General features: G+C 45.7%; 1 protein-coding gene across 2 annotated transcripts; it reads left to right on the top strand.

The window, feature by feature from the left end:
* The first annotated feature begins 810 nt into the window (after positions 1 to 810).
* On the top strand, positions 811 to 203,210 carry PLCL1 (phospholipase C like 1 (inactive)). Of its 2 annotated transcripts, XM_068137945.1 has the most exons (6): positions 811 to 1,336; positions 157,961 to 160,432; positions 163,758 to 163,961; positions 177,947 to 178,022; positions 179,872 to 179,981; positions 201,449 to 203,210. In XM_068137945.1, exons 1-6 carry the CDS (start codon positions 1,064 to 1,066, stop codon positions 201,629 to 201,631), a joined length of 3,318 nt encoding a protein of 1,105 aa, XP_067994046.1. In that variant the 5' UTR covers positions 811 to 1,063; the 3' UTR covers positions 201,632 to 203,210. The 2 variants fall into 2 exon arrangements, with proteins under 2 accessions (XP_067994046.1, XP_067994047.1); XM_068137946.1 differs by lacking the exons at positions 179,872 to 179,981; positions 201,449 to 203,210 and having other exon boundaries at positions 177,899 to 177,983.
* The last annotated feature ends 26,155 nt before the right edge of the window (positions 203,211 to 229,365 follow it).

Genomic DNA, 229,365 nt, shown 5'->3' with positions numbered 1-229,365 from the left:
GCGCGGGAACCGGCCGCCACTCTCCGCTAATTCGTCACTTTCCCGTGCCGCCTGGGGGCAGTATTGGCCCTGCAACGGCGGTCCTGAGGGCTACGGGTCCCTGCCCCGGGCCGGCGGTCTTGGCGGGTCCAGAGATACGAGGAGCACAGGGGGTCCTCAGCAGCAAGCTGTAGGGAAGAGACTAAGTCACAGCCCCGTCTGCTCTGCTTTGGGTCTCAACCGTCTTAAGCGAGACCATCCCCTCGCGCTGTTGGGCTCTGCTTGCTCGCCCTCAGTAACCGTGCTCTGAGCGTGGCGTTCCCCTCCACCGCCTGCAGCTCTACGGCTGACGGTGGCTGCGGCTCCACTCTTAACACCTGTGCCTCCTCACGAACGCCATCCCTACGCAGCCTATTAAGCCCTTTTCGTCGCACACCGGTTTCGCCCTGACACAGGCGCAGCTCAAACCTCCCTATAATATACGCGGGAAGCATTCGCTCTGCTTCCTAGTACACACTAGACGGTTCCCCCTGACGTACGGGACGATCCCTCCCGCGCCCCTCTGCTGGGAACCGCGGTAGGTGCGCTGAGAGTTCACTGCTCCCCGCTCACTCGTTCACAGCCCTGCCTGCCCCTCGCCCGCCCGCCGCCGCGCGCCGCGCTCCGCGCACCGCCCGCGACACGCCCCTTCCCGAAGCCTATTGGTCGCCGTGGCGCCCCCCTGGTGGCTACCGCAGCGCTGAATGGCCCCGTGACCCGTCCGTCAGTGCCTCCCGTCACAACACGCCCAGCTGCTGTCACAACAGAGCGGTACTGCCGCGGCGGCACTTCCTGCGCGCCGCTCCCCGCGGCCGCCCCGCCGGGCGCACCGTCCTGTTTCTCCGCTCCTCCCGCACCGTGGTGGGCTGCAGAGTGTCGCGCCGGTAACCTCAGCTGCGGAGAACAGTGATGGCTCTACCAGGGAAAGTTGTCGCTGCCGCCGTACCTTGAGGGAAGAGCCGCGGGACGCCCTTCGTCCGTGTGTGTATCCCCTCCCCGTTGCCCTCCTAGCGCCCCGAAGAAGTTGACATCTTTCGGCGGGGCGATGGCAGAGCCTGCCGGCAGCAGAGAACTGCCGGCGGCGGGCCGTGTCCCTCTGGATGCCGCGCACCGTGCCGAGGAGGAGATCGACCCGGCTTCTCTGGATGCCCCGGCGGCGGCCGCGGGCAGGAGGCGGGAGCGGCGGAGCGGCGTCTCGGCCGTCGGTACCGCTGAGCGCTTCCCCAGTAGTAGCCTTGGAGTGGCGGCAACCCCGGACCCCGACGTCTGCCTGCTGGAGGCGGCCAAGGCCACCCCTCGAAGGAGCAGCATCATCAAGGTAGGGGCGAGTCGCCACACCGGCAAGTTTTCGCGGGTCCCTCCTCAGCCCATGCCGGCGAGGGAGGGAGCCAGGACGGGCGAGAACCCGACGCCCACGCCCCTCTCAGGTGAAATAGCCGCTTCGCTGCCCTGCCTCGTACCGAGCAAGGGCGGCGGTGCTGTAGCGTTGTCCTCCCGGAGCCTTCCGCGGGAAGGTGCATGCTCGTAGGCGTTGTCCTCGGGGGCGTCCCCGGCCGGCCAGCCAGTGTGGCGGGAGCTGGCTCCGGTGCTGGGTTGTGCGGAGAGGGCTGCGTGTCGGGGTCCCGACTGTGCCCCGTGAGTTTGGCAGCGGAGAAGCTGCCCGCTGAGTTGTGAAGTTCTGGCGTAGCGGCTTGTTCCGGCTCTTACTGAGTATTCATGCAGCAGCTAGAAGCAGAACGAGTGGCTTGTGCAGCCGTGGTATCCTTGGCTCTTGAGCATCCAAATCCGCGCTGGCACACGGTGAGAGGAGGCTGAATATGGCACAGATTGCTGCGGAGCAGCTCTGGGGGTGTAATACCCTCTGTGTGACTTTAACAGCTTGGGCGTGCTCCTGGCACTCGCCGCCTTTGTTATAAACTGGTAGAGAAAAATGGCCTTATGGTTGCATTGGTCTGGTTTGTGTCCCAATTTAATTTTTAAGAATAAACGGTGTGGTTTCAGATTAAGTGATGTCTCCTTGCCAGTACGCAGGCTAATCGCTGAGGAGACGGTGAATAAAGTCTCCTGGGCAAAGTTAATTTGGCACATGCTCACATGCAGTCCTCTTGGGATGATTTGCACTTGGAAGGCATCGGGAGAACAGTGGTAAACGAGACTTCACCTCGGTAGATGTGTGAAGGCAGGGCTCTTAGCCAAAGGCAAAGCAGCAAAGCAGGCAGCTCAGCTCTTAGAGCCTGGGAGATCCATTGAAGGGATTGATAATCAAAACGTTTTCTTTTTGCATTTTAAAGCTTTAACATTCAGAGATAGTGAAGTGTAAAAGAGCCTCTGGGATCCTTTGAAAATTCCACCTTGAAATGTTAACCCATTAAATCCAACAAAGCATTGAAGTGTGGCTTTAGCCTTCTAAAGGCATCCATTGAGTGTGGTGGGAATGCTTCCAATACGAAGTTACATAAATGATCTGCTAAATCAGGACCAAAGTTGGGGAAGTGTTTTGGTATGGAAATGGTATTTTCTCTCGGAATTGTGTGAAGGTTGCAAATCTACAGTCTTGGATATAAAGAACATATAACAGTTTTTACAGACTGCACCAGTCTGGTAGGTAAGTTCTCATGACTGGGTAGCATTTTGACTATGGGCTGATACTTAGCAATGCTACTGTGAAAATGATCTATCTTCCAGCTGGAGGAATTTCTGGAGATCACAGATCACAGATGCATCCTGGGATGGTCTTTATCAACAGAGAGATTTCTGATAGGGATAAGACATCATTACATAAGGAACTGGTAAAGCCTCATGTGAGATACTGAGTAAACTCAGCTTCCTGCACTTAGGGGTGGTGCATTCAAACTGGAGAAGATCAGAAGGACAGATAGAATGGGCTGATAAGGTCAATGGATTGAATGTGGTATAAGAAAGAAATCTGATTCCTAGGACAGCATTGCCTGTGGAACAAAGGATGCTTATTCATAGAATGGCTTCATTTGCAAGGGACCTTAGAGATCTTCTACTCCAACCTCCCTCCTGTGGGCATGGATGTCTCTCAACTATACTCAGCTGCTCAAGGCCTCATCTGGCCTTAAACAGCCCCAGAGTTCCAGCCTAGAAATCAGACAATTACTCCAATCACTGTAAGGGTCTGGAATGGGTTTATGACAGGAATTGAATGAACAATACCTGAAATAATCTTAAATACTGTTAAGATGATGTATTAACTTAGACAAGATGGTTGTGTCTCATAGCAGATATCTGAACTGGAGAATTTGCAGGCTATGCTTCTCTTGGACTGGGCAATACATTTATTTTCCCACAAGGGAAATTAAATAATTTATTTGTTGGCATATTTTAGGAATTTCTGATGTCCGAGGTAATGTTCATGAGGAACATCAGATGTAATTGGAATACAACCTCCCCTGCAATTTACCTTTTCTATTTGTTCATGACTTCAACATGCAAGAATTCTGTTTAAGCATTGTGTGTTTTGCAGGGGAATAAATTTTGCTGCTTTATATTATTTGTTTTGCTCTAAATGTCTATATAGTCATCTGAATCTATAGTCAAAATAGTATTCCATCACTTTCCTTAAGCTGCCTTTACCAACTGCAAGAGGGGCCTTAAAGAAGCAAGGGAAATTGCACAGTAAGGACAAGCTCTTACTCTGCAGGAGTTGGAACACCTGCACTCTTCCCACTTCCCTCCCAGTTATTTCAAGGTGTGCTTTAGGCAGGGGATGGTCTCACAGGATTAAGCAAGAAGTTCAAATTCTGTAGATTTAGATGATGAAACATGCTTTTAGTGTAATTTTTCCCCAGCTATCTTCTGGAACTCTGCAAGTTTCAAGGTTAACATCTGAGTGCAATTCCAGTGGAAGCCAGACTTGCTTACACTGTAGTGTTTTGGCATCCACAGTATAACTGTGAAGTATGAAGGACTGAACTTGCTTAAAAAAACTCTTTCCTGCAGCAAATTACATCTGGCATATACTGCAAGTAAAATATGAACCCTTTGAGATAATCTTTAGTGCATTCATGTGCTCTATATTTGGCTTCAGAAACAAGAGAACTCATTTCTACAAAAGGAACAAAATGTAGCTGGAATATTTTTATTCCCATTTTGCTTTGCTGATGCTCACAGCTCTTGTAGACTGAGGTAAATTTGAAGCAGCATTAATGAGAAATAGCAGTGGCTTCTCTTGTGCTTTAGCAAATTGCCCTAATACATGTGTATTAGTTGTGTTTGGGGATTTGGTTTTTTTTTTTGGTCTTTGGGGGGTGGTTATTGCAAGGCAGAGGTAAAGATCTTACTACAGAAATGGCGCAAAAAGGGTTTTGCCATAAGGAGCCTGCAGTCAGCAGAGTACAATGGTTGGGAGAAGGGGCAAGAACTTCACCCATTTTTAAAGAAGCCTGAAGATGGACTGTTCGCTAAATTATTTGCTGAGCATTTCCATGTTTTGAAGTTGGTGTTTTTTGTGAAGAATCCAGAGTCATTTGTTTGGAAATACAATGTTAATTGCAACCACTTCTAAGGCAGGAGAGCAGAAGACAGTGCTTGAAGAACTGTTGGGTTTTTTGTGTGTGGGGTGGTGTTTCGGGTTTTTTTGTACCTAAGGCTTTGCAAGCCTTCCTGTGTGGGGCTGTAAAGAGAGTTGAATGATGTTGTTTTCCTTCTGGCATGTCCTTCTGACATTGCCATGTAGTATCATTTTAATGAAGGAGTAGGAAGGCTGTGTCATTTGTTTGTAATGCCCACTGAAATAGTTTGTAAATGTGAATCAAAATATTTCCCTGTCAGTTCTTGCCAGGCGTCTGTCTCTGTTTGCATGCGGTACAAACTTTTGGGACCATGTGTTTGCTTTTTTGCTTCCTGGGTATTTGTGTTATGATCCTGTGGCAGATAACACAGCTCTGCATTATGTTGGCAACAGCAGACTATACCCATGAAGTGAACTTGAAGTAGGAACTGCAGAGTCAGGCTTCAACTTCATTCGCAGTCGAGCTGTGAGACCTTCAGCTGAGGTTCTTCAAAGGCCATTTGCTTTTCTTTCATGAACTTCTTTTTTTTTTTTTTTTTCCCCTTCCTTCTTTGAAAGCTTGTTGATTTGTCCTTGCCTGTCATATTTTCCTAGTCTTAAGAACTGCAAAGCCTGGGACTTTGCAGTTGAGTTCATTAGTGGAAGTGAATCTAGCCAAGCTGTCTTGTTTCAAGAAGTTTTATTTATCCTAGTGACATTTTTAGCTTTAAAAAAGATAAACCTACAATAAAAAAAGAATAAGGCTTAGTTTCTTTCAACCTGTGTTCTGAAGTGTGGTGACAGAATTAAAGTAGTTTAAATATGTGATACTTTCATGTGTGCAACGTGACTGTTGAAGACTTTTTTCCTACCGCTATGGAAAGACTGCCACAAAATGATAAATTAATCAGGTTCATAAAATCACAGAATTGTCAGGGTTGGAAGGGGCCTCAAAGATCATCTAGTTCCAATCCCCCTGCCATGGGCAGGGACACCTCACACTAGATCAGGTTGCTTAGAGCTACATCCAGCCTGGCCTTAAAAACCTTCAGGGATGGGGCATCTACCACCTCCCTTTGTAATCTATTCCAGTGTCTCACCACCCTCATGGTGAAGAATTTCTTCGTAACATCCAATCTGAATCTACCCACTTCTAGTTTTGCACCATCCCCCCTAGTCCTATCACTACCTGACACCCTCAAAAGTCCCTCACCACCTTTCATGTAGGCCCCCTTCAGATACCGAAAGGTCACAATAAGGTCTCCTCTGAGCCTTCTCCTCTCCAGACTGAATAGCCCGGAGAAGAGAAGGAAAAAGGTAACTGTTGGGCGATATTTTAATGTATGTAAATTCGCGAACATTGTGGAGAGAGAACCAGGGAACTGATGTTCACTCTTGTGCAGAGTGTGAAGTAGGGGAAGCCCAGTGATAGTTACACCAGCGGGTTTAAAATAAGTGTTTTCTGACACAGCATGAAATTAGATCATGTACTTAACAGCCACAGAAAGCTGTGGCAGTCAGAAATGTAAATGGGTTCAAGCAGGTACAAAACGACGGGTTGATGGAGGACAGCATTGCAATGCACCAAAGACATCTGACTTAGAAAGTCCCTAAACTACAAGCAGTTAACACTGGGAAGGCACAGCAGAGATTGACCACTTTGTACTTTGCTGCTGTTTATTTGTCTCCTGGTGCATATCCTCCTGTAGCTGGGATACCAGCCTGGACTGACCTTTGTCTAACCCCAGATCTATTTGTTAAGGAAAACTTTAATACGCTATTAAGGGACATGGAAGACTGTTATCAGCTATTGCTAGTTTTAAAATGGCTTAGAAATGAAAATAATCTTCTCTGTTAATCAGTTATTTAGAATATACATATATAGTTTTATTTTTTTGCAAGTTTTACAGCATTTTGGGGTTTTGTTTTGTTAGTTTGTTGCACCCATATTCTATCCAGCACTTTTTTTTTTTCCCTTTTGTTTTCTTTTCTCCCCACAAGCAGCTACCTGAGACAACTTTGATCAGGACCTGTGCTGGTTGTTGACCTGCTTTGGTTAAAAGAATTATATCCAGTAATTAGAAAAACTCTTGATCTTCAGTGATACTGTGGAACTGTTGTATTTTTTCATGAAGATGCCTTCTCTTGGAGGGCAGTGGGTGTTTCAGATTGGGGTTTAGCCCCTACCTTTTCTCAGAAAACAAAGCAGCTTTGGTAGTTCCACAGTGGCTGTGCCTAAAATAATATTGTAGCAAGAAAGAATTTAGGTTTTGTGGATTTCTTTTTTTTTGGGGGGGTATTGATAATAATAATCTGTAAACTACAATCCACTGAAGACTTCAGTGTATAAAGTGAAATTCAGAAGCATGATTTAGGCATGTGGGTCTCATGACACTATCCTGAAGGCTCAGCCAGCTTCTTCTCAGAGATCTAAGTTTTGCCAGAAGAGTTTCTTACAGAGGTTCTTCTGTTATGCAGCAGTCACTTAACACTTGCTGCTGAGCATTTCAGTATATACCTTGTGCACAAGTTGATATATGAGTAATAGATGATGGTCTCTCTCCATTGAGTTTCATGGAATGGTTTCATGTTTAAACTAGACTTCCTATTTCTGATGGTTGGATTTGCCACAAAATACAGTAATTCCAATTTGCAGCCATCTCTGCACTTGGGTAAAAAGTCAATTAACTTTTCAGGGAGAACTTGGCCTGGCTAAAAGTCTTTTAAAAATCAGTGGAAGCCTTTACACTTCCTTGTGTAAATTTTAGTACTCTTAAAAAAACAAACAACCAACAACCAACCACCAAACCCAAACAACCCCACATCCCAAGAACCCAGGGCAAACTGCTTCTATTAGAGTTTATAGTGTATTTGTCTATTGTGCTGACTGCTGGCTCTGGAGAATTTTTCCTTGTCAGCTGATTCCATGTAGCAGATAGTGTAAGACATGACTAGTGATCTGATTAAACATGTGGGTGGTGATGGATAATGGTATTGTGTTTGTGGTATTGTAATAGTCAGGAATATTTGGATATCCTCCATGGAAATTCCCTAAGAGCGGTCTTTTCCAAACTGCTGGGACAATGTCCTTTCTGTGGGGTACCAGCAGGTCTAGCAATCGTCAAACACAAGCTCTGGCAGGTGGTTTCAGGAATTCGCTTGACAGGTTTTCTGGGTAAGGTGTAGGATTTGATATGGTCAGGAATAAGGGATGAAGTCGGTGATCCTGGTTGATTTGTTTTTAAGGCACGTTCTGTGCACAGGGACTGCTGTGCAGAGGCACATTAATGCTGGTTTGACCCTACCTTCTGTTGGAATGATGGCTGTGGTGGGTAGAGCAGCAGCAGAGGAATGCTTTCTGCTGCTTTCCAAATAAAAATGTTGGCTTTTTTTTTTTGTTTTTAATATCTGTGCAGAGATGCAAACTTTGCTTCTTAGGATGATATTTTATTCATTCTGCAGTTCCACTGAGATCAGCTCCATCTGTAACAAAAATGGTTTGAGTTAATGGTATTTTTCTTTCCCCTGTCCTTCCCTACAGTAGATGTCAAGGCAGTTACTGTAGGACCAATAATTTGTCCTTGGAGAAACATTTTAGCTGATGATGCTCAAACCTCACCAGCATGTGTTTTGCTTTCCAGGATGCCCCTGGAAAGTGTAATTTCTGGTAGTACCTTGGTGATTAATCCAAGGAATGAGGAACGATGTTTAATACTACTTTTTATTATACATGTATTCTAGCTTTCTTTTCTTTTTGCCAGTATGATTTCAAGGTTTTTGAGATGCACAACAGTTTAGGAACTACTCAGACGTGATAAAAAAACTTATGTTCTGTGGAAGGCTAAATGCCTTTATTGAATACTAAGAAGTTCTGAAGACCAATCATAGAATTCTAAAATGGTTTGTGCTGGAAGGAATCTTGGAAATCGTGGGCAGGGACACCTTCCACTAGACCAGCTTGCTCAAGGTCCTATTCAACCTGGCCCTGAACACCTTCACGGGGTTGGGGTGCATCTCCAGCTCTCCTGGACAACCTGTTCCAGTGTCTCACCACCCTCACTGTAAAGATTTCCTTCCTAGTATCCAGTCTACATCTACCCTATTCCAACTTAAAGCTGTTACTACAAGTCCTTCCCCAGCTTTCTTGTAGGCCCCCTTCAGATACTGGAAGGCTGCTCTAAGGTCTCCCTGGAGCCTTCTCTTCTCCAGGCTGAACAGCCCTAACTCATGCAGCCTGTCCTCATAGGAGAGGTGCTTCAGCCCTTTCATCATTTTTGTGGCCTTCTCTGGACCCTTGCCATCAAGATCCATGTCCTTTTTGTTTGGGGCACCAGAACTGGACAGTGCTGCAGGTGGGGTCTCACAAAAGCAGACTACAGGGGCAATATCCCCTCCCTCTCCTGCTGCTCACACTTCTTTTGATGCAGCCCAGTACATGTCTGCCTTCTGGGCTGCCAGTGACCACTGCCAGCTCATGGTGAGTTTTTCATCAGCTGATACCCTCAAATCCTTCTCTTGAAGGCTGCTATCAAGCCATTTCCTGCCCAGCCTGTATTTCTGCTTGGGATTACCCCTCCCCAGGTGCAGGACCTCGCACTTGGCCTTGTAGAACTTCATGAGGTTGTCTTGGGCCACCTCTCTAGCCTGTCCAGGTCCCTCTGGGTGGCATCCCTTCCCTCCAGCATGTTGGCCAAACCATAGCATATGACTTACAAAGATGTTAAGCAGCACTAGTTTCAGTACAGTACTGGCACCATTACAGGTCTTTGTATGTATTGCTGTAGGAGTGTGTTTACAGTCAGTGCCTTGTTCTTGGTTGTGAAGTCTACTTATGAAGAATGCTGTCTTCTAGAGGAAACTTTTTATGTCAGAACTTTGTAGTTGTAGTGATTTTTGAGCCCCTTCCTTATTGCACTGACTCAGTTTATTTGTGGTTCATTTTTAATGCTTGTATTTATTAAGTTGCAAGTCTTTGGCTATTAAAACTGTATATATACCTTAATTAAAACTGAGAAAAGGCATTCCTGCTCCATAGCCACTTACATCAACAACAGTAGTCTTGGGATTATTGGATTATTTTGGGTAGGGTACATCAAGTCATGTTATTGTGACAAGCCTATTTAAAGGCACCTGGCATCAGATTTAAGCAGTTGGGTTTTAGTTCTGGTTTTGTGGTGAGGATAACTTTTTTTGGTTTTTGAGAGGAAAAATTCTTGGTGCCTTCTGTCAGTTTTAGCCCACTGTTGTGATTTGCATAGAAGAATAAAGCATCATGTTTTAGCTTGACATTAGATTGTTCTGTTAAGATGCTTTCAAAGTACAATATAGAGGACTCTCATTGTAAATATAGGTGGATTCTGGCTTCTTGCAGAGGAAGCAGTGCAGGGTTATTTATTTATGTGTGTATTTATTTATGTATTGGAATAGAATAGAATAAACCAGGTTAGAAGAGACCTTCAAGATCATCAAGTCCAACCTATCATCCAAAGCCACCTAATCAACTAAACCACACAACCAAGCACCCTATCAAGTCTCCTCCTAAACACCTCCAATGATGGCGACTCCACCACATCCCCAGGCAGCACATTCCAATGGGCAATCACTCTCTCTATGAAGAATTTCTTCCTAACATCCAATCTAAACCTTCCCTGGTGCAGCTTGAGACTGTGTCCTCTTGCTCTGGTGCTGGCTGCCTGGGAGAAGAGACCAGCCCCCACCTGTCTACAATCCCCCTTTAGGTAGTTGTAGAGAGCAATAAGGTCTCCCCGAGCCTCCTCTTCTCCAGACTAAGCAACCCTAACTCCCTCAGCCTCTCCTCATAGGGCTTGTGTTCCAAACCCCTTACCAGCTTTGTTTCCCTTCTCTGGACACGTTCCAGCAAGTCAACCTCCCTGCTCCTGCTGGCCACACTGTTCCTGATGCCCTCTTGGCTGCCTGGGCACACTGCGAGCTCATGTTTAGCCTACCATCAACCAGCACCCCCAGGTCCCTTTCTGCCTGGCCACTCTCCAGCCACTCTGACCCCAGCCTGTAGCACTGCATGGGGTTGCTGTGGCCAGTGTACAGAACCTGGCACTTAGACGTGTTCAATCTCATGCTGTTGGACTCTGCCCATCTGTCCATCCTGTCAAGGTCCCTCTGCAAAGCCCCTCTAACCTCTAGCAGATCAACTCCTGCCCCCAGCTTGGTGTCATCTGCAAATTTACTGATGATGGACTCAATGCCCTCATCTAATCATCAATGAAGATATTAAAGAGCTTGGGGGACACCACTGGTGACTGGCTGCCAGCTGGATGTGGCACCATTCACCACCACTCTCTGGGCTTGGCCCTCCAGCCAGTTCCTAACCCAACGCCGTGTGCTCCTGTCCAAGCCATGGGCTGACCATGCAATTTCATTTTCCCCTCTTTTGTTTTTTTACAAGAATTTTCAGTAATACCTGTTTAGAGGTTGCATTTTACTCAGCTGAAGTGACTGCTGATCTGTTCAAGCCAAATCTATCAAGAGAGCCCTGTGAATGAATGACTGTAAGATCTCTTTTCTTTTTCCAAATGAGATTGTGTAGGAGCTTGTTAAATTAGCTTGACAAATGTGATGGTTTAATAACAGGATTCTGTTCCATTGGAGTGTAACACACCTCCGGGCACTATCTTCTGTAAAAATGGTAATAAAAAATTCTGTGATCGCTGGCCAAAACATAGACATTGGAATTCATTGAAGGTATGAAAACAGACTTCATGCAAAGGTTTTGTGTTCTGTGATGGATGGAGCTCAGTCCCAAATGCCACATGGGAGTGACTGAGGTCTGCTGGGCCTGACCCAGCAGGTCAGGTAACACCTGAGTCTGGATGTGGGGTTAAAAGCAGATATGTTCTGGGAAATATGGGTGTATTCTGAAGGGAGCCTTGTCTCCTAGTGTTACATAAAATTGGCTGTACTTGTTTATAATCTGGAATTGCAAGTCATAGTATATATAGCTTGTGAATGTCTTTCTCCCTGTTCTGATTCACACTGGCAGTTGCTCCCTAAAGCAATGCAGATTTTCAGTATAAACAGCTTCTGCAGCCTCTGAAATCAGTGGCAATTTATCCCTTACCATCAGTGGAGGAAGGACTGGGTTGAACACAAACACCTGATTGCTAAATGTTGTCATTTCACTTTGAAATGTCCTTCTTCAGGCTCCTGCAGACTCAAAATGTTGTTTGTTAATTTTTTCTTTGGTGCCGATCCTACCTGGTGAGGTTGGTTTGGCAAAGCAGTGCTCCTTTAAACCTGAACGACGTTACTGCTGACAGATGAATGTGAGGTGGTTGTTTCCAGATAACAGTTGCTCTTCTTAGAAACACACCAAAAAAAGAGTAAGTAGCTATTTGAGTGGAGAAAAGAAGATGGAGGTGACTTAAACCAATGTACTTACTGTGAGTCGTTTCCTTGGCCATGCTGCTGCAGGGTCTGTGTGCTGAATGTGTATTAACATTTCCGTCAGATTCAGTGCCTTCCCCCCCCCCCCCCCCCCCCCTTCTTCTAAATCTTTATAGATAAGAGGGAATCCCCTTTGTAAGGTGGTGAGACCCACAAGTCTGATGCTCAGGAACAGTGTTTAGAAGTATTTAATCTCAATGGACTGTTCCAAATTTCATTGGGAGAAAATCGGAGCCTGTTTGCGGCCCTTAGTACCACAGAGGAGTGTGCCCTGCAGCCATCTCTCTTGACGTTGGAGACTTGCTTTTACAAAACCCACATGCTGGTTACTTAAATTACAGTGTATTCTCATCCTGAGTGTAGATTACATAGACTAGTGCAAGGACTGCTGTTTTTTTCTGCAGAAGAAGCTCGATTGCAACAGCAGAGAGGGAAGATCAGTACATGTTTTGCCTTGGGAGAGTGAGATGTGACGCTGAAGCAGCATGCTTTGCCTGGGCTCAGTGTGTATTCTGGGAGGGCATGGGTGTTTGGAACAAGTAAAGCTTCATTGATGAGAAAAAGGGTTACTTTAATGAAAATGGGGTTAACATTTTACTTTGTGCAGTGCAGAGGCTGTGGTTTTCCCTATAACAATGTCCCACATGCTGTGAAGTGTAGCACTTCTGATGAACTCCTGGAGAGTCGTTAAGATGACTGTCCCTTTGTCCCAAGAGCTCACCTTTCTGAGGGCTAACATCCAGGCCCACATTTAGATGTGGGCTGGTGCTGGATGGATGATCCTGTGCACCAAGGAAGGATGAGATGGAAGAGTACTGGTGCAAAGCAGCAAAGTGCTGGGAAGTGGCACCTTGCTGGTGCCATTGGTGGCAGTGCTTGTGAGGTCTGGAGAAGTGAGCAGTTTTGTTGCTTTAAAGAGATTTAGAACTTGTATTCTGTGAAGTGTAACCCCCCAAAGCTTAAGAGTATGCAGCAGAGGATAGCAGGCCCTTGCCTTCTAAGTAGGAAGGCATTTTTCTCAGCTTTCTGAAGAAAACTGATTTACAGTTGATGTCTGCCTTCCACAATCTGCATTTCCTTCAGACTAGCCTTTATCTCTTCCAGAGATACTCAGCTCTCAGCTTGAATAGACCAAGCTATACCCTACTGCAAATGCATTTGCCATGTTTTTTAGAACTGTGATGATTTGAGAAGAGCAGCGTAGGCACAGAGTTCCGTTCATGGGGTGAGGAGAGGAAAGATCAACTTTCTAACTAAAAAGGTTGCAGCATTTTTGTCTCCTTCAAACAGCTGAAAGGTGAAAGATGCACCTTATTTGTTGTGTTTTTTTTTTTTTTTTTTTTTTTTTTGTGGTGTAGATGTGGTAGAATCCTGAGATCTTAATTTCATTTGAAATGTCATTTACTTTATCTATCTATACACCTACGCAGGGATGGCAGAGTCTCTCTGGCTGGTGTGGTGGCATATTGCAGCCACGAGCATGTATTGCACAGCTCTCCAGATACCATTCAAGGAAAACACTCAAGTGTTTTCGTATCTGGGTATCTGTATGTTCTAAAGAACACAGTTCCACTTACTCAGTTCATCATCTTCTCATCTGTCTACCTATATACCACATATACTTTGATAATAGAAATTCACAGAATGTGTTAAACTGTCATTTTTAGGCTATGTTTTGCATTATTTTGGCATTTTAGCAGTGGGAAATGGTTATGTTGTTCCTTTTAGTGAACTGAAGAGCTAAAATTGGTAATGACTGCAAACTGCAACTTCTTTTCAAATGGAAGCCTGTTTTAATTTGGCATCACAGCAGAGATGTAAGAAGGCAAGCTCTGGAATCATAGAATGGGCTTGGTTGGAAGGGACCTCCAAAGGTCATGTAGTCCAACTCTCTTTGCAGTAAGCAGGGACATCTGCAACCAAATCAGGTTGCCCAAAGCCCTGTGGAGCCTCACCTTGACTATCTCCATGGATGGAGCCTCCACCACCTTCCTGGGCAACCTGTTGCAGTGTTCCACTACCCTCATGTTAAAGACCTTGTTCCTAACATGCAATGGTTTATACTGCCAAATAATTGGTCCATATTGCAAACACTTCTTATTTGGTCTACCATAAATACGACTGTTAATGGTTTATTTGAAAGGATTTTTTTAAAACAGAAACTGAGCATAGACAAGTCTGGATTTGAAACTGCCAATCATCAGGAGTTGGCCTAAACTAAAGCTGGTGCTAGGTTCTCTTTGGGTCTATTATGCTGCAGTAAAGTAATGGATAAATGCGTTTATGGAGGTAAATGATGTGAAAGAGAAAAATGTTGTAGAAAATACGTAAACACGTTTTATGTTCATATAACTTGCTTTTTGCTTCTCAGAGATATTTGCTCTACATTGGTTGTACACCAGATTTTGCCCTGTTGCAGGACTTGAAGATTTGAAGATTCCTTGCCCCTTCCTTACATGTTTTTGAAAATACTGTGGGGGGTTTGATTGTTTCTTCTGGGGTTGGGTTGGTCTTTTTCTAGGGTTTTGCCACTGCATGTATGATGTATGTTTTGGTTGCTGTATAAAAGATTTTACTTTGAGATTTGGGGTACCTATCACACACCCAGCTGTAGTGGCAGATCCACTACAATTGGAATTTAAAACCCCTTTTAAAAAAGTCTGGAGAAGCCAAATTCCTGAGCATTTAGGACTTCAGACGTCAGGGAGGTGTTAAACATCCTTCTAGAAGGACTTGGAGTGGCTGGCCGCATTACAGAGCTGTTAGATGAGCTTCTAATGATGTCAGATGAGGCACTAATAGCCAAAGAAGGCCAAGCTTTTCTCTCCTCCTGTGATGATTTTAGTGATCAATAGCAGTAAAATAATCCAAGTAATGCACTAGGGAGAGTTGCTGCTCTTCTTAAGTGGTTGCTTAACTTCTAAGATAAGCTTCGTGGTGTTTGTAGTGATAATAATGATTAATGCTTCCTTTGCTGTTATGTTTTGGGCGGCTTCTTTTGTGTGTGTGTGTGTTTTTTGGGTTTTTTTTTGTCTTCAATAATTTGTGAACTACATGAAAAGCTTACCTCTGTCTCTCCCGGCAGGTCATTCCAGCCTTGCTTAGCTGCTTAACATGACGGATGGGATTGGTATTTGGGTTTACAGATCTGAGTGCCCTTTTCCCTGAGGGCATCACTGTACTTTGTCCTGGGAGGTGTGAAATGCAGCAAGAAAAGTTAAACTGCACCTAGAAAAGCATTCAAAGAGTTGGAGGAGGACAGTCTAGGAAATAATTGCCTTCTCCTGCTGACTCTGAAGGATGCGTGCATTGTGCAATAGGGTGTTTGCTGGGGAAGGGCTCTTTGGCCCGAAGAGAAAGCAGAGCTTGTCAAGAGTTAACTGTGGGACCTTTCCCACCTAATCCTGTGCAAATAAGTGTCTGGATGTGTGGAGCAGGGCGGCAGTGGAGACAGCCTGCAGTGTGACTTAATGAGCCCTTGGCTAAGTATTTCTAACCTTTGCCAGAATCTGCCAGCCATTTATAAATAGCTGCTTTACCTCATTTTATGGCCAAATACTTCTGCTCTCTCCTGTTTTATTCTCTTTTATCTTGCCACTTAAAAATAGAGCAGTTTATGTTACTGCAAAACAAATGGTCACCAGTTAATGGTGGAGACTATTAATTACATTGTCTGGTTAAAAAAAATCCCTACATCTTCAATCTTTTGCCCATGTTTTAATGGGGTTTTGGCCTGTATTTTGGAATTACATCTGTGCATCTTTGAGACTGTTGGGGATGTGCTGCCTTTTCCAAATGGCTGGTCAAGCCATGGCAGTGTTGATCAGCCTGTGAATGTTGAATTTGCATTTTGATGGTTTGGTTTGGGTTTATTTGGCTTGTATTTTTGGTTGGTTGGTTTTTCTTTTGTTTCCCACTTACTATCCACTATAAGCCTGGTACTGTCAGAATCTGCCCCTTGATTTTGATCTGTGGCCTAGCCTGCTCTTGGAAATTCTTGGGAAGTGGATGACAAATTGACTGAAGATGTAAAAGCAATGCATAAAGATCCAGATTAAATCCCATTCGCGATGACTGTCAGAAAACAGTGTGATTTTAGTTTCCTGTCATTTCAATGCTCTGCTAGTGCCAGGTTCAGCCTCTCAGTAACGTGTGCTTTCACTTCATGTCCCTGAGTAGTTCAAAGCTCAGTATCAAATCAGATTTCTTGAGTGCTTTCAGGATTCTGCACCACGGTATCAGGGTTTGCCAGAACTTGTGAGAGAGATTCACTGTGAAGCTAAGGTTGGACTACTAACAGAGAGAATACAATGTTGTCAGCAGGTTTGATGAGTACTGGTGTGCTTTGGCTTTTTAATTTTATTTTTTTAAATAATGCTTTTTAAAACTTCTGTTTCATCTGGCAAAAGTTTCTGCATGAAACTGCTTGGGAGCAGTTTTGAGGAGAAGGACTTACAGGCATTGGCTGATGGAAAAACTCACCATGAGCCAGCAATGGTCACTGGCAGCCCAGAAGGCAGCCATGTGCTGATGTGCTGGACTGCATCCAAAGCAGGGAGAGCAGCAGGACAGGGAGGGGATTCTGCCCTTCTGCTGTGTTCTCATGAGACCTCACCTAGAGCACTGCTTCCAGCTCTGGAGCCCCCAACACAAGAAGGACATGGACCTTGATGGAGAGGGTGTAGAGAAGGGCCGCAAAGATAATCAGACTGCTGGAGCACCTCTCCTGTGAGGATAGGCTGCGAGAGTTGGGGCTCTTCAGCCCGGAGAAGACAAGGCTCCAGGGAGACCTTAGAGCAGCCTTCCAGTATCTGAACAGGACCTGCAAGAAAGCTAGGGAAGGACTTTTTACAATGGCTTGTGACAGGATGAGAGGGAATGGTTTTAAACTGGAAGAGGAGAAATTTAAACTGGCAATTAGGAAGCAATTATTTATAGCGTGGGTTGTGAGACACTGGAACAGGCTGACCAGGGAAATTGTGAATGCCCCCTGCCTGAAGGTGTTTGAGGCCAGGTTGGATAGAGCCTTGGGCGACCTGGTCTAGTGGAAGGTGTTCTTGCTTATGGCAGCAGAGTTGGAACTAGATGATCTTTAAGGTCCTTTCCAACCCAAACCATTCTAGGATTCTAGAAAAGCTAACTTTGGATCATGCAGGAGTTACTGTGGTGTTCTTTCCCCACCCCCAGTAGCTGTGAGTCTTTAGTTCAAGCGTGTCAGAATGCTTTAAGACATGAAAACCCCACACTTCACCTTTCTGGAAAAGAATACAAGGTGCTGGACAAAGAAGACAAAATGCTTTGTGTGCATTTCACTTTAAGGTTGTTGGTAAGAGAGACAGGCAAAGACTCTCATTTTTTTTTTTAACATTTACAAGGACACTGCAGCATAACAGAAGTTCAGGGTGATTTGCTTCTTTGTAAGCTTCTTCCCCAAAAGCAGGGTGGTTACAGCATTGATTAGGAGGTTGGAGAAAGAGTTGAGAGAGCACAGAGAAGGCAGCAAAAAGATTATTTTATTTAATAAGAAAGGAGTCTTTGGAGTGTTGCTCTCCAGAAGGATGAGACTTTTAGACCATTCTATTAGGACAGAAATTAAGTTCATTTCTTCTCCATCCAGCTTTGAGGACACTGGCTTTTGCTGTCATGTTGGCTAAGAGTGAGGTTGAAAAGGACATGATGTCTTGTGTGCTGGGCTTCTTGGCTGCACCCTGGAAAGCCAGTCTCATGCTGGCCACAGATTCTAGTCTTCATCACTTGGAGGGGGGAAGCCTCCTTCCCTTCAGAATAGCTTTTATTGAAAGTGATGTTAAAGCCTTTGTCATAAATATGACAAATATTACTTGTGAGTTACTCCTATAGCAGCAGCTGGTCTTAAATCTCAGTGGATTTATGTCTTGTTCTTTCTGCAAATGATTCTTCCTTTTGGCATACAAAGATGCAGATTATTTATACATTACTTTCCCAACTAATGTGAAAAGCTGAAGAGTCTTGGTTGCTGATCCTGCTTAGCATTCATGATGCATGTTTTGCTGGACTCTCTTCTGAAACTGTTTAGGTTTCTGATTTTTCCAGACTGATAGAATCCCTTTAGCCCCAGAATTTTCATTTTTCTGTGACACTTGCTGAACTTCAGGGTTTTCTACCATTTTACTGAAGTCAGTTAATGGAAATACCTTTTGGTTTTTGGCAAGGATGAAGAAATTTTACTTTGGGATTTGGTTGCTTCTGCTGGAATCCACATGTTCTTGCCAGGTCAGATGCCTTCTCTTGGGACTTCTCCCGGAGTGGCTATATACAGTACAACAGTGTGACCATCTGGCCAGGTCATAAGTAACTCTTGACAAAGGCCTTGCTAGAAACTTAATTTCTGTCTTTTTGGTGATCCTTCACTCAGAGAACCAATTTTCTTCCCCTTCCTATGGTTTTAATTTTCTTTCTTAAGTCTGAAGTACACAGTTTGTTGCTTTTAAAGGAAGTCCTCCCTCCCCCTCACAGAATGTTAGAGGTTGGAAGGGACCTCCAGAGATCATTGAGTCCAACCCTCCTACCAAAAGCAGGATCACCTAGGGCAGGCCACCCAGGAACACATCCAGGTGGGTTTTGAAAATCTCCAGAGAAGGAGACTCCACAACCTCTCTGGGCAGCCTGTTTCAAAGTTTCTCCTTGTACTGAGGTGATGAAAGCTTCTGTGTTCAAGTTTGTGTCCATTGTTCCTTGTCTTATTACTGTGCACATGTAATGCCAATGTAAAATCTTCCTCTCTTTGAGGAAGAGGACTTCTGTGGATGTGTTGAAAACCACTCAAGTAAAGGATGGAACTAAGGGAAAAGATATTTCACAGACACAGTCTTGATTGCCACTCCTGAAATTGAGACCACCTGCTGCAGTGCAGGGAAAGAAGACTGCACATTGCTTTATTTTCTTCCTGCTCTGCCCTGCAGAATTGTATCCAAGATGAATTTAGGTGGTGTTATTTGTTTTTGTTTTTTACATTATCCTTGGAATTTTCCAGCACTGTTAATGATCCATTATTTGGGAAAGACACCTCCAAACTGTTATTTTATGGCTCCAATAAATTCTGATTTCTGATTATAAAGAAAAAGATTGGGCTGAAAATATTTTCACATTTAAATTATCTATACTTAAGTGGATGAGGGAAATGACTGAATGATAGAATGGCTTCAGTTGGAAAGGACTCTAAAGATCATCTGTTCTAACTCCCCCTTGCCTTGGGCAGCAACACCTCTTACTAGACTAGGTTGCTCGAAGCCTCATCTAGCCTGGTTTTAAACACTTCCAGGCATTGAGGTATCCACAAGCTCTCTGGGCAACCTTTTCCAGTGTCTCACCACTGTTGTAGTAAAGAACTTCTTTCTAATGTCCAATCTAAGTCTACCCTGCTCTAGTTTAAAGCCACTGCCCCTTGTCCTAGCACCACAGGTCCTTGTACAAAGTCCCAGCTCTCCTGTCAGCCCACTTTCAGGTACAGAAAAGGCTGATCTAAGTTCTCCTCAGAGCTGCCTGTCCTCATAGGAGAGGTGCTCCAGCCTTCTGATCCTCTTTATGGCTCTCCTCTGGACCCACTCCAATAGTTCAATGTGCTGCTTATGCCGGGGGCTTCAAAGTTGGACTCAGTTCTGCAGATGGGGTCTCACAAGTGCAGAATAGAGGGACAGAGTCCTCTCTCTTGACCTGCTGGCCACACATCTTTTGATGTAGCCCAGGACACAGTTGGCTTTCTGAGTTGCCAGTGCACATTCCCAGTTCATGTCAAGTGTCTCAACCACCAGCATCTCCAAGGCCTTCTCTGCAAGACTGCTCTCTCCTCACCCACCCTGTGTTTGTTCTTGGGATTGCCCTGACTCAGGTGCAGGACTTTGCACTTCATGAGGTTGGCTTGGGCACAGTTCTCCAGCCTGTCCAGGTCCCTGTGGCATGCCTTCCTTCCACCGTGTTGACTGGACCACACAGCTTGGTGTCATCTGCAGATATGTTGAGGGTGCCTCGATCCCACTGTCCATGTTGCTGGCAAAGCTGAAGGACAGAGGATTACGGTGATCAATGGCAAGAAACAATGGAAACGAGAAACAAAGGAAACAGTGGCAAGAACTGCAGTGATTGAACAATGTCATGAGTTATTTGAATGTGTTTGCCAAGTGATAAAGTAAAACAAAAAATAATCTCAACTTGCAGTTTTTAGGAGGGGAAAGTAAACATTCCTAAGAGGTTTACTTTGGATACAAATGGGAAGGGATTTCAGGATGGTTATGTCTGCAGCCAAGCAATAAGATCATTCCTTAGAGGCTACTGTTACATAAAATCAGCGAGTTGTTATTCTGCTTAAAATCCATATAGCTCTGCTCTGTTTTTCAGATGTATCTTGTTTTCTAAGGTTACAACCACGGGGATGGCAATCTGCTGTCCATGGAACAGCTATTCTTGTTATTGCAGATGTCCTGGTGGGAACTGTGTTTTTTCAGTTCTTCTTACCGTACCTGGACTGTGCAAGATGCACATTGCATATGCTTAGCAGCTTTTCCTTAACATGATCCAGCTGCTAATGCTGTTTGTGACCATCCTCTTGAACTTGCTGCCCATGCTGGAGTCAGATGCTGTGAAGTTTGTAACTTCTGGCTCAGCACTGCAATGGAGAGGCTGTCCAGGGAGCTGAGTGGTGCTATCTCCTGTGGTGGGATGGTTGTGTGTGAGGGGACATGCTGAGGAGTTGAGGGTATTTGAGGAGCAGCTTCAGGTTCTCCAGGGGTAAGGACTTGCAGTTGTAAGCAAAGGACAGAGAGGCTAAGGATGTTGCTGTGGGGATATGGGGCAAGGCATAGGGGATACTCCATTGTGTTCATTCCTTAAAGCTTTTTGTTGTGTGCAATGACTTCATTGACTTCTATCTCTGATTTTTCAGAGGATATTTATTCAACAGTGTCATTTCTTCTCTTTCTTATACTAATTTGCTTTGCAGTAGCTTGTAATGACCATCCTGCAGAGTTGCTATGCTTGGCCACACCATGTATTGAAGTGTCCTTTAGCTCACTGTCCCTGCAGGTGCTTTGCTCTGTGGTAGCTATTTTCTGATGGTTCAAGCCTTGAGATAGTTGAATCTCTAAATATTTTTTATTGCATCTTTAAGTAACTTTTTACTATAGAACCATTCACAGCAGCCTTCCAGTTCCAGCTAAAGGGAGCTAACATAAGTTTTCCCTTTCTCCCTGTGAGCTCCAGGATTTTGGTTGTCAAACACACATCCTACCATAAAGCAATATTGTAAGGCAGTGCACTGTTTTCCTGACAGCATGGCCACAAATGTAACAGAGTGTGTGGTTCAGAAGAACAAACTCCTTCCCTTGGTGTAGTTTACCGCTGATTCTTTGCCTATCTAATGGAACCCATTGGGTCAAATGAAGTTTAGATGTAATGATTAGTTCTCTGCCACAGTTACAATTTGGGTAAGATGTATTTTAGGTTTTTATTTGTTATTAAGATATTATAAAAGTCCAACTAACTGTAAGCACAAGGTAGATGTTTTCTTCCTCAGTTTAATCTTGTAAACATCAATGGAAATTGATTGCTTCCTTCTCAGCTCTGTATTCCAAAGGGGTTGAAGAAATCTGCTTTTCTTGTGCTGGGTGGGACCTTCCTCCAAATACTGTTTCACTGATTCTTCTGAGATTTAGAGAGGTCTTAAAGCTGGTGGATGAATTACTTCCTCTTCCTGTCTTCATTTTGTCAGTTTTATTCTGAAAGTAGAGATAACTGCAGACTTGGTGACAAATGAAATCCTTCAGGCTTTGTGTGGATATTGTTTGTGTTAAAATACTCTTACTTAGTCCAAACCCAAGGCTTTGCTGTTAATCCAGGAAAGATGTTTAAATGATTAGTTGGACCTTATGAGGGTGCTTTAACAAAATGCTTATGTACTTTGATCCAGACAATTTGGAGAATGGATTTGAAGGATGAATTGTTCTGGTATTAGTGAAGGACAGTGCTGGGCTGAAGCAGCTTCGAGACAAATAGCTGTAGAAGAAATTGCTGGATCTTCTGATTTGACTTTTAGTCTCCCCATCCTTCTCTCTTAATAATAATAGCAGTAACAATAGTAATAATAATGGTTTTAAATATATTTGGAACAAAAGAGTTTGGGGTAGCAAAGACCTCACTGCATTGGCAGTTGATTGTAGGCCTTACTGTGGTAGCAGTGTCCAGCTTTGGAAAGAAAACTCAGCCTGTGGCATTAAATTGTGTTGCTCCTACATAAGTTTCTAAGAAAGTGAATTTAAAGGATAAATTTGGTCTGGATAAACCGTTTTTGGGGCAGCAGCTCTGTTCTATAAAGAAGGTGATAGTGTTCTCCCAAATGATGCTTCTCTGCTGAAAAATGTTGGCACCACATAAATCCAGAATTGCCAGAGCTGTGCATGAGGGACATGGGAAGAAGAAAACATTGTCAGGGGGGCACAGAGGTTTTAGCTGGGAGACACAGAAATAGCTCACAAATATTTTTATTCCTACCTAAGCAATTCATGTAATGTAAGCAGAAGCTTAGTGTGCTCTGCTGTGAGTCCCACAGTATGGACTAGAGTGCTTTGAGAAATGAGAAGCTTAGCTCTTGGATTATTCATTCTAATCATGGCAATGTACTTTAAAGCACCACTTTTTGAGTGTGTGGGTCAGTTCTTTGCCCTTGGTGTCAAGCAGACAAGTTCTCACTGAATCTGTGATGTAAATCATTGTGAAAATAGACTGAGCCTGATACTGCTGCCTGCCTTCGTCCACTGCAAACTTATAGATGGGGCTTTGTAGATAATAAGAGTGAGACAGGGCATTGAAGGTTTGCCCACTAGGGCACCTAATGTCATTTTTAGGTTGCTTACACCTTGACTGTCTTTGGGTGGTTTTACTGACCAATTCTAATGTTAGAGTAGAAACATTTGGGAAGCCTGTGTTGGAACTAGATGATCCTTGTGGTCCCTTCCAACCCTGAATGATACTATGATGATGCCTCATGGTAAAATGAGTCTTCTCTGCTCTGGTGAGTGTTTGAAAAACAGGATGTATGCCTTTGAGGCAGTCTTCTCAGTGTTGTTTGAGTACAGATACAGGACAAGTGCAGAGCTTTGTGTTTGGGGAGGAATAACAACAAGCACCACTACAAACTAGGGGGTTGTCCTGGTGGAAGACAGCCCCATGGAGAAAGACCTTGGAGTCCTAGTGGACAGCAGCTTCTCCGTGGGACAGCAGTGTGCCCTTGTGGCCAAGAGAGCCAAAAGCATCCTTCGGTGCATTAAGAAAAGGGTGTCTAGCAGGTTTGTGGAGGTTCTCCTCCCCCTCTACTCTGTCATGGTGGGACCACACCTGGAATATTGTGTCCAGTTTTGGGCTCCCCAGTCAAGTCAAGAGAGACAGAGATCTGTGTGGAAAGAGTCCAACAGAGACAGTCCACTGGAGGGCTGTGAGGATGACTGGGGACTTAACTATCTCTCCTCTGATGAGGAAAGTCTGAGAGAGCTGGGGCTGTTTAGTCTGGAGAAGAGAAGGCTGAGAGGGAATATTATCAATGTCTATAAATATCTGAGGGGTGGATGTTAAGGAGAAAGGGCCTGACTTTTCACTGGTGCCCTGTGACAGGGCAAGAGGTGAGAGATACACACTGGAACACAGGAGATTCCACCTCACCATGAGGAGATGCTTCTTTACTGTGAGGGTGACAGCCCTGGAATCACAGTATCGCTAAGGTTGGAAGAGACCTCGAGGATCATCGAGTCCAACCTGTCACCACAGACCTCATGGCTAGACCATGGCTCCAAGTGCCACATCCAATCTACTCTTGAACACCTCCAGGGATGGTGACTCCACCACCTCCCTGGGCAGCACATACAAATGACTCACTCGGTGAAGAACTTTCTCCTCGCCTCGAGCCTAAACTTCCCCTGGCACAGCTTGAGACCGTGTCCCCTTGTTCTGGTGCTGGTTGCCTGGGAGAAGAGATCAACCCCTTCCTGGCTACAACCACCTTTCAGGTAGCTGTAGAGGGCAATGAGGTCACCCCTGAGCCTCCTCTTCTCCAGGCTAAACAATCCCAGCTCCCTCAGTCTCTCCTCATAGGGCTTGTGCTTAAGGCCTCTCACCAGCCTTGTTGCCCTTCTCTACAACTCAACACCTTTCCAACATCAGCTAAACACCAGAAAGCCAATACCTTTCCCCAAGAACATCTCCTGACCACAGCCCAGAGAGGTTCTGGAGTTTTTTTGGAGACTTTCAAGAAGTGTCTGGACATGTTCCTATGTGACCTGTCCTAGGTGACCTTTCTTTGGCAGTGGGGTTGACTGAGATGATTTCCAGAAGTCCCTTCCATCCCTAGCATTCTGTTTTGTCCTTAATTCTTTAGGAGATTTAAAAGAAAAAAACCCATCATGACACTTGGCAAAACTCCTCATGTCCAAGCCCTCCACAAGGCTGAGAACTGCCTTCCAGAGCAAAAGGAAGTATGATCATGCTTCTGTTATTTGATGTTTATTTGTCATTTTTGTCAAAGTTCCAGAGCAAAGTGACAAATAAGATTAGAGCTGACACACACTGGACTCGATGATCTTAAAAGTCTCTTCCAGCCTAAATGATTCTTTCATTCCTTTTATACCTCCCTTTGTGAAACTTATTTTCAGTGCTAGCAATTTTCTTGACTGGTCAAAAAAATGACTGTATGTGGAGAAATAGATACAGAAAATGCTGTGTTAGAAATGGGCATGCTTTGATGCACCTTCACAGGCTTGATCTTGTGCATCTTTGGCAAGAAGCCTGTTTCTCTAGAGGTAAAAATTACATTACATGTTCCAGTCAAAACTGATTAGATCTGAGCGAGTTAATACTCTAAGGATGAAAACTGCAACACTTGGTGTGACTTTAGCTAGTTGGCTGTTAAGCTGTCCTGTGTGGTGACTCCTTGAGATGTGCAGTAAGTAAAGAGAAGGGTGCAAGATGGACCTGTGTTACACTAACATTCATTTGAAACTCCATGTGTTTAGATCTGAACCCAAGCAATTGCATTTCCGATAGCAACACAAACCAGTGATTGAATGCAAAATAGAAATGCCATGTGATCTAAAAGTGTCTTGGGAGCTTTGCAATAGGCAAGAGACAGGAGAGAAGTACCTGGGATCATTATTTTACTGGTTTTCACCGAGTGTGAGTGGTCTGAAGTGTGGAATAGGCTGGGTAAGGAAATTTGGGTCTCTTGCAACCTTAGTTATACTGTGATACTGTAATAAGTTTCTTAATCTCTCTCTCTGCACACTCTGAAGCCTGCAGACTGCTTTTAAGCTCACCACCTAGTATTGCACTTTGTGACCATTTTAGAAAGGCTGTGGGTGTGTTTTTTTTTCTTGTGGGGGGGAGAACTGAACCTTCTTTCACCACCACACACTTGAAAAAATTCAGGGTCATTCATGATAAAGGACAATAATTTCTGTGGCTTTGAGGGCAATAACTTGATTTTTGTGAAGAAGAGGCACAGTTTTTAGGATTAAGCAAACATGAATTTGCTTTTCAAATTGATTTAAATAGGAGCAAGATCTGTTTGAGGACTGAACTGTTTGGCTCGTTTCCATACCAACTGCCATCAGATGTCTTTGTCCAGTTTTCATACAGACAGGATAAAAAGGATGAAGTACTCATGAGAGGAGCTGTTTTGCAGCTCATCAGAAAACGGAGTAGTAGCCAGATGGCAATGTTTTCATAATGTAGAATGTTTTCAGCCTCAGATTGGGTTCATCACATTCAGAAGTTGTACCTGGGTCTATTTTTGAGCTCATACATGACCTGCAGCATGCCGAGGTCACTGACTAGCAGAAATGTCAAAACCTGAACTGTAAAATCACCACAGCACTGATAAGGATGTTGCAAATGCTCAGAGAAAATAATCTCTATCAAGATTAATGATTGAAGTATAGTAATGGGCTAATTATTGACGAGAGATTAGCAGTAGCTGCTGCCAACCAGAATTTGCAGGTTTCTCTCAGTGTGTGGGCATTGTGAAAATCAGCTGCTTGTATTTAAGACTCTTGGTTCGGTGGAAAGCTTCCTGTAGTGCTACTAGGAAAGACCTGCTAGAAACTGCCAGTGGTTCTCAGGAGGGCTCAAGGCTTTACATTGTGTTGCAAGGCTAAGGAGTGAGGCCCATAAAACTCAATTATGGAACACCCAGTTAATCCTGACAGTTCTCTTCCTCAGTCTGTGCTCCAGCCTTATCAGTGGTCAAGCAAATCATCCTTTTCTCTTGATGGGCTGGGAGGAGAACATGCTGTGTTGTACCTCAGTGGGAAGAATATTGGCTTTGTTTTCTGTTACCAGCAAGTTCAGTTTGGCCTGTAACACTCCAAAAGAGAGAAGACAGTGGAGCTAAGGGCTGCGTGGCTGAACTGGAGAGCAATCTCAGGCTTTGTTCTTGTGCTTTGTGTTGCCTTTCAGCTCCTGGGGTGCATTAAGTAAAGTGCATCCAGCAGAGAGAGGTAGGTTCTCCTCCCCCTCTACTCTGCCCTGGTGAGGCCACACCTGGAATATTGTGTCCAGTTCTGGCATCCCAATTTCAAGAGGGACAGGGATCTGCTGGAGAGAGTCCAATGGAGGGCTGCAAGGATGATTGAGGGACTGGAACACTGCCCAGCCTGATAGCCCTGGGGCTTTTTAGTCTGGAGAAGACTGAGAGGGGATTTAATAAATGTTTCTAAATATCTGGGGGCTGGGTGTCAAGAGGGAGGGGACAGGCTCTTCCCAGTTGCACCCTGTGATAGGACAAAGGGCAATGAATATCAGCTAGAGCATGGGAGGTTCTACCTCAACATGAGGAGGAACTTCTTCACTGTGAGGGTCACAGAGCCCTGGAACAGACTCCCCAGAGAGGCTGTGGAGTCTATTTCTCTGGAGACTTCAAAGACCTATCTGGATGCATTCGTGTGTAACCTGTGCCAGATTCTATGGTCCTGGCTCTGGCAGGGAAGTTGGATTCAGTCTTTGGTAGTCCCTTCCAACCCCTAACATTCTGTGATCCTTTTTGTTGGGCTTTCCACCTCAGGAGGTGAGCCTGCATTTCTCTTAATGCAGGAGGGTGATCTGCATGGATTTTCTGCCACAGTACACCCTTGATCTGGAATAAGACTTAAAGGACTGACCACAGTAATGATGATAAACAATAACTGCAGGCCTTGCTTGCCTACCTTCAAATAATTCAATTCTGCAGCATTATCTGAATGGCTGCAGAGAGAGACAACAGAAATGCAAAGTTTTTTTGGTTTTTTTTTTTTTCAATTGTAAAATTGTGAAGTTTGCAGCCTCTTCTTCTTTTTTTTTTTCTTGGTCCTTTTTTGTCACACTGCCTGAGCAGAGTGACAATTAAGGTTAGAGCTGACATAGTAAATCGTGCCTTGCGACAAGCTTGCAAAATTCTACTCTCCCACTCAGCTGAAGTGAGTAATGGGTTTTGATGGGCTGTGTGATTTTTCTTCTTCCCCTTTCCTATTAGAGGGAGGGGTGTGTTCTGAGCCTGGATCAATACGTTTTCCTCCCTTACACTAGAATTTGCTTTACCATTAGGTATAATTCTTACTTATGAGAGCCTGGGTTTTAATTAAGTTATTAATTTCCTTTTGAAAAGGCTGTATTTCTGATGTTTTTCTGACCAGGTTTCTGTCTGATTTTGGAGATGCTTTTCACTATTCTGGGCATAGCAACCAGTTCAAAGTGCCAGCCTCTGAGGGTGCTGTCTTCTTTCACTGGGTGCAGTACGCCATGTTCTTCCCCCATCTTTGCTTTTAACCCAGTGGCAGATGCTTTTCCACATTTGTTCCCTTTTTCTTTGATTAAAGTAGTTGATGGATGATGTCCCACAGCAGGGGACAGAGAGGAGAGAACTTTTACAGATGCTCTTATTCTTTTTGGGGGGAGGTATTGGAAGATGATTTTCATTTCTTTCACAAGGAGCCTTTCTTTGAAAGGTATCTCCAGAAAAGTATTTTCATGAATTCTGTTGCCTTTACAGGAGATAGCAAAGATTAAATGTGAAATTAAAGGTTGGAATGTGCTTATTACAACACAACACTGTTTAATGGGGGGTCACAAGGATGATATTATAACAGAGGCTACAACTTGATTAAGATCCTACATAAAAGTCTTTAACACTGTCAGCAGTCTGTTGCTGGATGAAAGCTTGGTGCACAGACTGCTTAGTAAAGGAAGTATGGTAGAGGGGGGATTTCTTCTCATTCATGATTAGATCCATCCAGCCAAAAAAACCCACAAACTTAAAGCATTTCATTTCAGATCTGGAAGCCAATGTAGCTGCAACAGATTAAATACAAGGGCCCTTTCTGTCATTAGGGTTTTGTGCAATATTTTCTTTCACGTGTGGAAGTGCAGACGGTTTCGTTGAACAGCATGGCAAGAGTGTTGGAATCAAAATTTATAGTACAAATTCAATACATTTGGGGAAGCTGACACTTGAAATGGAAATAGTGGAGGAAAATGAACATATTGAACCTCCCACTTATTGCTTACTCATTCTGTTTCTTGACACACTCAGCTTCTGCCGGGTTTGGTACAGCACAAAGATTAGGGGAGCAGCTTCTTCACTGTCTTGTTGCTGTTTGTGTCTGGTGAGAATATTATTTCACATTGATGACCTGGGAAGGTTGGACAGTGGAGGTGGACTCTGTGCTTTGTGTGACTTTCTGGTAATGGTATAAGCTCTGTAACATGAATAACTAGGGAGTTCTTGAGCTCTTGGCTATATGTAGCACAAATTCATTTTCAACAGAAAACAGGTTCCAGGAAGAAAAGGGAAATGCTCCAGGTCCTGATTCTTACAAGCTTTCTGCAAGTGATTGTCCCTGTGTCTACTTCTGTGGGAAAGGACAACTTGAAAGAACAGCAGTCTATGCTTTTCACATTTAAACTAGAAGTTGAGGTGACCTTAACTGATATGTGACTCCTTATCTAACAGTACATTACACACAAAAAGACCTTCCAAATGCGCTTTGGATAATGCTGCAGAGTCAGGCACTCGAAAGTGTGGGTCCTTGTTCCCTGTTATGTCCTTTAAACATGCTCCTGGCCTCTCTTCAAATGTTGGCAAGGCAACATTTGCTCTTTGAACTGCTGAATTATTTTGATACTTTTAAGAAGGAAAACATTTTAAAGGCAGGCACCTGGTATGGAAAAATTTCAGCTCCAAGAGCTGGAAGCTGGCAAGTGTATAAGCAACTGAAAAAAAGGCAGGCTCGTGCTCTTGAGTAAAATTAGCAATAGGTGGTTTCATTGGCTTGGCCTTCAACGTGCATGACTTCTGAACATACAGTTGAAAGAGAGCTAAAAACATTTCCTCAGTGCTCTATATTTAGCCAGCATTTACCTACCAGCAGTCTAATCTGCTGGGAAAATCTTGATGACAGTCTTAAAGTCAGCATCCGTTTCTTTTCCCTTTCAGTTTGCCCACAGCCTGTGCAGGTCAGGCTGGGATACTGTTGGATTCTCATGTTCAGGAGTGATGTATTCACATTAAGATGATAAAGCTTTGATGTGATGAAAAGAATATGAAATAAAAACCATTTAAACCCAAGTGCAGAAAGCCCCTCCATCATCTCAGCCTTAGGAGGCTGTATGTGGAACCATTTGATCCTGTTGTCTCTGGAAGATTCAGTTTCCTACTAAGTGTTTTAGGAGTGAGCAGGGTTGTGTCTTTGCTCATGTGCACACATGGCTTAGCTATTTGACTGTACCTCATCACTACACCACCCTAAAGGTGCTGCCTTGTGTTTAGGTGGAGGTGAAGTTCTTGTAGAATTGTCAATCTATAGCAAAGATGACTAGCACAGAGACAGGACATCTCCTTAGCACTAACACCTTTAGAGTTCTTTACCATGGGGGCAGTGGAACACTGCAACAGGTTACCCAAGGAGGTAGTTGAGGCACCATCCCTGGAGATAATCAAGGTGAGACTTGACAGGGCTCTGGGTGGCTTGATCTCATTGAGGATGCCCCTGCTTACTGCAGAGGGGGTTGGACTAGGTGACCTTTGGAGGTCCCTTCCAACCCAGACCTTTCTATGGTTCTAGATAAGCAATCACATTAAAAAGTAAGGCAGGATGCCTTCACTTTACCCCCTTCTCAAAGCACTAATGGTTTGGTGAAGAACTCTACCCCCTCACAACCAGTCAATGGACCTTCATACAGATCAGTGTTGTGCTGCTTTTGTTCTGCTTTTGGGAAACAATGAACAGCTTTCTCTGGATGCACCTATTGTGGCATTGTAGCTCAGAGCAAGCCTGAGTGTGCTCTTCAATTCAGCCCCCGATTGTTCCCTGTTTCTGAGCCTTGGTGCTCACTGCAGTGGTTTGGTGGAGCACAGCCAGGCTGAGGGGCATGAGGCACCAGGTTGTTCCACTCCCTTCATTCCAATCTGGGGCCAGGTTAGAGCTAGTTCCAGCAAAACCCCTTTATTTTTCATCAGGGATACTGTCTAATAATCACTGCTATCAAAACATCCAAAGACAGTTTTCACTGGTAGTAAAAATCTGAGGTAGTTTTGCCAGAGTGCTGCCAAACAGCTCATTTTTCAAACCCAGTCATTCAAGCTTAACGTAGCTATTTCTTCAGCAATGGAGAAGTTTTATTAAGTATCCTGAGTTGTGCAAAACTCTTTAAAATTGTGTTTATTAATAGATTTCCTTGCTTTTTTTGACTTAATGTGACTAATTAGGCTGCTGACGTAGAAGACAAAACTATCCTGGAATGCAGTATTGCTTGAGGAGGTCTTAGGCAAGCCATGCATACACAATTAAGGGTACCCTGGGGGACTTCAGTGCTCTGCAGGATATGGCTGTTGTGTGGTAGTGCCTTGAAAAGAGGCAGCACCAGCAAAGTCAATGTAACTGGAAGCTTTAGAATCACAGAATAATAGAATTGTTTATTATTTAAGATCAAGCCCAGCTGTCAGCATAGCACTGCCAGGTCACCACTAAACCATGTCCCTCAGCACCACAACTGTATGACTTTTAAGTATCTCCAGGGATGGGGACTCCACTACTGCCTTTGGGCAGCCTGTTCCAGGGCTTGGCAACCCTTCTGGGAAAGAAATTTTTCTTCACGTCCAGCTTCTTCTGGTACAACATGGGGCCATTTCCTCTCATCATAGAACCACAGAGTGCTGGGGCTGGAAGGGAGCTTTGGAGATCATCTGCTGAAACAGTTACCTGGAACAGGCTGCACAGGATTGCAGGTGGCAGTTGAAAGTCTCCAGAGAGAAACTCCATGGCCTCTCTGGGCAGCCTGTTCCAGTGTTGGCACCCTCACAGGAAAGAATTTCTAACTTGTGTTTAGTTGGAACCTCCTGTGTTCCAGTTTGTCACTTGTGACTTGGGAGGAGACACCAACCTGTCATGTATACATGGGCAAGAACGCTACACAGTCAAGTCCTGTTGGAGTGTTCTTGATGGATAAAAAGCCTTTCAAGAGACCTATTTACTCTTATTCTTGGCCTTACTACTTTCTTGTCCTTTAAAGGTGCTGAGATAGAAGCAGTTTGGCATCTAGCAATGTATTGTCTGGGGTTTCTTTCCTTGTACTAAGAGAAAACCAAACCAGAAGGAGGTAAAATAACTAAATTGTTCTCTCTGGTCTTTTTTAAGGTTTTCTTGCAATCACTTCATCTCACTTGAAAATTTTTATAGTGGTGGGGTTGTTTGTTTTTTCCCCTGCCTTCAAGCTGTGTGGAACATCCATGTGCAGCAAAGGAGAGGGATTAGTGCTCCTCAGAGTAGTGATTCTGGCTAGGTCCTTTGCCCATTGCCAGCTCTGCTGGCTTTCTCGACCTGGTGAGAGCTTCCCAGCAGAGCAGCACACCTGCTATGGTTTGAGTTTTGGATTCTTTTCAGCTGCAGAGGCTGAATGTTATTTGTGTTTTGCAGCCTTGCAGAGGGAGCATGTGTATTAAAGTGTGGTGGTTTAGGACCAGCTCCAAACCAGAGTGCAATAACTATCCTTAGTATTTCTTGTGGCTCTGTTCAGGATGTCTGAGGTAAACCCCAGTCAGAGATCCAGAGAAAGCATTTCCATCTCTGTGGTTGTTAAGTCATTTCTCTTCCTCCCTTTCAGTTAGTTTTCCTTCCTTTTTTGAGGGCAGCAAACATTTCAGAGGTGAGTGATGAACAGTCAGTCCTTCCCTGAGACTGCTCTTGTCTTCCTTGAGTCATTTGGCAGCAAAGATACTTTGACCAAAGGTTTGATGCTTGTGGAATCACCTTGGAGCCACTGGGGCATCTGTGAGATTCCTGCCTTCTGTGCTTCTGCCTACCTGATCACATATCCTGAGTTCACTATTAGCTCTGTTAGAAAGATTAACTTCAAAATGCAATCGCGTGTCTGGGTTGACAGTGAAAACATTGTGGCATTTGGATGTGTGGAAGCACTGCCAAATGAAGAGCCAGAGCATGGTACTTGTATGCCCACCCACTATGCCAGCCTGTGTGCTCATAGTTAAGCTGTTCATTGGGAGCATGACCTACACTTACATGGCCTAAGAGGAACATCTGAAGGAGCTGAGGTTGTTCAGTCTGGAGAAGAGGAGGCTTATTGGTCTTTACAACTACCTGAAGGGAGGTTGGAGCAAGGGGGGAGTAACTTCTTCTCCTTGTTGGCAAGTGCCAGGACTAGATGGAATGGTTTCAAAATGTGCTGGGGGAGATTTAGGCTGGGTATGAGCACATATTTCTTCACAGAAAGACTTGTCAAACATTGGAGTGGGCTGCCCAGTGCAGTGTTGGAGTCACCATCCCCATAGGTGTTGAAGTAATGTGTGGACCTGGTGCCTAGGGACATGGTTTAGTGTTGACCCTTCAATGCTGGACCAAAGTTTGGAATGGATGATTTTTGAGCTTTCTTTCAACCAGACATTTTCTGTGCATCTTTCTTAATGAAACTCTTGAGCTAAAACCTCTGCTCAAGAACCATTGTATTCCTAAAGCATAAAGTGGTCACTGCTGGTTTCATCAGTGATGGCTCTTTCCAGTTTAACTTGAACTGTGAAGGACAAAATAAGCTTTTGTATGGGGTTCTTCTTTTGGTCTTGGTGTTGTGTGGGGGTTGTTTTTATTATTTCACTCAAAGTTATGGATAAGAAACAAATAGCTTGGCCCTGTCACCTCTGTAGTCCTTGTGACTTCATCTCATCCATACAAAGGACAACATATTGTTCTGTAAATCACTGTGGAGGCCTTCATCAGGACCTGACCTGGACCCTCCTTGGTAATGATGGAGACAAATAGGAGGCTGAGAATCCTTTTGTGGTTGCTTTGTTCGCTTCCTGGTATAAGGAAAATTTCTCTCAATTTAGAAGTTCCTGTTCACAACGGAGACACAGGAATTTAGTAAAACTTTATTAAAACAAAGGGAGAGTCCACAGGACAATTCCTGGTGGGGTCTCTCAAATTGCTGGGAGACATAGCTCCCCTTTTATCCTAAATTCCTGAGTACCCTTTCCCCATAGGCTAGGGTACTCAGGATTTACAGTCTTTCCTGAAATGCCTACTACATGTCCCCCTTCACATGCAACCCCCCTACTACATACATCCTATGTTCATTTAAATTAGGTTCTCCACGACTCTGGGTGGAGAAGTTAATATTTAGTAGTCTATTAAGCTGGTGGTCTGGCCTGAAAGTTCAAGTTTAGGCTGTGTTCAGTGTTATGTCATCCTCTGACAGACTCCCACTGACTTACTGGGATTTGTAAGACAAGGGTGTTTTGCAGATGCCCCTTTGTTTATGCACATAGATAAGGGGAACTGTCTGGTTCCCCCCTTCTTCTTCCAACTCTCTTCAAACAACTATTCCTCTGTGAAGGCATTGATTGCTTTTACTCCCATCACTGGAATGGGAGAGACTCTTTAGGTCCTGCATGTTTTCTGCTCTCCATTTTCCATGATTTGAATTATTTAACTTACTTTGAAAGACTGGTTTGATAGCCTCTAAGTGGGAAAGCACCTGATGGTTGGCAAGTTTGGGCATAGAACTGGCTGCAAGCACTCAGGGAGAGCACTGTGATGGAATGGAACGGTACACCAAACATAAGAGTGCTCTAAATGAAAACTTATTGGGCTTTTGATGTTCACCACTGGTTTCCTAAGAGCTCAGCCACTAAATATTGGATCGTAAAGTCCATTTAAGTCAATTAGAAGACTCTTATTCTATTTAATTTGGGCTGGATTTTGAATCAACTCCTCCTTCTAAGGTACTTTAAGCTTCTGTCATAAGGTGTGGATCACTTTTCCTTGGAAGTTTCATGAATGTGACTGTACAGTGGTTTTCTGTGGCTAAGCAGACTCAGTCTGGAGATCATCCAGTCCAACCCCACTGCTAAAGTAGGGGCATCCACAGCAGCTTTTACAGGATTACAATGTCCAGGTGGGTTTGGACTCTCTCCAGACATGGGGGCTCCACAACCCCTCTGGGCAACCTGCTCCAGGGCTCCAGCACCCTCAAACCAAGGAATTTTCTCCTTAAATTCAAGTGAAACCTCCTGGTTTCTAGTTTACACCCACTGCCCCTTGTCTTTTCTCTGGGCACCACTGAAGAGAGTCTGGTTGAATCCTCTTGCCCTGTACCCTCGAGCTCTTGCTGAGCATTGATCATATCCCTTCTCCAGTTGTTCTCAGCAGCTCCAGCTCTCTCAGCCTTTCCTCCTCACAGAGGTGCTTCAGAAGGTGGTGCAGAGTCAGAATGTCTGAATTGTTGATGAGTTGGAGTCTTAGTTGGAATCAGAGCACTGCAGGTCACTCAAGCAGACTCCTAAATGCTTTTGAGTCTAGCTCCCTGGGTTAAAACTGCAGCTGCTGAAACCTTTACCATATTCAGACAGTGAATCAGTGGCAGAGAAGAAACCCTTGTGTCAGGCTGGATTCTCAATATGGGAGCCTCCCACTCCAGAAGATATTTGATGAACCCTCCTGATCCTTGGTGTAGAGCAGTCCACTCCAACCCCTGTCTGAGGTACAACACTGCAGCAGCTTAGCCACGTGAGCCAGGCTCTCAGAGGTGTGATGTGCTCACACCCTTCACCAGCACAGCTGTCTTGCACAGCCTCTTCAGTATTTCTAGCTCTCTAGAAGAGACGCATCCTAAAGTTCATAGAACCATGGAATTATAATGGTTGGAAAAGACCTTGGAGATGATTATTGAGTCTGAACATTTGTTTTTAATAGTTTTAAGCTGAGGGAGTGAGTATAGGTTTAGACTGGATCTTAGGGAGAAGCTCTTCAGTATGAGGGTGGTGGCACCCTGGAGTAGGTTGTCCAGAGTGGCTGTGGATGCCTCCTGGAGGTGTTCAAGGCCAGGTCGGATGAGGCCTTAGACAGCTAAGTCTAGTTGAGAAGCGTCCTTGCCCATGACAGGGAGGCTTAGAGTAGATGATCTCTGAGGTCCCTTCCAATCATAGCCATGCTGTGAATCGTAACCGTTGAATAGTATAAACTGTGGGAATTTCTAATTAGGTAATCCTGATTTCTCAGGAACAGGACAACATGGATTCTTTTCTTTGCATTTATGCCTCTTGAAAAAGAACTTTCTTCGAAGCTTTTTGCAGAGAGGAATTAAAAGCAATATTTTGGGAAATATAGAAGTCAACATTGGTGCTTGGGGCTTGCTTTTGCCTGGTGAGGATTCCCAGATGCTCAAACTAATTTCACTTATTGCTTAAGCTTTGCCTGACCCCTTTCTAGAAGTGAGGTTTAATCCCCTGGAAAAACTATTCCATTCTGTGTTGTATGCCATTAAATCTTGCAGAACGAGTTTGGGCTGTGGATGATATCCCATAATTCCTGTTACACTAATTTAAAAAAAAGGACAGTATTTGAGGTATGTAGTGGAGCTGTCTGATGCTGTGCCCCAACAACATACCATGGAGTAGTGAGGCATTTTTCTGTTGACCTAGAGCTGTGCTGGAAGCTCATGCCGGAGCTGGTTTGCATTTTTCTCTCCAGCTTTCCAAACAGTGCAGCCTCTCCGGCTCTTGTGAGTTGGAAGAACGTGCTGGATGTGTCACTCCTTCATGCTTCCATTTAATATCTGTGTGGGAGCCAGGGAAGAAGTGCTGCTGCTTCTTGCAGTCTGTGAGAAGGTCCACTCCTTGGCCTGGCAGGGAAGATGATGTGCTGGCATGTAGCTGTGGAGCAAGCATGATCACATAGTTCCCTTTGCTCAGGAAGGCAGTTCTTGGCCTCATGGAAGGCTTGGACAGCAGGGGGGTTGCCAAGTGTGATTTTTTGATTTTTTTTTTTTCTATTCTTTAAAATCTCCTAAAGAATTAAGGACAAATCATAGAATGCCAGGGGTGGAAGGGACTCCTGGAGATCAAGTCCAACCTTACTGCCAAAGCAGGACCACCTAGGGCAGGTCACAAAGAAACATGTCCAGATGGGTCTTGAAAGTCTCCAGAGAAGGAGACTCCAAAAACTCTGGGCAGCCTGCTCTAATGCTCCAGCACCCTTATATTAGTTTTTTTCATGTTGAGGTGGAACCTCCTGTTTTCCAGGTTATCTTTTGCCTTTTGTCCTATCACAGGACACCAGTGAAAAGAGTCTCACCTCTTCTTTTTGACACCACCCCTCAGATATTTATAGACATTAATAAGATCCCATCTCAGCCTTCTATTCTCCAGAATAGACAGCCCCAGGTCTTTCAGCCTTTCCTCATTAGACAGCTTTTCCTGTCTCTTAATCATCCTCATAGCCTTCTGTTGGATACTTTCTAGTCATTCCCTGTTCCTCTTAAACTGGGGAGCCCAAAACTGTGTTCCATGTGTGTTCTCACCAGGGCAGAGCAGAGGGAAAGGAGGACCAACCTTGACCTTCTGGCCACACTCTTCTTAATGCACAAAAGGATACCATTGGCCTTCTTGGCCACAAGGGCATGTTCCTGTCCCATGGATAACTTATTCTCTGACAGGACTCCAAGGCCTTTCTCCATGGAGCTGCTTTCCATTGAGTCAACCTCTAACCAGTACTAGTGCATGTATTTCTTCATCTACTACAAACATACAGCCTTCCCTACATTAGAAGATCATCAATGGGATGTTTGAGTCAGCTCTCTGAAGGGAGAAAACAGCAGATTTAAGATTACCCAGGTAGTCATGCTATGGCTCACCATGTAGAATTTAATGCTCTCTTTTATGGCCACTCTGATCATATACAATGTTTTCCACAAGAGTCTTTTTATCCAGAACAAAGGAGGGACTCTTTAGCTAGCCATCAGCTCTTCAGCACTTGGGGTTTTGTCATTGTTGCCAGGCTATATTAACCAGGTGCTGCTGAAGTGATGCTTTCAGGATAGTGTTATTAACTAGCTGATGAGCTTTCCCTTGGTTCTCATTAGTATAATAGCTTAGTGTTGCTCAGGCAATAATTTCTTTGCCTTCCTCACCTGCACACTGAGGGCATATCTGTAATTGTACAGACACAGTGACTGAGACAGAGAAAAAGGTGTTAGTTGGAATGCCTGGTTTAAAAGGGTTTTGTTTAGAAGAGTCATTAGTATTGCATGGAATGGACCAAAGAAAGAGTCATCACATTGTTCTGACACAGGAAGACAAGGAGTAAGGGCTGGGTTTCCCCCTCCACCCCCAATGTCATTCTTGTAAATTGTAGATCCATCTGATTTGAAATTCAGCTGGTGAAAGATGACATTTAATTTAAACAAGGTCACGTAGTGGAAACACTTAACCTGAAGAGTAATGCCTTTCACCAACAATGCAGGTTTTGTTTCATCATCAAGGTCAGAGAATCATAGCATTATAGAATGGTTTGCATGGAGGTGACCTCAAAGATCATCTATTTCCAACCCCTCTGCCATGGGCAGCAATATCTTCCACTAGACCAGGCTGCTCAAGGCCCTATCCAACCTGGCCTTGAATACTTCTAGAGAGGAGGCATCCACAACCTCTCTGGGCAACCTCTTCCAGTGTCTCACCACCCTCACTGTAAAGAATTTCTTCCTAATCTCCAGTCTAAATCTCTTCTCTTCCAGCTCAAAGCCATTTCCTCTGGTTCTATCACTGCAAGCCCTTGTAAACAGTCCCTCCTCAGCTGTCTTGCAGAACCCTGTCTGATGCTGGAAAGCCACTATGATGTCTCTCTGGAGCCTTCTCTTCTCTAGGCTGAAGATACCTGCTCTTTCTCTGCTGCTTCTCTGCTCTGAGCTAGTGATGTATGGGTGTGGAAGGAGATGGTTGCTACCACCTCTGTTCCAACCCAGGCCAGACTTGAAATCTTTGCAGCAGTGAAGTCTAAAAGGTGACATCAGGATGCTTCCCACTTTTCCCTTCTCTGAACATTGTTTGCTGGAGCTTCTGGGACTGTTTGGATACATGGCATCAAGCAAAACTAATCAGCCCATGGTGTGGGAGTGGGTGCCTAGGGTACATCTTGGGCAGCCTAATGTGATGCAGGATGGCAGCATGGTGTGGTGTTCCTCTGAACCACATGTTGGGAGGAATCCTGTTACCATCTTGTTCCGTGTGATCTCATACCAGCTTTGCAGTTAAAACAATCAACCTTAGCATTTCTGCATTGTTCTCCTGGAACCTAAAGAAAAGCTCTGCTGGGAGCTGAGATTGCAGCAGAGAACCTCCAGCAACCTCATCAAGTCTCAATCTTTCCCCCTCAGCCTTTCCCATTAATCTCAATGGCCCTTCAAAGATGTCGCCTCCCATGTCATAGGGTGGCCCCCTGTGTCCCAATGGAATAGCCTGGCAGGATGGCAGCAGGGGCATGGAAGAATGTTCCTTTTATCATGTTTGGGCATGGGGATGGCTGTGTTGCTGGTAGTGGTGGCATGGTATGAGGGTAACAGCATCCTTCATGTCACAATGAGGGGCCACATGGGAGGAAGGTCTGTGGGTTACTGGCCTGGAGACTGTCCTTGTGCCCAGCACTGGGGGCTGTCCTTGTCCTTGATGGCCATGCACTTAGGACAGTGGTAACAGCCTTGTGGACTTCTTCCCTGTGATTTTGTGCAGCAGTACAAAAATGAAATGCAGAAAAGAGTTTTTTGAGAGAACTGGAAGATTATTTTAATTGTGAGGAAAATGAAGCACACACTGGGTGTGAGCTGCCTCTGTCCTGAATGTGTTTGCTTTTGGGGTGCAGTGACCTGGCAGGTGGGAGGCTGCTGCTATATTGCCAAGGGTTGCATTTCTCTGGCCTTTCTAAGGATGCTTGTGGGAAGTCCAACCACCTACTTTGCTTGAGGAGCTGGCTGAGAAGTTGAGGCACTTCTCTGTCTTTACACTTGGGTGACCTCTCACTGAATTACTGGGGTTTAAAAGGTACTGAACCTCTGGTAAGAGTGGTCCTTCTGAAGTCACAGGCACCTTGCTGTGAAGCATTTGGGAGGCTCAGTTCGGTGCCCTCCTTCACTGTGCTGCATTCTGTCACTGCACAGTGTATCTTATCTTGGCAGGCAAGATGAAAACTCTTCCCTGAGTCAGGTCACTCATGTCCATGAATGCATTCTCCCTCTCTCTCTCATCATTAAAGACACAAATTGCAGTTTTCAGTACCTAAAGGAAACAAGAAGACAGTCTCAAGCTGTGCCAAGGGAGGTTTAGGCTGGATGTTAGGAAGATGTTCTTCACAGAAGGAGTGCCATTGAAATAGGCTGCCCCAAGAGGTGGTGGAGTCGCCATCACTGGAAGTGTTTAAAAAGATACTGGATGAGGCACTTAGTTGATTAGATAGTGTTGGGTGATAGGTTGTACTTGATGATCTTGAAGGTCTTTTCCAATCTGGCTAATTCTGTAAAATACTCTAACCCACTCTTGCAACCACTGATCTGAAGAAATTTACACATTTGTTTTCCTGAAGTCCCCTTTCCACTCACCCAGTCTTCGGAGTTACAGTTCCCTGATGGCCCTGGCTCAACAAAGCAGTTCCAATTCTTCTTAAGGATGTTGTTAGTGATACTCAACAAGCCTTTTAACATTTTCCTAGTGTTAAACACCATGAGAACTGGACTTAATCCCCTGTTTGAACTTTAGCATGTCCTTTTCTGTTCTGAATGTGGCTGCTTTTTAAGTTGCTTTAAAAAAACCAAAGTCTTAATGTCTTGTGCATGTGTTGTGCACCCCATTTAGTGAACCCAAGGCACATCACACTGTTGTCACCATACGTTGCTGCTGGGGTTTAAGGCTGTTGCAGACAGGTAAGCTACTGCTGTGTACTTGCTCACAATTTGATTAATGCATGTTTCTGACTGGAATGAATTTGCTGCTTTGTTTTTGCTCTGCTTCCCTTTTGTGATTTGGGTATTTGAGTCCCAAACAAAAGATTGGAGTTCCCAGAGGTTCCTGTGCTGTGTGTTGTATCTCCCGTGTGGGAGAGCAATGAGGATAGACAATGTGTTTTGCTCTGCTGTTGTCACCCACCCAAGTGTGCTGTGTGGGCAGAGTGAAACTGTCCTTGCAGATTTTAAGCATTTTTATTTCATTTCTTTTCTGTTTTATTTCTCAGACTGAAGCAGCAAGGAGAAAAAAAAAAGGGGGGGAAGAGGTGAGAGGGTGTTGGAAAAGCAGGCGAATGGAGGCAATCTGTCCAAGTGTTTGCTGCCTTCATGTACTGAGAAGCCCCATTGAGGGGCAGCTGCGGCTTTTGGTGAGGGTGGAGAGCTCAGTGTTGAATTGTAGGCGTCCTGTCATCTGAAACAAGGAAGTGCTCAGCTGGGTGCTGGAAGGGGAAAGCTTGCAATATGGAGTTGATGTGACAGAGGAGCTTTAGAGAGAGATCTGAGTACTCATGTGGAAAGGCAGATAATCTGGAAAATTATTTTAGCTGCAGCTGTCCAAATTAAAGATGCTAGCAAGGAAGGCACATGGAGAAAGATCCGTGTCAAGAAAGGCGGTCTGGAGAAATGGAACTACCACAGGACGTAGAGCTACAGGAGTGAGGACTCTTAGGGACTTGGGATGTAGGGTGAGAAGGAAGGTACTATGAAATGAGTAAACTGGATTTACTGATTCAGATATGTCTTTGGTGTTTATTTTTTTTCCCTTATGTCCTTTTAAGTCCTACAAGTCTTTCAAGGTGGAAATCCAGAGGCAAACTGACTTGTAAGGAAGAGCATCAATGAATGCGCATCACACTCTCTAAACCCTTTTCAGAAGAAAAATACAAGATGCTTTTGGTTTATAATCTTCAGAGAAGACAGTTGTCAGTGGAGACCTTGATAATGTTCTTACTGGTGTAGGAGGAGAGCTGAGTATTCATCGTCTGGGGAATCAATGCCTGGAGCCTGCAGTAAATGAGGTTTTTGCTTACTTAAGGAACTACTAAGGCTGTGACAAACTGGCGATTAATGTCGTTAATGATTAATGTTTGATTGTGTTAGAAGCTGTATTTAATGATTAATAACAACCTCAGTGTGTATTTATAAGAGAGGTTGATGGCTGTGGAGCAATTTACTGGCGAAGGAGAAAACTGCTTGTTTCCTGTTGAGTATCAAGTTAACGCTGCTCTAGTCAGAGCTGTTAGTAAGACAGCAGCATTGCTTACTTGTCACATCAACAGGACTTAAAGTGACTGCAATAAACACCTCTCACCAAAGTAAAGCCCAGCAGAACTTTAAGAATTTATTTTTCTTTTTTCATGGAAAGAGTGGTCAGGCATTGGAATGTGCTGCCCAGGGAGGTGGCTGAGTCACCAACCCTGGATGTGTTTAGAGGCCATTTGCATGTGGTGCTTGGGGATATGGTTTGGGAGTGAACCTTGTAGAACAGGCTTCTCAATTGGACTTGGTGATCCTGAAGGTCTTTTCCAACCTGAATGTTTCTGTGATTCTGTGAAATTGCAATAAACATGTCTCACAAAACTAAAGCCACCTAAATAGAGCTGAAAGAGATCTTTCAGAGAGACAAGACCAAAATCCCAGGTTCTCTAAGTGTAGTTAGTTATGTATCAATGTTTTCTACTTCCTTATCATGGCTCAGTGAGAGTGAGCACTAAAAAAGTTCATTAGGAGGGAAAAGTGCTTTTAAAGCAAACCCTCCCAAGTGTTTTGCTGGTCTGTAATGAAGAAGGGCACAGCCTGAGCTGTGCTTTCTTGGCCTATGCAACTGCATGGTAGTTTCACTCATGTACTTTAAACTGCAGATTGAGTACTCAAATGCTTTATTTCATTCACATCAAGAGTACTCACCTAAGGATTATTATTTGGTTGTGCAACACAACATAAATGAAATCATGCATGTCTTGAGCTGCTTATCCAAAGCTGTCAATTTGGTTATCAAAATTGGATTGCTGCACAGGGGACCCTGAGCTTTGTTTCAATGCATGTACCTAAGAAGCCCAACTCTGTGCAAGAGGAGGAGGTGCCATGGGGAGGACAATACTGTGTTTGCCTATATTACTTTTCAATACACACTCTGATCCCTGACCAAAGGAGTGCCTCCAGGCACAGCTGCCTGGTTTAGCTTGGAAACACAAGGTTTAAATTGCAGGCACTCCCAAATCTAGACAGAGATGTTGTTTAGGTTTTAGAGTTTAAGCAGGATTTTACAATCACTAAGACTTGAGTGTTACGATGGCTTTGAGACTGTACAGGAAGCTGCCAGGGGTACGGAGACTACCCTTGATGGTAATCATTCTTCTGAGCTTCCTGAGACAGGAGGTTCTCCTTAGCGTTGTTCCCCCTCATTGGAAGCTGGATGTTGCAATGTAGCAGTGCCAGTGGAAGGGTATAGCTGACTACTTTATCTCTGTATCAATTCAGATGTATTCTTCACATCTGGCATATTTCTTCAGGAGCTACTTCCCAGGGGGGACTCAGCATGGGCTAGGTCATGGGAAGCACAATAACATGTAGGCTTTGTTTTGAGCTTTTCTAATAAGATCAGGTGGCCTTGGGTGATTTGCTTAATTATCTTCCTACTTTTGTTTCCTCTCCTGCTCTTTGCCCTTGTTGGTTTAGATGGGATGGTGTCTTTGAGCTCAGTGGAAAGCTCATCTTAGATTGGCCATCAAAACATTATCCTAATGCAAATCAAAAAGAGGGTTTGGGTGTTTTTTTTCCCCCTCCTGTGTCAGTTATAGAACATTGATCCTGAAAGACGCTGGCATTCATTCATGTCCCTTGTTACTTTTTTAGCTACTAGTCTTCCTCTTGTTGGGCTTTTCTCTTTACTTGGGACCAGAAAGCATTTGCTTTATGCAAATGCCTGATACTTCCAGTTGCTTATCAAACCAGGGGCTGGGGGAAGAACAAAGAACAAGCAAAACTGGGCTAATCTGATTAATATTAAAGGTGTTTTTGTACTGATTTCAAAGGAAATAGGATTTTTCATTTTGGGTCAATTGCAGTGTGTCTGATGCATCAAAATAATTTATTCTGAGCCATCTAAAGGAAATTGTGTTCATGTTTGCAAAAATGTGTTGACTTTCCTTTCCAAGAGAAAGCAAAGCTCTCAAAGCAGGGCCACAAACTACATCCCCATTTGCCCAAGGGCTGGGTTAGCTGAAACCAAGGGCATCATGCAGGGCTGCCATTCTTGCTGGAGGGCTGTGAAGGCAGCTCCCAGCACTCAGATGGCAGACTACTGAGCTGCCACCATCTTTTAGCTGTTTCACAGCAAGGATTTAAATTGGGATTTCTGAAATAACCTCCTCTGGGGGGTGAGAGCAGTGCAAATAGGGGAGGCAAGGGTTGTTTGGCACAAGGGAACAGTGGTTTGCAGGTCCAGCATTGACTTGGGAGTGGACTGACAAGAGCTTGAAAGTTTAATGTTGTGGAGATGTCTGTATAGTTTCTTTTGGAACTACTGAAATAAACTGTTAGGATTTTTTTCATTTTGGTGATGTTTTGCTGAATCTGAACCAGAGAAGTCAGAGTTTGAAAACACTTTTCCATTTGTTGCAGCCAAAGTGTTTGGCAAAAGTCACCTGTATATTCCTGTTGTTTTGGTTACCCTGAAGTACCACCAGTACCTGACAAAAGGAACTAAAACAAGAGCTGAGAAATAGCAAGTCTGATTCTCATTTTACAGATAAATACCAACTGTCTATTTTACTAGCTATGCATGTTATAAATGAATTCAGTGGTTCCATGAATTAAAAATAAGAAGTCTGTCAGCAGAAAGCTTTTTGATAACAGAAGAAAACCCTTTTCATCTCCGTTGTGATTCCTTGATGGTAGCGCACAGCACAGCAGCAAACTGATTGTGATTCACAGAGTAGTTCAGACTCAAGAGGTAGAAATATGGAGTAGGAATGACATTTATAGAGTTGGCTGTGAAATACTCATGGAAATCCACTTCTTTCATCGATATTAATTTGACATTGGTTTCGCATTTAATAAGTGGGATTGCTCAGGATGATAAAAATGCTCTATTACTTCTGGAAAGCCTGAAGAAATATTTCTGTCTACTATTTAAAAGTCTGAAAGAGATGAAAAGGTTTGAAGTTGAGAAGTGCGAGAGGGTCGAATGTGAAGCTAATTTAGGTTTAGAGTACGTAGACTAAGGCCAAATTCTTCTCTACATTTACATAAACAAAGTCAGAGCCCATTCTGAATGCCAAGGGAATACAACTTAACTTGATTTCTTTCTAAATTTATCAAATGTCTTCAAGGCATTGTTGTCCTGAGTTTGAAAAGGCCCAGGTGCAAAGCTCAGTCTTGGTTTTTACTGTAGCACGCATAAAAATGTTTTAACAGAGGGACCAGGATGACTCAGAGGTGACCTTTTGATTCCTTGACTGCCTTAAAGGCAAGTTATTTTCTAGCCCGTTGCTTTTGGGCTAGGTTGGATGCTGCAGTGCACAGTCAACAGTACTGGTTATCTGTGTTGCTGTTAACAGGTCTCATTAAAAGATGGGCTGCCTAGTAAGTGAAGTTTTTCTCTTGTCTGCTTGAGAATGGATCAGATCTTGCAACCACTAATGAGCTGCTGAAAGAAGACCTGAGGGTACTTAAGAAATGTTAAGCTGAGCTCTTTGTGTGTTTTTAATCATTCTTGTGTGCAAAACAATCCCAGTACACGTGTTGTGCAAACATAAATGTCTGGGGCCATCAGAGAAGATAAAAAGAAAGAACATTAATGCCAGGATAATGGTATTTAACCTTCTTACTGTATTTTCAATACCCACAGCATTCCAGATGTTGCTCTTTGTAAGCTCCAAGGAGAGAGCTTAAAGAAATCTTAACACATTTTAGAGGAGGGCAGCTGGAGCACCTCTCCTATGAAGATAGACTGAGAGTGTTGGGGTTGTTCAGTTTGGAGAATAGAAGGCTTTGAGGAGGCCTTCCAGTATCTGATGGAGGCCTACAAGAAAGCTGGTGAGGGACTTTTTAGGATGTGAGGTAGTAATAGGACTAGGGGGACTGGATCCAAGACAAAGGAGGGGAGATTTGGATTAGACATCAGGTGGAAGTTCTTCACCATGAGGGTGGTGAGACACTGGAACAGGTTGCCCAGGGGGGTGGTAGAAGCCCCATCCCTGGAATTCTTTAAGGCTAGGCTGGATGTGGCTGTGAGCAACCTGATCTAGTGTGAGTTGTCCCTGCCCATGGCAGGGAGGTTGGAACTAGATGATCCTTGAGGTCCCTTCCAACCCTGACAATTCTGTAACATTTTGACTACCCTTCTATTCCACTCTGAGACCCTTATTCTGAGCAGCAAAATATAGTAGCTTCAGTGTGAGCTCCCTTTGGTGGCTTATCCATGTCCACGACTTCCCACCCTGTTCCAGCAGAATCAGAAGTGCCCTTTCAGAAGCCTGCTTTGCACTGCTGACAATTTCAAGCATGGTCTTGGTCTGTTCTTGGAATCTGTCTATAATCATCAATGAACTCACTTCATCTTTGTTTCTTTAAGGGGACCTACAGATTTCCTGAACTGGCTTTCCTGAAAAAGGAATATTTTGGAGAGGAATGCTTCCAGCATGGTGGTTCATTCTTTGCTTTCTTTTGTTGCTTTTCTTTGCCATGTTATTTTATGCTATTCTCCAGGTCATAGGTTTGTTGTCATAGTGATGATGGTAATCTCTGTAAAATAAGGAAATGATTTAATTTTTTGACAGCAGGAAGAGAAAGTAGATCAAGTTGTTGATATGCAATATCATAAGCATTCTTGGCAGGAGTTTTGGACTGATGAGAGGTCTCCTAACAGAACCCAGACTTTTATCTTTATGTGGTGATTTTAATCAAGGTTTAGATTAATAATGGTTAAGGCTGTTTAGGGCTGTTGTTTACTTGTCTACTTTAAAGCTATGGCTCCCTTTTTTAGGGCATGTACTGCTACATTTCCTTTAAAAAAACCCAAACCACTCTAACAACCACCAGACAAAAAAAAAGCCCTAAAAATCAGAAGTTTAGAAGAAAAAATGTTCTTGCAGTAGCTATTTTGGGTTTGATATTTTAATTATAGCCCAGAGGCCTCAACATCACTTTAAACCTGGTAGCAGAGAATTGTCTTTACTCCCAGGAGCTTGCAGTCAGAGAGAAGAGAGCACAGACAAAGCAGGTGTTTGAAGCAAGCATGTGGATGGGGTCGCTTTAGCTGAGCCCACCCACTCACAGCTGCTTGTGCTGGCTTGCATCATAGATTCCTACTGGTGCAAAGTGCAGTTAGTCCTGATGTTAAAGGTAGAGGGGTTTAAGCTTGTAACAGAATAATCTGTTCAGTGTATAAAGCAGGCAAATCTGGCTCAACTAGGAGGTAAGTTTGTCTGAAAATGCATTGCTTTCTCCTTGTGCTTTACTTGTCTGGATTTACTTTTGTTCTCCCCCTTCCCCCCACGTTGGAGTTTAACCAGTTGAGTGCAGTTTCTTCTTTCTGGGCTCACACTTCAGACATTTAAGCAAAGTTTTTCATTGCAAGGCCCAACTCAAGTAGCTCAATCTTGTGATGCAGAATGCACTGGAGAAATGAACAGGCTTCAAGTTGCTTGGTAAGAAAGATCCTTCCAGCTACTCCAGGACACTTTTGAGGGTGATGGGAATGCCTGGAGGGGTATTCTACAGAGAGTCCTTTTTAGCTTGTGAACTTAAAACTCCTTTTGGCTTCTGATGTATAACAGCTGGGAAAAGTTAATGTGTTTGTTGGTTTTTGTTTGGGTTTTTTTTGGTAAAACCTTGTGGGAGGCTCCTCAGACAAGGTATGAAATGTGATGGTAGGAACCTCACTGTGAAATAGCAGGCAAACCATTTTCATCACCGTCAAAGGCAGCTATGATGTTAAGTTTTGAACACTTCCCTTGGTTTACCTTGAAATAAGACTCATGTGACAAGTCTCCACAAACATCACCTTGCAGGGCATGTTGGACTGCAATGCCCAGGTCAGTGCAGTGGCTTCTCCCTGAAAGCCTTGAACCAGTTTATTCCAGTTGCTGTGTTGTCCCTTTAACCTTGAGGGTAGTATTTATCGTTTCTAACATGTGAGAAGGGATTCATGGTTTCCATTTTGTGAAGTCTAATGGTAGGTTTTGTTTTGGGGGTGGGGTTGGTTGGTTGTTTTTTTTTTTCATTTAGGGTGGAATAAAGTTTTAGAACTAGCTGGGTTGTATTTTGAGGGGGGAAAAAAACCTGAGCCTCTTGGCTGTGAAACATTATTGCCTGGTGCCAGGGAAGGTTCAGGCTGGATATTAGGAAGCAGTTCTTCATTGAAATGGTTCTCAAACATTGGAATGGTCTGCCCAGGGCAGCAGTGGAGTCCATCCCTAGGGGTATTCAAGTGTGGACCTGGTGCTTAGGGACATGGTTTAGTGTTAACTCTTCAGTGCTGGGTTGAGGGTTGAACTGGATGATCTTAGAGGTCTCTTCCAACCAGATGTGTTTTGTGATTCTGGTAGTGATCTCTGAATGTTGACAGGTCTTCAGACTTCCTGCAGGATCAGGCATCCCAGCAATGCATAGAATTACCTGGGTTGGAAGGATCTCTAAAGGTCATCTAGTCCAATCCCCCAACTAGATCAGGTTGCCCAGAGCCCTGTTGAGCCTCACCTCTTGAATATATCTAGGGATGGGGCCTCAACCACCTCCCTGGCAACCTGTTCCAGTGTTCTACCACCCTCATGGTGCAGAACTTGTTCCTCATATCCAATCTAAATCTGCTCTTCTCTGATTTCAACCCATTGTCCCTTGTCCTGTCACTGCAGGCCTTTGTAAACAGTCCCTCTGCAGCCTTCCTGCAGGCCCCCTTCAGGTACTGGAAGGCTGCTATTGGGTCTCCCTAGAGCCTTCTGTTCTCCAGGCTGAACAACCCCAGCTCTTCAGCCTGTCCTTGTAGCAGAGGTACTCCAGCTCCCTGGTCATTATGGTGGCCTTCCTCTGGCCCTGCTCCATTAGGTCCATGTCCTTCCTGTGTTGAGGGCTCCAGAGCTGGATGCAGTTTGATACCTGACTGATTGCTATAATCCCACCTCTGGCTATACGCCAGAATGCCACTTTGTTGTATTTCTTAACAGCGTGCTTTGAATGAAGGCTGGACTTGATACGTTTTGGGTTAGCAGATTGGGGTTTTTGTTATGGTTTTGATCCTACTTCTACCTCCCCTGAAACCTGGATTCAGATGTATTTGAATGTAGCTATTTAGATAACTAATTTCTCTTTAGAGTGGAAAGGAAAGCAGAAGCTATTTAGAAGTAAAGGTGGATAAACTCTAGTACGAAGTCTCTGATCATATGCCTGTGAGAATACATGAATTGTCAACTACCCATTCTTTTCATAACACCACTATTCAAATGATAATATGCTGCCCTGAATTTGAGAGTGAGAGAAAATATTCCTCCTCAGATCTTCTGGAAGTGCTAAATGTAACTGGTGGTTTTCTTTTCTTTTGTTGGGTCCTGCATAGGAGGTGGCAACAAGTGGGTAACTCCTCGTTTGGTGTAAAAAAATAAGCACCACTGCATGTTCTTCTGGCTTAAATACAACCCTGAATTGCAATTATTTTCCTTTTCATGACTTAAGATGCACGTGGCTGAATTGTTCACAAGAGGAAAATCTTTGGGACAATGTAGCTCAGAGGTGGGCCTCTTCTCTCTAGGTTGAAAACTTAACTGAACTCAGTTTGGATGGCTGTTTTACCACATAGTGAGCTGGATAGGTAAAGCTGTCATACTTCTAAAGCTTAGACTTCAGGCATCCAAGAGAGAACTAAGGCTGCCTGAGGCACTGAATGCTTTGCTTGTCTCTTGACTTGGGGTATATTGTCTTGGAAATGAGCCTGGAGCAGTATTTTGAACACTTCCCACCACTGCAGCAGTGGGCCTTGGTTATCAGCCCAGTCAGAGCCCAGCAGCTGGGGGAGAAAGAGGCTCCAGCTGTGATCACATTCTCCCAGATTTTGTTTTACTAGAGAGGCAAAACGGTGTTTTAACTGGGTCTCTGCCTTCCCAGTTGTACTGCTTTACTTCCCAGCCTGCAGGTTAGTTTCAGGCTTTATAGGTAGTTCTTAAGTGAAGTCTGAATGTGAAACCTCATTTATAAGAATCTCTCTCTTCAAATAATTTAGCTGAGCGCTGTGTCCATGCAGGATGCTTCTAGCTCTCTCTGAGATAAGGTGGGTTTTTTTGTGTGTGGTGGTCACACTCATACTTTTAATTTCTTGACCAATTTTATATAAATCTTTGTGGAGGCCAAGAGCATATTGAGAGGTGACAGAATGTGCCTGTTCAGTGTGAATCTTACGGTTAATTAAAACGAAGGAAAGCAAGTTGGAATAAAGACTTGTTTTTCTTCCAGTTATGGCTAGATGGAGCTTTCATCAGTGTTAAGCAGTAGAGAAGACATCATCATTCAGCCTTTAACCACTCATCAAGACAAGGCCTTGTTATTACTCAGACTGATTCTCCATCTCTTAGATTTTAATCTCTAGTTGCTCATTAAGAGAGCCATCCAAAATCTGGCAGTACACTTGTGATTGCAGGAGTAGGTCTCTTTCCCTTTTTGTTGCAAATTAACTCCTTCAAAACAAAACCTAATTAGGGTGATGCTGGAGTGCTAGTCCAATAGTATTTGTGCCCTTTCACCATCAGTTTGAAATGCAATTATAGCTTAATTAAATTCTTTGTATGCTATAGTCAGTACAGACTGTACTGCTTTCCATGCTTTGTGAATGTGGTGTGTGTGAATGGATTCACAGCATTGTACATCTTGGTATGATCTGGTGTGCTAGGATTTGCAGTGTTAGAAGAATGACTGTCTTAAAATGAAGACCCAGAAATCAATAATTTAATTAGAAAGAAGGCAAATCCCTTATCATGGAACCATAGAATTGTTTGGGTTGGGAGAGACCTAGAAAATCAAGTCCAACCATTAACTCTCACTAATGGGTCACCATTATAAATGTGTTCAATTTAAATTTGTAAAATGTGAAGTGCTGAATTATGATACAAGGTTTCCTTCATTCTTCTTGTTGTGCTTTTATAGGAAGTAGGCAAGAAAGTGTGCTAAAACCATTCCCTCAGCTCTTCAAAGCAGCACTGTGGCACTAGTATAAACTGCATTTAGAAGAGGGCTTTAGAACAGGAATGACCCAAGCAATCCTACTGCTGCACTTCATCTGCAAGCTTGTCTTTGTGGGGCTGGCCTCATCTTCTGGGAAGAGATAAAAATGAGAAATGACTCAAATGTGGGTGTGCAGAGACCTGCATTCAGTGGGTTTTCCATGTTCAGTGGTGGAGATTCTGCCAGACCATTTGGCACACATTTAATTGGGGATTAGGAGAGAAGGGTAATAGAATTAGAATAGAATTAACCAGGTTGGAAAAGACCTTCCCTGAAAAAGCTGGAGCTGTTAGAAAACACTTTGAAGTTACACTGCTCTTGCTTTCTTCTTAATTTTTTTCTGCTTTTATATGTAATGTGTTAAGGAGGAACACTCTTTCACCTTCAATCAGCAACAGAAGTATGATGATCCTATTGGTTTGCTCCAGAGCAATGGGACTGACTTGGGGGAATAGGCTTGAGGTATTTCCTAGAGACTTATGGCCCCATGGTGAATCCTCAGCTTACATCCTGTTCCTTCTCCAAGGTTTTAACTTTGAGATTGTACATTACAATACCTCATTGTCAAATGTTATAATTTGTATTTATTGTCCTTTTAGCAGGGATTTTTCCACAGTAAGGGAGGAGTACTATGGAAATACCCAGGTTCCCCATGTACAGTACAGGAGTGGGGGAGGCAGTTGTTACTTATGCCCTCTGCTGTGATGATTTGTTTCCTGGATCCACCATGAGCCATGCTTGCTGTGTAATTCTGAAATATTTGCATAAGAGGAAGTATTTATGCAAAAGGATTTACACAGACAGTTTATCACAAAGGCCCAATTTTATGAGCAGTCCTCGGGGCCAGACCACCAAAGTGAAATCTAACTGTTGTTTCAATCTGAAACACACTTGAGTGTGTTCTGTAGGAATCAGCCCACCTGGAGAAGGAAACAGAGCTGCCATCCAGCCCAATAAATCCTTGAGAGACTGATGTCTTGTCAGACTCCCCCGCTGTCAGCTCTGCAGACTGACGGGGGGGTGGGAATATGGATGGATACACAGTGCCCTTCATTCCACTTTAAAATGCTTTGGACTGGCTATGGACTCAGGCGAATATTGCTGCAGTGATTGCACATAGGTCACACTTTCAATTTGCCAGTTTGGAGGTTACTCCATCATTTTTATGACTGAAAACTGAGTTATTTGAAAGTTATTGAAGCACTTAATGAGGTGTGCTTAGATGTGGTCCTTTGACTGTTCCTTTAGAGTCCTTTCATTCCAAACAGGAGAGAAATCACTTGAAAGTGAAATTGGGTACCCCAAATGATCTATTTTGGGTAACATTTTTTTTTCACACCAGCAATGCAGTTCACTTGGCATGTGGTGCTTAAAAGGCACTAAATAACAGTGGCTTTTCTTTGCAGCAGCAGAATGCAGCAGTCAGGGCTGTTTGCCTGGAATTATAATGCAGACTGTGGGGCTTGATAAGACAGCACTGTGTGGGAGCAAGATAAAATTATATCCTTGGGATTATCCTAAAAATACATTTGGTGAAAACAGTGCTTTCCTGGCACAGTTTAATTTAACCTGTCCTTGAAGACATCACACCTCTCTTTGCCTGGTTTTCTTTTATCTTGCTTTGCAGATGGCATGGGGGAAAATAGAGCACAGTGGCAGTGGTCAGTGGCCTGCACATCTGAAGCTCTGCAAGCAGCAGTTGCTCACTGTGTTTATAACCTCAGGCACTGCATGATTTTTATACTTATCTCTGCTTGTCAGATCAGGACTCCCACTGGGTGGAAGGGCTTGTCTGGGCTTCTCTCTTAGGAGCAATAGAGGCAATGATGTCTGCTTTTTCCAGAGCACCTTGCTGGAGTGTTGCCTCTACACCTGTCCTTTAGAAATGAGTTAGCAAGAAATTAAGGTGATGTTATGATAGCAAACAGGCACAGGAGCACTCCAAATGGAACACAGCTTTTCTTTTGCATTAAAGGTAATTAGAATATTTGCTGCTTGGAGCTGGATGTATAAAAATTAGGATGAATTAAGAAAGATTGGGCTCCTTTTGTTCATAAATCAAGGTGCAAAGATTGTTTACCTTTCTAACCACTGTTATGCTCAGGCTGTGGTGTCTTTCCCCAGGGTCTTGAGGCACATATGAATTTGTTTCTAATCATAGTCTGGGTTGGAAGGGACCTTAAAGATCAGCTAGTTTGGACCCCTGCCATGACCAGGGACACCTTCCACTAGACCAGGTTACTCAAGGCCTCATCCAGCCTGGCCTTGAGCACCTCCAGGGAGGGGGCACAGCTTCCCTGGGCAACCTGTTCCAGTGTCTCACCACCCTCACTGTAAATAATTTCTTCCTAGTATCCAGTCTAAATCTACCCTTTTCCAGCTCAAAGCCATTGCCCCTTGATGATCCCTTCACAACTTTCCTGTAGGCTCCCTTCAGGTACTGGAAGGCTGCTCTAAAGTCTCCCTGGAGCCTTCTCTTCTCCAGGCTGAACAGCCCCATCTTGCATCCTGTCCCCATAGGACTGGTGCTCCAACCCTAAATGTAGAGCTGTAACATAGGATCCAGCTAGTCTGGGTATGGGAGGAGAAATCTACATGTCTTTCTATCTCTGGAACATCTTGTCTATCTACATTACATTGTTGGTTAGAAATGAATCATTATATTTTTAGAGAAGTGTCTGCCTAAAGTGAGCTCAGTGCCTGGAACTGAATTACTTGTGGTAAAGGGAAGGCTCCAGTTCCCTAAATGGGGGTTTGTTGCAATCAGGACATCAACTACCTGAAAGCAGGGAAAAATCACCAAAAGTTTGTGTTTCCAAGGCTGTTCTGCAACAAGTTTGCAACCAGAAGATGCTGCTTCTGGCTGTGCTGTTGTTGCATCTTTGTCTCTTCAGAGCTTCGTGTAACCAGCATTGTGAGCTGAAAAACTTGAGACCCTTTACTGTTTTACTGCAAAGCTGAGAGGTTTTTGTTAGGAAGAAATGGAGTAGGTAGGGCTATGTGGTGCTGCACAAACTTTGCATGGCCATATTGGATGGACCTTGTGCACCTTAACTAGAAGCACTGAACTCATCATGGCCTGTGTTTGAATTATGTAATCTTCTAAATGGAGCTAATGAAAAGCAAATTATGAACAGCAAAACTATCTTAACATCATAAAAAAAGAAAGAATTGGCTGAAATTATTTGGTCTGTTCAGCCTGGAGAAGATGTCTCCAGGGAGACCTTAGAGCTCCATTTTAATATCTGCAGGGAAGTCTGGGGGTGGACTGTTTAGAAGGGCTTGTGGTTATAGGATGAGAGGCAATGCTCTGAAACAGGAGCAGGGCAGATTTAGGTTGGACATCAGGAAGAAGCTCTTTACAAGGAGAGTGGTGAAATGCTCAAACAGATATTCAAGGGATGTGGTTGAGGCTCCATCCCTCATTCGAGATCAGACTCAATGTAGTCCTGAGCAGCCTCATCTAGTTGGAAGTGTCCCTGCTGACCGCAGGGGGAGGTTGGACAAGATGACCTTTGAGGGTCCCTTCCAACCCAATGCAATCTTTGAATCTGTATGCTTGGTCTGTGACATGAAATAGATGTTAATGCTAAACTACATCTTGTTCTTGGATACCTGCAATAGAAATGGACCTGGGCTCTGGCAAGCATCCAGAGGAAGTGCTGAGTGGTAGTTGTGGTAGTAACCAGCCCGTTTGGCTTCTGAGAAATTCCTGCTGATAGCAAGACTGACAAGGAATCCTGTGTGTATGTCATACTGGAGACATTCAAGGTTAGGCTTGACTCTGAGCAACCTGATGTAGTTGGGGATGTCCTTGCTGACTGCAGGGGGGTTGGACTAGATGACATCTAGAGGTCCCTCTCAACTCAGTGCATTCTATGATCGTGTGATTTTATGTAGATCTAGGCAATGGTGGTCTTGCCTGACGCGGCAAGATGTAGAGCAGGGGCTGTAAGAAATCTGGAGTGGATGGTCTGAAGCTGCTGTGAAGACTGAGGGCTTTTTGGGCTTGACTTAAAGACATTGTAAATGTGTTGAAAGAAACAGTCAAAGCAGCGTCCATGTAGGATAAACTAGTTAATAAACAGATCCTTCTGAGTTCACAATCTCTGGAGTAGGGTGCCAGTTGTGTCGGCAGTAGTCCTGTGGGGTGGAGAAGGTTGAGGGGGCTGGCAGCATCCAGAGTTGGGCAGAGCAGAGACTTGGGGAAACAGTGTCAGGCCAGGAGCTACCTTCAGCTTTCCCAGACAGAAAGAACAAATTTGTGGTGAGGGACAGACTGCTTTGTTGTCTCCTTCTCCCTGCTTCTTCTATTTGCTCTCTAGTTGCTTAGACTTAAGACCTGCTTTCAGCTGGAGCAACATGGGGACTACAAACGCCCAGTCCATGGACTACAGAGGGATTTGTTGAAAGTAAAACAAGTTTCCTAGTCAGTCTGAAATATAGTTGAGCACTTGATGCTGCCACTAGAAAGAGTGCAGGAGTCTAGATGTTCAGAGAAGGTTGAAAGCAGCTGTTTATGCACAGCTGTCTTGCCTGGTGCTTTCCTACCAGCATTCAAACTGTTCCCTTTCCTGCTTTGGTGAGATGGATGTCTGGGAGAGGAGTGGATGTGCCACTGCTGCCTGCTCCCTGCCACTTGTCATCAGAAGAAAGCTGTTCCCCTTGCCGAGGGGCTGAGCAGGACGTGTGCCAAGGTGCAATGAGTTTTTGCTTCACGGGAATAAAAGATGAGTCTGACTCAGCATTTTTCTTCCCCATGGTCTGCTTCTCTTTCCACTCCCCCAGGCATCTGGTTTCTGCTCTCAGCAATGTGATACCTTGTACTTACACTGAATTTCTCTGCTACTTAGTTTAGCTCTTCGGGGGGCTTTTGGAACACCTCTGTGAATCATTAACTTGTTGCACAGGCTGAGTGGCTGGGCTGTGGATGGCTGGTATTGCCTTTGCTTCCCTGCAGAACATGAGAGGTCATTAAAATGCTGCAGGAAATGTTGAGAGGAGGCCTGAACTTTAATCCTGAGACACTTCCCCCTCCCATGTTCAGTGCCTTTTGAGATTCCAGTTTTGCCAGAAGTCACAATGATTCACAATCTACCTTCATTGACTCCTTATTGAGCTCTTCAGTGGGCAGTGTTCCTGAGAAACAGGCTGGTTGGTTTGGATCCTGCTTCTAAGGTTTTGAAATATTTGGTCTTTATCCTAGGTGATCTTATTGAACCTTGGGGTGAAGCTGGATTCCCCTCAGCAACTTCTCTGCACTGCAATAGAAAAGTCAGAGGCATCTAGAGAAGACCATCAGTTTTGTCTTTTGGTTTCTGAGAGGTTTTTGTTTTGAGGGGTGGAGTGAGAAGCCGAGCCTTTTCTGAGAAGGATCAGAATTAATTGAGGTGATCAATTTATAGTACAGCTTACAGGTTTTACTTTCAACTGACTTCTCTGACTCCTCATTGTCTTGCTGCTTGGGTTGTCTGGGTTTTGCAGACAAGTAAACTAGGATGATCCCATTGAGTTTTTGCTTGGTTATAACAACAGTTTGTCTTTCATTCTACAATCCCTGTTGTGCTATAATACTCAATAGAGTGTCTGCAGAAGAATTAATCATGCCAAAAAGGAGGCAAACCCCAAAGCCCCAGAGCACACCATAGGCCTAATCAATCCATGGTGTGATTTTTAGTTGTTAATTTCTTTTTCCTAGGTTTATTTTTTCTTCTTTTTATTGTTTTCTCCTTGTGGTTTGACAGAAGATGCTGGAGAGGGAAAGATCCCATTTTGGCAGAGGTCTGTTTGACAGCCTTCTCTTAAGTTGTTGCCAAGGAGGTGGTAAATGCAGTGTGGCCAGCACTTGTGGTATCCTTCACACAAACCCAGTACCAACCATCCCCTTGTCAGCATGCTAGCCCTTGGGTTTTGGAGGTCTGCCTCTTTTCCTGACACTGCTGACTTCATTTCACAGGCTTCATGAAAACTCTTCTTTGTTTAGAAATGTCTTAAGGGCTTAAAATATTCCTGAATTACAATTCTGCTATACATCTTGTGAATAATGCATCTGTGGCACTGGTTTGTCTATGGAAGCAATCAAAACCCCACATTTCTTCTTGAGAGCCGCTCTAGCCTATTTTAAACACAGAACACAGCAGTTTGGCATTTCACTGAATTATATGCAGTCATGTAGGTGAAGCTCTTTCTCCTGTGTGTATTTTCCACAGCTCTGGATTATTTTTTTTTTTTTTTTTTCCTTAGCAAATCTGCCTCATTGTTCATTTGCAATTGCAAACAGCTCCCCTGCAACAGCACCCAGAAGTGCTTTAGCAAAACCAATAGCAACTTATTAAAAGATGACCCTAAATCAGTAGGTCTCCAGAGTACCTTTAGTGGTTTGGATATACTCCAACTGAAATTAAAATCTCAGTATTAAGTTTATTAAGAAAGTATGTTCTGGAGATGAGAAGTGGAAAAAGAAAAGGCAAAAAGAATGCATAAAAACATAGCCAAGATATGAGAAACTGCTCCTATTAAAATATACATGCTTTGCATCCCACATGGGTAAGTAATTATTCCTCAAAAGAGAAGTGCCAGAGGCTTCCACTAACGCATCAGGGACTTTCCTAGCATGGATTTTTACAAGGAGATACTCAGGAGTGACTGTAGAAAAGAGAGAGGAAAGGTAATGTTGTATGGTGTGACATGTGTGTGGCTAAACATTTATGGATGAAATTCTAGCAGCATGACAGCTGACAGCACACTGCTCTGACCCATGGCTTGGGTGCACCTACTGCTAGGCTGGATTAAGAAATTTCCTTATCAAAGTACTATTTGTATTTGAGGGACAGGTCCTCAGCTGCTTGGTTCACTGGAGTTGTAAACCTTTAGAGCATGCAAGAGTCTGGCTGGCATTTCTGTCCATGCTAAAATACATGAGGAACAGTGATGGTTCAGAAGAAGGTGCTGAACATAGGCTATGGACTTCTGTGTCCTCTTCCTTAGCAGGGAGCAGATGAGGGCTGTCTCCTCGAAGGTCTGAGTGAACATAGCAGTGTGCTGAACAGCAGCCAAATCCAGGCATTGTGTTCTCCCTGGTGCTTGTGCTGGGAGAGCCCCACAGATTGAAGAGTGCTGCTGCTGTGGGCTGAGTGTCACACCAGTGGCAGGTGAGGAAGTCTGGAAAAGCTAGGAGGGGTTTAATGTTTGACGGGTTGTAGTGTTGTGAAGAACATACCTGCTCACACTTGAGCAGAGCTCACTGTAGTAAGAGGAGGGAAGGGGAATCCAGATTGCTGGAATACTACTGTCTCTTGGGTTATATCATGCAGACACTCTTGAGGATGTATTATTGCTATACAGGACTTCTGCCAACATCAGTCAGTCTGGAGTGGAGGTCTCTGCTGGTGTGGACAGCAAGATGATGACTGCCAGCCTCTGCATGTGGTGCTTGATTTGTGTTGGAAGGAAATTCAGACATTTAGAGCAGAAAGAAGCTGTTGTGTACTGTCCTCAGTCTGGCAAGGTTTCCCACAAAGTCTCAAGCAAGCACAGAGACCTGTCTTCCAAGTTGGTGCATCAGACATGGGATGACTTGCAGGCCATAGCATACTGACATCAGCTGCCAATGCATTTTAAGATGGAGAATATAACAAAATATGGCAACTTGAGAGATGGGGAATGTGAATAAGAAACAATGGAATCCAGCAAGTGTATTTGGTAGAGCTAAACCCAAGCAGACACTTAAATGGGGCACAACACTTGGCCAACAGTAGCAGCAAATGCGATGTAGGTGGAAGCTGAAGGAGAGTCTGCCTGTAGGCTACAGACCTGCTTTGTGAACTTGTAGTGCCTGCATTTAAAATGCTGCTTCATTTCTGTGCTTCTTCAGAATGACACAGCCTGGCTGGAAGGAGTTTAGATAAGAGAGCAATAAATAACTGAACCGCTGGAGGGGAGTCTGAAGAAAGAAGCAAGTACAGATTAAGTTTGGCAAAGTGGAGGCTATAGAAAGCTATAAATCTGCTCCCCTTTGAGAGTAATAGCAAGGCAGGGAGAAGACTATTGCTGTTGGCTATGTGTGAGCAGATTCTTCTGGTTTTTGGGTATGGTGAAGCTCTTTAAGACTGGGTCTGGCAGGGGTCTGCAGGGCTCTGCCTAAACAGCTCAGGCTGAAAGAGAGCACAGACCAACAAGATGTAAGCTCAGGAGCTAGCAGCTGCCAGAGAGCGAGATGAGAATAATTCCACCATTTTAAAATGCTTTAGCTTAAAATTAGGCTAGAGAAAGCATGTAAAATACCAAATGTTGAGAATAATCCTGCAGAGGTGATGAGGATTTAAAAAGAAAATAAAAGTAGGAACTGGGAAATGCAGGAAATGGGCTGTAGCCTTTCTGCTTACTCTTCTTCATGGTGACATTTGCAGATAGGGCTCATGGTACTATAGGAAATGTTACTCAAGGGTGGTTTTGGTTTGTAGGTGTTTTTTGTTGTTTGGTGGGTTTTCTTGTCTGTTTTGGGTTTTTTTTTACAAGCTGGGAAATGGACTGAGCTACACTGAATGCATAGAGCTGCAGTTTCATGACTGAAATGAGCTGTGCTCCCACAGATTGAATGGGCTTTTTCCTTAGGAAAGTAATTAGGGAAAGAAGCAGACTTGATAAAATAGCTCAGTGATTTAAACCTGCTTTTTAAAACTATTATGTGGCAGTAAATCTTGACTGAAATTAGCAATGTAAATAATCTTGATGTTAAAACTCTTTCTGCTGTGGAGACTGCGAGTCTTGAGGCAGTCTATGAGGTTTTGCATAAACTTTGCCACTGGTAAGGTTTTTACTTGTTTCCTAACAAAACAAAGACATTAAAAATCCAACTCCAGAGCAAACAAGCTTTTCTGCCAGCTCCAAAGATGTGTGTTGGCTGCTCTGATGCCTGTCTAGGGTAGAGCCAAGGGCTCCCTGTGGCGCTGCTGGGGATTCCTATGGGGTTCTGCCTGTGCCCAGCCAGCTGGCAGCCAGCTGTCTCCAGAGCCTGCCTTTCACCCAGCTGGGCCACAGCCACATCATACTCCCTTCCTGCAAGGCATGGGGCTGGCACAATCCCTACCATTGCACCCACGTGGCAAAGACACCCACAGCTTCAGCAGAAGAAAGAGAAAGCAACATCTCCATCATCTTCAGATAAGCATTTGTAAGGTCACTTTTAACCCAAAATCTTCTATGATCTTCCCAGCCTCGGCAAAGGGGCAGGTGACTGATCAAAGTCAGTAACTCTGCTTGCTCTTCCACCTAAGCAAGTACCCAGGAAAGGCCAAGTAAGGGAGCACTGCATTACAAATGTGTGTTTATTGTGTGCATGGTTGGTGCCATCATGCTCTTACTTGTTACCTGATTAAGTGAAACAAACCCAGTGCAGTAGTATTTGGACTGGTAGTATTGTAGAGGGTTTGAGTAATGCTGTCTCATTCATAGATTCCTGTGATCCCTGCTCTGCTCCCTAGAAGGTTATGCCAGCCCTGGGGAACTTGCCTCTTGCCTGCAATCATGGTCAAGGCAATGAGTTACTTGCATGACTGAAAAATATCTTTTTGGACAGGCAGTCCTGGGCTGCAGTGTAACTGGTGGAAGCAGGGCTTGAACTGTGTCTTCCTACCACAGGCGCTGAGCCTGGGCTTGAGCTACCGCACAAGAAGGACTGAGTCAAAGCTTGTCCATTTTTGGAGCACACTATACCACCTGTCTGTTTGTGTCTTCCATAGCCCCTGCACTGTCACCATCCACAAATAAGAGGGAAGCAGTATTTTGGAAAAGCAGAGAGAAGCACTGTATGAATCTGAACACCCACAATGAGTACTTAGTTGCATGGCCTGGATCTGTATCTACCTGCTGCTAGACATGTGTAGAAATGAGACTTAATACTGGCAAATTACCAGTTCAGCTGAAAATAATGCAGTCCTCCCTTAGCTAGTGTTTCCTGGGTACTTTCTTAGGTGGAAGAAGGAGCAGAGTTACTGTGAAGATCATAGAAGGCTTTGGGTTGAAAGTGACCTTACAAATCATCTAGTTCCAATGCCCCTGCTATGGAAAGGGACACCTTACACTAGACCAGGTTGCTTATGGTCCCATCCAACCTGGCTTTCAACGTTGCCAGGCTTGGAGCCTCCACATCATCTCTGGGCAGAGAAGGGCAACAAAGTTGGTGAGGGGCTTGGAGCACAAGCCCTATGAGGAGAGACTGAGGGAGCTGGGGCTGCTTAGCCTGGAGAGGAGGAGACTCAGGGGTGACCTTATTGCTCTCTACAACTACCTGAAGGGGGGTTGTAAACAGGCAGAGGTTGGTCTCTTCTCCCAGGCAGCCAGCACCAGAACAAGAGGACACAGTCTCAGGCTGTGCCAGGGGAAGTTCAGGCTGGAGGTCAGGAGGAAGTTTTACACAGAGAGAGTGATTGCCCATTGGAATGGACTGCCCGGGGAGGTGGTGGAGTCGCCGTCACTGGAGGTGTTCAGGAGGAGACTTGACAGGGTGCTTGGTTACATGGGTTAGTTGATTAGGTGGTGTTGGGTGATAGGTTGGACGTGATGATCTTGAAGGTCTCTTCCAACCTGGTTTATTCTATTCTAAAACCCTTATGGGGAACTCTTTCTAATGTCTAATCTTCCAGTGTGGAACCATTGCTCCTCATCCTATTCCTACATGTTCCAGCCTTGTGGGAAGCTGGCCTGCATGAACTGGAGTAGTATTACCACTGATGTCCTAGGGTGACACCACTTTTTGGGGTTTATCTGGGGACAGCATGAATGGGATCTTTAAAACTGATGGTGTCTCAACACTCACCCTCCTGGAAAGGCTTCCCACTGAATGTCACAACCTAAAATGCTCTTCCTTCAGATCATGAAACTGGAGCTGCCCTGAAAATGCTACATTGCCATTAGTCCCTGGGGACAGTTGTGTGTTTTGAATCTGAAGGATGTTTGGTGGGAAACCACCTCTAGGTAGCCCATGGATGTTTTCTGTGTCTGTGATGAGTGCCTTGGAAGGGCACCTTGAGGACACTGGGCTGCTGTAAATCTTGAGCATCTCGGTGTAGTTGTGAAAAGGTTGGCAATGTCTTCAGAATGTGGCATCTGCTGCCACTAGCAAATGATTCCCAAGAGAGCCAGCAGTTCTGAGTTAGGTTGGAGCAGGTCCTCACAGCTTATAAACCACCATGACACTTGGCTGTAACACAACATACAGATCCAGTAGTCCACAAGTTCACTGGAGTTCACTTGTCCTTCATATGCAGAGGAGAGCTCAGCTGGCCTATTCTGAAAGGTGCTGTTTTTTGTGATCTCCAGAGCCGACACTTCCTCAGCTTTCTTTGCTTATTTTGAAACAACAGCTGCAGTGATGGTGATGTACACAGAGATTCAACAACAGGGAGCTTGCAGAACTGCGTGCCATTTGTGCTGATAAATGATACATCGTTAATGCCTTGGGTTAAAAGAGTTTATGTAGCTAGTTATCATTGTTTTGTGTTGTACTGGGGTTTCTTTTTGTCCCCTCTGCTCTCTCATTTTGAAGACAAATAGCATGTGTGCAGTAGAGGAGGTCTTCCTGTTGTGTCCATCCATTTTCTTCACATTCCTCAAAAACGGGGCAGTTATGTGACCTCAGGATGTTGTTTCACCCTGAAAAACTCTGCCCAGACTTCCAAATGTGTGGGGCTGTTTGGCAGGCTCTAACTTGTTTGGTGGGTGTAAAAAGTTCAAACTGATGGAACTGCCAAGAATAAACTCCAGACCTTGGAGGGTTTTGTTTACTGCATCTTCCCATGCAAGGCTCAGCTTTGTTCAGTTTGGTTGGCTGTATATTGCCAAGGAGGAATCGAGGGATGCTGGAGTGTGTGAAATGCCTCTTTGGAGGGTGTGTGCTGCAGAGAGGTTGGGTATTTGTAACAGATGTGTCCATTTCAGAGCACAAAAAGATCAGTGTGCTTTTCACTGAAGTACTTCCCTCAGTGGAAGCAAAACAGCCGAGGAAGATAGCGTTGGCACAGAGCGCAAGTGAGCAGGATTGTATCACATCAAAATGATACCAGATCTAGGTTGGCTGCTGAAGCAAATATTTGCAGTGAAAAAACCCTCCTTGTTCCTGTTGGAACAGACCACATTCAGGCCTTTTTGGGATGTACAAGGTGATTGAGGGGAAGGAGGAAGAAATGCTTTTTGTACTCTGTTTTACTGTCACTTTTACTGGTATTGGACAGCACAAGAGGGAGTTAAAAAGAAGCTTCCATTCACAAACTTAGGCATTTTGCCAAAGCAAGTGCCACAGAAAATACTCCATCTGCCTAGAGGCATAGACATGCCTTCATCCAATAAACTAAGATGTGCACAGATTAAAAACTGCTGTGGAGTGTTTTAAAATGCTGTGTATGCTGAGGGAATCTGCTGGACTGGGGATTTCTGCAAACACAGAGCACTGGAGGAAGCCATGTGGCTCACTGCCCACCCACTGCTCTGCATTTGTACATGGGGAACCAAATCCTTTCATATGAGGTTACAGACCCCACAGAAGTCTGAAGAAAATATAATAAGAGCAATTTTGCCCTGGCATTTGCAGGATCCAAGTACATTGCACCCTGTCAGTGCTGCTCTCTGTGGCTAAGTGCCACTAAATGCTCTGGAGCTATTGCAAGCAGCCAGAACAACTCCAAGGCTTGCTCAAGGATTAGTCCTCCCTATCCTCCAGCTCAGGCTGCTAGCATTAGAAATCACTGCAACACTCTTGCTTGCAGTGCCAAGTTGGAAAGAATAATTTATTGGAACTTATCCTTTCATAAGATGAATTTGTTAGTTTGGATGTTGAACCTGAATAATTTCAATTTTGTTTGTTGCTGAGATGTTCCTTATGAAGCAGGTTTAATTACTGGTGTCGAGTCAGAGCTCAGTGGCCTGAAGGCAGGAGCAGTTACCTCATTTGCTTGGTTGTTTTGAAAATGTCAGGCAGAAATGATGGCTGTTTAACTTCAGGATTTTTTTTTCTCATGTTTTCCTTTTTCTCTGCCTGAAGCAATAATATTTTCTAGTCATTGTAGGAACTCATAGGGGTCCCTTTTGGAAGAGAGAAAATCTACCAGAATGTTTTATACAGACAGTTCTTCCCTTACAGTACATCCAGCTTTTTAAAAAGAAGTGTCGTAATCCAGTTATCAGGCTGCTGGGAAATAAATAATGATGCATTACTAAAAGAAATGAAGTGTTACTTTATAGGTGAGCATCTGATTAGTGAACTGCAATGCATTGCTTCAGTTACTGCTGGAAAAAGTAATAAAGATGCTCATTACCATTGCTGAGCCTTTAAATGGGTTCAACTGACTGAATTTTATGTCTCTGGGGTGGTAGACAGAGACGCTGTTCTTTGGTTGAGCCTAGAGAAAGGCTGTGCTGGGGGGGTAGTAAAGCTATTCCAAGCATTAAAGCTGAGCAGTCAGGTAGCTCCTTCCACAAGACATCTAGGAGATGTAAAATTAGTGTTTCACAAGCAAACATGAGTGCCTTCATCCAGGGGAAGGGTTGATGCTGCGTAAACAGTTGCTCTGGTTAAAATGTGCTCAGGGTAATTATAACTGGGCAAACAAAAGTCTCTTTCCATCCAGGGCAATGCTAGGGCTATATGATACTTTAATGCTAAATTTAAAACCAAATGTTGGAAACTGGGGAAGCCTCAACTTGGTAGCAAGAGGCTTGTTATGTTTCTAGCCTGGCTTACAACTGCAGGCTAGCCAGGCCATGGCTGAGGGACAGTGATGGGAGTAAATGCTTCAGAGATGAAAAAGGTGCAGCTGAACCCTGTACTGGCTGTGCTTTTGCTGCTGAAGCTGGGCAGGGCTGCACCTTGGGTTGTCTGGCACTCGTGCTGGGCTTAGGACTGTGCCCTGCTCTCTCAGGCAGACAGCAGAGAAGCTGTCAGAGGATCTCAATTGCTTTCAGCCTTGAAGATGACCTATATTAGTTGGCTTTTCAACCCCAAAATTAGTGTGAAAGAGAAATGCATAACAGTGAAGTGATTTCCACCCCACTCCTGCACAGGTTTGAGAAGGCATTTGACAATTTCTATTGCAGTTTGCTCAGGCACATTTCAAAGTGTTGGGATATGCCAATAAAAACAAAACACCAAAAAACCTCAAACACCCCAGCCTCCCTCTCAAATAACCCCAAACCCCCCACAAAAAACCAAACACAAAACTCTCAAACCCACCCCCCCAAAACTGAAAAAACCCTAAAACACCTCAAACAACAGAAGAAAAAACCCACACCCCAAAACAACAACAAACCACATAACCCCCCCAAAAACCCTAAAAATACCCAAAACCAAACCCCCAAGCTTCCCTTTCCCCCCCAAAAAAAACCCCAAAATACACTTCACCAAATGCCCAACACTGAGGCTTTAAATGGGGTCGCAGCTTCCTCATTTCAATAAATCATTCAGGTCTGTGTTTACTTCAACATAAACTGCAGTCAAGACAAAAAAAAAAGAAAAGGAATAAAAGGCAGCTTCCTTTCATCCTCCTATTTAATGCTGCTTTTGACTCTACTGCAGAAAATCCTAGACAGACACAGCACATTTGTCACCTAGGTTCTGTTCTGCTGATGGTACAGTCCTTTTAGTGGCGGCTCAAGTAGTGTGAAAAAGATGTGCAGTACCCAGAAGGGAGTGGGAATGACGAAGGGCAACAACTTACAGGTTAAAGAAAGTGCAAGAACGGCTTCCTGTCGTCTTGCAGCTTTGAGATTCTGGAAGCTGAATGTTGTCTTACCGTCTCATGTCTAATATCTCTTCATAGAATCTTCTTTCTTGAACTTGTCTGATCACTTTTGAAGCCTTTTATGTCTAGAGATCTGAAGCAACCAGGCAGTATTACTGAAAAGCAATGAGGAATAGGAAGCAGGTGTAAGACATAATGCTACTGACTGGCAATGATCAGCCTGTGCTGCTGTTTTCATTCTAACAGAACAATGAGTGGGAAAAAGGAGGAGGTAATTCTTCAATTCCTACCAGAAGGATGGAAGTAATCCTTAGATCCATCAGAGATGAGACCTCAAGAATACAGGGTAATGAGTTGGCTTAACTTTCCTCTTGCTAAAGGAGGAAGATTCTAGGATGGGTGGGCAAAAGGTGGAATGTTACCTTACTAATGCTTCTTCACATTTTCAGCGGTGTAGCTGCCCTTAAAAGAGAGGGTACTGGATCAGATTTGGGGAAAAATACTTTCTGCATCCCCCTCACCCCAACAGGGCAGCCCAGTAAAGGTGAGGTAGGCACACAGAGAGGTGGTTTCTGCTAGATAGGCGTGGTGCTTTCCTTTTTGCTTTCTTGAACTAATTTTAGGAAGACAAAAGTTATAAATGAGGGCTTTCAGAAAATGGGGAATATTTTAAAGTGATGTATAGTGAATGAGCTTGATGGTGAAGCACAGAGGTACTGTGGTGCTGCCAGTTGTGTGAGCAGCTCATTCCAGTTAAGAAGCCTGAGGTTTGTTTACAGCTCTCTTGCTCATAGGACTTCCCCCATAAACTCCTAACTCTGCAGACCTCATTAGTGAGAAGTCTTTGTCTGCATGTTTTCAGATAATTTTCAACAGCTAAGCAGCTACTGCCAAAGTAGTTCTGTTTGTGGAAGTTCCTACCAGCTCAGCTGTTGCTGTTGTGATATGGTGACTCCTTTACAGGGCTTAAATTACAAGTGGGTTCAAGTGAAAAGAACAATTAGTCTTCATTAATGACTAAGAACTGCTGTCAGTGCTAGTGCTTGCTGGGTTAAGAAGCAAGGTTGATGTGATCACCACATATATTCTCCCTAGTTTATCTGACAAATGTAGTTTGAAGTGTTTGTCTTCCTATGCAGTTGCTTGTGGTATACTGTACAGTGCCATAATGAAGCCAGGCTCACTATGTTTCCATGCTTTATTGAAGCTGTGAGAGCTTATCAAAGCTGCAGGTACAGACAAGTATCCACTGTTTCCATTTAGATAAATCAGAAAATCCCAAGCAACAAGGTCTCTCAGAAGTATTTTGGTATCTTTTCCTTTCCCTGTTTCTGCCTTAACCCATATCAACCCCTTGCTCCTAGAATCACACAGAATCATAGAATGGTCTGGGTTGGAAGGGATCTCTGTAGTCCAACCCCCTCTGCAGTAAGCAGGGACATCCTCAACTAGATCAGGTTGCCCAGAGCCCTGTTGAGCCTCACCTTGAATATCTTCAGGAAAGGGGTCCCAAACACCTCCCCAGGCAACCTGTTCCAGTGTTTCATTACCCTCACGGTAATGAGCTTGTTCCTGACATCTAATCTAAATCTCCTCTAATTTCAAACCATTGTCCCTTGTCCTGTCACTGCAAGCCTTTGTAAACAGTCCCTCTGCAGCCTTCTTGCAGGTCCCCTTCAGGTACTGGAAGGCTGCTGTTAGATCTCCCTGGAGCTTTCTTTTCCCCAGGCTGAACAACCTCAGCTCCCTCAGCCTGTCTTTGCAGCAGAGGTGCTCCAGCCCCCTGATGATGTTTGTAGCCCTCCTCTGGACCTGCTCCATCAGGTCCATGTTACTCCTGCATTGAAGGCTCCAGACCTGGATGCAGTACTCCAGGTGAGGCCTTACCAGAGCAAAGTGGCAGAATCACCTCTCTTGACCTGCTGACCACACTTCTTTTGATGCTGCCTAGGATGCTGTTGGCCTTCTGGGCTGCAAGCTCACACTGTCTGTTCATGTCGAACTTCTCATCCATCAGCATCCCCAAGTCCTTTTCCACAGGGCTGCTTTCTATCACCTCATCCCCCAAGTATGTATTGATAGTGAGGATTGTTCTGGCAGTAGCAATCAGTGAAGTTCTTCCTGTCAGCATAAAGCCATGGATCTCCCTGAGGGTTCTCCAAGCTCATGGAAGCTACTCCTTCTCAAGTGCTTACTTTGCTCTTCTCTGAGCATTTGTTATATAAAATCTAGAGAAAGATGCCTGCCTGAGAGGTGGTTTTCTGAGCAGTGTTTGAATTGAGATGCCCTGAAGGCATGCAGCCACTGATAGAAGAACAAGCGTTTCACCTAGCTACAAAAACAAAGCGTTGATTGGAGTTCCTCTTCCTTCACCCTACAGATTTTATTTGTGGACTCCCTGAATCATTATTGATCCACTTCCTGTAGTGGTGTTTCAGTGACACCATTTAAAAATGTGAATTCTCATTCATGGCATGTTTTGTTCCGAGGGAAGGTCAGAGCCTTCTGTGGGTATTTGTTGGAAAATGCTGACAGCTATTGGTGAAGCAGCTTTGCTCAGCAGTTCTTTGCTCCTCTGGCTCTTGTGCACGTTTCTAATCGCTCCTTGCTTAGAACACCAGACATGCTGCTCTATGAGAAAGCATGATGCATTTCTGGGCTCTGTCAGTTTGGCTGTTCCCCTTACTAGGAACTGTTTCCTCACCCCCTTTTTTGTTGTGTTTTCCTGGCAGGCTGTGTTAGAAAGGCTGAACAGGGGGTGAGAGGTTCTCCTGCACGGACATGGCCATTTCTTCTGTTCCTCTTGCCCAGATTACCCTCTGGTGTGCTCACAGCTAACAGCAAGCTCTGATGCTGACACCAGCAACACGATCCCCAGACTACTGTGCTAGCTGCTTTGGAGTTGGGAAAAGACCCGGTGGCTCGGAGTGGCTTGTTTTGCAGCAGCAGCAGCTGTGTGGGATTGCTCTGGGGTCTGTATGTGATGTAGACTCTGCTCTGTTGATGATCGATCCTAGATGTTTAGAGATAAGAGGGTCAGCACATCTATTCCCATCTCTCTTTCTTGTCAGCAGTTGCCTGAGTGAGACAGGTAGTCTCAAGATAGCTGGAGATGGACAGAATGAAGTTTTCCACATTTCAGCTTATAATTTGCAGCACCCCAGAGCTGCAGGTTGCTGACTCTTCTGCAGAGTCAGACTAGCTCTGTGATTCTTTCCAGACACACATGCAACTGCCACCCCAAATCATCATTCAAAGAGGACTTAGGCTGACATGCTGTGCTGGATGATGACTGTGGTGAGAGGTTAATAAGTTGATGGAAAACTACTTGAGCATTAGCTGGGAATCAAAGGACCAAGTTCACTGAGGTTGTTTGTGTCGTCAGAAATGTTCCTGGAGTGTCACATGAGTTGGACCCCTAGATGTGGAGAATCTATCACAGTTTAACAGGCAAATGACTCTGGTGGAGAAGTGGGGAAAAGGGAATGTTGCACCCAACCATCTTCCACTGTTACCACTTACTTTAGTTTGATTTCCATGTTGTCTGTCTTACCTGCTTAGTTATCACTTAGCTGTGTGAATCAAGCTATGTCCTGCCACCATTATTAAGAAATACTGTTTTTGTGACTTCAAAGCTTGTTGTGGACATTGCTCTGGCTTGCAGCAAGAGGAAGTTGAGCAGCATGGAGATAATTGACTTTGTTTGAGGCCACACTAAGAGTAGAGGCAAAGTTGAGTTTCCTCACAAGTTGCAGGTCAGTGCACTGGCTGTTTTGGCTATGTGACCTCTCTGTTGCTGAGGCAATAGAGACAGCTTGGGACATTAGAACTACAAATGTCAGAACTGGAAAGGTTTACCACTTTTCCACAGTCCCTGAAGAGGGGATCCCACTTGGCATACAGTGTGGTGGGACATGAGGGTGAAGGAGACCCCCTGCTGAAGAAACAGCTCTTACCTGTCAGCAAAATTTTCACACTAGATTTTGTTTGATGTGGTAGTGTTTGGCTCTCCAGGAGCTGCTGGGTGACTTTTGGTGCCTGTTCTCTGCCAAAGACTAGCTGTATTCAGGCATCTGGGAGACCTAATCAGGTCTTTATTTCTGAAGTAAAAAAAGCACTCAGTAGCATTGCCAGATGGCAAATCATGCTTTGTTACTTCATGGTGACTCATGTCATGCACATCACATCATGCTGCAGTAGTGAAGAATATGGAGGGACATGTTGTGGGTCCATGCTGTGCCCTGTGTGCTGAACTGGATGTGAGCTCCCCTTTGGTAGTCCACAGGTTGCTCTAAAAATGGGTCCAATGTGTTCCACTTTTTTTTTTGGAGGTGGGTGGTGGTCGTGGGAGCAGCTCTGTATCTCTGTATGTGTTTGATAACAGTGATCTGGTGATCTGGTGTACAGGTGAAAGCCAGAGGTGAGAGGTATAGCAATGGGGGTGTCTGATTTCTGACTACTTGTGGTTTGCAGGGTTTGTGTACCCTTGGGGCTGTCACCTCCCCTGACTTCCATATTTTTTCCAAGACATGACATCGTTTTGTAACGCATCGTACGGCCAAGTGAAACAGTGGAGACTAATGAAGTGATTGCATAACGCTGTTGAGAACGTGCTGCAAAGCACTGGGAAGGCGTGCCAAAACCTGAGCAGTCCATTGTGACTAACCCCTGGAGCAAGAGCACTGATTACTTTAAAAAAATAAAACAAACCACCCAAAACAACAAGCAACCAACGAAACACCCCACCAAACAAAAGCCCAACCCCACAGACCTGTGCTTGGAATCATTAAACAATAAACACAAACGAATATGGAATCCAAGCAACTTTTGGATGGCTTCAACACTCAAGCAGCCTGCAGGAGTTCAGGATCATGGGGAAAGTGATGGTTGGAGCGCTGTTGAGACGAGTGTAGGCAGGAATGGGCTGAAATCTATTGAAAACCAAATGTGCTTGCCATGGGATTGGTTTGGAGGTGGAGATGGGGTTATATCTCCCTCATCTAGGGAACCATTCCAGGTCAGGTTGGATGGGGCTCTGAGCAACCATCTAAAGATGTCCCTGTTCACTGCAGTTGCACCTCCTTTAAAGGTCCCTTCCAACATAAAGCATTCTCTGATTCTATAATATTCAACCAGCTCAACTGCAAACACCACTGAATGACTTGTCCAAAAGCTTCTATTTCCTACCATAACCTGGGTGTTTCCATCAAGGTGAATTTAGAACTGTTGTCAGCTTGTTTTTGGAGGAGCAAGCAGTGGCACTGAGCGCTCTTGGAGCAAAGCAGAAGGGCAGAACCTGTGAGCAAAGGACAGGTTTTGCTCTGCTGCCTCACAGTGTGGTGTGATCCAGTTGTTCTGTGGCCAAGCAGAAACACTGCCTCAGTCTTGCATTTGTCAGAGCAGGTTGTGCCCTCTAGCAGAGCTGTGGGAAAGTTTAAAGCAGTTGACAAAGTGGATCAGGAAAGAGCAGATTGTTGGTAATGGATTCAGCTGCGAGGAGCTGCTAGGAACTGAGGAGTAACTGCATTTCCTAGCTCCTAATTGCAGGTAGCTTCTAGTTCCCTGCTCTGGAGGAGCTGAGCTGCTGCCAGCTCTCCTATGCCAAGGAAAAGGAAGGAGAGTTGCACAGGGCAAGGAGTGGCTTAGAGGCAGAAGAGTGGGGAGAGAGTTGAGACTGCCAAAAAGAAAAGAAGAAAACAAAACCTGCAACAACACCACCACCCCCCCCAAATGCAAACCAAACAGAACAAACCCTCTAAACCTCCCCAAATTCACTGGATTAAGGTACCTTGTAGCCTTTACATGTGACCATGCACTTGGAGTGGTGTTTGATGTGGTGCAGACATTTACAGCAACCACTGGATTCTGAGATTATTTTTGTTTTTCCTGGCTTGCCTCAGTGGTTGAATTTATCCTTCAGGGCACTGGCTTTTGCGCTTGGTTGGGTTCCTTCCTGTGGCAAACTGTTCTGACTTCCTGTTAGAAGCTTGCCTGACAAGATAAACAGATAGTAGGTGGAATGAGTTTATGGGTGGTTTACTGAGCATCTGAAGAGAGTAAGTAGTCACAAGATCATTAGTAATTATACTGGCTTTGAACTAATTTCCTTTCCAAGTAATTGCTGTCAGCAGGTATCAGTTTTTCAACTGAATCTTGTGGTTCAGGTAAGTGGGGATTAGAAGTTGTTAATATTCCAGGGAAAAGGGGGAACAGCTGTATTTATATAGAAATGGCAACATTTTATTTGATCCACTTCACTGTGTGGCATAAGCTGACAAATGTAGGTTCCAGATGTTTTGAGAAGAAAATGGCCAAAATGGTTGCTGTGAGTTAAATCTGCGAAAGCTGCTATGGGAGAGGATTAAGGAGATCTTTAGGACGTGGTTCTTTCCAACAGTGACAGCACATTTCTTCAGACCATTTTGGTGTGATCAGTGCAAAGCCATGCACAGAATCACACAATGTTAGGGGCTGGAAGAGACCTCTAAAGATCATTCGGTCCAACCCTCCTGCCAGAGCAGGACCACCTATAGCAGGTCACACAGGAACTCACCCAGGTGGGTCTTGAGTATCTCCAGAGAGGGAGACTCCACCTCATGCTAACCAGGAAAATACATAGCGTAGCTGATGCAGGAGTGTCAGCTGGAGTAAAGCTGTAGAGCTCCACTGGTTTTCACTGGGGATGTGCCATCACTCTGCACTCCACTGTGTGGCTGGTAATCTTCTTGGAAACAAAATAGATGGGTATTCTGTGAAGAAAATATATATTCTGTACTAATTGTGGTCTGAAAATGTGCTACAGGATAACCATGGAAAACAGCCCAGCTATTTGTTGAAAGATTCCAGCTACCAGCTCGAAAGCCTTTTGTTTGAAATTACATTATTGTTTACTTAAACTGATAAATGAGTCTTGGCAAGAGACTCATTCAGGGCTGAGCTCAGACACATGCAAATGGTTCTTGTTTTCAGCAGAGCCACAACTGGGAAAGGAAGACCAGAGGGGTGCTGCCAGTGCATCACCCAAAGTGTTACTGGCATTGAACAGTCTCCCCTGACCTCCTTAATCAGGAAAAATACAAATGTGTGTATCACTAACCTGACGCTCAGGATGAGATGTGCTTAATTAGTATTCAAGTGGTGTGAGCATTTTGTGACATTGCTCCTGGAATTGTCCTTTGCATTGCTTGTAATTTCTCTGTAGAGGTATGGACTGGTTTGGATAGGAAGGCACCTTGAAGGTCTCCAAGTTCCAACCCCCTGGCATGGGCCAGGGATGACACCTACTAGATCAGGTTGCTCAAGGCCCCATCCAGCCTGACTTCCAACACTTCCAGGACTGTAGGAAAGCTTAGTGTAATACTTTCTTTTCCTTCTTTCCCCGCCCCCCCCCCCACCCCACCCCCCCAAGAGCACTTTTAACCTTCTAAACAAGGTCACTCTCTCTGTAAATAGGTGAACAAATAAGTTCTCCTTATAACAGTGAGAGTTATCTGTAGTAAGAAGGGATTTTGTAGAATGCAGTTGTTTGCATCTTAGCATCTTCCCCATACACAAAGTAAGTCTGAACCAGAATAATAATTAAAAAACCTCTAGTGCACTGGAAAGTACTAGAAGTTATCACTGCCTCCAAGTGTAGTTCCACCATGAACTCATCTGATGGGAAAGCTGTAGGAAAAATTCTAGCTGCAGTTAGAAAATCCCCTTTTGCCAGCAGTGTGTAAGTCATATTTTAAACCACATGTAATATTTGGGAAGGAGGCTCTGGGTTGTTTCACCAGCAACTCCCCAGGACTTCTGAGCCAGTTGAGAATTGGGTGAAAAGATGGTGAAAGGAGGATCTGGGGCTGGGGGAATAAAATCAACATAGTAATGAAATAATGTATAGCTCTGCAGCAGCAAGACAGTTTCTTGGCTCTGAGCTGTGAGAGGAAGTCTGGAGAAGATCAAGGAGCAATAAACAGCCTCAGTTTATAAAGGACAAACTCTGCCAGGCAGATCTGATCAAAACTTTAGATCAAGTTATACAAGTAAGTGATGATACTGCTGGCTCTCTAGGAAGGGATGAGACTGCACTATACTGAGGGGATGGGCTTGCAGAAGCTCCTTGCTGTAGCCTTTATGTTGGTTCATATGTGGGTACAGAGGACTGAGTGCCAGGTGAGGGGAAGGAGTGGGGAGGAGCTGCAGAGGTGGTTAAACTCAGTAGTGGAATTAGTGTGCTCACACTGCTCAACAAGTCAGAGAAATAATGTCAATGGGAGAAGGTTTCTAGAGAGCTTAAAAACACACTTGAGACATCAAATGATATTCGAAGTGGAAAAATGCAAGCTGGCATGTTTAGTAGGGGAAATAATTCAAAATGCAGAGATTCCATTAAAAGAGAAGAGCCTTGGCAAGCAGTAGTGCTGGAGAGGACCTGAAGCTGGTCCTGAGAGGGGAATCAATAGGAGTTTGGTGTGCAGCAGGAGAGACAAGCCAGCACCTCTGTCAGATCGCCTGCAGGACTCTGAGTGACCCTCCTGTAAGCCAGACATTTGTCCCAAGATTAGCAAGGAAGTCTGATTTCAAAAACTCAAAATGTTTTTTTAACAAGGGGGGTAGAAAAATGTCTACTAGCTCTGTTAAAACCCTTTTAAAAAAGTATTTATTTAGTTAAATTAAAAGTAGAAGTTTTGTGGGTTCTGTGTGTGTATATATATATATATATATTTACTAGTTAGTTTCTATGTTACAGAATCAGAACATGAGGAATGAAGGAATCTGCCTTAGCCCTATAACTAGGCTAACTGAGGCAGCTGGATGGAGGTGTTCAGGCACCTCTTTGGTGCTCTAGTTGATGCATGCTCATCAAACCTTAGCACCCTTAATTAATTGAGAATGTCTGAGAAGTTTGGTGGTCTTTAAAGTGCAGGTACTGCTCTCTTTGTAAAGAACACTTTCTAAGGTTCTCCTACCGCTCTACTCTGCCCTGGTGAGGCCACATCTGAAATATTGTGTCCAATTCTGGGCCCCTCAGGTCAAAAAGGACGCAGGAAACTGCTTGAGAGAGTCCAGCACAGAGGCACAAAGATGCTGAAGGGAGTGGAATATCTCTCTTGTGAGGAAAGGCGGAGGGAGTTGGGGGTCTAGATTGGGGAATTGGAGCCTGAGGGGTGACCTCATTCGTGTTTATAAAGATGTGAAGGGTGGGTGTCAGGAGGATGGAGCCAGGCTCTGCTCAGTCATGTACAACAATAAGACAAGGGGTAATGGGTGCAACCTGGAGCAGAGGAGGTTCCACATGAACAAAAGGAAAAACTTTTTCACTGTGAGTGTGACAGAGCTCTGGAGCAGGCTGCCCAGGGTGGTTGTGGAGTCTGCTTCTCTGGAGACATTCATGGAGACCACCTGGATGCATTCCTGTGTGATCTACTCTAGCTGATCCTGCTCTGGCAGAGGGGTTGGACTAGATGATCTTTCAAGGTCCCTTCCAGCCCCTAATGCTCTGTGATTCTGTGTGTAGCTGTCCCTGAGAAACACAGGAAAAAGTGAATACCAGCGTTTTTGCATCCAGATTGCATCCTATGTGGTTAGTGTGAAACAGGCATTAAAACAAAAGCATGACACTGTTAAAAACATCAGAAGCTGCTACTTGAAAGACTTGTGTTATTTCAGAGCTGTAGCAATTCTAATTAGCAGACTTGTCCTTCATAGAGAAGAATATATCCAAAGGGCATGGCTGAGATCCAGCTGTAATTGCCAAGGTTTCTTAAATGCAGCAGTCACAACTGTTGCCGTTGGGAAGCAGAGAATGCAGCCACCCTTCACAGCAGGGTTATTTTAGTGAGCTCATCTCTCTGACCAACACTTGGTTATAGAAGCAATTTTGCTACCCAGTATTCAGCAACCCATCCACATGCACTTCCAAGGATAGGGCGCTTAGCAGCAGGAGGCAGGGGTGATGCTGACCTTCTCCCAGAATCTCTGTGCAAAAACAGTGTTTGGTGGTTCCCCTGAATTCTAGTGAAGATTATGAAACTGGTCACATCATTGTAGAACAGCAAACACACCTCTATTTCTGTGTTTAGAGCCTTGCAATATCTCCTGTTTTATACCCACAGATCCCTGCAGTACAAACACAGATTCAAGAAGTCCCAGAGTTCAGGTCCCTGCTGTCTGGCTGGGCGCTAAAAGGGCTTCGCTTTGGCATAGTTAGTGGACCCTAGTGCCACTAACTTAGGTCATTAAAAGAAGGGAAGAAATACAGGAAAAGCATTTTGGGTTGGTGCTTGTGGACAAGTTTCGTTCTACAAGGCAGGCTCTTGCCCAAAGAAATTAATGATCATGGACTCATAAGTACCACAAGGAAGAAGTTTATGATATTGAGAGGGAGACAGCATGGGAATAACCCTGCTGGAAGTAATCGAATGGTTCAAGTTAAACACCTGCTAAGGCAAGGCCTGTGGGAGCTGCCCAAAACATGGAGGAAATTCAGGTTATTCAGGTTCACACCTCTAATTAAATAAGAAGAAATTCCATGCTTCTCTTTTACTCTAACCTCCACCCCCCCCCCCCCGCCCCAGTCTGTGTTTTCCTAGCAGCACATATTACAAGTAATTGTCTTTTGAGGCAAATGTTGTACGTCCGTTGTCTGGGGCTGACAGCCTGAATGACGTGAAATGGGAGAAGAATAATTCCATCTTCTGCCTCTCTGCAGCCTTTTATCAGGCTCACTGGCACTGAATTACCATCTGTGCCTTTTTTTGTCAGGGGCAGTAATAGCTTTTGCTAAGCATTTATTTGTTAGAGGGTTCTGTTTTCCCTACAAGGTAAGTAACCCTAATACTTGTGCCAGTATGCATTTGGAACAGGTCTGGTTCTGGGGCAGTTGTTGCATTTTTTCCAAAGGCAGCTTGCTTTTTTTCCTCCCCCCCCCCCCGCTTCTTTTCTTTTCTCCTTTCCTTTTTATTTTGTTTTTTTTTTTTTTTACTTCTGTCTTAGCAAAGGAATTAAAAGCCTAATTTTTTGAGTGAGTGACTCTAAGCTTCTTCTCTTTGCTTCTGTGCTACCCAAGAGAGATTATCCCCAGAGGGCACTTTGTGTGTTGTGAGGCTTTCTGAAGCACATTGGTAAACCAGAAATGTCATGAGCTCTATTATGGGCTAGAGACATCTTTAATTGGAGCACCACGTCCCATGTTTAAATGAAAAGTAGGATGCAGCTCCCTAATGGTGTACTAGAAAAGACAAAATGGGAGTGTTGTGTGTGAATTAACCCCACCTTGAATGTGGCAGCTTCAAGAAAGACAGCAGTTGCTTTTGGGACAGTGTGGCTGGGCACTGGGCTTGGAATTCAGCCCTCATCTACCTCTCAATGTGGCATTCTCTCCTTCACTGCCTTTCCTAAAAAACTTACTTTCTTTCATCTCTTTGTTGCACTTTCCCCCTTTTCCTTTGGCTAACTTTGGGACAACCCCAGGTCTCTTGAGGAGCAGGTGCTTCCGATGGACTTCAGGAGAAATTATCTCTGCAGTCATGTTCCTGCTCCAGCCAGGTCTCACTGTTGCTTTTTGCACATTGGAGCAAGGATGCAAACAGCAGTGGATGCCTGTTGGTGTTGATTAGAATAAAAGAAATGAGTTCTGGGGATGCTGCAGTGAGAGGGGAGGTGCTTCCCTGGCAGGTTCATTCCTCTTTGCGGTTATTAGACTTGATATAGCCCTGCTTTCCTGACTGTCACACCTCCTATCCTCTGTCCTTTGTGTTGCTTTCTGATACTCTGTGACCTTTACCTACCCCTCATTCTCTTCTCTTCATATTTTCACTTTACCTGGCTCTCTTAGGTGTTAGTTGGTCATTGTTAACCTGTACCCCCATGCAGTGATAGCCACTTGGAACCACTGATTTCTTCCTGGTTCTTGTTTCCTGGAGTTTGGCCTCAGTTGCCTGTGGACTTAGAGGAGTAAGTGATTTTTCAGGGTCATTCAGCTGCAAGCTCACAGGCTGGCTCTGGCTCTTGAGATGGGTTATCAGCAGAATCACAGAATGGCTTGAGTTGCCATGGGCAGGGACACCTCTCAGTAGACCAGGTTGCTCAAAGCCTCATAGAGCCTGGTCTTAAGCATCTTCAGGGATGGGGTGTCCACAACCTTTCTGGGCAACCTCTTCTAGTGTCTCATCACCCTCACAGTAAAGAACTACTTCCTAATGTCCAATCTAAACCTACCCTTTTCTAGTTTATAACCATTGCCTCTTGTTCTGTCTCCACGGGCTGTTTATAAACAATCCCTCTCCTGTCTCCTGCTGTGACCAGAGGAGGTGCACAGAGCAGCAGAAGGTAGAGAGACAAGGAGGAAAAGCTGTTGATTGAAAAGCAGCAAAGGATGAGCTGTCTGACACTAGCTGCTGTGCTGGGCTTAGAGTGGGCCCAACTATCCTAGTTTTACATCCTCAGCCACAGAGGATCGCTGGATATGGAGGGACTGTAGGAAGGAGAAGGACATGGGAACATCTTGCCTTTTAGGTGGGTTATTTGATTGACCTGGTAAGCCTGAAAAGAGGCAGGGGTAGTTGCAAGTGACAGGAAGGGCTGCAGGAGAGGGATGCTACAAACACTGGTGAGCCTCAAAAGCATCCTCATGGTCTTCAGCCAAATGGACACCTTGTCTTGCCAGAAGGCTTGAGCAGTAATCAGAAATCAGCTGTACCACAGAGTAGCTGGAAGGAAATATAGATACTCATTTATAAAGTTTAAAAGGGACACCACTTCTCCAAAGGCAGGGATAAACAGAAATTACATAGTTCACAAAATAATCCTGTTACCTGCCTTCCTGTCCATTTGGGCTAGCTCCATGAGCTCCTCCTTCCTCACAGCATGTCCAGGGCTTCTTGGTGCAGGCTTTCTTGTTCTTTGTTTTCATCCAGGTATTGTGCTTGCAGGTGATCTGGATCCATGGAGTCTTGGCTCCCTTCTAGGCTTCCAGCCTTTAAAATTTTTTTTCCGATGCAAGTAATTCCCTTTGGAATGCCATAACCCTTACTTTGGGAAGATAGCATGGTGTCCCTCACAGTAGTTAATTGGCTGTCCTGGTTTGCTTTGGGAAATTATGGAGTCCCTTGGAGATGGCTGGATGAGATAAGAAACTGCCGCTGCAGTTACATAGAGTCAGTTCAGGGTTTAGCCAAGCAGAAGAGCCCTTTGGAGCAAATGATGCAGAATGACAATAACTCCTTCTTTCTTTCCAGGCTATGCAGTTACCAACTCTCTGAACATATCACGGTTACATTACAAATCCTACAGCCCTTACAAATGCTCCACTTGCTAATGACCTTTTAGGCAGTTGTGTAACTGAGCTGAATGTGACCAGCATACTTGGGGCTCTTCTTTGGGGAAAAGAAAAAAGAAAAGTGTGTTGTAAACCACAGCTCTCCAAAAACCAGTTGCACCTTTCAAGGACACTAACTGCGAAGCACCATGAGGCAGTTGCTGGGTCTGCTGGATTTGATGTCGGGTTCAGTGAACAGAGACGCTAAGCAGGATGATGTATCATTGTACAGTGATGGTAAGAACTGGTCCAGTGAAGAATCCTCCCTGCCTTTCTAATGCCCCACTTGTTTCCTTATGAAGCACCATAAAGCATGAAGTGCTGGTTGTTGCAGAGGAGTCAGATCTTCCCACGCATTGGCTTAGGGGAATGTTTTAATGCATCTGTGCCTGTATCTTGGTGCTGTAATTCAGAAGCAGATGACAGCTGCAGATAACGTGTATGCCATAGCCTATGACTCACGTGGGAATGTGAGAGAGACCTCTGAGAAACACACCCACTCTTCAGAGGGAAACATCAGCATGTAGAGTCGAGTATATCACTTAGTGAGCTTCCACAGGTCTGCAGGTATTATCCAAAGTGACTTGGGATAATTTCGATGCAATGGTTTAAAAGGTCATACATAAATTGAGTTTTGTGGTGGTGAGTGACTTTCTGATGGATGACAAGCTTTAGGATGAAAGCATTGGGTACAACCAGCTTGTACTTACAAGGGGCTCTGACTAAGGCTGATTAAAGTGAACTGAAAAACAAAACAAAAAAAAGGCAAAACAAGGTCGACTTTCCCTTAGGGTTCACAGGACTCAGTTTCCTCTTGGACAATGAGACCTCTTCAGATTCGGGATTATCTCCCAAGCAAAACAGTCACATTCCATCTAAGGGCATCTGAAACTAAACTGGATGAAGTACTGGAAAAAAGCCTGTCAAGAGCAATGCAGCGCTAGTAGTGAAATGGCCTGAATAACCCCAGACTGTTTGCAAAGGCCATGTTTACCGTGTCAGCAGAGTGCCCTGCAATGTCTGGCACATCATCATTATTTTGCTCCCAGTGTACAAAAATACTGCAGTGCCTCAGATCTCCTGATAAAAGCTGCTATGGCTGTGCTGTATTTCTGTCCCTTGGACCTTGTATTGATGCAGAGTGAGACCATTTTCACCCAATATTTTCTTTTACCTTTGAGCTACCTCAGGACTGAGGTATTCTATAGCTGATGAGGAGATGGGGGCTTGTTTTCTTTGATCAGGAAATAAGACTCCCTTTTTCATGTTTGAAAATTATCTTACTAGGGCCTCTGCCTTCTCACCAATAATAGGATTAAGGGGAAAGAAGTGTTCTGAGAGTTGAATGCAGTATTGACATCCTTTGGGCACATGATAGAAATCTGTAGAAGGGATGCAGAACCTTAACGTTTGCTAATCCCCCAGGTGCTGCTGGCTGTTAACTGCTCACATTTCTGAAGCAGGGTGTTTGCAAGGACTGGCTGTGATGGATTTGTGGGCAGTTGTCATATCAAAGCTCATTCATGGGAACATGGCTGCTCATGAGGAGCCCATTGATGTCTTCTCACAGGCCAGGGAATGAAGGTAGCACCACCTGGAGTGAAACACACACCTGGAAGTTAAACCTGAGTCTGGGTCCCTTTGGAGATTTTTAAATTGTGTTTTCAGATTCCAAGGTTGACAGTCCTTGTTGGTTAGAGCCTGTAGGACAGGACAAGGGGCAGCAGGCACAAAGTGGACCCCAGGAGGTTCCTTCTCAACATGAGGAGAAACTTCTTTGGTGTGAGGGTGCTGGAGCTCTGGGGCAGGCTGCCCAGGGAGGTTGTGGAGTCTCCTTCTCTGAAGAGATTCCAAACTCAGCTGGACATTGTGATCCTGAGTGACCCTGGTCAGCTTAGACTGATGGACCAAGGCTAATTGTATGAGGTTCAAAGGACAAGTGTCAGGTCCTCCTGGGTCACAACAACCCTGTGGTAAGCTGCATACCAGAGGATGCATGGTTGAAAAGCTATTGTTCAAGGTGGCACAAGGTACATGGCTGAATTTCAGATGCCGAAAGTACCTTTTGGAGTAGGGATGATTTCTTTTTCTTTTTTGCTTTTTCTCCTTTTCCTTTGCCCCCTTCCCCCCCCCCCCCCGCCCTTTTCTTTTTCCCTGATGTTTTAAAATGAGCAGCAAGTGCTCAAGTTTTGCTGTTAAGACCATGAAACAAAATTAAAGGGCTTAAAACCAGCCTCCTTTTCCAGCCCTGATAATATAGTTGATGAGCAGGGGGGAAAAAAATAGTGCAACTGGTGTAGTCATTTACTGACTTCTGTCTTTGTGAACACTCAAGGCTATGGTGTAACTTCTCTACAGAAGTCAGTGGTGTGTATGCATCTCTTACTGTGGTGGAAGCACTTTGAAGCTATGATTGCATACTGAAAGTTTGGAGTTCAACAGGGCTAAGTGTCAGGTCCTGAACCTGGGTCACAACATCCCCATGGTAAGCCACAGGCTTGGGGCTGTGTGGTTGGAAAGCGGCAACTTGGAGAGGGACCTGGAAGTATTAGCTTACAGTCAACTGAACATCAGTCAGCAGTGTGCCCAGGTGGCCAAGAAAGCCAGTGACATCCTGGCTTGTGTTAGAAACACTGTGGCCAAGCAGGAACAGGGAGGTGATCAACCCCCTGCACTCAGCACTGGTGAGGTCACATCTCAAGTGTTGTGTTCAGTTCTGGGCCCTTCACTACAAAGAGGGACATTGAGGTGCTGGAGCATGTCCAAAGAAGGGCAGCGAGGCTGGTGATGGGCCTGCAGCACACAGCCTACAAGGAGTGTCTGAGGGAGCTGAGGTTGCTCAGTCTGGAGAGGAGGAGGCTGAGGAGAGACCTCATTGCTCTCTACAGCTATCTGAAGGGAGGTTGACAAGTGATGGGACTGGAGGAAGTGGTTACCAGCTGAACCAGGCTGGGTTCTCAAACATTGGAACGGTCTGCCCAGAGCAGTGGTGGAGTCACCATCCCCAGAGGTGTTCAAGCAATGTGTGGACCTGGTGCTTAGGGACATGGTTTAGTGTTGACCCTTCAGTGCTGAGTTGAGGGTTGGACTGGATTATCTCTGAGGTGTCTTCCAACCAGATGTGTTCTGTGAATCTGTGATTTTGTTTCCATCAGTATGTGGATAAAAGTAAGCATCTTTTTGATTCTGTGATCCCGTGGAAGAAGTGTTACTTTTTCCCTCAAGTCCAAAAGTGTTTTTTGCTGGAGATGCTGGAAGAGCAGCAGGAATGCTCTTCTCTCAAGTAACTGTTTTTCTTTAATGGCAGAGCATCTCCTTACTGGCATTATTTTTCCTTTCTAGCTGGGCAGTGGCTTGCACAGATGGCCTAGCATAAGGAAGAAGGAAAATAAGGATGATGCTTTCTGATGGATTTATTTGTATACAAGTCCCAAGGGACCTAAGTATTAAATAGCTTCAGATTTTCAAGTTGTCATCAGTATACAGAAGACTGGGCACACGTCACTAAAGCCATGTTATTTTCTTTTAGTAGATAAAGTGGATTTTAGTCTTAAAGTGGGGTTTTATTAGAAGCTTGTAAATGACTAAAGTTAACTTTCTGAAAAGCATAACAACATTGGGGAGAGAAGAGCAAATGCTGGCTGAGCAGGAAATAGTACTTCAACAGCAATCTTGAAGCTGCTGTTGAGCCTACAGAGCCAAATTGCCTCTGCCTATTACTTTTTAGACACAGAAGTGTTTGAACAGATGATATGAAGCACTCTGGGCTGTAAAACCTGGCTGTGCTGGCCATCAGAATCTTGGTGGTCAGTACTCACTGAAAAGCTGTTCTCCACTAATCCTCCATTATGAGCTTTGGCTGTCTGCTGAGTGTCTGGAGGATTGGAGTAGTGAGAAAGAGGTTGAAGGGCTCACCTCACATCAACACAGGTCATTGCTCTTTGGTTGTTTTTTTTTCTGCTTCTTTTTGTGTTTCCATGGGTGGCCACTGCTCAGCTATCACAGGGAGCCAGAGGTACCTGCATCTCCAGTTGCTTACAGCTCCACTGTTTGTGTTCTCAAATGCAAGTATGTCTTGGCTGAAAACTTAGCTTAAAGTGGTTTGCTTTCATGCAAAACTCTGGAGATGGGCTCTGAACCCTGAAATAAAAAGAGCTGGTCAATACTTCTGGCATTCTTAGGGTGAATGAATTGCATTTGTCAGTGTGTGGCAGTGGTTAGGATGCTGTGGAGCTGCAGCTAAAGAGAGGAATGGCATTTTAGGGTAGTGTGGGCACCCTAGGGTTGCCATCTGGATGTTTTAACGTCTTCATTCAGCTAGTGAAAAGGAGGAGAAAATGATCCTTCTTTTCTCTGCCCTTACTCAGCTGCCTTGAAGACTCCATCCATAGCTAATGCTTATTTGGGTGATTTTGAGCTTATTGTGCAGTTAAGTAAATGCTTGAGCTGGCAGAGTGCAGGAGGTGGGAAAACATTGCTAGAGGGCTGTGGGCAAAGCAGAGCTCCTTTCCTTCTCCCCGTCCTGACAGCAGTGCCAGCTTCAGAGGGAGCTGATTTGGAGCCCTGAAGTTTGGGAGAAGGTATTGCCCTTCCTGCTATTCCTTTTGCAGTGTCTCCTGTGCCTGCTCTCACCTACCACTCAGAGTTCTCACAAGCCAGGGACTGAAGTTGTGGGTTTCGTTTATCTGTGTCATGTCATCCTGGTCTCCAGGCTGGTGACACATGGGTTTGATGGGTGGAGCACTAGATGGATAAGGAACTGGCTTGATGGCCGCACCCAAAGAGTGGCTGTCAATGGGTCCATGTCCCAGTGGAGGCCAGTGACAAGCGGAGTCCCTCAGGGATCAGTCCTGGGACCTGTCTTATTCAACATCTTTGTGGGTGGCATGGACAGTGGCATTGAGTGCACCCTCAGCAAGATTGCTGATGACACCAAGCTGTGTGGTGCAGCAGACACGCTGGAGGGAAGGGAGGCCATCCAGAGGGACCTTGACAGGCTGGAGAGGTGGGCACAAGCCAACCTCATGAAGTTCAATAAGAGCAAGTGCAGGGTCCTGCATCTGGGTCGAGGCAATCCCAGGCACAAATACAGGCTGGGCAGGGACTGGCTGGAAAGCAGCCCTGAGGAGAGAGACTTGGGGGTGCTGGTGGACAAAAAGCTCAACATGAGCTCTCAGTGTGCACTTGCAGCCCGCAAAGCCAATCAGATCCTGGGCTGCATCAGGAGAAGTGTGGCTAGCAGGTCGAGGGAGGTGATCCTCCCCCTCTACTCAGCCCTGGTGAGACCCCACCTGGAGTACTGTGTCCAGTTCTGGAGCCCCTATTACAAGAGGGATGTGGAGGTGCTGGAACGTGTCCAGAGAAGGGCCATGAGGATGAGCAGAGGGCTGGAGCACCTCTCCTATGAGGAGAGACTGAAGGAGTTGGGGCTGTTCAGTCTGCAGAAGAGAAGGCTCCGAGGTGACCTAATTGTGGCCTTCCAGTGTCTGAAGGGGGCCTACAGGAAGGCTGGGGAAGGACTTCTCAGGATCTCAGGTAGTGATAGGACTAGAGGGAATGGAATGAAGCTGGAGGTGGGGAGATTCAGGCTAGATGTGAGGAGGAGGTTCTTCACCATGAGAGTGGTGAAACCCTGGAATGGGTTGTCCAGGGAGGTGGTCGGGGCCCCGTCCCTGGGGGTGTTTAAGAGCAGGCTGGATGAGGCTCTGTCCAGCCTGATCTAGTGTAGGGAGTCCCTGCCCATGGCAGGGGGGTTGGAACCAGATGATCCTTGTGGTCCTTTCCAACCCTGAATGAAACTATGAAACTATGTGCTGTACCCCCGAGTGTGGCTTGATCCAGTTTGTAGGCATCCCACTTTTACTCTAAGGACAAGGTGGCAGGCAGCACTGAAGTGCTGCCATCAGTGACTGGGAGAACCCCAGCATTCATTAACGTTTGGAGATTGCCTTTTATCCACTAGAATTGTTAACCAATGTTTTTCAGAGAGAGTTTGAAGTCTACAGAAATAAAAAACAATAAAAAAGAGTTTGGTTTTGTTTGGTTTTTTTTTTTTGCTGAAGGAAGCTTCTCAGCAACAGACAGTTGGGAAAGTGGGATTTTATCTTGCTTAAGGAATGCTTCTGTTCAAGGGGAACTTCCTTGAGCATGTGCCCTCATGTAGTCCCATTTGTTTATTTTTCAGTGTGGCATGTATTTACAGTTTAGCCACTAACAGATGCCTGACAGTTAAAGTTACTCTAACCGAAATTGCCTGTCAATAGCTTAGAGGGGACATGGCAGTCTTGTTTCCCTGGGCATCCTCATCAATTGAAACATGAGAGCATCATCTACTGAGGTCTAAACACAGAGAACTCTTGTTTTGAAGCTGCACATAGTGATATCCTCTAGAGAGGTGCTTGGTCATTGTCAAGCTGATCCACGCGTGTATGAGCATGTAGGCAACTCAGTTGCTGTGTAGTGGCTGCAGTGTTCTTTCCTATTCTTCTGCTTCAAGAGAGAGGAAACTGGAAACAAAGAGATTTTCATCTTCTGCTTGCAGAAAAGCAGTCTGGCGTGGAGCAGGGCGAAAGAAGAGATTTCCTGAAGAATCAGTGTAGCAGGCAGCGTGGTGTGCTGTGTGGGAAGTTCATTCCATGCTTTGAACATAGAAAGGGAAAGTTTTAAATGTCTGGTGGCTCCCAGATGGAGTGGAATTGGTCCCATGGGCTTGCAAGTAGATCAGCAACTTTGGGCTGGTCAGCCCTTTGAGAAATGAGGAATGAATGGTGAAATGGGACTGAAGGTAGAGTGTGTGAGAAGTGAGTGAGCAGCCTCAGCTGTGGAAAAGAGCTTTGTGAGCTCAGCACTTGTGAGAATGCAGGTGGCTGTAAAATAAACCCTGCAGGCCATCAAAGGATAGAAATAGTTGAGAAGGATGTGCTAGCCTTTCCTTACAAGTATATGGAAGAAAGTACTTTTCATTCAAGATTTAAATTTAAGAGATGCAGTAAAAATGAATTATATGTGGGAAAACTTTTTTCTCTACAACTGAATCTCCTTTTTATTCTCATTTCTGTGTGTGCATCTTACCTACTGGTAAGTGTGGTCTGTTTACACATACACTGATGCTGTTTAAAATCACAGCAACATAGAATTAAAAAAGGTAATATTGAAGAGGTGTGATTTGCTATGTAAATAACCTTCAAGGAGCTACCTTTTTGCTGTTAAAAAGGGTGGTTTGTTTTAAGAGAGCATCTCAATTTGGAATGATTGTTTTGCACAGGTGAGGTATGCTCAATCCTTGGCTACTAATTACCTTTTCTTATTATCAGGTAGGAGACTTTCCTGGGGGCTGGAGACACTAAATGAACATAATTGCCTTCTGATACAGAGAAGGATGTTTCTTGTTGCACAAACTCACCTTTCACATTGTTGATAACATATTATTGATCCACTTCCATAAAGAGAGCAGTGAAAAGAGCAGAGAAATCAGATGCTATGGGGCTCTGCAGCCAAGCAATAAGAGGCTCGAGTCAGAGTTGAGCTCTAAATCCTGTGTGTTTTCATTTAGTGACTGCCAGGGTCACGATGCAGGAGATCATCAGGGGAGGAGGAAGGTACTGTGTAGAGTTGCAGTGAGGTATGCTTGGGAATGGTATAAGCAGCTGGGGTGAGCAGGGCTGTGAAGTGGCCATTGCGTTTTCCTGGGGGATACCAAACAGAACTCCAGTGCAGAAGGCTGTGAACTGGTTGATATTATCATCTGATGAGCAAAATGCTTATGGTCAGGATCCTTATTAGAGCTTCATGACCATTAGTCACAGGAGGCTGCATTGTGATGAAGCCTGCTCCACTGCTTGAAACGGGAGGGGTCAGGTAAGCGTGACAGGGCAGTTGGCTGGGGAAAGGAGGTGGCAGGGGACTGAGGTGACAACTGGAGAGTAAAGCCCTCTTGCTTCATCTCAACAGGTTGCAGTCCTGGAAAAATGGCAGACTGAGAGAGTTGGGGCTATTCAGTCTGGAGAAGAGAAGGCTCCGAGGAGACCTTATTGTGGCCTTCCAGTATCTGAAGGGGGCCTGGTGAGGGACTTTATAGGGTGTCAGGTAATGATAGGACTAGGGTAAATGAAGCAAAAATAGAAATGGGTAGATTCAGATTGGATGTTAGGAAGAAATTCTTCACCATGAGGGTGCCAGGTTGCCCAGGAAAGTGGTAGAAGCCTCATCCCTGGAGGTTTTTAAAGCAAGGCTAGATGTGGCTGTGAGCAACCTGCTCTAGTGTGAGGTGTCCCTGCCCATGGCAGTGGGGTTGGAACTAGATGATCCTTGAGGTCCCTTCCAACCTTGACAATTCTATGATCGTTAGCATGTCTGAGTGCCAGGCTGTTTGTGTTCTCCTTGGTTCAAAAACCATGGTGAAGTTGGAAACATGAGTGAAATGTTAAGACCTGTGAATACAACCTCATTCTGTCAGCCCCTGTAGAGCTGGTATTTCCCAGCTGGAATCAGGATGAATGGACAAATGGATCTTACAGAAACAATAGCATGGCAAGCAAAGAAAAAGAGGCATTTAGAGAAGCCAAGCATTCATGGAAAAGAGGTATTTGCAGAAGGGAAACATTCATGGCAGAGGAAAAGAGGGATTTGGAGAAGGGAGCCACTCATGGCAAAGTTAGGCTTGCCATGATGGCCTGGCAGTGTTCCTAGGACAGGTATGATCTTGAAGGCTTCTATGAGCTTTGTAAAACATGGCCTTAGCAGATGTTTGGGCCATGAAAGCAGGTGCCTTCCTGACATCCTGAGGTATCAGTTCTCTTGTTCCATGTTCCCTGCCTTTTACCAGTTTTTTTCATTCCACTGTAAACTGCTTGAGGCAGAGGATGTGCTTTTCATTTCTCTGAGATGCTGCTACTCAGGAGGAACATATCTGGTTGATTGCTAGAGGATCAAGAACATAAATAACAGGCATGCAGAATTCTTGTCTCTGCAAAAGTCTGTGCTAGTGGAAAAGAAAAAAAATCACAAACCCCACCTTCCTCCTCAGTGTGCTGCTGACAGTCCAGTTTCTGGGCTAGTTGTGCTGTGCCACATCACCAGAGCAACTAACTCCATTAGAGCTTGTGTCCCTTCTGGGGGAAGGAAATGCTGGAAGACCTCTTCTCTACGTGGGATATCACCCTTTCAGTGATCAGAGTGTTCAGTGCATGCTTTGGGTTGTACCACACTATTGAGCCGCTCCACAACTTTGGCTTGACTGCCAAGGAGTCGAGTCTTGTTGCTTCTGATGGATCTCACCTTTACTGTGGCAATATGCACCTTGCACCCCAGTGCACAAATAAGAATACATTGTGGCTTTGCTTATGGGAAGATGGAGAATCATTTTTTTAATGTTTTGTAATGCAGTTTAACACTATTTTTTTCCAGGCTTTTATCACCCTGGGTCTGTACTGTGATAGAACCTGAACCTGCTGTGCCCAGTCTTCAAATGATGCTGCTTCCTACTAGCAGCTGAAGCATGCCAAAATGCTCAAGCACCCATAAAAACAAAAGCTAAGGGAGTCTGATATGTAGATCGTGTAACATCAAGCAGTAGATTGTCAGTGCAAGGAGTTCTGGTCAGCATTGACACCCAGCAGCAAAAGATGCATCTGGTTGCATTGGGTTTTCATGTCAGGATGAAAATAGGAAGCACAGGACAGAGGAGAGTAAATTAGGAAGAAAAGACACAATGGACATCATATTCTGGGCCTACCCTTGCGGTGGGTTTGGAAAGGTCTAAAGATGGTGTTTTGTCACAGAACTGAAAAGTTTGAGGCACTCTGACCACCCACCCTGGAGGAATCCATAATGAGTCATGAGCAGTGCCTTGAGTAGAGTTTTTTGCAGCCTCTTAGCATGTGTGTTCCTTGGCACACTGTGGTGCTGGCTCTGCACATGGACGTGTCTGAGCCAAAGTCTGTTGTGTGGGGAAGATACAAAGAGCAGGCAAATGAGGAAAAGGTAAATTAAACTCCTAAGTATTAATCTTTAGGTATTAAAGGGACAGGATTCCTTCTCAGTGTGCCAGTCTTGCTCAGAGGATTTTGCCACACAAGCTTTTCTGGTGCTGTTCCATCAGCAGCATCTCACAGCATCTGAGCTATTTGCAGGTTGTGGTAAATTTGTTTCCTAAACAACTTTTCTGATTTGTTATGGAGACAAACAGCCAACTAATGCATACCTAGGAGAATATGTTAATGGTGCTCTTTATTGTCTCTCGCAATACATCACTGCATTGCTTGTGTGATATCTTTTAATCCTCCTGCCACCTTTGCAGGTGTCAGCCCCATTCCTCATCTGCAAGCTGCCATTTCATGCCTGAACTGGGCACTCTAAGTCCCTTCCAAAACAGAAAGGGTAGAAAACAGTTAAAAAAAAACCAAATAAAAATCCTTCTTTTGATACAGCTCTCAGATTTCTGCTTTCCTGTTCTCCATCCCTTGATGCAGTACCTTTCAAGCTTGTGTGAGCTTCCAGGGTCACTTCTACTCTTGAGATCAAAAAGTTTTTCATGGCTGTGCAGGTGGAGCTGTGGTAGATTCAGGTATTTACAAAAAAATGTGTGGAAAGGAATTATAAAAGCTGGATCATAGAATCATAGGATGATAGGGGTTGGAAGGGACCTCATGACCAACCTTCCTGCTAATGCAGCTTCACCTACATCAGGCTGCACAAGATAGCAATGTCCAGGCGGGTTTTAAAGATCTCCAAAGGAGACTCCACAACCTCTCTGAACAGCCTGGTCCACAGTTTCAGCACATTCACAGCAAAGAAGTATCTTCTTATGTTCAAAAGGAACTTCCTGGGTCCTAGTTTGTACCTGTTGCTCGTTGTCCTATCAATACCTACACTGAGAAAAGCCCAGTGCCATCCTCATGGCCTGCATCCTTTAGGTACTGGTCAGCATTGATAAGATCTCCTCTTAGGCTGCTTATTTCCAGGTTAAAGAGCCCCGGGCCTCTCAGCCTTTCCACATAAGAGGGATGCTCCAGTTTCCTAATCATCTTCATGTCCTTCTGCTGGACTTTCTCCAGTCCTCCTTGAACTGGGGACCCAAGAATTGGACCCAGTCCTCCAGAGGTGGCCTGACTAGGACTGGGGGGAGGGGGGGGGGGAGAGGGGAGAACTCCCCTTGACCTGCTGGCCACACTCTTAATGCACCTCAGGATACCATTGGCCTTCTTGGCCATGAAAGAACATTGCTGACTCATGGTGAACTTGTCCAACACTCTCAGGTTCTTCCCTGCAGAGCTGTTTTCTAGCAGGTCAGCCTCTCAGCTGTACTGATCATAAATATAACTGAAGAGAAGAGCTCTAAAGGTGGTAGGCTGGCTCTTCAAAGTGATGGGGTGTGTATCTTGCATGCAAGACAGCCAGGGAAACTGACTGAAGAATTGCAATGCAAGAGGTACCCTTGGAAGGGGAGGAGATGTAAAAGCCTAATGGTGTAATGAGGCCTTTGACACCATCCCTCATTGCAAACTCCTGGCCAAGCTGTCAGCCCGTGAACTGGTGCACTGTGCAGTGGGTTAGGAACTGGCTGAAGGACTGGGCCCAGAGAGATGGTGAATGGTGATGCATCCAGTTGGTAGCCAGTTACTAGTGGTGCCCCCCCAGGGATCAGTGTTGGGTCCCATCCTGCTCAATATCTTTATTGATGATCTGGAAGAGGGGATTGAGCCCACCATCTGTAAGTTTGCAGATGGCACCAAGTTGGGAGCAGATGTTGATCTGTTAGAGTGTAGTAGGGCTCTCCAGGGGGGCCTTGACAGGCTGAACAGATGAGCAGAGTCCAACAGCGTGAGATTTAACACATTGAAGTGCTGGGTTCTACACACTACCACAACAAACCCATGAAGCGCTACAGGCTGGGGTCAGAGTGGCTGGAGAGTGGCCAGGCAGAAAGGGACCTGGGGGTACTGGTGGGTAGTAGGCTGAACATGAGCCAGCAGTGTACCCAGGTAGCCAAGAAGGCCAATGGCATCCTGGCCTGCATCAAGAACAGTGTGGCCAGCAGGGAAGTCATTCTGTCCCTGTACTCAGCACTGGTTATGCCACACCTTGAGTCCTGTGTCCAGTTCTGGGCCCCGCAGTTTAAGAAAGATGTTGAGATGCTCAAACATATCCAGAAAAAGACAACAAAGCTGGTGAGAGGTTTGGAGCACAAGTCCTATGAGGAGAGGCTGAGAAAGCTGGGGTTGTTTAGTCTGGAGGTGGCTCAGGGGAGACCTTATTGCTCTCTACAACTACCTGAAGGGAGGTTGTAGCCAGGTGGGGGCTGGTCTTTTCTCCCAGGCAACTAGCACCAGAACAAGAGGACACAGTCTCAATCTGTGCAGGAGGAAGTTTAGACTTGATCTTAAGAAGAAGTTCTTCCCAGAAAGAGTGATTGGCCATTGGAATGGGCTGCTCAGAGAGGTGGTGTGGTTGACATCCCTGGAGGTGTTTGAGAAAAGGCGGGATGAAGCGCTTAGTGCCATGGTCTAGTTGATTAGTTAGGTTTAGGTGATCAGTTGGACTTGATGATCTTGGAGGTCTCTTCTAACCTGGTTGATTCTGTGAGTGCTTCTGTGAAGAGTGTGGCATGAGGGCAAGGACACTAACTGAACATGCATATTGAATTTGCTAGGATTTCAGAGCAGGGAAGACATCAGCAAGCAGGCCTTGGTTTTTCTAGAGGACAGGGTAAATAATTTGCTGTTATTAGTTATCAGGATGCTTCTAGGAATTGAGATTTAATAGAGTTCAGAGCTTTTTAGAATTAAGAGGGGATGTGCCAGGGAGAAAGTGACAGGCTCTCAGAATATTCTAAGAAAGCAGATCTGTTCTACACAGTTGGAAAAAAAACCCAACACTCAGAGGGTTCCTTTTAAGTGATGTTTTTTATCAAATGAAACATATATGACTTAGTTGGGCATTGACCTGGTAGTGCTCTCTCCCTGTGCAGTGCTTTGCTAGACTGTTGAGGTTGTTCAGTCTGGAGAATAAAAGGCTCCAGGGAGATCTTGTAGCAACTTTCCAGTACCTGAAGAGGGCCTGCAGAAGAGCTGGAGAGGGGCTGTTTAAAAGAGCTTGCAGTGATAGGACAAGTGGGAATGGCTTTGAGCTGTAGGAGGGGCGATACAGGATGGATAAGAAATACTTTACAGTGTGGGTGATGAGACACTGGAACAGGTTGCCCAGGGTGGTTGTGGATGCCCCCTCCCTGGCAGTGTTCACGGCCAGGATGAGTGGGGCCTTAAGCAGCCTGGTTTAGCGTGAGGTGTCCCTGCCCAAGGCCAAGGCAGGGGGCTTAGAACTAGATGATCTCCGAGTTCCCTTTCAGCCCAAAGCATTCTAGGATTCTGTGACAATTAGCATCTCTGCTCAGCCTGTTGTTCCTTACATGCAGCTGTCCTGGCAGGTTCTCTGAAGCCAGGGGTGCTGACACACCTTACCTGCAGGTCAGAGAGATGACAGCACTCAGACCTTCCCGCAGTGCTGGTGGCACCTAGGAGAGTCTTAGCTGCAGTGTCATCTGTCACTGTCACTATCTTCCCACAGGGCAGAGCTGGGAGAGGGCTATTAATCACCCTGGTGAAGGCTTGGGAGGGTTTGGAAATGCAGGGAGACCTACCATAGCTTCCAGGGAGCCAGCGCAGCAGGCTCCAGCAGTCACTCCCTGCTTCAGCACTGCAGTGATGACAAATTCATCACAGTCTCTGTGATTTCTTTCTAGCTCCCTTTTTCCTTCTAGTCAGGTGTCATAGTTGTCACCTTTTCTCCCTTTGAGAAAAGAATAATTAATTTCTTGTGGAACCTCCTCCAGGAGCAGTTAGTGTGGCACAAGAGCTGTTTTTGGCAGGAGGGACTACAGTGGTGGGTGTGGGAGTTGAGGCAGTAGTGGGAAAGAAAGAGACAACTTTCTTCCTCCACCTTGAAGAAACTGACAGGATGAGGTGAAAGTTGGTGCTGGGGATGAACGTACCAGTTTATCTTCACCATAGCTGCTGTTGACCTGAGTGCTTTAAGATAGGACTCAGGCTTTTGTAAGGTTAAGTTTTGAAAACACAATCTGAGACTTTGTTTCTTGCTAAATCTGCTGTGGTCATCATCTTTAGGATACAGATTGATCTGGGAAGAAGAGTTGGAATCATAGAACTTTTTAGGTAACAAGAAACCTTTAAGATCATTTATTCTGTTAACCCAGCACTGCCAGGTCACAACTAAACCGTGTCCCTCAGCACATCTACACAGCTTTGAAACCACTCCAGGGGTGAGGACTCCACCACTGCTCTGGGCAGACTATTCCAGGTCTTGACAACCCTTTCAGAGGAAGAAATTGTTCCTGATGTTCAACCTAAAACTTCTCTGGTGCAACCTGAGGCTGCTTCCTCTTGTCCTGTTGCTTGTTACTGGGGAGAAGAGACCAACCCCCACATGGCTCCAAACTCCTTTCAGAGAGTTGTAGAGAACAATGAGATCTTCCCTCAGCCTCCTTTTCTCTGGACTAAACAACGCCAGTTCCCTCAGCTGCTCTTCCCAGGACTTGTGTTCAAGACCCCTCACCAGCCTTGGTATTCTTTTCTGGACCAGCTCAAACATCTTAATGCCCTTCATGTAGTGAGGAGCCTAAAAGTTGTGTTTAAATATTGTCAGTGAAGTCAGCTATGATTAGTGACTTGGGTGTTCATGGCATCGGCATTCTTCTTAATTTTAGGGCTTGTTAGGAGTGGATGTCGGAAAGGTGCTGGAGCTGTGGTGTGGACTGACTTGGGCATCTTCAAATAAGTTTATTTTTTTTCTTATTTTTTTTCCAGGTGTTAATCACTTGATTATGAGTCACATTAGAAATTTATCTGGTACAGTTTTGGGTGAGGGAATTGTTTGGTTTCTGTCTGAGTCCTGTGTTGTGTGCTAGGGTGGGTGAGGAGATGACTGACAGCCATTGGTATCAAGTTTGTACGTGAATGGTGGTTGTTTTCCTGTTCTGGAGAAAATTTGGCACTGTGGTGGAGAAGAGGAGGGTTTGTGGAGCACAGAGGTGGTAAGAAGCTCAATATGATTTTGAGTCCTGCATGGGTCACGTTGGTAATGTGAATGTCAGTGATATCGCACACAAATGCCTTTTCTGAGAAGAGGAGGCTCAGGGGAGACCATATTGCCATCTACAACTACCTGAAGGGAGGTTGTAGCCATGTGGGGGTTGGTCTCTTCTCCCAGGCAACCAGTGATAGAATGAGAAGACACAGTCTCAAGCTGTGCCAGGGGAGGTTTAGGCTGGATGTTAGGAAGAAATTCTTCCCAGAAAGAGTGATTGGTCATTGGAATGGGCTGCCCAGGGAAGTAGTGGAGTCACCGTCACTGGAAGTGTTTAAAACAGCCTGGATGAGGCACTCAGTGCCATGGTTTAGTTGATTACATGGTGATAGGTTTGACTTGATCTGGAAGGTCTTTTCCAACCTGGTTGATTCTGTATTTTGCCAAGATATTGGTGATGTAGGTATAGTTAGGAACGGGATTCCTTTTCAAGCAGGAGAAAAAGTGTGAAGCTTGTGGCTTGGAGAAACTTTCCTGATTTGCAGGGCTGGGTTTGGGGATGCTGTTGGCAGAACTGAAAAAGATTGAAACTACTCTGAAACAGTAGAAACCCTAATAAAAATATAAGCTTTACAAACTCTAGATCCCAGGTCCCAGAAATGTGAGGAATTCATATTAAACTTCAGCATATTTGTGTTTCTGTCTGTTCCAAGTAGCTGTTCATGTGGCTTTGATATCTGTGAAGCTCTATATGCCAGAGAAACTTTTGCTGTACATCACTTTTTCATCAGCAGTTTTCACTCCTGGCAACCAAGCTTTCTCATAAACTGAAATGTATTACTTACCATCCTGCTCTATTGGTTTAAAGTGATTAAAAAAGTTGAGTACATGACATGAGGAGCAGTTTAATTGAGTGTAATAGGAAGCCTGATGCCGTCTGGTTCCCAGCCTCATTGCTGCTTGCTGTTGTGCTTTACAAGGCTCTTAAGTTACTACGCTGAAGATGAAACTGTGCTGTTGTTTCAGCAATATCCATTCATTTTGTTTTTCTGAATGCTTAACGAAGTCCTGGAGCCTTGATGAATGTGTTGCAGTGAAATTCTGTGAGCTGCTGTAAGGGCAGTACTGAAAATACTCCTCATCCTGGGTTTCTAAGATAGCAGATTTCTCTTTTTGGCGCTATGGCGCGATTATTTCTGCTCTGTTTATGTAGCTGCAGGATTGGTGTACATGCTGGCTCACTTGCAGCAGGGAGCATAGAAGCTGGAAAAAGGGAGATTTAAACCGGAGGTTAGGAAGAAATTCATTACAGTGAGGGTGTTGAGACAATGGAACAAGTGGCCCAGGGAAGTTGTGGATGCCCCCTACCTAGAAGTGTTCAGGGCTGGGTTGGATGGGGCCTTGAGCAATGCAGTCTAGTGGAAGATGCCCTCTTTGGCAGGGGGGGGTGGAACTAAATGATCTTTGAGGTCCCTTCCCCCCAAACCATTCTATGATGCTTCTATGATCACATGACCAAAGCCTACTTTGAAGGCCCTGACCTTCTTTAACATCTACAAACCAGAGGACAATAAGGGCAATAAATGTATTTCATGTGTTGGAGAGTTTCAGGAGAGGAAAACATGGATTTCTTCTATCCTTTTATGTCCTTCAGAAAGTTTCCTTTGGTGCCATCTCGTCTCCTTTTCCAGTTTTTCTGAACAGTTACTGTAGATTTGCTTCTAATGATTTAACTTTAAAGTACCAGAAACTTGTACAACCTTGGCAAGGTCATTCTGCCCCTGTATACTGCACTGGTTAGGCCACACCTCGAGTCCTGTGTCCAGTTCTGGGCCCCTCAGTTTAGGAAGGATGTTGACTTGCTGGAACGAGGCCAGAGAAGAGCAACAAAGTTGGTGAAGGGTTTGGAACACAAGCCCTATGAGGAGAGGCTGAGGGAACTGGGGTTGCTCAGCCTGGAGAAGAGGAGACTCAGGGGTGACCTTATCACTCTCTACAACTACCTGAAGGGAGGTTGTAGACAGGCGGATGATGGTCTCTTCTCCCAGGCACCCAGTACCAGAACAAGAGGACACAGTCTCAGGCTGCGCCAGGGGAGGTTCAGGTTGGATGTTAGGAAGAAGTTCTATACAGAAAGAGTGATTGCCCATTGGAATGGGCTGCCCAGGGAGGTGGTGGAGTCGCCGTCATTGAAGGTGTTCAGGAGGAGACTTGATGGGGTGCTTGGTGCCATGGGTTAGCTGTTTGGGTGGGTTGGATTGGTTGATGGGTTGGACATGATGATCTTGCAGGTCTCTTCCAACCTGGTTTGGTTTATTCTAATAAAGGTTTATTCTAAAAGTGCTTCAGAAATCCATTACCCCTGTGGATGAGCTGGGAGCTTCCATATTCCCCCATTCTGGAGGACTCTGCTCCAGCATTAAACGTAGCACGTACTCAGGGTGCTCAATAAGCTGCTCTTAAACCCACAGATGAAGAGAAACTACATTTGAATGAAGCCATGGTGAAACCTGCCTGTGCATTCTCATGGCATTTTCCTACAGGGAGGGACAACATACAGCTGCCTTGGAGGGTGTTGCAAGGGCAGTTGGTTTTTTTTCTTGCACAACATGACAAGGTGACCCTCAAGGGTGCCTTCCAACCTGATGAATTCAATGATTCTATGATTACTTAAGGTTCAAGACCTTGGTCTGCTCTATAATGTAAACATGTGAAATCATAGAATCATTAAAGCAGGAAAAATCCTCTAAGAGCATCAAGTCCAACTGTCAACCCAATACCACCATGCCCACTAAACCCTATCCCCAAGTGCCACATCTACATATTGTTGGACCACCTCCAGAGATGGTGACTCCACCACTTCCCTGGACAGCCTGTTCCGATGCTTTTTCGGCATTCCTGTCTTGCGGCATGATGTTACAGCACAAGATAAAGAGGGGCTTTGTCTCTGTAGAGCTTGTGATGTAACAAAATCCTTGCACTGAATCTGAAAACTACTAAGAGTGATGGCAGTTTGTCCTCTGGCTCTGAGCCATGCCTTTTGGCACCTTCCTTGTGAAGGGCTATGCAAGTGTTGGCTGCAAACACAGAAAAATCATTACAACATAGCATCTTCACACATGTGTGGAGCCTTAGATCTTCTGGTGGATTCCAGCTGGTGGGTTGAGAGTTCATGCATCAATGCATAGGTAGTACCAAAAGCTTATGTTCAGGTGCATGGACTCTTTTTTATATCACAGAATGTTGGAAGGGAACTTGAAAGATCATCTGGTCCAACCTGCCCTGCCAGAGCAAGGATCACCTATACCAGATCACACAGGAATGCATCCAGGTGGGTCTTGAATAACTTCAGAGAGGGAGACTCCACAACACCCCTGGGCAGCCTGTTCAATTTGGTATGTACAGCAGCAGAGAAGGGAAGGTGTGTGTGTGTTACAACAGAACACTGCATCATGACTGTAGAGGCATGAGTTGGAACACTTAACGTCTCCCATTGAAGAAGCAATTGATTTTTATTCCCTTGAATACAAATCTTCTCTTTTTTTTTTTTTTTTGTCTGGTGAGGGACTTTTAGGATGTCAGGCAGTGATAGGACTAGGGGGAATGGAGCAAAACTGGAAATGGGTAGATTTGGATTGGATGTTAGGAAGAGGTTTTTCACCATGAGGGTGGTGAGACACTGGAACAGGTTGCCCAGGGAGGTGGTAGAAGTCTCATCCTTGGCAATTTTTAAGGCCAGGCTGGATGTGGCTGTGAGCAACCAGATCTAGGGTGAGGTGTCCCTGCCCATGGCAGTGGGTTTGGAACTAGGTCATCCTTGAGGTCCCTTCCAACCTTGACAATTCTATGATTCTATGATTTTGTATCTTCCTGAAGATGTTCTCCTCTCCTACTGTGTGCATATTTGGGGTTTATTTTTAATGAAGGTTGTGGATTTTGTAATTTATTGTGCCAGAATAATTTCTGCTTACCAGAGGTAAGGCAGGGACTGGGCATTCTGGGCTGTCACATCCAGCTGTTTAAAAGACAAGAGTCTTGGAAGCTGTAGGAAGAGTTTAATCTCTTCCAAAAGGGAATAGTTGTAAAATGTCAGAAGGATCAGAATGACTTATGTCATGCTCAGCTTGGAAGGGTCTTTGTGATAATCATTATTGTTTCCATCCTGTACCAACAGCAAGGTTGGTCTGTCAGGTGGAGCTGGTGTAGATGGTCTGGCTTGAATTTTCTGTTTGAATTTGACAAGCAGCAGTAATTAGCATTTTCCTAATATATTTAGCAGGCAAACCGTGAGCAACTAACTCTGAAAAGGACTGTGGTGAAATGTTTTCAGCTGGTGTCAGTACTGATTGAAATGCTTTTTTGTAGGTGTCCCTGGATTATATTTGCCTTAATCCTGGTCTCTCTCTGAGTCAAAAGATGGCTCAAATAAGGAAAACAGCAGTGTGTGCCACTAGAAATAGGTGAGCAGTTTGGAAAGTGAAAATATTTGAGTTCTGGTGTGTGCTTTGTGGCAAGCAAATCATTTAATTCCACAGGTGCTTCCTGACTTAGAAAAGACAGATTGAATAATCAATATACTGCCCAGGTGTAAGTGTGTTCATTGAGTGAACCTGTGTGAAATCAGAGATGGAAGTGATGTGGAAATGACTGTGTTATTAAGGCTGTGGCTAGAACTGCCCTTTTTGATGATCAGCTCCTTTATCCAAAGAGAAGGTTTAAACTGGGAAGATTGAAGAGAACTTGAATTTATATCCCCAGGAGCAACTTCAAAGACATGCTATTAAATTCTGGTGAGGGACTTTTTTAGGATGTTGGGTAGTGATAGGCCTAGGGGGAGTGGAGCAAAACTGGAAGTGAGTAGATTCAGCTTCGATGTTAGGAGAAAGTTCTTCACTGTGAGGGTGGGTGGGGAACAGGTTGCCCAGGGAGGTGATAGAAGCCCCATCCCTGGAAGTTTTTTAAGCAAGGCTGGATGGGGCTCTGAGCAAACTGATCTAGTGTGAGCCCATGGCAGGGGCCTTGGAACTAGATGACCTTTGAGGTCCCTTCCAACCCTGACAATTCTGTGATTCTGGGCAGGCAGCAGTGCTTGTGTGCAACCCTGTTTGATGAATGTTAGGGCATTACATTCTGCAGTTACTCCAGGGATTGTTTTGCAGAGGTAATGTTCAGCTTCCACAGAGCTGAACTAATTTAAAAAAAAGAGGGGGGGAAGAAAGAGTTTTGCTGCCTCCAAGTTATTACAGACATTAGATCCAGGTAGGGGGTTTGCTGCTGACACAAAATCACTGTCTCAGAACTCAGGCAAAGACCCCCTCCCAACCAGGATGAAATAATGGTCCCTCCAGACTCAGTGGCAGATTTCAAAACTGATATGGGTGGAGGTAAGCTTTCACCTTGTGGCTGTTGGAGAAGTACTTGGAAATTCCTACAGGGGAATGTAGGACGGAGCAGTGCTTGTAAAGAGGAAGCGAAACTGTGTGAAAGCAATGCCTGCCTTTCCTCTGTGCAGAAAGTCTGTTACCCGTGGAGTGAATTTTCTTGCTGTTCCCTCTCTTATGCTGCAGGACCTACCTTCTTCCAGATAATATGATTCTGCTTGCCAATATCATGCTGCTTCAGCTCTGGGAGACATCACACAGACACAGTACAACATGAACCAAGTTTTCAGTCAGTTTACAGACCTGAAACCCCTCTCCAGTGGAGAGGCAGATGTGGACAGTAGTCATGGTGAGATGCCTGCACCAGGTTTCCTTTTCTTAGTCATCATCTGTGGACTCAGGGAATCCCAGCATGGTGGGGGTTGGAAGGGACCTTTTGAGACCTTGTAGTCCAACCCCCACGCTAAAGCAAAATCACCCAGAACAGGTTGTCCAGGATCACAATGTCCAAGCAGCTTTGGAATCTCTCTGGAGAAGATGACTTCACAATCCCTCTGGGTAGCCTCCTCCAGGGCTCTGGCACCCTCAAAGTGAAGAGATTCACAGGTAGTCTATGAGGTCTGTGGAATATGCATGAAGAGGAACACTGAGCTCCCACAGCTGCTCCATCATGTTCCAAGCATGCCCCTGAAATGGGTTGTCAGACATGTTATGGCCCAAAGCCAGAGGACACAGTCTCAGGCTGCACCAGGGGAGGTTCAGGCTAGAGGTCAGGAGGAAGTTTTACACAGAGAGAGTGATTGCCCACTGGATTGGGCTGCCCGGGGAGGTGGTGGAGTCGCCATCGCTGGAGGTGTTCAGGAGGAGACTTGACAGGGTGCTTGGTTGCATGGTGTAGTTGATTAGGTGGTGTTGGATGATAGGTTGGACGCGATGATCTTGAAGGTCTCTTCCAACCTGGTCTGGTCTGGTCTGGTCTTTTCTATTCTTCAAACATCAAAGCTGAATAAAGGAGGGGTGGGTTATGTCATCATCACCCCTTTTGAGACTGAATTATAAAGGACTCCTGTGTAATTTTTAAATTCAGGATTTCCTTTATCTGTGGGAGCAGGAAACTGTTTAAACAATCCCCTAAACAGGACATGCATGTTACTCGATGTGTCCATGATTTAGCAGTGGTAGCATGCCATCAAGTAACTGAAGTGTAAAGGAACAATTTTTATGCTGCTCTGAATATTTGCAGTTTGAGGAGGAAAATGTTGTTTTGAGAGCTGAGCGATAGCCTCACGTACCCTGGCTCTGAGAGAGGAAATAAGCTCTTGACAAAGCTACATTCACAGAGCATGGGCATACTGAGCCCCTGTGGCCTGTCCTCCTAGGATAGCTTTTTTTGTTCAAAAGCAACAACTGACACCCCTAGGGAAATGGGCATTTTAAATGGGAGGGCATGGTTTAGTTTTGGTTTTTCAGATGGTAGCTTTTACTTGTCAGTGATTGTGGAAGAGGGATAGGCTGAGACTTTGTGGCTATATTGTTGGGGAAGTACTGGTGGCAGCCCCATGTCTTGCAGGTTGCCATGTAAAGGTTTTCTTCTGTGATAAGCAGGAGTAATGCAAATGAAGCTCAGGTGAGTTGGGGGAATCAAAGAGGCTTACTCAAGGACCCTTGGTGTCTCGTGCTTGAATGTACAACCTCTTGTTCTGAATGCAGCCGCCACTCATGGGCCCTGTAGTGATGAATTGCACACTGAGTAGTTTGAGTAGTTTTCTTGGCCAGCTGCAGTTCTTCTGGCATGACATCTTGTCAAGACCTTGAATTTGTCCCATTATAACTGTTAGACCTGCTTTCTCCAATGGAAATTCCCATGGAGAGCTAAGCAGCACTGTGGCTCTGCTGGGAACCCTATGATGCTGGATACAGTTATTTCTTCACACTTGCTAGGCCAAGCTGTCCTTTAAGTTGTGAAGCAGGATGTCCAAAACCAGAACCTCCCCTGCTGTATGGGTGCTGCCAGCTTGAATTCACTCCAGATATGCCTTAATATACTCCAAGGTTCATTAGTATTAATTGCAGCACATTTATTACCCTGCAAGAGCTATTCTAAAGCTGCTGCACTGTGCAGGCCAAGGGGCTTGAGAATTTTCCCTTTGCTTTAGTTTATTTAAAAGAGTAGCTCCTCTCTGGAAACTCACTCTGTACAGGTGACATGGTACATTCCAAAGCTGTGTCCTCACTTGCCAGTTGAACTCAAGTATACTGTGCAGACAGGTTGCCTACAACCTTTGCAGCAGTCTAGGTCAGATCAGGTTCATGCTGTAATTCCCCCCCCCCCCCTTTTCTTTTTCCTTTCTCATTTTCAGCTGGTTTGGCCTTTTCAGAAGCAAGAGATTCAGCCAGCTCTTGCTGATCTGTGCCCTCAGTATAGTAGGGGGTAGCGGTTGGCACTGGTGAGCAAATGCCCATGTTGCAGCTGACCTTGTGAGGCATGGACAAGGTGCTTCAAGGGGCAGTGGCACTCAGCTTGTGCTCCCAGAAGCATCCCTTGAGCCAGTATTGTGTAGAAAGCTGAAATGGATGTTGAGTTCTAGCTATGTTCAGCAGAGTTCTTGCAGCTGGCTTGCTTTCTTGGCTCTAAGTCATTGTTCATACAGTTTCTTCCTGTGAGGACCTCTGAGTATCTTTCCAGTAACAACAGCCTGTATTGCTGTGTCCTCTCCTAGTGCTGACAGCACAGGGAGTTAATTTACAGGAGATCCTTGGTACCTTGCACCATTAGCTGCTTTGGCTTGTGTCCCATCACAGGCAGCAGGTGGGACAACATCAGGGGCTGGCTGGAGCCTGTGTTTCTGTACACTTCACACAGCACAAGCTTTATTTTTTGGCTGTTTATCTTTAGGAATGGTACTACCATTTGTGCAGATCTCTTTAGGCCATCAGGCAGATGTCTGTATGGCTGGGACCACAAAGGGATGGGATAAAAAAGGATGTCAGAGTGAAAATGGAGAGATATTCTTAAAGGCTAAGCTCTGGTTTTCTTGCTGAAAGAAAGGGGCAGTTTTCTGGTTTGTGGTACTGGGTTATTACCTGGAGTGGTGCTCCTGGGTGCTGCTTCTCACTTGGTCCTTCGGGCTCAGCTCAGTGAGCTCCCATTGTAGTGAGCTCACTGAAAAGCAGAAGACCCAGGTCAATGCCTTTTGCAAAGGTGTCTTGTCCCCTCAGCAGTGTCATTCACACCACTGCAGCTCCCAGTAAAACTGACAAACGTCCTATTCATTTTCATGGGAATATGGTTTAGACCCAGGCAGTTGAAGTCATCGTTCAAGACTCATACAGCAGAACTCCACTTACCTGGACAGGTTGTGTGGTCATTCTGAGGAAGGCTGTGGTCATGTATGTGGTTTTGTAATTTATTTTTTTTCCCCCTAATCCAGCAAAAAATCCTAGTGAATTAGTGCTGAAGGAGGCTGGAGCATCACCCTGAGGAGGTTATAGAGGTGATGGTGGTCAGCTCAGCAAAGTCAGGCTGCAGTAGTCTGTGAGCAAAACCCTTTGCTTGTGTCAGTAGGAGTTTCTGGTTTAAATCTAGAGGAAGGGGTTTGCTTATGGGAATGAAACAGCCTTTGGAGATGTCTGGTTTTGATGGAGTGGGCTGCTCTTTCAGCCATCAAACACTGTAGTGCTGTAGAACTCTGCATGCTGGCTTAGATGTTCTTCAAACTCTTTTCAGAAGGGTTATTGTGCACTGTTAATTCTGCAGGATGTTTCTGCAGCGGGAGGACAGCAGATTTTGATTCAGCCTTCATGACAAAGCAGCATGTTAGCTCATGACTTGGAACTGCTCTGGCATTTCCATAGAAATATCAGGATCCAAATAGCACACAACTGAAGTGAAAAGCCACAGAAGAGCAGATTCAGCCAACTTATTTTCCTGAACATATTTGGAAGGCAGAGGGAAGGGATGTGTGAGGCTTTTAAATGTGAAGCAATATGGAAAGAACCTTGAACTTTCAATCAAATAAACATGTAGTTTAATTTCTGCCTCCTCCATAGATGTCCATTGTAACCTTCTTAACGTTTTTTGTTGTATCTGTTTGCATCTTCACAAATCTACAACATCTTAATTTTGATGAAACAAAAGCCTATTCATGCTTGTGCTGTTCATGTGGTTTAATTGGTTTACAAAATACAAATGTTCTTTGAAAGAAGTATCAAGAGGCTGGTAGCCACCCATCATATGTGGTTCTTCCACTCACAAAAGACAGAGGAGCAGAACTAGACATAAATGGGCTTGCTTCAACTTGGTTTTGTCTTTGCTTCTGTTGTGGCTGAGCTCTCGCTGTTGCTCAGTGAATACAGCAGGAAAATATTCTTGGGGTCATAGCTAATTGCACAAATGAAAGCAGATTTCCATGTGCAAAGTTTAAACAGAGGACTGAAAATACTTTTGAGATACTCCACTTGCCTGTTGCAGGTAATATCAGCATGATCCTCAAGAGGGCCAAAGTCATTGTGCTCTTGGAACTTCTGGGCAGACTGTTATTGGTGGTGGGGGCAATAGTGATGAATACTGGTATCAGCTGGGACTGGAATGAGGTTCCAGGTGGTTTTGGTATCGATGTGATGTGTAAGAGAGAGGATGCAGCTGGGAAAAGGTATTGTGCTTTTTGCATTCCAAACTGATTACATCTCACTCCATCTGAATTGAATTACAGCTAAGGCTTGGTTACAGTGAAGTTCTGACATTTCCTACAGAACCATCTGTGAGTAGTGATTTGTTAACCTGGACCAGGGGTTTTCACCCCTGGGTCTCAGTGAAGGCCCAGTGGAGCAGGTGACAGAGGTGAGGGGTGGGCAGACATCCCTGTCCTCTGTGGTCATTGGGGAGGTCCTGCATGGCTTGAACAAGAGGCAAGATCTCTGCTGGGTAACCACTGGAATAGCAAAAACTTTGCAGGATTAAGCTTCTGGTCAATAGGCCTGATGGAAAGTGAGTGTGAAATCTGGACAGGCAAATAATTCTGTGCCTAGGGTTGGGTTTCTCTTTTGGGAAATCAGTATTTTGGAGCACCTGAAAATCATCACTGCAGACATCTGCAGATGTGTTGCTGGTGGAGGAACCAGGAGCACATCTGTTCTTACCACTCAGAACACAGTTCTTGGCCATCCCCAGGTCATCCTGGCAGGTGGTGGCCCTGTGAGCAGGAGCTGAGCCTCTGTATCTGTCCCCAGGTATCGTGTCAGGATGCTTGGTGTCCTCTGGAAGCAGGGAAGGTATTCCCTTCACTGCTTCTGCCCTGGTTATCTGGCATGGTTTTCTACAACATCTCCTCTGTAGCTGCAGGTTTGGGAGGAACAGCCCTCGGTGTCTTTCTGTCACAGCTCTTCCCTGGCCAGAAGAAGAGAATGTTATTTCTCTTAGTCTCTGCTCTCAGCTGAACTTTCACTTCTTGGGGTACTGGGGGAAAGGAGGAAAGAGATGAAGCCCATCAGGCTTTCCATGTCAGGAGGGGAAACATGGGAAGTTGTTAGTCAAGGCTCTAGAGCTGCTAGAGTGGTTTGAGCAGAGACTGAAGGGCACAGGCAGGGACATGACTGGCAAAGAATCAAATCATGATCAGCAACAGGTTGCAAATGCAGGAGAGTACTGAGGACGTATAGCCTCTGAAGGATACAGAGATCATAAAAGGGAAACATTGGTTATTTGCAGCAATAATCTGAACCCATATTGTGTTGCCTCAATAGGAAGGCACTTCCCTGTCAGAGGAAAGCTTTATGTACAGCCTAGTGTGGTGGTAATAAGGAAACAGAGAACTGTATTTACGCTGTCACTTGTTGCTCTGTATCTCCATGAATTCTGAGACTGCTTTAAAGAAAATATTAACTCTCCTGAACTGCAGATTAATTACTCCATCTAATGAATAATTAAAGTCTTGAGCTTACCCAAAGTACAGTTTGTGTACTTTGCTAACAGGAAAAGAAGAGGTCAGCTGCTTCTTGTAGTTCGGAGTTTTTCAGAGCAAAAGCCTTAGCTTTGCTAAGGTGAACTAAATCAGGGACACGTGGCACTGGATTTAACGCCCTGCTGAGCAGGCAACTATTTACCATCTAGTGCTTTTGTTGTACTAGAGATTCATTAGCTGAACCTCATTTGAGGTGCTTATCTCTTGGCTTTCACAGGAGGGGAAGAAAAGGGGAGCAACAATGATTTTTAAAACTTTTCCTTTTGTTTTTATTTGCCATGTAATGTGGTTTACCTCTCTCTTTATACAAAGCAGAAGTCAGCTTGGAATACTTGATCAGTGTAGATTGTAGAAGTATTTTACCACAATAGAGGCAGAAACAAAAGGGCCAGCTAGGGGGACAAAAGCTCAGATTCAGCTCAAGTATTGTGACTACTGAGGAAGAACCAATAACAAGTCTAGGACTTTGTTTTAGCCATGAAGGCTTTGATGACCTGAGCTCTTTTTTTTTTTTTTTGGGGGGGGGGATAAAAATTCCCTTCTAAGAGAGGTAATGAGTATAATTAGTAATTCATGCAATCAAATAATTCTGTCTCTGGACAACTTCTGTGCCATCTCTTCTGCAGAATGAGAAACCAGAGCCTACTGTGTGGTTGGAGGCAGCTGCTGCACAAGTTCATCCTGCCAAGGACAGAGATGGCTGGCTCTGGGATGTTTTGAGTTTTGAGCATTGATCTGGAAGGGTGAATTTTGCTTCTGGCAAGCTGGTAACCACCCTGGATTCATTATTAACTCGATGAGCACTGTATTTTGAAGTGGAGGGGGGACTTTGGTGGTTGGGGTGGGCTCATGAAGAGCTGTGTCTTTCTGCCACTTCTCTGAATGCAACGAGTATTGCTCTGCAGAGTGGGGAGGAGCAGGCTTTGCACATCTGACTTGCATTTGAGCCCTGCCAATGAGAAATGGTTACAAACCCTGTCACTGCACAGTTGATAGCCCCTTGCAGAGACAGCTTTTGGGTGTCTTCTAAAGCCCTTTTCCAGTGCAGAGAGATTTGCAGGAACATAGGATATTTTTGTTCCCTGAAGGTTTTCTTCCACCTGCTTCAGGTAAATTTCTCTGATGTTGTACAGTTGCTATGGAAATCAATGACATCACCGTCTGGGGAACATGGCTTTGTAGGAGAAGTCAGTGAACAGGAGCAAATGGGTTGTCAGACAGCTGTGTGTCTTACTCACATGGGAAAAAAAGAGGTGGATGGATAATGAGGAGGTGATAAGTAATGATTATTTTTCCTAGGAAGTATGTGTTTTCTGAGAAAAACCTTCCTTTAGACTTCATAAAGAGCTATCTGTAATCACCTTGAAGATGTGCAGGCAATTCAAGTCAGGGAGCTGGTGATTTCCCACTGGTTGCATCGTGGGTTCCAGTTAGTGCCATTTAATTTTCTGGCTTTGGTACCAACTGGACAGCAGAATACTATAAAAGGAGCTAGGAGAGATGCAGTCAGCTGACTCCACAAGGTAACTGAAACTCTTGCAAGCACATCACCTCCATCTCTCAGCTTGCCTCCTGTTCCCTTTCTTGCTGTTCTCCCTTCTGCCTTCAGAAAAAGACATGCCCAGAGGCCATCTGCTTGCAGAAAGACAGATGCCACCACTGTTTCTCCCCCTCTCCCCCCAGTGTCTTATCTGGAGAGTTCAGGACAGACTCCATACTGTGGAGTAATTAAGGGTGGATGCTGGAAGCGTATGAGAGGGGTGAAATCTGTACCATGGTTATCATGTAGGTAGCGTCAGTGCAACACTCTTCAGGAAGAACACAGCCAAATGAAGGTCCTAATGTAGAGCATGTGGCCTAAATAGCTTTTCTGACACAGTTCATGCATTGAGGAAATTAAAGCAACTGCTTTAACTGCCAGGAAAAAACACCACAACTCCCCTCCCCCCCGACAAACAAACCAACCAACCCAACCAAAACCCCAGCCTTTAGAGTAAGTGCTAACTTCTGTTGTAAAATAAAACGTCACACTGTGTAAAAGCCTAGATAAATGAAAATCTATTTCATGTGCCCTATGCATGAAAAGAGCTATGATTATCAGGAGGAAAGGTGCAGGTGACAAAAGATTTCATTGTAATGGCATTGACTTTTACTAGCCACCATGTGGTGGACAGTCCTCAAGGGGTGAGCAGTAAATTCTCTCCTTCACAGGGAGGTTGAGCAAGGAGGCTGTGCTGTTTGGTGGATTTCCCGTTACTCCTGAGGAATCAGCCAGCTTGTGTTGGGACTGAAGAGCATTTGAATCCTTGGGTAATTTCTGAATGGATCAGCCATGCAAGGACAGCACTTTAAGAGGTAGTGTATACCCCTGGTGTGTGTACCCATCTGTGCAGCAATGTGCTGTGTTCCAGTATCTGCTTAAGCCAAAAGATAAGCCTGGACTGGAACAGGGGTAGAGAGGGAGCCCAGCTCTGACAGCAGTATAGCTGAGCTGTCAGTGTAGGGCTTGCATCTGGTGAGAGGCCTTGAGCACAAGCCCTATGAGGAGAGGCTGAGGGAGCTGGGATTGTTTAGCCTGGAGAAGAGGAGGCTCAGGGGTGACCTTATTGCCCTCTACAACTACCTGAAAGGTGGTTGTAGCCAGGAAGGGGTTGGTCTCTTCTCCCAGGCAACCAGCACCAGAACAAGGGGACACAGTCTCAAGCTGCGCCAGGGGAAGTTTAGGCTTGAGGTGAGGAGAAAGTTGTTCACCGAGAGAGTCATTCGCCATTGGAATGGGCTGCCTAGGGAGGTGGTGGAGTCACCATCCCTGGAGGTATTCAAGAGGAGATTGGATGTGGCACTTGGTGCCATAGTCTAGTCATGAGGTCTGTGGTGACAGGTTGGACTTGATGATCCTCGAGGTCTCTTCCAACCTTAGTGATACTGTGGCTGGAGGAGTTCAGCCCTGCCTGAAGTGTGGTTCACCTGTGCTGGTGATTTATCACCTACAAGTCATACAAATACAGAGGGAGCAGTAGGAGCATTCCCTAGGAGTATGCATGACAGCAGCCTGAGCTGGCAGCAGGAAGGAGGTGTTGTGTATGCAGTTTTCAGCTAAGACATTTGAAAAGCTGCTGGTGTCATGTTGCACGAAGTCGTGGATCTGCACAAGACACAACGGCACGAGGGTTTGGTGTAAAACCTGGGTTGTGTCTCTTGCTCGCTCTGACTCTCTTCTCTAGACTCACCTTGTTTTCTTCAGTGTCTTTCTCTTTAAGCCAGTAATGCTTAAACCATTGTGAGATGACCAAAGTAGCAAGAGGAACCTGTGGGGACACGACACGTAGTCATTGGCAGAGGTCAAGTCCTGCCTGCTTTGCACAAATCGTTCTGCTGAAAGCAGTAAAGCTATTTGTGTGACCAAGGCAAGAGAGGCTTGGCTCGCTTGGGAGAGAGCTTTTAACAGCAGATGCTCACTTAAGGAGCAATGATCCTTCTGTCGACAAATGTCCTTAGTAATAAAGAAGAGAACAAAACCAGAGGAAAGGTCTGGAGGAGCAGAATAGCCTCTGAAGTGTGTGTTTTCCATGAAATATCTATAATGTATGGGTGGTTGTTTTTTCTGTAGCATCCAGATGAGGAGCACTCATGCAAATATGATCAGTGAGCTCAGAGAAACCACCTAAATAAATAAAACATGCACAGTTTTGCTTATTAAATACTAGCTGGTTTTCAGCTTTGCTCCAGCACGTCAGGGAGTTTGAGTGTGCTCCTCCACATGAGAGGAGGGAAAAGAACATGGGAATAGCCTACCTGAGAAGGTACAGGCCTAGCTAATGATGGCAGGAGGTACAGGCTGCTTGCCATCATGGAAATGACAGATACATATCGTGGAGTCTATAGAATCATAGGACTGTTGGGGTTGGAAGAGGCTTTTGAAATCATCGTCTGCTTGCCTAGAGCTCACAATTCCACCACTACTGCTAAGTTGCTGCCTCTAAACCACATCCCTCATCACCACAATCATAGATCTTTTAAATAGCTCCAGGGGTGGTGACTCCACCACTTTCCTGAGCAACCTGTTTCAATGCCTGATAACCCTTTGTGTGAAGAAAGTTTTCCTAATATCCAACTTGAACCTACAACTTGAGACCATTTCCTTTTGTCCTGTCACTTTCTGCATGTGAGAAGAGACCAACCTCCACCTCACTCCACCACGTCTCAGGGAGCTGTAGAGCGCAATGCTGTGTACCCCGAGCCCCATCTTCTGAAGGCCAAGCAACCCCAGTTTCCTCAGCTGTTCCTCATAGGACTTGTGTTCAAGGCCCTTCACCATCTTAGTTGCTCTTCTTTGGACACCCCCCAGCACCAAAATGTGCTTCTTGTAGTGGGGGGCCCAAACCCAAATCTAGTATTTGAGGTGTGGCCTCATCAGTGCTAAGTACAGAGGGATAACCTTCAAAGTCTTACCTGTAGGTAAGAGCAAAGAGTTTTTGTGCTGCAGCTCTTCAGATTTGATTGTCTACTCCTGGCTATTTTGGAGCATGGAAGAGAGACTAGAAGCTTTTTGGAACAAGAAAGGAGTCTTGTTGCTTACATAATGCAAAAGATGGGTCTGAAATATGCTGTTATTTACCATGTTCACTCCTCTGCCTGTGTAAAACCAACAGAAAGGCATCTGTCACCTGTTCTAGCTGCCTTTAAAATTGTAGACCACAGATGACCATTAAAGGCATCAGACAAAAACATCTGTGAGCATATATAGCAGTAGCTAGTGCACTGCAGCACCCCTGGGAGGAGTCACAATCGACTCAGAATAGTTGAGCAGGCAGCTCTCAGAGAGCTGGGTGAGTTCTCCAGAGAGGAGGTCAGTCCCCAGCCCTGAGCTGGATCAGCTCTGCTTGTGGAAACAGCCCCGACCAAGTGCCTGGTGAGCTAGCAGATAGACCTGGCACAGCTATTGCAGTGACCATGGGTCCATGTCCTTCATTGAGGTCTCTTTCAACCTGATTGATTCTCTGTGATAATGCATGGGGATTTCTCTGTAGGATGTGCGTGTCCACACACCCAGAGAGGAAAGCTGCCTTGTGCAGCCAGCAAGCTCTCTGATGTGACAGGAAGAGGAAATGATGCGTGGAAATGATGTTAATTAAATGTCACATTTTGGGAAAGATCAGATGCCAGGCCATTGAGTTAAAAGGCTGGTGCTATGTAAAGCAGAAAGCACGAGGCTCACCATGATTTCTAGCAACATTATGTTTTCTATTTGTTTTTATTCAGGTAGCTTCTGGAACCCCCAGTCAGCCTGCAGCCTGCAGTATGCTAAGGCTGTTTGGGAAGTATTTCAAAGCTTGCTGTCTGTGGTGGGTTAAGGTAAACCAAGAGTTAGTTGGTATAACCACAAAGAAAAATCTTCCAGAGGCTAGAGAGTGCCAGGAGGTTCATCACAGGATATTGTAATCTGTTACTCTTTTCCATTTCCCTGTGTTTCTCTGTTTAAGGGAGGGCACAGTCAAAGCGCTCTCTCTGCTCTCTGGTCGGGACCCACGTGCTCTTATCTTATGGTTTGTGGGGGAGAGGTTTTCTCCTGGCCTTGGCTGGCAGTGAATTTCCAGCTACACCACTGGGCTTGTCTAAGGCCCGAGTCTAGTGGTGGGGGTGTGCAGTTTGGCTGTTCCTGGGTCTGCCGAGGCTGAGTGGAGTGGAGGTTGGGAAGGTTTTGACCTGGTAGGCCCAGGTGTATTCCTTTTACCTGAATGCCTTTTGTATATATATTTGTAAACAGAATTTCCATTTAAACTTGCAATCCAGTGTGGAGCATTTTTTGTTTTGCCCCTGGGGAAAGGGGCGAAATATATTTTCCGTCCTTTTGCCCTGGGCACCTCATGGCTCAAAACTAGGGCTCTATCCTTTATTTAACGAGTGTGGGCTTAATCTCTCTTCCACATTCCTATGTGAGAAGCCACAACTGCCTGTTCCTGTGTGCACAGGGCTGTATATCCACTCATAGACTGATATGCCTACGGAAGAGGATAATGTACCAGGACACAAGGAGCTGTGCCTGTGAGGTAGCAGTTATACAAATTACCCCTTGAAGATGGTTTTGTCTGCTATGTGTTTAAGTCAACACAAGATGGAGATGGGCATTTGTTGTAGGCCACTCAATGCCAGAAGAAAACAAACTCAATGGCACTTTCAGAGTGACGATTAACATGCAAGGGGAGGTGCACGGTGTGATTATACACAATGACACGGAAGCAGCAGAGGTGCTCAGAGCTTATTCCTCTTGGGCACTTGAACTGAAGGTCAGGTTGTCCCACTTTGTGTGGTGGGATGCATGGAGAGGGGAGGTGGTCCTGCGTGGGAGCAGAGGTGGCCAGGCAGTGTCTGCTCAGCTCTTCTGAAGCAGTTAACAACTGTCAGAGCTCAGCAAGCTGGCTGCAGCACTCTCTTAAACAATAATGTTGATTTGTAACAAAATTTGGCAAACTGGGGAAATTCTGAAGGCCTGAGGGACTTCTCCCACCTTTCCAGTGTTTAAAAAGGGCCCGAAATCATAAGCCCAGTTAGTAGGCCAGGTTGATTTGGTGTTACCTTCAGGCTGGCAGGGGACAGTTTGTTTGGGACTCTGTATTAATATAATTCTCCCAAGTATTAAAGGCTAAAAATATAATTCCTACTTAGTGTGGTTTAACCACTGGTAGATTTGACAACTTGATTTTTCTTTTGATGGGGTTAGTGCATTCGTGATGAAAACCCCAGGGATTATATAACGTGCTTGGATTTCTCTAAATCACATGAACTAGTAATGTGTGTCTTTATGATTAAAAGCCAAAGCCAGAAAACTCACACTGTATTGAGTCAACCTGCTGAGTGGATTTAGAACCTGATGTTTTTGAAATTAATTTAACATGTCCATGTAAACAATGAAACTCATTCCTGGCTTCTCATACCCAGTGGTTATAGTTTAGGACTCTGTGGGTAGAGTTTGTCTATGGAACTGGAAGTAAGTAATGGTGTCAGATCACAAACTGATGGAAGTCACTTCTGGCTGGATACAAGGAAATAAGCCTTGCTTACAGGAGTAAGGGAAGAAATTCTGTAATTGTCATACATTAATATTCACCAACCAGGTTTTAGGTCTAGCTCAAGCTGTTACAAAAACTGTTCCAAGCAATCCAGTGAAGGAAGGCAGAAGAACAGACAGGGATAGAGGTGCTGAGGTAGAAAGGGCATCCTGTCTGTACCCCCATGGGAATGCAGTGGCTTAGAGAATTGTGCAAGCCAATCCTAATATGCAAGTGATCCCATTTTACCACATTTGCAACTGAATTGCAAAGACCACAGCAGCACAGGCAGCCTGGTCCCACAGCATACCAAAGCGGATGGTTGGCAATGGTGCAGGAGTGGTTGATGAGGTCAAGGTTGCTTCACCATGGCTCCAAAGGCATGCTGGCTATCAAGCCGTGAGGAAGTGTGAAAAGCATTTTTTTGCTGAAAAGGCTCAGCTTCCATGGCTTGAGACGCTTCTCTTTGTGCACAGGCTCTGGGGAAGACATTTGTAAACCAGTTTATCATTTCAGTGGCCATTTCTGAGGCCCTGCTGGCAGTACTCACCTTCTTGGAAGGGCAGCATCTTTTTGTGCCAGCTTTAATTAAATACTTCCCCTATGTTTTCTCTTACTACTTACAAAAGGGAATTTTAGCTTGCTCCCCTGGTGGTACTGGAGGGGCCCAGTGTGGACTAGACAGGACTGGTCTCAGCTACAGGATGGCTTCTAAACAGCTACAGATGAGAGTTTGTCTACAGGAAAGAGATACAGAGCTCTGCAAACCATGAGTATCACCAACTACATAGGTTAGAAAGACATATCTTTGCTTATAATAAAGTTAAGGTACCTCAAAGGAAACAGTCAAGTGGCAGTTTCATTACCAGAGAGCATACCTTTTTTTCATACAAGAAAACCATGATCTAAAGCTTGATGGGGAGCTATTGAACACAAAAATGCCATTGCTGGCCCAAGGAGTCTCACAGTCATAGGTATCTAGATGTTGTCCAGAGAACCTGTACTGAGACAGCGTTTCAGGCCACCACCTGATGATGCTCCTGTAGTCTCCTGTGTTAGCAGCTGTCAAAAAAAGCATAAATCAGAATGCACCGGACTGGAAAGGACCTTTTAAAGCTCATCTAGTCCAACTTGGCTGCAGTAAGCAGGGACATGCCCAAGTAGATCAGGTTGCTCAGAGCCCCATCAAACTGACTTTGAATATCTCTAGGGATGGGGCCTCTACCACCTTGCTGGCCAACCTGTTGCCATGTTCCACTGCCTTCATGGTAAAGCATTTCTTTCTAATGTTCATGTAAATCTACCCTGCTCTAGTTTCAAACTGTTGCCTGTTGCCCTTGTAAGCAGTCCCTACCCAGCTTTCCTTAGGCGCCCCTTAGGGCTTAGAAGTGACATGGAAAATGAAATGTACCCTGAGGCACAGGCATCCTGCCCTCAGGAAAAAAGAAGCATCCTTCTCTGTTGTGAGGTCTGCCACTGACTTCAGTGAGAACATCATGGTGACTCGTGACTGAAAAGCAAACTGGGTGCTGCACAGTTATTGGGTCTCAAAGGGGATGCATGTAAACAAAACACCTTCTGGCTTTTGCCTTATTAGCTGAGTGAATACAAATTATTTGGAGGTGGCCTGAAAAAAAAAGCATTTAGATGAGCATTTAGATCATTGGAGGAAGGAAGCAGAATGCATGACACCAGACAGACTTGGTGTGGAGGTTCTGTTTTTAATACCAACTCTTTTTTTTAATGTTCTGTCAGCATGCTATTGGAGAGGAATCTTTTCTCCCCTGTTGTGGAGCTGTATTCGCTTTTCAGCAGAAGGCACAAGGGCCTGACAGTGCACAGATAAAATCACACTGAGCTGTGCTTCCTGGAATGTGGCACATCAAACAGGGCTTTGTTGGGTGGTTAAAGGGCCTGCTTGGTCCAGATGCCTTTTTGACAGAAGGCATTGTTTTCAGAGGCCCTGGGAATTATACTCCTAAAATGCACTCAGTGGTTACATTTAGGAGGCTCCATTCAGGGGTGGGATGGGTGTTGTCTGGGGACCTGTGAAGGCCAGACACAAAAGCAGCACCATAATCCTCATGTTGAATCTCATCTGGGGTACTGCATGTCTCTTGGTGCAGCACATTCATTGCTGTCCTTGTGCTGCTGGAGGAAGGGAGCTTGAGCTTTGCCTGGTGGGTTGGCCAGTGGCTTACGCATGGTGAATTGTGGTGATACCCATCCAGAGAAGAGGCTGTGGTGGGTTAAGGTAGAGGCTGTTGTCCCCCTGAACAGGGCAAGCTGATGTGCAAGGCACCAGACTGGACTATAGTCTTCTCTTCTTGAGCAGTGCTCCAGATGTGGTGCCTTAGAAAACACAGCAGACCTGTGGCTAAAGCAGCACTGCAGGCCCCAGAGCTTCTCTGGAGCTGGCTGTGTGCTTTGTTGGATGGGTTTTGGTAGAGCAGAACAGCAGGCCCAGTTCCCAGGGAAGAGAGAGAAGGAAAGAGATAAGTCTTGTATTTAATTCAGGCCAGCCTCTCTCTAGATGCATCATCTTTTCCATATAAATAATCTCTGTAGTCCTCAACTGAGAAGGAAAGTGGTTGGTCAGGAGCTGAAGATGAGTGTTGGATGCACGTGGTGTTGGTCATGGTGCTCTCCAGCCTGACCTGCAGTTCTGGCTGGCTGTTTTGCGTCATGGCAGGAAGGAATCTCCTGGAGAGAGGATGACTGGTACTGCATGAAAATCAGGTCCCTCCAAGGTGTGACAGGGAAGGGGTTTTAAAATAAAACCCCAAACCTGCTCATTGCTTTTGAAGTTAAGGAGCTTAATCAGTTTGTATTAATTTGGCCCCACTTCTTAAGCATGTGCATAAATATATTGTTAGGAGATGCCTTCAAGCTAAAGCCAGGCACAAAGTTTTGTAGTGCTAATTCCTGAATGGCAGCATGGAAGGGCTGTCTTCTCATCAGGGTGCACCTGAATTCTGGTTTTACAGAGGAGTCTCCTTCCTTTTATGCTGGTGTCCTTAATTTCTTCAGGTGATGGGGGAAAAAAGCCCTTCTGACACTACAGTCTGGATCTGAGATCAAGCTCAATGTGTGTCTCCTTTTGGCATAGGTTAAGTCTTGGAGCTGCCTACAGCTTGCAGAGTGGCCTCAAGATACTAAGCACTGTTACAGTACTTGGCTTCTCATGATACGAATACAGAGTTCTCCTGCCTGGTTCTTCATGGCCCTGGTCTTTAACAGCACCACTGTGAAACTTCATGGTGTCCTCACTGTGCTTTTCTCTGTCTGTTTTGAGGTGGGAAGTAAAGGGCTATGTACCAAGATGTGAAGTTTTAAACTTTACCAAACAGGCGTTGGGGAGTCTACAGAAATCTTGAACGAAAGCAGTGACAGGGTCTATTTGACACTGAAGCTCTGCTGGGCCAACCAGATTAAGAGGTGGGTTAATAATCTGCTTTCTTGAGGAAAGGTTAGGGGTTGCCCTGCTTGGAAAGTGGCTCCATGGAGAAAGACCCCGGAGTCCTAATGGACAGCAAGTTCTCCATGGGACGGCCATGTGTCCCTGTGGCCAAGAGAGCCAATGGTGTCCTGGGGTGCATCAAGAGAAGTGTGTCCGGAGATCTAGGGAGGTGGTTCTTCCCCTCTGCTCTGCCCTGGTTAGACCATACCTGGAATATTGTGTCCAGTTTTGGGCTCCTCAGCTCAAGAGAGACAGAGACCTGCTAGAGAGTATCCAACGGAGGGTCACAAGGATGATTAGGGGATTTGATCATCTCCTCTATGAAGAGAGACTGAGATCCCTGGGGCTGTTTAGTCTTGAGAAGAGAAGACTGAGAGGGGATCTGATCAATGTCTATAAAGATCTGAGGGGTGGGCGTCAAGTGGAGTGGGCCACTCTCTTTTTGGTGGTGCACAGTAATAAGACAAGATACAAGTAGTTCAAGCTGGAACATAGAAAATTTCACCTCAGCATGAGGAGAAACTTCTTTACAGTGAGGGTGACAGCACTGGAACAGGCTGCCCAGAGAGGCTGTGGAATCTCCTTTTCTGGACACATTCAACACCTGTCTGGATGCATTCCTGTGTGGACTACCCTAAGTGATCCTGCTTTGGCAGGGGGGTTGTACTTGATGATCTCTGAAGGTCCCTTCCAACCTTTAATGTACTATGATACCTTACCTGCACAGCTTGTGCTTTGCCCAGGGTTTTAGTTTCAGTGCTGTACTTGGATTTAAAGCTGCTTCACATTGAGTGTGTAATTTTAGATCTCCTCAGCTGGTTGTTGTGCTCTTGTGGCTAATCGAAGCGGAATGAATCATCTCTTATCTCTTTTAGCAGTGCTTTCTCTTAGCTAATGAGATCTTGGGGTAGATAATTCTTGAATTAGTTAGCAGTGTTTACAAACCACAGACCTGGGCTGGAGACTTGAGAAGATAATTAGAGGGAGAGGGCAAAAAAAAACCCCACACAATGCCCTAAAAGACAGATAGAACAGCTTGGTGTATTCTGCAGCACATTCATGAAATGGTCTGGAAAAGTTTTGGTGCTGCACAGCAAAGCATTCAACAGGTAAGGAGGGTCTGTGTAACCTGGATTCACCATCTCTGGATGATGATGGAGTTACACTTTTTCTTCAGTAGGAGTCTTGCTTTTTCTTCTTCCTACCTTATGTTGATTCCTGCTGCTGAATACTTGTCTGTCAGCTGTGCTACTAACGATGGTACAAGCAGTAATGTGATGATTTGGGGTACACAAGTTCATGCCGTTCTGGGTCAGCTCATTTGTCTAGAAGCTAATTAAACTTCTCAGCACTGTGACATGACGTGCTTCACTTGAAAAAGCTCTCTTGAAGGGGTCACCACAGGCTCACTGTCATCTCTGAGTGGGGTGTGAACATCTGGAGCAGCACAAGACACCAACCTGTGTGCAAAACCTCGCAGGGTTGTGGGGAGGAGTAGACCACAGTCTGGTTTGCTTTGCTGGAGGAACTTCAATTGTGTAAGGAGACGGTGACGCCTTTTGCTGCACACAAGCAGCTTCTTTAATTAGAAGTCGAATCTATTAGCATAGGGATGCCAGAAGAAAACAAAGTTATTTTTAAGTCTCCTTTTCATTCAGAAATTATATTTGAAATACTAATGGTGGTGCATTTGCCTTGTGCTGCTGGATCATGAGGAACATTTGCACATGTTTAAGTGCTATCCTATTTTGACACGTGACAAGTTCAGCTCAAATTCTGTTGACATGTTTTTACAGCTTGTTACTACAGACATTGCAGCCTGGATAAATGCTTGGCTTTGGCAAAGCACAGGCACTGAGGACAGGAAGTGTCTCTTCAGAGCCAAACAGGTTCACTTGTCACTGATGCAAGATGCCAGTGGTCTGCAGTTGGAGTTGTAGCAGAGAACCTTTGATCTGTGCCCCACAGTGTTTGTTCTGGGAGCGACTTAAAGGCCTCGTGTTGAGTTTTAGCCTGGAAGAAGACTTACAAAGGCATAATGATGATTTGAAGATGGTTTTGTGCTTTGCTGGTACTGGACTGAGTGCAGAAATCACTGTGCACTAAAGCAAGAAAAGTCCCTGTGGACTTAAGCATGCTTTCCTGAAATTATGCCGGGGAGGTTCAGGTTGGAAATTAGGAAAAACTTTGTTCTTGCAAGAGTGGTCAGTCATTGGAACAGGCTGCCCAGGGAGGTGCTGGAGTGACTCCCTGAAGGCATACAACAAACATGTGGATGTGGCATTCTGGATCATGGTTTAATGGTCATAATGGTGTTAGGTTGATGGCTGGACTTGATGATCTTAAGAGGTCTTTTCCAGCAACTCTGTGATTCACAGAAACAATTCTCTGCTTCTGTGATGTCACCATTGTTACCCCTGATGCTGAGAGCAGGCACCGGGGAAGTCCCACACTGGACTCAGTGGTAGATGGGCACTGGATTCAGGAGCTGGATTTTAGACCTGGGTTTGGAACACATACATGAGGATTGAAGGCAGAAGGGACAGTGTCCTCCTTGGACACCAGCCACTGAAGAAAAGGCTTGACTCTGGTGATAGCACAGCCTGATCCTGAAGATGATATCCATGGGATGCAATCCCTTGTTAGTCAGTTTAGGATCACCTGTCCTATCCAATCCTCTCTGCAGCTGCCACCTCTGACTTACTGCCCTCCAAGGTAGGGCATAAGATGTGGTAGTGCCCTTGGTGTGCACAGGAGCAAGTCTCAGCTAGAGCCTTTCTGTGGCCCAGCCCATGGCAGTGACTTTCCCCATCAGCTTCTCCCTGCTAGCAGCAGCCCCTGGCTGTGCAAACCTGTCTTGAACTGCAGAAAGTGCCAGCACTGAGCAGAGACAGAGCTGAGAAGTCACAGCACTGAGCAGAATCAGTTCTGGTCCAGCTCAAACTGGGACAATACTTGTGTAAACACCTGGGAACTGTGGAAAGGCAGCTGTTATCTGGCATGGCTTCTCCCTGGTGGGTGCCCTGCTGCAAAAGGAGGCAGCACCACTTCCCTGAGGAGCAGTGGGAAAAGAAAACAAAACTGTCTCTAGGGTTTGCTTGTCCTGAGCAGCTTTGTGAACCCATACAAACAGTTCCTTCTTTGTCCTAGCTGCCAGCGGCCTGGGTGTGCTGGGTGCTCTCTTGTTGGGTTGCAAGAACAACCAAGAATATTCTTTAAGTACATGAAGTCTGGAGCCCCTATTACAAGAGGGATGTGGAGGTGCTGGAGCATGTCCAGAGAAGGGCCACAAGGATGATCAGAGGGCTGGAGCACCTCTCCTATGAGGGCAGACTGAAGGAGTTGGGGCTGTTCAGTCTGCAGAAGAGAAGGCTCCGAGGTGACCTAATTGTGGCCTTCCAGTATCTGAAGGGGGCCTACAGGAAGGCTGGGGAAGGACTTCTCAGGCTCTCAGGTAGTGACAGGACTAGGGGGAATGGAATGAAGCTGGAGGTGGGGAGATTCAGGCTAGATGTGAGGAGGAGGTTCTTCCCCATGAGAGTGGTGAAACCCTGGAATGGGTTGTCCAGGGAGGTGGTCGAGGCCCCGTCCCTGGGGGTGTTTAAGAGCAGGCTGGATGAGGCTCTGTCCAGCCTGATCTGGTGTGGGGTGTCCCTGCCCATGGCAGGGGGGTTGGAACTAGCTGATCCTTGTGGTCCCTTCCAACCCTGAATGATACTATGATACTATGAAAGTAAATCCTGAGGACCATCGGTGCATGCTAAGGGGAGAGCAGGGCTTCTGGGAAGGACACTTAGGAAGCTGTGGCTTTGTGTAGGGCTTTGCTGAGGTTCTGGAGCCAAGCTCTGTTTATAATAACCTGCAATGTGAAGAGCTCAGGTTGGGATGGATGGGGAAGCGTTTATTACCAGGATGCTTTGTCAGTGATTAATGGGACTTGGCTACGTGTGCTGCTTGCCAGCGTCACCGCACCTTCGTGCCTGTCACCCTGGGGATCATCTTTAATTGCTCTGCAGTCGTTTGGGCTCACAACACCACAGACCAGGTCAGAGCAGCAGGTCTGCTGGCCCACTCCTTGGGCAGCTTTTTAATCAGCAACATGTTCACTGTGACAAAGCAGCAGACATTTTTCAGGTTGGGTTTGTCTTTTTTCTGTGCCCTTGTGGTGGTCTTAGGCTGTACCTTGAAAATTTTCCACAGAAAGTGGCAGAATGTAAATAAATCACCCATGGATGTAAAAAGAAAAATAAGGATATGTGGTGGATTGAGAGACCAATTCTCCCACCATGAGCAAAAGAAAAGACTCAGACAAATGGATTGCAAAGATGGTGGAAAATTTAAATGGAAAAACAATGAAAGTCTTACAGAGAACCACAAGCACCATGACAAAAGAGAGATCCCAAAGCATCCCACCCCCACCTGGGGGTACATCCAAAACCCCCAGGGCTCTTTCTCCCCCCTAGCCAGGCCCAAGAGGGGCTGCAAGGCGGCTTACCCCATTATCAGGTAGTGGTGAGGGAAGAAAAAGGGAGCACAGGGCCTCTCACTGATGTCTTATAGGGGAACAGGGCATTATGGGATGAAATACCTGGTTTCCTGTGCCCATCCACTGGGCTGGACCCTCTGGGGCATCACAGGTGTGGTTTGTGCAGCAACATCTAGCCTGACCCACCACAGGATAAGGTCTAAATAATCCCATTGGACAGATATCTAGCAAAGTTTGTTTGCACAAGCTAACTTTCTCTCTTTTCTGGCTTCCTCGCTCTGGCAGATGCTAACTTGTGCTTCTGCTGGCTTCGTTGACCTTGAATGCATTCTTCTTGTGGTTAAGTACTAACAGCAACTCTTGACTCTTTCTCATGTCCAGTGTACAGAGGGAGGGAAGGTAGCAGGGAGGAGGAAGCTATTAGTAGCCCTCTGGTTTGTCCAGGGGGGTTCTTGTGCTGTTTAGAAATTGTAAATACCTGTAAATATTCTGTACATATTCATTGCATTTCATATTTTAGATTGTAGTTTTCCTTGTAAATACAGCTTCATTTGCTTTCCAACTGAGCTGGTCTGGCAGTTTTATGTTGGGGGGAATTTTCAACCCACCGCAGTTCTAAAAAGGTGGGGGTTTTGGAGGTACATCCTTTGGACTGTTGTTCATTGCTGTTGTCTTGAGTGAAATGAAGTTTGGAGATCAGCTTCATCACCCTGAAGGACACTTGGCTTATTTGTTACCCTGAAGCTTGCCTGGATTTTTAGCCTGGTGTCAGCCCTGGTGTAAATGAAAGGATCTGCACCTAGGTGCAAGCAGAAAGTGCCAAGGAATCTTGTGGGGGCCTGAAAGCTTGGCTGGTATGCTGGACAGGCACAGATGCACCATGCTGCATGTAGGACCTTCCTACCCTGGCTTCTGGGAGTGGCTACCAGCTGGCTGGGAGGTTTGGGTTGGAGCAGCTGTGAGCCTGGTGGGAGCAGCCATCAGCAGAAGCTGCAGAAATGTCGTCTGTCAGAAATTTGTTTCCCTGGGGAATAGGAATTCCCTGTGAGTGATGATGGGATGGTCCCACATTTCCATATCCCTGACTGGTTGTGGGGGCTTTCTTGAGTTTTATTCTTGCCAGATGTGACTGCAAAGTGCAGATGAAGCCTGGTTTTGCTATCACCCCGTGATGAACTTCTCCAGGTCAAGAAAGAATTGCTCTTTTCTCTGGGTTTCTCACTTTGGTTACCAGAAGCAGCAGCAGCGTGTGGAGGACCAGTCAGACTTCACACTCCCACTCTAAACAAAACCAACATTTTTGCAGGCATATATCTGTGGGAATATTTGTATTTGTGCTATGAAGAAGCATTTTACCTCCTTGTCTGCTTCCCCCAGCAGAGCTGTCTGCAGCTCTGCCAGCCTACCATCCCTGGGGAGCAGGAGGGTGGCTGGAAACCAGATTGGTCACTGCTGGTTGTTCTTGATGTCTGCCAGACCAAGTCCCTTTGCAAGTTTGGGGCTGTGTGGTTTCCATGGCTTTCAAAACTTTGTGGTTCTTCCAGACTACAGAAAATGTGCAGAATGAGGAAAACCAGTGGAGGAAAAAAGTTTTTCTCCTGGCAAGTTTGATGATGATACAAAGCTGGGAGAGAAGAAGCTGAGAGTACTGTTGGACAGCAAGCTCACCATGAGCCAGCAATATGCTTGTGCCCAGTAAGGCCCCAGTGGTATTCTGGAGTGCATTGGGTGTGGCCAGAGACTGAGGGAGATTGTCCTTCCCCTCTACTCTGCCCTGGTGAGGCCACATCTGGAGTACTGGGTCCTATTCTGGGCTCCTCAGTTCAAGAGAGACAGGGAACTATTGGACAGAGTCCAGTGGAGACAACAAAGGTGCTGAGGGCCCTGGAGCATCTCTGTGAGGAGGAAAGGCTGAGAGACCTGCATCTTTTTGAGCCTGCAGAAGAGCAGCCTGAGGCTGAATTTTAACAATGCTCATCAGTATCTAAAGGATGGGGGTCAAGAGGCTGGGGCAGACTCTTTTCAGTGGTGTCCAGTGACAGGACAAGGGGCAGAAGGCACAAACTGGAATCCAGGAAGTTTAAGAAGCCCTGCCTGCCATGCTACCTTGCAAGGTAGTTCATCAGTTGTGCTTGTGTTGAGAGAGCACAAAGAGTTGGAAAAGATAAGCACCCACAATTGTTAGCACACCTCAGCTCCGTCCAGGAGACCAAGATGATCAGCATTGCATTCTTCTTGCCATGCAGCAGAGTCTTGTCCGGGTGCTGGAGGTGGACACTTGGTGCTGTAGTTCTTTAGGGGCAGCTTCTTTCAAGCTCACCCTCTGTCTGTGTTATTTGCCTGCAAGCTACATTTTGCATTCTCTTTATTCACCAAGTATAATGACAGGGTTTAAACAGCTTATCAGATAATTAGCTCTGAATGCATAATTTAACTCCAGTGCTTTGGGAAAGTGCTTTGCCCTTGCTTGATTTAATAGGTGAAAGGTGATGCATTCAACTCAGCGTGGTGAAAGAAATGTCATTATCTTAGTTCAGGTTCATACAAATGTTCCTCAGAGCTTGCCCTGCTGTCACTTGCCAGTTTGTACCCTACTGGTTAAAACAGATTTTGCTATAGAAGTTCCTGTTCAAAGGGAATAGCAGATCAAAGTCCTGGTTAGGGCTTGGTGTGAACAGTTGCTGTCTGTCATGATCTTAATGGCAGTAGTTAGGGCAGAGTGCATAAATTACAGAGAAGCAGCATGCAACATGGAATGGTTGATCTAAGAGTGGATGCTGTTGCAATGTCAGATGTATGCACTGGGACACTGGTGTGGTGGAGCCCATGCAGGAAGCTACAAGTTCTCCTGACAGCCTGAGGAGCAGTTGGGTGATCACTCCCTCCCATTGTCTTGGTGACCAAATCCTTTCCTTGTAGCACGATCTTTACAGTGAGGGTCACAGAGCACTGGAACAGGCTGCCCAGAGAGGTTTTGGAGTCTCCTTCTCTGGAAAGCTTCCAGACCCATCTGAATACATACCTGTGTGACCTGCGATAGATTCTACGGTCCTGCTCTGGTAGGGGGGTTAGACTTGATGATCTTCAGAGGTCCCTTCCAACCCCTGACGTCCTGTGATCCTGTGTTGCTGTTTGTTCAGTCCTTGGCGACAGTGAGAATAGGGTCCTCTGTTTTGTTTCTAAGCTGATTAAAAATGTGAGGGTGAAGCTATTCCCTTCCAGTTCTGGCACTTCCTGAGATAACCCTGGTTGAAATCTGCATGACTTTGATGTTGCCTCTTTGAGGTTTGGTTAGCTCACACAGTGGAGAGCAATAAAAACAGTGTCAGGGCGTAAGCTTGGTTGAATATGTATGACTGCCATGGTGGCACATATTTCCTTTTGCAGAATCACAGAATTAACCAGGTTGGAAAAGACCTTCCAGATCATCAAGTCCCATCTATTACCTAACACCATCTAATCAACTAAACCATGGCACCAAGTGCCACATCCAGTGTTTTGTAAACACTTCTGGGGATGGTGACTTCATCACTTCCCTGGGCAGCACATTCCAGTGGGCAATCACTCTTTCTGTGAAGAATTTCTTCCTAACATTCAGCCTAAACCTTCCCTGGTGCAGCTTGGGACTGTGTCCTGTCATTCTGTCATTGGTTGTCTGGGAGAAGAGGCCAACCCCTACCTGACTACAACCCCCTTTCAGGTAGTTGTAGAGAGCAATAAGGTCTCCCTCTTTCTAAAGAGCCACACAACCATTACACAATGTAGTGCTCCACTCTTATGTATTTCAAGCCAGGTCACTTTATTTTTGCTCCTAAAGCTCTGGGCACAATAGATGCTCTTGGCTGATCTGCCAGCTTAGAGATGGCAGAGTTCAATTTGCCTTCAAAAGCTGTCGTGAGCTGGGTGAGAAGAGGATCTTGTTCTGCAGAGCTTTGTGGTGTAGTGGGATAAAAGCAACGTTTAGGCACTTTCAGACACTACAAATCCTGTCACTATTCTTTGTGAATGGACAGCATGCCAGCTCTTTGATTCAAGGCCAGAGCAGCTGAAACAGCAGTTATTGGATTTACAAAGGAGCTCTGCTGCTTTCACCAGCAATGACAAGTTATCATTTGCTGCTGTAGGCATCAATTTTCTCATTAGGTGTTTTAATGAACACAGAAAGATTTACATTTATTCTTATTTCCAGCATTCTTGTGGTAAACACAGCTCCTGGATGTATGGGGATCATGGCTTCTGGAGCAGATTTTGGGCTGAGCATAGGCTCTTTTCCTGAGTGCAGGAATTACTGTACCAAGCTTATCAGTTGAACTAGAACACTGTGTAGCACACACAGAAAAGGTCTTCACTCCTAAAAGCTTCTTAAACAAACAAATGGAAAAAAAAGAAAGAAAGAAAGAAAAAAAGAATTATGTGGCTGAGGGATGTTGTGGGAGTTTGTGGCTGACTGTGTCCATTATGGGGACAGGATGTTCAGCCTGGAGAAAAGAAGGCTCCAGGGAGACTGTAGAGCGGCCTTCTGGTACCTGAAGGGGCTACAGGAGAGCTGGGGAGGGACTTTTTACAAGGGCTTGTAGTGATGGGATGAGAGGCAATGGCTTTAAACTGGAAGAGGGGATATTTAGACTGGAGAGCAGGAAGAAATTAATTCCAGTGAGTGTGGTGAGACACTGGAACAAGTTGCCCACGAAAGCTGTCAATGTCCCTTCCCTGGCAGTGTTCAAGGCCACCTTAGACAAGGCCTTGAGCAACCTGGTCTAGGGGGAGGTGTCCCTGTCCATGGCAGAGGGTTGGATCTAGATGGTCTTTAAGGTCCCTTCTGACCCAAACCATTCTATTAACCTATGAATATCAGAACAAACTTAGCAACTGCTCCACTGCCATGCTGGAAAAATGGTCTTGCTTCACTGTGCTTGTGGGAGAGATCTTCTGGGGCAGAGAGAAGACTTCCTTTTATTGTTGTTTTCGTGTTCCATTTAAATTAATTTTAATGAAGTTTTTCCTTGTCTGCCATATTTCCTTTTTGAAACTTGCTCACCATAGCTAGGAGATGCTTGAACTGATATTCTCAGGTGCCTGATGGTGCAAAGGGCCTTCAAGGGAAATACTGTCATTATTTATTCTCTATTTTTGGGGTGGTTTTAGGGCAGAGGGAGGTAATGGTCTATGAACGGGAGTCTCATTCTGCCCCCTGATAATAAAGAGTCTGAAAATAGGTTTATAGAAGAGATGCAGATACTGTGATTTCACCTTTTCAAGACACCCTATAAGAAATAGTCAGTGCTGCCTTACAGATTCCTGGAGGGAGATCCTGAAATCCACTGTCAGTCTTCCACTGTGTTCAGTGAGATCAGAGCTGCAGCTCAGTACTAACAGAAATTTCTGTCATCATCAGGTATGTGAATTGTGAGTCATCTTTAAACACCGAAGGTCCAGCCTTAGCTTTGTCACCTGTTCTGCTTTTGCTGTGGATGCAGAAGGTAGCTGGAGCAGAACTGAACTCTCTGCATTCAGATAATCATGATGTTTTCTGCTTATCTATCTTATTGACAGAGCAGAAATGTGTTTCTTTCTTCAGGCTAAAAGAAAGAACCAGGTACCCAACAGCTGCAGTATCACTCACTGGTAGCTATTTAATGGTGCAGTTTTGTTTACCAAGTGATGCTGTGAAAAGCAAACACATTTGAAATCATTCCTCTCTGTTGGCTTTTGTTTCCTTCTAGCAGCAGCCTGAGGAGGAACTGGATGCTCAGCAAACTTCTGTCATCTTTATGCCCTCAAGTAAGAACTGGTTTTGCAGGTTGCTATTGGGAGGAGTATAATTTGGGCACAGTAGCCATTCATCTTCAGAGGCTTTCTAGGCAAAGTTCAGTTTTCAGTGTCACTTCCACGCTCAGCATATCTTAACTAAAATATTTCTTGGCTCTTCTCAAGTGTTTGCTTCAGATGTTTTTCTAGACCTTCCAAACGCATCTAGACCTCTCTAGATTTTGGCCTGGCCCTATTTTAGGATATCTGTGCTTTGCTTTCAGCCTGACAGAGGGGCTAACTATTTTCTTGCCTTCTGCTTCTGTAGCAATCAGTGTTGGTTTCTGAGAGGCTTGGGGCTTGCTGTGCTTCAGGGGTGACTCCCACGATTTCAGAATGATGACAGGGAAAATTCGGGAATGCTGAAAGAAGGAAAGAAATATTGACAGTCTTTGGAGCAGTCTTTAGAAAACCAGTCTGCTGGCATTTCAGAAATGTCTGCTTCATGTTACAACTAGAATACTTGTTTTATTTTCTTTTGCTTATGATGGAAATCAGATACTTAACCTAAAAGGAACTTGGAATGAGTTCTTTACTCACACATCAATCACCATGCCACCTCAGATAAGGCTTATAAATTAGAACTGTTTTGTGCCAAAGCGTAGTTACTTCATGCTGCTGGACAGATTGGCCATGGGATGACAAATTTTGAACCATTCTGTGTTTTCACGTGTGTGAGCAGAGGCTGAGGTGAGGTCTAATTTCAGCTGAAACAGTTTCTTAAAACATATTCTGAAGTTGTGTGATTTAAAGGGATTTTAGGACACAAAAATCTGAATATTTGGCTGTGTGAAGAAGGGACCTGACTTCATAGGGCTGAGTGGTTGCTAAGATGCAGATGTGAAATTGTCCACCTTCACTCTTTTTCCATGCAAAACCAAGCCTCAGCTAATACTAATTTCTGTGGGGTGGGTTGGTTGGTTTGTTGTTCTCCCCAAAGCTGCAATATATTCTGTAATGAAGAGGTAGTTTACCTATGTGCAAGCTTTCCAGAAGCAGAGTTAGACAGCTATGTCTGGCCAACAATGTGGTGTTCCTTGTAACTGAAAAGAGGAGGGTTTGTTCCTTCCTATTTGTAAATAGATGGGGTTAAGAGGTCAATTCCTGTCAGAAGGTCACATGAATGAGCATGGGAGAACAGGCTTTTTTCTAGTCTTCCTTTTTTCCAGTGCATGGGTTAATCTCTTTTAGAAGAAGCCAAATAACAGATGGTTTTCCTCCTCATCTGTTCAGGGTACAAGTTGCAACTGTCCAGGAGGTCCCATCCATCCCAGCCCTGGCAGGGAGCCTGATGCCACTGCAGCCTATCTGAGAATGTGACTGGCTGCATCCTGGTGACCCTGAGGACACCCGTTACGCATGCCAAGAGCTGCACTTACCTGGTGTTTATTCTCTGTGCTGCCACTTCATGTTTCTCCATGTCTGAGTTCTCTGTAGCAAACACTTGGCTCATTTCACACAAACTTTCCTTATGCATCTGTTAACCTCCCTGGAAATTTCTACTAGAAGTTTCCAACTACAAGAAAAAGGCCATGCAAAATGATTAACATTTACAGAGTCCCAGCATGGTGAACTCTTAAGATTATATGCATTTTTCTTAATGGAAAGGAACCTTTCACTGCAGGTTGTATGCAAAGACTTTGTGTGGACCGTCAAATCATCTAAAGTCACCTGGAATTCCTCTCCTAGTGATGTTTTACTTTCCACATTTTAGAGGAAAATGAGGTGTTCCCTGCAGATGAACAGTCTCTTTCCACTATCAGTAAGTTCTTTGTGGAGGTGTGAATAGATGTAATTAGAGACTTGGGGACAGGCTGTAAAATAGGAAATAGGAGAGGAAAACTTCTCCCTTTCTGAAAGTAGCTTAGTGAAGTGCATGGCAGAAAACAAACCATATTTTAGGCAGAGGTTTCAGTGAGCCAGCCCTTTATTGTTGTAGGTGACCCCAGACTTGTTAGTCACAAAACTGTTCAGGCTGGAAAAGACATTTAAGATCTTGGAGTCCAACCTAGCACAACCAAGTCCACCACTTAACCATGTCCCTCAGTGCCATCCAGGAATTTTGATGTGAACTTCAGTTGGGTGGTGCTCTGCAAATGTTAGGGAGAAGCGTAGCCGGTATGGACTTTGTGTACAGTCAGTAATTGTGTGGCTGATAGCTGGTGTTGCTCTATCAACTTCTTTCTCTTTCATCCATTCTGTTGAAGAGCTTGGATATTGAGTTTTGAGAAGTTAGCTTTGCCCTTCTTGGGAAAGATAGGAATGTTGAGATGATAGATGGTCATCCCTCTAGCTTGGTGGGTCATGACTGTCCTTGGAGGAGAGCAGCATTATCTTGGCAGAATCTCCACCTGTTCCTACAACTCAACTATGTTTTCTGGTTTCCTTGTTGACAAAGCACATAAGTTCACAGAATGGTTTGGGTTGGAAGATTATCCAGTTCCAACCCCTCTGCCATGGGCAGGGAAACCTTCCACTAGACCAGGTTGCCCAAGGCCTTGTCGAGCCTGGCCTTGAACATAGCTAGTGCTTGTCTTGTCAGTCAAAGCCATCTTTGCAAAAGGCAAGGAAAAATCTCTGATGGACCTCCACAGACAGTCTGGATGGATTCTAAAGGTCTTGGAAATGATTATTTAGTTGTGTAACAACTGGAAATGTTTCTAATAATGCCTCGTTTACAGTCATGTGGCAGCCTGTGTATCCCTGCCACAGCAGGAAGCTGTAGGAATGGTCTGGGATAGATGGGTTTGGAGAGAAGATGTGGGGCCTCCCTGGCTCCGGCTGTGGCTTTCCCATGCCTCCCACCTGGGCACCCTGGTGCCTCCCCATCAATTTCCAGCCTCCCCCACTGAGTGGGGGAAGGCAGAAGTTAATCTGGTGGGGAAATTGTTCTGCCTGAGTAGGCAAATAGAAGGAAACCATCTCATTGACTGTGCTGCTTTAATTTCTTTTTATGAGCTACCTGGGGCGCAGAGCTCTTTATCTGACCCACCATCAGAGCTGGCAGGGGCCCAGCATGATCTCTGCTGGCTTGAGCTCAAGGATTTGCTGGCTTTCACCAGCTGCCTTCCCCTTGGCGTGGCTCCCCACCCTGAGCAGAACCCTGAGTAGGGTGTCTAGGTGTGTGCAGCTGGCTGCAGCCTCCAGGAAGCCTGGCAGCAGCTGTTACACGGGTGCTGCACAGCAGCTCCTGCTTCTCCTCCTGGTCTTTGAAGTCTTGTGCACTCCCAGGCAGATGGATGGGAGCAATGCCCATGGTTTTTAAAGGTACAGTCCTGCAGGCCAAGTACTGACATTCCCTTGCTGCACACTGGCCATACACCTGGTGAAACCCTGTGTTGCACATGGGCTGTGTTTAACCCCCTATGAAGGGGTTGGTGCATCCTTGTCTACCTTTCATCTTCCTCCATCCTCCTGCTGTTGCTCTCTTACTGATGTTGAATTGCAGCCATTAGGCTGGGACATCAGTACTGGGTCCAGTTTTGTTCAATATCTTTATCAATGACCTGGATGAGGGGATTGAGAGTACCCTCAGCAAGTTCACTGATGATACAAAACTGGGGGAGGTTGGCTGACAACCCATCAGGCTGTCCAGCTATCCAATGAGATCTCAACAGGCTGGAGAGCTGGGTACAGGCAAACCTCATGAAGCTCAATAAGGACAAGTGCAGGGTCCTGCATCTGGGGAGGAATAACAACATGGACCAGTACAGGTTAGGGGCTGCCCTCCTGGAAAGCAGCTCCATGGCAAAAGACCTTGGAGTCCTAATGGACAGCAAGTTCTCCATGGGACAGCAATGTGTCCCTGTGTCCAAGAGAGCCAATGGTGTCCTGGGGTGCATCAAGAGAAGTGTGTCCAGAGGTCTAGGGAGGTTCTTCTTCCCCTCTGTCCTGGTTAGACCATACCTGGAATATTGTGTCCAGTTTTGGGCTCCTCAGCTCAAGAGAGACAGAGACCTGCTAGAGAGAATCCAACGGAGAGCCACAAGGATGATTAGGGGATTTGATCATCTCCTCTATGAAGAGAGACTGAGATCCCTGGGGCTGTTTAGTCTTGAGAAGAGAAGACTGAGAGGGGATCTGATCAATATCTATAAATATCTGAGGGGTGGGCATCAAGTGGAGTGGGCCACTCTCTTTTTGGTGGTGCACAGTAATAAGACAAGATACAAGTAGTTCAAGCTGGAACATAGAAAATTTCACCTCAGCATGAGGAGAAACTTCTTTACAGTGAGGGTGACAGCACTGGAAGAGGCTGCCCAGAGAAGTTATGGAGTCTCCTTTTCTGGAGACTTTCAAAACCTGTCTGGATGCATTCCTGTGTGGACTACCCTAAGTGATCCTGCTTTGGCAGGAAAGTTGTCCTTGGTGATCTTTTGAGGTCCCTTCCAACCTCTAATGTACTGTGATACTTGCCAGCAACCTGGCAGAGGTGTACCTGCTGCAGGAGAAACTGGTGAGGTCCTTCTCTTTCTTAGCTTACTCCTTCCCTTGTCTCTTGAATACATGACAAGAGGCTTGGTTGCTATTCTTTGAAATACTCACCTCGTTGTCCTTGGCTGTAACCAGTTATTTATAGTGTGTACTTAAGCTGGGCCACCTGACCTCCATGTGCAGGGGAAGATGTTCTCTCTTACCCAAGGCTGACTGTGGGTGCACTCAGCTTACTGAAGAATCTGAGTTTTAGGTTATAATATACCAGGTCTAGAATCATAGAATGGTTTGAGTTGGAAGGGACCTCCAAAGATCATCTAATCCAACCCCCGCTGAAGTAAGCAGGGACAGTCTCAAGCTGCACCAGGGGAGGTTTAGGCTCGAGGTGAGGAGAAAGTTCTTCACCAAGCGAGTCATTCGTCATTGGAATGTGCTGCCCAGGGAGGTGGTGGAGTCACCATCCCTGGAGGTGTTCAAGAGGGGTTTGGACGTGGCACTTGGTGCCATGGTCTAGTCATGAGGTCTGTGGTGACAGGTTGGACTTGATGATCCTCGAGGTCTCTTCCAACCTTAGTTATACAGTGATACTGTGATCCTCAACTGTATAAAAACTATTACCAAAATATTCAAGTGACCTAATGGGAAATCAGTTACAGATTAATGGTCATGGCTAAATTCATGATCTAACCCTTAGATTTTGTATCTTGCAAATGAATATAAAAATATGCATGTAACAATTGGTTCATTAGATGTTGAACAGTTTGGCAGAGATGTTGGACTTGGCACAAAGGGTGTGTGGGGACACTGCAGTAAGTGGCCATGTTAATCACCTGGCTGCCCTGAGGAGCTACTGGGTTGCAGTGAGGGGGCCTCAGTCACCCTGCTCCTGCAGCAGCAGCACTGGGAGTGGAGGGGAGGTCATGGGAGAACCAAGGACACACACCCTTTGTGATGTCTTGGTGGCCTTGTTACTGTTGCAGCAGAAACTTTGAACCTTTTGTTTGGAGTGCATCAGTGGAAAGCATAAAGCACTTGAAGCAGCTTCCTGCTCGCTTGCCCTTTTTGCTGGTGGTGAGTATAGCAGATGAGTGGAGCCTGCTAAGATTAGTTGGTTGAATGCACATCTTGAGTCCATTTTGCATGTTTTACACACTCTTTTTCGGCTCAGTTTAGAAATTACTCTTGGATCACATGGGAAATGCCTCAAACTCTCCAGCCCATTCAGCCAACAGTGCATGTAGTAATGTGGGCAAGAAAAACCTCTAATATTAATTGTATGGCTGCCTTTTCCCCGCTGCCTTTTCCCCGCTGCCTTTTCCCCGCTGCCTTTTCCCCGCTGCCTTTTCCCCGCTGCCTTTTCCCCGCTGCCTTTTCCCCGCTGCCTTTTCCCCGCTGCCTTTTCCCCGCTGCCTTTTCCCCGCTGCCTTTTCCCCGCTGCCTTTTCCCCGCTGCCTTTTCCCCGCTGCCTTTTCCCCGCTGCCTTTTCCCCGCTGCCTTTTCCCCGCTGCCTTTTCCCCGCTGCCTTTTCCCCGCTGCCTTTTCCCCGCTGCCTTTTCCCCGCTGCCTTTTCCCCGCTGCCTTTTCCCCGCTGCCTTTTCCCCGCTGCCTTTTCCCCGCTGCCTTTTCCCCGCTGCCTTTTCCCCGCTGCCTTTTCCCCGCTGCCTTTTCCCCGCTGCCTTTTCCCCGCTGCCTTTTCCCCGCTGCCTTTTCCCCGCTGCCTTTTCCCCGCTGCCTTTTCCCCGCTGCCTTTTCCCCGCTGCCTTTTCCCCGCTGCCTTTTCCCCGCTGCCTTTTCCCCGCTGCCTTTTCCCCGCTGCCTTTTCCCCGCTGCCTTTTCCCCGCTGCCTTTTCCCCGCTGCCTTTTCCCCGCTGCCTTTTCCCCGCTGCCTTTTCCCCGCTGCCTTTTCCCCGCTGCCTTTTCCCCGCTGCCTTTTCCCCGCTGCCTTTTCCCCGCTGCCTTTTCCCCGCTGCCTTTTCCCCGCTCCTTTATGCAAGCAATATTAACAATCAACCTTTGAGGCTGACTTTTGCCTCTTTTTCTTCATACCCGGTGCTGTCCAACATCCCATTGTGACATCTGGAGGCTTCCATCACACATCTATTTACTAACCACTCATTACAGCAGTAAGCAATAGAAAAGGAAATTTTAAGCATGCTGTGTTGGTATTTTTAAGGCTAACTAGCTGGTCTTGTTTCCTGCTACTCCTGTAGTTGCCTGGTAGCTAACTTGCCCCCCTCAGTGTGTTCCTCCAAAGGTTGTTTATTGCTCTCATGCTGGTATCTGATCCATCTGTGGTTAGTGTGATGTTTCTGAAGACAGGGCTATAAATTCAGTTTGAATTAAAAAGTGCTAGGAGACAGAAACCCCACATGTAAATAGTGGTCTGTAAATAGATGAAGACCTGGTTTGAACACCAACTGTTACTTGTTCATGGTTTTGTTTTTAATTTTATAAAAAAAACAGAAGAAGCCTGAGCCTCAGGCTGCTTGAAGGAGCTATCCTCCAGCACAGGTGAAGAACTTTTGCTACTGTCCATTTTAGGAGGCAGCAGGAGCTCATTAAAAACAGAACGCTCCCTTCCCATGCTGCAACCCTACAAAATCCCTTCATGGGACCTGTTCAACAGCTGTTTGGTTTACACACTGTGGAGTTCCCTTGGTGGGTGGGCTTTCCTTACTGCCATCTGTAAGCAGCTAAAAGAAAGTGTAGTGTGGAAGTTGCAGAGGAACCCTGCAACTGCCCTTGCAGGCACAGACCTGTCTGGTGGTGACCTACTGATGGGCATCACACCATATGAACCCTTTTAAAAGTGCCTGTGGGACAACAGTCCAGCTGTAATCCCTGGAGGAATAACCAATCAACCATGGTCTCTAGCAGTGGCAGCTACAATGGTGTTGTGTCAGGGTGGTTCACCCAGCCTTGTTCCTGTAGTCCTGGAATGACTCTTCCTGTGAAAGCTGGATGGCACAGGCCAAGCCCTGCACTGCCATGTCTCTCTCTTCCATCTTGCTTCTTACTATTTTTATAGAAGAGAAGGGCTTTCTGGAAACATCCTCCCTCCAGAGAAGACTTGTGAGAAACATTATGTGCTTGCAGATAAGGCAGAAAATGTACTTGCTGATCAATTTTCTGTCCTCATTAAGTCTTTCAGAATTGAGTTCAAGGGAAAAAGTAAAGACAGGAAGAACTTGGAAATGAAAGCTCTTTGTTTATAATGAAAAAAAAAAACCTGAAAAAAGGCTGAAACTCAGTGGCCTGAGAAATGGAGAACAGGCTCAGTTCTCAGAATGTTATGCAGCTGCACCACCACATGTGCTGTTTTCACCTTACTATCAGATATTTAATGTAGGTGGGTAGTCAGTGTTCCCTTCTTGTTTGTTCTGCGTATTTTGTGTGTAATGCAGCGTAAGATCTCATTCCCAGCTGTTAGAACAGAGGTTGATAGAGCACAAAACCACTCCTCAGTGTTTGCACACACTACAAATTCAGTGACAGATACAGACTAATAATAGAAAGTTTTACCCTTGCATTATTTCAGGAATAGAAGAAGCAACCAAACCCTTACCTCGAGTCTTATAGTGGCAGTCCACTTAAGTCATTAATTGTCTGGATTTTCAGACCACACTGGCATAAAATGACCAAGGTGAATAATCTGCTCTCATTTCTGGATGCACTCATGAGGTCATTTCTATTTGTTGGCTACAAAGATGCTGAGGGGCCTGGACCATCTGTCTGAGGAGGAGGAAAGTGTTGCTGTCTACAGCTACCTGAAGGGTGGTTGTGGCCAGGAGGGGGTTGGTCTCTTTTCCCAGCAACCAGCACCAGAACAAGAGGACACAGTCTCAAGCTGCACCAGGGGAAGTTTAGGCTCGAGGTGAGGAGAAAGTTCTTCACTGAGTCATTCGTCATTGGAATGTGCTGCCCAGGGAGGTGGTGGAGTCGTCATTCCTAGAGGTGTTCAAGAGGGGATTGGATGTGACACTTGGTGGCATGGTTTAGTCATGGGGTCTGTGGTGACAGGTTGGACTTGATGATCTTTGAGGTCTCTACCAACCTTGGTGATTCTATGATTCTGTGTGATTCTGTGAAAGGCTGAGAGACCAGGGGCTGTTGAACCTGGAGAAGAGCAGCCTGAAAGGGGATCTGATCAATGCTCAGCAAGAGCTAAAGGGTGGGAGCCAAGAAGATGGGGCCAGATTCTTCAGTGGTACCCAGTGACAGGACAAGGGGGAATGGACACAAGCTCTAATCCAGGAAGTTCCATCTGAACAGGAGGAGAAACTTCTTTGGTGTAAGGGTGCCAGAGCCCTGGAGCATGCTGCCTAGAGAGGTGGAATCTCCTTCTCTGAGCAATTCCAAATCCACCTGGACATTGTGATGTGAGTGACCTGCTGTGGGTGCCCCTGCTTTAGCCAGGGGTATTGGACTGGATGATGTCCAGAGGTCCCTTCTGATGCCCACCATGCTGGGATTCTGTGGTGTAACCACAGAGTGGGAAGGTGAATGCTGCCTTATCACTGTCGCATGGTTGTGTGTTGTTTGAGTTGGCAGTTTGGTCTGTGGGATGTTTGCATGCAACTTTTCCACTGGAAGGTACACACTGGAAACCATTTGTGTTGGGAAAGACAATTCTAGGTTGAGCACTTTATTTTTTTTCTTATGGTCCATTGTGAATATGCACAGAACGGCACTCCTTTCATCTGGGCTGCTTTTTGGTTACAGCAAGTAGCTCAGTGTTTGCTGGAGCTCAGGAAGTAGGCAGTTTTAAACAGCACTTCAGATCACAGATAGCTGAAGCTCTTTAATGTGTGGATTTAGCTCTGCACAGTCTTTGTCCTCTCGCCCAGTTTCCCCATTGCAGCAGGGCAATGAAGGGCTGGTGCCGTGCATGGCCACAGCTTTTTGTCTTGGCCCTGAGAATGCTGACTTCCTCCCTTTCTATTTCAGGAGGTCATTAGTGCTGATGAGATTAGCGGTTTATAACTTCAGGTCCGAGTCATTATTCCTAATTTAAGCAATGCATTTGAAAATGTTTCCCCTAATGAAGTCGTAATGTCTTTATGTGATCTGTCATGCTTCTCAAAAACATGGCCCTAGCGTTTTCATGTTTAGAGGCAGGGAGCTTATGGAGAGGAGCAGACATTAGTTCATCATTGCTGGGCCAATTTCCTGCCTCTCCATCTCTCTCTGCAGTAAATGAGAATAAGCTCTTCAGTGTAATCACGGTGATGTACAGCCCATGTGGCCCTGGAGCCAGGCCTTCAGCTCCAGTTTACAGCCCTGGAAGAGGTCCCTTGTGTGAGCAGGATTGCTTCTCCCTGCCACTGTTACCACCCAGCTTTGTGTGTTGCCTCCATGGCAAACAGACTGTTAGCAGGCTCCTGATGGAGGAGAAAATAACTATCCGTAATGTGGAGGATTGGCTGGAGAAATGGCTTTTGTGTGGCAAGGGGGAATAAGATAAACAGCCCTGCGCAATGGCTATAAAGTTACAAAGGTGAGCTGCAGTGGTAGAGCAGAGCTGGGTGTTCCTTCTGAGGCTTTGGAGAGAAATTAATGCTTGGTTTACAGGAACGGGCAGAAGAGGTTTTAGGAGTGGGGTTTAAGTCAAATTACCTCTGCTTTCAAACGGTCTGATGCGCACACTGCAGCTCAAGGAGGTGGGGAAGGAGCAGGGGACATGAACTTATTGTGTGTCAGGTGTATTACCCCCTGTCTGAACACACCAGTCTTGGTGTGATCACACAACCCCCCTCTCTGAACACACCAGCCTCAGCGTGATCACAAGAACCCCCTCCCTGAACACATGATCACCCCAGCTCCACACACAGCCACTGCTGTCTCATGTGCTGCTGTCCCCCAGGTTGGCTTCTGCTGGGCAAGACAGGGATGGAAATCACACGAGTGATTCCAATCTTGCAGGGGACAAACTGATGGAAGGAGGGAGTCTTTGACCTGTGTCTGAGGTCAGATGAGGAGTTTGTGGCAGGGCTGATATTTTTGTTAGCTCTTGGGGGCAGAGAAGATGCAGGAGTGGATGCAGTTATGGTGGAGAGTCCAGTGCCCGGAGTGTCAGCTCACAGGGATTCCCTACTTGGACTCTGGGAGTGTTGGTGCTGCTTCTGCAGAGGAAGAGCTTGCCTGTAGTGCCATGCTTGGAGTGTAAACAACCAAGTTCTCCTGCCTTTGGCCTCTAACCTTCAGGCAACACTCCAAAAGTAGCATGTGAGTGAAAACACCTAGAGAAGTTTCTGTCTGCATTCTAGTAGCATGGTGGTTGGTGATATGGCAGCGTCACTGGCAAGTCGCAGTAGGCAGATGGTGGGTCTCACACTACAGGAGGATGTGTAAACGACCGAAGATAGGTTTTAACAGGCTTTTTCCAAGCCAGAAGTTTATCACTGTATGAGCTCTCAGTCTAAACATCACTATGAAATTTCAAGCCTGAAGTCTACTCATGGTTTATTAAAGAGTTTTGACAACTGAATTAGATGCTCTGGATCATGGTGTGCAGGGTGTCTTGGGCATTTGCCATTTGACACAGACTAGCCACGTTGTGTCTGCTGGCAGGCAGGCTCCCCTAGGGTGGCCAACTCACCCAAGGTCTACAAGGGACAAGCTGTAGGAGAACCGACCCTGAGGAACGCTTGGATTTGTGGATGGATTGGAGCAGAGGCATGACTGGTGAAGCAGTGGCGTGTTGGTTGTTGCTGTGCTACCCAGCTACCCCAGCAGATCTCTGCTTTTGGGGTTCTGCTGGGACCACCCTTCTGCTGCTACAGGAAGGGCTGGTTTGCTTTGACCTTCGATCTTGAAGATGAGGACTGTTGGCCTTCTCCATCCCCCATCCTTGCCCTATGTGGCTGCATGGTGTGTATTGGCTGGAGGAGTTAGCAGGACATGGCCATGTTCTGCAGATAGCTGAAAGCATCAGGCTGACTCTTCTTCCATCCTGACCTCCATTCTTTCTTTGTTTCGTTCTTTCTTTTTCTTTTTCCCCCCCCCTCCTGTTTTAACAGCAGGACTCAGTTAAGGAGAAGGCTATTTCCTGTAGTGCACATTGCCATGTGAAGTATGTCACGTAGTTTGGCTCTGTGGAGCTGGAATGTCCTGTCTGAACAGCAGAGCTGGAGCTTGCCCATTAGTAATGCCCATTTTCTTTTTTTCCCCAACATTTTTCATACTGCAAAGAAATAATTTTCTCTTCCCAGCCCCTGGCAGGTACAGGGATGTTAGATACCTCAGGAATGAGGAAAGGGTCATAAATGCAGTCACTGACAACACAGACACAAATGATCAGGAAATTAGGCTCAAAACAGTAGAGGCTTGAGCAGCAGCTCCTCAGCAAATCAGTAGAACCCAAAACTACTTCTGGTGATTGAGCTACCCTCCTTTTACTGACACCAGGAGTGCCACTCTTGGTACATTTGCTGAGAACCAAATGTGCTCCCTGGAGAACAGAGGGTTCCTTTTTCAGGTGCTTATTTAATGAGGATGGAATGTTGGATGGAGCGAGGTGTCAAAAGCTCTTTAGCTTGTCCACTTCTGCAGTGAGCTGCCCATGCCCGAGAGCCACTTCTGCATGAGCCTCTGTTCATGGCTTTCTTGTGTTTATAATTTCTTCACCTCCTTCGTGTATCAGTGTTCACCCCCCCTTGCCTTTCTCCCTATGACTCATTCCTTGATTTTTGTTTATGTTCCCACTCTGCTTAAGGGCTCCCTGTTCACTGTAAGAGCACACTGCAATATGCAACATTTTATTGCCTCTCTTATTTAATTTGCAGGCAGAAAATGAAGTTAAGCCATGGGATGGGCTTTATTGGTGGAATGGGAGAAAGTGTTTCTGCAAGGGGCTAGCGTCAGCAAGAGAGCCTGGTTGTGTATGATGGTGGGCCCAGCCAAACCATCCATGAAATTAGAAATGCAGGCTGTAGCTGGTGGCTAGATTGAGGTGGATGAACTGAGTTTGTAACTCCAACTCCTTTGAGCAAGGGAAAAACTTCTGAAAACATCAGAAACAGCAGCTTTGGAGGAAAGAGCTGTGGGTATCACTTCATGCCAGCAATCCTGTGGGACCTTGGATGTACCTTGAATAGTCTGTTGATTATAATAGGAGTGTGTCTGTGTGAGGTGATGGACCAGAGGTGGAGTTCAAGGCTTTGCTTTGCCATCTTTTGTGTCTGATGAGTGAAAAAACTCTTTGCAGTTTCCCGAGTTGTGTGTGAGGCACACACTGTACCGACATGATGCATTTGGGAGCTATTTGCTTTTACATTCCCCTGCTGCTTGAATAATAACATTTAGCTAGGTAGTCCCTGGTCCTGCAAGCACGTGACTGGCATCAAGAGGTGTCTGTAGGGAGGAAAGACAACCTCAGGACATAAAATTCAGTGGTGCTCGGTCCTTGGTGCTAGCTGAGCAGAGTGTCGCTCACAGCCCCAGCTCTTAGGTATTTCCTTTTTTATTTATTTATGTTAGGGAGAAGATAAATCCATTCAGCAGCAGCTGTGCCTCACTACTGACATTTTAATTCTCACTTAAAAGATTTTTAATTAAAATCTGACATCATTTGGTGTGAAAAATGAGATCGAACTGAAATTATACATGCAGACTGAGCTGATGTCGATTGACTTATCGGTGTCAAGAACAGCTCTGATTAATCCAGGCAATAGCAATGCATGCTGGAAGGGGCTCTGGCTGCTCCTTTTGTATTAATTCTGTCATGCTACCAAAATAATGATAAAGAGAGGAGTTTTGGGCTGGTTTTCCCAGTTCCACTCTGCTGGGCTTTTTTCTGTCTTGCTCTGCTTATTTTTTTTCTTTTCGGACACTGTGTCATCATCCTGGCAAGACACAGAATCACAACACTCTCAGGGTTGGAAGGGACCTCAAAGATCATCAAGTTCCAGCCCCCCTGCCATGGGCAGGGACACCTCACACTAGATCAGGTTGCTCAGAGCCACATCCAGCCTGACCTTAAAAATCTTAAGGGATGGGGCTTCTACCACCTCCCTGGGAAACCTGTTCCAGTGTCTCACCACCCTCACGGGGAAGAACTTCTTCCTAACATCCAATTTTTAAATTTATTTTTTTTCCATTGCTTCTAGTCCTATCATTACCTGACACCCTGAGAAGTCCCTCCCCAGCTTTCTTGTAGGTCCCTTTCAGATACTGGAAGGCCACAATAAGGTCTCCTTGGAGCCTTCTCTTCTCCAGACTGAACAGCCCCAACTCTCTCAGTCTGTCTCCATAGGAGAGGTACTCCAGCCCTCTGATCATCCTTGTGGCCCTTCTTTGGACACACTCCAGCATGTCCATATCCTTCCTATTCCTCCAGAAATGGATGCAGTACTCCAGGTGGGGTCTCACCAGAGTGGAATAGAGGGGGAGAATCACCTCCCTCAAACTGCTAGCTATTCTTCTCTTGCTGCAGCCCAGGGTAAGATTGGCTTTCTGACATGATGACTTTGTAGGCTTCAAGGAGATATTTGTGTGGGACAAAGCATTGACTCTTGAAATGGCTCAGAGGCTACCCAGCTGTTTCTAACTGTACTGTTTTCACTTGGAAAGAAGGAGGTGAAACTCCCTTACTGCTCCATCTGAGGTGTGTGCCAGTGCATGGGCTGAGCTGGTCCCTCTGTGCTCCTACCCACACATCCTGTCTCAAGTCACAGGACTTAACATAGCTCCATTCTCAATTCCCTGTGTTACTTACAAATGGAGTATAAACACGTTCAGGATGTGTATTTAACATACAAACATTGTCTGTCTCTCTGTGCAGGCTTAAATTGGGAAATGAGACAAGGTTTTTCCAGGCCTTTTAGTCTCATTCTTGCCTGTAGCATAAACACCTGCAGCTCATGGACTTGAGACATGTTCTGTCTCTGAAAATTCTGGGTAAATTACAGGCAGCATGTAATTTTCTCAGGGGGGCTGTGCAGATGGACTGCTTGTCAATTTGGTTTTGCCTTTCCATTGGACCAGCACTGCTGGAGAGGGACCATTTATAAGAGCCCATGGTGAGATGACAAACAGCAATGGTTTGAAACTTAGAGCAGGGTAGATTTAGACTGGACATTAGAAAAAGTTCTTTATTATGAGGGTGGTAAGACACTGGCATGGGTTGCCCAAGGAAGTTGTGGATGCCTCAGCCCTGTAAGTGCTGAAGACCAGACTGGATGAGGCTTTGAGCAACATGGTCTAGTGGAAGGTGTCCCTGCCTGTGGCAGGAGGGTTGGAACTAGATGATCCTCAAGGTCTCTTCCAACTCAAGCTGCTCTATGAGTCTATGAAAGAACTTATTGTGGCCTTCCAGTATCTGAAGGTGAGGGACTTTTTAGGATGTCAGGTAGCAACAGAACTAGGGGGAATGTAGCAAAACTGGAAGTGGGTAGATTCAGATTGGATGTTAGGAAGAAGTTCTTCACCATGAGGATGGTGAGACACTGGAACAGGTTGCCTGGGAAGATGGTAGATACCCAGTCCCTGGAAGTTTTTAAAGCCAGTCTGGATGTGGCTGTGAGCAACCTGCTCTACTGTGAGGTGTCCCTGCTCATGGCGGGGGGTTGGAACTGGATGATCTTTGAGGTCCCGTCCAACCCTCGCAATTTTTTTTTGTGTGTGTGTGATATCACTGTTTAAATGTATAAAAAGGAAGGGACAGAGGTAATGGGGCACTTCTGTGTGTCCCTTCTGGTACTGCATGGTCAAGAACACTCCAATACAAAAAGCAAAACTGAAGCTTTGGAATGAGAAACGAACATCTGGTGTTAGCCAAACTGAACAGCTTATTGCATCTTGCTTAAATCTTGGGGGTAACTCCTGGTCAGAGGGATATGGTTTAGGTGAAGAGGTTTCAGGTCCATGTCTCCTTTCTATCCTCAGAACACACTCATGGTCAGAAACAAAAAGGATTCTCTTTCAGAGAAGTAGTCTAGTTTATCTGAAGATATCCCAGGCAGTCAAGTTGAGAAAACATTCTGTAATGGTGTGCAGTGTCTTTTCTCCACTTGCAAAACCCCCATCTTCTTCTATGAAGACAACTGTTTGGTTTATTTTTACTGCATGCTGCTATATTCCTACCATGAAGATGTGATTCACAGACTGTGTAGGTCGGGTACAGAATTGGAGCAATCTCAGAGAACAGAGGGGTGGCTGGGTTGCTCAATATAACAGCACGTCAGCAATGTTCACTGCTCCTCTGCTTCCTGCACAACTGCGGGTGAGTCTGAGATCAGCAAAGCATTAAAATATCTTTTAAGTTTCACCAGATACAGTAGATCTGTGTTTAAATATTTAAGTGACTCAGCAAGAGCTTGGGATGTATCATCAGCTCTGTGCTTTGTACAAAGTGACTGAACTTATGCTCAAGTGGATGTTACTCCGGTGCTGGATCTGTTGCTGCAGTGGGTGATTAGTACCTCCTGACTCTGTTTAGAAAGATATGTGACACTTGAACTGGAGCTTTTGAAAGTGTGATGCAAGGAAAACCTGCTTCATATCCACTCTTGTAGGTTCTCCTATTTGGATTTCAGAATTCAGTTTCAAGCCCTGTGTTTTCAGGAAACAGAGGAAGAGAAAGCTCAGCAAGTGAATTCCTTAAGGTCTCCAGAACAAGTGTGCCACCAAAAGTAAGGTATAGGGTAACAGACCAGATCAGTTCATACTCTAAAAATGGTTTAACTGTCAGCTCTTCACAGGTTTAATTACTTCCCTTTTCCTACTTCTCACATGGAGACTGATATGTTGGAGAGCAGTGCAAAGGAGAGGGACCTGGGAGTCCTGATGGATAGAAGGATGACCATGAGCCAGCAATGTGCCCTTGTGGCGAAGAAGGCCAGTGGCATGCTGGGGTGGTTAGGAGGCTGAGAGAGGTTTTCCTCCACATCTACTCTGCCCTAGTGTGGCCACATCTGAAATATTGTGTCCAGTTCTGGGCCTCTGACTTCAAGAAGGACCTCAGGAAACTGCTTGAACGGAAAGGCTAAGGGAGCTGGGTCTCTTTAGCTTAGAGAAGAGACTGAGGGGTGACCATTGATATTTATAAAGATGTGAAGGGCAGTGTTGGGAGGACAGAGCCAGGCTCTGCTCAGTGATGTCCAATGACAGGACAAGGGGCAGAGGGTGCAAGCTGGAGCAGAGGAGGTTTCATGTGAACATGAGGAAAAACTTTTTCACTGTGAGCCCTGGAGCAGGCTGCCCAGAGGGCTTGTAGAATCTCCTTCTCTGGAGACATTCAAAATTTGTCTGGACATATTCCTACTTTCCTACTCTAGGTCATTCTGCTCTGGCAGGGGGGTTGGACTGGATGATGTTTTGAGGTCCCATCCGACCCCTAATGGTCTATGATTATATGATCTATGATGACCCTGAAGCCAAAGGCTGTATTTAGACCCCTTCCAAATGTATCCATGTAATTCAATATTTCAGCTCATTTCTGAGTTTCAGTTTCCAACACCTTCTCAGTGATGCATGTGAGTTTATTCTGAGCTGTGCTGTTACTGAAAGGAAGAAATCATGTTTGCTGTAAGGATTTAGGAAGGGACCAACGGTGGAGGTTGGATTATGCCAGTCTGTTAAGACAGAAACAGCACAGCTGGCATCTCCTCAAATGGCCCCCCTTCTCTGGGAGCACTGAGCCCCCCCATTGCATTTTCAGATAGCAGCAAGTGGCTGCAGGTTGAAGCATTCATTTTTCACAAGGCAAATAATGCCATTTCAGTTTGAACTACAGCAGGGTGCTCCAATCAATAGAGAACATTCAACAGTCACAGAGTGTCTGACACTCCTCAATTTACCTTGTAGCCAAAGAAGTCATTGACAGGTAATTTAATTTGCTTTGGAAAACACGCTAGCAATCTATTGTTTTCCCAAGTACAGAGTTAAAGAATATTTGCCACTTCATTGCATAGAGAGAGCTGATTATTTTTCTTCTCTCATTTAATGGTGATGCCAGCTGAAAGCACTGTCTGGCAAACAAGCTTTAATTCATTTTGTTTCCCTATAGGCAGAAGGAGGAAAATATTTTCCATACGCTTCAATATTGATTAAAAATTGGAAAACAGCAGAGGCAAAACCCACTGAAGTTCACTGAGTTTGCTGTCTCTGTGGTAGTTCTAATACATTTTATCCTTTTTAATCCACCTGTAAATTATCTGGATCTACTGCAGTGGTTTGTGCTGTTCTCATGTCTCCCAATATACCTTAAAAGATTGTAGCCAGACAATATGGTACAATTAACAATGAGATTTCCATCAACCTTTTCCATTGCTCCTGCAGGCTAGATTCTGCTTTTGTTACATCCAGGCAAGTAAAGAACACCTCCCTTATGAGGAAAGGCTGAGGGAGCTGGGTCTCTTTAGCTTGGAGATGAAGAGACTGAGGGGTGACCTCATTCATGTTTATGGAGATGGGAAAGGCAATGTTGGGAGGACAGAGACAGGCTCAGTGTTGCCCAGTGATAGGACAAGGGGCAATGGGTGCAAGCTAGAGCAGAGGAAGTTCCACGTGAGCATAAGGAAAAACTTTTTCACTGACAGAGCCCTGGAGCAGGCTGCCCAGAAAGGTTGTGGAGTGTCCTTCTCTGAAGACATTCAAAACATGTCTAGAAGTAGGATCTACTCTAGGTGATCCTGCTCTGGTAGGGAGGTTGGACTGGATGATTGTTGGATGTCCCTTCCAAACCCCACTGTTCTGTGATTCTGTGAATTTAATCTGATCCTGGTTAAAAATAGCATTGGGACATTCAGATTTTTATTGCTGCTCCCCTTGCTGAACTCCCAGACTGAAGCACAAGGATACCATTCCACATACACAAATTGTCCAGGCTGTTTTCTCTGTTTTCTATATTTTTTAAGTTTAAGAAGCATGATGACAGTGTTAGAAACTGTCCTTGAAAAGCAGTATGTGCTGCATGCAGTAAGTAGAGCTGCTGTGCAATTACATAAGGTAGTTTAGATGAAAGAGTCACTATGTTCTGCATCCAAGAGAGGAGACTTAATTAAGACAGACAAATTCTCCTGGGTGCAACAAAGCAGTTCTCTGGATACAGCCCTGATTACACTGTAGTTCTTTTAAATGCATCACCGAAGTCTTCATTATTATAATTAAATGGGTATAAAATACGTCTGCCCTTAATTGCACAAAGCTTCGCTTTAGGGTTAAGACTGGAAACTTCATGGAGAGCTTTGAAACTGGAAGCTGGCAGGCAAAAGCAAATGTCATTTTCTGCAAACTAGATAATTTTTTAATCACTGTCCTTTTCCAATCTTCCATTAAAAGACAGGCACATTAAGAGAATGGCTAAATGGTGTATTTGCAGTCGTAGGATTTTCCTCTGGCCACCAGACACAGCGTCCTCTGTGAAAACAGAGCTCAACAGAGGCTTCCCAGGGGCACCCAGGTTTGGGGCACCCAGCCTGGAGAGGAACATGGGTGGCCTGGGTGTGGGGTGCACCCAGTGCTGCCAGCTCCTTGCCAGTCTGTTTTCCTGTCTGCCTCTGCTCTCTTTTTCCAGGAGTTTGCAAGTACTACAGCTAAATGGAAGTGCATTCTTCTATCTTTTACTTACCTTGGAACCACATCTTGAAGAGTATTCATTGCTCATACACTCACTGAGAGGAACTGGTGAAAAATAACAAGAAAGAAGAAAAGAAGGAAGCTAATCCTTTCAGAGCAGGAAAGAGGCTTTTCCTTAAGATGAATCTTTTAACTATATCTGCAGCAGCAAACTTTGAATCTGTTTCCCCAGTGGGAGGGATGAGCTTGGAAAGCCTTGCCAAGACAGAGCACTGATGTTTAACAAGAGCATCAGAAGATGTTGGAGGAGCAAATGCACAAACATGCCTCTTCTGTGTGGAAGAGGGTATTAACGAGTGAGCAGTGTGACTGTGGGAAGTAAATGTGTGTGGAGTGTTCCTAATACTAAAGCTTAGACAGAGCAACTACAAAGTCACACAGCTGCTGCAAATCACAATCTATTGTAAAGGACCCATTGAACCAACTGTGAGTTCTGGGCTAGTTTTTGTCCATGAGAAGTGGTTTCTCCTGGCTAGCAGTGTTTTGTCGTGAACACCTTTCCTTCAGGTTTTTTTATGCTTCTTGTGAATAGCTTTCATCTTTGTCACGACTCTGGAGTGACATAGGAGGTGTCAGGTTTGCTTGGCAGGTACAACTTTGGTTTAATTCTCTGCAGTGTGATTAGAAGTCACACATTTTGTCCTGGCCTTTGAGCCATAGCTGACTTAAGCCAGGCTGGTGAAGGTGTGGTATTACAAAGGCAGATACAAAATTTGGACGTTCCAAAACAAAAAGTTTCCCCAAACCATTAGACATCCCCCTTTACTTTTTTTATATATCTCTGTGGTGGGTTGAAATTCCATCCCACCAACATTAACTTTGCCAGCCCAGTTGGAAGCAAATGAAAGCTGTATTTACAAGCAGAACTACAATCTACAGTGGAATGCAATGAATATGTACAAAATACACAGTATATACAGTATTTGCAGATATTTACAACTAACAACACAAGGACTCCCCTGGTCAGAGACCAGGGGAAGCTACTAGCTTCTCCTTCCCTGCCTACCCCTGCTCGCCCTATATAAAAGAAGGGATGAGAGAAAGGAGCAGAGAAGTTAATACCAAAACAATGCAGCCAAGGTCAAGCAGAAGCAAGTTAGTACCTTTCCAGAGCAAAGAAGCAAGAAGGAGAAGTTGTTTGGGTACAACGAATCTTATGGTAGGTATTCTCCAATGGGATTGTTTAGAATTATCTCTGTTTTCCTTTTTACACCCAATAGTGATTTGTTTACATTTGACTACTTGCTGTTCAAGATCTGTGAAAAAATTTTAAAGGCATAGCCTTTAAAGGCATAGCACAATCTCAATCCCAGGCCAGAGGAGGGACAAAGACCCCCAAATAGAGGCTGTCTTGTCTCTGGAAGGTTCTGAGATTTCTGCTTCAGCAGCATGGTTGAACCTTATGGAAATCATAAATCCAAATCCTGAGCAGATGGTGTTTCTTAAGGGGTCTTCCTGAGGTCCTGAGCAGAACTAGAAGCTGGGGGTTCCTACTTTCCTGGTTGCAAACCAAATGTTCCTGGTTTTGTGGTTTTTGGTTTTTTTTTGGGTTTGGTTTTGTTTTGTTTTTAATCTTGCTCAACATTTTGTAACAATATCTCATGTGAAAAATGGAGATTTGAGGTTTTCTTTCCTCCTCATAAAATACTGTTGCAGCTACAGTATAATTAGCCTGTGGTTAGATTTATTTTTAACACCCCAACTCATTTAACATCCACTAATTCATAATGTTTAACCATTAGCTGGATGGAAGCAATTACACTAAGCTGGTGCTGTACTTAGACCATGAAGATACACGTGCCATCTGAAACCCAAGGGACTGTAATATTCAGGCATGCAGCTAATTCACGTCTGAGAAAAAGGAATTATCATTAGCTAGCAAAATATAGAATCAGAATAAAGTCATATTACAATAGCACTCCTGTATTTATTAAAAATACCCCCAAACAACTCATTTCAGATGGAAGAGGGCAGGTTTAGGCTGGAGATTAGGAAAAAAATCTTCACAGTGAAGGTGGCAAGACACTGGAGAACAGGTTGCCTAGGCGCTTGTGGATGCTTCTTCCCTAGAGGTGTTCAAGGCCAGGTTGGATGAGGCCTTGAGCAAGCTGGTCTAGTGCAAGGTGGGACAGGAGGGTTGGGACTAGATGATCTTTAAGGTCCCTTCCAACTCAAACCATTCTATGATTTTTCTCTCCCTGAGTCATGTTCTGGGAAATAGGAGAGCTCTGCCCATGGGGGTTGATAGTCTAGGAAGAAACACTATAAAAATTACAGCACATCCCCACAGCAAATCAATTACTCTTGAAATAAATTGGGTGTTGGTGATGCAGCAGCTTGCTGCGAAGGCTTTATCAAAGTGCCTATAACCTGCATCGTTTACTCCTGGTTTTAATGAATAATGCAAACATTCATTGGGAAAAACATGAAAAACACCCACTTATTAGGTGCACATAAAATTGATTTAATGAGGTTAACTCAGCTGTCTCTTAAATACTTATTTTCTTCTTATTAATGGGGAAGTCTCTGTTTTCCTTTGAAGGCAGACATTTAGTTTGCTGTACTGTTGCTACGTGGATGGTGGAAATCCTTGTTTCACCTGTATGTGGGTTTTAGCCCTGTCAACTCCTCTATCAGCAGCATGTTCCATGGCTTGATGGAACCTGTTCTTACATCAGCAGTTGGAATGCATACCTACAGCTTTGCTTTGCAGTCTGAGGATGGCGGAGGTGAATGTGTTCTAAGCACTGTGCACATAGTGGCAAAGCTAAAAAACTGTGGGTGGGAGTGAAATACTTGTTCTGGATTTAGCTAGAGGAGAACTAATCCTGCTCAGGGATTTGACTTCTCAGCTCAGTCTCTGCTCAGTGCCAGCACTTTCTGCAGTTCAGGGCAGGTTTGCACAGCCAGGGGCTGCTTCTAGCAGGGAGAAGCTGTTGGGAAGAGCCACTGCCAAGGACTGGGCTGCAGAAAAGCTCTGTCTGAGACTTGGTTCTGTGTACACCAAGGGCATTGCTACATCTTGTGCCCCACCTTGAAGGGCAGTAAGCCAGAGGTGGCACCTGCAGGTGACCTTAAACTGACTAACAAGGGATTGCATCCCATGGATATCATCTTCAGGATCAAGCTGAGGGATCACCAGGGTCAAGCTGCTTCTTCAATGTCTGGTATCTGAGGAGGAATCTGTCCCTTTTGCCTTTGATCTCCATCTGTATGTTCCCAAATTCAGCCCCTGAATCTTGGTTCCCATCTGCTGCTGAGTCCAGTCTGTGACATTCTCAGTGCCTGCCACACCATCAGTGGTGATAATGGTGATGTTGCTGCCATCAGGAGTAGGGTTTCATATTGGTTTGCTTCTATTTCATTGGATTGTTCATCTTTCCATCTCAGCTGGTTTAGTTTCTTTCCCAACCCATCAGTCTCTATCCCTTATTCTTTTTGGCAAGGCAGAGGGGTTCATAGAGACCATCTGCCTCTCATCTGGTGGTTGACCCAGTCCTAATCCTTGACAATACTTCTGAAATGTTCAGAACCAAGGTCCATGGGCAGGCCGTGTGTACAAGGAGGTGGGACCACACACCCACCCATGCTGGATGAGCAAGGGCTGCCACTGGGATCTGTCTTCTGGGTTCCCATGGAAGTGGCACCTGTTTCTCCACAGAGAGCCTGCACACCAGCTGTACAGACTCCCACATCTCAAGGCTGTGTTCCTCAAATGACAAAAGAGTTTCCTCACAGGAGCTGATGCACTGTTGGGTGTGCTGAAAGCTGCTTTTCTCCTTCACAGAATGCTGGAGCCTTTAGGCAGCACACTGAAGGCTAAAATCTCACCTCCCAGTGCATTACAGACCAGGTGAAACAAAGCTGCTTTGCACTCACTCATGTAATTACTTGGATTTTTATATTCTCTCTCCATCTATTTAGTAATCCAGTTATGAATGAAAATCAACATTTTAAAATAGTACACCCATTAAGTCAGTTTCATAACTTTATTTGACTGGGTTTTGTAACTTCAATGCTAAATTTAAGGACTGGGGTTGATCTGAATCAGCATAAATGTGATTAATGAAGAAATAATTTAAGTTGATTAAAAAAGGCTTAAAATAATGTGATTAGACTGGGGAGATTTGGGTGGCTTGTTGGATTACCCATTTTATTCCTGGAGGATTGGTGTAAGATTCAGAATGGAATTGGTCACCCTGTTTTTGGGCCCCCTGTGTCTGGTAATCTCCAGGGCCATGATCCCAGACCAGAAGGCATGGTCACATTCAGTGGTTGTCTCTTGAGAAACACAAAATTGAGTTTTTGAGCTGATACCTAAACAGGCTGTCTCTTCCAGCTCCTAATGTTCTGTGGTTCTGTACTTGGGCACAGGAATTTGTTCCACTCTCCATTGCACAGGGTGGAAAAGAGATCACATTTGTCCTCCTGAGACATCCTTTTGGAAGAAACCAGGTGCTGATTCTTTCCAAAAGGATGTCCCAGGAGAGCATTAAGGTGCTGATGAATGCCCTGTTAGTGATGGAAGCTCTCCTGCTGTGTGTGGGAGGTTGTAACCATCACTAGCTGTTGTCCTCTCTACAAGATGGGTTGAGTTTGGGTAAGAGAGTGTGTGGCTGTTTTTGTTTTGGGTTGTTGGGAATTTTTTTAGTGTGTGACAATGTCAAGTCTATATCCTGAGTTCTCAGAGGATTCATAAGGAAACAAAGTGAAGGATTTCTTAAAATATGTTGATTCACAACTGAGCTAAAGACTCAACTGAAACGATTACACTCTGAACAAAAGTGCCCAAATAGGCCTTTATTAGGGCAAAGGGAGACTCCTTTAAAGTTTTTCCTTGTGGTAGTTTGGACTTCTGTAGTTGCTCATGATCAGATGATGTGTGTATTGAGGTAAGAGAATCTGGAATCTCTTACTCCAACGTGTTCTCCAAAATCTTCCTGATTTTTGTGGCTTTTGTGAACTTTCTCCAGTTTTCAAGGTAATTCCTAACCTCAGGGTATCCCAGGATGGATGACTACAAAAGTATTCAAACTTTTCTGTCTTCAGCAGATACTATCTTTGTACAACTATTGTGAACTTGTTATGTTCTGTGCTGATCACCTGGGATGACTAAGTTGTTTTTCAAATCCAGATTCCTGTTTCCTGCAGCAGAGTCCCAGGCCTGGGGATTGGACATGACCTTTGTCTTTCTAGAGTTACATTCTCCTATGTTGGTTCTTGTTGATACATAGTTTTTTATGCTTTGTTAAACAGTCTTTTGACTTTTGGTGACTGATCTCTCTCTGTTGTTAATCATCACTGTGCAGACTTGGCTTTCTATCCTCTCCAGATGTATTGATTTTTATGCTTTCTTCCAGGTCCCTCTAAAAATACTACACAGCCTAGGGCTAGGAGCAGGTCTCTGCAGGGTCCTGTTTGAGGCAGATGTAGATGATTAGTGTTTCACGTTTACTGTTACATTGAAGACCTATCATTTATCTTGTGAATGTCTTCTGAGTTTATTGTTCTGTCTTCTTAATCAAAATGCCATTCAGTGCCAAGTCAGATGCCTTGCAGAAACCACGATATAGTACAGTCTAAATGTTTTACGACGACTTTGTTACATGCACTAGCCAAATTTGTCATGTCAAAGAAGAGGTATCAGGTTACTTTGACAAGCTTCTTTCAGTTTGAAGGGGGACATATAGGACAGCTGGAGAGGGACTTATTACAAAGGCATGCAGTGACAGGATGAGGGCTAATGGCTTCAAACTGGAAGAAGCTGGATTTAGGTTAGATGTTAGGAAATTCTTCCTCATGAGGGTGGTGAGGCACTGGAACAAGTTGCCTAGAGAAGCTGTGGAGGCTCCAAGCCTGGCAGTGTTGAAAGCCAGGTTGGATGAGACCTTGAGCAACCTGGTCTAGTAGGAGCTGTCCCTGCCCACAGCAGGGGGGTTGGAACTAGATGACCTTTAAGGTCCCTTCCAAACTAAACCATTCTATGAATCTATGATTTTTCTCTCCATGAGGCATGTTCTGGTAAGTAGGAAAGCTTTGATTATCTTCTGTAGGTTCAAGGGCTTCTAGCCCAATAGGTTCTTTCCACATTGAACACTAGGACTCTCTGTATCCTGTGGGTCACTGGGGTGTGTCTCCTGGTTTGTTCTCATGCTGAGACTTGGGCACTGAGAAGATGATGGCCACAGCAGCATGCACCGCAATCTGTGGCTTGCCCACTGGCAGAACCAAGGGTGAGGACCCTGAATGTAGGTCAGGTATCTCCATGTTTGCTGGCGGGTATGCTATGTCTGCACCAAGCCCTGTGGTAACATATGAAACAACTTCTACATTTTCTGTGGATAGTGGGAGGTTGTTCAGGTCTCTGTGTTTTGGAAGTTCATTGTGGCAGTGTCCTCTGCACTCGCTGCAGAGCTGTTGCATCTCTGGCTATTGAAGGAGATGAACATTAACGCTGTGCTGAGATGTACAGATACTGCAGTGCTCATTTTCCTGCTCCTGGGCACTGTGGCAGCCCTTATGCCAGGGTAATGCTGTAACTCTTGGTGAGCCTGCAGTGTTTGATGGCAAAATTTTAGAGTTCTCCTTGTCATGGTGCTGAGAGCTGTTGGGAGGATGCTGAGACACCAGGTCTTCAGTGTTTCTCAGATCTTAGTCATTTTTTTTTTCTTCTGCAGGTTCAGGCTGGCTGCATGCCAAGTGCATGCTTTTGCTGCCTGCCTGTATAAAGAGTGGATGGAGCATGGCTTCCCAGCTGTACCCCATCTGTGGGCTATCTGGACATTTTCTCTATGATGTAGCTCGTTTTATTACAATCCAGGTTTTGGTTAGTACAAGGTTCCACTGCTGCAGTCACCTTTGTAAACCTGAAATCAATGCAGTTGTGAGATATTCAGGTTGCCTGAACTCCATTAGCTGCTCTTGGTGCTGGCTTGCAGACGTGCCTGCAGGACTGATTTGGTATGTGGAAGGTTGCTGGACATTGTGTTCTCACGTATCTCTCCAAGTTGTATTTTTGGTCTGCCTTAACTTTTCCGTTTATTCCATTACTGTGTACATGCTTTTAAGCGTGCCTGTTAAACTTTGAATCCAGTCTTGATTCCACATGTGCTCAAATTCCTGAATTAGCAGGAATTTGGCCTTGAAGAGGCTCCTGAGGTCAGTCTTTCAGCATTAACATCTGTTCTTGCAATCTGCTGAGCTGTGTGGTTAGCCCAACTGTGACTGGCAGTGTCCCTGTGTTGGTGGCAGTGAGGTCGGTCGGTCGCTGGGTAAAAGTGACTGCTTTGTGCCAGAAGTTGTTGGCATGGATGAATTTTGAGTGGGTAACATTTTCTTTGTTGTCCAGCGAGTTGTCATGGTGGCTATCTGATACATGCGTCCTACAGGCCTTGCTGAGAAAGATTAGAGGGAGTTCAGCTCATTCGTTTGTTGGAATATCAGAGAGAAAATCTGCAAAATGGGCATGCCTGGGGGGCTCTCTGAGGATGGCCTGAGACTCACAGGAGAGATCCTTTTGACCTAGTGATGTGGGTGCATCAAGGAAAGTGTGTCCAGCAGGTCTAGCAAGGTTCTTCTCCCCCTCTTCTCTGCCCTGGTGAAACCACACCTGGAATACTGTGTCCAGTCTTGGGCTCCACAGTTCAAGAGAGACAGATTCCTGCTAGAGAGACTCTAACAGAGAGCCACAAGGATGATTAGGGGATTTGAGCATTTCCTCTATGAAGAGAGACTGAGAGACCTGGGGCTGTTTAGTCTTGAGAAGAGGAGACTGAGAGGGGATCTGATCCATGCCTATAAATATCTGAGGGGTGGAGGGGACAAATCTCTTTTCAGTGGTGTGCAATAGTAAGACGAGGAACAACAGGTTCAAGCTTGAACGTAGAAGATGTCACCTGAACATGAGGAGAAACTTCTTTACAGTGTGACAGAGCACTGGAACAGGCTGCCCAGAGAGACTGTGGAGTTTCCTTCTCTGGACACATTCAAAACCTGTCTGGATGCATTCCTGTGTGGACTACCATAAGTGATCCTGCTTTTGCAGGGGGGTTGGACTTGATGATCTCTTGAGGTCCCTTCCAACTTGTAATGTACTGTGACACTCTGTGATTCTGTAATACTAGTTTCTGTGATCATGGCTATCTGTAGTAATCCCATACTAGTCCTACTGTGGCTTTAAGGTTGGAGTCCCATCTCTGATCAGATACACTAGACCTCACAGGCACATGAGATCTACTTGCAGCCCTGGCCCCAGTGCTTTCTGTGTTCTTTTAGCTAGTTTATATAAACTTCCCTTCTTTGACCTCCATCATGATAGAAAATTTCCTCCATCTATTTGTCAGCCCACAGTGCTCTGGGTGCCACTAGTGGCTCACTGACCTCTTTATTTTATAAAGGTGCATTTTCTGTCTACCAGTACTGTAAAGCTTGAAGATTTTGGGGAACTGGGATTCTGGCTAAGTATAACTGAAATATTGAGAGGCCTCCTGAAAATCCTCATCTTGTAAATTTAATTAGTTTCTCCTGAGGAAAAGAATAATAATTGGGTAATCAGTTGTCCGATTAAGTGAATCATCTGAAGTTTCCAGAGCAGGTAGATTTTAGGCTGCACTGTTTATCATAACCTATTTGTGAGGTCAACCTAGGGTGTTATTGATTTCTTAGTGCTAGTCTCACAGGAAATGGCAAAGATCAAAATAAAGCTTCTCTTTTAGCAAGTGTGATGCTCACTAGTGAAAAGGTGAATTGGTTTTGGGAGAAATGGCTTTTAACCACACACTTAACAAGTTTAGCTCTTGGCATCATTACTGAATTTCCCTGCAGCTCTTGAAGGCCTTTTGGTGTCCTTGGGTAAGTGATGTATCTTGCCCTCCTTGGCAGAGTCCTGGATGGCTGTAGATGCTGTAGAGACCCTTCAGGTAACTTGTTTTCAGATGAATAGTGACTGACTTCTGTGGGCAGAAGTTGCTGTACAGCTCTTTTCACTGCCCTGTTTCTTAGCTTCAGCTCTGCGATTTATGTCCTGTACCCTTGACAAAGGGGGTGGGATGAGGTGGAGAGCATGTTTATTCATAGGTTTTTTATCCCATATATTTATTTCTGTCAGCTCTTTGATTTAAACAGCAGAAGATTGAGCAGTCAAAGGTCAGGGTGGATGGGGTGGAGTTTTCCCACAGCTGCTGATGGCTTACTGCTCCCACTGTTTACACTTCCAGTCCCTCTGACATGGATGATGTTTTCACCAGAAGAGCTCTTATTTTGGGAGCATGCTTAGGCTGGAGCTCTGAATCCGTCCTTTAGAAATGTTGAGAAAATGTTAGGATGCAGTTGGCCCAGCACTTAACTACAGTTCCTTGATGTTAACCCATTTCAAAGAAGCTATATGTATGCTGAAAGCTAAGCACACGTTGAAGTGGTCTTGTGGCTGAAGTCTTGAGGTGTTTTGCATGGATATCATGCAGGTTCAGGAGCAGGAGGAGTCAACCAGTTACATTACCTTGTAGGGGATGTCCAAAGAACTGAAGAAAACCAACATTTGAGTCCTATTTGAGAGAAGTGTCTTGTCATGAAAAGCACAAAACATCCCATCTAAGCAGGTGTGTACTGTTGCAGACTGGTGGTGTTTGTTTCCAGTAGCAGTGTTTTGTGTAGAGCTAGCTTACCTCTGGTCGAGAAGGTCTTAGGATGGAAATCTACAAGTTGCTTGTTTTCACACTGATATGGATTTGTGGTTTTGGCAGATGTCATTCTTTCCTTCCTTTGTTGTCACAATATCTTCAGTGTCATCAGTGCAAGCGACTGAGGACAAAAGGCACTCCTAGGCCAGTTGCTGTTTGATAAAATTGGTTTTGATGGGCTTAGACCCTTGGAGAAAGACTTTTCACCTCCATGCTTCAGGGGTATTGTGCTTTCTGGTTGCTTAGGCTACTGAAGGGGAACAAATGCTCTGGTGTGGGTTAGTACCCTAGAGAAGGGTCTTGGTAATCTGCAGTGAGAACATTTTTGGTAGGTAGCACAAGAGATAAGGTTCATGATTTATTCATGCGAGATGTTAGCAGGTCTTAGTTTGTCAGGTGGCCATGATTGTTCCTGTTCTTAATGTCCAGTAAAAGGTAAAATAGGGCAAAAGGTAAAATGAGGAGGCAAAGTGTATTTAAATCCTCTTCTCCAGGCTCTGATATGAGGTGGAGTCCAGTGGAGGGAGGATACCTATTGAAGAAAACACTCTCTGTTCCCCAGAGCAACCTCTTGGACCTGGAGGTCTGGTTAAACTGTGGTGCCAGGATCTGAAGATGCTTTTCAAGCAGTGTGAGCATAGTAGAGCTAGGGTGAGTGTCTGCTTGTCAGTCTGAGAAGACAGCATTTGACCTTTACAGAAACACATTTGGAGGTTTTACAACTCTAGAATAAAAAACCTTCTTGATAATTATGAATGAAAGTTATCATATTGCATCTAAATTAGCAAGTCTCACTTTGAAAGACTGAACCTGTTCCTGTTCTGTGGAGACCAGGAGAGGAATAGCTGCTGCAGTGATCTGCTCAGTTAGCAACTGCAGTTTGCAGGGCTTGTGTGTATTGTACAGTAGATGAATGTCAGTTAAAAGAATGCAATCAATGTCAGTAATGCTCAGATCTTGTTCATTTTGGGAATTAAGTCCATGAACTAGGCTTGAATTCTATTCAATTGATTAAAAGGTATGAGGAAGTCCTCCTCAGAGATTAAGAACTCCTGTTACGTGATTCCGGTGTTCCGTACATACTACCATGTATGAAACTAAAAGTATCCATCAAAAATAAATGCAGGGAAAAAGGTCTTAGAGGATAATCCAGTTCCCTCCAAAATCCCCAAGAGGTTAAGATTGAATGTTAAAAGGAAACTTTTGCTGATTCTCCATGAGGCCAATTAGTTTTTTCCACCTTAGTGCCCAAAAAGTAGCTGATACATTCCATGGCTTATTTACATCAAAAAGCACAGGTAACATGAAGCAAAAAAGAAATGGCTACAGCTATGTATTAAAACATGGTATGCTAATGCAGGAACAGAATGGCTTAACAGAAAAACTGTAATTAAAGAAGGAGCTGACCCAAGGCACTTGCTAACTTCTGTAAAGACTAATTCTCATAATAAGTACTACACTAAATGGCTAGAATAATTAGCCTTGTCAGTAGAAGTCACTGCTTCAGTTTAATTAGAAGTCTTTAGCATAAAGAGTTTTAGAAGGTTTGGTTTTGCTCTCAGCAGATCCTATGCCTTCAAATCCAGTTGTTGAGGGGGTGGGGTTTTGGAAATAGCTTGGGTGTTACTGAGTGAGGGGAGTGAATGACAACATTTATATTGACTAATGTACTGAAAATGTCTCTGCAAACATGCAAGCACCAAGTGGAGATGTTCTTAAGAGTATCAAGACTGGTGTTCTGCACCTGGGACAGCTGGACGTGGTCCTGCTTGGGCACAGACCATGCAGAGCAGCAGGAAGACACATGTGATGATGGAGGGCACTGCTAGAGGAGTTGTATTTAGGATCTGCAGAGGAGTAGGACTTGGAGAAGGGTGAATGACACAACAAATAAATGGGAGCTGTGGGGAACTGCCTCCTGGGGTAAGGGAGGTTAGTCCAGGCAGCAAAGATATAGGAGTCAGGGGATTTGGGCCTGAGGGCGATGTAGCAGAGGGCTGTGTGCCTATACCCAGCATTGATGTTTCCTCACCTTAGGACTCCTCATCAAAATCCAGGCAGCAAAAGCCCCTTCAACAGCAGAAAGCAGAGAACTGGGAAAGTATAGCTGGTGGCTGGGGAAATAGGAGGGAGTACAACTTTAACAAGGGTTTCCACTATTAATTACAGCCTTGAATGATGTATTAAAAATATTTTTGGTTGCTGTTGGATAGTTTGTACACTAACAGAGTAGATGGGATCATGCAGAGAAAAAAGAATGATTTGCAATTTGTAATTATTGTGAAATGTTTTGATAATATCTGGGGAAAGATTTCAATTTAGTTGCTGCACTAAAATTACAGAAAGCTTTGCAGGCTGCTGGGTTTGCATCCAGCAGCAAGTAGGGAGTTGATACTGAGAAATCAGTCACATGTGTCTGACTACGTATCTTCTCAAGAGAAGTTAGAATATGGGTTTCTTGCCTGGTTGCCCATTTCTCCACAGTGTTTTTTGGTCCTGGTACCCAGAGGTGATCAGAAGAGCTGCTTTTCAAAACAAGTGGGGTGACAAGACTGTGTGAAATAGGTTAGGGCTGAGCAGAAGGGTATGTGGGGCTCCCAGGAAAGCAGCCATGAGATCTGTGTGGTTGTGCATGCAGCAGAGATGGATTTCTCAGCCTAATGAGAACAGCCTCTGCCAACGGACACTAGAACACACAAATAAGAATGCCCAGACCCTCCTGGGCATGTATCTCAGGGGTCTGAGTCATGACTGTTGTTTGCTTTTGTTTCAGTTTTGCTTGGGCTGTCTAAGGTTGCAGAAAAGAGGCAGAATTGAGACAGGCTGCTCATCTGCCGAGCACCGAGCTATCATGTATGCCCCATGGGCATGCCAGCCTGGCCCAGGCTATCCTCCCAGAACTGCATCAGACGTTTCTTCCCTTTCTCCTCCTATGTAGACCTAGACTCTTTTTTCATGCCTTTTTATCCCAGTCTTCCTCCTTGATTTGTGATATCTCTTATGATATCCCTGGAGGTGTTTGAGCAGCATGTGGACCTGGTGCTTAGGCGCATGGTTTGGTGTTGACCCTTCAGTGCTGGGTTGAGGGTTGGTCTGGATGATCTTTGAGGTCTCCCAACCAGATGTATTCTGTGATTCTGTGAAATCCTGGTGAGATCCATGCCACGTCAGGTTGTGCAGCCCTTAGCCAGCTTCTGGAGCTTCCCATGAGACCCCTCTTCCCATACTTACCTGGTTGTAAAGTGGATGTGACACTTCTAGATGCCACCCTTTCACTGCTCTAGTGAGTGGCTGAGATCTGGAAGGCAGTGTGATCGCTGCAAACATCACTCATGAAAACTTGGTATATCTGATGCTGCAGTCAATCAAGTCACTGTATAGCTCAGTATACTTTATGGTTCAGTAGGGAACTAAATTGTGGGAAGGGATAATACATTGTGTTTTGAAATTCAGAAGAACACGGATTATCTTTACTTAAATGTCTCTTCTCTGTTCTTTATGCGCTTCGTGCAATGGCCAAGCCAAATATTCTCATTCTTTTTGTCTCTGTAATTATTCTGCAGGATCCTTCAAACCAAAAATGTGGAAGAAAGAAAACAGTGTCCTTCAGCAGCATGCCATCAGAGAAGAAGATAAGCAGCGCCAGCGACTGTATCAGCTTTATGCAGGCTGGGTGTGAACTGAAGAAAGTTCGTCCAAATTCCCGGATTTATAACCGTTTTTTCACTCTGGATCCTGACATGCAGGCTCTGCGTTGGGAGCCTTCCAAAAAGGACCTTGAGAAAGCAAAGCTTGATATCTCTGCCATAAAAGAAATCAGACTAGGGAAGAACACAGAAACATTCAGGAATAACGGACTCGCAGACCAGATTTCTGAGGACTGTGCGCTGTCGGTAATTCATGGTGAGAACTACGAGTCCCTTGACCTGGTTGCCAACTCTGCTGATGTGGCCAACATTTGGGTATCGGGATTAAGGTACTTGGTTTCTCGTAGCAAACAACCCCTGGATCTGATGGAGAACAGCCATAATACCCCACGGTTTGCCTGGCTAAAAACTGTATTTGAAGCAGCAGACATTGATGGTAATGGCATAATGTTAGAAGATACATCTGTGGAGCTCATAAAGAAGCTCAATCCCACCTTAAAAGAATCAAAGATTAGGTTAAAATTCAAGGAAATCCAGAAGAGCAAAGAGAAATTGACAACACGAGTAACGAAAGAGGAGTTCTGTGAGGTGTTCAGTGAACTTTGCACAAGACCTGAAGTTTACTTCTTACTGGTGCAGATATCTAAAAACAAAGAGTATCTAGACGCCAATGACCTCATGCTGTTTTTGGAGGCTGAGCAAGGAGTGAGCCACATAACAGAAGAGATGTGTCTGGATATCATACGCAGGTATGAGCTCTCTCAAGAAGGGCGCTTGAAAGGCTTTCTTGCAATCGATGGATTTACCCAGTACTTGTTGTCCCCAGAATGTGATATTTTTGACCCAGAGCACAAGAAAATCGTCCAAGATATGACGCAGCCTTTGTCACACTATTACATCAACGCATCCCACAATACATATCTGATAGAGGACCAGCTCAGAGGGCCAGCTGATATCAATGGCTATGTCAGAGCTTTGAAGATGAGCTGTCGGAGCATTGAACTAGATGTCTGCGATGGCCCAGATAATGAACCCATTATTTGCAACCGCAACAACATGACATCACCGCTTGCCTTCCGAAATGTTATTGAGGTGATAAACAAACTGGCATTTTTTGCCTCAGAATACCCCCTTATTCTCTGCTTGGGCAACCACTGCTCACTACAACAGCAGAAGGTGGTGGTACAACACATGAAAAACATCTTTGGAAACAAACTGTACACAGAGGCGCCTTTATCCTCAGAAGTCTACCTCCCGTCACCTGAGAAACTGAAAATGAAGATCATTGTGAAAGGGAAGAAGCTGCCCAGTGACCAGGATCTATTGGAAGGAGAAGTCACGGATGAAGATGAAGAGGCTGAGATATCCCGGAGACTGTCAGAGGACTTCTCAAGGGAACCCAAGCTGATCTGGCTCTGCAGGGAACTGTCCGACTTGGTGTCCCTATGCAAATCTGTGCAGTACAAAGACTTTGAGACATCCATGAAAGCTCAGAACTATTGGGAAATGTGCTCGTTCAGCGAGGCGGAAGCCAGTCGGATCGCAAACGAGTCCCCTGAAGACTTTGTCAACTACAACAAAAGGTTTCTCTCCAGGGTGTACCCCAGTGCTATGAGGATAGACTCCAGTAACTTAAATCCTCAAGATTTTTGGAATTGTGGTTGCCAGATAGTGGCAATGAACTATCAGACCCCAGGGCCTATGATGGACCTCCACACTGGCTGGTTTCTGCAGAATGGGGGCTGCGGGTACGTCCTCAGGCCTTCGGTGATGCGTGAGGAGGTGTCTTACTTCAGTGCAAATACCAAGGGCATTGTTCCAGGGGTTTCTCCCCAGGTCCTACACGTCAAAATAATCAGTGGTCAGAACTTTCCAAAGCCCAAGGGTGCCTGTGCAAAAGGGGACGTCATAGACCCCTACGTCTGCATAGAAATACATGGGATTCCTGCAGACTGCACCGAACAAAGAACTAAAACTGTTCAGCAAAACAGTGATAACCCCATTTTTGATGAAAGCTTTGAGTTCCAGATCAACCTGCCAGAGCTGGCCATGATCCGTTTTGTCGTTTTGGATGATGACTACATTGGGGATGAATTCATAGGGCAGTACACCATCCCTCTGGAGTGCCTGCAGCCCGGCTACAGGCACATACCGCTGCGCTCTTTTGTCGGCGACATCATGGAGCACGTCACCCTCTTTGTCCACATTGCCATAACCAATCGCAGCGGAGGTGGCAAGGCCCAAAAGCGTAGCCTCTCAGTGAGGATAGGCAAGAAAGCAAGGGAATACACCATGCTGAGGAACACTGGTCTCAAGACCATCGATGACATCTTTAAGCTGGCTGTGCATCCTCTACGAGAGGCTACTGACATGAGAGAGAACATGCAGGTATGACACTTTGGTTGTGTGCGTTGGCCTGTCCTGAATGTGGAAATGAAAGTCCTGGCCTGGGATGCTGGTAGGGCAAACTTGCTGAAGCTGACGAAGCTTCAGACCCAAAGCTGTTCTCAACTTTTAACTGGTGGTGGTTACAGGTGTGTTATAGTTTAAGCTTTTCCCGGAGTCCAAAAGCCCAAATGGAACAGATTTAGATTGCATCCCCCCTCCCCTGCTTCCCAGTAGGGTAAAAGCAAAACAGGCAGGAGAAATGGGAGGTAAAATCATGAAATAAATGGTATAGAATCAGTTTGGAAGTAAAAAAAAAGTAAGTTTAACAAAATATATATAGCATTTCAGTAACAGGGAGAGTTACAAAGGTATAAGGAAAAGGTTAAATAGAAAAATATACAAAGCCAGGCCCAGCTAGCATTGCATTCCCTTGATGTAATGTAGATTCTGTTTGGATGCAGTCCTCAGAAGTGTGGAAGCAGCATGGAGGCAGACCACGTGGTAACTCAGGAAACAGGAACAGCAATGATGGTCTGTCGAGCAAGCAAGGTGCAGGAGAAAGAGAGCGAACCAAGAAAATGGCCCCCTTTAATTAGGCTTGCTGGGCAGGAACGGGGAGTGGAATAGACTTTGACCCTGGGAGGGGGGACAAAGTCTGTCTGCCCACCCAAGTCAGGTTTCCTTTGCCCACCCCGGGGCTGGGTTCATTTCAGCCCCTCCAGGGATGGGTGTAACCTGGCACAAGGTGTTATCTAACAAGCAAATGTGGATTTAGACAGAAATGTTGTATGTCCTCTCCAAACATGCTTTACTGGTTAGGTTTGTCTGAGAAAGGAGATCTGGGGGTACATTTGTGTCTCTAGGCCTTAGAAACTTCATTTTCTTGCTGGAAAACATCATCAAGCCTTTGTTTGAGTGAGGGTTATGCTTTCAGTTTTATGTGGGTGAGTATAAGAAACAGTCAATTGATGTGTTACTAAGGTTGTCGCTGAGGTTGTTTAGTCTGGAGAGGAGGCTGGGGGAAGACTTCCTGGCTCTCTACAACTCCCTGAAAGGAGGTTGGAGCTAGGTGAGGGTTGGTGTCTTCGCTCTTCTAACAAGTGACCAGATGAGAGGAAATGGCCTCAAGGGAGATTTAGGTTGGGTACTAGAAGAAGCCACTGAAAGGATTCTCTAACACTGGAACAGGCTTCCCAGGGAGGTGACTGAATCCCTGTCCCTGGAGATGTTTAAAAGATACAGCGGTGTGATGCTGAGGAACATGGTTTAGCACTAGCCATGGTAGAGGTAGATAATGGTTGGACTCAATGATATTAAAGGTCTTTTCCAACCAAAGCAATTCTATCATTCTAAGGTGTTGTACACCACTGTATAAGAGCAGCAGGTTTCCCTGAGTGTGTGTTGCCATTGTTTGCCTAGAAACACAACTGAGCAGTATTAAACAGTGAGATTTCTTGCATAAACAGCTGAAGTCATCCATAGCTATCTCCTTGGTAAAGACACAGAAACAATTCCTTCTTGAAAGCAGGAGATGAATGCGTAGCAGCTCCTCACTGACCCTGCTCCTCTGCACAGTCAAAAGCAAATTGCATGTTGGCAGCTGGAAACGTTTGCAAGATGACATAAGTTTTAAATCACTCCCAAGGGAAGAGTCAAAGTACATTTTTAAGAATGGGAAAACTCTTCCCAGCCTTTCCTTTCCTGCAGGCCTTGAAAGTGACTGGATGGAACTGCTGCCAGCACCTTTTGTCTATAGGTTGGGCGCTGTGTGGGAACTATAGGAAAGAAAATACTCTGAATCTGACTCAAACAGCATTAAAGTGCCTTCTGAGCAAAGGGTTGCTATAAGGTCTTGTTCTTCCAAGACACAGTCACTGGATTTAACTGCATGAGAATGTGTTGGACTAATGAGAAAAGCCTCTGTTAACTAGCTGGGCACGTTCTGGAGGTTGCTGTTTCAACAAGGTGCGGAGGAACATTTACAAGGTGTGGGTTCTAAGATTTTGTGTGTCTTAGTCACTCAATGTATAACTCAAGAAGCTGAATGCTGAGGCCATGTCAGCTGTAAATCCACTGGCTTGAAAAATAAGTGAATCATAGAATCATAGAGTATTTTGAGTTGGAAGAGACCTTAAAGATCACCTAGTTCCAACCCCCCTGCCATGGGCAGGGACACCTTCTCCTAGACCAGCTTGCTCAAGGCCTATCCAACTTGGCTTTGAACACTGCCAGGGAGGGGGCACCTCCCTGGGCAACCTGTTCCAGTGTCTCACCACCCTCACTGTAAAGAATTTCTTCCTAAAGTCTAAATCTCTCCTTTTCCAATTTAAAGTCATTGTTCCTTGTCCTATCACTCCAAGCCCTGGTCACAAGCTTCTGCCCTTACTCTGAACTCTGGGGAGCAATGGCTGCTCTGGCCCTTGTAAAAAGTCTCTTCCTGGCTTTCTTGTAGTTACCCTTCAGGTACTGGAAGGCTGCTATGAGGTATCTCTGGAGCTGCCTTCTCTCCAGGCTGAACAGCCTCAACTCTCTCAGCCTGTTCCCATAGGAGAGGTGCTCCACCCCTCTGATCATCTTTCTGGCCTCCTCTAGAACCACTCCTGAGTTCAACGTCCTTCTTGCATTGTGGTCTCCACAAGTGGATGCATTACTCCAGATAGGGTCTCACAAGAGCAGAGCAGAAGAGGAGAATCCCCTCCCTCATCCTGCTGGTCACACATGGTGTGTTAGTTTAGTTTGGCCTGCATATTCAGTATTGATTTTCTTACATGTGACCCATGAAGGGAAAAAGATTGTTCAGATTATTTGTGTTTCTTCATGATGTGGCAATGGAAGGCCAAAACAGTGTGGTTTGGGTTTTTTTTTTCCCCTGCTTGCCTTTCCCATGGGAAATATGAGGTCTGTCAAACTCATTCTTGTTGGAGGATGGTGATAATGGGAGAATGAGGTGATTACAGCAGCAAAAGCAACTGAGAAGAGACAGAGCATTTTGTGCTGATGGTTTAATATGCTGGGGACCAGTTGGAGCTGGATTTGCTTTCCCCTAGGCCCAGGGATCCCAGCTGCCAGCAGAGCAAGCTGAGATCCCTGGGCCTAGGGGAAAGCTGGAGCTGGCAGCAGGTTTCTCTGTGGAGAACACAGCTGGCTGAGAACATCTCTCTGTTATCACCCTGGGGTCTGTGGGGCTGAGGAGGGGTGGGTAGTGGGGTACCACTGCCCCACATCAGTGGAGAGAAACAGGCAACACTGAGGAGGTGCTGACAGGCAGTAGGGGCCAAGTGGCAAGCAGCAAACCATGCTCAAGTGTTCCTCTTCCTTCCTGCAGAACGCCATGGTGTCTGTGAAGGAGCTGTGCGGGCTGCCACCCATGGCCAGCCTCAAGCAGTGCATCCTGACCCTCTCCTCGCGCCTCTTCAGTGGTGACAGCACACCCTCCGTCACCCTCTGCATGAAGGATGCCTTCCCTTATCTGGAGCCTGTGGGGACCATGCCCGACGTGCAGAAAAAGGTTCTGGCGGCCTATGACCTGGTAGGTGCTTCCCACTCTGACCTCTGCCATCCCCACCGTTGGCAATGTGGCAGGTGGTGCTTGCTGGCTTCTTCATGTCCAAACACATAAACAAACAGGTTCTGCAAAGGGCTCAGGCTATGCCAAACAGGCTTAGAGTCCAGGGAGCTTCTCTTCCCCCTCTCCTCTGCCCTAGTCAGGTCATGTCTCGAGGAGTGGGCTCAGTTCTGGGCTCCCCAATTCATGGCACACAAGGGACTGCTGGAGAGAGTATGGTGGAGGCTACAAAGGTGCTGAAGGGCCTGGAGCATCTCTGTGAGGAGGAAAGGCTGAAAGCCCTGGGGCTCTTGAGCCTGGAAAAGGGCAGCCTGAGTGGGGATCATCTCAATGTTCAGCAAGAGCTAAAGGGTGGGGGAGAAGCAGGTGGGGGGCCAGACTCCTTTCAGTGATGCTCAGTGACAGGACAAGGGGCAGTGGGGACAAGCTGGAACCCGGGAGGTTCTATCTGAACATGAGGAGGAACTTCTTTGCTGTGAGGGTGCCATTGCCCTGAACCAAGCTGCCCAAAGAGGTTGTGGAGTCTGGATGACCCTGCTTTAGCAGAGAGCTTGGACTAGATGATCTCCCAAAGTCCCTTGCAACCCCCAACAACACTGGGATTCTGTGAAGTTGTCCTTTAATCACCAAAATGCAACACTGGGCTTTTTGTTGTTTCTTTTTTTAAACACAGTGGTGACTAGCACAGGTTGGTGCTCAAAACCGACTTTGTTTACAAAAATAGCTGCAGCTCAGCCTGTGTTGGTGGCTGCTGGTCGTTGTCCTTGGGAAGCAGCAGGATTTGTGCACTGCAGCAAAGGGCAGGGCCATGAGACAGGGAGCTATAGTTCCCAAGCAAGGTTGAGCTATTCCACTTTCAGATACCTTTCAGCTGCACTGTTAAGAAGTGCCTATCACCCTGCCAGACCAAGTCAGTGTTGCCTTTGGGGCTGCTGTGGCAAAGTTGGAAGGGAAGTTTTAAAACACCCCTGTTTTTGCATGGGGAAGGAGAGGTCAATATAGCCCAGGAATACTTATACAAAGATAGAGCGACAAACTGGAGTCACTCCAGGTAAGTGCTGCTGTTCAGCCTTGTATAACATATGTCACTGCTGTGGGTGACTGAGCAACAGCTGTGGTTGGCTTCCTGCAGCAGAAGATGCTGTCACATTGTGCCCCTTGGGCTATGAAGCCACACCTCACTTCCTGTCTTTATAAAATGGTCTGCAGCAGCTGATAACAAGCTGCATACTTTAGCCCTGGCTTAAATGTGAAACTGTAGAAATCAGTGTATTCAGGATTCCTTCCTAAGGGGAGCAAGTTCTGAAGGTGGATGAGTTCACCATGAGCCAGCAATGTGCTCTTGTGGCCAAGAAGGTCAATTGTCTCCTGAGGTCCGTTCAGAAGAAAGCAGCTGGCAGTTTGATGAAAGTTCTCTTCCTCCTCTCTTCTGCCGTAGTCAGGCCTTGTATGGAGATCTGGGTCCAGTTCTGGGCTCCCCAGTTTAACAGAAACAAGGAACTACTTAAGAGAATCCAGTGGGGTCTACAAAGATGCTGAGGGGACTGGAGCATCTCTGTGAGGAGGAAAGGCTGAGACACCTAGGGCTGTTTAGCCCGGGGAAGAGCAGCCTGAGAAGGGATCATCACTAGCTAGAGGGTGGGAGGCAAGAGGATGGGTCCAGACTTTTTCCAGTGGTGCTTAGTGATGGGACAAGGCACAGTGGCGACAAGAGAAGTTATGGATTCTCCATCTCTGAAGAGATTCCAAAGCCATCTGGATATTGTGATCCTGGGGGATCTGCTGTGGGTGACCCTGCTTTAGCAGGGTGGTTGCACTGAATGATCTCCAGAGGTCCCTTCCAACCCCCTGGGATTCTGTGAAGAGGGAGACACTGATGTTGACTGAAAGAGAAATACTACAATGTCTGGGTTCCTTTTAGAGTTGTCTGTGTTACTTGAAGGTGATTGAGTTGTGGTGATTAGAATACTGGGTGTAGCAATACCAGAATGAGGGTTTGCAGATCCAGTCGACTGCCATGTTTTAGACTGCACTTCTATTCAGTAGATTTGTTGGGGGGTGTGATATCTGCTTGAGCAGAGCTAATACCACATAAATAAGAGATTTTTTTTCTGTCTTTGGAGGCCTGCTTAATGGAGCTTTACCAGAATGCCTGTGTCACCTCTTATCTTTGTAATTATATACTGTAGAGGACACATGGGACGTTTCAAGGTCTCTTTCGTGCTTTGGAAGCTTTTCTATTTAAATAGGTGAAAGACCTCTTTTGGATGCAGCAAAAAACACTTGTATAACTACTTTAAATGATGTTTGCTCTCACATTTGCCTCTCATGGGCAAAGATGTACCCTGGATGTCAAGAGACAGTGCAAGGAGTAAACAATCAGAGAAGGAAAAGGGAATTCTTCCCTGCCTGTGTCAAGGCTGACTGGAGATGTAATTTTGGTTAACTTTAAATTACCTTTACCTACTCTGGCTGGCTGGGGCAGCCTCTTACTTTGCTAGAACTGAGAAATGTATTTGCTGTGTGTTGGGTATTTACCTTCTGAGGAGATGCCAGCAGCAGAATGTTGAAATCTCTTTAGCCCTTTTTGTGCTTAAAATCATGAACTGTCTCTCACTTGTGCTATTTGAAAATACATTGTGGTGGGGAGGAGTTTGTGGTTTTAATATTGAGAAAGAACTCTTCCTTGCTTTGGTATTTGTAATGATTTAATGTAATCCAAGGCACAAACTTGAACATAGGAAGTTCCATCTAAACATGAGAAGGAACTTCTTTACTTTGAGGGTTGTAGTGCACTGGAACAGGCTGCCCAGAAAGGTGGTGGAGTCTCCATCTCTGGAGTCATTCAAAACCCACCTGGATACCATCCTGTGTAACTTGCTCTAGGTGAACCTGATCTGGCAGGGGGTTTGACTAGATGATCTCCAGAGGTCCCTTCCAGCCTCTCTCATTCTGCAATAAAAGGTATCCAAGGTTCAGCCTTCTAAGTTGTTGATAAATATGTCTTCAAGGAGCTGGATCTGCAAGTGCTTGCTGCATGTTTTTAATTCCCCAGAAATGTCTCTACATTAAAAGCACTTTTTGGGTGAAAAGGTCTGAGAACAGGTTTCAATGCATAAAATTAAAGCTGTTGACCATAGAATCATAGAATGCACTGGGTTGGAAGGGACCTCTAGAGGCTATCTAGTCCAATCCTGCAAGTCAGTGGGGTCATCACTAATTAGGTCAGGCTGCTCTCAGCCCTCTCAAGCCTGCACTTGAACATCTCCGGGCTTGGGGCCTCTACCACCTCCCTGGGCAAACTGTTCGGGTGTCCACCACCCTCAGAGTAAAGCGCTTCTTCCTAATGCCCCGCTGAAGTCTACCCTTCTCTAGTTTAAAATCATTGCCCCTTATCCTGTTGATACAAGCCATTGTAAACAGTTCCTCTCCAGCTTTCCTGTAGGCTCCCTTCAGGTACTAGGAAGCTGCTATTAGGTCTCCCTGGAGCTTTCTGTTCTCCAGGCTGAATAACCCCAATTCTCTCAGCCTGTCTTCACAGAAGAGGTGCTGCAGCTCTCTGATAATTTTTGTGGCCTTTCCTTCTCATGTTTGGGATCCTGTATCTGGACACAGTCCTCCAGTGAGGTCTCACCAGAAGAGAGCAGTGGTAGAGTCACTTCCCTTGACCTGATGACCACACTGGACTTCTGGGCTGCAAGTGCACATTGCTGGCTCATGTCCAGCTTCTGGTCTACCTGTACCTCTAGATGTTGGCCTTCGTGCTGCATGAGTGGGCTGTGCTTCTTAATTCCTTTTACAGTGAAATGAAAAAAAGGTTTGACCCTAAATTGTGCTGTGGGAAGCTGTTATTCTAGGACTGCCTCACTCTTTGGGTTCCTCAGCCCAGGTAACATGTGTGCTGGGCCAATCTTCCTCACCACCTCTGGAAACAGGATGTATTTCACCTTTTTAGAGGTCTGCTTTGAGAATAATCTCTGATAAAAACATCCCTAACGTGCTAGAATTTTTTTTTCCCCCTACAGGAAATTGCCAACTGAACTTAGTTTGATTTTTCTCTTTTTTTTCCCCTCATGGAAAGTACACACTCTGCCTGGGTGTTTAATGGGGCATGGACAGGACTGACAGTCCAGGCAAACGGAGGTGCAAAGGCTCAGGGACCTGCCACCATGATCTGGAGAACAATCCACTGTCTGTTCCCTCTTGCTCAGCCGCTGCCAGCAGAGGCGTGAGAGACAAAGACCAGTTTGTGCCCTTCATTTGTGGTTTTCCTGGGCAATTAATTTTACCATTGTGTTCCATGTTAAATATTTCCTTTTGAGAGAGTCTTATTAAAATAAAATTGAATAGAAAAGAAATTTAAAGAACCAGAAGGATTTTCCAGAATGTCTTGGCCAACAGGCTAGAGGGATTGGGGTTTTGAGAGGAGAAGTAATGTCTAGGATGCTGCTGGAAAATCAGTTGGTGTATTTAATAGCAGTGGTTTTGTTGGCACAGGTATTGGTCCACATGCACCAGCAGAATTCTGCTGAGGTGTGTGTGTGGAGAGGACCTGCTTGTTGTCCTTGTTCCAGATTTGGTTTTTTGGGTTTTCTTTGTATTGGTGCAGGTGTGAAAGCTCTGTAGAAAAAAAATCATGTTTTTCATGCCCACACTGTAGTGGTTTAGTGGAACTCAGCTGTTTGTTGCTGTGTCTTATGAGGGAAGAGACTTTGTTGATGGTACTGGGTTGTATGGAAATTTCTACGGAGGAGAGCAGAGAATAGGATTTGCCAAGACCAAGAAGATAAGGTGGAGCATTGACAGTAGATAGAAAACATTTTGAAACTACCAGAAATACAATTTGAAAACCTTGATTTCAACATACAGCTTTGGTTCACGTCATACATAGAGTGGGTGAATGGATTCCGGTAACATTGTCATCAATTCCCACACAGACTTCCTAGGATAGTGTAGTGTGTGACTACAGAGCTGTTCTTCAGGCCTTTCTCCCTTTCAGAAGAGAAAGACCTCTCCCTCTCCCCCTCATTGGTGGCCATGCATGAGAAGATGGTTGCTTGGATGGGCAGTACCTGCAGGGTGCCTTATAACCCATCAAATGGATGCCGATTCTCATTGATCACACCTCAAAAAAGGACATTCTCCATTTGGGGAGGAGAGATGGGGCCCAGCTGGACCTGACAGATGGTTGAATTATTCATTGCAAACACTTACCCTGTGAAGTTGGTATGTTTTTTTTTCAGTTGAGAATTGTTCAGAAGCAGATTGTGGGTTCTCTGCCTGCATGATGTGTTGCTGCCTTGATGCAAGCATGCATGAACTTGGGGGCACTTGTCCCCATTGCATTGCAGTGTTATTTTTCCTCCAAGATCAAAGGACTGAATCATTGGCAAATCAAAACGATTTTCTGATCAGGTGATCATAAAAATGGTCTTGGTTTTACCCAGCCTCCTGCCTTGTGTACATACAGAAGCTTTTCTAGGACAATATAAAAAAAGCTCTCCAAGTGTCTTTCACGTTTTTGAATCACAAGCAACAAAACGTGTAAAAAAAGTTGAACAGAGAAGCTCTTTGTTGAATAAACTCATGCTGAGAGCAATGTTTTTCTGTGTTCCAAACCTCTTTACTGGAAGTGAAGTTGCTAACTTGGAGCAGAGGAGTAAGGATGAACAGTGTGTCTGTAGGTACTGCTGAGAGATGGCAAGTTAGTGAGAAATGTCTTGGCCAACAGGCAGAGGATTTGGGATTTGGAGAAGGTAAGTGATGTCCAGGATGCTGTTGGAGAATCAGTTGGTGTATGTAATAGCAGTGGTTTTCTTGGTGATGTAGGTTTAGAGAGCAGACAGAAGCTAGAATAGAATAGAATAGACCAGACCAGACCAGGTTGGAAGAGACCATCAAGATCATCACATCCAACCCATCATCCAACACCATCTAATCAAGGGAGTAAGAGAAAATGCCCCACACAGGGTTGGAAACAAGTGGCAATTGAAATGGCAGTACTGTTCACAACTATACACAACAGTACAAAAATGTGCAAAATACACAAAATTCATATTCAGCCTTGATGCAGTTCTCTGTCCCGGGCTTGCCAAAACCTCACTAGGCCAGAACCTCGCCAAAACCTTCCCCCCACCAGGCCTCAACCCCAGGCCTCCGCCATCTCCCTACCCCCACCATGCCTAGGCCCCAATTGCACAGGAGAAATTAGCACTGCCAGGGCTGAGCCAGGCCTCAGACCTCCCCCACAAAAGACCAGGTCTGGCAGGGAGCAGGAAGGAGGGGAAAAAGGGGGTTGAGTAGCCTGTGCTGTCCATTTATGCAGGGAAGATGCAGGCATAACAGAATGAAATAACAAAGGATGACATTTTTCCTGTGTCCACCTCCTGGGCTATCTGCACTCTATGGTTAAGACATCCCAGTTCTTAAACCTGTAACAATTGACACAGGTATTGGTCCACACACGCAAGCAGAAGTCTGCTGAGGTGTGTGTGGAGAGGACCTGTTCTTTGACCTCCTTTCAGATATGGTCTTTTTGGGTGTTTTTTGTCTTGACGCAGGCGTGACGGTTCTGTATTCCCAAGCAGAGTCCATTTTCCCAGTTTATGTCATTGCAAAGTGTCTAAATAGGTTTTTGTGAGCTTTTTTTCACTGCAATTTGTGTTTCAGCTAGGACAGAGTTGTCCCCAAAGGAACATTTTTCACAACTCTGAGTAGCTGAAGAAGAGGAATATTGCAGAGCAGAATATCCCCTGCCAAGGAAGTGTCATAATGCACTGACGTCAAACTCAGTCCAGTACATGGACACAGTCTTGAATCTGTTTTTTTTCCATCCAAAATTGAACATGGACTGGGAAAGCAATTATCCTGGGTCTTTCTCTGCTTCTTAGAATTCTCATCTGCCCACCTCTCTTGCAGTTTCTCTCTCTGATAGCTCACATACCTTAGTCTGTTCAATGACAGGACCTGGAAACGGTCAGACTAGAACTTTTGTTACAGAATGGAGTTCCAGTTGGGGACTTCAGTTACACTGATCTAGTATAAGCAGATTGAAAGCTGACCTTTCCCCCTGCTCCTCCCCTGCTTCTGTTGTTTTATAGACTGCTGGTCTTTGTGCAGCAGATTCCATCCTGCAAGGATGGAAATATTTGTAAGCAAGGTGAATTCAAGGTGATTTTTATTTGGTACCTTCTGCAGGCAGCGTCAGTAAGGTATTTGAGATGTTTGCATCTGATGTAGCCATCCATGATAGCTGTTCCTTCAGCTGCACTGTTGCAGGAAAAAGCTTGGATGCAGAAACCTGTCTTGATGCATACTGGGGCAGCGATGAGATGGACTGGGGGCCACCCATGTCCTGGTGTCTTGTGCACATGCTTCCTTCTCTGCAAGACTTGCTGGTGCACAGTTGGTTGCCCGGCTGGTGCTTGTCCCAGAGGCCTGTGAGAAATGTTCAGTGCTACAGGGGGAATCTTATGCAAATTTTATTGAGTTCAACTTGTACTTCAGCTGGTTCCCCACACTGGTTGGATTTTTGTAGCCCTTCTGATTTGTGTTTGGTTTGGGATGGGGGTTTTGTGATTTTTTTTGTTTGTTTTGGTTTGGTTTGTTTCTTTAGGGTTTTTTTAGCCATAGAGGTACGATGTGGTATTCTTCACCTAGGCAGTTTAAGAAGGACATCAAAACACTTGAACGTGTCCAGAGAAGGTCACCAAGGCTGGTGAGAGGCCTTGAACACAAGCCCTATGAGGAGAGGCTGAGGGAGCTGGGATTGTTTAGCCTGGAGAAGAGGAGTCTCAGGGGTGACCTCATTGCCCTCTACAACTACCTGAAGGGTGGTTGTAGCCAGGAAGGGGTTGGTCTCTTCTCCCAGGCAACCAGCACCAGAACAAGAGGACACAGTCTCAAGCTGCACCAGGGGAGGAGAAAGTTCTTCACCGAGCGAGTAATTCGTCATTAGAATGGGCTGCCCAGGGAGGTGGTGGAGTCACCATCCCTCGAGGTGTTCAAGAGGAGATTGGACATGGCACTTGGTGCCATGGTCTAGTCATGAGGTCTGTGTTGATAGGTTGGACTTGATGATCCTCGAGGTCTCTTCCAACCTTAGTTATACAGTGATACTGTGATACTTGTCAGTGTCAGTGAAAGGCGTAGGAGACTGGAACAGCAGCCATGAGGAGACATCTGAGAGAGAAAGCTTCTTTTCAGCTTTGTGTTCAGTTTCTGTTCTAAGTTTTGGAATATTGATGAGAGGATTCTTTGCACTGTCCCTTTTGTGTCCTCCTAGCAGGAGCAGTGCTTTTGTTTGCCGCCAGGTGTTTTTCTGTCTTTTTGTTGTTACTCTTTTCTGGGGAGCCTCTGCTGTGTTCATTTCCTCATCCCTTTTTGGTTTGTAGAGTAATTTGTAATGAAAAGGAGAAATTGGTCTCTAGCACAGGAGTTTGATGAAGTAAAAAGAAATAACACTTTGTTTTGTTTGTCCCAGTCCTATGATTAAACAAATAATCAATAAGGCTGTTAATTTCTTCTGAGTAAAATTATGCTGTCCTCAATGTTAAAACACATTGAATTTCACTTAAAATGTGTTTACTTTTGTAATTCACACTCAGCAGAAATGATGAAGTAAAGCAGCAGAGCAATGGGATTCTAAATTTAGTATTTTGTGCTTTATTTGGACACTTAAGTGGGGCAGGTCAGTGTCATTTTCAGTCCATGCTCTGTTCCACTTTCTGGGTCTTGTATACCTGACATGAGAGCTCCCAGGTATAATCCAGCTCTTGTGAGCAGCCAGCAGCGTTGTAACACAGTGCTTCAGGTAGGTAGAGATGAATCAGGTTTAAGGTTCTTACCTTCAGCACTGCATAAGAATATTGACACGGAATAAGCTATTTTGCAGCAAAAAGCTAACCTATGCAGATGAGGCTTTGTGTTGCTCGTTCCCATTAGTTTATTGAACGTGACATGTACTTCTGGGACTCGTGCCACATGCATCTTTTGTCAGTCTGAACAGCCTTTTATTCACTCCTGGTCGTGGGAGCGTTTCCGGCACTGCAGCCTCTCCAGGAGGGTTAGAACCTCCAGGACTTACAGAAATTGCTATGCCCCTGCTCCCATGGAAACGTGGCAGGGGTCCCTGAAGGGTGGATTGGGTCATCCTTTGTTCCCCCAGAGCTCTGCATTGCTGTGGCTGCTGAGGGAGCACAGAAGGGACCTGGGCACACAGTGCCTGGTATTGATGTTAGCAAGATCCCAAGTGGTGTCAAGGTGTGTGGTAGTTCCTCCCACTCAGCCTTCTTTCCTGCTGCTTACTCTAATAAGCCCCATCCATCAGAAGGGCTGTGAGATTTTCCTCTGGGGAGGTAAATCCATAGATCACACCCTAGCCTGAGATTTTCAAGCCCAGTTTTGCTAGTAATGTTTCAAAATCCACCAACCTGTCTTGAAGAGTGAAGAGTGAGCTTTCTGTTGTTTGCAGCATGAATCTCCACATACTCAGCTCCTCTTACACTCCTGGTCAGCCAGGTGCCTTTTCAAATCCCTATGCCAGAATGAGGGTTTGTGTGCTTTCACTCCTATTTTTCCCCCCTGTAGGTATATTAAACAATCACTTGGTGAAGTTCATCACCTTCTTTCTGACACGGGAAATGCGAGTGCTCCTGAACAATTCCATCAGCTGTAGCAGCTGCTAAAGATTTCCTCGCTGACTCTAAGTGGACTCAGGCATCAGTATCTACCCTCTGAAGGTTGCTTTTTAGTAGCTGTTGGGAGGTGAATCCCTTGAAGCTCAGCATTCAGGAGGTAATGCTCTGGTGGAGCATGAGTTTCCTGAGGGACCCTCATTCTTTAAGGGTCACTTCACTGGACCAAGCTGCCATTTGGGAGCTGGCAAAGAGCCTGGTGGGTTGCAGGCTGATGGTTGGGACTTAAACAACTGCCCTGTGTCAGAGCAGACTAAAGGTCTGTGGAAATTCATGCTGCAAACATCAGAAAGCTCTCTCTTCACGTTCAGGATGGGTTGGTGGAAACTGGGCTTGAAAATCTCCTACTGTGGCATGATGTATGGAGTTACCTTCCCAGCAGAAGATCTGATGGACAGGACCAAGCAGGGTGTCTATGCTCAATGTGCTGCATCCCTGGCAAGCATCCTTCCCTGCAGTCAGGACCCCTGCAAAAACTGCTGCCTGCTGCCCTGTGTCCAGCATGGAAGCATGTGCAGGGCACTTGCTGAGGCTCTCACCTGCTTTTACCTGCATTAGATTGAATGCTGATGGATTGTTAACGTTAATTCCAGTGAACGGCTGCTGGTAGTAGGTTTTCAGATGAGTTTGGCTGTTTTTTGGTGGTTGCGTTGGTTCTGTGCCAGGATTTGCACACAATCCTTTCAAGGGTATCTGTTGTAGTGTGCTTTAAGAAAAAACTGACAACAAACCAAACCAACAGCCCCACTCCCTATGCTATAATTTCATTCCTGGATAGCAGTTACTTGCCTGTTGTACTTGTGTCTCTATGTATAAGTTTCTGGTTCCTCAGAGTGAACACCTGGGCTTCATCCTTGCACCCTCCCATCTCTTACATCCTTGCACTAGCTCATCTCTTACCAGTGTTAGGAAGCAGGATCTCATGCACCCACAGTTCTTACTGGGAGCAGAGAATAACATGCCATGTAGAGATACCAGGCCCTGCACACTGTGCTGTCAGAGGTGGTGAAGACACTGTAGGCCAGCCAAAGTCATATCACAGTTGGTACAGGGAGTATTATCTCTAGCTAGTGCACTATTTCCCAGAGGAACCTGTGAGGGGGATGCCTCACTGAAGTGAGGAATTCTCACGATTTGTCACGGGACAAAAGCTACTTGTTTTTGTCAAGATCACTGCCAAGCAGGAAGACACAAATGAGTTAAATTCTGCCATGTGATTTGGTTTTAATTGTTTGCTCTTGCTGAGCTGAGAGCAGTGAGACTTTGATGTGAGAATCAAAGGAACAGAGAGGGCTGCTCTCCTCACTCTGCAGTGAGGTAAAAAACTGACATCCTATTGCCACTCTCCTCTCAAAAAATGAATGTAGTGCCTTCATGTCTGAGAGTCTTAAACCAGGCTTGCCAGAAACTCCTGGGAGCAGCTCCAGAAGTTACAGAATCATAGAACAGAATAATTTTTATTGGAAGAGACCTTGAATGTCAAGTCCGACCGATAGCTCAGCACTGCTAGTTGGGAGGAAGATAAGGTCAAACTTAAATTGCCAAACTGTATGATCCTCAAGCTTGGTTGTTTGTTTGTTGGTGTTTGGTTTTTGTTGGTTTGGGTTTTTTAGTTTGTTGGGTTTTTTTTGTGTGAGGTAAGATAATTTCCTGTGGCTGTATATAGATATATATATGTATGTGTATAGAATCACAGGCAGGTAGGGGTTGGAAGGGACCTCTGGAGATCAAGTCCAACCCCACTCCTAACACAGAGTCACCTAGATCAGCTGGCACAGGAATGCATCCCGGTAGGTTTTGAAAGTCTCCAGAGAAGGAGACTCCACAACCTCTCTTGACAGCCTGCTCCATGGCTCTAGCAACCTCATAGCAAAGAAGTTTCTCCTTATATATATAATATATATGTTATGTGACTCTCTGTGTGTATACACACATGTTTAAAACTCTAAGTCAAGCTCCTGAGCACAGGAGAGTGGGCTGCTTTCAATCTACTGTCCCAGCTTAAATATACTGATCTTGCTGGGCAAAACCTTGCTGCTGGGTGCAGGCACAGACCAAGCCCAGGGTGATGGGTGCTTGTAGTGCAGCAGCCATGGAGTTCTGGCTGCCTCTGTACTGGCTTGCAGGATTTTTTCAGGGCTCTCCCTCCTTTCACTGCGCAGACAAACTTCAGCATTTATGGTTGGCTGTTGAACAGCTCCTTCAGCTCAAAACAACTACACGCTGTGGGGCAGAGAAGCCAGGGGGTGGATAGAAATTGTCATTTCTTTCTAGATAACAAGCAAAAATATCAAAGAGGACAAAATCAGCGTGATGCACGAACAAGCAATGAGAATGAAAGGCAAAGGATACTATTGAAAGTAATTTTCATCTCGGGCACAGCCACTGGGCATGTTGTGTTAAAAAGCAATTTTGCACTCTGTAGGTGTATCTGGCTTTTTTTCTCTCTGCCCATGAAGCTGTGGTAATGGATTTTGTTTTTCTCCTGCTCTCGTTTATATCAAAGGCAGAGATATTTTTATTCAATGCAGCCTGCCTCACTCAGTAGGTTTAATGAAGATGATATGGGGAGCAAAATTTGGACTGAATTCCTCCAGTTTGGAAGGTCAGGTGTGACAAGTGGAAGCATCTCTCCTCCCTTGTATCTGATTAAAACAATGAGGCACATTCGTTTGCCAGCATTAATTTAATACTGTTCTACTCTCTTCTACTGAAATCACCAAAACCCACTGGTGGTGTTTTCATGTTTAGTGTGGCTGAAAGTAGAAAGGCTTTTAGCAGTTGTAGCGCTTTGGCAGAGCCTCCAGATGGTGGTTCCTGTAATTTCAGGCTGTGATGTTAGGCAGTGTTCAGTTTGCTTCGTTTCTAATTGACAGTGCTTTCATGCTGCTTGGATTTGATTGGGATTTGTGGTGCATCTCCCAGGAGAGCAAGATTACTCTTGGTCAGTGTTTGTTCTGCAGCCCTCAATATAGGAAGGACAGGGACCTGATGCAGCAGGTCCAGAGGAGGGCCGTGAAAATGATCAGGGGGTTGGAGCACCTCTGCTACAAAGACAGGCTGAGGGAGCTGGGATTGTTCACCCTGGAGAAGAGAAGGCTCCGGGGAGACCTAATAGCAGCCTTGCAGTACCTGAAGGGGGGCCTACAAGAAAGATGGAGAGAGGCTGTTTGCAAAATCCTGTAGTGGTAGGACAAGTGGCAATGGCTTCAAACTAGAGAAGAGCAGATTTAGATTGGTTATGAGGAACAGATTCTTTACTATGAGGGTGGTGGAACACTGAAATGGGTTGTCCAGGGAGGTGGTTGGGACCCCATCCCTGGAGATATTCAAAGTGGTGCTTGACAGGGCTCTGGGCAGCCTGATCTAGATGAGGATGCCCCTGCTTACTGCAGAGGAGGTTGGACTAGATGGTTTTTGGAGGTCCCTTCCAACCCAGACCATTCTATGATTCTATGTTCTTGCCTTCTGTGACAGATGTATGTGCTGCCTTTTGCAGTCTCACAGAATATAGTGTTGGCACAGTTTGTCTGTTTGCCTGGGCTCCTGCAGGGTTAGTTGTTACCATCCAAGAAGAGCATTTCCAAACAGGGATGCTCAGGAAGCTTCTCACCTAATGAACACTTCATCTGTTTGCTGTTAATGAGCTTCGCTAGGGAAATGCATAAATATGGATATCTCCTGAAACTTTGGAGTAGGCTTGTTGAAGCTCTTTTGGTCTAATTTCTTTTAGACCTCAACAAATGTTGAGGGCAGGATGGGATTCTAATGTGAATTTCTCTGAAGAGGAACCCAAGAAAACTTGAACCACTGTAGTGTGTAAAGTTTAGCATAGGCTTAAGCACCTCTTGAAACCAGCACTGTTCATGACTCAGTGACATCTTTGATAACCACTTATGTCAAGGACTGTACTTATGTCTCCTTTTGTTTTAATGAAAGTATCAATTAGAAAGGGCTCAGTTTCGTGTGGGATGAATTTGCTTTGCCTTCCCCTGAAATCATCTGTAGTTCCTTCACCTTACATGCAGTGGTGTCTTGCTGGTGTGAAACAGTGATACTTCTGGGGCAGAGCATTTTCTGAGGGATTGTCACTTAGCTTGATCCAGATCTCATAACCCTGCTCTGAAGGAATGATCCAGTCTTGATGATGTTGCTTTCAGAGCAGAGCTCTTCTGAAGTTTGAACCTTTGTGTTTCTCTGTTGCAGGAAACCCTAATAACACTGTTGGGGTTTTTCCCCATTTATTTCTGACAGATGATTCAAGAGAGCAGGGTTCTCATTGAGACGGCCGACGCCACTCACGACAAGATTGTTCAGTGCCAGAAAGCAGGTAATCTTCTTTATCATGCAGCTTGGGGTGGGGGATGAGAAACAACATGCCATTATTTGCTCATAGTTTGTGACAGATGCATCATCTTGGAGCTGGTATTTAAGTGAGCACCCTGGGGTTTCTGTGGCTAATTCCACCCTCCTGAAGGTTCATCCTCCAGTACCAATGCAATCCTGGGACAAGGGAAAAATCCTTGGGTTTCACCTTAGAAGCTATTTCTCCATCTGCTCTCCAGCTCTGAAATGCCTGATGGCACGAAAATTAGGCAAATGAAGCAGAAAGGCATTAAATTAGATGGCAGCGTGCTGCCTTTCCCAGCTCCATTCTCTGCCACAATTGCCATGTTAAACACAGAAGGGTTTTGAAACCCACAGGACCAAGCTCTGTTGACTTACTTTTGCTCTTAGGTTTGGTTTAGACCTTGGAAACTTGTGCTGAAATAACTGACACCGAATCTGTGTAACTCTGCATTGTGAACATCAGGTTTCTGGGCACACACCACTGCAAGCAGGTTGAAAGCAGATGCTATGTCACTGGTGTGATGTACTGGATGTCTTTATCTGAACTGGGGCACACTTCCTGAGATGAAACCATTTGTAAGTCAGTTGGCAGGAGACACCTGCAGGAGAATTGTGCTTGGAGTGCAGTTGTTTAGGCTGTTTTCCAGAGGAAGTGCCAGGAGCTCTGCTACCCTTGACAGGCAAAGCCTATGAGTGGGCGAACTGTGGGGAATTAAACAGCAGAGACATCCCGCATTGTGTGGGGTTCAACTGCCTCAGTCTTAGCCAGCTCCTGGAGTCCCTGCAAGGCAAGAGGAAACCTATTGTTAGTGTTCCAGTAGTGCTTCAGGCAAGTTGCACTGTGTGCAAGCCTGCCACAGGCTGTGAAAGGACCAACTCCTTCAGGAGCCCCCTGAGCAGCTCTGCCTGTTCTGTGCAGGTGCTCTCTCAGCAGGTATCTTTGATGGAATTTTAGTGAAGCCTGAATCTGCAGCGGACATTGGCCTTAAAATGCTGGGGGAGGGGGAGCCGTGGAACAGCTGGAGGTAGAGCTCTCTGTGTTCAGCCAGGGTGGTCTTCAGACATCTTGGAATGATTTAGTGCCAATTTGGCCTCTCTAAGGTACACATGAAGCGAACTTAAGTAGCTCTCTCTCTGTTCTGTCTCTTAATCCCCATTAGACTCAGCGAAACATTTGCATACACTCTGCAGATCATGGGGAATTGGTGAGCTAATTGGACTCATTATGGTTTTTAATCTGCTCCCAGATTTTCTGAATTCTTGTATCCAACAACGGATTTGCAGGCATTTGCCACAGAAACTAGTAGTGAAATATGACAGTTTCCAGGGCTGTGGCTTGAAGACTCAGCTCTGCAGGCTTGCAGGAATAGCAATCCTGTGATGAGCAGCATGCATTTCTGACATAATTTATCCTTGTGAAAAGCTTTTCTGTATGACTGTGACTGAGATTAATGAGGAGCTGTGCATTTGAGTCTGCATTTGCTGTGCTGAACAGGTATCTTCCACATCTGTCTGACCTTCCAAGGTACAAAATCATCTGTTTGAGGTGTGACAAGCTATACTTTTGTGTCAGAATCTTGCCAGCAGTGCAGGCTGCAAGCAGAAGTGATGGGGGAGTGTTTGTGCACGTGCCCATATGGAACCACAACTGCAAGGTTGCACAAGATCATTTTATTCTGGAGGACACTCTCCTGAATGGACAGTGGGGAAATGGGGGAAACACAGGAGGAGGTTGTAGAAAGTGTGAAGTGTGAGACTGAAAAGGCACAATTAATGTTTTATGGGGAAAAACAACTGGGACTGGGTGATGCAGCAATCTGTGTTTTTAGGAATGGAATTCCACGAGGAGCTTCATAACCTCGGCACAAAGGAAGGTTTGAAAGGAAGAAAATTAAGCAAAGCCATTGAGAGTTTTGCATGGAATATCACAGTGCTGAAGGTAAGCCCAGAGAGCACCACTTCTTGTCTCCTATTAACTTTGTAAGCAAACCTTTGCATTTTTGACCCATCTGTTTGTACTGTTGTGTTTTTTTAATGGGAAGTATAAATTACCACCAATTATTCAGATGCATCAACTATACCTCTGGTGTGGAGCCTATGAAAGGGAGTTTATCTAAGACTGGACAAAAGAAGAAAGATAGTTTGTGCTTTGTACGCTCAGGGACCTGGTTTTGGCTGGCTGTTCTGCCCCATGCACCCTGAACATGACCTGTCTGAGGGCACCACATCTCAGACACTCATTTTGTGAAATGGGAACCAAAGCATCTCTTTGGGAAGGGGCAGGGTGGAGTGGCTGTAATGTAAAACTACACTGAATATTGTAGATCCTGCAGAAAAGTCTGGGTTATGCTTCAAAGAGCTAATAAAGGCATTATCATCCCTCCGTCCTGGCTGCGCAGTGACACATTGTGCAGTGAACACATTACTCACCAGGTTTTACCTGCTGCCTCAGCACTGAGCAGCCACAGATTGTCACAGTAGTTGAAAGTCAGAGCCTGACTGAAGTTACCCAGGCACAGCCAAAGGTGCGGAAGAGGAGAGGATCTTCTGCAGCCACAGCAGACGGCAGGGAGAGGACCTGCGCCAAGCGGTTGGGTTGTTAGCATTCAGCTCACACCTTCTTTCACAGCCTCATTTCCCACCTTGCTCTGAGACATCACACTTTGATTTCCCCTCACTCTTTCCCTGCTGCTCACTCCCTCCAGCTCCCATTAAGCAGGTTGTCCTGTCTGACAGGTTCTCCCTGTGACCTCCCCCAAGTGCCTTTCCCTTTGCTGGCATCCCAGGGTGACAAACCAGCTGATGAGAGACAAATGTCCTCATCAAATAGCCACCTAAATGTAGCCTGTGACAGTGGGTAGCACAAGCAATAGGAGATGCACATGCTTCAGTATTGTGGAGCTGGAAAGTGTGCTAACATGTCCTGAGCAGGAGAGGGAAAAACAAGTTAAGGGACAGAGAGGCTGAGGGGCAAAAATGGGTGGAAGAGGCTATTGGCAGTAGAGGACACCAATGGTTGCTTGGGTACCTTGATTAACCATGAAAGTGAGTAGTGGAGTCAGATTAGGTTCAGTTAATAGGATCTCTGTTGAAGAGAAAAAGCAACCAACTCAAACATGATGGAAGGGATGGACTTTTCCTGCACAGCGTGGTTGAGATGAAAAGTTAAAGAGGACAACAAAATCACTAGGGAGTTCTGATCATTAATCTGAACACCTTTAGTTGTGTTGGGTACAATTACTGCCCCTTGCTCAGAATCACTCTAAGCACCATGGGCATTACTCTGAATTTCCATTTTTAGATGTTTGTCAGAAATTGGAACTTCTGAGGGTGACCTGTGATCAGTGAAGGTACAAGTAAGGTATCATAGAAATATCTTCCATGAACAATAATGTCTGCCCAGTACATACTGTCAGCATAATAGAGAGCATTTCAAACATCTAGTCAAGGTCAAAGGATAACTGACGTTTCATTTCTAAGCCACAGCTTTGTTTTGACCTTTCTCACATAATAAAATGTTAACAGAGTTTGTGGCAGCCTCTCAAGGGTTCAAATGCACCTGAAGCACCTTTTAATTCTACCTGAAGTCCAGCTCAGCAATGACATTAGACAACTGGGTTGTACCTCAGGTGTCTGATGTGAGACTGTCAGTCATTGTTCTTATTTTTCAACTTTGGTTTTTTTTTTTCCTTAAAGAATTCTTCATTTCAGTCACCCTGTTCATAAGAAACCTATTTGCAGGTTATAGCTGCACCTTGAGTTTAGGGCATCCATCCCCAGGAGGATTTGGTGAGGAGAGGCCCAAGAACTCTGCCTTCCTCAGACCATTGGTCTCCTCTGTAGCTCTAGTGCCAGGGTGGCCACTACAAATATAATTCACTAGGTGTTGGTATAATGCTGTAAGAAAAGTAAAAACCAGCCCGTACCATGCTATGCATCAGCTGCTTTGCTCTAGGGGAGGGGAGCGAGTGGCACAACACCTACAGGGCAAAGAAGCCTCTTTGTGCGCTCAAGGTTGTTGGGGACAATGACATCATGTGGCAGCTTGTGCGAGGTGCCCATGAGCAATGGCAGGTATTATGTTGTGCTTGTGCCTGAGATGATTAATAATCTTTTCCTGGGCTGGTGAAGCCAGGGCATATTTAATTAATGTATTTCTTTATAAAGCCTCCCTGCAGTAGGTGAGCTTTGAATACAAAGAGGGGCTGCAATAAGAAGTTGCTGCTGGCAGAAATCATTAAATAGTTACAGAGCGTGAGATTAAAGTATGTTTTAGAAAACTCCCAACCGTGGGCATTCTTCACGTTTAAAAATGCCCTCAGGTACTTTTAAGAGGCACCTAATGAGAATGACTCAAAATTATATCTTTTTCTTCCTTAGCTGATATAAACTTCATTACACATTAGTAATACCCACCAGAAGGACAAACTGTTTGCCAGAACATGCAAATGTTAGTAAGGATAAGGATGTTGCAAGTTGATGACAGTTGACTTTGACATCTATGCACATTCTTTACATAGTCCCATCTGTGGCCAGCAGGATCAGGGAAGTCATTCTTCCCCTGTCCTCAACATGGGTTAGGCCACACATTGAGTACAGTTCTGGGCCCCTCAGTTTAAGAAAGATGTTGAGATGCTTGAATGTGTCCAGTGAAAAGGCAACAAGGCTGGTGAGGGGTCTGGAGTGCAAATCCTGTGAGGAGTAGTTGAGGGAGCTGGGGTTGTTCAGCTTGGAGAAGAGGAGGCCTTATTGCTCTCTACAACTACCCGAAGGGTGTAGCCAGGTGGGGTTGGTCTCTTCTCCCAGGCAACCAGTGACAGAACAAGAGGACACAGTCTCAAGCTGTGCCAGGGGAGGTTTAGGATGGACGTTAGGATGAAGTTCTTCACAGAAAGAGTGATTAGTAATTGGAATGGGCTGCCCAGGGAGGTGGTGGAGTCACTGTCCCCAGAAATGTTTAAAAACAGACTGGATGAGGCACTTAGTGCCATGGTTTATTTAGTTAGATGGTGTTGGACTCGATGATCTTGAAGCTCTTTTCCAACCTGGTTGATTCTATGATCTTCCTATCTGGTCCCATGAATCTCTCAGGCTGACAGTGACACTGAGAGGTGCAACATTAGTAGACTATACAGAAGAATCCTGTTCTCACAGGAGACAGTTAAGGAATGGTTATGATACCAAATTTAGTCTTGCTTTCACTTTTATTTGAATACACTGCCATCTCTGGACCTCTGCTTTGCTCTCTGTATTTAATTAGGTGCCAGTAAAATGCAAAGGTGGCAAAAAAAATGGGGAATGCAGTGTTTCATCCTGATGAGCACACACAACCCCTTCCCTCAGATTGGCCAACCCTCCCTTTTGCATCAAAAGCTCACAATTTATGTTCATGAGATGTTTGCCTGTTTCTAAAACTGGGTGACTCTTAATTTCACAGAGTGAAGGGGTTCATGTGGGTGTTCCCCAGGTGCTGATGTTCCTCCCGCCATCCCCTGACAAGGTCACCTCCTCCCTGCTACATATGGCTGATCAGAGAGGGGGAATGCCAGGCTGTGGAAGGCAGAAGCTGAGAAGCCTGTTTAGGGCAGTTCTGGCCTTGAGCTAATTAGAGCTGAGACAAAATCATTTGTACTCTGCTGCTGTAGAGCAGGAGAGGGCTTTCAGTCAGGTACACCAATGTGTGCACAGCAGCAGCTCAGGTCTGTTCCTAGCCAGCGCAGCTGCCGCCTCTTCTGGGGCCATTCTGCCTGCTACATCTGCCTCTCCTGCAGGATCTTGTCCCCAGCATTTTCTGGCAACTAAAGCCTCTATCATGTGCAAATGTAATGGCTGCTCCATGAGTTTTTTGAGGGGAAAAAAAAAATTTGTAGCCTGCAAAACTGCTCTCCTTGCTGAGGCAAAACTGCCACAGACAGTGGAGGCTGGGATCCACCTGAGTCCCAGGAACCTGGTGAGAAAGGGGGACCTGCAAGAAGGCTGCACAGGGACTGATTCCAAAGGCCTGCAGTGATAGGATGAGGGGAAATGGTTTGGAATTAGAGAAGAGCAGATTTAGACTGTGTGTTATCACAGAATCACCAAGGTTGGAAGAGACCTCAAAGTTCATCAAGTCCAACCCATCACCACAGACCTCATGACTAAACCATGGCACCAAGGACCACGTCCAATATCCTCTTGAACACCTCCAGGGATGGTGATTCCACCACCTCCCTGGGCAGCCCATTCCAATGACTAATGACTCTTTCCGTGAAGAACTTTCTCCTCACCTTGAGCCTTGAGCCCTGGTGCAGCTTGAGGCTGTGTCCTCTTGTTCTGGTGCTGGAAAAGCTCTTTACAATGAGGGTGGTTGAGCACTGAAACAGGCTGCCCAGAGATGTGGTTGAGGCCCCATCCCTGGAGATATTCACAGTAAGGCTCAGTGGGGCTCCTGGTGACCTGATCTAGTTGAGGATGTCCCTGCTGTCCACAAGGGTATTGGACTAGATGATCTGTAGAGGTCCCTTCCAACCCCAGGTGATTCTATGATTCCATGAAATCTGAGCAAAGTTAGAGCAAGCTGACCATGGTTTGGTTATATTGGTGTTGTGTAGACAGGTTTTGTTTGTCTGCAGACATGTTTTTGCTGGTCTCTGTGCTTTGGTGGATTAGCAGATGCAAAAGTCTGGGGACAATACCGCCAGACACTTGCCTGCACGTGGGTGATAAGTATGTAGGTAGGTAATATACCAGCATACTGACTTATTTAGAGACAAAACATGGGAAGACAAAGGTGAAGAGGCATTTCCTGAAGGGGAAAACACCCAAATGTTTGAATCTAGTCTCTGCTTGGAAATGCATTCGTGAGTTTTAAAATCTTCTTTTGGTGTTCATGATAAGATTTCTCCTCTCTTGCCCTGTGTGTGTTCTGTGATACTAGGATTCTAACTACTAGTGCATGCTACAAGACATCAAGTGGTTAAATTTTCAGGGTTCATTTCAGCACCTGCCAGTGAGTGCTAATTATCCTGCATTTAAATGAATGCTGATTAGGTGGATAAAGAGAGAGGTTGCTGACTGCAGAAGGCATACTGTTATTAAATTGCTAAGGCAATTCACTCTTTGGGGCAGAAATCCACAATTTTCTGTTGTAGTTGTGATCAGCTAGCTCTGGTGTAAGTGGGTTTATACAGCAAAACTGTGCACAAATAACACTTTTGGAGGATGATGTCCACAAATGGCCTGTTTCTTTGTCACAGTCGTTTGTGACAATCAGCCCACAGTTGCTTTGGAAACCTGCAGCATCCAGACCTTTCCCTTGGGTAGAAGAGCCCCAAATGTGCACTTTGAGGCCACTTGGAGAGATAAAAGCCCAATTTCTCAAAGTTTTACCATCAGCTAAACTGAGATGAATTTAGCATCGCTGTGAGGCATCAGTTTTCTTTAGGATTAAAAGCAACATTGGAATGGTGATTGTTACTCTAAAGCACTTTATATACAATGGTAGCACGCAGGGTTGCTGCTCATCTTTAGAAGAACTAGGTCCAGTCTCAACATTATTATAGCACACCCTGGGAGTGTTTTTTAATGGATGCTCTACTCTCAAGCTCATCCTGTAAGTAAGATTTATTTGGGTCTTTTCGGTCTTTCTTTCAATATGAGTCACAGAATCATCTCACAGTTAGGCAGGAACCGTAGCTTCACTCCTTGGCATGCAGCAAAGTGGTCAGCAGAGCAGTCACCAAATCTTGGAGAGATTTGATGTAATTAAGCGTAACACTAATGAGTCATATAATTGCTGCCAAAGGATTTGCATGACAGTTTCCACTACCATCTTCAGCAAGAGGCTGGTGAATTCACGAGATGCTGAAAAGCTGCTGCATCCCATGGACCATATATTTCTTTCCCTGTGTCAATTAGGCTTCCCTCTGCACCCCCAAAAAATTCCTCATATCTTATGTCCCTGCTTTTCCCAGCATAAGCACATCAGTGCTCAGTTTGTAAAACTGCAAAAATAGATGAAATATAAGCTGGAGTGTCTTAGCAACAAATACTGGGGATTTGCTGTCATCTTGTGACAGTGATAGTCCAGCAAGCGTAGCAGGCAGAAGTGCTTTCTGTGGCATGGAGGCTTTGTACTGGCCTTTAAATGCAGGACTCGTATTATTCTATGTCTGGTTGTCTTCAGACCCTCCCCAAGATAAATGTTTTGTATGTGATTACCCTAAATGCCTTCCCCCCACGCACCCCCGAGAGGTTCAGTGCTTCTGTTGCTGTCTAGTCCCCATGTTGTTTGCATTTCCCTTGCTGATGCAGTCCAGAACGGTGTTTGTGGCTTCCAAACCTCTGCACATTCTCTACCCTGGCTACTTCTCACATAATCACAGAATATTAGGGGCTGAATAGAATAGAATAAGCCAGGTTGGAAGAGACCTTCAAGATCATCACGTCCAACCTATCAACTAATCCAACCCACCTAAACAACTAACCCATGGCACCAAGCACCCCATCAAGTCTCCTCCTGAACACCATCAATGATGGTGACTCCACCACCTCCCTGGGCAGCCCATTCCAATGGGCAATCACTCTCTCTGTGTAGAACTTCTTCCTAACATCCAGACTAAACCTCCCCTGGCGCAGCCTGAGATTGTGTCCTCTTGTTCTGGTACTGCCTGCCTGGGAGAAGAGACCAACCTCTGCCTGTCTACAACCTCCCTTCAGGTAGTTGTAGAGAGCAATAAGGTCACCCTTGAGTCATTCCTCTTCTCCAGGCTAAGAAACCCCAGCTCCCTCAGCCTCTCCTCATAGGGCTTGTGTTCCAAGGGACCTCCAGAGATCATGTAGTCCAATCCCTCTTCTAGAGCAGGATCACCTAGGGCAGGCCACACAGGCACAAGTCCAGGTGGGTTTTGAAAGTCTCCGGAGAAGGAGACTCCACAGCCTCTTGAGCAGCCTACTCCAGTGCTCTGTCAACCTCACAGTAAAGAGGTTTCTCTTCATGTTGAGGTGGAACCTCCTGTGTTCTAGCTTGTACCCATTATTCCTTGTACTACCACTGGGCACTGTGCCTTACTCTGACACTGGCTCAGCTACAGCTGAGATTGACTGAGCCCAGCAGTCTGTGATGTAGGGATGGATTTTCCAAGTGTACGAAGAGATGTAGAGCTGCTCTCATTATTCTCAGAGTAAGTAGACCAGGTTGGTCTCTTACACAGAAACTGAAGGGCAGAAAAGAAACCAGCTGGCTTTCTGAGAGCTTTAAAGGGAAAGTGAAAAGGTCCAGCAGAGCCAGCATCCGTTCATTGGTATGAGTCCCAGCTTGCTTAGCTTGATGCAGTTTATTTAAATGTAGAGGGAAAGGTGGGGAAGAAGATGGATTTTGTATGTTCAGAGCTCAATGAGAGGACAAAATCTGTGCTGCTGGCTCTCAGGCTGTGGCACAGCTCTCCTCTGTTTGTGAGGAGTTGTTTCCACTTATTTTTTTTCAGGGATAAGAGTATTTGAGTCCTTTAAAAGATCTGTGTGAGAAGGCAAGGAGGTAAAGTGTGTGATTCATGTGCAAAGCTGTTCTGACCAGTGTGTGTTGTAAACCAAGAGGACCAAACCCTGTCATTAGGTAAGCAGATCCTTCTTGCACCAGCAGAGTGCTGTTCATGGCTAGTTCAGCTGGTGAAGGCCTCTTCAAGCTCTCCCCACATTGCTGGCAGCACCAGCTTTTGCCTTTCTTGCCCCTGCTCAAAGGGGCCACCACAGGCAGGAACTGGAGCTCTTGAAAAGACACTTGGTCTCAGTGGGGTTTGCCAGTTGAATCTAATGGTAGAAACTTCTCAGGTTACTTCAGCAGTGTGCATCGGAGTAGAAGGAGTGTAATCCAAGTCTGTGTGGCATGAGTTAATCAGCTGGAATATACTGTTCCTCTTGGCTGTTTGCCATGCTGCCGAGCCTTGCTCTAGGGGTGATGTCATGAGCAGTCTCAAACAAGTACAGCGCTGCCTCTCTGGGTCACTCACTGCTCCCTGCCAGCTGTTTCTACCAAAATCTCTGTATTCCTGACCAAGGAAAATGTCAAGACATGAAATGGATTTAGAGCAAATTAAGTATGTACAGGAAGGCCACCTAGGCAATCTGAAGTCTGCAAATACCAAATGGTGGAAACAAGGGGAAGAGAGAGCAAGAGTCTACAGAGTTCACAGATCTTGCTCCTGCATGATGCTGTGAGTTTCTGAAGAAGTGTTTTAGGGCATGCAGTGCCAGGATGGCTTGACATGGGTTGTCCAGGATGGCTTGAAATGGCTTGTCCCAGTAATGCCACAACAGGATTGGCAAAAAGTGGTTGTCCAGACATTTGGATCAGGCAGAGTTGGTGCTTAATTACCCAGGCACAGGGATCCGTGTGTTCCTGCACACTCTCCTACCTGCATTGCTGGTGCTTGTGATGAGCAGCACTCACCTCCCACCTTGAGTGTACTCTGCACAACCAAGCCCTATGAAGAGTTTCTGTTCCTTCAGAGAGCACCCAACATTTCCTGACTTTTCTCCAGCTTTTAATAGCTGTTTGAGTGTTTGAAAGGGCCTGTGAGAGGCTGTGTTAGAGTTGTTTCTGCTACTCCAAGGCAAAATCGACATGAGTATTTAGCTGCAGTGGGCGTAAGCCCTGCACAAACACCTGGCATGGAAGGTGCTTGGTATGAGGCTCTGGTGTTCTCCATGGTGACACCCAGTGTTTGGGGTCCCAGAGACCCAAAGGCACTTGTGGAAAGAGCTGATGGCCAGAGTCATCTGAGCAGAAATGTGGATCTCTGCCATGTTTCACACTTCCCTCTTCCTTCAGTTCCAGGGCTCTGCTCTTGCAGCTGTTTCACAACAGTGAGTTCAAGGACAAGCCCCTCTTGCAGTCACTGTAGGACCTAAGTGACAGGACAGGGGACAGGGCACTGTGATCCAAAGTTATGTATTTCAGAGATGTTTTTTCCGGTGGAGTGGATGTGTATGTGGGCAAACACACATAGCTGGTGAGACAGCCCTTCGGATAGATATGTGGAACAACGATAAGAACAGCTTAGAGAAGTGAAAGATAGTATGGAATCCCTCAAGTGATATCTTGTCTTTGCCCATTTTCCTTCTATTTGACTAAAACAAACCAGAGAGAGATGGCAAGCTGCCTTGTGATGTGCCTTTTATTGTGACAAATTGCCAAAAGCCCTGGATCTGGTGCCAGGCTGCTGGCTGTGCATGCAGGGTAGTGATGGTGGTGGGAGACTGAACTAGGAGCAGGCAGGGCCACTGTGCCTGGGCATCCCCGTGCCAAGGCCACATTGGCAGCAGGAGCTTTGAGCCTGGCAGAGGGTTGGCATGCTGAAATGCTGTGTATACCAAACCATTTTTAGCTTTGCTTCACAAATGGAGGCTTGTCAAGATGTTTAAATAGTGCTAGTCTGCCAAAATAGACGTCTGGCTCCTTGTGTAGGCTGGCAGCTCAGGGAAGCCTGTTCCTGGTCAGCTGTCCAGCTTCAGGTACCCCTCTGTGCCTCACTCTGAGTCTTCTCTCTCTTCTCCACAGCCTCAAATTCCCCTTCTCTCTGCATCACCCCAGTTGTGCATACCATCCAAGACATGTGAAAGGATCAGGGCAACCACTATTTCTTCGTCTTATCTGTGTGTCTAATTCTCCCATTCAACTGGCTCTCATGACTCTAAAGCTGTCTCTGCCGGTGATACGGTTCACATGAGTCTACCTCTCTGTATTTCTGCTGACTTCACCCTGGGGATAGCTGCATGGGATCCAATGCTGACCCCATGACAGCCTCAGCTCCATCTCTGCTGATGGGACAGACCCCATCACAGCCTAAGTCCCAGCTGCACTGCAGTCACCTTTCTTCTCTACCAACCTAGCAGGGGGTTTGGCACCTGGGTGCAAAGGCCAACTTCTCTTAATGGGTGCTGAGTAATCTGGTCCAAAGAAAATGCAACTAGAAAAGTAACTAATAACGTCCAGATGATGGTGTGTGAATACAGAGTTTGTTCTCCACATGCTGCTTTGAGCAGTAACAAGATTACCACCTGAGGAAGTTATTTGAAGGATCAGCAGGTTGTAGCTCAGGTTCCTTGAAGATGCTCATCCTTTGAGGAAAATGAGCTGCTCCTACACATGTTCTTGAGCTGAACTTGAAGGGCCTGGAGAACAGGAGCTGTTGAGGGAAGTAGGGTTGTTTAGTACAGAGAAGAGGAGCTCAGGGGAGACCTCTACAACTACCTGAAAGGAGGTTGGAGAAAGGTGGGCGAAAGTCTTTTCTCCATAGTAACAAATGATAGGACAAGAGGAAATGGCCTCAAGTTTCACCAAGGGAGGTTTAGTTGGATGTTATGAAACATTTTTTTCCTGAAAGGGTGGTCAGGCATTGGAACAGGCTGCCCAGGGAGGTGGTGGAGTCACCATCCCTGGAAGTGTTCAAGAAACATGCGGGACATGGTTTAATGGCCATAGTGTTAGTAGGTTGATGGTCAGACTAGGGGATCTTAGAGGTCTTTTCCAACTGACACAATTCTGTGATTCTATGAACTGAGCTAGAATATGTGTAATGATAGCAGTGGGGGCAGGAAGATGACTGAATGGAGCAATGTTTATAGATGACTCTCCTCTAAAGGAGGATTGCTTGGGTGTAAAAAAGAAATGGGGTCAGTGTCATGTCCCATTCCTTGAAGGAGGAGACAGTCAAGGCAGGAACTGCAAGTGGCATAGAAACTTTAGCAACTTCCCCCAACATCCCCTCCCTGGCAGTGGTGACATTTTTATCTGAGACATGGATATCAAAGAGTGTGGTGGAGTTAATTAACACACCCTGGAAGACATGGAAGTTGGGAATCTTGTTTGTGCCAATCTGACAACATGACCTCATTTGGAGGAATTAAAAGAGCTATAATCAAAGTGTAAGATCAGAAAATTGCACATTTCATGCTTTTATCTGTCACTGGCTGTACTAGAAGAAGAAAAGGAAAAAAAAAAGAAAGAAAAGGAGCAGCTGCCTCTGTGAGCTCTTAAGGATGGCATTACATCCCAAGCCAAGCCACCAGCTCTGCCACCACAGCCCAAGCAGTGTGCTGGAGGAGCAGGGAGCCCTTCCTCCAGATCTTTTGTGGCCCATAGGGTGGCACTGGGCTTGTGCCCCAGCTCCAGGGCTTGTGGTCCTGTCCCAACACCTGGCACTAGTGAGTGGCTCAGAGAGGCCTTTTCATAGAATCATTTAGGTTGGAAAAGACCTTCAATATCATCAAGTCCATCCCTATTCTCTCAAGTCCATCCCTATTCTCTCAAGTCCATCCCTATTCTCTCAAGTCCATCCCTATTCTCTCAAGTCCATCCCTATTCTCTCAAGTCCATCCCTATTCTCTCAAGTCCATCCCTATTCTCTCAAGTCCACTACTGAGCCATATCCACAGCTATAAAGCTTTTAAACACCTCCAGGGATGGTGACTCCTGGAGGTGTTTACCTTCCTGGGCAGCCTGTTCCAATGCCTGACCACTCTTTCAGGAAAGAAATGTTTCATAACACCCAACTAAATCTCCCTTGGTGCAACTTGAGGCCATTTCAGTGAAAAAAATATTCCTAATGTCCAGCCTAAACCTGCACTGGTGCATCCTGAGGCCATTCCTTCTTGTTCTATCCCTAGTTTCTTTCCTTCCTGGCTTGGAGGTGTTGCATGGTGCCTTACCTGAATGTTTATTCATGACATTGAAGCCCTCGGTGGTCTTTTTCTTTGCTCCCTTCCATTCAGGATGGTCAGTTAAGCAGCATGGTGTTTCTCATGTGCTAATAGATGATTTTTCTTGGACTCAGGTAGTGAAACCTCTCTTTGTTTCTCTCTGAGTGTGGAGCTCATGTGGGGCAACTCAGCACCTGTGTCAGCGTAACCCACAGGCTCTGGGGTGGGAGTCACCCAAAGCAATCATGTTCCTATACTGGTAAGTCCCCCAGTTCATATAGAGACAGGGTTTGTGCGCCACTGGGGAGCTTCTGCTGTGTGTGTATTGCTATGGTATGAGGGAGCATGGATTTGAGCAGTGTTTCTAGAGGAGCGCTGATGGGACGTAGCAGAAGGGAGCTGCTGCCTGAAGCGTCCTACCCTCATGTTTTGTGTAGTATCTGAATTTATCTGTAGTATCTGAATCTGTTGAGTATCAATGGGAGAGACCAAAGCGCTGATGTCTATGTGGTGGGAGCATCAAGAAAGAGTCACTTGTCCATTGTTTTTGCTCCAATATTTGCTTATTGTTAAGCCCTAATCCTGCTGTTCTCTGGGGGCTATGAAGTGGTGCTAGCCTGAAGCAGTGGTGTTGGAATGTGAGCTTTGGTGAGTGCCAAGGAGCATAACGTCACAGACAGGTTCCCAGCACTTGTAAATGGCAGGAAGTTGACTGCCCCTTGAATTACATGCCAGCATCTACAAAGCCCTGCTCCCCATGGGGAATGAGGGTTTGGTTTCAGCTAATTGCCTGGAGGAGCTCAGGAGGTGATGAAGGCTGCCAGTTGCTCCATTGAACTTCCTCCTTCCTGTGTCATTGCTGAGATGGTGGTTGGGCTTTCCCTGGCACTGTGCCTGGGTCACACCCAACAAAGGTACTTTATACCTGAGTGATATCTGGCCCTTGAGCTTTGCTGAAGCTGAGGGCTAGCATGGCTTTGTAGGAATGCCAAGTCCTCCCCCCTTTCCCTCCTAAGCATAGACCAGAATCCTCTCTCCATGCATTTGGATGTGCATAATGCCGTTGCTAGGCAGGACGTTTGAGTACTTGTGCACTGGCATGAGTCCAGGAGTCAGGAGAGCTGAACTTTGCACCCAGCGACTTCCACCTTCCCTGCTTCATTGTGCCAGTCCAGCTTCCCCTGCTGCCTCCTGACATGGAAAAGAGAAAATGTTCACCCACACTGCCAACAGATTCTGAGGGCTGTGGTTAAAGTAAAATGGCATTTAACTCAATTGACTCATTTTTGTAGTCTGGAGTCACCAGCAGCAAAGTAGAGTTTCTCTGTTAATATATGTGGTTATTGGCCATGTGAACCCATGGGGAGAGCTTGGACAGATGCTCAAAAGCCACAAACTGCATCAAGTACAAGTTGTAGGTGTTCAGTGAGACCAGGCAGTTCTTCTCCAGCAAGTCTGGTCGATCCCATCAGCCCATATTCTCTGCAGTTATTCATAGGGTCTACCCATATGGGTAAATCCCTTATTCTTCACAGTTCTTCTCCATCGACTCTGGTAAATCACATCATCTCTAAATGTGGCAGGTGTTCCCAAAAACTTGCATGGGAGATAGGGCAGTCTGAGGGCCAAGTGCTTACGCATGGAAGTAAGCTGTACTGTATGAACGACAGATTGGGAAAGGGAAAGTGCAGTCTTGTGTGTTCTATCCTTGACAGCTACAGTCTTCTTTTACTTTGGACTGATGAAATCAAGTGCAAGGTGGCAGACCCTGCAGGAGCTAAAGGACCCTTTCTTATGGGTCATATCTCCACATCCCTCTCTGGATCAGCTCTGAATGTCCATCTCTGAAGCTTTCAGCTCAAGAAGGACATAAGGACACGAAACTGCTGGAATGGGTTTAAAAGGCCCAGATAGCAGATTATTTTTTTTTCTCTCCAGCATTCATGTTACAGATCAGACATAGGTCCTGTATTGGCAAAAGGAGCCTTACTGGTATGCTGGTGATTGCTTTGAGTTGACATAACAGGGAGTGGGCATGTGGAGGGGGTGCCAGCTCTTCACTGCCAAGTGATTTGCTTGGGGGGTGCTTTGCCTGGGTGTTTTGTTAACTGCAAAACTTTACCTTCTCCTGCAGCTGGTCCTTTTGCCCAGGAACATGAAATGCAAGAAAATTCTGTGCTTTCTGCCTCATTTTTCCCCCTCCCTCCCCTCCCCCTCTTTTTTTTGTTGTTTTTTTTTTTGAGGGGGGGAGATGGGGCTCTCAGGACTTTACTGGAATTACCAGATGGTGCTGGTACATATGAGGAATTGGGATTTTGTGGCCAAAGGAGGACTAAGCAATAAATGCCTGGATGCAGATGTTTTAATTTGCATCTCATGGCCGTGTATCAAAAATAAATAGTGCTGCATTTCTTCAGCCATGTGGGGTTTCTCAGGCTCTGCACCCCCAGGCTCCCAGCCAACCCTTTGCTTTCAGGCTTACCAGCAGAGAAAAGGCAGATTCCTAGCATGCAGGTGGGGGTGGACACTGAGAGTCCATACCTGTGTGGCTGTGCTTGCAAGCTGTCTGCTGGAGACACAGGAGCAGCTGAAGGGCTCAGCACATGGCTACCATCAGATTAGCAGCATTAGTTCTGAAAGCAGGTTCCTGCTGCAGTCGATGGTCACATTCATTGCTTTGGACAGCCTGCTCTGAGGTAATTCAATTTAAGCACCCCAATGAGGGAGAAGCAAGAGAAATTAAAAAAAAAAAAAAAAAAAGGAAAAGCCCACTCTTTTCATACCTAAAATGCCTCATTGAAGGAACTGTAGCCACACAGTACAATTGATTTGCAGGAGCCCTAGGATTTCAGCCCGTGTGAGGATCAATAGGGAATGACACAGCGCTATTCAACCTAAGACTTGACACTAATTCCTTCCCAGGCTTTGGTCTGGGGGCAGTAGGGTTTAGGAGGGCACTCGACTGCATTTCAAACAGCAAACTGGCCACATATGTCCTCTGCCTTTATTTCATTAGGCAAATCCAGTAGGAGAATTCCAATGACAGACCCTCATTCTGAAGTTGCCATGGCTGCACGAGGCAGTGCTGGACTTGCGCTGGCAAAGGCCAGCAGCAGATTTTCTAAGTATTTGCTGCTTTCCTAATTGTGTGACTGGTTTTGAGGCTCTCCTTGTATGAAGGAAGTGTTTTGGTCCTTTCCACTTCTCAGGCTGCCCTCAAGGCCTGCCTCTGTCCAGGGTTTGGGGGTATGCAAGAGGTGAGTTTGTAATGCACTAGGGAGCTTTGCCCAGCATGGTGCTGAGGAGGATGTCTCTATCTCCAGCAGAGTCGTTTGTATTTTAACTGCACCTTTCCAGCAGCTGGAAAAGAAGGCAAAAAGATGCCACAAATGTTTTTGAAGTCAGTGCTAGACTTGCAGAAGCAGCCAGCACTCCCAATACCCAGCCACTCATGTCACTGCCTCATGAACATCACTGCTTAGCTGTGCAAGGAGCTGCCTCCCGGAAAACACAGGGAACACCTCTGTGGTTCCCTGGTTAGTCAGTGCAGACCTTTGGGGTGCAATCCAAAGGGCAGGCAAAATCAGATAAAAAGTTTTGGGGTTTGTGTGGGACAGCCTCTTCTGCAGCTGGCAGGTTGGTTTAGATTGGGGGTTTAAATATTAGCAGTTTAAATTAGATGGAACCGGTTTTCAAGTAACCTGCCTAGGGTTTAAAACAAATTGGCAAGTAATATTTGACCCCTGCTTTTCCTGTGAGGTAACTCAGTTCTGCAGTCTTTTGTCTTTCAGTGTGCTTTGTGTACAACAGTCATGTACTGGAATGTTTCATGCCAACACGTGCACAATTGTCACAGAGTAAAGCAAAGCTCCTGTGACTGACTGTGTGCAGTAATGATCAAAAAGGTGGAGTTTTAGAGTCTGCACTGACACAGAAATACTCTGTGGGGTTCTATTGAATACTCTGCTCTGAAATGTGGATGGATCATAATCAAATTCCCATCAATTGCTCCCACCTTTAACTCTAAAGGAGGCATGGAGAAATATCTGCTTTTTGTTAGAAGCTTAAGAACACAGTCCAATCATTTCATTAATGATTTCCTCAGGATTAGATTTCCAAAGCCATGTGCAACCATTTCATTGTGTGCCTCCTTATTAATATTAAACACCATTTAAGTCCCCCTCTGGCAGTTGAAAAATGCCTCTTTGTGGTCCGTGAGTCCCATTTCCTTGACTGTGTTACCTCTGAAATGTGTAGTGTCCCAATTTACTGTTTTATTTGGCTGTGTCTGCCTTTTTCAGCCAGCCTCTGGGGATCTTACTTTGTGATTAAATAATAATGTGAGAGATTGTTTCTTTGAGAAAAAAAGTTAAAAAACAACAGTAATACGATGGGGGTGATGTGGCATGAGTGGCGAGACTGCTGTTGTTTGGTGTTTGTTTATTCAGCCCATGATGAGAGCTCCTGGGATGTGCTGTCAGAGAACGTGCCAGGAGATAAGCAGCTGTCTGCTGTAGCGAGCAGCAGATCACGACCTGCCTTTCATGGCCACTGCTTCACTGACAGAGCCCTGGAGAAGACTGCCCAGAGAGGCTGTGGAGTCTCCTTCTTTGGAGAGATTCTGAACCCACCTGGATGTGTTCCTGTGTGACCTGCCCTAGGTGATCCTGCTCTGGCAGGGGTGCTGGACATAGTGATCTCTGGAGGTCCTTTCCAACCCCCAACATTCTGTGATTCTGTGATCCTTGGAAACGCCAGGTTTTCCATGCTGGGAAGTCCCTACTGCTCCCCATGGCATTTTCCACTTCACAGAATCCCAGCATGGTGGGCTTGGAAGGGACCTCTGGGGACCTCAAGTCTAGCAGGCTGTCCAGGACCACAATGTCCAGGCAACTTTGGAATCTCTTCAGAGAGGGAGGCTCCACAACCTCTCTGCTCAGCCTGCTCCAGGGCTCTGGCACACTCACAGTGAAAAGGTTTTTCCTTGTGTTTATGTGGAACCTCTTGTGTTCTTCACCAGTAGCTGAGCAAGGTGTTGGGGCAACCTGTCATTGCACTTTGCTTCTGCATGGACAGGCTGTTCCTCAGAAAACATCTCCTTCAAGATTCAGCATTCAGCATTGCAGTAGAAAATTCTTCAGTCCATTAGTGAACATCATCTAGAATCCAACATGAATGAGGAAGAAATTATTTACTGTGAAGGTGGTGAGGCACTGGCATGGGTTGCCCAAAGCAGTTGTTGATGTCCCATCTCTGGAAACATTCCAGGTCAGGTTGGTTGAGGCTCTGAGAAACCTGATCTAATGGAAGGTGTCCCTGCCTGTGGCAGAGAGGGGTTGGAACTAGAAGATCTTTAAGGTCCCTTCCAACTCAGACCCTTCTATGATTCTATAATTAGTGACCTTCAGGGTCCTCATGCACTCCCCTGGAGAAGGGCAGACTGAGAGGGGATCTTCTCAATGCTTACCAATATCTAAAGGGTGGGCATCAAGAGGATGGGGCCAGACTCTTTTCAGTGGTGCCTAGTGACAGGATAAAGGGCAACAGGTACAAACTACAACTCTAGCTGGTATGGGCATCTGCCATTGTGAGGGTTTCAGGACCGGCCAGTGCTGGCCTTCCGAGTGCTGGGCGGTGTATCATGATCTACATGCCACAGAGTGTGTCCTAGGATGGGTAAGCCTATAAATACTAATTATTAATGTCCATGCCCCTATGTTTAGGTAGAAATGTCCATGCAATGGAGTGGAGTCAAACACAAAGTAGTGCCAATTTCCTAACTCACTTTCTCGTATCGCCAGCCTCAGAGTTTGAGTCGTTGTTGGATATGGTGAGCTGTTGTCTTGACTCATAGAAATTTAGGAGTTTGATTTGGGGGTGGGGGGAGGGGAAGAAAGAAAAAAAAGCGAAAGAAATAACAGAAAACAACATCCAGAATTCCTTCCATCTGTGGCCAGTGCCAGTGTCTGCTTAACGCCACTGAAAGCCTTTCACGGGTTGTTACTGAAACCAAGCAGTACTTAAACTGTGTGGGATTATCTCTGTTTTCTAAGTAGTGTTAACCTGCCAAGGTAGAGGTTTCTAATCTTAGCTGCCCGATGAGCTGCACACTCTGTGCCATGCTGTTAGTTTGTGCATAGCTGCAGTGAGGTGCGTGAAACCTGATGGGTGACGTTCCCAAGCTCTCAATAGGAACAAGCTCCTGGATCAGCTTTTCAGGCAGAACGCTCAGTTCATCTCTTCTGGTTTCATTTAGTGTCCTGAAAGGGCTGAGTTGAACCTTTCTCCCAAGTATTTATTTTCAGGAAGGCAAATGATCTCGGTAGCAGAAGGGAGAGAGATGGATGGATGCTGAAGTGGACCATCATGAGCTCTCTTTGTCTGGAGGAGATGCTTTGTCTGTAAGGGCAAAGAGGATTGTTCTGCATGCAGAGACCATCAGGGGGACTGATTTATGATGGCTGTTGCAATGCAACCATGCAGTTCAGGTTTACTCCAGCTTCTATCCAGTATTTAGTTCATTAAGGTGTTGACACAATTCTGCTGACATTTTTCTTGAGTGGATTATGCTCACAGCCAGTTTTTCAAAGCAGACAGATGGCTTTTCAAACAGAGCATGCCCACAGAATTTTTTTTTTCTCTTTTTTTTTTTTTTATGGTGTCTTGAGAATTATGACAGCTCTGTCAGAGGGGGCTGGTTTGTCACTAATTTGCTTGTGACAGATGATTCAAAATCGTTTTTTAGCTTGCTCAAATAAACCAGCTGTTTAAAAATAAAAAACCACAAGGAGGCTAAGCCAGAGATCAGTTGGTCTGTACATGAATGGAACGGCACTATTTTGATCAGTCCATTTCTGTTTTTAGATTGCTGTGAAATACGAATGGCTGCAAAATATTGGAAGTGTTCTCAGGAGGAGTGTTTTTCTCCTTGGAACCTGGAGATGTGTGGTGCATTGCCTTGGATGAAATCTGTAATCTGAATTGCCTGGCTACTGACATGTGAAATCAGAATATGCGTAAGGGAGGGCGGGTTCACACATGGGCTGTGAAGTAGCTTGGCTTCTGGGGATGTCGGGTACAAGTCTTGGCAGGGGGGATCAGGCTATCATCTGCCCGCAAGGACATATCAAATCTCAAGTAGCTTCCCTTAAATGAGCGTCTCAGATAGTCCCTAGGCAAAGGCACAGTCTGTGGGCCAGTCCAAGAAAGATTTCCGTGCTTTGCCCTCACCCTGAAAAGGAAGAGGAGATACGTGTCCCTGCCCATGGCAGGGTCCTTGGAACTACATGATCTTTAAGGTCCCTTCCAACCCAAACCAGTTTATATGACTCTATCCAAAGAAGATAACATTGACTCAGGTGAAGCTCTTTTTGTGTCATCTTGTGGATCTGTGTCCACAGATGCTGCTGCGTGACAGGACATTTGGACCATGTGGACACTAGGAAAAAGTTCTTTACAATGAGTAGTGAACAGGTTGCCCAGAGAGGTGGTAGAGGCCCCATCCCTGGGGACATTCAAGGTCAGACTTGATGAGGCCCTGAGCAGCCTTATCTAGTTAAAGATGTCCTTGTACACTGCAGCGAGGTTGGATAAGATGACCTTTGAGGGTCCCTTCTGACCCAATTCATTTCACGGCTCTATTCTTCATGTTCCTGTTGCCTAGGGAGATTTGGCCATGCTGCAGCAGAGGACAGGCTTCTGGGAATCTTTCCCCAGACACCCCAACTAAGAGGACACAAACTGCTTCAAGGTGCTGGGTCTTTGTTGTCATAATTTTACCTCTCTGATGTGTGGCTCTCCCAGGTTTTGGGCTTAGTTGTTCTTGATGTTGTAAGGATGTCCACTTGGAGTTGCTTCTTGTTCCAAGAAGATTTCTCTGTTTCTTGTACCTCCAAGATCAAGTCCAACTGATCGCCCAACCCTAACTAATCAATTAGACCATGGCACTAAGTGCCCTATCCAGTCTTTTCTTAAATACCTCCAGGGACGCTGACCCTACCACCTCCCTGGGCAGCCCATTCTGATGGCCAATCTCTCTTTCTGGGAAGAACTTTTTTCTAAGATCAAGCCTAAGCTTCCCCCCTGTGCAGCTTGAGACTGTGTCCTCTTGTTCTGGTGCTGGTTGCCCGGGAGAAGAGACCAACCACCACCTGGCTACAACCTCCCGTCAGGTAGTTGTAGAGAGCAATAAGATCTCCCCTGAGCCTCCTCTTCTCCGGGCTTCCTCCCAGATAGCACAGAGCTGCCCACGCAGTCCCAGGGCTTGTTGTCATTCTTGTATTGAGCTGGATTCCCTGCATTTGGGTTGCAATTGGCATTGTTCAGCTGGGACAAATTCATGTCACCAGGGAGTGAGGCAATCATGTTGCCATCCCTGTGTGACGTGCATCCCCACGTGATGTTTACCAGTATAGAGACACTTGCAAGCCATCATTGTTTCTTGGCTGTGAACATTGTTTTCAGGGACTCAGGCAGTGCAAATCCAGTGTTAGGCACTGGCAAAAAGGGAACTGTGAGATAAATCCTTCCTCTGAGGAATGGGGGAGCAGAGGGCTGCTCCTGCTGCTGGAAGATGCTGAGCTGTGACTCACCCAACACATCTGGTTTGTTCTAGAAGCTGAAGGAGGGCTGCTGATCAGTTGCTCCTCCATAGTGCTGCTGTAATATCTGTGGTCTCCTCTGAGACCCCACCAAGCCTGGGTGGTTTGTAGGTCAGGTGGCAGGGATGTGTATGTGACATTTCAGTCAGCCAAGGTGTGCCTTCTGAATAGTTGTACAACCAGCTGCAGCGAGTGCTGCACTTTGGGTGACATTAGGGAGAAGAGCAGCTCAGGTTCCTGGTGAATACTGAATTTTGATAGCCAGGTGCATCTCCTGGCTTTTGTTTCTATGTATCCTCTGGCAGCAGAACTTTGTCGCTTCATGGCACTTGGGATATCAATATTGCATAAATATTCATTTTGGCATTTCTGAACATGACTCCTTAATGCAAATTTAATGTAAGACATTTTTCCTGATGGTTACAAATCGGATTGACATCCTGTTAGTCACTTCACCTTTACACGCTCTGGGAAGATACAGAAGCAGGCTTTTGCTCAGGAAGTCGCATTTGTATTTGTGTTCTTGAGGGTCCTGGACAGAGCAGTTCAGATAGATTCACTGTGGCACTGTGGGATGTGGTGTTTGTATGGACACATAGCTTGGTCTGCTCCTGCTAGAGAAGGGCCCCAGGCTGGGTACCACACCCAGGGGCAAAGAAGGGTGGGTAACTGGTCTCATAGCTGGGGATATGCAGCCACTGCCATGTGGGATCTGATGCCAGGGTGCAAGGATGGAGCAGTGGCATGGGGAGAGGGGTACCATGTGCCATCACTTCCCTTGCCAGGGAAGGGTAAATACCTTCCTCTGTGGCTCCCTAAGGCCAGGCCTGAATCACCTCTCAAGGGGTGACATGACAAGATATGCACGTGAGGAAGACCTGCTCCCTCTGCCCACTGTGCTGGCTGCTGCCTTCCTTGGGGAGCTGGGTGCCATTCTTCAGAAGGTGCTTCAGTCCCTTCTGTGGGAGCTGCTGTTCTCGGGGGGACAGATGGGATTTGAGACAGGAGCTGGGACTGTTCCACAGCACCAGGTGATAGGGCAGACCTGAGTACGCGATTGCTGCTGTCAGTCCTGAGCGTTACGTGTGGCCCCTGACTCTCTCCTCCCTGTCTGTCTGTGCGTCCTCAGGGCCAAGGAGACCTCCTGAAGAATGCCAAGAACGAAGCCCTGGAGAACATGAAACAGATCCAGCTGGCATGCCTGTCGTGTGGATTGAGCAAGGCTGGAAGCGGGCAGGGGGATGCCAAGTCCAAACGGGGCCTGGAGGCAATACAGGAGAAGGACACCGGCGACGAGAGCGGGCGGCTGTGAGGGGAGGCAGAGCTGTCACAGCCCTGGGCACAAGATTCAGTAACTCGTGTTTTTTTAAAAGCGTTTAACAATGCACACAAGAATGCCCTCTGCAGGGTGCTGATAGTATTGAGAGCCTCACAGTGTCAGTATTTTAATGCAGTTAATTGAAGTTGAATCCCACTAGCAAGATTCCTGACGGAGCCGAGCTGCCTGCGTGCCAGCGCCTGCCCGTGTGAGCCCTGCAGACGCCCTCCCGTGCATCATCACATTAGCCATTCGCTAATTTATTCCTTTGTCATCTTTGAATAGGCCTCTTCATCCCGCAGATCAAACCAAACAGAGAGCTCTTGTATCAGTCCTGTGCTTTATTTCACTCCCCAGCTTTTATGATTTAACGATAGGGTTACATTTGTGCTGCTTAAACAAACCAGAACGCAACGGTGAATGTCATTGACAGCTGATTTTTGTGAGGGCAAAAGCAGTGGTTTGCTGCAGGGCCTGAATGCCTATTTTTTAATGAACAATTCAAATGAAGTAAATGAGTTATTAAGCAGTCAGTGTTGCTGGGCAGCTAATAAGATTGGAGGTGTAGATTTCACTGATTTTTAGCAAACTGCTCTTCAGGCCACACCCAGATAGCACACACTAACCTACGAACTAGCTGGTGTGTTTCATCCCAGTAAATCATTGCTACCTTGTAGATCTTCAGGACAGCAACAGTTGTTGCTGGCAGGCATTAACCTGTGTAGTAATGAGCAGAGCTACTCTCAGCTCTGTAACTCGGAGATCTGTGAGCATCCTTCAGTCGTCATAGGCGCTGAAGGTGAGCTTTAGGCTGTTCTGATCCACCCTGTGGTGCCAGTGGTAAAAGGAAGGTTTTGCAGGCGTCACAGGCTCTGAGCTTTACTGCCAGAGGTGTGATGTCATAGCTTGCTCACCACCTTCTGCTTAGGTGCTGAAGTCAGCTGGATGAAGCAAGCAGGATCTGACCTGTTCAGGATCGCACAGGATCGTTCAGGATTGCCGTAGAACTGTGAAACAAGGCTGCAGAATGGCTACAGCCATAGTGTGGAGAAGCAGTTTGGAGAAAGCACAGGGTCACAGCATTCTTGTGCAGCAATTACCATCTTCAGGGTGGTTCTGAGAATTGGATGCCTCTTTGTGCTGCTGTAGAAGGGAGGCAGAGAACATCAGGAGGTCAAGCATCCTCGTCCCTCCCTGCGTCCAGCTCGTGTGTGCTCACAGCACTCATTTCAATACTTTTAAGTACTGTGCTTTGAGTGTGGTATTTGTGTTACCTTTAACAGGACTAAGTGTTTTATGGTTATGGAAAAAAAAACACCCCAACAACAAACCACAAAACCCCCAAGACTATATTTATTTAAAGCATTGCTTTTATTTTGAAAAGCTACTTTTAAAATTAATTTGATTAACAAATATGCTAATTTTCTGAACTTAACAAGAAGTAATGGCTGACAGTTTGACCATTGGAGAATCTTATATAGCTACTGTGTTTAAGTTATTTTTGACTTCTGGATAACACTATTATGTTCATGTTGCACATTACTGAGAGAGTAAAGCTATGAAACATCTTTGACCCATGTTTTCTTAAAGTGATTTAACACAGAAGGTGACCAGCAAGATGTGGATAAAAGTTACAGTGGGTAAGTTGCCTGAGAGCCAGTCCTGCTCTCTTAAGAGGAACTGTGTTACTACAAAGGTTATACCTCAGGTGCCTTAAATATAACTGAAGTTCAAGTACAAGTTGCCATGCTTGTTCAGATCCAGCCCTAAATCTTCCCTTTATCTCTCCATTAGATTCCGAGTGTGTATTCAGCCTTCAGTGAGGTCTGGCAAAGGGATGTCTTTAGTGTTTTAGGCAAGCTCATAAAGCCCAGATGGATAGTGTAAGTGTGCACATTCACCTTTTGCCCTCCTGGGTCACCTTCCTGAGGTGGTTGTGTTTACATGAAAAGCAGCACTTAGCCTTCAGTATTTACCGTTTGGGAGGACAGAGACCTCAATTTAACCTAGCACCACCAAAAAGATCAGCCTTCAGAAGGCAAAGGGAGAGGTTGTTCTGGGAAGGCTCAGTGCCTTGCCTCTTGGTGCTTTGTTTGAACCTAGAAACAGCTTGATTTTCTCAGTTTCAAAGGCTATCCTAATGTCTGTGCAGGGACTGATGACAAAATATCTTCTGGTCTTCTTTCATTCTCTGATGATATAAAGAAATGCGGGTAAAATTACATAGAGAAGAGCTTGCTGTTGGTGCTCACATGGAAAGGGGGTATCACTTAGATCTCACTCTAGATTTCTGTGAAGAACCAGGAGATGGTGGCTGGACCTAAATCCCATGTGCATGGACACCCCTTTCATGCCATGTTTAGCATTCATGTTCTGGGCTAAGTTCATGTTGTGTGGCTTTGCATGCCAAAACACAGGGAGGAGGAAGCCTCGAGCACCCTGGGTTGTTCCAAGCAGCTTCACCTTCCTTCCTGCCTGAAGGGAGGGTTGGTGGCAAAAGCTTGTGCCCCTTTGAACTCACTGGGAGTAAACTGTCTGATCTAAATCAAGCTTCTTCCACTTTGAAGCCATTACCCCACATCCTGTCACTACATTAGGTTGAATAGTGCCACTGAGTGTGATACTTCTGCATGTGCCAGGATGTGGCACTTCCAAAGAAAAGTTTTTTGTTTGTGTTTGCTCTTGTTATTGACTCTAATTTGTCATTTCCTAGCAAGCTGATTGCAATAAACCTGTAGCCATAATTCAGTTGGGATTGTCACTCCCAGATCTTGAGGGGTTGTTTAGCCTGGGGAGGAGGAAGCTCAGGGGAGACCTTTTTACCATCTACAATTACCTGAAGGGTGGTTGTAGCCAGGTAGGGGTTGGTCTTTTCTGCCAGGCAACCAGCACCAGAACAAGAGAACAGAGTCTCAAGCTGCACTAGGGGAGGTTTAGGCTGTATGTGAGGAAGAAATTCTTCCCAGAAAGAGTGATTGGCCATTGGAATGGGCTGCCCAGGGAGATGGTGGAGCCCCTTCACTGGAAGTGTTTAAAAAGAGGTTGGATGAGGCACTTAGTGCCATGGTTTAGTTGATTAGATGTTGTTGGGTGGTAGGTTGGACTTGATCTGGAAGGTCTTTTCCAACTTGGTTAATTCTGTATTCTGAGATGTGCTATGTGAAAATTGACACCACAGGCTGTCACAGTTTGTGTACAGAGGCTGTTGCCAGGGGTGGGGGGTATTTATTTATGCTTAAATAAATAATGCTTAAAAGTCATAATTAACATCAAGTGAACACAAAATGTCCACAGGAAATTGTTTCTACCAGGCATCAAATTAAGGACAGATGAAAGTCTCCAATGTGGAATCAGATGACAGCATTAATGAAGACAGAACGTCACCAGTTTTGATTCTTCCCATTGTTTATAACAACTGGATGTGAAAATTGACTAAGTATGGGAAAGGGCTTTAGGCCTCACAGGCACCACTGTCTCCAGCAGAGCAGCTTTTCTGGCAGGAGCAAAGCCTTGGGGAGGAAATGGAGACCCGTTGGGAAGGTCAACTGCCACATCTTGTCTCGTATGGTGCTAACATTGCAACCTGGTTTGATGGCAACACAAAGATAATCCTCATGACATCAAAGCAGTCATAAGGATGGTGCCATCAAATTTGGAAGGTCAGCACCGGAGATCCTGGGATGGGGGTGTCTCTGATGCTCCTGCATAACAGATTTCAGCCCCCTCAGTGAGGCAAATTAACATTTTTTCCAGGAACTGGCTGTGCTTTTACAGCACATCACGAGTCCTCTTTCCTCCTGCACTGAAAACAGTTGCACCTTCTCCTGGGAAAGGCAAATTGATTGTAGGGAGTTCAAAGAATGAAAGCTGAGCAGGTGGCTTTCTAGATTATACACTTTTCTTGGCAGGAGCTGCTTCTCTGAGCAATGTGCCTGCCTGCAAGAGAGAAACACAGCAAGCACAGTAATTCCCTGGGATGGGAGCGTCGGTGGCTGGAAAGTGAAGGCTCTGCAGAGTGAAGCTGAAAGGATGAATCTGTTTAACTACACATCCCATTAAAACAGGCAGCTGAACAGAAAATTGCCTCCAACGGCATCCAGAAGGGCTGAGCCATCAGACAGGGATTTAGTGCCATGGCCTGTGCGATTGTGTCTGCTTGGAGAGCCTTGGTGTGGGGCACAGAGGCTCTGCCTCTGCCACACCACATGCATGTACCCTGCCCCTGCACAGTGGGGCTTGTACAGTGCCCTGCCCAGTGTTGTGGCACAGGGCATGGGCACAGGAGGGCTGTGAGGAGGCAGGGTGGCAGGGAGGAAGGTGTGTAGCTGCTGACCTTCTGCTGTATTTCAGCAAGTGAATGTCTTCCTCTTGGAGAAGGCACCTCGGTCCTGCCAGGTCCCTGCTGAGTTGATGGTTTGTGCCAGCTGGCAGGGAAAACAGGCCATGAAATTGTAATGTTTCACAATGCCCATTCAAGGAGTGGAGAGGTTTGTCCTCCTTTTCCTGGAAGGGCTCCTGTGGGGCTTCTAGACTCCTGGGACTGTCATTATTTTAACACTGTTGCGCTCTGCAGTGGTTCTGCTTCCTGTATCCATCACTGGAGACCCGAGGGACATGGGGACAGAAATCAGAGGAGATCAGCTAATGGGGGCATGAAATCTGTGGTGGAACAGGGAACCAAACTTCTCCCTGGGAATGAATGCAGCCCTCACCTTCCCCATGCTGGCCACAGTTCCTTGTCCTCTGTGAACCACTAAGTCCAAGATACACCTTTAACTGGGCAGGTGAAGCTTTTCTTTAAGACAGATGGGAGAGATATAAGGGATAAGGATAATTCATTATATTGCTCTTTTTTGAGTGTAGGTTGTTTTGTAACTGAACAGGAATTTTTTAAAGGAAACTTTAGGCAAGCATAAGATGAGCCAAGATTAGTCAGGACTTCTGCCTGATAGCCTCAATCTAATGTCTTTCATTAGTAATCCTTCTCTGAGGTCAACAAATCTTCTTGTAAGAAGTGTGTGTGTGGGAAGTTATACAAGAGAGTTTCAGGGGTTTCACTTGTCTTGTGAAAGGGATTTAGAGCTGTTTCCAGCACCTGAGCTGCTTCCAGAATCTGAGAGATCCTGTACTGTCCTCTCAAAGGAAGTCACCAAGGCATATTCTCTTGTGTTGTGCTGATGCTTGCGTGGAGAGTTGCCCAAAATGCTTCAGTTACCAAACTTCACTAATCCATTTGTGTAAGGGTATCTGATCCACTCATTTAAGACAAGAGATCACAGGTACTTTTTTACCCCAGAGATTGTTCTACCTGGAAGCCCTGGGCTGTGTAACATGAGCACAGGCTGCAGCTCAGCAGAATCTGGGGGGTCCAGGCAGCTCCCTTTGCTTCAGTGAGACTGCCAGTGTACTCGTGCTGATGGCCTGAGTTTTATGCTAAAGGGGGATGCTGAAAATCAAAGGTTTCCTGCAGCTGCAGCTTTCTGTCTCTCCCAATATGGGTAATACATCTTTTCAAAGGGCACTACACTGGCAGCAGTGTGCTTGTGAGCTGGGCTACACCAGCTGTGTTCACACATTGGCTGAGGGGTCTCTGTGCTGTGCCCAGCTGCAAGATGTACAGCAGAGGCCTTTCTATGAAGTTGCATCTCACCACCCCTGCTGGTTTTGTTTCTGCACCTTCTTCCAGCTCATGATTTGCAATGGTTTTTCAGCAAGCAAACCTTTTTTGGCCATATTGGTAGTGTTTCTTTTGGCCAGGATAAGCAGAGGCCTCCCCAAGGAACCTCACACTTGCTGTGGCTGCTGTGCCATAGTCGTCTACCTCCCTGACTCTGCTGCTGCAAGGTTCCCACTGCTCCTGACTGTGCCCAGTACACCAGCAAATTCTGAGCAGAATGATCATGGGAAGATTTCCAACAAGCATGTCAGGGCTCTTCAGGGGGCTCCTGCGTGTCCTCTTGCACTTGGCTTCAAGAGTCAAAGGAACTTTAATTCTCTTTTGCACTGTTGTTCACTTCATGCACTGCAGTGCACCTGGTCACTGGGTTACAAATCCTGTGCAATACTATGTGAAGGGAAGACAAAGCCTCTGCTGTACCAACCTCAGGTGCTGCTGCAGCAGCAAGACAGTGGAGATGTTTAGAAAAAACTACCTTGAAGCCCCTGCTTTGCCAGCCTGTCCTTTTTTGGGGGGGGTTGTTCTAAACCTGGTCTCTTGGGCTGTATGGTGTGAGCAGAGGCTGGGCAGGCTGTGCTCATGCATGCAGGCAGGGCTAGGGTGCCTGAGAAGATGATGAGAGCTCTTCCCCTAATGCTCAGGGCACCCCTGAGTGTATGTGTGTGAGAGATCAGTTGTGAGCTGCCACAACTGCTTTTGACTGTTATCATGCTAAGACTGAGAAGGTCTCCATGTGACTGAGAAGGTCTCCATGTGATAAATGTGGGGGTACCACAGAGTAGCCTTCAAGGTTGTGTCCTCCTCCCCAGGGGCAGGAGGTGAGCCAAAGGCTGACGCCATGTGGACACTTTCTTCATGGAGAAGAGGCTTGTTTTGGTGTTGATACAATAATCCCCATCTGATTTTGCTTGACCGAAGAGGTGTCCTTTCTGCAGAGCATGCACATAATTTCATAGTTTCATAGTTTCATTCAGGGTTGGAAGGGACCACAAGGATCATCTAGTTCCAACCCCCCTGCCATGGGCAGGGACACCCCACACCAGATCAGGCTGGACAGAGCCTCATCCAGCCTGCTCTTAAACACCCCCAGGGACGGGGCCTCGACCACCTCCCTGGACAACCCATTCCAGGGTTTCACCACTCTCATGGGGAAGAACCTCCTCCTCACATCTAGCCTGAATCTCCCCACCTCCAGCTTCATTCCATTCCCCCTAGTCCTATCACTACCTGATATCCTGAGAAGTCCTTCCCCAGCCTTCCTGTAGGCCCCCTTCAGATACTGGAAGGCGACAATTAGGTCTCCTCGGAGCCTTCTCTTCTGCAGACTGAACAGCCCCAACTCCTTCAGTCTGTCCTCATAGGAGAGGTGCTCCAGCCCTCTGATCATCCTCGTGGCCCTTCTCTGGACACGTTCCAGCACCTCCACATCCCTCTTGTAATAGGGGCTCCAGAACTGGACACAGTACTCCAGGTGGGGTCTCACCAGGGCTGAGCAGAGGGGGAGGATCACCTCCCTCGACCTGCTAGCCACACTTCTCCTGATGCAGCCCAGGATCTGATTGGCTTTGCGGGCTGCAAGTGCACATTGAGAGCTCATGTTGAGCTTTTTGTCCACCAGCACCCCCAAGTCTCTCTCCTCAGGGCTACTTTCCAGCCAGTCACTGCCCAGCCTGTATTTGTGCCTGGGATTGCCTCGACCCAGATGCAGGACCCTGCACTTGCTCTTATTGAACTTCATGAGGTTGGCCTGTGCCCACCTCTCCAGCCTGTCAAGGTCCCTCTGGATGGCCTCCCTTCCCTCCAGCGTGTCTGCTGCACCACACAGCTTGGTGTCATCAGCAGACTTGCTGAGGGTGCACTCAATGCCACTGTCCATGTCCCCCACAAAGATGTTGAATAAGACAGGTCCCAGGACTGATCCCTGAGGGACTCCACTTGTCACTGGCCTCCACTGGGACATGGACCCATTGACAGCCACTCTTTGGGTGCGGCCATCAAGCCAGTTCCTTATCCATCTAGTGGTCCACCCATCAAACCCATGTGTCACCAGTTTGGAGACCAGGATGTGGTGTGGGACAGTGTCGAAGGCTTTGCTCAGGTCCAGGTAAATGACATCAGTTGCTCGCCCCTCATCTATTAATTTTGTCACCTGCTCATAGAAGGCAACCAGGTTGGTCAGGCAGGATTTGCCCTTGGCAAAGCCATGCTGACTGTTCCCAATCACCTCTTCACTATTCTTTTGAGCGAGTAGTGACTCCAGGAGGATCTGCTCCATGATCTTTCCAGGCACAGAGGTGAGACTGACTGGCCTGTAGTTCCCTGGTTCCTCCTTCTTGCCCTTTTTGAAGATGGGGGTAATGTTTCCCCTTTTCCAGTCTGTGGGGACTTCACCAGACTGCCAGGACTTTTGAAATATAATAGAGAGGGGTTTAGCAACCTCATCTGCCAGTTCTCTCAGCACCCGTGGGTGTAACCCGTCGGGTCCCATGGACTTGAACACTTTCAGGTTCTTCAGATGATCACGAACCTGATCTGCACTTACAATGGGCAGTTCTTCCTCCCCGTCCCTGGCTTTGACTTCCATAACATCAGGAGTGTGGCTAGAGGCCCTTGCAGTGAAGACTGAGGTAAAGAAGTTATTAAGTACCTCAGCCTTTTCCTCATCACATGTGACCATGTCACCATTTCATTTCTGAGGGGGCCCACACCTTCCCTAGTCTTCTTCTTCCCATTAATATACCTGTAAAAGTTCTTAGTATTCCCTTTAATCTCCCTGGCTAGGTTCAACTCAAACTCTGCTTTGGCTTTCCTAACCAGGACTCTTGCTGCTCGGGCAGCTTCCTTATATTCCCCCTGTTCTACCTGTCCTTCCCTCCACTTCCTGTAGAGTTTCCTTTTAAGTAATAGTGTGTCCAGTAGCTCCTTGCCCATCCAGGCAGGCCTCCTAGCATTCTTACATGCTTTTCTCTTTGTTGGTACACAGAGCTCCTGGACACAGAGGAGGTGGTCCTTGAATACTGACCAGCTGTCCTGGGTCCCTCTTCCCTCCAGGGCTTTGTCCCATGACACTTTGGCTAGCAGATCCCTGAAGCGATCAAAATCTGCATGCCTAAAGTCTAGGGTCGTGAGCTTGGAATACTTCCTCCTGATTGCCCTGAGGATGTTAAATTCAACTGCTTCATGGTCACTGCAGCCAAGGCCGTCTATGAGCCTCACATTGCTTACCAGCCCTTCCCTGTTGGTGAGAACAAGGTCCAGCATAGCACCATTTCTTGTTGGTTCCTCCACCATTTGGAGGAGGAAGTTGTCTTCTATGCAGTTCATCACATAGGCATTTAGGGTACATTTCTCTGTTTATCCTACAGACTTGCCCAAATTCTCCCATTTCCAGGAGCTGAGCTAATGCTGCAGATTCTCTCACCCCACAGCAGCCATGAGGCAAAGCCTCTGTTTAAACCTCAAGGAGAGATGTTCGTGGTAACTTATCAGGGGTCATGTTTGTGATGGGCTTCAGTGTGAGCATGAGCAGCTACTGTGACTCAGCTGGTGTCTTGTAACTCCTTTGTCTGTCTGTACCGCAAGAAATAACCTGACTTCAGTTTCCCCATGGTTGAATGGTGTTTAACATATGTGGATAGCTAAATAACCTAGATTTGGAAGTTAATTAAGATCAATCTAGTTAAGGCTAAAGTAGCTATGAATGTGAGTATCCCCAATGGCATTTGATGCACTTTAACAGATTTTCATGAATTCAAACCTTTAGGAGGCTGATTTTTTTGGTAGGAGAATTAACCGTGGATATGGGGCTGCTGGCCAGGAGTTGATGCATGCCTGCTGCTCAGCCATCCAAAGCTAGCAGCAAGGTGAGAGAACAGGGCAGGTCACCAAAAAGCAAGGAGGTTAGGAAACCCTAGTCTATCAGGCCATGGCTTGTCATTATAGTCCCTTTGCTCAGGCCAAGCTGTGTGGCAGTAGCTCCTTCCAGAGCTGCTCCCCAGGGCAGGGGTGATGCCAATCACCTGCCTGTCATTTAGCTGGACAGCAATGTGAGCTGCAGCTGACTATGGCATAGTTACTCCGCAGCAGTCAGCCTGCTACTCTGCTTTCATCTCGTCTCACCAAAAGGAAGGGAGGAGCATGATGGTGTTGGCTGGTGATTAGTGCTCTCCTGCCATCCTCACTGCTTCCCTCCTGGAGGAGCTGTCCTATTCAGACAGGCTGAGAGAGTTGGGGCTGTTTAGTCTGGAGAAGAGAAGGCTCCAAGGAGACCTTATTGTGGCCTTCCAGTACCTGAAAGGGGCCTACAAGAAAGCTGATGAGGGATTTTTTGAAGGTGTCAGGTAGTGATAGTACTAGGGAGAGTGAAGCAAAAATAGAAATGGGTAGATTCAGATTGGATGTTAAGAAGAAATTATTCACCATGAGGGTAGTGAGACACTGGAACAAGTTGCCCAGGGAGGTGGTAGAAGCCTCATCCCTGGAGATTTTTAAGGCCAGGCTGGATGTGGCTCTGAGCAACCTGCTCTAGTGTGAGGTCTCCCTGCCCATGGCAGGGGGGGCTGGGACTAGATGATCCTTGAGGTCCCTTCACCCTAGCAACCCTCAATCTTTCCTTCTCAGAAAGGCAACCACTGAGTCAGCCCACGGATGTGACCACCTTGACTACTCCATCTCTAATGGCACTAAGGTGAGTGCAGTATCTTCCATGCCTGTGTCAGGTGGATATGGCCGTTTCCCATTACCACCAGAGAAAAACTTGTGCTTTCACCTTGGAGGGAGGCCGGGGTGGGACAGCTGCATCTCAGCCTGGGAAGCCTCCCTCTAGGATCCGTGTGGAAGCACATTGTTCAGTCTGGAGTTTCTAGGTTTTGTGTGGTTTTCAACCTGGAGTAAGTCTGTGAACTGTGCTGGGCTGGCAGCCTCTCCTCTGTTTGCATGGGCAGCTGAGAGATTTTCTGTGCTAGGTGAATGACCTCCCAGCTTGGGAGAGGGTATGCTGTTAATTCCTCCATTTGGCAATGCTCCTGCACTTTTGCTGTATTCTGCATCATGGAGTTCAGTAGTGCAAACCACCCTGTTGCTGTCACTGGAACTCAGGCACACAGGAGACCTCATGCCACATGCACAGGTAGGGTTTTAAAATGAACTTTTTCTATGATGTGTATAAAAAGAAGTCCCTAGGCATCATCTTCCACTCTGTCTCTGGAATCATGAGGGCATGTGAACAACTGTTGACAGTTGGGGAGAGGAGTAGGGCCAGGAGTCTCCTGGAGGCCGGGAGAGAGCACAGTTTCCATTTTGAGTGGATAACTTCTTGTGCTGTGACTGTGTGGGAAGCAAGGAGTGCATTTTTCACCTTGTCTTCCAGACTGCACAGAATGAAGTCTTCCTGGCTAAGGGAAAGCTGCACAAGTGTAGCTGCTCTGAATCAAACCTGCCTTTTCATCCTACTCTGATGCAGGCACGACACAAGATGTGCAGCTTTGGCGTAATCCTTGGCCTGCTCTTTTTCAATGTTTATTTCATGTTGCTTCAGCTGGATTTCAACGAATACAATTTATTCACCACCCATTTGGCATCTTTATCTGAGCTTAATATTCATCTGTGGCTTGAGTAAAATGAATATTTCAGAGCTTGAATTATGCATGTGCTGCAGCGCTGCTGGTGTCTCAGGTTTAAAGACCTTTGTGCCGCTCTTTGAGTCTCACACCTTTTTTTGCTGTCTCCTAGGAAATGGCGGGGGACTTTTGCTGGCCCTGCTGGAGAGTGGCATCTAGGGGGTAGGTTGGCAGAGATGGTCCCATGCTGAGAGCTCAAAAGCCTCCTCTCTGGATGCCAACCCTGAGCCCTTAGCTTTCCCCCTTCAGCAGCAGCAGGCTGTGCTTCCCCTCTCCCACCTCTGCTTTTCTCCTTATTGTGGATTTCTCCCCAATAAAACCTCTCTTAGCCATGCTCTCTTGGTTTTGTTCTCCCCTCTTGCCTTCTTCCCCAGTGAGCATGGTGAGCAGCTTCCTGGCAGTTGCCATAGAGATAACATAGCCTTATCTCTTCCTCTGCTTTCTTTTCAGTCTATCTTCAGTCTTGTAGCCTGGTGGGCTGAGCCAGCTAGATCACCCCACAGGTGCCAGCCAGCCAGGAGCAGGCTGTCCTGCATCTGGGCAAGCTGAGGGATGTGCAACTGAGTCATTATGTTGACCTTCAGACTCCCAGTAAGTCACAGTGGACTGTGCACAGTGCTGGAGGACACTGAATATTCAGGTAGCCATATGGAGCAACTGTCCCTGAAGATCCCCCTGGGCATTCCCAGCTGTGCGCCCCTAAATCTCAGTTCAACTTCTGCCATCAAGACTCTGGGGGGCCTGGTCTCCCTTGTGTGCAAGAGCCAGCACCTATGAATGCTAGGGTACCACGAACACCTGCTCACCTGCATGGGGAGAGGCAGATGAACAAAGAAGGGGTGAAGGACTGCACCATGGTCAGTCCCTTCACTCCCGTTCCTCTGTGCCCTTGCTGTGACTCTAGGTTGCTGCAATTTGTTACTGACTCAGTAGTGGTACTGCAAGATTCAGTGCTGATGACTAGTAACTGGGTTTTCTCCCAGTCTAATCTCGCATCCCATGGGAAAGAGATCATGTGGAAACTAAGCAGAGTGCTGAGAAGTAGCATCTTCTGCTGACCTCATGAATATGATTATCTGAAAGGATGACTTTTACTTGGCAGCTTTGTACATGCTCTTCCAGGGCTATTATCTTGTACGCTGATGCAAAAAATGATCAATATATACCTTCCAGAAGCTTGTCCTAAATCCTTCAGACAAATTATTAATAGAAGTCATTCAAGTGGTTGAACTCTTCAGTAAGCTTGGATGCTTTACTGCTCAAAAGCTTGGCTGCTGGGAATGCAGGTGAGAAATATTAACTTTGCTTTATGCTCCTCTAAGCATTTCTGACAGAAGGGAAACTTCATCCTTTTGAAGTGCGGCAGGAACAGCAGTGCAGGGACTCTGAACTCAGAGACTACATTTGTCAGATGCAGACAAAGGTTATTTTCCTCCTGTGTTCACAGACATTTAGAGGAAATGTCATGTCTTGGTATGGCAGAAATGAGCAGAAGAGGAAAGAGCTGTGAGAAGTGCAGCAAAAGAAGTGTATTTGAACAGGGTTTCTCAAGCACTGCCAGACAAAACCTGTCCTGCTTCCTCCTAAACTGGAATGAAGGAGGGAGATTATCAACTAAGTGATGGTCCTAATTTGCAGTACCAGTTAATTGCCAGGTGTCACAGAAAATGCTTTGTCACCTTCAGTAGGGCACAAGGGATTTGACTTGGGATGGAATCCCATAGAGCTGACCCTGTTTTTCCTGCAGAGACTGAGAAGGAAGAGTCACTTTGCCAGGGTAAATGATATGCAGGACAAAGCCCTTCTGATTGCAGCAGGTTTCAGTGGGAAAGAAAACTGAGCTGAGGACAGACTCCACTGGTGACTCAGAGCAGTGTATTGCAGTAAAGGAGCTGTAGGAGGTTATTTTCAATACTCCTGAGATTTCCTTTTTGCTACTGACACCACCACTAAAATGTTCAAAGCTCTGGAGGGGTGGAGAGCAGCCCACTTGCCCTGTTTGCTTTCCCGGCTGAGCAGCCACTGGCAAGGCTCAGAATCCAAAGAAAGTTTTCCTGCAACTTTGTAAATTCTGCCTCTGCCATCCAAGAGAGGAAGAACTGCCAACAGAGAAGGTGCTGACTTGATCCTGTGAAGCCTAAAGCTGTTGGAAACATTCTGAGTTGTTCTGGGAAAGCACCTAATCCTTGAACACCTTTAAGTGCCTGTTGGACTGTTCCTGTCACAAGCCATTCCTATCAGTGACAATACTGTATGTCAGAGGTTCTGCCACCACAGGATCCTCAGCTTGTCTGGAGACTTTTGCACCAAAAATCAAAATGCAGGATGTGGGAAGTACAAAACTAGTTCATATTGAAAGAGCTCTTGTCATCAGAATCGCACAGAATCACAGAATGTTAGGGGCTGGAAGGAACCTTGAAGGATCATGCAGTCCAACCCCCCTGCCAGAGCAGGATCACCTAGAGCAGATCGCGCAGGAGCTCATCCAGGTGGGTCTTGAATATCTCCAGAGAGGGAGACTCCACAACCTCCCTGGGCAGCCTGTTCCAGGGTTCTGCCACCCTCACAGTGAAGTAATTTTAACTCATGTTTCCATGGAACTGCCTCAGCTTCTACCCTCTGCCCCTTGTTCTGTCACTGGGCATCGCCAAGCAGAGCCTGGCTCCATCCTCTTGGCACTCATCCTTTATGTATTTATAAATATGAAGTAGGTCACCCCTTATCCTCCTCTTCTCCAAGCTGAAGAGCCCCAGCTCTCTCAGTCTCTCTTCGTAAGGAAGATGTTCCACTCCCTCCATCATTTTTGTGGCTCTGCGCTGGACTCTCTCAAGCAGTTCCCTGTCCCTCTTGAACTGAGGGGCTCAGAACTAGACTACGCCAGCACATCAGATTGTGGGCCAAAGTTATTTGGCCATGTGTCAACTGACACCACCTCTGGACATCAGGCTTTTACTGTCTGAAGATTGGTTGTCATGTGGCTGAGGGATGAGTGCTTCAGGCCTCCAGACTGTCCCAGCAGCACTTCTGAGCCAAGGGGACTGTAACTATGAAACAGGAAAAGAAAATTAAACCCTTTCTCCACATGGTGAGTAGCGGAAACAGATCAAACACGTAACAGCTTTGAGATGTTTCCCCTCCTCCCACCAGACTGGAGGCTTTCATGTGTTTCACACCTCAGCAGCTATAGGTGTGCATGTTCCCTTTGGTGTGGCCAAGCTGTCACCCATCAGCAGCAGCCATTGCCCCAGCTCGGATGGGATTGGCAGGTTCAGTACTGCTGTGGCTCTGCTGAGTGATGGTGCTGGAGCTGAAACAAACCTGCAGTGGCTGAAGCCATTGACTTTGCTGGCTGGCTGAGGGGTGTTTCAGCTGTACTGCTTGCTGCATGGTTGACAGAAATACAGATCTGCGTTTGTGCTCCCAGAGCACACTGGAGAAAGCTGCAAGGCAGCAGCAAAGGACGTGGGTAGCCAGCAGCTTCAACACAGCCCCAGCCCTCAGGGCAAAACTCATCTAAAAACGTGAAAGTCTGTCTGTATGCATCTGTGTCCAAAGCAGGCACTGGATTTGCCACTTCTTTCTCACGCCACAGAGCCAGAGGGGTTGCCTGCTTGCCTGGCTTACCATAGCACTGGGCAGGCCTCTGGAACAGCTTGAGCACCAGCTTGTTGAGGGCTCATTTGGGGAAGCTTAATGTGACATTGCCTGGTTATTCCCACCTATGGTGTCTTCATTGTCCCCAGCTCATGGTGCTTACAGCCCAGCACAGTTGTTTGTGGCACCATTGCCCTGGCTGGCTGAGTATGCACAGGGTCTGCTTCTTCCAGAGGCAGCTCAGGAAGCAAACAGGAGGGCTATGTCACACATTAACACATCATCAATAACTAAGTACACAGAGGAATATGATGGTGGCTCCGATGGAAATCAACTGAGTGAAGCCAAGGCTACTTCTGAATTTCCACTGCTTCTCACCAAGATATTTGCCATAAAAAGCTGCATTTTGAGCATAAACACTGCCATACTTTAGGGTTAGAGAATTGGTGAGGGATGGGGGTGGGGTGAGGGATGTTTTTGTATAGGTTTTTTGTTTGCTTGTTTCTTGCACTGATTCCCTGTCTGTTTCTGTTTGAAAGCTTCACAGGACAATGACTGAATCCTTCATACCTTGCCTGGCAAACAGAACAGATCACTGCAAGCACACCATGTCATGTGTCATGTTTTGCAGACAAACCAGAAAAAGGGCTTGGATGCTTCACTTCCTCTGAACTTGCTGCCAGATCCCATGGGCTGTCACAGTGAAGCTGTACAGCAAAAGTCTGTTTTTCAGGAACTCCATGGGAGCTTCACTGGATCACATGTAGTAAAGCTTTGGTCTGTACTCTGAGCACTGACCTGAGCTGTGGGTAAAGCTTGTGGTAGTTCTGTTTCATGAAGGGTTCCACGGCATTCAGAGGGATTATGTCTGGTGAGTAGAAGGGTTTGTGTGACTGGCTGTGCCAGGTTAAATGCACCCTTTGTAGGCAATATTCTATACCCTAAGAAGCAGAATATTCCAATGTAATGATAATCTCTCTTCTGCAACATCAATATTGGAGAAGAATCTGGGACAAAGACATTGTTTGGACCTATTCACTCACAATTTTCCTTCTCTTGAGGCCACTGAGTCATAATAAAGGTTCTACTGTGTTTGATGTCCATCAGGTGAGTACAGATTTTAGTGCTGTTTGAGGAGCTCTGGTCAGTGCTTGTTTCCCATAAGAAGGCTGAAGCAAGGTGTTGGTTACTTTGAGGCATCACCTAGCCCCAAAAGCAGAGGCTTTTGGGTTATTGCAGTTTCTAGTGGAGTATTGCAATGAGGTACCCGGAAACAAACCTGCTTCAATTACAGTGATCCAGAAAATCTTACGTTTGCTGCTAGGCATTGCTATACTGTCTTAGGTCACAACAACTGTAGAACCATAGAATGGTTTGTGTTGGAAGGGACCTACAAAATTCATCTAGTCCAACCCCCTCTGCAGTAAGCTAGACCAGGTTGCCCAGAGCCCTGTTGGGCCTCGCTTCAAATATCTCCAGGGATGGGGCCTCAACCACCTCCCTGGGCAACTTGCTCCAGTGTTCCACCACTCTCACAGTAAAGAGCCTTCTCCTAACATCCAATCTAAATCTGCTCTTTTCTAGTTCTAAGCCATCTTATCTTATCACTGCAGGCCTTTGTAAATGGCCTCTCTCCAGCCTTCTGGTAACCCCCTTCAGGTACTGGAAGGCTGCTACTAGGTCTCCCTGGAGCCTCCTCTTCTCCAGGCTCAACAACCCCAGCTCCCTCGGCAGAGAGTCTTCCTAGAGCAGAGGAGGTCTTGTCCTGAATCTAAACCTCTCTGGAGGTCTGAGTGTATTTGACCTTAGGCAGGTTTCTTTCATCTGTGGCTGAGCAGACATAAGGCCTGGACAGCCCCATCTGCCAGCAAGTATCCTCATCTCTTGCTAAAAGGAGTGTGTCTTTGTGGGGCACATAGAGCTGGGCCAATAGCCATTGGCTAGCAAGCAGACTCTCGGGCTCATTGAGCTCAAATATGCTCCTGAGTCTGCTCTTCATCCCAGAGCACATGCAAGATGTCACTCCACATCTGCAAAGGTCACGTTGCGCCTCCCCACCCAGTGCAGAGCTTAGGAGTTTGAGTTTTGAGGCTGCTGGAGCTGGAGTGTGAGGCTGGTTCTTCAGAGGCAACATCTTTTCTTAGCTCTACCTCCAAGCTTTGTAAAAATTCTCTTGGGTAAAAATTCCTGGAGGCAGCTTAACCACAAATTAGCAGAGGTGGTGAAAGGAAGTGGAGAGGAAAAAAGTGCTCCTCTCCAGTCTATTTTAATTACATGTTGTGAAATAAGAGGGCTCTAAGTATGCCAGCCAAGTATTCCCAGAGGAGTAGAATTACCTGCATGTTTTACCTTCAATAAGATGAAAGACCAGGCATTTTTCACCTTACAATAGGGAATTAAGCTGCTGCTTCATGAGGTGGATCTACAGAACTGTGTGCCTGTGTTCCACATTCTTGGTAGATGGGGAGGAGTTCTATAGCTGGCAGGAGGAGATAAAAATTCCCACTGTGCTGGGTTTAGTAAAAGTAGTGTCAGGCTGGCTCTGGCCAGCCTGATCTAGTGTGGGGTGTCCCTGCCCATGGCAGGGGGGTTGGAACTAGATGATCCTTGTGGTCCCTTCCAACCCTGACTGATATTATGATGCTATGATACTATGAATAGACACACCAAAGGAGGCTTAAATAAGCAGAGCAGAGGCAATGGACCTGAATGATGTATGGAAGGGTCATGGGGAAGAGGATAGTAGTTTGAGTTGTGATTTAAGAGTTCAAAGGGGCAGAGGCATTATTGGTAAACCCAGTTTTCAACTGTATGTTACCAACAGCTGATTGTTTTCACTGAAAAGTTTGTTTTCTTTTTGCTTTTTTCAGTGCAGTCTTTGCTGTCTTGTGTGAAATCTGGAAGTCTGTGTAGGATCAGAGCCCATTCCCACTGAAACCAGTGTAAAGGCTTCCACAGGTTTGTCAGCTTTCCAGGGCCTAGTCAGCTTTGCAGATTTTTTTTATCAAGCAGATACACTTTTACAGCAGCTGAGTCTAAATCAGTGAAGTTATTTCTTGGCCAAGGTAAGACTTACTAGAAAAAAAGAAACCCCTTTAAGATTTCCTAACAGGTTGCACTCTGATGACCACTACCCTTCCAACTGTCAAGCAAAATGGGAAGAACAAGTTGGCATTTGATTTCCTGAGTGCCAAGAAACTACCTAACAGTGATAAATGCTGTCACTGTTTGGTTTGAAATGAAGCCATGCACATGCTGCTGCTCCTGTGTAGCCTCTGCAGTCCTGCAGTGTTTTCCCACAGTGCTTGCAGCATGTGGACAGGTACTCTGTGTGTGGATACGCATATCTGGAGCTCCCCACAGGACTTCACAGTACTCTACTTTCCCTCATGATGTAAATATAGACAGGCTGTAAGTCCTCTCTAAGAAAACACGGTTGATTTCACCAGGCAGTTAAAAGAGTTCTGTTATGTCTGAAAAAGAAAAGAGGAAAACTATAGCCTTGTCTTATATTATTGCTGATGTATTATTGCTTATTCATGTGCACTTTACTTTCATGCTTTTTGCAATTTCAGCTTAAACACAGACCCCCTCACCAAATTCCCATTGGGCTCTGCAGGATGTGAAGGGCAAAATCATCTCTCAGCACTCAATAGGAGCAGAAGGTCTAGAAACCCTGGAGGATTGTTGACATTTCTTGCTCTTTGCCTCCCACTTGTGGTCTGAAAACGGCCACAGTCCCAGTCTCATCTCTCAGATCATTCTATTCCTCTTCCCTGGAAAAGGTGACAGCCTTTGGAACAGAAAGATCCACTGGAAACACTCCTGGTGCACCTCAGTGGTGATACATTGTCACACCTGATCCCAATTTCTTAATATTTCTTAATTCTAGTGTGAGGTGTCCCTGCCCATGGCGGGGGGGTTGGAAACAGATGATCCTTGAGGTCCCTTCCAAACCTGACAATTCCATGATTCTAATAGCCCCTGCAAACCCAGGGTATTTCCCACCTTCATTAAGTGCCAATGTTTTCCAAGAGGCAGAAATAAATACTGAAAGATGGAAGGAAATGAGGAAGAGAATGTTGCTCACTTTCCCATTTGGGGTTAGGACAGCTGGTCTCAGCTCTTCCAAGTCCTGTCTCTCTGCTTGATAATAAGAAACAGGGCCAGAAAGGATGGCTTGGCTATAGCAGCACTGCAGCTGGGACCTGCTCCTTCCCAACAGCCTGTGCCAATATAGTGGTGTGGGAAAGCTCTTGAGTACCTCCACTACCCTTCAAGGGCTCCTTCATTTACTCCCCTGCTCTCTGCAGGCTCATGCAGCCTGCTACTAGGGGGTCTTGTGCATCCTGCTTTGTGTTTTGCCTCCTACTCTTGGCCCTTGGCTCCTCCATCAGCTGTTCTCAAACAACCTTCCAAGCCAATCTAATAAACATTAGACCTCTAATTTTAGAGCAGGAAGGATCCCAGATGCTTTCATGACTTGTACTGTAATACATTTGTCATAAGAAGTAGTTTTGTTCTTAACCTTCCAAAAGTGATATAACACTGGGAAAAGCAGCCATGTCTGGGCCTCCCTTACCTGCTGTTTCTCATTTCTGTGAAGAGAATTAAGAGTAAAATTACATGACAAGGTCTTTAATCACTATCTGAAGGTTAATACCAAGGGTTTATGTTCTGTATGTCCCTCAAAGCTCAGCAGAGATACTTGACTGCTGTGTCCCCCACAGTTGCTGTGCTGTGCCAGCTACTGCCTGGTTATTATTGGCTTCATAATAAAGAATCAGATGGCTGGAGATAAAGCTGACTGTGATGTGGCAATGCATCCCAGTGGAGCTGTGTAGGGGAAGCCTTGCTAGAAAACCTTGGGGATAGACTTGGGGAGTCACCAAGCTGATGACGTAATTTTATTGTAATATAAGAACTTGAGTCTGTGACCAGCTGAACACATTTAGCTCCTGGTAGTGAATGTAAGTGTTAACACCCTGCACGCCCAACCCATGCCTCCCTTATGTCTTTCCTGGAGCCAAAGTTTTTGATACCATCTCCCATAACATCCTTGCGGGTAAACTCAACAATAGTGGGTTAGATGATTGGACTGTGAGGTGATTGCTAACTAGCTCAACAACAGAATTCAGGGAGTTGTGATCTATGGTGCAGAGTCCAGTTGGAAGCCTGTGGCCAGTGGTGCTCCCCAGGGATCAGTACTGGATCCAGTTTTGTTCAGTGTCTTCATCAACGACCTGGATGAGGGTACTGAGTGCACCCTCATCAAGCTCACTGATGATACAAAACTGGGTGTCTGTGCTGCCATCCAGTGGGACCTGGGCAGACTGGAGAGCTGGGCAAAGGGGAACCTCATGAATTTCAGTAAGAAAAAGTTGAGAGTCCTGCATTTGCAGAGGAATAACAGCAGGCACCACTACAAATTAGGGGTTGTCCTGCTGGAAAGCAGCCCCATGGAGAAAGACCTTGGAGTCCTAGCGGGCAGCAAGTTCTCCGTGGACCAGCCCTTGTGCCAAGAGAGCAAATGGTATCCTGGGGTGCATCAAAAAAAGTGAGTCCAGCAGGTCTAGGGAGGTTCTCCTCCTGCTCTGCTCTGCCTTGATGAGACCACACTTGGAATGCTATGTCCAATTTTGGGCTCCCCAATACAAGAGAGCTAGGGATCTGCTGGAGAGAGTCCAGTGGGGAGCTATGAGGATGACTGGGGGACTTGAACATCTCTCCTGTGAAGAAAGACTGAAAGACCTGGGGCTGTTGAGTCTGGAGAAGAGAAGGCTGAGGTCTTAGGGCTGTTGAGTCTGGAGAAGAGAAGGCTGAGGTCTTACCAACATTTATGAATATCTATGGGGTGGGTGTCAGGATGAAAGTGCCAGGCTCTTTTTGGTGGTGCCCAGTCAAAGAACAGCAGGTACAAGCTAGAATACAGAAGGTTCCACCTCAGCATAAGGAGACACTTTACTGTGAGGGTGCTGGAGCATTGGAAGAGGTATTTGCTATGCATAGTTTAGAATCAAGAAGCAGGAAGAACAGCTTTTTCTCCTTACGCTCAGACAGCCATAGGCACACTTATAGTCAGTGCTCCTTCTCTGTCTCTCCACCATCAGTAGTGCAAGGTTTGCAGAGAAAAAGAAACCGTATTACTTCTATTCTTTAGCTCTGCTCACCCCATCACAGATCAAAAAGGAATTCAAGCCCTTGGCACAGGTCCCTCCTGGGCTTGGTCTGCCATTTCAGTATGCTTGGCTGCTAAGTGTTGTGGAAGAGCAGGGAAGAGTGTTGTAGCTCAAGTAGGCCTGACAATAATCGACAAGCATTGCTGCTGACAAGTGTTACTCATCATGCTGGCTAATACTCCTTGGTTATGCCTGCAGGATGAGGTGGAGGTGTCTAGGCTAGCTCTGAGGAGAGCAACTCAAGCATTAGAAGCTGTAGCAGGGGGCTGATCACGCCAAGTGAGTGCTCTTGTTTGGACACCTTAGATAATTCATCAGAAGCATGTCTGACCGTTTCCCCACAGTGTTGCCCTGTCTCTTCAGGCGCACATTTCTTTTTGCCTGCCCATTTGTCTCCATCCACCTGCTGTCTTTACTTACCCTAGGATTGGAAGCACTCTCAGCAGGAGCAGTCTTTAGTTCTCACTAAATACTGAAGGATCCTAGACCCAGGGATGCTACTGTGCTAGCCACAAATGCTCTTCCTGAAAACCACAATTAAACCAAAGGGGTTTGGTGTGTTTGTTGAGGCATGATTGTCTGGCTTTGCTTCTAGGCTCTATATGAGCACATCCTGACTTGCTCCTATGTTGTTTGCAAACAGCCACCAGCCACTCATGCGTGGACTCCAAGGAACAGCATTGGTTGCTTCCTTGAAATGCAAAGCCACCATGGGAAGGTAGAGTGCCTGAGTTGCTTTGGTACTGTGCATCCTTTCGGTCATAAATGCTGGCTGAGAGACTCACCTAGCCAGAGGCTACAGTGCAGTTCATTCCTGTCAGAACTCAGTAAACATTGCTGGTAGTTCTCATTGCTGTTGATACAGAAAGTCTTGGGCACAGGCAGAAGTTAAATGTTATAGAATCATAGAACCACAGAATTGTCAGGGTTGGAAAAGATTTCAAAGATCATCCAGTTCCAACACTCCTGCCATGGGCAGGGACACCTCACACTAGATCAGGTTGCTCACAGCCACATCCAGCCTGGCCTTAAAAACCTCCAGGGATGGGGCTTCTACCATCTCCCTGGGCAACCTGTTGCAGTACCCACTTCTAGTTTTGCTCCATTCTCCCCAGTCCTATCACTATCCAACATTCTAAAAAGCCTCTCACCGACTTTCTTGTAGGCCTCCTTCAGGTACTGGAAGGCCACAATAAGGTCTCCTTGGAGCCTCTCTTCTCCAGACTGAACAATCCCAACTCTCTCAGTCTGTGTATATAGGAGAGGAGCCCCAGCTCTCTGATCATCCTTCTCTGGACATGCTCCAGTATGTCCATATCTTTCCTGTAAAAGATGTGCCTGTGGATGCAATTGAGAAGATTGGAATGGCAAGATGGAATATTACAAGCTTTTATAGAGGCAAAAGGTACAAACATAATAACATTTTGAAAAACAGCTGCCTGAGGGCACCATATTGAGCTGGCTTGAGCATCAGAGGCGTGCACATTACTGCAGTTTTCCCAGTAACATCAGACTTGTCAGTGTTTATAGTAGATGTTCTCAGAATGAGGAATGTCCTTTCAGGAGCTGGACCTGCACATCTTTAGGTAAGTTGTCAGGCATTGAACAAACGCTTGAGTAAATAGCCATGATCCTTTCCTCAGCAGATGTATTGATGTGCTAAGAGTCTCTTCTGTTTTCTCCACAGAATGTACTCACTTTTCTCTGTCTGTTGTTTTTATCCCACTACTTGCCTTGCCTATTCTCTTTGTGCTCTGGATTAGGAACACATCTCTGCAGGAAACACAGAGGAAGTTGTTGGTAGGATATGAGTGTTTCTTGAGTAGTAAGTTCACATTCATGTCTTTAAAAAAGAGAGATTAAGGCTTTGGGGTTTTAGTCATCTCAAACATTCCATGAAGCACTTATTTCTCATGTTCTGTTCTTCTGTGAAGAACAAAATCTCCACAGGATTAGCAGTAGCCATTTTTCCTTTTCTTTCACTGGTGTTTGATACCCTGTGAGAAATTCTGGCTTTTCTAAAATCTCAATGGGCTCCATGATCAGTGGGGTTTACCTTTGCTGTGTTGAGCTTTATAAGAAGGCTCTGTGATTCTGAGTTGCCCAAGCTCTTGTTATTACTTAAGGCTTCAGGTTTATATGACTATCTTCTCTCTGGTTTGTTTCTTTGGTTTTTTTTGTTCTTTTGTTGTTGTCGTTTTTCCCTCTAGAGAAATACAACTTTGTGTCCCACCAGTTGTGCCTTTTCCATCCCTGGACTCCTGTGGATGAGCTGTGAGGCCTGGCAGAAACATCCTATTGCAGCTGGTAGGCTCTTTTTGATAGATTTGCTCCAGCTTCCTAGCAGATTTCTAAAGCTGGAAGCACTTGGTCTGGAAAGCCTCAGTGCCTTGCTGCAGTCAGATTTTTTTCAGTGAGTGAGCACCATTTCACCTCTGAGATGCCACAAGTGCCAGTGATGGCTCCTTGCTTTGGAGGGATTTCTCTGTTTTAATTTGGAATGGTTCCTCCCTTGGCACCAAGCATTACAAAAGACAGATTTCTGATAGAGAAACAAGCTGTCCCTGGTACACTCTCCTGCAACTGTGCTCAGGCTGATCTTTCTTCCCTTCTTCCATTACCATGGATATTTGGCAGGTGCTTGAAACCTCTGGGCACACAGACATCAACCTGTCCTGGAACACTACTTTCTTTAGGGTTGTGTTGCTTTGGGGAGGACCAAAGGGGTCCTATAGGCACTATGTGTCCCTGTGGCTTTGTCCTTCCCCATCTCCCTAGTGGCTTTCCATGACCTCCTCTCTCCCCTCTGTCCCAGTCCTTGCATCCTGTCTACTACTCCTGCTTGATATACTCTAGCCACTGCTGCACCTGGGTTCCCCCACCCCACCATGTCCCTGTGCCCCCATTGGCCATGCAAATATTACTTTAGGGCTGGGCTTATCCCACAGCAGTAAGTGCAGCTACAGATAGGTCAGCAACTCCAGCATCACCACCACCACATCCTAGAGGCAAGGACTCTAATGTCCAGGAAGGCTGAGGACCCTGTCATGTGGGGTACTGCTGACCCATGGAGACTTCCAGAGCTGAGGTGTTTGGGGATGCTAAAGACCTCACCACCTGGGGCACCCACTAGCCCACAGGGACCCAGGTGTCTCAGAGACCCATTGATCATCAGGGACACTGGGGAACCTCTCATCTGGGGAGCCAACCCCACCTCTGGGCACTCAATTGTGCAGCTGATTTTCAATATTTCTTCCATAGTAATCCTTGATATTTTCAAGATGAAAAGGAGATTGGTACATACTGAGCTGAATAATGTCTCAGTGTGGCACATGGAGCATGCATTTACACTGACTCACTGTGTTCACCTGCCAGTTTTGTCAGCAAATGGACAACATCTTCTATGTGAAATAGTTCCATTCTAATAGTTCTAGTTCTGGGCCCCTCAGTTCAAGAATGACCTCAGGGAACTGCTTGAGAGAGTCCAGTGCAGAGCCACAAAGATAATTCAGGGATTGGAACATCTCCCTTATGAGGAGAGACTGAGGGAGCTGGGGCTCTTTAGCTTAGAGCAAAGGAGCCTGAGGGGTGACCTCATTCATGTTTATAAAGATGTGAAGGGTGAGTGCTGAGAGGATGGAGTCAGGCTCTGCTCAGTAATGCCCAATGGCAGGACAAGGAGCAATGGGTGGAAGCTGAGGCATAGGAAGCTCCATGGAAACAGGAAGAAATTTTTTTCACTATGAGGCTGATGAAGCACTGGAACAGGCTGCCCAGGGAGGTTGTGGAGTCTCTCTCTCTGGAGATAGTCAAGACCTGCCTGGATGTGTTTCTGAGTCATCTGCTCTAGGTGATCCTTCTCTGGAAGGGGAGTTGGACTGGATGGTCTTTCGAGGTGCCTTCCAGCCCCTGACATTCTGTAATTCTGTAATTGTTAAAGTTCTGGCAGATTCCTCTCAGACAAACAGTTATTAAATTAACTGAGGATAGGTGCATGGCACTGTTTAATAAATAATGGAAGTCTTTGGATGAATATGTGAGCTGTGGTGAAGGCTGGTGATTTAGTCACGGACAGGCTCTGCACAGTTGTACCCTGTGATAGGACAAAGGGCAATGGATATAAACTACAGCACAGGAGGTTCCAGCTCAAAATGAGAAGGAACTTCTTCACTGTGAGGGTCACAAAGGGCTGAAACAGGCTGCCCAGCGAGGTTGTGGAGTCTCCTTCTCTGGAGACTTTCAAGACCCATCTGGATGTGTTCCTGTGAGACCTGTGCTAGATTCTATGGTCCTTCTGTGACAGGGGCATTGGACTTGAGCTTTGAAGGTCCCTTCCAACCCCTAACATCCTATGATCAAGTGCACATCCATGTTGTAGGTTTTATGTAGTGCTTACACTTGCTACAACCAATGTGCCTTAGTCAGCTCTTTAATGTTATGTGAGCCCTTATTCTTGCATTCCAAAGTCACCAGTGTCAGACTGTTAAAGGTTAACTCGACAGTTATTTTGCAAAACGCAACCTGACTTCATTAGCCTCTTGTGAGGACACTTGGTGTTGAAATACACCATTACTTAGTTCTAAGCCTGGCACAGTGATGCACTTCATGCTTTATTGCTCTCAATGCTCTATTAACAGATACAATTCATCCTTTCTTATAGTAAATGAAATGATTATATATTTATTTGACTCTTGGGTCTAAGGCCCAGCTACTCTAATATGTATAGTAGAAGCTAGCAAAATGTTTTAGGGTGCCCTTAAAACCTTAATTGCTTTCTGTTTAGAGATGTCCATTAACCACTACTGCTGAAAATGCTCCAGTACCAACAATACCACATCCCCAGGGAGATGAAAGCTGCCCATGTTTCTTGCTAGTGTTCAGGAGAGGTGTCATCTCCCATAGTGTGTTTTTCTGAATGCTTGGTCTCTGCCATCCAGTTTGTCCTCTTAATGAGGTTTTATGATTTAATAACAGAAATTAATAAAATAAAACTTGACATCCATTTCAGCCTAGGGCTTTCTTTTCCTTACTGCACACCAGCAGTGGAGATGATTGCTTTTCTAGTACTAATATTTTCCTAGGTATCTTTTGTAGGGAGTCTTGTAGATTTTATCACTGCACTCTGAATTCCTCTTATTTGTCTAGGGACTTTGGGTTTTGGGGGACGGCTTGGTTTGGTTTGGTTTTTCTTTTGGTTGGGGCAAAACTTTAGCTTTAGGCTAAAGCCATATAAAAGAGGGAAATTACAGGGTCTGATCTCTCAAAGTAATTTAACTTTATTAATTTTTTGGTGCTGATGGAATCCCAAGAAAAATCATTATCAGGCGAGTTGAGGGGAAGAAGGCAGAGGTAAAGAAGAGCCAGCAGCTGTCAGGTGGAGAACCTTTCCACAAAGCTTCAGACCAAGTGTGAAGGACCAGCTGGTGTAGACAACAACAGTGTCTGTCAGCAGGTGCCATTCTTTCATCTTTCTTGAGATATGCCCTGTGACAAGAGTCTGTGAGAAAGCACTCTGCTCTCAGTTGTCACAGCTGGGTATGAACAATAAGTCTCCTTAACTTGCTGCTAAGCTACAGGCCTTGCTGTTTTCCTATAACTCTTGTGGTCTGGCTGAGCTGTGGTCACCAGTGGAACTTCCGTCCATACCCTCTGCTATGGGTATGGATCTTTGGAGGAGCTCACCTGTGTGTTTTAGCAGCAGTGATATATGTGGAAGCAGAGCATGCTGCCTGCTCTGAGCAAGTTGAAAACAGCAGGCTGGTGCTGGTCTCTTCTTCCAGGTAATTAGTGATAGAAAAGAGAGAATGGCCTCAAGCTATGACTGGGTAGGTTTAGACTGGACATTAGAGAAAAAATGTTCACAGCAAGAAAGGTCAGGCATTGGAATGTGCTGCCCAGGGAGGTGGCTGAGTCACCAACCCTGGCTGTGTTTAAAGGTGGTTTGGATGTGGTGCTTGGGGATATGGTTTAGGGGTGAACCTTATAGAGTAGGGGTTGTTGGTTGGACTTGGTGATCCTGAGGGTCTCTTCCAACCTGAATGTTTCTGTGATTTCTGTGAACTCTGTCAGTGACAAACAAAAACCTGAGAGGGTCATTTTGGGTACAAACCTTGCTCAGGAAACAACCCTCAGCTCACAAAGCATTCCAGACTGAGGTACTAGAAATAAGAGCTGGCATTTCTACACCTTCCACTCTCATTGCCAAGGAGGATTCAAGCCTGCTGAGGAGCTCTCCAAATGGATCCAAGTGAAGTGCTGGGCAGGCAGAGAAGGTGAGTGGTGTTGGCAGCTGGGCAGAGAGCCAGCTAGCTGTTCTCTTCCAGGCTTCCAGGGCTGCACAGAGCACAGCGTCTCCCTGTACCACTTAGTGAGTTTATACCATCACCAGCTGTTACCAGGGAAACACAGAAACTACAAATCTGGATCTTGGCAGCTAGGTGTAAGGAGGAAATATCTTGCTCTTTTGTGGGTCAAAAAAAGGAAAGCTGAAACAAATTCCAGAGGAGCTATGAATTGGAAACAAGTTGGAGTAAGTTACTAATTCCAAAGCAAACAATTACAGCTGCTAAAGTGCCAGTGTGATCCCTGTTATGTCACTTACAGCAAGCAAAAATATGGGATCCAATGCAGGACCACTAACTTAATGCAACTTAAATACAC

Source organism: Melanerpes formicivorus, unplaced genomic scaffold (assembly GCF_026170545.1).
Source record: "Melanerpes formicivorus ecotype bairdi unplaced genomic scaffold, bMelFor1.0.p_v2 SCAF_5, whole genome shotgun sequence".
Taxonomy (NCBI): Eukaryota; Metazoa; Chordata; class Aves; order Piciformes; family Picidae; genus Melanerpes; species Melanerpes formicivorus.
Note: the sequence above shows the minus strand (reverse complement) of the source record. Positions and strands in the feature narration are given on the sequence as shown.

Bases quoted from the DNA above. Each gene is read 5' to 3' on its own strand.
- PLCL1 (XM_068137945.1), top strand. From the start codon at position 1,064: ATGGCAGAGCCTGCCGGCAGCAGAGAACTGCCGGCGGCGGGCCGTGTC. The intron at 1,337-157,960 runs GTAGGGGCGAGT...ATTATTCTGCAG, and splicing joins GAAGGAGCAGCATCATCAAG to GATCCTTCAAACCAAAAATG. The intron at 178,023-179,871 runs GTAATCTTCTTT...CTGTGTTTTTAG, and splicing joins TGTTCAGTGCCAGAAAGCAG to GAATGGAATTCCACGAGGAG.